At 46.3% G+C, this 263845-nt stretch overlaps 2 protein-coding genes across 5 annotated transcripts; one reads left to right on the top strand and one right to left on the bottom strand.

Moving 5' to 3' along the window:
* The first annotated feature begins 3375 nt into the window (after positions 1–3375).
* MELK (maternal embryonic leucine zipper kinase) lies at positions 3376–25854 on the top strand. 3 transcript variants are annotated; one of them, XM_057423924.1, is made up of 17 exons: positions 3376–3511; positions 3799–3884; positions 4631–4722; positions 5247–5390; positions 6963–7031; positions 8853–8945; positions 10015–10113; positions 13705–13773; positions 14304–14402; positions 15327–15413; positions 16910–17038; positions 19238–19384; positions 20094–20319; positions 22055–22148; positions 22595–22763; positions 24217–24320; positions 25438–25854. In XM_057423924.1, the coding sequence occupies exons 3-17, from the start codon at positions 4642–4644 to the stop codon at positions 25613–25615; spliced, it is 1788 nt and encodes a 595-aa protein (XP_057279907.1). In that variant the 5' UTR covers positions 3376–3511; positions 3799–3884; positions 4631–4641; the 3' UTR covers positions 25616–25854. The 3 variants fall into 3 exon arrangements, with proteins under 3 accessions (XP_057279907.1, XP_057279905.1, XP_057279906.1); XM_057423922.1 differs by having other exon boundaries at positions 4606–4722; XM_057423923.1 differs by lacking the exon at positions 19238–19384 and having other exon boundaries at positions 4606–4722.
* Positions 25855–108269: 82415 nt separating this feature from the next.
* On the bottom strand, positions 108270–239769 carry PAX5 (paired box 5). Of its 2 annotated transcripts, none has more exons than XM_057423928.1 (10): positions 239541–239769; positions 232554–232719; positions 227852–228049; positions 224451–224515; positions 222309–222437; positions 190396–190571; positions 169691–169820; positions 139718–139819; positions 116382–116468; positions 108270–108414 (listed from the first exon to the last, which is right to left on the bottom strand). In XM_057423928.1, exons 1-10 carry the CDS (start codon positions 239584–239586, stop codon positions 108338–108340), a joined length of 1176 nt encoding a protein of 391 aa, XP_057279911.1. In that variant the 5' UTR covers positions 239587–239769; the 3' UTR covers positions 108270–108337. The 2 variants fall into 2 exon arrangements, with proteins under 2 accessions (XP_057279911.1, XP_057279912.1); XM_057423929.1 differs by lacking the exon at positions 239541–239769 and adding an exon at positions 236568–236727.
* Positions 239770–263845: the final 24076 nt, after the last annotated feature.

Genomic DNA, 263845 nt, shown 5'->3' with positions numbered 1-263845 from the left:
AGTAATTGGAGTCTTTCATCATCACTGTTAGTTCATGGGGGCATTCACTTAACTACACCTCAATGTTTGATACATGTGCTTCAGGCTGGGGGGTTTCCTGGGGCATGGAGGGGAGAGGCTGAAGCACATCCTGGGCCGGATCCATGTACCACATGCCAGCCAGGAGTGTCCCAGCTCTAGCACCCTGAAGAACCTGAGGGGAGCTGCTTTTCTTGGGCTGCAGAGGTGGTCCTGGCTCCCCTGGGAGGAGAATTGACTGTATGTGGCAAAATCCTATGTGGAGATTTGGCAACCAACCTCAAATGAGCAAGATAAAGATGTATCATTACTGCTGTCTGCAGCAGGCAGCTGTCCTCACTGCAGTATCACTTTCAAACAATACCAAATGCCTTGTGATATTAAGTCTTCCTAGATTTCTTTCTGTCTGATAATTCATCCCAGATTTATTTTGTGACATTTTTCTCAAAGCAGATGAGCACTCTTAACTTTTTTTCCTCTTTCTTTCCCCCAGGCTCTTGGTGCATCACATAAAACACCTTCTTTCTCTTGGTGGATAATAATTCCTGAAGAACAAAAGCTCATGCAAAAAACGCATGGTTGTGCTGGGTGGTCTTTGTATGGTGAAACTTGCTGGTCTTTTTCCATATTTTCTTTTTTTCCCAGTAGTGGACTAAGTTGTATTAGGTTTGGGGTTTATTGGGGTTTTTTGCCCCACTTCAGCCATTAATTTTATTACACTCATATACTTAGACATTTTTGTAATTTTCTTCAGTTTTCAGAGGGAAAGGATGCTTTATATTTGCAAGAAATACTATATTTTACAATAGCAATGCCAAAGAAAAAAAAACTGCAGACTTTTGCACATAATCTCCACATAGTGCCTGTAAATCTCAGAAGAATTTGTATATGTTAGCATTTTTAACATTGCAGTGAATGCATTAAGTATTCTGGAATATATTGAGCTTTAGTTATCCTCAGCCTGGCTGTGCATTCTTTCTGCAAGCCAGTTCCTGGTAGACTGTAAGTAAGGTGTGGTAGCTAAAGACTGAAAAACTGGGGATTAACTGCTTCATCAAGCACATGTAGTAGTAAGTATTTTGGATGATGCCTTAATTGTAGTTAAAACAAGAAAAACACACCAGATACAAATTCTAAGTTTCTACTTCCAGTGGTATCTGTACTGTTATTTTGTAATTTCAGGAGTCTCCTGGACTGAACAAATACAAATCCTAGTGTAATAATGCCACAATTACCATCACAGCAAAGGAAATAAAGGTACACAAGCATTGGCAGAGAAGTTCAGGTCAACAGGCATACTCCTTTTTATTTTAATATTTTATTTTAATTTGCACTGTTTCTAGTCCTCGCCTCTGTTCCTCAGGCTCCAGCAGGGAATGTAGGGCAGTTGTTTGTGCTTCAAGGAACATCATGTTCACCTGCTCTGCAATGAACAGGCGCAAGTGCCTTTTGCAAGCCTGTTGCAGACCGGGCTCTCGCACAGAGGTGGCCAGGTGCCTCCATGTGGTTTATTCTCTCCTCATGTGTGTACTGCTTCTCAATGTGCTTGAAGAGGAAGGCCATGCCAATGTTCCATACCAAAATCTGACTCTGGTATGTAGCACTGCAGACAGAGACAGCCCGGAGATTTAAATAGGGGATATTTAGACTTTTGACTGTACTTCACAGTCTGTACTAAGAACCTGTGTCACACTAATAAAGTTTTTAAGAATGCATTACAATATTTGTTTATTTTTCATTTATTACTTTCCATTTATTACTGCTGATACCTGAATGGCTATTGCAAGACAGAAGAAACCCTAGAATTAATTAAAACCCACAAACAAAAGTAAATTAAACCTCAGTATAATATGTTTAGAAAAACCCTTGCAAAATACTTGTCTGTCATGGTTCATGAAAGCACTCACCATGTGGTCAAGACCCAGATACCGCTTTTCCCCCTTTCCTTTGGTTTTCACAGAAGTATTACAGTTAACAGGCCAGATTTAACTTCTGGATTCCCACATCAGTTTTTTTTTCACTGGGGAGAAAATGGAACCCTATCCTCAGAAATGTAAATCTCTTTATTCGGGAAAGACTTAGTCTGCCTGGGAAGGTTGCAGAGCAGATGATACGTGGGTAGACTCCACAACTTGTTAAAGTTGTAAAGTAGGCATGCTTTTATTCAGCGCTGAGGCTCATGGGGGATAGCTCCTCCAAAGGCATGCGCACCTCAGCATTGTTCTCCTTCATATTTATCCTCTAAACTATTACATAGTTATGAGGTTACACAACATGCCTATACATATTCATGACCTATCCCTGCTTCATGTTATAATGAGGTGAAAGGTCCTTGCTTACATAGAGTCTCCTGGTGGTCACAGGCGGGGATCTCAAGATGGAGTAAACGAGTCTTCCCTGAACTTTTCATCTAGTTGTTGCATATGTTCCCTGGTGATCTGGTCACTGTCCAAACCGCAGAGCTGATTTAGGGGTCCAGAGAACAGGAGTTACTGTTCCTTCCGCCTATCAATAGCCTTGGTCCTCCCACCCTGTTCCCGGCAAGCATGGTAAGTGTTGAGCAGGTATTTGTTGAGTAAGCACGAGTAAGCAGTAACACCGTTAAGCGGCTTAATCCTACCCCCTCCCCCGTACATCGGTTAACCCTTCGCATCACTGAGACAATTTACAGAAATAATATGTTCCACCAGCCTCTATATGCTGAACAGTCCCACTGGAGCGGCAGGCGCCGCCGCCGCGGCAGCCTTCTTGTAGGCGGCGACACTCCCTACAGCGCAGCCCCCCCGCCCGTCGCCATCGGCCGTAGGAGGCAGCATGGGTTCACAGCGGTAGCGGGCTCTATTTCCCATCTCTAGGAACCGGCGCGGCCAAAGTGGAAGCCATCCCGCCGGCTACCCGGTAGCAGGACAGACGCTTCCACCCTGGCGGCATTCGCTCTCCCGGCCCCACCTGTTCCGGTGAGGCGCTGCGCGGTGATTGGCCCCTCGGCAGCCGTGACCGGAAGTGGGCTCTGCGGAAGGAGATTTGAACGGTAACAGCCGCACCGGGAGGTGGCTGCTTAGGAGGTGAGTGCTGTCCCCTTCGCTAGCGGCATGCAGCCACCGTTATCACTGGATGGCTCTCGCCGTTCCCTGGCGGTAGGGCGGAGCCCGGGGGTGCTAGGCCCTGGCCGCGGGCACGGGGCAGCAGCAGGAATGTTCCTGCTACCGCTGCTAGGCGTTGTTGAGAAGTCCCTAGAAGATGACGGTCTTTTGTGCCCTTAGCCTGCGATGTTCGGACTTCGTTGCCTAGAGGAGTTGTTGCTAGGCGTGTAGGCTGCAGCGAATGTGCTTTCTGTGTGTGAGTACGCTCCGAGTGGAGAATCAGGACCGCTGTCCACGCTTCCTCCCTGCAGGTGCTGAGAAGTGCAAGATCCCCATACCTCTCAAAATGTCTGTCGGTGACCGTGAGGAGATTCTCAAGTACTATGAGTTACATGAAACAATTGGAACAGGTAGGCTTAGTCTGTTAATGCAGACAAATGCGTGTGGTCTAACTGCTTCAGTATTTACCTGAGTGTAGATCAGCTGTTACTACAGAATCTATAGGTCATGTTTCAAGGGTGGGCTTTGGGGAACAGAACTCTGAAAATAAACTCAGAAGGTGTAGTAGTGATTCCCTTATTCAAGTGAACATGCTGCATGCTGTGCCTGCTACATACTCCAATGTAGCTCCAAGATTGCAGACAAGAACGCATGTCATCATGCTAAGCTTTGAATTTGTCTCTTTTTGGAATTTTAGGTGGATTTGCAAAGGTAAAACTTGGACGCCATCTTCTCACTGGTGAAAAAGTTGCAATAAAAATCATGGACAAACTTGCTCTAGGGGTAAGCCAAAAGATACTTAAAAGTTCATAGCATCTTGGAAATGGCCTCAAGATGCACCAGGGGAGGTTTAGATTGGATATTAGGGAAAAATTCTTCCCCAGAAGGATTGTCAAGCATTGGAACAGGCTGCCCAGGGTGGAATCACGGTCCCTGCATGTATTAAAGACGTGTTAAAAAGATGTTGAGGTGTGGCACTTTAGGACATGGTTTAATGGTGGCCTTGGCAGTGCTGGGTTAGTGGGTGGACTCGATGAGCTTAAAGGTCTTTTCCAACCTAAATGATTCTGTGATCTTCTGCTGTTCTGCTGCAGTTTTCAAGAACACAGTGACGTGTTGAATTGACACCTGCTTGTTCTGCTGGGTTGTTCTGTTGGTGGGATGCTACAGCCTTAAAAGAATTGTAACAAAAGACCACAAATCTTGTGCTGCCCTATGAAGAGGGCAAGGTTCTCTGGCTGTTAAACTGAGGAAGTTAAACATTACAGTAACTGAAAGAGAATGCTGATGAGAGTACTAGGTATACATCTACTCCTCTGGGTTATGCTGATCCATGTGCCAGAACTGTGGGAGGGTAACAGCAGGGCTGGTACTGGCCTGAATTTGATTTGTATGCAGTCCTATCTATGCTGTGAAACTCTGTGTCACGCAGTGCTTACTCTGATGTACCCACCATCTGTCAAAGTAGTTGGCAAGTTCACAATTTGCTGTTGTGGTCTCATAGGATGACTTGCCTCGTGTTAAAACAGAAATTGATGCCATGAAGAACTTAAGTCACCAGCATATATGCCAGCTGTATCACGTGATAGAGACATCCAAGAAGATATTCATGGTCTTGGAGGTAAGAAATGGTGTTTCTGCCACAGCAAATGTTCCTGGGTTTTGCTGTCATGATAGATGATAACAGAGCTCAAATGAAACAACTCTTAAGAAATGACGTCAGTGATGAGCATGTTGAAGGTGCTTCAGTTTGGAAATAAAGCTGGTAATATCTACTATGTTGTATCTTGTAAAAGCTGCCCTTCACTGTTTACGGGAATGACTTTAGTTATTATTAATCAATAATTAAATATAACTAATAACTACCTTGTGCTTCTGTTCTTTTAAAATAGCATCAATGGGACATATGGGTCCCCAGAACTCCTGCGTGGTTATTGGCTCCTGGGCAATTTGTACTGCTGTATCCATTCCAAGGAGTCAGCTTGTTTGGTCTGCCCTAGCACTGACTTAGGGTATTTGGCGGCTGCTGCTGTGATGAAGCAGAGGGAATGGAAGAGTGTCCTATAATGCTGCCCAGGGCTCTCGGGCTCATTTAGGTTCATTACTGTGTTCTAAAGGTGCTCTCTTTTTCCTGTCTTCATGCAGTACTGTCCCGGAGGCGAGCTGTTTGACTACATCATTTCTAAAGACCACCTTTCAGAAGAGGAAGCTCGTGTGTTTTTTCGGCAGATTGTTTCAGCAATTGCTTATGTTCATAGTCAGGGATATGCCCACCGGGATCTCAAACCAGTAAGCCTGAACAGTCGTCAGATTTGTATAAGGCATAGTGAACACCAACATTAATTTATTCTTTAGGAGCTGGAGTCAGTTAGGCCTTCTCCATTCTCCTGCTTTCTTCTGAAAGAGCATTATTTCTACTCACTACTATGTGCCTCAGCTAGGCTGGGTGTGGTTATGTCTGAGGAAGGAGCTTCCTTTTGAAAAGAGGCTGAACAACACATCCCAGCTGGGAGTGAAGCAAAAAATCTGACTTGGAATGTTGCTTTGGCTGTTTTGTTTTCTCCTTTATTCCAGCTTATAGCTGGAGAGAGTCTTTGTGGTGCCGCTCTGTTGTGCAGAGTGTTCTGTTCTCATGCCCAAAGGCAAAAGGGACACCAGTAGTTGAAACAAGTGGTGTGTAGATACAAGGTGTAGGGGATGATGCATGCTACTGGGCCCGTCCTGTGGCACTGCTGTAGTTGCAGAGTTGAAGCATTGTTTTGGGGTGTGGAAGGCCTGAGTCCGTTTCCCCTTCAAGGGTTTCCACAGTTGCAGTTTTAGAGACCCTGGCATCTGAGAAAAAACAATTCTTAGTGCCCAAGCATTTTCCTTGACAGCTTGTGAAAACTGCCTCCAAAGCCTTGTATGTACCTTTTTGTAGGAGCTGGCCTATTCACAGGATCATGTGGTATACTGGGTGGGAGCTGGCTTCTAGAGGATTCAACTTGAACCTCATGCTCAAAGCAGCACCAGACCAAGCTTCTTGGGGCTTTGTCCGGTCACATCTTCCTGGCATGAGACAGTGCCGTCTCTCTGGGCAACCTGTTCATCTCTTTGCTGTCCTTATGAGGAGAAAGGCTTTTCCTTATTTCCAGTCTGAATGTCTCTCGATGCCTCTTGTCTGTCATTATCCCACCATGCACTGCTGTGAGGAAACTAGCTCTGTCTTCATGTACTCCTGTAGGTAGTAGAAGGCTTCTGTGAGGTCTGCACTGAAGCTTTCTCCTCTACAGCCTGAACAAATGTCTTTCCTTCAGCCTTCTCTCATTGAGCAAGTGCTACAGCCCCCTGAGCAGGCTGATGGCCATCCATCATTCTTACTTCAGTTTGATGTCTTTCCTGTGCTGGGGCAGAAACTAGATACAGTATTCTAGCTATGCAGAGCAGAGGACTAGAGTAACCTGCCTGAATTAACTAGCTGTGGTCCTCTTAATACAGTTTGTGATATTGCTGGCTGCTCTTCTGCCAGAGCAGACTGCTGCCCAGTGTTCAGCTTGCTGGCTGTCAATGCTGTCCCCAGGCCCTTCTCAGCAAACTGTTGTTGCCCATTTGGAACATGGGATATATTTGTTAGCAACCAATCACAGTCTCCAGAGGAGAGCTTTAGGTAAATTCAAAACATGGGAGAGCAGCCTGGTCTAGTGGGAGGTGTCTCTGCCCATGGCAGCGGGGTTGGAGCTGGATGATCTTAAGGTTCTTTCCAACCTGAACATTCCATGAAATTCTAGCTGCTACTGACAGGAAGAAATAAGGTGAAAGAAAATGTGGTTTCTTGGTTACTTGGATTATAGAAGCATTCATTATTACTTTCTCATTTACCAGGAAAATCTGCTGATTGATGAGGAACATAATTTGAAGCTGATAGACTTTGGACTTTGTGCAAAGCCAAAGGTAAGAGTATGTCCTGGGTTCAGCAGTAGCAGTCATTTTTTCTCCTTCTTGGTAGCTGGTGCAGTGCAGTGTTTTGACTTTCAGCTTGGGAACAGAGCTGATAAAAGGATGTTTTGGTTTGGCCAAGGACTTTGTGAGCCTCATGCTCTGCCAGGGAGGAGGGGAAGCCAGGAGGAAGCAGAGACAGGACACCTGACCCAAACTGACCAAAGAGCTATTCCATACCACAGCACGTCATGCCCAGGATGTAACTGGGAGTTAGCCGGAAGGGCTGGGAGACTGCAGGGTTGGAGGAGGTATCGGTCGGAGCTTGGTCGGGCCTGGGGGGCGAGTTATCGGTCAGTGGGTGGTGAGGTGTTGTATTCTATTCCCTTGTTATTTCCTTTATCATTATTATCATTGGTAGTAGCAGTAGTGATTTGTGTTATACCTTAGTTACTAAACTGTTCTTATTTCAACCCGTGGGAGTTGCATTCTTTTGATTCTCCTCTCTGTCCCTCCGAGAGCAGGGGGAGGGCAAGAAAGGGGGGGGAAGTGAGCGAACGAATTACCTGACTGGGTTTAAACCACGACAGAGTATCATTTGTTTTCACAGAGTAGGGCTAAATCAACTACGGCACGCATGTAAAAACGCGTGTTTGATTTCAGAGTGCAATGCAGAGACTTGCTCGAAGGCCCTAAATTCAAGCTGCCTACCTAGCTGTCATCTAACTTTTTTTGCAAAAGATTTGTATATATGTGTAGGTGTGGATCAAATCAAGTAGTTTATTCCAGTTACAATTACAAATCCTCTGCTTCCATATGCTTGTACTGAGTTGTTTTCTGAGTTTAAGATTGGTTTCTAGGAGCTTTTTCTATTTGTCAGCATAATGTGTGAGGTGGGTCCTGTTAAGAAACAATTTAATAGGAAGAAAGTCTTTCTGATCCAAATACAGTTGCTTGTCCTCAACGTGGATTTACTTGACTCAGTTTAGAACATTCTGCAGGCAATCATTACCATCATCTTGGTGATATAATGTCATCTTATTTTGTTGGAAAAGGACCTAGGGGTGCTGTTTGATAGCTGCTGAATGTGAGCCAGCTTGTGCCCAGGCAGCCAAGGAGGCCACTGGCATCATGACCTTTATGAGAAATAGTGTGGCCAGCAGTGGCAGGGCAGCAATTGTTTCCCTTGAATTCTGTGATCAGTTCTGGGCCCCTCACTACAAAAGAGACATTGAGGTGCTGGAATGGGTCCAGAGAGGAGAAGCAAAGCTGGTCTGGAGAACAAGTCTTATGAGGAGCAGTTGAGGGAGCTGGGGGTTTAGTCTGGAGAAAAGAAGGCTTGGAGGGACCTTATCACTCTCTACAACTACCTGAAAGGTGAATGGAGCCGGCAGGCAGGGGTCAATCTCTTCTGTCAAGTAACAAGTGAGAGGACAAAGACAAAGCCCAGGAAAAGAAATGACAAGTATTTTTGGTGATTCTACATGATTTTACTGCATTAAATATTGTTATAAATAACCAGCTAGCCTCATGAGCATGGGTCACTTTTTCTCAGGTTTCATCTCTTTTCTCTTTTCAATGACAAAGGAAAGTATTCTTACGAGAAAAGGAGCTGCAGAAAAGACTGCTAGGGTAATAGGTGATTGAGCAGCTTGGGATCTGAATGTTTATAGATATTCATGCTCTTAGACGGTTTTGGTCTAGTGAACCACGCCAAAGCGAAATACAATGTGAATGTAGATGCATGACCTCAGGCCTCTAATAGGTTGTTGCTAGAAGACTTAAGCTTTGTTAAAGCCAGTTCTTCTGTGTGATTGATTTCCTATGTTATTCTAGGGTGGCCTTGATTACCATCTGAACACATGTTGTGGAAGCCCTGCTTATGCAGCACCAGAGCTGATTCAGGGCAAAGCATATATTGGATCAGAGGTATGTAGCACAGTTCTGGGTAAGTTGTTCCTCACTTCTCCCACCATGTATTTAAAGGTGGTGAAGTTCAGATATGCTCACTTGGTTCTTCTGTTGAATACCACTGGAAAACCTCAGTAGTTCTCAGAAGCTGTGTTACTAACCACAATGGTCACAGCTTGGAATAGCACATAGTGCTCTTCGGCTCAGATCATGTAGCTGGCTCTGACTAATCCTTCACTATCTCTATTTGTTGCTCCATATTTTAGTGACCTACAAAACAGTAAAACTCCTTCCTTATACTCACATCCTTTCAAGTAGCAATTAGTTTGTTAATTACCCAACTCCTGTTGCAAATTTCTGCGGTCTGAGTATCTTGTATGCTTTATCAGGCCTGTCTTTAGCTGGAAATTTGTGCATGAAACCTTGCTTTCTTTGTACTGCACAGTGTAGTAAAATTTGAGAGAAGAAAAAAGGTGGAGTTTATCCAGCTTTGATTCCATGTCTGGAACATCAGGACCTGCTACTTGCCTTTGTCAATGCATTCAAAATACTGTAATTGCAGTCCCCCTCAAACTTCCTAAATGGCTCTGCTGTTGGATGGAGTAAGTCTTTGCACTGCTGTACTTGTGCTCCTGCTTTCTTTTTTTGTTTTGTTTTGTTCTCCATGAAGTCCAGTGCTTTTCAAACCACCTTTTTGTTTATGGGCTAAATGAGCATTGCTTATACAAAGAAGCAGTGCGGCCTTAAAGTTGATTGTAACATTGCTGACAGCTGTAATCAGTAATGTTACTGTATGAAATTTCTTGTGATGAGTTTGATTTCATTTTTGGAACAAAATCCTTGAAGGTAATGCAGCAATTTGATGACCTGGGAAGAGGATGTTGGTTTTACTATTGCTCTAGCTTGAGTGAATTGAAAATGGAATTTGGGTTGCATGCTTTCACTTGCAATGTAAGAATTCTGTCCAGAATTAAGGAGCCTACTTTTCATGACTTGTATGTGGACTTTACCAAAGAGATTATTACCTGTCTCTAAGTCATTTTAGATAGATCAGGTTCATGAACTTCCACAAATTTTGTTTTTTTAGGCAGATATTTGGAGTATGGGAGTACTGCTATATGCTCTGCTGTGTGGCTATCTCCCTTTTGATGATGACAATGTCATGGCTGTCTACAGGAAGATAATGGTACGTACTGATGGTGCTAGAATACACTAAAACCAGACATTTCTAAGCGTTATGAGAGTCCTTTGCTTTTCTGATGGCAGGACCTGTTGAGCTGTGTCTAGAGCAAAAAGGCATATCTACTGAATTATGTTACACTTTGCTACTTTTCCTATCAGTATTTTGTGGGTTTGTTTCCATCTTTTACTGATGAGCGTTTGCAGTATTCTTGGTGCTATAAAATGATAGGAAATGGAGTTTCAGGAGCAACATTTTCTTGCTGGTGGGTGGCATTTTTTTTACATGAGCCTTTATGTGGCTTCTCCTGTATTGCATTTGATAGAATTGCAAATACATCATTTGATTCACCCAAAATAATATTTTTAAATGTCAACTATTCTCATGTCTTGGAAAAGTGGGATTCTGCATATGCTGTTATGCTTTCCTCCTCCAAAGTGAGGAGGAAATGTAAGACACCATAATCAGCATAAAAAAAAAAGGAGAATAAATAGTAAGTAATATAATTTAGTAGTTGGTTCTGTTTCCCTGTAAACTCCTCTTGATGCAGCTAAGCAGCTGCTATTCCACATCATACGTGCACATACCAAGCACTTTTAAGCTGCCATAAAATTTACGTTGATAAAGCTTCCAGTAAAGTAAGTGGGGTGAGGAGCAGCAGTGTTGGTTAAGGGTTTTGGCTTCCTGTACTTCTTTCTCCTTCTCTTGCCCAGGGTGTCCTCTGTCTAAAAAACAAATAAATAAACAAAACCCCCCAAAAACAACAAACAACAAAAAAAACCCAACACACACAAAAAGCCAAACAAACAAAAAAAAAAACAAAAAGAAAACCCAAAAACAGACCCCCCCAAAAAAACTCAAGAGTGTTCAAGTACTACTCTGGTAGGAGGCAGCTGATAGTTGGTCTACACAGGGAGTTTTTCTGGGTGTGTAGCTGTCAGAGCTATCTAAAAAGTAGGATTAGTTCAGCACACAGTATGACTTGTTAGTCTGGAACTGAAGAGTGGACATGGGCACCTTGACAGGAGATCTGTAGGAAGCTCAGTTTAAGCTGTTTTAAAGACCTTTTTTTTTTAAAAAAAAAAAAAAGGCAATGTCTAACTGATGCAAAGAGATCGTGTAAAGGTGATGATATTTAGGTAAGTCACCACTAAAATGATACAAATTTCCTACTTGCATGATCAAAGAATATCTTGAGTTGGAAGGACCCGTGAGGATCACTGATTCCAACTCCCTTCTCACAGTACTACCTGAAAATAAACCATAATGTCTTAGTGTTGTCCAGATAATGTTAGCAACACTTGCAGTTTCTCAGCAAAATCACTGTTTAGGGTGAATCACCTAGACTGTCAGACTTTAGCTACCTTATCTGCTTGTGGTGTGAATTGGGTTGTATGCTGATAAGGTTAGTATACAATGAGGAGTTGTCCATCTATAATCATACTTCTGTAGAACGACAAATCCTTTATGCTGGACATTACACCAAGGTGCCCAGTATAACTGGCAAACTTGTCAATAGTCAAAGCATGAACAGAGACCTTAGATATGGAATGGAGATCTTAAGATCATCACAGATGGTTTCTGCATACCTGCAGTTGTCTAACATGCACAGGATCTGGGTGCTGAATTATTTGGACTAACAGGAAGTTGGCCATTTGAAAATTTTTTAATTGAACTGAGATGACCAAGTTCTAAAAGTTAGTCTTGGTGCAGTCAAAAACCAATAATGTCACACGTGTGTTAAGATGTAGGCTTGCTATTTCTCCTTTGAATTTGTTTTAATTTTATGTGACTGCAAACTGAAAATTGCTTGAAATGAGGACCACAGAATCTGACTGGTTTGTGTTGGAAGGGACCTTAAAGACCATCTAGGTCCACCCCCTTGCCATGTGCAGGGACACATTCCACTAGACCAGGTTGCTCCATGCCCTGTGCAGCCTGGCCTTGAACACTGCTGGGGATGGGGCAGCCACAGCTTCTCTGGGCATCCTGTACTAGGGCCTCAGCACCCTCAAAGGGAAGAACTTTTCCTAATAACTAATGTAAATCTTCCCCCTTGTCAGTTTAAAGCTGTTTCTCCGTATTCTGTCCCTACCTGCCTTTTTCAAAAGCCCTTGTCCAGCTTTCTTGCCGGCCCTTTAGGCGCTGGAAGCTGATTTAAGGTCTCCCTGGAGCCTTCTCTTTTTCTGACTGAACAAGCCCAGCTCCCTCAACCTGTTTCCAGAGCAGAGCTGCGCCAGCCCTCTGATCATACTAAGCACTATGGTGGAGTATAATGTCACACATTATAGATAATAAAATCTATCACAGTGTAAAGTCAGAACTGTTGTTCCAAGTCAATGTAATAATCTGCTGCTTGAAGCTAATTAGGATTGTATGATTTACTTACAATGTTTCTTTCCCTTGAATGTTCCCCATCTCTTCATTGGGGAACACTTGAATAAATGCTTTTACTTTTTGAATGAAAAATCAAATATGTGACAGATAAAAAAAAAAAAACTTATTTCTGGTGTGATCTTATGCATCTGGTAGCTTTAGCAAGCCATTTATCTTCTAGCATTGCCATCAGTCCAGCAGTTGCTACTTTTGTTTTTCCATGTCTCATGTTTTGTAGCAATGTATTAAAAACGCAGATTGCATGTGTTACTTGGTTTCAGAGTAAAATTGCATTGTGAAACGTCCTACAAACTATTTAAAATAGCTCATTAGTACTGTCTGTAAATAAGTAACTCAGATTTTTTTAACCTGTGATGTTAAAGCAAGGCATACTCTACCTAGAAATATATGTTGTGTATAATACCAGCTGATTTGTTATTGAGGCATTTATTTGTAGAAAGAAAACTGCCATGACAAATTGATGATTATGACTATTATAAAGAATAGGTTATTTACTGATTTCTATTCTTTTCTCCATTTTCATTGAGATGCAAATTGTCCTTGGTGTATTTGGTTTGCTTTTTATCTACTGTTGTGTCTTGAATCTGAAAGCCATTGTCAATTTTCTTCTAATCAAGCATTACTCACGCACACACACACTAAATAATTTGATTGAAAGAAACTTACCTGCTAGATCTGTAACATTTTTCTTCTCTGCAGTTTGAGTAGTTATCAAAACCCTAGCATGAGATATAACCTGTTTAAAAAGAAAAGAATAGCTAAATGATGAGTATAGTTTGGTTTTTAGTGTCTGAAAAGTAATGATTTCAATGAATATTCACATTTCAAAGTGCTTGTATTAGTCATTCAGGCTCCAACATGCTTGCACTGCTAACACTTCAATATCAAGTTGATTTGATGAAACAATTCAATATATAAATAGTAGATTAGCTGCAAAAGTGGACTGAAATTGAAATGTCACACAAGCTGAGTGGATGGAAACTGCAGCCAATAATTCAAACATAGGATTTTCTGTACTAATGCCATGGGGTTTTAAGACCACCATTACATTTAGTCAAGTCATTTGTAAAGCTAAATTTGCATGTGCCTTCTATTTTTCCTTTTTGACCAAATACAGATGTTGCTGTCATCCAAATAAGTTAGCAGTTTCTTTTGAGCTAGCTGTTCAAGGTTCATTCTAAACTCTCTTCTTTTCTGCAGAGAGGAAAATACAGTATTCCAAAATGGCTCTCTCCTAGCAGTACGCTACTACTTAACCAAATGCTGCAGGTAAAGGTATCGCTTCTGTTCAGTAAGTCTATAAAGTATGACTGCATAGGTCAAAACTTTGCATTGATGAAATACTTAAAAAATACTCAGTTTTAAACAAGATGCTTAATCTCACAAATTTTTGAGGGAAATATTAATACTGTCTTCTGCTGAAAATTCTGAGAATGGTTTGATACAGAAACAATTATGCAATGTTGAACCAAGTCTTCAAGCAGCCTGGATTTGGTTGTTCTTAACTGTGCTATGTATAGCATTTGAATAGCATTTTTTTTTTTCAGTAATGAAGCCAGACATGCTGGATATGCATTTGGGCTGCATGTAAGAATCTAGCCAATGCTAAACATTCCTGGAACATATTGTAACCCACTCTTTCTTACAATAACAGCTTTTCACAGCTCATACATTTGTTCTTCCTTTTGGTGGAGCTATGAAGCTCAAATTGAGCTTCTAACTACCCTAAGATTCCATGTAGAAAACATCGTTTCTTAAATTGTTCTTCATGTATCAGCTCGATTTTTATCGGCCACTAGGTGGACCCAAAGAAGCGGATTACAGTTAAACATCTGTTAAATCACCCTTGGCTCATGCAAGGTTATTCTGATGCTGTTCAGTGGCAAAGTAAATACCCAGTAAGTACACTTGTCAGATGAATACTGAAGTATTTAATGTAATCTTCACTGGCTTACTACTCTCCTTCCATTATGGAGGTGTGAAGACATTTCTCTGAAGATGAACTTTTGAGATGGTCATGGTTCTTTTCTGATTCTTCTTGCTGTCAAAATGTTATTACTTTCTCTTAAGCTGATGCTTAATTTGCAAAATAACTGACTTCTCAGCAAAATGTGAAGTATTTCCATGTACTAATGACCACCTGATTCTCCAGGCTGCTTGGTCAATAACTTAAGGTGAAAAATGCAAAAGCATTCTGAAAAGCATGTTAGATATGGTTATGGTTTATCTTTTATCTAGTCCTCACTGAAAATTGCTAGTTTGAGTAACATGTTAATCCTTTATTGCTTGTTTTACTGTATGAGAGAGTAAGGCAGTATGGGGGAAAACTCCAAACAAATAAAAAAACAAGCAATCTAGCTGTCATTAATATTGAGAAGTTCCTACACATTTTCAGCCAGTGCTTTACCTTGGCCACTGGATGCCACTGTTTCTCTAGGTAAAGAGCAGCTTTACTGTGTGAGCATCTCAGTTCTAACTGGCTGTAGAAAAGATGTGCATGTCTGATAGCTTTGAATACTTATGGAGAGATGAAAGTGTAGCTTCTATTCTAGTAAAAATTTCATCTGCTGTCAGGCTTTCTTATTTGAATTCACAACCTCTCACAAAGGAGGGGCCAGACTGTGATGTTGTTGAATTTGTATGACATTTTCAGTCTGTTCCCTACAATATTTCACTCTGATGCTAATTATTTAAAATACAAGGTCTAAAATCATGGTTGATTATTGACTCAACCCACTGGGTTTATGACAGTGTCACAGTAAGATATGGATTATGAAATAACTTGAATGTCTCATGCTTCGGTATCTGTTATTTTCTTGCAGCTGGGACATCTTGATGAAGATTGCGTTACAGAGCTTTCTGTGTTTCATAAACAGAGCAGGGAGAGCATTTTGGAATTAATATCAGAGGTAAGAAGTATACATCAATATTTTGCAGTAATGAAACACAATTATATAGTAAATAAGCTTACTGTATTATCAGACTAATGCTCATTTATTCTCAACTATGATATTTTTAATACTAGATTTAATGACCCACTACAGAACTCCAGAATCCATATGTAACTTGTAAATATCTTGCTAAATTTCAAATTTGGTTGTTTGTGGTTTTCTTCCCCTTTTCCTCCTTGAGTTGTGCTCCTGATTTTTCTTGAATCTTGCTGTTATTTTCCATCATTGTAAAATTATTCTAAATCTCTTAAAACCAAAATAGTATTACAGTATGATAGAATGATTTTGGGGGAGGGACGCCTTCGTCTAGAGCAGCTTGATCCAAGCCTTGTCCATCCTGGCCTTGAACGCTGCCAGGTATGGGGCAGTCACAACTAGACAGAAATTTAAACAGCAGATGCCATCTTCTGGGTTGTTTGCTTTGACATGGTTCAATAAGTAAGAGGTAAGATAAAAATGAGAGCATCACCCAGACAGACTATATATATTTTTTGGAGTTACTCTTCATGGTTTTTAAAACTATGAATATGTTTAGTCATTTTTGAATACAAATGACTAAAGTTGAACCGAATTTCTAGAAGAATTGCACAAATATTAGCAATGACATTGCAGCCTGTAGAAGAGACTTAAATATGATGTATACTCCAGCTTTAACTTGAATCTGAAAATTCTTCCTTGAAATTGATTTCCCCCCCCCCCCCCCCATGGTAGCAGTGACAGTTCTTTTTCTAGAAACTGTTACTTTATCATGTTAACTGTTGTAGAAACAGTTTAAAATGTAGAGCAAACCTTTAAATCATGTGATACTTAAGAAGGGTTTGTAGAGTTAATGCTACTTGTTTTTTTAGTTATGGGAAATAATCTGAGCAATCTGTCTACACAGGGAAAAGTCCTTTCAAGTAGTTTTGTGGTGTTTGCATGGTCCTTTACTGGAGGACTTCTAATCTCTTATAACAAATTGAAACCAATTGTACTATGCTGCCAACCAGTCTGGCATTTTATCCATGTTGCAAGTAGACTGTTGCTGAAAAACATGCAATTTTTTGTTGCTTCTGCTTGTGGGTCAAGAGTGGAGGGAGGAACAGCAGCTTCCAAAAAAATGGAGACTCTCATTAAAGTATTGGACAAACTGTATTAATACCTTTGCCATTCACTTCTATAGACAGATTGTGGTCCCAGCATTAGTTTTCACCCCAGTGCCTGTGCTACAGACTTGAGTTGCGAAGGACAATGGCCAAAGACTGCTTCTTGATCTTGAACACATAATGTGAATCAACTGAAGTCTGAAATTACACATAGGTGATCAAACATTAGGGATGCACATCAGGTAGAAAAACTTGCAACACACAGAAATTTTTGAAGGCTAGCCTTTGTTTGTACTTACAGTGTTTCTTAAGAGGAAATAGAGGAAATTGAAATAGTCTTTATTCCTTTTTTTTTTTTTCCTCTCCCAGTGGAAATATGACCAAATGTCAGCAACATATCTCTTGCTTCAATCAAAGAAGGCTCGTGGCAAGCATATTTCCTTAAGAGTTCCACATCTGAAGGGGCATGCGAGTAGAACACAATCAGCAGGCCTTGAGGTAAGTTCTTTAATTCAGCAGGACAAAATACTGATTAAAATGCTCTGCATTAACAAAATCCTGCCTGAGAAAACAGACTGGTGACCTAAACATCAGTAAGCAAGCATGTGTGAAGACAGCCAAAGTCTTGGTCATTAAACAGTTCAGTCTCCTCATTAAAATGTTTATAACTCTGGGCTGCTTCTGTGAATTGACATTACTGGAATTCTGCCTGGGAGGACGTGGTGCACTATGAGTACCCCAGAGAATCTCCTTTTGGTTACTCATGAAAATGGACTAAAATTGCCCATTGTCTGGCCTGTGTGATCATTCCAGATTTTCCTCTATGATGCCTCACTTCTTACTGCACTATTTCATATTTGTCTAAATAATTTTGTACCTTGCTAGCTGCATTTAGCATGGTTTAGTAAGGAAAGTCTTCTGAAACATCATAGAATCATAGAATAGTTTGGGTTGGAAGGGACCTTCAAAGGTCATCAAGTCCAGTGTCCTAGTGTGTCAGGACATGGACATGGTCAGTCTACGCTGAGATGACATGGACACTACATAAAGTGGTGGTTAAAGGGAGGGACCTTTTCCTTCCTCATTTGCTCAGAACACAATCCCAGAAAGGACTCTGTTTATCTCTTGGTAATCTCTGTTCCTGTGATTTTGAAGCAAAGTGCAAATAGGGCACTTCAGAACTTGTCTAAAGTTACTAAATTGCTTGCAATATCATATACGATGTGCAGCTGTATGTGATGTTATTGATACTGGTCTGTATTTGACAAACTCAAAGCATTCAGTAAATTGGCAGACTTTCTATTAGCCATTTTCCCTTGAACTGTAGGTGCCTGTGTAAAATTGTTAGCTAGCTATCTGGATGTGCTGTTCTCTGCATAGAGATAAGCACTCAGAATGAATACTTATGTAGCCGATTCAATGGCATGTAAATAATTTCAGTTCACTTGTACAACTGCTTTGAAACACAGATGACAATTTTAGAATTACCAGCACTGTGTAACAGATCACAAATCATAACTGTTGCTGAATGTGTAATGTGATTTTCATGATCACAGTGGGTTAGTCTTCTGCACTCAGATGATTTTAAGGTAGAGTTTCTCTAGGTTTAGCAGTGCTGACGCTGTGAAGTAACTTCATCTCTAGTGGTGTCCTAGGCAAACTGATCTGGCTAATGACAGATTTCCAGTTTAGCGTATGTATTATGCCTTCCCAGCTGATTGTGAAGATAATGTCTTGTAGAAGACAACAGTCCATTGTCTTTCTAAAGCACTGGGGACATATTTATTTTACCTGCATGTAGGTACTGTGAGTGAATGTCAACTGAATTTGAAGTACCCAACTAACAAAGTTCTCTAGTGAGAGCTAGTCTAATGAAAACAACCAAGCAAAAGGGAACCTTTAACTTATAACTTAGTCAGTTTCTGAATTGGGTGGCACAAGCTTGTACGTAATACTGCCTTATTTCAAGCAATTTGATGGAGAAAGGTATTCCAGAAAATTCACCATGGCATGAATTTCATCTGAAACATGGTAGGCAAGGAATTCTATTCAGGCATTCACGTGGTAATGAAACATGATTTCAGGTACAATATTGGGCTGTTAGCTTCTTGGCTGTGATACACATCTTGACTATGTGTGATGTGGGCCATGAGGGTTAGCAGTCTCGGCTGAAGTAACGAATCCTGTGATTTAATAAACTACTTTTTTTTCAGGTCTAGCAATTAGATGAAGGTTTGTGGGTGCTAATTCAAATACTGTTGCAGATTCTAGAATTGTATGTTTTGGATGTAATGTATTTACCTTTATCCAGCCCCCTTTCAGACTTTACTGCATTCTTTTATTGGGTACTTTCCAGCTTATTATTTGGCTTCCAGTGAAAAGAGCTTATGATTCAAGTCTTGAAATCAAAGGCAGGATTTTTTTGCTAGTTACTTCTCTTGACACAGGTCATGACAGATGACTTGGTAATAATGGTGCTTTGACAATAATTTCACATCTGCTTTTGATACAAATGACAAATCCACAATGACAATATGAAAGTCATATTATAAAACTTGGCTTTCATTAACTCAACTTCCATTAGCTGTTTACCATTTTTAAGTTTCTAATTATAAGATTGATATTTTAATAACACTTTTCTGATGAAATCTTACTTACAATCATGCAGTGGAATCTTAACTGAATCTTTCTTTTCAGTCTGAAAACACTACGATATATGAAGATACTCCAAACTGCAGTGAAGTGCCATATGCATTTGGATCCATGGAATTTTCTGATGCAGCTTCGCTGTTTGAAGAGCCTCCATTAGAAGAATTTATTCTAAATAATCACAGAATAAAGCAGGTGTTTGAAGAATAAGTACTAGTTCCTTAAAAAAAAATTCTTAATCAAAAAAATCTGTCAATGTACATAAAGCTTGCTATGTACTTAAGTGTTTAGTGGACCCTGGCCAAAGGGAGTTACAAACAGAGTGAAGAAATGTTTTAAGTACATAATTGAACACAAATTGTGATTCTCTAGCTGTAGGTCATGATTCATTTGATGAGAACTTGAGCTTTGACATTCGATTTGCATAAAAATTGCACTTAAGGAATGAATAAATGAGGCAATGAAGATTTTTAAAAGGGATGGGAAAACAATAAGGTACAGCAGACGAGATCTCAGAGCTAGGCTAGAGTTGTACAAGTCTTTGAAAAAGCTCAACCTGTCTGTATTGGACAAGAAAATCCGATGAAACAATTGGAATTATACAATTAAACTAAATGAAAATTCTTACCTGTGTTCATATGAGTTGGTAAGGAATAGTCTTAGATGAGCAAGCTAAAAAATTTAGAACAGCAGATAAACAAATGGCAAATTACTAATAAACATCTCAAGTTACTGAACTAATCAGAAGTATTGAAGAGCTTGTATCTATTTTGCTCAGTAGGCAAACACTGTATGGTTTTTTTAACCTGCTCCAATTTTAGAATTGCCTTGTCTCTTACCTTTCTGAATGTGATTGGAATACAACAAAATAAACCAAAGACATTCTTTGCTGTTTCTCTTGTAGCATTCAAGGCATGATGCTCAGCTGGATGGTACAGAATTCACACTGTCAACTCCAGTGACAAGGAAAATGGCATCAAACAAGCATGAAATCAAAGAGAATGTTGATACAGCGTCACCTTTAAGTATTGAGAGCGCATTTGCACTTCCTGCTCCAAACGCTCCTTTTGCGAAGCATCAGATTGAAACACAGTTACAAACTATACCCTTTCAGGCAGCTGCGTTCAAAGGTACATTGCATTTAACTAATTAAAACTTAGAACATACATGTTGCTTAGGAATTACTGTAAATTCAAATACGAACACAATGCTTGTTTCTGGAAGATTTAACTTTTTTTCCTGTATTCACCAGCCTGGTTGTTCTAGTAACTCTGGTAAGGTGCTGCAAGAGGTTTAACCACATATCAGGGCATGTTACTTGTATGTTAATTACAGAAGTCATAGCTGCTTAGAGTCACACATGCATGCCTTTTGGCATGCTCTCGACGTGGAGCCAAGTTCTGTGTTCTTGAAATTACATCTGGTTCCACTTTTCTGTGAAGGCTGAGAACACAAGTTCCTTAACACTCTTTTTCTTTGTTATTACCTTGAGTGAAAATAAAGGTATACTTTCAGTCAAGTATGCTTTTATTGGTACTTCTAAGAGAAATCTAACTTGCATTTCTGATGGTATCATATCAGCATTTTCACAGTAACGAGTCCTATGTGCCAGTGAAAATACTTATATACGTAACAATGTTAACAACGGTGTAGATCTTACAGTAATGGATACACAACAAATTTGTCTAAATTGTCAGCTTTTCTGAGTTACCAGAACTTTGTCCTCAGCCTGACTGGTCCATTCTTATGAAAAATTATGGCTCCTGTATGTACAGTGCTATTCTGTTCAACATAAAAGCTTTGGTGTTGATACTGTAAATGCAAACTGTCCTTCAAATGCCAAGGACTCCCTATAATAAGGGGCTCTTCTGTTCTAGATGCTAAGGAATGTTGTTAAGAAACAGTCTTTGCAGGCTGACTCAAGTTATAAGGGATCTTGGATGTACTGCTGTTCAATGACATCCTTTGTAAAGGCTTTAAGGAGTTCACTAAAACGCCAAGTTACTTATGAGCTTGATTTTTTTTGTTGTGTTGTTTTTTTTTTCTTTCTCCCCTTTAAGGTTGTATGAGGTAACTTATGAAATTTGACTTCATGGTGAGTTTAGAAAGCAAAAGTAGGTATTCTTTCTGAAGTGGGAAATGCAGAAACACTGTTTCAGCTCATTTTAGTGAGGTATTTCTGAGGATTAAACAATTAAAAGCTCATTCTTTGTTTCACTGAAAGATCTTTGATTCAAGACAGATAGTATTAATACTAATAGCAAGTATCCATTGGAACTTGGATCAGCATTGTTTGGGGCCAGGTGCAATTCTGTAGAGATCTGAAATTTTGAACGCTGAAGTTGGGTTTAATTGTAAAAACTCACTTGCTCCCTGTTGCACTTGGTGTTTGCTTCTGCACATTCAAAACCATGCTCTGGAGATCTGTCAATGTGTGGGTAGAAGAACTTTTTAGGCCATTATGTAGTGTGAATTACTAAACATGGCTGCATAAACTTAGACTCTTCATATAAGGAAAATGGCTTGGTAAAGAATGTAACAATTGGACACAGTAATTTGCTGAGTATTTATTCTCGTTCCAGTGGCATTTCCAAATTCATAGTACTGTACTGAATTATTCACTCTAAGCCTTGACTTGTAGAGCCCTGGGGAAAACAGTTGCAGTTTTACTTGTAAAACTTGTAAAGTAGGAGTAGTGTTATTATGATATTAAAAACTTATTTTATCACTCCGAAGATACAGACCTGAGTTAGAAGAAAAGGCTGTTTTTAGAAATAAAGTATTAATCACAAAAACACCTTTCTGAAGAAAACAAAATCCTTTATGCAAAAACATACCTGCTTTGGCTTGGATGCTTTCTTCCAGAGAATCAGTTCACTGGAGTCACCCCAGCTGAGAAAACCAGAAACCTGAGGAACACAAATGAATTTACAGCAGCTGAGGTGCTTCCCAAAAAAAGGTGAATGTCTGGTTATTTGTGTGCACTTTTGATTTAGAAGAGGACTACCTTAATCCATGTACTGCCTAGGAAGCATTGTTACAACAGTAAGCTGTTATTTCCATTGTCTTGGTATAATACTTCCTAAAACCTTTTTCTACATTTGATAGAAAACACTGATTGCAGAGAAGAGTTTTAAGACTTTGGTAGTCAATTATCTGCAGAATATATTCCTGTCTTCATAGTGTAAGTTCCTTCTTACTCCAGTTCCCCAGCAAGCTACAGTTTCTATATACATCTCTGGGTTTAGATCTCAACTGCCTTTCAAACAAAAATTCTCATATTACACTGCACTTGCTTTAGTTTTCTTCATTCTGTCAGTTCTGGAATAATTTAGTGATGTATCTGAAGTAACTGATGTCTAAAATACGGACAAAGAATAACTGATTAATTCATTCATGTAACAGGTGTCATTCTGTGGAATTAGATACGGACCTAACTCATGTGGGTAGCAGCCAAAAGAAGAGAAAAACCAAAATATTTGGAAGTCTTGAAAGAAGCCTAGATAAAGTGATCACAATGCTTACACCAAGCAAAAAGAAATGCTCCACTAGAGATCACCCAAGGAAACTTAAGGTATGCTGCTGGAAGTGTGATTGAAAACATCAAATACCTTTAGAAAAGGTCTGTAAGCGAATTGAAAACTTCCGTGATGTCACTTGCCTGCATTCTGCAGTAAAGTGCAGTTGCTCTTATGCATTGATGTGATATTAATGTGCTGAACAGAATTGTACACATCACAAACAGCAACTAACACACTTCAGAACTTAAGGAGGAATTTATACTTGAATCTGTAGATGACATATTTGAAAAACATGATTAACATGAAAGAGCAGGACTGTTACTGAGGTATAAACAGTTCCATAAAAATGTGATGTATACTTTCAGCTGACTGGCTCCTCAAGCTGCAGCTCTTAAGACACTTGATGTACAGTAAGAGCTGTCTGTGAGTAGAAGGACCATTTTGTGTTTTGCAGTCTGTGTAAATGGAATTCAGCTACTGTATTGCAGTTGGCAGCTTTTCCAAGAGGCACTTGTCAGAGCAAGTGTCACTCTTACAAGTTCAGGATGTATGTTGGGCTGCAAACCTGACCAACTTGTCGGACAGGAGTCCGGACTTTGCAAATAATTCAGGGACCAGGGCAATGGAAACAAAAGCTAAACCTTCCGTCTCTAAAAGTTTTTATCCTTCCACACCAGTTTGCTTTGTCCATAGTATGTGCAAAATTACTGATGCATGTCTAGGGACACTGGAGTACAACAGGGAAAGTTAGAACTTTATTTCACAGTGTTACAGCAGTTAATGGCAGGCAGTTACTCATGTTTTAGGCTGAATGAGAACTGTAAGAACCACACTTTTAAACTGACCTTGCATCTTCAACCTGTGTTCATTTCTCAAGCTGTTTTATGGTTGTTTTCTTTCAATTGCTTCTGAGACTTCAGAAGCTGGATAGAGCATTTGTCATATTATAGTTGACATGCACTTTTGTTGCATATGGGTGCATGAAAGTTGTTCAAGAAGTCACTTACCAGCCAAGTGCATTATATGACATATTAGGTGCAATATGTTTGAGTTGTGAGTTACCATTTTTCTTTAAACATTGTGGTGCTTTGGTCCTAGAAGAGCTGCATACTGCCATGCCTGTTCCTTGGTACCAGGAGCACTCAGCTTCAGTGAGGCAGGACACTGCAAGTGATCTCAGGGCTGTGGCATGTGCTGCAGGGTGCTTTAAGTACAGCCATCTGACTGTCTTCATTAGCCCACTCCAGGAACCACCTCTGGTTATGTACAAGACTTCTGACAGCCACCCTGGCCTATCACTGCTGCTTTGGATTTTATGATGCTTTCTGGTTTGGATGTGCTTTGATATTAATTGTGTAGCAGTTGTTTAGTGCTCCTGTTGCTACCCCAATGGGTTCATTATAATAATATTGGGAAGTTGGAGCATTTTTCACTATGGTTAGTTGTTCTGAAGCTTTCTTTATGAAAACTTTTCTAAGATTTTTTTTTCTTTTTTTTAACTTTTAGGCACACTACAATGTTACCTCCACTCAGCTACTGAATCCAGACCAGCTCTTGAATGAAATAATCACTGTTCTTTCAAAGAATCATGTGGAATATGTTCAGAAGGGGTAAGTGTAAAGTACGATTACTTCAACTTGTATTTGTCTAAATATTTAGACAAGTCTTTGATAAAGCGAAGTATTTAAACTTACTTTCTCAGCCCTGTGTGCAGTAATTTTATCAAAAGTGTACAGAGCACTAAATGAATGTGTGCAATAAAACTTGTCTACCCACTGCAAAGCAAGGTTAAGTGAGTTATAATAGAGTTCTTTGATAGATATGAACTGAGAATAGTGACGAAGTTCTTGGAGGCTGAAGTGAATTTGATCTCTTGTGAAACTGTGTAGGGTATGGTCACATGACCAAATCAGGCAATTTTGAGAGATAATGTTGGGCACCTTTTAACCCTCATTCTTGGCAGTTAAGACATCATTTTTTATCCAGGAGATCGGTATATTTTAAAAGCTGCACAGAATTAACACACCTTTGTGTGGTTTGTTTTAATTTGTAGGATTTGTATTTTAATTTGTAGGATTGACTAACTAGACTAAGGTATTGAGAGTAGGATTGATTCCTAGTTCGGACCAAAGCTTAATGCCTGGCTCCTGATTTCCCAGTGCATGAAAAGAATGTGCTTAATAACACGCATTTTCTAAAGGTTTCCAATATTTAAATTATAGTCATTGTAGAACATCAGATAACACTTCAACCTCTGATGCCTTTCCAAGCTCTGCATCTGGAAGGATACTGAATTGCACTGAAACACCTTCTCCCATTGTCATGATTTAAACTTCCCATTCAATTTTCCCACTTTTCACACTAGCTGAGCTGTAACCAGCCTCTCTGCAGCAATGTTTCTGCACAGGAGAGTGGTCTTGTCCTGGAAAAACAATGGGGAGTGTCACCATCCTTCCAGCTCTGCACTCTGAGAATGGGGGTCTGTGGCTAGCAGTGGTCCTATGGCTGGGTAGGACATTAGTGCCACATGCTGCTACTTGAGCATAACGATAATGTTCTTGGACTACAGTATTCAAAGCTCTCAGTTCACTGAATTCTGGGCTGTTTCCCTGTAGTCTCAATAGCAGTAGCACAATTTCTTTAAAGTACTTTTATTAATTCAAAATTGTGTTAGAAAACAAACATTAAATATTTCAATGATTATTTTGTTTCCTTTGTTTTGTACAGTTATACCCTCAAATGTCAAACACGGTCGCATGTTGGCAAAGTAGCTATGGAGTTTGTGTTAGAAGTGTGTCAGCTCAGCAGACCTGAAGTAGTGGGTATCCGACGACAGCGGCTTAAAGGGGATGTGTGGGTCTACAAGAGACTGATGGAAGACATCTTGTCCAGCTGCCAAGTATGACTGCCTGATGCATGTGCTGGGAAAGCAGCAGTTTTGGACTGAGGCTTGAATCATAATGTTTTAGACAGGTGTGTTCAGAAAAGTGATTCTTTGTCACATTCACAGCTGTATTTGAAAAATCTGCTACCTTTCTTGGGTTTTTAACCACCCCTATTTGTACATTATGCCTTCTGTATGTTCAAGTTTGTAACAAATGCTCTGCAGCTGCAATTCTTTGAAATAAAATTCTGTAAGCTGTTCTCCTTCTTGTGTATTTCTCATGTATGTGGGTTAAAAAGTATTGGTATTTGTATGCAGAACCTTATTTTGGTATGTATTTAGCTATCAAGTACATGTGCTACAGAAATAGTCATTTGCATAATTCTTTTCTTGTCTCTGCTTAAGTAGGATTTATTGAGATCATTAACTAAGTCACAGCTGTGGTTCCCAGAGTTACACTATATGCTCAGTGTTGTACAAAATAGGACTGTCTTCAATAAATGTGAAGTCAAGAGTGCTAGGATTTAAACTGTGATCCCATATAAAACATTACTGTATTCCATTACTGTGCCTTGGTGATACTTAACAAGCATATGTACTGTCTGATGCTCTTCTGCTAAGTGATCATCAGATTATCGTGTTCAGAACAATAGCACCTTTAACCCACTTGTGAATGGACAAGGCATTTGTAACCCTCACTATCCACAAGGAATTCGGAGTGACACCTTTAACTGTACCAGGTGCAGAATGTAAGTATCACAAATTTGAAATGCGCAGGACTAGTAAGTACAGACAGGGGTTGTTTGGGGTTTGAGAGTGTCAATTTAGAAAGACCCTAATTTAAGCGGTTGTGTTGTCTGTCACATAGCAGTGTTCATGCCTTTATCCTTGCTGGGGTAAATCCAAGCAGCAGCAGTGGGAAGATGTATGTTGAAGCCTTCCTCTGTGCAAAGATGCCCAGTACTATCCAGACAAGGTGGCAATGTGTATTTCTTATTAAGGCAATGGTAGCATATGCTGTATGTGAATGCCATGTTATTGTCCCTTAAATAGAGCTTGAGGCTTATCCATTGAGGGGTGGGTAGGTAGGTGAATAGTTGGGTGTTGTTGGAGCCTTACAGGGACAGACAAGAGAGATGGCTGCTAATAAAAGCTCCACTTACTATCCACAACCCTCCATTCAGGATCTGTTTATTAAAGGACTTAGGTAGAAGTGTCCCATCATTTTCTTCCAATGCCAAGTTGTTGCTTTGCTGCTCTTTATCCAAGGAAAGGAATAGGGACATTTTTATCAAAGTTCAAGAAGAGGTAGAAATGTTTGCATGGGCACATGGAAGGAGAGAGCTGCTGCTCCTTGAAGCACTTCAAGAACCTTTTAGATGAAAAAGGGTGAAATAAGAAGAGGGGGTAACATGAACAAGAGCATACAATAAAGCAAACTCAACCGCCAGGTCCTGAGAGGGACGGTAATGAGAATCAGACCTGGTCAGTTATATTAATAAGGGTGTGTGGGATGTGGTAATGTTCACTTTGGGAATGTTATTTGATTAGGGACCTTGTCAAATGGGATGATAAGGAAAAGGGGGAAGTCAGAACTAAAAGAGAGAGGGTGTCGTGGTTTAAACCAGTCAGGTAAATTGTTCACTCACTCACAGTGAGTGGTGCCGAGCTGACAACAATCGAGGTCCGTGTCCATCTCCCCCCTGCACCGGGGCTCTCCCCTTCCCCGCTCCCGGAGGAACAGGGAGGAGGATCGAGAGAGTGCAACTCCTACGGGTTGAGACAAGAACAGTCCAGCAACAAATCACCACCACTACTATCAGTTAAAACAATGATAAGGGAAAATAACAAGAGAAGAGAATACAATACCACCGGCCAAGAAAGCGAGTTCCACCTGGAAGCCCCTGTCCTTCCGGGTAACTCCCCGTTACCCCCCCACCACGGGCATGACGTGCTGTGGTATGGAATACCTCCCCGGCTAGCCAGGGTCAGGCGCCCCGTCTCTGCTTCCTCACAGCTTCCCCTCCTCCCTGGCAGAGCATGAGCCTCACAGAGTCCTTGGTCAGGGTAAACATCACTTAGCAACAACCGAAAACATCGGCTTCACCAACACTGTTCTCAGGCTGGAAGTCAAAACACAGCACTGCACCAGTTAAAGGAAAAACATGACTGCTACTGCTGAACCCAGGACAGAGGGATACACATCTGATGGACAGGAAGACAGCAAACAAACCTGGTCAGTAGCAGCAGTGGGCGGGAAGGCTGCAGTGGAGCTGGACTTTGCAGCTGATGAGGCTGGCAGCCCGGTGGGGGTCTGGCATGCTGGTGGGGTCAGTGGGATGGTACCAGCTGATAGGTGGACATGGAGGGGTCACAGCCTGGTGCCTGGTGCCAGCTGCAGGGTGGGAGGCGAGTGTCTGTGCCCTCCCCAGGGCAGGGGTTTGTTGTGTGGGGTGTGCATGTGTTCACCAGCAAACCTGCAGCTGGGCCAGTGGTGAGCAGGAGACCCCAGTCTGGGCAGGGGTGTCATGTGGGCAGAGGGTCCGTGCTGAGTTTGGGGTGCTGGTGGGATGAGGTTGTGTTTACTGCGTGTTTGCAGTAAGCACTGAGGGAGACCCGTGGTAGCATCAAATTGCTGGGGTATGGGCAGGGGTGCCAAGGTGGCAGAATGGCTGTGACGGTGCTGGGGGGACCCATGTGGGAGGAGGCAGCCACATTCTTGGCATCCCTTAACTGCCAATAAAGAAATGTAAATGGTGATGCTCACACAGTGCACATCTTACAAGTGGTATATGACTGGCACAGGAATTAAGGGTTTGTGTTGATAAAAGCATACGTAACTTACTGTTCTAACAAATTAGTGCTCAAAGCTTCATATCAGTGCTTAAATACTTTCTGTACCTGACTCTTCCTGCTGTAATATTACTCTTGTTTAGATTTTGGATGTTGAAATTTGAGTCTGCTAAATATCAGTTGGAAAGCAGTTAGGATTGCTAGCAGTGCTGCCGAGGGCTATAGCTGATACGTATCTGGGCACTGCAGTGTTGTGTGAGCTCTGGTTTTTGCTTGATCCCTTGCTGTTTGAATACAAACTTTTCCCAATGAATTTGGCTTTTGCCTGCAACTTGACCTGAATTGAAACAAGGGTAGAAGATGGCAGGGCTGATTGAATGAGACATACTGTTAACAGTCTATCTAATGAACAACACAATATGTGGTTTAGGTCACCAACCACAACTGCAAAGCCCAAGAACCAAAAAATTCAAACGTTCACTTGCTTTCACATTCCTTGACTCAAGGAATTTTAATTTCAGGAATGAGTACAGAAGTACCCTGAAGTACCTGAACTGCCACTGTTTGGAAGCCCATTCTGTGTAACTATTTGCTCCCTGTGGTGACAAGATTAATGTTATGAAAGGACAAACAGTAATTAAGATGTCTCGTTCCTTCCTTCTTTTTAAGCTAAGAACAACTGGGAGATAATTGATTCAAGTTGTTTTACAAGCTCTGATGTGTGAAATAAGGTTCCTCCTCATAGGATACCATCCTGACTTTTTTTGCTAATATTCCTTGCTGTGAGTGAATGTTGTTTGGTGATCAGAATCAGAGAATGGGCAAGAAGCAAGACTTGTTCGTGCTTTTTTTAAACCAAACTACTGCTACACTATTAATAGGTATTTTTACTGAGCTTGTTGGAAATTCATTCCAGCTGATCTCAGGTGGAACTCAGAGGAGGCAAAATCAAGGTCTGACAAATAAAGGACCTGTGTGGATATCAAGGAGCACGGGTTGTGAGCCCAGCTTGGGGAAGCCTCTGCAGGGAGGAACACAGGACTGGAAGGCTTGTCTTGCTTCCCTGAGTTCAGATTACACCTCTTGCAGGCAGCCAGGTTGTATAAAGTTATGCATATGTGTCACTCTTGAAGTCAACTGGTATGCTACACCTAGAAGGTTGTCCTAACTTTACTTCCTTGTCTAGGAACCTCTTTTAGAGTCTAAACTTAATTTATCTTTTTTGTTGTCCTGGTTTCAGCTGGGACAGAGTTAATTCTCTTCCTAGTAGCTGCTGCAGTGCTGTGTTTGGCCTTTGGTCTGAGAACAATGTTGATAACACACCAGTGTTTTAGCTGTTGCTGACCAGTACTTTCAGACTCAAGGACTCTTCAGGTTCTCACACCCCCCCCACCAGCGAGCAGGCTGGGGATGCACAAGGAGCTGAAAAACCACACAACCAGGACTGCTGACCCCACCTGACCCAAGGAATATTCCAGACCATATAGTGTTACGCTCAGCATGTAAAGCTGGGGAAGGAGGAGGAAGGAAGGGACATTTGGAGTGATGGCACTGTTACAAATGATGGAGTCCTGCTGTCTTAGAGGTGGCTGAAAGCTGCCTGACCATGGGAAGTGGTGAATGGATTCCTTGTTTTTTTTGTTTGCATGCACAGCTTTTGCTTTATGTATTGAACTGCGTTTATCTCAGAAAACAAGTTATCTCACTTTTGCTCTTCTGATGCTTTTCCCCATAACACTGAGAAGAGTCAGTGGGCAGCTGGGTGTGTCTTAGTGGCCATGAACATGCTCTTGGCATTACCACTAAGTTTAAGCCTTACCTCTCCACAATGCTACCACTTGTGCAAGTATATGAGTAACCATTATTTACCTAAATGTGTTCTGTGACATTGAAGCTCTTGGGGCATCCTCTTAGCTATCATTTCATCATCCTCATGTTGAGTACTTCCCTGGCTGACCTTGATTTATCTTTCTTTGAAAACAGGTGGTCAAATTGTCCCTGGTCTTGTAAGACCGTATCTGGATTCCGTGTAATAACAACACTCTTTGTCCTCTTTCTACCAGACCTAATGCTTCTACTACTTTGTCCTATGATAGCCATGTTTCTTCCGCTTCACATGTTCTCAGTTCCTCTCTTCTGTTCCTCTGTTCATCTCTAACTTAGTGCTATAAGAAAATTTTTATAACACCTACAATTTGTGTCCAGGCCATGAATAAGGATACTCAACAAGAGTAGTCCCAGACCAGTGCTTGGAAACCAACTAGAAGCTCTCCCCTCTTCAGCAGATTTTCATCTCTTTGACTCCTTTATCTTTGTGATTCATGGAGTATTCCCTGTCCTTCCCAGTGTAATTGTATTTCCTATCTGCTGCAGTATGAAATACCCTTCTGAAATGCAAATCAGTTCTGCCCTGTATTGTTTAGAAAACCAGTCCCCAAAGAATGACTGGACTAGTTTTGATATTTTAACAAAACTATGGTGCATGTTGGTCTTGTTTTGAGGAGCAGAAGCAGTGAGCACTTCCTGCTTCACCCCTGCAGCCCATCTGTTCATGTTTAAATTATTTTTCCATTCAAAGCGTGATGTAAAGGTACTTTTTAAAGCCCCTGATTTAGATTTATAACATGGAAGATATTTTTCACACTGAATATCACCTTCTCATAGCTTTTCTTCTCTCTCCCTCTTTTATTTAGAACCTATTCAGTCGATGGTTTTGTGGAGGAGCAGGCACGTAGATGTATCATGTGCAAGGGTAATAAGAAATTGACAGAAACTCTAACTGGCTTGTGTTAAGGTTAAAACACATGTATGTTATATGAGCAGACAAAAATGAAATTAAATTTTGAGGAGAAGGAAAAATCAAAATATGTTTACATATTGAAGCCAAGCTAGTTATTGAGACTATAGAGCGAGAGTTGGTATAGACATGACACAAGGAAAAACCACATAGACTTGCTTTCGAAACTCCAGGTTGAGGCTATTAGTGTAATTGCCTGCCTGGTATTTTAGTTAATTAAAGTCAGTATATTAACTAAGGGAATCACCGTTCTGACATCTGTAATTTATTAAAATAGTGAAGAGTTCAAAAAACAAGCAGGAATGTCATTTTGAAAGCTTAGAAAATATCTAAATGCCATCAGCCTTTGTTGGGAGAAACAAAACAGAATTTTAGTTGCTTCATTATAGCATATTTGGTAGTAGCTGCCAGTCTCTAAACCTTTAAGTTCTGAGTGCTTGAGAGCTCTAATAGTAAACTGCCTTCTAAAACACTGTGCATTATGCTGTCCTGTCCCCAGAGCCCACTTAACACCTGGGAGAGGTTTTCCACATCCTCAAAATACCTCCACACATGCTCAGATGGGATTTATCATCCATCCCACATAGCACACCACAGCCTCATGTAGGTGCAGGTATTCCATGGGACTGCATGGTGCTTGCTTGTGATCCACAACAAACTGGTACAAGGAGATACACCTCACCAACCCACCTTGAGCACTGGGGGTTGGACCAGCCCGGCTGCAGAGTCCTTGTGTTGCTCTGAAATACAGGTGTGGTGCTGCTGAGCATAGCAGGCAAAACACGTTGTTCTGTTCTTTATTAAACCTGTCTTTCTCTTCCAGCTCAGCAGCTTGCGCTCCAGATCTCAGGCACCCTCTGAATTGCAAAGGCCATCCATGTGAACATGAAAGCTGATTTGACTTGGGGTAACTGCTTTAGATTGGGGGTTGGCAGGGGCTATGGAAGAAGCAGGATCTCCTGGCCTGGGGACCAGGGCACCTCAGGCCTTGAGGAGTACAGCGACATGACATTGCTCAGTTCCACTCCATTCAGCGGTCACCAATATGCGGGTCACCAGCAAACCCCCCTTAGCTCCTCCCACCACGCTCCACAGGTGTGGGGGAACTCTGTTTCCGTAACATTTGGAGACACTTGTCTGTCTCCAACCACTTTCTGACATCAGGAGGTTGTAGTGAAGTAGGGGTCAGTCTCTTTTCCCAAGTTACAAGCGATAGGACAAGAGAAAATGGCCTCAAGCTGTGCCAGGGGAGGTTTAGACTGAATGTTAGGAACAATTTCTTCCCTGAGAGGGTAGTCAGGCATTGGAACAGGCTGCATAGGGCAGTGGTGGAATCATCATCTCTGGAAGTGTTCACAAACCGTATAGACAAGGGCCTTAGTGACATGGCTGGCCTTGGCAGTGCTGAGGTAAAGGTTGGGCTTGATGATCCTAAAGGTGTTTTCCAACCCAGCTGATTTTATGATTCTATGATTTTATGGTTGTGTTTTGTTTGGTTGGATGTTCATATTTAAGAAGACTTGAATAAAGCTTGTACTGTTCAATAACACTGTCATAGTTTGTGAACAATGTACAAGTAATGTACATATGTACAGCATAATTTACACGGTTTTGTCAAGGCAAAAAAAAGTTTATCAGGCAGACATTTATTTATTTTTGTCAGTCAGACCTTGCACAATCATGTAGATTCAGACACCCTGTGAACTCTTTTTTTGTTTTAACATGAGAGCTGGGCTTTGTTAGAGAAAATAGAATAATCTTCTGTCATTTGTGTTTTTATAATATTAGGGGGCTTTGGCAGAGTATTTATTCAATTTCCAATATTGAGTTATTTATGTGCTACTAACCAGCTTTTCTAAATTTGGTAGAGAAAGCTCCATTAAAACTCTTAATGTGACACCACATATTTTTAGTAGACTAGAAAATAGTTACAGTTTTAATTTAAATTGAAATGACTGTATAATGGCTGGACAAATCATTCTCAGATCCCTAGAGCTCTTAATTGTAATTCTCCATTGTTTCTATGCATAGATTTTCTTTTCAAGTGCTCATTCTGAAATGCTTACTAATTTTTTTAATGTTCTGTACTCATTTAATATTTTTTAATGGCTAACAACTTCATGATTAAACTTTAATGTTAAAAATAAATGGTGGAAACAATGAGCCTATTCAAGTGTTGGGAAAATAAAGTGTGTTTATATTTTGAGATGAAGTTAATTCAAGGAACTTCCTTTTGCAGAAGGGAAGGAAAAAAACATCTTACTAAGAGTAACAGGCAGATTTCATTGTAATTCCATAGCAGAGGAGCAATAATTGTGCTTTAACAAGTAACTCCTCTTTAGGCCTTCCTATTGCCTTGAGCCATTGTGACATAAAATATACCTTTGCTCAGTAAGACCCCAAAAGAAATCGACTAGTTTGTCTCGTGCACCACCCATGTTCTAATTTTATTTCAGCTGCCCCTTGATTGATAGGCTGGGCAGAGACAGGATGGAGCAGCCCTGAAGAGAATGCTGGTTGACAAGAAGCTCTCCACAATCCAGCTTCAGTGCATGCTTGAGTCTAGAACCCCCTCGTGTGCTGGGCTGCATCCCCAGAGCATGAGCAGCAGGTTCAGGGAGGGGATTTTCCCCCTCTACTGTGCTCTGGGGAGACCCCCCTGCAGTCCTGTGTCCAGCTCTGGGGCAAAAACACAAGAGGGACATGGAGTTGTTGGAGAGAGTACAAAGCAGGCCATGGAGATGCTGCGAGGGCTGAAGCAGCTCTGCTCTGGAGACAGGCTGAGAGAGCTGGGCTTGCTCACTTCAAGCACTATTTTTCACCAGTAGCAAGTTTTCCTTCTACACACATCCTGCCCCACACTCCTGAGACCCTTCTCACATGCATGACCTTCTTCCTCCTCCTCTCTCCCTGCTCCACCAGTTCTCCCTTTCTTCCAGAAGTCTTTGATGTTCTCAGTCTGTGGCAGCTCTGAGCTCCTTTGCCTCCTATCCAAATCCTCCCCACAAAGCAGGCTTGTGGCCTCCTTTCCCCAGGCGCTCTTTACATCCCACATCCCTTCTAGGTACTCTGCTGCTCCTCACAGATTTCAGTTTCCTGGACTCCCCTTCTCCCTCGCCCACACCCGTGGTCCAGGCTTGAGTCCTCTGAAGTAATTGCCTCCATTCCTGAAGACAATACAAAGAGATAATGGGCATCCCTTCTAGGGCAAAAATCTCAACATTATTTGCCAGTAGGAAGAGAAATAGATGTCTCAGACTGTTGGCTTTAAAAGCAAGATGAGTTTTGACCTTCAGATCATCAGAAGACATTACAGTCCCAGACAAGAGCTGTAAGTCATAAGAAGCTGCTAAAAGAAAGCCAAATACCCAAGATTCCCTACAGGATACAATTCCCATGCCGCACTGCTGATGCTGGGCAGTATTACAGCTTTATTTTGTGAAACGTGTCACCATGCTCACAAAATCATTTGTGAACAGTGCTGTCTATCCCAGGGCATGACACAGCTTGCTCATGTGCATGGGAGATGAATGCCAGTGGAACTGGTTTGCTGAGGTATAGCAGCAGGTTTGGTACCTCAGGGACTGGGATCTCTCCCTAGTGGTGTTAGGCCTTTCCTTGGAGTGCAGGACCTGGGTGTCCCTGCAAAGATCTGGCCAGATGTTGAATGCCCTGTGTTTGGGCTCAAAGAATGTGCCTGTCAGCACCAGGCAGGGAGCTCACAGGGCTTGGGAAACACCAGGAAAGTTCTGAGATTTCATGAGCTTGAAAAGGAGTATAGGAGCAAGCACAGGGACTGGTATGAATAAGTAAAGGTGCCAGTGCAGCAGAAGGAAAAGCAATGTACCTTTTCTCAGGGTGAGAGGTGATAGAGAGCTACTGTGGCAAACGGTGCCACCAATTGTGAAAAAGAAATTTCCATTTGCAATTTCATATTCACCGTCAAAACTGGCTTTCTGTAGCTGTCTGGGAAAGGAGGAAGTAGTGGAAAATATTCATTCTTGCCCCAGTACTCATTTTCACAGCTTCACAGGCCAGCTGGGAAAATGCAGCCGAGTTGCTGGATGTGCTGGTCTTCAGCGCCAGCAAGGGGAGATTTAAACACACTAAAACAAAGCTCCCAAACGAGGAAAGCAAAGTGGTTTCCTGCTGTTGGTAGCAGCATCCTCATTCTGAAAAGTGGAAATCTGCAGTCAAATTTTCCAAACTCTGTCAGTATCAGCTGTGCAGTGATACTTTGCAGCCTCCTAATGCAAATGTTCAGGGTAATACAGGCTTTCTTTTAATTAAAAACTCAGCGGTTAGAAACGCATCTATTTTTAATTAATTATGTGGTAATAGATTTTCAGTTTTGTTTAATTTGTGCGATAAAAAGGAGGTTTAACAATAGGATCTGGTCTGCTTGGATAAAATCCTATTCAGTACACACCTGCTTAACAAAACTGTAAAGCAAAACCAACCACAACAATGCGATGACACTATGCACACATCCTCAGTTTTAGAGAAAAAGGCCCATGAGAGGTCACTGCTGGGTATTTATGGAAAGGAAAGGGAAGCCATACTGCAAAACGGCCTGATGGGGTGGTGACACAGAGTCAGATGGGCAGCATCAGATGCAGAGCCCTGAAGGGCAGCCACTACAGCAGTGAGGCACATGGTCTGATGGGGATTGTTGGACCCAGGGGTGGCAGCAGAGATGTTCTCCTTGTGGGAACTTGCGCTAGAAAAAGGGGGTTTTGGAGGCTTCCTCTTTGAGGTGGGGCTGACAGGCATTTTAGGCTCAGCAGAAAAAGGTTTGTGCTGCTACTGTGGGTAGCCAGGCTGCTGACGGCTCCCAGGGCAGGGATAAGAAGTGCTGCTGGCTCAGGGGCAGAGCTGGCAATAGTGACACTTGAGGACAGCATTACATGAGTGGTCCTCAGGTCTGGGGCTCAGTTCAAATTGCATGTTCAAATTGCGAGGGGTCTCATATATATGCTGATCATAGGGTTGGTGACAGCAGCAGGGGACGGTGCCTGCAAACTGGTCACTTGGATTCTGGTGAGATGGGAGGTGACTAAGCAATGTGAGCAGATTTGCGAATCACTGGGCTCCCCTGGTGCCAGCACTCACTCCTTGGCAAGGGTTTTCCCTGTGCCCTGCTGCAGAGCACAGCTGTCCTCGCAGAGGCAGGAGCAGCTCCACGCGGCTGATCCGAGACCAGCTTTGTCTGCTTGTCTCCCTTCTCCATAAAAAGCTAACCAGGAGCCGCTGCACATCATTCTGGGTGCAAGCAGAACACTGTTTTTCCTGACTTTGTTTTCAGGGTCAGGAGAGATGTTTTTTCAAGCTAAAGCAAAATGCATATCTTGACTTCAAGGCAGACCTCCCTCAGAAAGGTGCTGATGCAGTAGCAGGGGGAAAGAAGTCATTTCAGTACACCTGCAGCAGCTGATTTTAAAAACCCACACAAGTTAAACCACACCAATATTTTAAAGAAACTCCCTCTGCAACAGAGCAACTGCATCAGCTCCAGGGAGAGCTGCAACCTCCCTCTTGGAGATACTTCTGTGACACGTTTGGAGCCAGTGTGTCACAGGCTGCTAGGGATGGTGCCCTGGTTGTCCAGGTTGCTTGCAAGTCCTGCATCCCCCTGTGTGTGGCTTTTTCCAGTGTGCTGTGACTCTGCAGTTATAGCCAGGTTTTATGCTGTACAGTCAGCTATACTCAGCTCTTCTTCTTCTTTTATTTTCTTTTTTTCCCTATCCCTGCAAGTTTCCTGCAACCAATTTATAATAAACTGGAGGATCAGTGGGGTACTCCGCCCCCTTCTCCTGTTTCTAAGCTGGACTGAAAATTCACTGAAAATGAGGTGTCTGAGATTCATGAGCTGTAAGTCATTACTTAGTTTGAGAATATTCAGGTAAAATCTTAATAAAGTGATTGCTGTCTTGCTATACTCTTCCCTGGATGTCCTGTACTGGTCACAGCCAGTGACCTGAATGGACCTGAATGGCTGCCTTTATTTCTTCAACTTGCTGAGAGAGGTTGTTCTAACTACTTTTCGTGTACATGGTTTCACTTAGCAAAGGTCTTTCTTACAAAAAAAGACCAACCTAATTTCTGATAAAAAGACAAACTCAAAAGCTTTTACAACTCCCCAACAAGAGTGGCCAGTGAGGTTTTGGTGTGTCAAATGGAATTGAATAAACTTGATAGCAAGGGTTGTGTAACGTAAATTAATTCAATTGATTAAGAAGGGCTCAGGTGGTGATGAGCAGGTCATGATGATCTCTAGTGGCTGCTGACATGCCAATGTTTATTAAAATGATAGAGTTACGAAAGGAGAAGATCCTCCTTACTATGCACAGAACAGAAAGAAAGAAAAAAAAAGTTAATCAACAAATCATAATCATATAAATGAGCACAAGCTCATTCTGAAAAGCAATTACTATTTCTGGGCAATTTCATTCACAATGGTAGTTTGTGCTCTTGAATCATGTTTCTAGCAGAAACACAATTAACACCAAGATGGCCTTATTATATCTTATCAAATGTAAATAAAATTTAAAAAATCCCTTGCAAATACATCTTGTTTGGTGATTTTCATGTATTAATACATTTTATGTTAATCTAACCATAGAACAAATCTTTAAGGAGATGCCAGCAGCACCCTAGGTAGAGTGTCTCCAGAAGGTTGAGGGAAGTAAGCCTTCCTTTCTACTCAGCCTGGTGAGACACGTCTGGAGTTTTGTGTCCAATGCAGGGCCTCCCAGAACTACAGAGGTGATGAAGGGACTGGAGCATCTCTCCTATGAGGACACGTTGAGAGAACTGGGGCTATTCAGCCTGGAGAAGTGAAGACTCAGGCAGACATTGCCCATGTGTATAAACATGTGATGGAAGGCATAAAGATGAGGGAGCCAGGCTCTTTTCAGTGGTGCCAGTGACAAGGCCACAGGCAATGGGCACATGAGGAAACACAGGAGGTTCCTCCTGAACATCAGCAAACACTTTTTCACACTGAGGGTGACAGAGCAGTGGTCCAGGGAGGTTGTGGAGTCTCCATCCTTTGAGATGTCCAAAACCCTACTGGTCCTGGTCACCAGCTCTGTGTGACCCTGCTTGTGCAGGCAGTCGAACTGGACAATCTCCAGGAGTCCCTTCCAGCCTCCAGTGTTCTGAGATCCTGCCCTGGATTTTCATGGAAGGAGCAACTTACTTAGAGGAACTTATACTTTTTTCTATGAGAAGGTGATAACACATCTGGGATTTCTTATGCAATAGAAAAAACTTGACTCAGACAGGAACAGAGCAGCTTGTGGGTGACTGAGACTGCTGGTCAAAAGCATATCCATACAGCACTTGGTAGCTATAAGAAGCAATACTTTTTCTCTAAAAACAAATTATTACCAAGTACCATGAAAAACTTTTAAATCTGGGACAGAAACCAGGATCTGCTCCATGTTTTGGACATCTGCATATTTGTGCTGGACTGTTGACACATGTTGACACGTATTATTATTCTGGCCCTTATTTGGAAGCTGTTAAAACATTTTCAGTGAGGTCTAGATGGGAATTTGTTTCTTTCCCCTGGCTAAACTTCTTAAAGCAAGATTGTCCGTTTCTGCCACAATGCCATGAGGGATTCACTTTTCTGTCCTCATTCTGCTGCAATGCAAAGGCATGTTTGTTATTTCAGTAAGATGTAGTGGGACCAGAGAATGGATGTGTATTAAAAGGTGGGGTTTTCCCTAAAAATATTTTTGCATTCCTGGAGAATACATTATTTGTCTGCTCTGACGTGGATAATACTGTGTCAGGATTCGGTCAGCATCATCACCACATGCAGCTACTAAAATCTGTCAAAAAAAAAACAGACTAAAAAGACTTCATAAAAGAGGCTTCAGTTCAGAATGGCACCTACAGCAATAAAGGAGATACAGTCAGCATCCATGTGTGGCTGTAGCCATATATAAAGAAATCTGTACTTGTTACCTGGTCAGCAATTCCCATGAAAATAAAAACGATTTGAGATCATTTAAGCTAGATTTGGAAGACTGTGTAGTTGTTGTCAGCTTGTGATACATGCAGAAAGGGTGGGCTGGTCAATCAGAGTTAAAGGGTTAAGCCTTGCATTCCTGACACCACCAGTGTGGATTTTCTTAGATGTGGCCAGAGATTAAATGAATTCAGTTCTAATGGAATTGAAAAAGTGAAAAAAAGCCCACACCAAATAAGCCTGAACTGTACAATGTTATGGAGAGAGATGTCCTTGGCTTTTAAAACTGTTCTAGAAGAGGGATATAATTATCTGGTAAAATCTATTGGTTATCATTTTCTATTAGTTCTATAGGACACTTCCATTATGGAAGGTCACTCTTCTCCAGCTACTATATTGTATTTTGTACAACAAAGTACTCATAGGATGTGACATTTGGAGTTCTACAAAGTAAATTACAATTCTTGTCCTGTGAAAGCAGCAAAAAAATAGGCAAGAGAGAGCAGACTGTTACCTTGCAGCATATGCCATCTTTAAATGCAGGCAAAGACTTTATGGGGGTGGGAGTCTGAACACTCATGTGTACGGCCAGAGCATTCTGACTTGCTGATGTGTGTTTTTATCTCATGAGGGGGCCATAGCTCTTTGTTTAATAAATACTTCTTTCTGCACCTTTTAGCAGCTCTGTCTGCCTACCTCTTGCACAAGAATTGGCTGGATGGCCACACACAGAGAGTTGTCATCAACATTTGCTGATGGTACTAAGTTGTGTGGTTTGGTTGATACACTGGAGGGAAGGAATAGGATCCAGAGGGACCTTGACATGCTTGAGAGGTGGCCAATGCCAACCTCATGAAGTTCAATAATGAGAAGTGCAAGGTCCTGCACCTGGGTTGGGGCAATCCCAAGCACACCTACAGGTTGGGTTGAGAAGTGGTTAAGAGCAGCCTTGTGTTGGTCAATGAAAAACTGAACAGGAACTGGCTTCAGGGGCTGTAGCCATAGGACAAAGGGGAATGGGTTTAAACTTAAGCAGGAGAAGTTCAGGTTAGATGTAAGGAAGAGGTGCATTATTACGAGGGTGGTGAGGCACTGGAATGGGTTGCCCAGGGAAGTCGTGAATGCTTCATCACTGGCAGTGTTCAAGGCCAGGTTGGACAGAGCCTTAAGCAACATGGTCTAGTGTGAGGCATTCCTGAGCATGGCAGGGGAGGTGGAACTAGATGGTCCTAAGGTCCTTTCCAACCTGAACCATTCTGTGATTCTATGATTCTATAAGAATGAGAGATGGAGTGATCAGTCCTGTTTTATATTCTTCCTGTTTTATACGAGGAAAGCTCTTTTAGTTTTATTTTGATGGAGTCTGGCATTTGGTTGAACAATATCTTACATTAGGAAGTAATTTCTTAAAATAGCTGTGATTAATGAATCAGTGGTATGCCCGTGTCATGAAGGGCTTGAAGGCAAACATTGTGGTGACCTGACTCCATTTCATGCTCAACATCCACGTGATGTTGTGCAGGTCCAGAGCTAAGTTCTGCACTACAATCCCGCTTTGCAGAACTGGGGACATGCCAGGAGCTTCCAACTTTCTGATTCTTCCCTTCAGATATTTTTTCCTAATAAACAGGCAATTGAAGGACTTTGCCTGACATTTACTCCTATCTCCTTACCTAGAAAAAGCCTGATAAGCAAAATGAAGAAATGGCAACTTACTTGCAAGCCTAAATGGAATATTTCCGAGGCAGGGCTTGTGGATTTCCCATTATCTTTGAAGAGCTGGCTGCCCTTGCCTTAGGTTCTCTTTGTTTGTGTTCTCCATCCTAGTTTTTAGGTCTGGATCTGCTTTGCAGCAGTGCCATTTGTGAGCCCTTGAACAACATCACATGCAGCACACAGGAGATACTAATTTCTGACTTACAGATGAATAAAAACTTGCATTAATGGTTAAAAGTAGAGTATTAAAGCTGCGCTTTACACAGGGGTGATTGATGGCTTCCATTACACTCCATTAGATATTTTATTTTTGTTAAATGAAGAGCAGCCAAGTTTGTCAAGTATTTTTAGTTCCCTCTGGTCTTACTGGCTCTATCTATTCTCAGGGACATCCTGTAAATGGCCACATATGGCTTTGTGTCTGTAGGAGTGATGACCGTACAGCTGGCTTTCATTGCCCACCAATTTACCGGAGCCCCCTTTATTGTGAGCCTGACAGCACCAGGGAGCTTTGTAGAACTAACAAAATATATCTATTTTCTAATTGTCTATTTATCACCTTCCAGGGATTGGTGGGCCTCTCATCTGAAAGCAAAGGGGGGATGGCCTTGAACAATGATCCTTGTCAGGGCAGTTGCTCACTTTAAATTAGGGTCTCATTGCTAAATAACTAATTTAGTCCTGCTATCAGACTGAAAAAGTGGGTATTCAGTGCAAAATGCCAACTGGGGAATTGATTATGTCTGCTCTTAGTGTGCATGATAAAAGCTCCAGATCTGCAGGCAGTAGGTAGCTCCCCGGAGGCTGGCAGCTTCCTGCCATGGAGGGTCCATGCCGGATGACCGGCCGGGAGCTCAGATGGTGGCCTGACCACGGGAGCCTCTGCACGTGCCTCAGGTACTTGGGACCCCCACACAGCCCAGGAGCCACATCCCACTCCTTGCAGAGGATGGTGGAAGAAGACAGGGTGGCTACTGCTGCCTCCAGCCTGGAGACAGACCAGGAGGGAGGCAGAAAATAGATGCGGCCAGGGAACTGGGACACAGAGAGGTTCCAAGGGTTGGATTCAGATTTTGTACCCCAGAAACAATTTCCCCACTGTCTCTGTCTGCTCTGAGACCTCTTTTCCCATCAGCATTCCTGGAGAACAACCTCAGCAACAATCATTAACAGCAAAATTTCTCCCATGTGCCCAGACTGCCCTTTCCCATCAGGTTCAGTCCCAGCAGTGAGCTGTGGCTGGACCAGGATTTGTCACCATGGAAGAACAGAGCATACAGTCAGGTCTAAGCAGCAGGGAGACTTTTTCCCAGCTGGAGCAGAGGTCTGGGCTTGCTCCAGAGCCGTATAGAGGTTGCTGAAATGACTTCTAAAAGCTTCCCTGCAGGCAACTTATCCCTGCCTGTGACAGACTGAGGGACAGGGAATGCAGGTAGATAGGGCAGCATGCACTGCCAATTCCAGGGATTTATAGCCAGCGGCAAGTGCAAGCGCATTAGAGATTTTTGTTGTATGAAACAAGAACAACATAGGCTACTGATTATCAAAACAATGTTAACAAAAGGAGAATGCATATAGTGTCTGCACTGGAAAACACACACACAAAAATATTAAAATGCAAGTATTTATATAAATGTATGTTTATGTATTTGATATTCTAGTAGCATACATTATATATTTATAAACCATAAATATTTATGTTAAATAACCAGTACCTGATTAGAGGTCTTGTAACTTTCTCTCCTATGCTTTTCTTCACATGAAGCCTGAGGTTAAACTAGGTGATGCTGCAAGAAACCACTGGAATTTGCAGACAGTGGAAGGGGGAAATATTGTCCTGCACCAGCCAGGGGATAAACTAACAAGGCAAAACCAGGAGCAACTGGTGGGCATCATGGAGAGTTCAAGGGTGGCAGGGGGATCTCCCCTCCAGGGAAAGAGTCCAAAAGGAAGTTGCAGCTTGCCAGAGCCATTTGGGCCAAAATGACCAATTTAGGGTGTAAAATCAGCAAAATGGGTATCAGCATGGAAACAGTAAATGAAGGTAAGTGATTTGTTTAAGAATAGGGAAGAAAGGTTGTACAAGGCGCAGCGGAACATGCACTTGAGGGTGACCTGCTGAGCATCCAGGTGTGGCACAGACTGTGGCAGTAGAGCCAGTGGTCTCCTGTGCCTGACCAGCCCCAAGGGCAGGAGGTGAGCCCTGCACATCCTGCAGGAAGAGGGAGGAGGAAGAACAGGGCAAGGCCAACCTGACAGCCACAAGGTCTGCAGGTACTCATCTGTATCACTGACAGCTTTGACAGGACAGGTTTCCAATGTTTTCTCCCTGGAAAAAAACTGCTAACACATGCACTGAGAAAGACATGGGAGACACCTCCTCCATTCCCAAGGTACTTTGCAAGGAAAATACATCAGCTTTATTCCAGTCATGGTTTAAGTTTCAGGATTGGTGAGGAAATGAAAGGGGATGAGATCTGATCCTGATCAGCATTATAGCAAGGGAAGAAACACTTGTGCATATTCTTTTTCAGATGTAAGTCTCAGTAGCTATCTGTCTAGCACTGCAATCTGAGCACTGACCTGCTTGCGTAACTTCAACGCTAAAGACTGGAAGCCGCAGTCTGACATTAAGTACCGCAATCTGTTTTCAGTGCTCAACAGAAGATTCAGCACATCCAGGAGACCCCCTTCCTCTCCAAGCCTTTCCCTCTCCTCTCCCCTGCCCCACTACAGGCTTATCAACTGCAGAGAGAAAAAAGACTTTACTGCAATAGATGAACACAGGAAGTTTTCACTTTGTTCTTCCTCTGCAGCACCTGGACATACTTGGTTCTCCAGAAGCAGGCCAGCACAAGTATGCACTGAACTATTTAACAAGGGGCAATGGGTTCAAACTTAATCAGGGGAAATTTAGGTTAGATATAATGAAAAAATTCTTTACTGTGAGGGTGGTGAGGCACTGGAACAGGATGCCAAAAGAAGTGGTGGATGCTCCACCCCTGGCAGTGTTCAAGGCCAGCCTGGACAGGGCCTTGAGCATGTTCTAGTGTGAGGTGTCCCTGCCTGTGGCGGGAGGGTTGGAACTTGATGATCTTAAGGTCCTCTCCAACCTAAACCACTCTATGATTCTATGATTTAGAACACAAGCCTTTTCATTCTGTGTGTCTTATACTGATGCTGGCTCTCCCTGCCTCTGGTCCAAAGCCAAGAAAAGCAATAGGCAGAGTTTTACTTGCTCCACGTCTCAGGTTCACTTGATAATACTCAGGTTTCCTTTTAATGCTGGACTTCATTACTCCAGGGAGGGAAATGGTATGAAATTAAGCCACCTTTTCCTTCCTGCTCCAATGAACTAAAGAATGATGGACGGCACTGTAGTAAGTCTGTCTGTGCATCCTCTGCATGCTGGCCTTGCGCTGCATGACCCCCATCACATCCCCGATAACAGCTATGGTAACTGAGCAGGGCCATCAACAGCAAATGACAGCATCACCTCCTCAGGTGGCTTGGACAAGACAAGTGTGAAGGGGCATTTTTCTTCTTTGAAGCCCGAGTCAGGCAGGGTACCCTGCACTCAGCCATGGCATCTACCATTCATGTCCTGACTTCGGTCACCACATGCTCCTCTTTAAAAATACCAGAGATGCTGGTGGGTTTGAAGGAAGCTGCAACTTTTGCAAAAATTAATGCCCCTTTTCATCAAACCCAGCAACCCAGCACAATGACAAGCTTCTTCCCTGGGACCTGCACACAGCAGCACTGAAAGACAGAAACTCCTCTCCCCTTCCTCTAAAATACTGGCCTTAGAAATAAATTTTGCAAAGCTCCTTCTGTGAAAGGATCTGTTCCTTTCAGGATCCAGGCTATGCAAGGTCAGGTTAGCAGAATACGGAGTGTAACTTTCCTGTCTGAAGTAGGTCCCCATCCCAGGCCAGTGGAGTCTCAGCATTATGGAGGGACAGCAAGGCACCAAGTCCCCATGGATGCAAGGCATGGAGCTGCTGCTGCTGCATTAGGCCTGCAGCCATGAAATCAGGAAGGGATCATGCACAGTGCTGCTGTCAAAGGCGCATGCAGTTATCACGCAACAGGACACACCACAGGACACGTGGTCTGGGCAGCCTGCTGTGACAACACATGGCAAAGGCAGTGGTTCTCCATCAGCCACCCAACTCTCACTGTGCTCAGCAGCATAGAGTGCCCACGCCACTGCTGCTCACAACAAGGGAAGAACAGGATGCAAACATTGCTGTGCCCATCCTGCCCAGGCTGTTCATAAAGTGATAGTAGTAATAAGGCATCAGATGCTACTGCAGATGTCTTTATGAAAGAAAAAATGCAGTTCTACTTGCACATTCTGCTCAGATAGCTGCCAAGTAGCTGGTGTGTGCTTAGCTGTGAGAGTTCATTTTCAGTCTTTCAGGAATGCTGTTTCCACCTGAAGCTTTTATGTACTTAGTAATTAAAACCAATACCAGAGTTATATCTGGTACCCATTAGAAACCAGTTAAGTGACTTGTGCTGATGGCACAATATGTTTGTGGAAGCATTTGCACATATTTGGATCAGCTTGGGTGTAACAGGCCAGTGGAGCTGCCTTTGCAAGCCAGAGCCAGAGCAACCAGGGAATGTTCCCGTACCTGGTTGTGCAACAGCAGATGGTTTGCTTTTTCTGTGGCATCCAAAATGCTCAACAGTCTGTCTACACCCCTCACATTGAAATGGTGTGCAATTTATTTCCCCTATAGTGAGGCCTTTGAAACACAGCCCCAGGAGCACTTCACATCAGCACCTGCCTCTCCAGGGTGCTATCAGTATCACCTCCAAGGGTGTAGCAGGAAACCTACAGGCAAAAAAAACCACAAACCCAACCAAAAAAAGCCTCCCGTGTTTTTTCCAGCCTTCCTCTCACCTGACCAGGCCTGTATATCCACATAATCTGATCTGACACTGGATTTTCACTAAGATATCCTCTACTCCTACCTACCCACAGGCTGTCAGGAAAAGAAGCAGGGAGTTTGTGGGTGACCAGACAGTGGTCTGGGGAGCAGCTTTTCAGCTTCCTGGATGCAGAGTCCCAGCTGTCCTCACCCCTGTGAGTAGCTGAGTCAAAGCTTCATATAAGGCACCAGTCTTTTCCCTATCAGTTACCATTCATCAGCATGCATTTTTCAATTGTCTAATCACTATACACATACATTAAGCAAACACTCCAGTTTCAGACTCCAACAGCCTCATACTCTGTTCAGGTGCTGTGTTTGGGAATTTCCTTCTCTCCTTTGTCCTGATCAGAAGGCATGGTGACTGTCCTGTACAGGCTGGCATCTCAGTTTGTCCATCACCACCTGAGTTACCCTCTCAAGATACTTCAGCCACAGCATGGGATGTATGCTGTGAGCATCCCCTGCCTGCAACCACAGCTGTGAGCATCCCTCTGTGGGTTCAGCTGTCACATGCTGTTCAGGTTGTTTTGCACAAGGCATTGGGTAGGAGTGCACATGGGGAATGTGTGTGTGTGCACCCAACAGACCAGCCTTGTGTAAACCACTGGGCAGTGCCTGGGCTGAGGCTGAAGCTCTTTCTCATGCTGAAGCACCTCGGAGGTGCCATGGCGTTAGCAGCTTGCCGCCACCCTGAAGTCAGCATCCTGCTGGTATGCAGCCTGCCCACTGCCACAAAGGCTGCCAAGGAGGAATAGGGGCCTCCAGCCACCCCAGTGCTGAGCAGGCTGAGATGTACCATCACAGGATGAACCCAGAGAAGAAGGCAGAGCACAGGGGGCATGGGGAATGAAGGATCAGCCCTGACTGTCCTGTGCCCACCCTGGAGACACCAGTGCAACAAAAGCCATGAAACAAGCTGCACAAGGGATCTCTCTGCAACCTATTGGAGAACACCCTCTTATTGTGCTTCTGGTGCCTCCCTGAGGTATCTGAGTGCTCAAATGAAGATGATGCCAAGGACCCCACATAGGTTCCTTTCCTGTTACTCCTAAGTCTGCTTCTCTGACTCAAAATCTTCCATCAAAACTTCATAAAATGGTTTTCCTCTTGCAGTGCCTTGGTTCTTCCTGCCCAATATAAGCTTCACCTGAGTCTTCAGATCATTAAGTATGACATGTCTGCATACACAGTGAATCACTTGCCTCCCTGCTGAAATCATCGCCAGGCAGGTGCACACCATTCAAGTAGCTGCAAATACTACTTCTCAGGTGCAGGACTTTGCACTTTCCCTTGTTGAACTTCATGATTTTTGAGTGCCCATTTCTCCAGCCTGTTGAGGTTCCTCTTGATGGCAGCATGACATGCTCCCAAATCAGCCGCTCCTCCCAGTTTGGTGTCATCTGCAAACTTGCTGAGAATACGCTCTGCCCCCTCATCTAAAGCACTGATGAAGATGTTAACCAGGAGTGGACCCAGTATTGGCCCCTGAGTAGACTGTTACTTAATGGACTCCAAGTAGATTTTGTGCCATTGATTACCACCCTTTGGGCCTGGCCTGTCAGCCAGTTTTCAGCCCTACACACTGCTCAGCCAGCTCATGCTTCAAAAATTTGCCTTAGACGAAAGGCAAACTTTTGACATTTCTTATTGGAAACAGTGACAAAGCCCTTACTGAAGTCCAGGTAGACAGTAGCCACTGCTCTCCATTTATCTACCAAGCCAATCACTTCTTCTCCCCTTGGTGAAGCCATGCTGACTAGTCCTGACGAGGGTTTTTGCCTGTAATGTCCAGTATTCCAAGGTTACTTGCCCCACCACTTTCCCAGGGATCAATGTAAGGCTGATCAGCCTGTGGTTCCCTGGCTTGTCCTTCTTGAAGACAGGAGTGACTTTTGCACTCCTCTAGTCTCCACAGCAGTGTTCCCTATCTCCATGATTGACAAAAGATTATAGAGAGTGGCCTTGCAATGACATCTGCCAGCTCCCTCCACACCAGCACAAATCGACACTTGACTTATGTACGTTCAGTCTGCTTAAGTATTCCCTGACTGTACCTTTACCAGGTTTCTGGGACCTGGAATTCCTGAAGACTGGTCTTACTAGTAAAGGCTGAGGCAAAGAAGGCATTCAGTGCCTCAGCCTTTTCCATGTCTGTGTAACCAGGTCTCCCATATCACTGAGCAATGGGCCCACATTTTCCCTAGTCTGCCTTTTTTCTCCTATGTACTTATAGAAGCCCTTCTTGTTGTCTTTGACATCCCTGGCCAGATTCAGCTCTATCTGGGGTGGGTTGCAACATGCAGTAGGACCTGAACTTTAAATTCAGACTGAGCTATACACAGTGAGCAGAGAAGATTTGCACCCACACTGCAAGGAGGCTGAGCTTAGTATGCTCCTCCCAGCTGAACTGATGAAAACTTGAAATAATGCAATGAAGACAGTCCTTGGCTTTTGGATTTCTGTTTTAAGTAACTGTAGTACTTGAAGAAGAAGATTATAAAGTGATATGCAAAAAACTTATCATATATTTGTTGTTTTCTGTTGCTATTCCAGAACTTCTAAAACCCAATGGGATGGACACTGTAGTAAACTCAGAGAAAGTGAGTTTTCAGTCAGCACACCAAGCACTCTGGAAGACAGATGCCTGTGTTGTGGAGGTAATAGCTGTCATGAGCATTCACAGGAATTTAAACTGTAGTGTGCAGGGCTGTTATTGGCATCTTGATAAATAAAAGGGCTTTCACTTTATATCTGCCAAAAAAGAATCAGGTAGGAAAAAAGCTACAGTAGAACAGCAGAGGGCCTACCAATGGAAAAGACCCAGTTGTTCCATGCCTACAGCATGGAGAGAAACTCTGCAGACACATAAAACATTTCTTCTGCTTCTCCTTTTTCCTTTCCTCCTAGCTATAGGCACAACTCGTGTGTCAAGGTGTTCAGAAAGACCAGCTTCCCTTGCTTTGGAACCCCACCCATCACTCAGAACCTCCTAGAGCCCCAGTATTCAAGCTCCTCTTCAATGGGAGACAGGGACACGAGGACAGCATCCAGGCACAAACTCAAATCTCTAGACAGCACCACGCATTTGAGGCAACCTCCGTGAGGGTGGCTCAGTTTCGGGAAGAAATAGAGGGATCTTTGCTCAGGGAAGAAAAGTTCTCTCTAGTTGTTAAAGCTGCTTGTTCATCATTTTAAATTATTTGGTATTTATATAATCTAATCTGGTTAATCAGACATGCTTTTCATTCCTTCTGAGTCATTTACAAGTGTATTACCAATGTGCCAGATATTTGAATAGCCTGAATGCTTCCAGTGTGTCATCAATACAGGGATGCTGTAAGGTTCTCCCAAGCCTGTCATGGATTCAGACTTTGCCTCTGCAGGCTACTCAATGAAAATAAATGCTAAAACCTCACAGTAATATTTTGCAACAACTCAGCCTGTGACTCTGCATTCATTAACTTTAAGCAACAAAGGAAATTGGGTTTTATGGAACTTTGATGTGGAGGTTAAGTCAAAAGCCACAGCAGCTTAACAATCTGGAAGATTTTCCATTGTCTTGCTGCATTCAGCCCTTCTTAGGCTGCTTCTCTTTAGCTCTCCAAAAGTAAGTCTGAGAAAAGAACTAAAATGCCAATTTATTTATACATCTTCTGTACAGATACTATAGATGCCACAAATGCTGTCTTCCTATTCATTCAGGCAGTGTCCTTTACAAGCTGATTACAAGTAGATGTATTAAAGCAGAAGCCTACCCTGCAAGCAGAGCAATGCAAATTCCGGCGTGGTTGAATCATGAAGCCTTAGTGAAGGCAGGGCCTCTAGTAGGTTGGGGAAGTAGGTTGGTTTCCTGCAGCCTGGAAAGCTCTCTGGCAATATGCATATCAGAGGTGCATAAATGGCAGAGCTGTTCTGATGACCGAGAGCCCAGGTATAATAGTTACCCTTTTGTTTAATTCTTTCAGCAAAGGCATTGCTCATGTCTTCAGCAGCAGAGCCTGTAATAATAGCCTCATGTGTTCTTTCCTCGGGCTCATGCCTTAACGTGACAGGCTGGGAGATGAGCATGGGTTCTTCCATTCCATTTGCGTGGTGGGGATGCCTGTCTTCCAAAAGCAGGGCCTATTTGTTCACTTGAATATGTAATAGCTACCTCCACCTGGGTGACAGGCACCTCCTGTGACTTTCTGGGACAACACAACAGCAGAGCTTCAATTTCAATACTCCAAGTAGTTTTCTCAGAGTGAAGCCTTAAAAACTCCCCAAGGATAGATCATCAAGTGGAATGGTCCCTGGTGCCAGATTTATTAGCAAGCAGGATGGGGAGGTTGATGAGCCCGCACAGCTGAGCAGACATGCTATCAGCCAGGACTGCTAATCCAATCAGTTACTTGGCGGTGGGGGTTGGACTGCAGCATGGGTGCTCTGAAGCTGTATGAACTGAGCACCCTGGAAGGATTTATGCGTGTGAAAGGCTGGGGCACACCAGGCACACGTGAGCACCGAGGGGCAAGAGCTACTTTCAGGGACAGGGCACCCAGCCCCGGCCTGTCTCAGGGCAAAGGAACCCCATGTGTCCCTCCAGCGGCAACTGTGATAGCTGCTGTGTGCTCGCTGTGCACCTTGGTATCACCTGCTGCCCGCAGAGCCCCACAGCCCCCGAGTATCGACAGCCGACCCTGCCGCCAGATCCTTGCCTCGCTTCCTCCAGTGGGCAGGACAGGCAGCACCAGGGGAGCAAACCAGGATCCGCTCTGAGCAGCAGAGAGGACAGGGATCAGGCTTTGAACAGAAAGAGGTGACCCCAACCACTCTAAGAGGAAACAGAATCATTAAACCAAACAAATTAAACCATGCTGGTTTCATACTTTTCCTTCTTATGTGACGAATATCTCTGTCACAAACTTGTTTTATCCTTTTATGTTTTCACAGTATCCACCTGAGACCGAGCATGCAATAGCTGCAGGTAAGTGAATGTGCAAAGGGAGGAGGCTGGACAGAGACTGTGACATGGGGTTGCAGAAATCACTACTCCAGCCCTGCTGCAAGCTAGGGGAAATCTGAGCAAGGCATTTCTGTTATACCCTGAAAACCAGGAACTGTCTTGCTCTCTTGCCCTCTATGTCTATTAAGTATTCAAATAGAGACATTTATTAGCTATGACTGGGTACAGGACATCAGGTATGCAATTTAACTGTGTCCAGTAGATAATTCTGGGGTAGAAATTATGTAGAATAGAAACATCTGCCTAGAAAATATTACATAACTCAGAAAAAATGAAATTGTTTTCGTTGAAATAAAACCAAAATGTTCCTTAAAATAAATCCAAAACCTCCATCACTTTATACAATTTCTGCTCAATAATCGCAAACCGAAAGTACAAATTTGTTATTTTCCTGAATAGATCAGAAGCCCAATATGTGCCAATAATGGCCAATTAAATAGCTATTTCATTTTGGAATGACCATTTCCAATGTTTTGCTTCCTGGTCCTTTAAAGAAAAACACAAGTGGTTCGTGATAATATGTGTATGTGCACATGACTCCTACAAAATTAAACAGGATTAATGACCCTTTTCTCTCCATTTGCTAGAGAACGAGCCAGGAACAAACTATGGTATTGCTCTTTCTCCTTCTAGTGGACAGTTCCATCTTTTGATCAAGGAGACAATTTTTATCATGACTGGATTAATATTTCTGTTTACACCAAAAAGATTTTTCTGTTTGAACTGTTCTTGAAAGCAGCATCACTGCACATTTTTAAAGGCTTATGATGTGATGCACATGCTAACTACAAGAGCATGGTTTGCCTGCAATTTACATCTGAAGTTTATACAGAAACTTGCACTGTTGCTGCAACAACGAAAGCAACTTCTTGGAGTACGTTCCTGACCTGATCTCCTGTGCTTACAAGAAGACTGAATCTTGTGCTAGTACTGGGTGGTTGTTCAAGTAATACATTTGACCAAGGTAGCAATATAAATCTCACAAAGCAATAACGTGCATCGGATTAATAGGACTTCCAGCTAAATGAAGTGTGAACAACAAACTCTCCAGCACTACAAGTGACAAAATTCAAAGTACAAGCAGACTGATGGGAAGTTCAAATAATATCAAATGAAAATTCAATTCTGAAGGATTTGAGTGATATCTAGAAACTGTGATTTACAGTAGAAGCCCAGAAGTACTCTTTTCACAATTCTGAGATTTAGAGAGCATGGACCTGCATAGTGTAAGCCAGAAAGTACCGCCTTGCTTCTGCTCCTTCAGATCCCATTTTCTGTTTGTGCCTATGTCTTGCAGAAAGGGCTTGGATAAGTGACCCTGCAATGTTTGGCAGACTTTGCAAGACTTTACTCCTCTCACATTTGTGTACATTACAGTTAGGTGTGTTCTGTTGGGATTGTACAAGGGCGCAGGTGGTGCTTGTGGGGTTGTATAGGATGGGCAGCCTGGACCTACATGGGCCTCGTTTCCCATGGACCCCAGAGTGGTGGTGTTGTGCTCTGCAGTCTGGTGCATGGTGCAGAGCACCCTGCTGTGGTGCAGGGATGCTGAGCTCCCTGTGTGTGAGACTGTGAGTGTCTGTGCTGCAGCTCTGCACCACCTCGCACTGGAGCAACTGTGTGCACACTTAAACCCTAAACATCTCATACATACTAGTTAGTACTTTCCTGTTGCACATGTTGTTCCTCTGCTCTAATTATGGAGTTCCTCTGCTCTAATTATGATGTTTCAAGACAATTAAGGGAACATTACTTTCCTGTGCAGTGGTGAGGGTGCTTGTAGACTCATAGATACTTTTTATGACACAGATGCGTCTTTTGCCTTGTGCATTAGTTGCTCATCAGCTTGTCAAACTCTTCCCCAAATGGAAGGGGTGGAAAGATGACTAAGAAAACTGCCCAAGAAGCACTTCTTTTCACTTCAGCTGTCATTCTCCATTTACTTTTATGGGTTTGTGTCATTTTGCAAATTGGGAGCATCAACTCCCTAATTAATCAGAAATGCCTTCACCGACTCAAGCCAAAGAGAACAAAACACATTTTTACATTCTACTTGTTTTTTGGTTTGGATTTTTTTTTTTTTTTTTGGAGGGGGGAGGGTGTCATTTATTTAGTATAATTCAACTTTAGGCATCTAAGATTCAGGTAAAATGCTAGGTTTTTAAGAAATAAAAATCTCCACAAAAGAAAATGTAGCTCTCAAACTTTATGAGCAGTGCAGCAAAATATCATGAAACATAATGCTCAGCAAGACATAGACCCACTTTATCTCTGTCCTCTGGCTTGAATCCTGCCGTGCCTTTGTTCAAAACCAGTAATTTTAGCCTGAATTCTGCTGCATTTGATATCAGGTTTGACACCTCCATGAGCTTACTAAAGGAAAAATTAGTATGACATGAGAATGACCAAAACACATGGCCAGGCTTTCTATTGCACCCACAGCAAAGCCCCACTGACAGGCTCTTTTCCAGATTTTCCTACTGGGTTCCTGCCAAAAGGCAGCTCTAGGTTCACTGTAAATGTAGGGTGACTTGCCTGGTAGTATACTCTGCTCGCAGGTGCCACAGGAATAGCAGCAGCTCAAGCTGGTTGCCTTTGGAGAGGGACCCAGAACAAGGAAATCCCTGAGTTTTGGCATACTCTGACATTCTAGGCTCCCAACCATTCATCCAGTGGTGAATTCTCGTGCAACAGTCTGCTTGTCCATCTCTGGGTTCTTTCTTTGGTACCACGAAATTCCTACTTAACTTTCCCGCTTGGTGATCCTTGCTAAGGGATGCAGCTCCTTCATCTTCCAGTTTGCACTGGTTTCAAGGTCTTAATTTACATAACTAAGCAAAGGCTTTAAATTAAGTTCAGCTTTATCTAGGTAGGAGCTAGCTGCTTGGCTAGCCTAAGGCTCCAGCAGTTTCAGCTTCCCATGCTCAGCCACTATTCATGCTAAGCAAAACCACCCAGTCAAAAGAGCTCAGTTAAAGGAGCTCAGCTAATTCAACTCACAACATTCCTTTCCCTCCTCTTCCTTACTCTTTTTCCCCCTCCTTGCCTTGTGTTTACTCCTTTCACCAGCCCCTTGCGGGGAAAACCAGCACTTTCAGGAGCCTGGTGGCAAGCATCCTCACTGCATGGCATGAGCCATGCCACCACCCTCATAGGGAGGAACTTACCCATCCATGCTGCCAGACCCCCACATATGAAGACCTAGTGCTGCCTTAGAGGACCTGGAGAGACCTTTATTAGCAGTGCCAGTCTGTGTGCAGCCCAAGACCTGTGCTTTGTGTAGAAGAACACTCATTAGTTTTACTCCAGTAATTAATTTTTCATTGGTTATATCATGTAGTACATCTAAAGTACAATTCATTTCTTACTGTCTACCTGCATTTGACAATCGTATTACAGAACTTCAGTTTTGTTTAAGTGGAGTCCAGGGAAAAAAAAGAAAAAAAAAAGAGAAATGAAAATACTATGCATTTTTCCATTAGTTGAGAAGACACAAACTAAGAGATCCAGATATATTTAGCTTTACAATGAGCTGAAGTGGTTCAGCTACCTTAAGAGTAAAATAAGGCAATTAAATGAATGTCACATAGTCACAGTGCAGTGTTGGTAAAAAGCAGTGTTCTGTTCTGTTTGTTCTGTTTGTTCTGTTGCTCTTTTCTAGTCTGGTCTGGCCTGGTCTAGTCTAGCCTAGTCTATTCTATTCTGTTCTGTTACATTCATTTTAGTGAAATCAACATTTTAAAATTAGAAATTAATTACTGAAAAAAGTAGAAATTAATTACAGCTCTGACTGTAACACTTTACGGCTGCTCAAGCTTTAATTGTTCTCAGTCCTCACTCTCATTTCCCTCTCATTTCTGAGTGGAAATAACCTGAATAAGGCTGAATGAACCACAGGGTGAAAACCTCTGAGCCATCTTTTCTAAACATGTGCATGTTTGCTTGACTTTTGCATTGTGCCGTTGTGGATCCCACAGCACAGAGCTCACCCACTGACCCCTGCCAAGCTGTGCGCAGTGAAGAATTTAGCAACCGGACGGTTCTCTGCATAAGGATGATTCCCAAACTCAGAATACAAGGAGAGGATGGGGTGAATATGGCAGGAGGAGAGGATTGCACGTGCGGCTTCTGGTCCTGGCGTCTTCGCGCAGAAGTGGCCCACTACAGCTGTATGCCAGTGTAGCAGAGAGCGTCCTGGTCTAAGCAATTTGTGGAAAGAAGCAGACATGGTTACAGGTAAGGAGGTGATGTGCAGGTTTCTAGGAGACCTCCTTGTTTGAGTGTTCAGTAACAAGATGCAGAAGGAAGATGTGCCAGTGGAAAGGTGCACAGAGTATATATAATTATTTTGTATGTATGACCTTCATTGCCATCAAGTTCAACAGTTCAGTGTAGACAGGTGGAGATAGAATGGGGGAAGAAAACCCCCACAGGTTAACCTGATAGCTTGCAGGACCAGGAGGAAAGCCCCTGGCCAAGGCACAGCCCTCAAGAACTGGATTAATCGGCACTCCCCCTGGAGTGTTGAGGCCTGTAGGGCACCCCCAGCTCCATGGACGGGTAGGGAGGACCCCTGGGAAGGCATGCCCCTTCTCAGCTGCAGGGGCAGGTATCTCCTCATCCACCCCTCTGAGATTCCTGTGAAGATAAATGCTGTGGGCATGGACAGGGTGAGCCTCCGCATTTTCACTTGTGTGTTTCAGCTATAGCAAAGCTCCCTCTGAGACAGTGTTAATTTGACAGCGTTTGAAGGCATGTCCTGAGGCTCTCACATTGGTCATGTACCCTTTTAGCTTCTAATTACTTGGGTTTGTCACACACCCCGTAGATTAAAACATAGTATTTTTTCTCTGAATCATTAATTTTTTGTTGCTTTCTTATGCCCATTTAGATCTTTTTCTGCTCCATACAGCTCCAATTATAAATATTTCAATAACATGTCCTCCTTATTTTAAGATTATCATTTATATGACTGGAAGTATCAATGTGCAGTAAGTTAACAGTGATGCCATAAAGAGGCTAAAATAATGAATCACTTTGCTACAGTTAATGGATTCAAGGGCACGGGAATGCGTACATGAGCTCCTGCTGCAGGTTTCAAGAATGTGCCCAGGAGATGGGAAAAAGGGAAGGCATAAGCAAGCATTTGGGATGAAAACTCTGAGGAGAGGGTGTGCACATGCCTGTGTCTCTGGAGCATCAGCAGTTTGAAATACTGGTCTGGGAACATATCCCAGCCCTACAAGGGCTGTCAGACAGCGGTTGGTGCAGAGGAGCGCCTGGCAGAGCCGGGGAGAAGAATGACAGCAACCAAAGAAGGGGAATTCCTCTAGAAATAGGGTGTGCAGCATGTGTTCTGTGCTACTGCTTGGTAGATGTCCAAACTACACATCAGCCACTGCTAATTCATACAGTGTTAGAAACCTTGCCCTTGTGGATGCAACGCCATATGGGGAATGAAACCCATCTCAGCAATCAAGAGGCAAGCTGTGTGCCAGAACTGCATGCAATGCGTTTGGATGCTACCAGTGGTCTGAGTGGTTCATAAAGTGCAGGGAGGAAAGCTTTCTGCAGTTCCTTTTGTGTTACCCTTCACTGATCAAAGACTCAGCTCACTGTTCTGTGTCTCAGCAAAATGTTGCTTTCATAGAGCTTGTGAGGTTCCCCTGATAAAAACTTAATGGGAAAGATATTACCTGCCCAAGCACTGGCCAGTCAGTCCAAGGGCTCAAAATCCAGGGGCAGATGTGCCACCCCATCTTAGAAGAATAAGTTGCACTGATTTGAGGTGAGATCTGTGACAAAAGCTGGGCTGAGCCTCTGAATCAGAACAAGTTTCTCTTAACAAGAGCACACACTTTCCTAGGAGATGCTTTCTTCCTTAAAAATGCTACTGAGGAAAGGGAAGAAGAGAGATGAGGACTAAAATTATAATTTTGGCATGTTGAGACAGACCTTAACAGATTTTAAAGGTTGCTTTGGCGTGGAAAGCTGGAGTTGATCAGATTCCTCAGCTTTTTCCTCTTCAAAGCCAACCTCTGAGTAGCACACAAAGCTACAGACGTGGCCAGACCAGTCGCCAGTGGCTAATTCTCCATATTTAAATATTCCTTCTCACAGAACGCAATATTCTTATTCCTAGGCAACTCACTTTCTTCACAGTCAGCATAGGTCTGAATTGGTTTTTGGCATGACTGTTTGAAATTAGGTCCCTGAGTGCCACGCCTGCCCTTATGTGCCAGATATTGTCCAGCTCATGCAAGACAACACTTCTGAGGTTCAGGAAAACCTTTGCACAACCCCTAGGACAAGGAGGTAACCAAACCAGAAATTCCTCTGAAATGCTGCTCCGTGCCTCTGGCTGAAACTTCATCCAAAAGCAAAGGAATTGGTGCAAAGGGGTCCAGAGGGAAAGCCATACCCAGAGATAACAAAGGAGCAGGCAGACAGAAACATTTCTACTTACTCATTATGTGACTTGTCAGTGTTTGATTTTCCTTTGTAGGGCTGACTTTTCCCTTTTTCTTTTCTTCAGAAGACATTTTTTTCTGTCTCTTTTCCAGTCCACTCAGCGCTAAAGCAATGAGAGTGCTATCACGGATTACAGGCAGGTCAGAGAGGGCAAATTACTTGCCAAAATAGTCTCTCTGCAGGGTCTTCTTGGTGTTATGTGCTAAGTTATGTGATAAGTCAAAGTTAGTGTTGCATAACATTCTCCCAGTATTTCTTGTAACTGTTTCTGCAGGGCATAGAATGATTCACTTTCTGCAGTGCCGCTGCTGCCTTATTTCTGCTGAAATTTTCCAAATGCGTGTTAGCTTTTGCTCACTGATTCCTGCTTCTTGTTCCTGTTTCCTCCCAACACATGCCTACTTTCACTTGATACTCTTCTGACTTGTGACTAAACACAGGTTCAGTAGAAGAGTGTCTCCCTTACACTCAATGAATACATGGCTCTTTAGATCTGTGGGTAAAGAAAAACTAACTCTTAAACACCTAAAAAGGATGAGATATTTTGACTAATACTGAGCAAAAGACCTTAAGTCTGGAGCCTGCAGTACTCTCCTCTGGAATTCTCAATGGAGGGGATGTGTTTAGGACTTGACTGGGGGGAAAAGGGTAAGGTCTCCCACAGGTGCAGATCCCATACACCAAAAAGCCAAGACTAAACGTGAAGGTGTTAGGGAATACCCCTGTGCATTTGTAAGTACCATGCTGCAGGCCTCTGGGCTGATTTATCCTGGATGAAGGTTGATCCAGTGTGTGGTGGTAGCCCTTGCAGTTTGGTTCTGCAAGGTCGAAGACAGGCATGAAGGTTTTTCCTGGGCAGTGCTAGGACTCAGTGGTGTAACCAGTGAGGAGGAGGCAGGCCTTGAGAGATCTTTGTTACCCAGTATTAAAAATCATACTTTGGGCATATCCTCCTTCTTCCTTTTAATGGAGATATTGTTGGAGAGGTTTTTAACCTCCTTGCCTTCAAAACCAGCCTTCTCGTGGCATCAGCCCTGATGAGGCTGCTTTGTACATGCAGTGTGGTGGCTCAATCACATATATTTTTTTGTGTTATGGAATGCAAATGCATAAAAACAGCAAGCAAGCTAACCAGGCAATTACCACTTCTGTTAGTATTTTAAAGGAAAAGCAATAAAGTGAGAAAGTATGTCTGATACTTTGTGATAATCATTTCTCTGAGTACCAAAGCAGCTGAGGGATACAAGCTAAGCAAATGCAGGTCCATGGTGTTGAAACCAGCACCTGCTTTGTTTTAGGTGCTGTGGTATCAGAAGCCTTCCCTTCTTCCTTTTTCCTTGTTTCTCCATCCTCTCACTCCTCAGCCACTCCAGCAATGCGGCCACCTTGTTCTGGCAGTGCTCCTTCGCCTGCATGTGTGCAAGATGCACCAGCTGCGGTGTGTGGCCAGGGCTGCTACCTGGTGTCCATGTTCATCAGTCACACATTCTTGCACTACTAATGCGCTTCCTGCAGCCCCAGGGAATAGATGGAAAGGAAGAGTTCATTGAGCAAGGATTCAGATTAAAGGACAAATGTAACTGACCAAAGTGAACAATTATATGAAACAAAGGGAAGATAACAACTAAAGATCTTTCATTGCAGCCAGCTAATTATCATGAGTTCTGGACTTAACTGTTCAGGCATAGAATTAAAAACCTTAATCATATTGTTACCTTTGTCTCTCAGCTTCCATTGCCCGCAAATGAATCTGTTTACTGTAACTGTTGTTGATGGGAAGAAATTGATGGCAGTCCCAGTGAGGTGGGAGAGAGGAGCTGGAAAAAAAAGTGAGAGGCAGCATAGTGATGGCTGCACAGCTGGGTGACAACTACATTCCAGGACATTATAAATTAAAAATATTTTTAATGATACAAATATGGGCTTGATGAATTTAGTGCTTTCCCTCTGCTCCCTCCCCTCTTTCCACAGTCTTGCTGCCACCAGTGTTGCCTTTTTAAGTCATGCCTCCTGTCAGATCATTCTCCCTCCTCTGACATTGGCTCCCCAGCGAGTCTTATCTAGGGCACCAAGGCACTTCAAGCACACTCGGGCTCCAGAAGGTACTGCTGGAGAGCATTGTCACAGGTCCCTGCCCAGGAAGGGGCATTTCACTGGTTACAAGCACAAGTGTTGGATGCTCTCAAGCTGCAAACCTGGCAGCCACACTGCATCAGTGCCCCCCCCTTGCAAATAATGAAGCAGTTTGATGCTCACCCAACATCTTGCTATTTGGCTGAAGACCGCAGCTTACTTTTTTGCCTTTTCCCCTTGGTTCTGGGGATTTTTTCCAAAACCTCTCAAACTGACAGTCTGTGAGCAGAGGTGTTCCTGATGAACAAAATCAAGGGGCACTGTTAATGGTTTGGTCGCCAGGCATCATGCACACAAGGGTCGAGCTTAGTGGTGCCAGGGTCTGTGAGCGACGGATACAGACCCACCAACAGTGTGGTTTTTGCACTTGTTGCCATGGCTACTCAGGATGAGTTAATGTGATGGAACCACCACACGGAATAGAAGGCTTACTGTGGATGCGGGTGGTGCACTTGGCTGTGTCAGAGGCTGTGTGTGTTCACACTGGTTTATTACCCTCATGTAGCAGCAAGGCTTCCTGCTGTGGCTTTGAAAGCTTCAGCTTCAAACTCTATCTGAGCTCTGCTGTTAGGGCTGTGGGGGTGCAGCCTCGTCCCTTTGGTCCCTGTGTTGGCCAGAGGGCTGCACTCATGCTCTGCACCTGCCCTGTACTACAGACACTGAAATAAAGGTTTTTGAGGAGAAGCGAGGCTCCCCAGGGCAGATGGTGCCTTCTCCATTTTTTTGTAGATAAGTTGTTTTTTTTTTTCCCCAGTGTGTCCTGGGTTCAGCAGTAGCAGTCATGTTTTTCCTTTGTGTTAGCTGGTGGAGTGCTGTGTTTTGACTTCCAGCCTGAGAGCAGTGTTGATGAAGCCGATGTTTTCAGTTGTTGGTAAGTGATGTTTACCCTGACCAAGGACTTTGTGAGGCTCATGCTTTGCCAGGGAGGAGGGGAAGCCAATGCATTTTTCTCAATTCCTTTGGCAGCAGAGTGCAGGCCACAGTTTGCTTTTACTTGGAGGGGTGTCCAGTTCACTTGGAACCGACTGCCCCAGGGGTGGAAACACAGCCCTACCATTTGCCATGGACTGATCCAGACTGCACTGGAACAGGGGCAAGCTCCAGAACACCTGCAATACATTGATGACATTATTGTGTGGGGCGATACAGCGGAAGAAGTCTTTGAGAAAGGGAGGAAAATAATCCAAATCCTGCTGAAAGCCGGTTTTGCCATAAAACGGAGTAAGGTCAAGGGACCTGCACAGGAGATTCAATTTTTGGGAATAAAATGGCAAGATGGACGTAGACAGATCCCCACAGATGTGATCAACAAGATAACAGCAATGTCTCCACCAACTAATAAGAAAGAAACGCAAGCTTTCTTGGGTGCAGTGGGGCTCTGGAGAATGCACATCCCGAATTACAGTTTGATTGTAAGCCCTCTCTATCATGTGACCCGGAAGAAGAATGATTTTAAATGGGGCCCTGAGCAGCAACAAGCCTTTGAGCAAATTAAACGCAAGATAGTTCATGCAGTAGCCCTTGGACCGGTGCGGACCGGACCAGATGTAAAAAATGTACTGCACACTGCAGCTGGGGAGAACGGTCCTACCTGGAGCCTCTGGCAGAAAGTTCCAGGGGAGACTCGAGGTCGACCCCTCGGCTTTTGGAGTCGGGGATATAAAGGATCTGAGGCCAGCTATACCGCAACTGAGAAAGAGATACTGGCAGCCTATGAAGGGGTTCGAGCTGCTTCGGAAGTGATTGGCACTGAAGCACAGCTCCTCCTGGCACCTTGGCTGCCCGTGCTGGGCTGGATGTTCAAAGGCAGGGTCTCCTCTACACATCATGCAACTGATGCTACATGGAGTAAACGGGCTGCACTAATTACACAACGAGCTCGAATAGGAAATCGCAGTCGTCCAGGCATTCTAGAAGTCATCATGGACTGGCCAGAGGGCAAAGATTTTGGAATGTCACCAGAGGAGGAGGTGGTGCGCGCTGAAGAAGCCCCACCATATAATAAACTGTCAGAAAGTGAAAAGCAGTATGCCTTGTGTACTGATGGCTCTTGCCGAAATGTGGGAAAGCATCGGAGATGGAAGGCAGCTGTATGGAGTCCTGGACGACAAGTTGCAGAAACTGCTGACGGAGAGGGTGAATCGAGTCAGTTTGCCGAGGTGAAAGCCATCCAGCTGGCCCTGGACATTGCTGAAGGAGAAAAGTGGCCAGTACTTTATCTGTATACTGACTCATGGATGGTGGCAAATGCCCTGTGGGGGTGGTTGCAGCAGTGGAAGCAGAGCAACTGGCAACGCAGAGGTAAACCCATCTGGGCTGCTGCACTGTGGAAAGATATTGCTGCCCGGGTGCAGAACCTGGTGGTGAAGGTACGTCATGTAGATGCCCATGTACCCAAGAGTCGGGCCACTGAGGAACACCAGAACAACCAACAAGTGGATAAAGCGGCTAAGATTGAAGTGGCTCAGATGGACTTAGATTGGCAACATAAAGGTGAATTATTTTTGGCCCGGTGGGCCCATGACACTTCAGGCCATCAGGGCAGAGATGCAACATATAGATGGGCCCGTGATCGAGGGGTGGACTTAACAATGGACACTATTGCCCAGGTTATTCATGAGTGTGAAACATGTGCTGCAATTAAACAAGCCAAGCGATTAAAGCCTCTTTGGTATGGAGGACGATGGTTGAAGTATAAGTATGGGGAGGCCTGGCAGATTGACTATATCACACTGCCACCAACCCGCCAAGGCAAGCGCCATGTGCTTACCATGGTGGAAGCAACCACCGGGTGGCTGGAAACATACGCTGTGCCCCATGCCACTGCCCGGAACACTATCCTGGGCCTTGAGAAACAGATTTTGTGGCGCCACGGCACCCCAGAGAGAATTGAGTCAGACAATGGGACTCATTTCCGGAATAACGTTATAGATATTTGGGCCAAAGAGCATGGCATTGAGTGGGTATATCACATCCCCTACCATGCACCAGCCTCTGGGAAAATCGAACAGTACAATGGGCTGTTAAAAACTACACTGAGAGCAATGGGTGGGGGAACTTTCAAGCATTGGGATACACACTTACCAAAGGCCACCTGGTTGGTCAACACCAGAGGATCTGCCAACAGGGCTGGCCCAGCCCAGTCAGAACTTTTACATATTGTAGAGGGGGACAAAGTTCCCGTGGTGCATATGAAGAATTTGCTGGGGAAGACAGTCTGGGTTATTCCTGCTTCAGGTAAAGGCAAACCCACTCGTGGGATTGCTTTTGCTCAGGGACCTGGATATACTTGGTGGGTAATGCGGGAAGATGGGGAAGTCCGATGTATACCTCAAGGGGATTTGATTTTAGGGGAAAACAGCCAGTGAACTCAATTGTATGCTGTTGCCTGCTGTGTAATGCTTTTATAGCCCATCAACTAGATGTCTCCAGGTCACCAGCGACTGGCCCTGACTTCCCTCCAGCCATCATCCCAACAGAGAATGAACTTTGAACATCATGGGCCAAATAGACTCTGCAGCATTATAGGGATTGGTCCATGCACTAAGAAAATGATCTTTTCCTCTTGGTCTGTATGTATATGGATGTATATATATGGGAGAGCGATGGTGTATTGAAAATGTGGGATCTGAGCACGACGTGAATGGCATGGAATAAGGGGTGGATAATGTCCTGGGTTCAGCAGTAGCAGTCATGTTTTTCCTTTGTGTTAGCTGGTGGAGTGCTGTGTTTTGACTTCCAGCCTGAGAACAGTGTTGGTGAAGCCGATGTTTTCGGTTGTTGCTAAGTGATGCTTACCCTGACCAAGGACTCTGTGAGGCTCATGCTCTGCCAGGGAGGAGGGGAAGCTGTGAGGAAGCAGAGATGGGGCGCCTGACCCGGGCTAGCCGGGGAGGTATTCCATACCACAGCACGTCATGCCCGGGGTGGGGGGTAACTGGGAGTTACCCGGAAGGACACAGGCTTCCGGGTGGGACTCGTTTCTTGGCTGGTGGTATCGTATTCTCTTCCCTTGTTATTTTCCCTTATCATTGTTGTAGTTGATAGTAGTGATGGTGATTTGTGTACATTGGTTGCTGGACTGTTCTTGTCTCAACCCGTAGGAGTTGCACTCTCTCGATCCTCCTCCCCGTTCCTCCAGGAGCGGGGAAGGGGAGAGCCCCGGGGGGAGACGACACGGGCCTCGATTGTTGTCAGCTCGGCACCACTCGCTGGGAGTGAGTGAACAAGTTACCTGACTGGGTTTAAACCACGACACAGTGTTAATGTGGAAAACTGCTCTTCTCTCTCTAAACTGCAGCTTCTTCTCTCATTTCTTTCAACTGCAATACATTATACCCAGCTGGGCAGGTCTAAGCTGATTTACACTGCAAAGCTCCCTCTCTATTGCAAACATTTATCTATCATGCACTCTCATGGTGAATGCTGACAGCTGAGCTACATCACATCTAGTCAGTCGTTACTGCTTGTAAAACTGCAGTCTTAATCCAGGGGTATAAATGAGGTTTGGCATTACTGCTCCTAACTTAAGACAGACCAATGGACTTGTGCTCACAAACTCCCTGTCTGTGTGGATGTGTTCCTCTGACATCTTGGGGAAAAAAAAAAGTGAAAAGTGCAGCAAACTGGGATGGGGATTTCTGGTTTGCTGTGTTTTTTAATTTTTTTTTTTCTTTCTAAAGAGTGAAATACAAGTTACAACTTTGATGAAAAAAAAAACCAACAATACATTTTAAACTTTGTGAAAGTCTAATAGTATCTTGTCGAAGACATCTTGCTCACTGAAGGGGTGTTGGACTATGTGACCTTTAAAGGTTCCTTCTAACCTGAGCTATGTTTTTATCAGAAAGTTGCAAAAGAGCACTGTAAGTGGCTTAACAGAAGAAAATCTGAACAATGTTTGAAACCGAGGAAGTGAAAACAGATCATTTTTACCTCCTTTGGATGACATAATCTAATTGCTTCAGTTCCGTTCTCTCTGCCTTTTTATAAGCTGTGTTTGATGGGTTTTTTTTTGGTTGGGTTTTGTTTTATTTTGTTTTATTTTAGAATGGATCCGCTCTGTAATATATTTTAGTGCTGGAACAACTGCATTTTCTGGTTGACATCTCTTATCCAGAGTCCTGAAACTTCCAGAAAGTCCCCTTTTATGTGCTCTAAATTAAAGTTACAAGAATGTTTAGAAATTGTTTGGATTGAAATATTAGTCATCCAGAAGAACAGTCCATGGCTACAGCAGTGTGCAGGCTATCTAGTGCTGCTGAGTATGAAGTCCCCTGGACACCCTGCTGTGTGTGAGTGCTCCTCAGCCCCATGGGAGCTCTCCTGTCCCAGCTCATCTTTGTGGGCAGCTTGACTCTTGTTCATCAACCACCCACTCCAGACCAGATATGAAACTAGCACCAAAGTTACTTCCAGGGTGACCTGGACAGTGTCATAGGTGACTTATGTGGCTCTGGGCTGATGGTCAGTGGGAACATGAGTAAAAAAAAGGTTTTTTCCTTTATCCTGTAAGTGAAGGGCAAGGGCTGGAGGAGGAGTAGGTAGATCTTGCAGGACAACAACTGTTTACAGTCCTTTTATTGACAATGAGGTTTTGGTGTTATAAACATGAGACCCTTTTGAAGGCCTAAGGCTTGCTTGGAAAAGATGGGATCCACCTGACCAAGCATGGCAAAATGATCTTTGCATGTCCAGAACAGGCTGTCCAGACTGGTGCAGAGAGCTTTAAACTGGAATCTGCAGGGTGAGGAGAGGATCACCAAAGCCAGGTGAGGAAGTGGTAGAGCAGGGTAGTAAACAAAGAGCACAGGGTAAAGTGAACAGGAGGGAGCCTGTCATCTACAACAGAGGGACAAAGGGGGTCCACCCTAAGGGTGGACCATTGAAAGAATGAAGGCTTTACCAGAAAGAGATGTGGAAAGCTCTTGTACACTTTCTGGGAAACTCATCCTCAGCAAGTTCGCGGGTGATACAGAAGTGGGAGGTGTGAGTGATAGAGCACATGGATGTGCTGCCCTTTACTGGGATATGGACAGGCTGGAGAATTGGGCAGAGAGGTATCTCATGAAGTTCAACAAAAGAAAATATGAAGCCAACCATCTGGAGATGAATATCCCAACCACCCAGACAGCCTGTGGACCAATAGGCCAGAACGCAGCTTTGCAGAGCAGGTGATCATTATCCTGGTGGGCAGAAGTTGAATGTGAGCCAGCAGCATGTCTTAGCAGCAGAGAAGGCTGAGGGTCCCTGGTCTGTGTTAAGAGACTTGTTGCCAATGGGTAGAGGGAGGTGATCCTTTCCTCTGCTCAGCACTGGTGAAACACATCTGGAGTGCAGGGTCCAGCTGTGAGCTCCCCAGTTAGAAGACATGGACTTACTAAAGCAAATCCAGTGCAGAGATACTAAAATAGCATATGTCATATGAGGAGAGACTAAGAGAGATGGGACTGTTCAGCTGAAGAAAGTGAGGTTCGATTAGGATCTTGTCAACGTGTATAAATATCTGATAGGAAGGACAAAAGAAGCCAGAGCCAGGCATTTGTCAGTGGTGCCTAGTGAACAGATGAGAGACAATGGACAGAAGGTGAAAGAAAAGGAATTTTGTTTAAGCAGTTTTATATTTTTTTTTTCACTCTGAAGGTGGTCAAACACTGAAACATGTTGCTTGGGGTGGTCATGGAAGATATATTCAACCCTGCATTGAGCCTAGGGGTATGGATAAAATGACCTCCAGAGGTCCCTGCAACCTCAGCCACCCTGCAATCCTGAGTTACTCCTCAAAAACAGCTGACAGAAGACCTGACCCCTCAAGCCTACATCCTGCTGGCCTCAATGCCATAAGATGGGAACTTACGGAAAAATCCTTGTGGGCACAGTCATTCACCAGAAATGACTAGGGCTGACAGGGTAAAGCCTTTCTTGTCCTCTTCCCTGTACAGCTGGAATAGCAGAAATGACCTTTCCTTGGTAAAAACACCCAGAGCTACCAGGGATGGTCACTATTGATCAATCATAGACCTTGGCTTACTAATTGCAGAGTCTTGTTCTGCACATGAATGTGTAGCAGATCCTCTTTCTTTTTGATTATCTCTGTGTAATTTAGAAATAGCTTAAGATCAGATGTGGACCAGTGCACATTATTATTGCCAATATGAGTTTAAATTGCTCTCCTTGAGTTATTTGGCTTTACTTATCTTTTTCATCCTTGCTTTAATTTTTTGCTGGTTTAGGGTCAGACGCTGCTGTTCCCACATATGGCGAGCAGGTCATTCTTACAAGAGCAGGTCTATGGGGTTCGTTTAGCTTAAATGTTACAACAATTAGGCTGAAATGACAAAGTTTAAGAAAAGTCATCTTTGCTTCTCTATGAAGATGTTTTACAAGCATGTGCTGGCCTTTTCCCCAGACACTTTCACACCTTTTAAGGAAAAAAATTAATATGTAAGTAAAATGCCAGAGACAATGCACACTTGGAAGGGGCTTCACCTTGCCAGTCTTCATCTGCCTAAAAACATGGTTCCCAGGCAAAGCTGTTGTTCCTAAACTGGGTGCCTGCTCTGTGATGGATGGGAGGAGGCCATGAAAAGGGAGCATCCTTTTGGCTCTGTCCCTGACTTTGGCAGCTAGAGCCTGTATCAGCACATGAACCACAGTCCTTCTCTGCTCAGTGGAAGTGGTAAGGCAGCAAACTGAAATGCAAGTTTTTATCATGCTGGTTCCCTATGAGAAGGTGCCCAGAGTAGCATCTGCCAAGGACCTTTGGTGGGCATGCAATGACCTAGGGCAGAGCAGGTAGCTGACCTCACACCAGGGCTGGCTGTGAAGCAGGAGAGTCCTTGTTCTGCAGAGCTGCCACACTGATGATGGTGTCTTCCAGTGTCAAAGGAGGAGGCCTCTGTAGTGAGGGATTAGGACTGTACGCCCAAACCATTAACAAAAGGCAACGCTTTGAACAGTACCCCTACAGACCTACTGCTGTGGGTACCTGCACCATGTTTTCTCCCAGATTGCCTGAACTGGGACAATGTCCTAAGGGAGTCTCCTCCTTTTCTGTCTCTTTCTGCCCAGCTCTGCAATGATTACAAACCAAACATCCAGCAGCAGCTGCCTATGCCTGTTTCTAATCACCAGTCCATCACTGGGGCACTGCACTATGTACACGGCTTTGTAAAAGCAGATCAGTTTACTGGGTTATCTTGGTTTGCCTTCTAGTCCTAGAAATATTCTTTGCTGCAAGGGGGGAAGACTTTCTCCCTTAACCTGTAAGTGAAAACTGGTGTTTCCATTTTGCCTTGTATTCTAAGACATACAAGTTTACAGAAAATACTAACATACAAAATTTTAGGAAAACAGTAAAAGTAATGCTGGTATTGCTGATGCCCTTTAAGCAACACATTTTCTAATCTTTTCATTGCAAGAGGAAGGAAGGGATGTCTTTCAGTGGCTCTATAGCTGCTGCCTGAGTGCTCTTCTCAGATCTATCAATTCCTGCTTCTGGCTGTTAAAGACGTCCTAGCTTTGTCCTCTGAGGTGATGGTAGGGCACTCCCCAGAAGAAGCTCCCTTTATTTCACACTGCTGGAAGTGATGGGAGAACTGAAGGCGCTGCTGGACCTCAGGGCTACAGCCAAGCTACCTTTGTCTGCCTGGGGCTGTGCAGGCGGGGACTGAACTGGATGATGCTGGTCTCCCAGAGAAGGGGATATTGCAGAAATAACCAGAGCGAGCGTGTAGTCATGTCTTGCTCATGAAGAGAAGAGTATGTCTGGTTATTACCCAGCTTTCACTATGTGTACCAACTAATGGAGCGGGAGACATGAAAGATTTCCCATGCCCAGCTGGAGTGTAATTCAAACTTACCCTGAGGGAGGTCATGATAAGTAAGATGAATATATCCATTTCTTTTGAAATATCAACCTTTGGTTTCTAAACAGTTGCTTGAAAAAAGTGATAGTTTGATGGTAGCAGGGTGCCTTGATGGACCTACTAACTCTCAGAAGGCTATAGGTGTGTTGGCTCTTGCAGGAGCCAGTAAAGACAAATACACATTCTTGGTTCTTTTCTTTTTTTTTTAATAAAGCTCTGGGTTTAAACACTGCAAACACATCAAAGCACTTTGTGAAATTCTTCATGATGGAAAATTAACTGTTCAGTTCTAATTACAGTAAGATCATGTCACTTTTTTTTAAAATCTCTGTTTTCCAACAAACATATTTCTAGCTTTCTACAACCCACTCATTAATACCTGCAGCCAAAATGACAGGAAGCCAGGATGTAAGAAATTCCCTGGAAACAAGGAACAGATCAAAGAACTTATTTTTTTTCAGATTAAAGGATTTGTTCAGCATCTGCAAATACATAGTTCGTTATGTAAGAGGAAGATGCAGGAGGTCAGGCTTCCCAATCCCACAGCAGGATGTCTCTGCCCCTTTTCCCAAGTCCTCTCACTTCAACTTTAACCTCTTTTTTTTAACCTCTTACTTTGCCTTTTGGGATCTGAAGTGTCACTTCCTCAATCTCAAGTCAATGCTGGTATTACAGAACCCTCTCCAATGTATCAAGTGGGTTTTTCCTGACAACAAAAAGCTGTGGCCTTGTGCATCCCAGGCCCATCCTCATTGACAGATCCTGAGCCTGCAGAAGGTCTGGAAGGACATCTGCATTTTTTTCTGTAACTTTTCCAGAGAAGTGGCAAAGGCATGCAGGCTCAGGGCTGTCTCCCAGCTCAGCACTTCACTTCAGCTTCCATGCTTCTGAATAAAGCTGAGTCATGGCACATTTTACATTTCTTGGTTTTGGAATTTGCCTCTGCCTTTATGGGAGATAAATATAATGCTTTCTTCTATCATGAACTGTAGGATTGTCCAAGGGCTGGGACAGTCAACAAAACCTCAGATTCTGCAAATATTTTGAAACAGAAGGTATTTTAAAGTGTTTTTTTAGAGCCTTGCACAGTAAGGTTTTAATCCAATTGAGCAATTCAGAAATAAATTCTACTGCCAGCAAAATGTAACCCTAAATATGCAAATGCAAGAGATATTTCCAAGTTACAAGCAGCTCATTAATGTCCTTTTAATAAGCTTCGCAATCACAGCTGGAGCACCAGAAAGGTATGAGTATTCCCTAAGAAGGCCCTACCTGATGGCAAATAAGAGCTGTGATCCTTTCTGTTTCAGTTCCCATGCCTTAATCACTTCAGCTACATGAAGAGCTCTGGCAGCGGGCTGGAGAAATTATGTCCAGTCAACAGATGTCAGCGTGTTCTTTGCTACAGAGCCCAGTGCTGTGTCCAAGCCAGGCTGACCATCCTGCTCTCAACTGCAAAGACAGCACTTGGACCTGGCAAGTATGTAATAAAAGACAGTATGTAAGGAGTGACATACTGGGGACAGCATGTAATAAACACTGTTGAGTAAGGAAATGCTGCTTTTCCAAAGAGTAAAAGTATTACTGCCAAAGTGAGAATTAATACTTTTTCTTTGATTGGATCAGCTAGACAATATTTTAGAGACATAACAAGAAACAAACTCTTTTGCACGAAACTGCAAAATACATTGAAAAAATAGTTTTGAAGTTTTGAAATAAAAAGTGTATGAAAAGTGAAATGAATTTGCTAAAAATTGACTATTTTATTTTTTTTTCCAAAAGTATGACTATTAATAAAAAATTCCAAGCTGTATGTGAAAATTCAATCTAGTGAATTATGCAAAGCTGTTGTCATGGTTTCAGCTCGAATAGAGTTAATTTTCTTCTAGTTGCTGGTGTGGTGCTGTGTTCTGGATTCAGACTGAGAACAATGCTGATACCATACCAGTGTTTAAGTTTTAAGCAGCACTTACCCTAATCAAGGACTTTCCAGTTTCTCATGCTCTGCTGGTGGGGAGGGGCACAAGATATCAGGAGGAAGCAGAGACAAGGGCACCTGACCCAAACTAGCCAAAGCGGTATTTCATATCACAGCACGTCATGCCCAGTATGTAGACTGGGGGTAGTCATCCGGAAGGAACTGATCACTGCTCAGGTCGGGCTGGGTATTGGTCAGCAGGGGTGAGACATTGTATTAGGCTTCACTACTGTTGTTTTTTTTAACTTTCCCCTTCATTTTTATATTCTCTACCCTTGATACTTCCCTTATCATTATTATTCTTAGTAATAGTATATTGTACTTTAGTTATTAGACGAGTCTTATCTCAACATGTGGTTTTACATTCTCCTGATTCTCCTTCTCATCCCATCTGGGGAGGGGGAACATGGAGGATGAGTGAGAGGCTACATGGTGCTAAGGTACTGCTGGGCTTAAACCATGACAGGTATGAAGACACATGTCCTTCCAGAACTACAGGACATGTCTCTAACAAGATCGCTGCATATCTGGATCAGTAGTTTTTAGCTGAATCTGCTCACAGAAAAGTTCGAAGAGAATTTCAGGCAGTTTGGCCAGGGAGTCATTCTAGCAGCCACATTCCCTTCAGCTTCACACAGTTTGGAGTCAGCAAGTCCCTTCCTGGGGACAGGCAGCAAATGAGTGTGCATGCAATTAACCATATTTCCCTTTCCCTACCTCGTGACTAGTGATGGTTGATCTTCATTTGTTAAGCCATTCACACACCATGCCTGATCCAAAGCTGGAGAGGTTTCATCTCACATAGTGAGGAAGCTGTGCACAGCTGACAAGTGTTCACTTCCGAAGACCCATGGTTGCACCCTCACCCCATGGCTTGAGGGGCCAGTTTCCCAGCCACACACTTGTTCTAGGGATTGCTGATTTCCCTCACCACCATTTCTCCTACCCCAAAATATGCTGTCATAACCAGAGATCGCTGTAGTTGGGGAGTGGGGGTTTGGGGTCTGTTTTTCATCTTCAGATTTTCTAAAGACATGAGCGCCATGCAGGGCTGATAAGATGAATTCCAACAAAAGATAATTGCATAAATCCTTTGTAGCTGGGTGCTTACAGCACCACGACACTGTCAGTTGTGTCAAAGCTTCCCAGCACACACAGGGTGACTGCGAGTGCCGGCCAAAGCTCTTTTGTGGGTTAGAGCCTGTGTGTGCTCAGGGCTTTATTTTTTTTTAACAAAAGAGGGGCAAGGCATCAGAATATGCATTAGTTTTGAGAAATTCAGAATTTTCTGCATGAGAAACTTCCAAAACATATTTTCAGTTTCGGAATCTTCATTTTAAAACATTCCAGAGCTCCAGTCTGAGATTTTTTTTTTTTTTTTTTAATGGGGATGGTAGTGGTAGTGGTGCTCCCGCTACTTCCATTATTTTTGTCCTTGCCAGGTAAGCTCACAAGATTTTGTGAAGTGATATCAAGAAATACAAAATAATCGTATTTGAAAGGGTTTCAGTTCCCCATGAAATGTCACTTCCATGAATGATAGCTCCACATGGCACCTCTAGAAATACTAAATTTCACTCTGAGTCAGGAGGATGACACATTTTGAAACCCCATTGTTTCCCTTAAATCAGAAGTTCTAGATTTTGCCATGCTCCACCTGCTAGGAAGCTTATTTGCATTAACAATGCCAATCACCACCTTCACCATCAGGGAGGAGCTGGTGAGGGGCTGCTCAAGAAAATGTTTCTACCACTCTAAAGAGAATTGTCAAGCTACCATTTACGTTTCCATGTTTTCTTAAGTTGTCTCAAGGTTTTCACTTTTAAAGTGTTGCTCTATTACAGCCCTTTGCTGCTACTGTGAGCCCCAATTCAGGGTACCCAGCTGATTCCCAGTCCTCTGCAAGCAAGCCTGGGTGTGCAGCAGGATGCTCCATGATGTTTTGGGGCTGTTTGTTTCAAATAACACTGCTTTGCTGTTCACAGGGCTCTTCACTCAGTCTTGTTATCACAAGATACCAGATATCCTGTTAGGACAGGACAAGGGGGAATGGCTTTAACCTGACAGAGGAGAGACTGAGAGGAGCTCTTAGGCAGAAGTTCTTCCCTGTGAGGGTGGTGAGGCCCTGGCACAGGATGTCCAGAGAAGCTGTGGCTGCCCCATCCCTGGCAGTGTTCAAGGCCAGCTTGGATGGGGCTTGGAGCAACCTGGTCTAGTGGAAGGTGTCCCTGCTCATGGCAGGGGACTGGAACTGGATGAGCTTTAAGGTCTCTTCCAACTTTAACCATTACGGGATTCTATCCTGTGATTCTATGAGATGCACAGATGTGGAGACGCTCACAGCCAAAGCCCAGCTTTGCCCTCCTGAGCTGGGCAGGAACCCACAAATCAATCTGTTCCTGGAATTGTCACACTTATACCTCTTGCAGAAAGCATCCGTCTCCAGTGGGTCCCCATCTCCAGTTGGCGTGTCACACATGCAGCCAGTGCTCAAGTTTGCAATGCCCACTGCCCTGAGGGCAGGGATGTTTGGGCACGGAAAGAGCCATGGGGCATGGGAAGAGCCTTTGCAGGACACAGAGCTGCCAGCAGCGTGGGACCAACTATGGCAGGAGATCCAGCCAAGAGCAATTCTCCAGAGCTCGGTGTGGAGCTCTAACTGAGGCAGAGGCTTGTGCTCAGTGGGGAAAAAACAGAAGAGAAAACAAAGACAGAGAGCTTTCAGTCAGCTGAACTGTTATACATCCCTCTAAGAGCCTGAAATGAAATGTGTTGGTACAAGTCTCTTGTGCTTTCTGTTTGAAGCCCAAGAGACTTTTCCTCAGGGCAGTCGGTAACTCTGATCACATGGAGGGGAAAAACAAAATCAGTCTGAGCTCGACCTGAAGACTTTTTTGCATGCTGCATAACCCTCCTCCCTAGACAACACTGTTGACCTAGTCCTGACTGGTACTGGGGAAGGCACGGGGTTGAGGAAAGCTGCTGCCAATATGGAGGTCCCACCAGCCCCAGTGGGCACAGCAGCACCTGCTCAGTACATCTGTCACCAGCACAAGCGCTGGCCAGCTCACAGGGGTCTCGTTTCCCAAAGTCACCTGTGTGACACCACACCCATGTGGTGAAAGGAGCATCAACACTTTCATTGGACTCTTTAGTTCATTTGATTCACGGACACCCCAGGACTTACAAGCAACTGCTGGTTTCTTGCTTTAGTAAAATGTGGAAAAAGACAGGTGGAAGAAACATAACCCTTTTCTTCTGCTATCCTATTTAGTGAATTCATTAACTTTGCTTTTTCCCTAGCCTGCCTCCAGTTAGCTGTTTAATTCAGGCACTAAAAATGTAATTTAGTAACTGCATGAGACCAACAGAGAGAATATAATTCACTTCTCTGCTTCTTAGGGGACCTGTACATAAAGTAAATGAATCCAGGCTTGCAGTTGTATAAAAGGTGGGTTTAGTAGGGGGAGGAAATCAGTATAAGCAGACAACTGGCAAACTCAACAATCAAAAATTACGAGCCCTAATGGACTCAGTCAAAGACACTCTATCTCCAGTTGAAAGGGCTAGGAATTTGTCAACCAGGTGTAATTAGAACTTGATGAAATGCTGTGGTGCTGCAGCATAATGCATGCAACAAGATGGCCTTGCTATAAAACCCTTTCCCTTCCCCACTGGATCCCTTCTATATCCTCAGATTTATGCAGTGGCTTGGCCATGGGCAAGCTGAAAGAAACATGCCAGATGATAAATCCAGGTTTAACCCAAAACGAAGGAAAATCTATGGATGACCATTCAAGCTGAAACTCTAAGAAATTATTAGCAAACCAAGTTCAATGATGATGACAAAATAAATTTAGGGGCAAAATAGAATTATTGGCATTTGCTTAAATTTGCTGGTTTTGATAGCACAGGAAAAAGATCAGTGCTGGAGAGCTTGCAAAGGAAAATGTGATTTAGGTAGTGCATGCAGCAGTGGGCTAGCAAATAGTGAAATGTCCCACACTGGCTTTGTTGAGCTTGCCCTTCCATCCTTTCGTTCATGTGCATGGGAGGAAGTAGCCACATCCTAAGATGTCTTAAACCCAGAGACTCTGGGGACTTCCAGGCCCTGTCTCATCCACAAATCTGCAGTGGGACCAATGTGCAGCTGGGGCATGTTGCCCATCTCCTGACACGAGTTATGATCCTATCTGTTGGCCTAGATTTTCACTGTCCTTCCTCAGACCAGTGAGGGTGCTTCTGCTCTCCAGCTGTGTGAATGCCTTGTTGCTGGGTTGGGTGATCTCTGTTATTCCTTTTGCTGAAAATTAGAAACGGAATAAGTGACTTCGGACGTTCAGCCTGGAAGAGATTCACTCACAGCTGTTTACTTCCATGTTCTTGCACTTCTGTGGCTTTACATATGGCTCAGTTTCCCCAGCAAAGCAGGAAAATTCTGTATCCCAAATCCTTATGAAATGTCAGGCTTTGGCTTTATTTTAAAGCGGATTGCCCAGAGGCTATGGGGTAGTCTACAAAACCATATGCTCTATCTATGAGAAACTAAGCAAAAAGAAAAACTTCTGCCTTATTTTAGCCTTTCTGTTTTAATTTTAAAGTTCTTAAAGAATTTTATCAGTTCTCTATCAAATAATTTAAAAAGTTACTTAAAAATAGCAGATAGATTCATTTAAGCCTTATTGGCAAAGTCCTTTACAGTTCTTCCGGCAAAATCTATTTTTTTTTTATTAAGTGTTGTAATATTTACACAAAAAAGTACATAATCATTTTAATTTTTTACTTCATCTGCAATGTTAAATCTTTCATTTTAGTCAGTTTTGGATATAAGGCTTTTGACTAACCCAGAAAATCTGTTCCAGTGTTGGAAAGACCCTTTCCTGATGGTTGTTGGCAGATACTGGATCAGACAGACCTCTTCTTCGTCCTTCGGTTTCATTTCAAGCATTGTCATCCTACATTTTCCCTCCATTTCTCCAGAGATGGTGTGCAGAGGCTCCAGGGGGGTTGGTGTGACAGTTTTTTTGCAGAGCAGCGATGGGCAGATGCAGACAGTGATCAAGCCAGCCAGCTCTGCAGGGATGCAGGGGAAGCAACAGCTCCCGTTCACCCTGTCTGCGATTACACATCACTCTTTCCTCCTGATTCCGGACATTTCTTTTGATCTCAACCAGGATGTTGAATTTCAGAGGACACCTTATCTAGTAAAGGACACTTGCAGGGTAGGGATGGCTGGGAAAGTCTTTTCAGTATATCTATCTCCTGTTTGTTTATTTGTTTTCCTTTTCTTAAAGGGCCATCAACCATTCAAACGAAGTGCCTGTACAGGCAGGGTCTCATGCTGACGCTCCTCTTCTTCTCCCCCAGCCTCCAGGGACACGCAAGACACTAAAAATGGTGGGTTGTCCTCCCATTCAGACGCTAAACGCTCTCTTTACAGTGTGGTGTAAAGACTCACAATGGGGGAAGGCTGTTCTGACCTGGAAGAGTGATGGACACTGTGGGAGCATGTAGGCGGACAGGAGCCAACAAAGGGGCAGGGTTTCGCTGGCTGGACAAGGACCTGGCCATCCTAGGACCAGCAGGAAAGTGGAGATTGGGACTTCAGGGTGAGGACACATCTTCTGGGGCAATCCCTCAAGCGCTGGACCTCTGCTGCCTGTGGGGTAGGCTCATCTGCGGAGGTGTGTATGTACGTATCTGCGGAGGTGTGTATATACATATCTGCAGAGGTGTGTATGTACACATCTATACAGACACACCACCTTACCACCTAACTTCTCTGCTGCTCCTCATAACTGCTTTACAATGGCAAAGAAAGACTCCAACTCACACCCCCATCTCTGCTAATTATTATATTTCTGCAATAGTCTGTACTTAAAATCTGAGATAATTAATAAGCACTATAATCCACTTCTTACAAAATACATTGGGTTCATTCGTACTTAATCAGCAGAGTAGCCTTAAACAGCTCTGATCCCCCCCCCCCCCCCACCCCCTGACCCCCCCCCCCCCCCCCCCCCCGAGCTTTAAACCCTTTCCCTTGCATGATTTGGTGAAGGAGATGGAGCGGACTTAAGAAACATGAAAGGCATCAAAAAAAATCATTCACTTAAATTTCCATCCTTTGAGCTCTGTCAAGAGCTGGCCAGTGTCTCCTGATCTGCAAGCCCTGTACAAAAAGGGGGACTTGCGTTGCACCCAGGAGATGGTCTCCAGCTCTTCATCAGCTGACTAACCTTCATATCCTCAGCAGTTCGTTGGTCTATGCACTTCTGCTATCTAATGAGAATTAAATGTGTGTGTGTTGCTTCCCCCCTTTGCTTGGCAAGCAATGAAGAGGACCATCTTGGTCATATCAGTCTTTTCATGAAGGCTGGATTTATAAAGCTAGAGTGGTTAGTCTCAGGACCAGCCTTTTGCAGAGCTTTGTACCATGGGTCAACCACACTGGAAAACAAGTGTGCACAGGCAGAATTTCTTTGATTCAGCAGCTGGCACTGCTCAACAGACTTCCTTCAATGGGACACCAAGTAGTTCTGCCATAGGACACACACATGTTCATCCATTTTGTATGTGGCTTACTTGACAGAAGCCATTGTGTGTGCTTTTAGCTGGGCCCCTCTTTCACTGGAAAACAATACCTTGGCGCTCCATAATTTTCCAGGTACCTGGGGAATGACCTCACCTAATTGCAACTTTTCCATGAAAATTGGGCTATAAGCTTAAACCATTTTCTTCCAGAAGAGGGACTGCAAAACAGCCCTGAGACAGGATGGAAGAGTGCTCCTCTTTGGGTAACAGGGCACCCCAGGAGAGCATGCATGCTGGGTCCAGGATGCAGACTTACCAGATGTTCTTCTCTAAACCCACAACAGCAGCAGGAACAGTGCTTTGGAAATCTCCAAAGGCTCCTCAGCCAGACCTTAACATTCTACCCTCAATGTCAGGTTCTGACATTAATAAGGATTAATGTGCTGTCGTCTGCCACCAAATTTGTCTGCCTGACTCCTACTGGAGTTGAAGGAAGCTGAACCCTGTGTGTCTCAAAGTTTCTTGTTGGAACACTCTTGTCTGGTTGGCAGAGAACTTATCCAACACTAAGAAATAAAAAGAAGTTCATAGTTCTTTTTAATAAAACAATTATTCTTTTTAATTAAGATAAACTTTACACACATTTGATAGCAGTTCCTCTATGCCTATCTGAGAACATCTTGCCATGAGACACTTCTATCAGAACTGACTTTCAACTAATAATGCAGTCTTCTGCACTTAACTCTAAAGTCCCTATTGGCTTTAGCACAGTGAAGCATTAAGGAAATGAAATATTTTTCAAAAATGGATACCCTGAAGTTTGATTTGTTGAAAGCATTTCCTGAACTGACAAACTACATGCCGTGTCTACAAAACCCACTGGGAACTTTCAAAACTTGAGCAGCAGTTTCTAATCACTGAGTATCATTAGCATTTTAGTGAATAAATTTTTGATAAGAAAAATCTTTGCTCTGTGAAAAAAGAACCTGACATTTTTAGTGCAAACAGAGCTTCTCTTTAAATTACTTCTTTAGCTATACTCCTGGCGCCGGGTTCCACAGCGAATAATCCTGTTGTGTTTCAGGAAGGGAGTACAGTGATTAGGTAACAAATGCTGCCACAGCACCAAAACTTTACACTGCCATTTATGTATTACTACACTGTGAGATATGTCTTCTGCTGTGCCTGGGATGAAGCAGAAGGTGGGTTCCCAGTGCAGATGGCACACCAGCATTTCTGGTGGATGTAACAACAGCTAAGCTGTGCCAATGACAATGCAGTGCAACTGTTAGCATTGGCTGCTGCATCAGTAGACCAGAGCAATGGGACCCCTAATTAGGGATACTACAGGGAAGTTACACACCAAGGCACAGACAGCACAGAAAGCTCTGGTCATTTCATGCTTGAGGGTAAGAAGGTTCTTCAGATGGATCTGGACAGGCTGAATCAAAGGGCTGAGGCCCATTGTAGGAGGTTCAACAAGGCAAAGTGTCAGGTCCTGCACTTGGGCCACAAGAAGGGAAGGGAAGGGAAGGGAAGGGAAGGGAAGGGAAGGGAAGGGAAGGGAAGGGAAGGGAAGGGAAGGGAAGGGAAGGGAAGGGAAGGGAAGGGAAGGGAAGGGAAGGGGGAAGAGAAAAAGGGAAAGGAAGAGAAGGGAAAAAGGGAAAGGAAGAGAAAGGAAAAAGGGAAGGGAAGGAAAGGAAGGGGAAAAGAGAAGGGGAAAAGGGAAAGGAAGGATTCAGGTGCCCCATGGCTGGCTGATGCCCCTGGCTTGCATCTGCAGGACCAGGAAGACCTGACAGGTGAGAAAAAAATGTAGTTCTATGCAGATTGTCCCCACATGGGGGGAACTGCTGAATGAAGCAGAACAAATACCGAGCTTAGCACTGAGCTGTAATACTCTGAAAAACTGAACAGTCATGGTGACCCTGGACAACTCCTGCAGCCCCAAAGGCTGAGGGACCATGATCAGGAGTTAGCACAATTGCAGCCACAGCCCAAACAGGCTGTCAGCCACTCTACAGCACCACCCTGGTGCGGTGCATCCTTCATGTATCCCACCATATATAAACACTATGAACTGAAACATATTTTTACAGCTTCTTGCTAGGTAAACATGACTCTGCAGGTTTGGGGAAGAGCTCTTGCACTGCTCCAGGTGCTTTAGCTGAAAAACATGTCATGTCCTTTGCATAAAAACATGTAAAATTCTCTATTATCTTTATAAATTACTCTAAGAGTGGGGTTAAATAAAGGAGAGATGGAGTGACTGCTCTGTGACCTGCAAGCAGCAGCACTGAATAACAGCTTTCAGTTTCACCAGTCTAATACTTTAGCAAGAGCTCATACCATAGTTGGGCTGAGGCTGGGAAAAGGGACTGCTTCACCAAAAGCAGTGCCAGCTTTTCCTTGAGTTGTGCCTGGTGATCTCTGTGTGGAGGGAAGAGAGGAACCTGGGCTTTGGAGAAGGCACCAGGAAGACTGTCATGGATGCCCATTCCTTGCCAGTGGGTGCCTGAGCCTGGCAGGGTAGTTGGTGCTGCCTTAGGCAGCCTTTCTCTCAAAGTGCTGGTGTCTCAGGCAGTAAGAAGGAGAGGAGAAACCAGCCCTGATCGGCAGAACCACGACATGATTCCTGGTTCTTTTGGTGTCCCATGGAAGTCAATCACAGTCAATTCCTTGCCTTCATACCTGGGTCCACTTGCAACCTCCTGTCACCCTTGGAGTCCAGTAGCCCCTGTGCTGTTCTGGTTGGGTGCTGCAATTGACACCCCTTCTTCTCTTCTCTCTCCCATTAGCAGGCATTTACCTTCTGTTTGTCGACATTTCCAGGTCAGGTCATACTCTGTGCAGTGCAAAGGTGAGGAGGGGATCTGTCCTCTTCCAGCAGTAGACACAGGCTGTGAGCTCTGCTGGTTGCTACCGACTGTGACAGTGCCCACCAAAGAGAAGAGGCTGAAGGCTCACCCTGTTCAGCAGCTCTGCCTTGCCTGCCTTTACCCACCATGGTCCTACACCCACTGTGCATCTCCTTGGGCAGGGAGCAGCAGCAAGACAGCAGACTCATGTGGGAGAAGTGCTATGTGGGATAAAGTGAGCACCTGGGAAATGCAAGGTTGTGTGTAGCAGGAAGAGTTCTCATCCAAAGTCGCATGACCCACCTTTGGGCTTCAAGAGGGAAAACATGGCCTCCAATAGCTGTTTTATCCCCTGCCAGATCCCACCTGCCCGTAGCATGGGGGACAAGTCCTCATGGCTGGGCTCACCATGAGGGGAGGGGATTTGAGGTTGGGAGGTGATGTGGGGGGGCAGGTCAGTCCCCTGCTCTGTGCAGGGTCCAGCTGATCCCTTCCAGGGAAATGGGGGGCTTTGGGGCTCAGTGGGAAGAGGGGATGAGGGACCATGGTGGGGAATTTTTGAGGAAGGTGAAGAAGGGTGTACCAAAAGCTCACAACTCCTCCCCACTGTCTGCTGCCATGTGCCCAGCTTACCTGCCACTGCATGGCTGCCCTCCCGCCTGACAAGGAGGAGGACAGGTGCTGACAGCACTCAGCAGAGAAAAAGGGATGGGAAAGAGGGAGAGGGTGGCTGCAACCCCTGCTCAAAGCTGATAATTAATAAACGAAATGCCCTGGGACTCCACTAAAGCTTCCTCAAATGACTTATCTGTCGTGGGCTCGGCAAAGCATTAAATGGCCATTTTCTGACAGAATGACTTCACTGTGCCGGAGCTTCCTTGACTTTGTGAGGAATATTTCTCCCCTTCTCCCACCGTTGTTTTTTTTTTTTAATCTTCTCCTTTTCTTCCTCCCTCTCTTGTTCCCTCTCCTTCTCTCTCTCCCTGGTTGACGGCTCTAGTTCATTTCTGCCTATTTAATTGGGCCCCGGATGAATTTACTCGACAGGGCCATTCATCATGTGGCAGCGGCTGGCGGACGAGCCCAGGGGGAGCAGGGCTGACAGCTCCAGCAGCCTTGGATGCTGCCTGACTCTGGAAGTTCACATATTTGGGCATTAGTGCAGCTATTAGTTTAACAAGCTTCGTTTATCCCTGTCACTACCACTTCAGCTTCCCATGTAATCATTTGAAATGTAGATTACTGCTAGACAAATGGGACAGAGCAAGAGTACACAGGAGGGAAAAAAAGTGACATGGATTGCTTGTTATGAGCTGGGGGTTTTGTTTGGTTTTAGGTTGGGGTTTTTTTTCTTCCTTCTTTTGATCCGTTTCAATGTGAGTGCTTTGATTAACTTAATATTCACATTAATTCTATTGTAAGCAGTTTGTCACTATTGTATGCCCTTTTCAGAAAATAGTTGGTAGGGATTTATTGACCCAAACAGGAGGTTTAAAGCAATTATACAGGTGTACAGGAGTTCGAGGTCTATGCACACCCTGCCCTCTCCCTAGTGCCTGCTGGGGGTCATTCTTTTCCAGCCAGATAAACCCACGGATTCTGAAGCTGGACCTTCTCAGCTCGGGTCTGTTCCCTGTGGCATAAGCCATCTAAGGTGTTGTGGTATGCTGACATGGCAAATCTAATCAGACTTTGTTTCAAAGGCTTCTACTCACCATGGTGTTTCTGCACTGTAGTCAAAGCAGATCAATGGCTCCAGTGTTCAGAGAAAAGTGTGTTCTGCCCCTTGTGTCCCAAGAGCACATCCCAAACATTCACAGGTCATTACACTTTGGCTGAAAGCCAACACATAGCACCAAATGTGGGGAGGCCAGAAAGGAACACAACCTCACCTGCCCTGGCTCCCGATTTGAGACGCTTTGATACTATCATCCTTTACCAGCAAGCCTAAAGCAAGCAATGAGTCTATTTTTTTAAACTACATCTAGAGGTGTCAACAGTGACAAACGCATTTTATCTCAAAGGAATATGGTCCAGTGCTCAGCTATTTCCCCAACTTAAACATGCTTGCTATATTCTGCATTTGTCTGATGCAGTTCTTGACTCCTGTTCTGACTTCCTCTGCCCAGTGTAGGAGCTTTCCTCTGCCAGCTTTGTGCTCAAAGTTCCTGCCTGTAGACCACGTAGGTCAAGTCTCTCTTAACTGTCTTGTGGACCAAGCAAAGGCATTGCTCCTTCTTTGTCTCTCACTACAATTAAGGTTCCCAGGCTCCAAGTTATTCTTCCTTTTAGCTATAACCAGTTTGTTTACATTTTTTCTGACTCAGAGATGCTTTACTTTTCTGTGACTAGTGCTGTATTCAAGAACAGTGTTCCTGTTTATCCTGCCATCCCTACTTCCTGGTCCCTCCCTAGTCTGTCAGCCACAACCAGGCCCTGTGAGTTCTCAGTCAGTTGGTTTTGCACCTCCACCTTCATGTCGAGTCCAACTGTTAACCTGTCACTGCCAAATCCACAATTAAACCATGTCCCTAAGTACCACATCTACGTGTCTGTTAAATATCTTCAGGAATGGTGACTCCACTACATCCCTCCTTCCTATAAATCTGACAACATTAGAAGCTTGTACATGACGGACTCGTGTTTCATTCTGTGAAAGATGTGTTCGTTTAAGTAAAACCAGCACACTTTGCAGATTTGAGTGATCTACCAAACCAGGCACTCCACTGACATGTGGTAGCTGCACACTTTACCAGTGTGGGTTTGGGATTTTTTTACCTGCTCCCTGATAGAGCTAAGGGGAATTTAGAAGTTCTCCTCTGGGGGAATTATGGTCACTCAGGGCTCCTGAGTGCACTGGAGCAGGATGAAGCAGGATGAAGAAAATTCAGAAGGTGCCTAAATTCCCTGGAGTAAGAGGTGGGTCTGATGTTTTTCTCTGGAATTGCAATTATGGTGGTGTCTCTCTTGTAAGAAACATGCTGGCAGCTCTGGTTTTGCATGAGATCACTGGCATCACCATGGCTTTATTCATCTCCAGTCTCTTCCCCTGTTTGCACAGTAAGATCTCCAAGGTGTAGCTTGTGATGTTGTTATCCCTTTCCAAGCCACTGCAAAGTGACACAATTCATTTACCCCTCCCTCCTTTGCAGCTCTGGGACTCTCTGGAGGGCTTCAGCAGCTGGTGTCTTCTCTTAATGAAAACAGCTCACAGGTCCGTATCAAGCCTAGTGGTAGATCAGATCAAAGGTAGCTGATTTTCTTCCATCAACAACAAGCCAGGGAGCAGCACCTAGCTACTCTCCCTCTCCCCTACTAACATGTATGGGACAAAGAGGAAGGTCTTGGCTTGACTGGTAGGAATCTCAGGCTTGTACCTCTGAGCTGACTCTGCAAAGCCTATTTGTGATTTCTCCTCTTCTCTGTCCTATTTCACTCCCACAGAGCTCAGGGGATGCAGCAGGAGACCAGCTTTTCCTATAATGCAGGGCATTCTTCAGGAGAGGCAGGGTCAGTGGGATGGGGAATTACTCCAGGGAAAATATCAGAAGGAGAGAAATGGAGTGGGGTGGAACAGGCAATGTGAGCGATTAACGGGTGTTCCCCTCCCTGGCTAAGCTTGGAAAATCACAGTTCTGCAGTAGCAGGGACATCTCTGGGCTTCCTGGCTGATCTGGAGCTTAAAAGAGAGTCCCCAGGCAGCTGCAGACTCCTGCCCTGCCTGGGTGGCTCAGCCCCAAGCTGTTCTCAGAGCTACGGTCTTCAGAGTGCAGAAGCAAATATGCTAATTTCAGTTCCTCTGGCCTTCTTGTCCTCCCAGGTAGGGAGATGCTTCCTCCAGCTGCTTCCTCAGCCAGTGTCTCTCTGCTCTCAGGCTGGATCATCACTGACAGCTTCATCCCTTCATTACTAAATGCAGGGAAATAGTAACTGATTTGAAGCCAATCTGCACAAGACAAGCATGCTGCAGCCAACCACCAGTGAAACACCCAACCTCCTGTGGTTTCTGACCCATGTTAACATTCGAAAACCATCCTCCCCTCCCAGCCCTTGCCCAAGACGTCTGATGGGGGTCAGGGAGCAGGGGAGGCACGACATGTCTCCTACATTCACAGAACTATTTTGGCCACAGAACAGCTTTGACAAGGTGGTTTCATAATCACTCTTTTAAAGCCCACTTTTGGTGGCATGCAGGGTAAAATGGACCTTCCAATGCACAAGTGCCATTGACCATGTGGTGGTCTCTTCTTTTCAGAAAGTTCCCCAATGCTGTCTATTAGGAACCATGAAGTTCCTGGGCACCAGTATATCCCAAGACGTGCCTGGGAGCCTTGATTATAGTGACTGCATCCTGTGAGAAGATCAGCTTTGCTAGCATATAGCCAATACTTCAGGATGCGAGTTATTTTTCTGGCAATCGTCCTGCTCCTCACGACTCACCAGACAAGTCTGAAACACTTGAAGTTCCAATCCAGCAACTTCCTGCTGCATTTCCAGGATGTACTTGCAGTCCAGGAGAGAGCCATTTGCAGGTCAGGTGGAGAACTAAGGAGCTGGATCAGAGACATAACATTTGGTTCTGGTTTTGCAGGCACTTGCCTCATCTGGCCCTTCTGCATCACAGGAGAAATTGTTGTCCTTTTCATAATTAATTATAAGCTATCAGTTAATTATTAATTAGCTATGAAGTAACCATGGGTAGTTTTAGAAGGCTTTATATGCTCACTAATTCTGCAAGACAGCTTTTTTAAATGGAAGCACTACAGTCTAACAAATAAAATACTCTGAATAAAATCATAGAATCATAGAATAGTTAGGATTGGAAAGGGCCTTAAGATTATCTAGTTCCTATGCCCTGCCATGGGCAGAGACACTCACACTAGATCATGTTGACCAAGGCTCTGTTCAACCTGGCCTTGAACACTGCCAGGGATGGAGCATTTACCACTTCTCTGGGTGACCTGTTCCAGTGCCTCACCACCCTCACAGTAAAGAACTTCTTTATATTTAACCTGAACTTCCCCTGTTTAAGTTTAAACCCATAACCCCTTGTTCTATTGCTACAGTTCCTGAAGAAGAGTCGCTCTCCAGCATTCCTGTAGCCCCCTCTTAGATATTGGAAAGCTGCAGCAGCATGACATGTGCCTTGCAAAGCTGGGAAGTAAGCCCCAGTATTACACACTGACTCCCTTTGGTGACTTCTTTTCTTTAAAAAAAAGGTACTGAGTCATGATATACTGATCCTCTATGAACTTCAAAAAACTCTGGGTAAGTTTTTCCACCTGTCAAGAGCCAATAATGACTCTGACTTGCATCCCCGGGTTCCTACGTAGCTTCTTCACTTCTCTCCAAGCCAGCATACAGCTGGATTGCAGGGAGTGAGCTGGGCACTACCCTCGCATACTTGTGAAACACTGATTCTGTGTGATCCACCAGGGCTACCAACACCCGCCTCCTCTGCAGGCAGGACCCTTCCTCTTCTACTCTGAAATACTGTACTTCCTCCAGGGCTTAACATCTGGTTTTTAGCACCAGGTTTGCATGTGCTCACCTACGACAGATGTCCCCTTACGGGTATTTGGGGATCTTAATTTATGGGTGTCTGAGGTCTGCTGAGGATAGCATGTTGCTGATGTCAAATCCAATCCAAAAAAATCCATGATCACCCATGGGGATGCTCCAGCAAGAGTGGTTCATTTACCAGGTGTTTATCAATGGATAAGTATTTTGAATAAGTATGAAAATGTTAGAGCAATATATGTATCTGGAAAGGAGAGTTTTCCTCACCAAAAAACAGTGTTTCAAGCATCATGCTTCCTGAGGGATTGTAGATAAACATGAGTGATCATGTGATTTCCCATCTTGAGAAACTGATTTTCCTGTAGACAATAATCCTGGCCCAGAAAACAGGACTGGTAGAGGACAAATAAAGTCTGGTGTCTGCAGCCTCCTTTTTCCCTGAGATAAAATGTGAATAGCTCCTGCCAGAAATGATGAAATGTCAACAAATCCTACCAGAATGGCTTTTTTAACTGGTCATGGTTTTCGGTTTGTTTGGCTGTTGGATTTGAGGCCCCAAAGCCAATACATAATCCACAGACATTTGAGAAGGGGAGGAGCATGTATCTAATACCTAAACTTCACTCAGTCTTCAAGCATAATTACAAGACTGGACTTTACAAATAGAACATAGATACAATTACATAGCTAATTAAGATGTATCATGAACTGAAGCTTGTTTCTATGATACTAATTGCATATTTCACCTTCTTGTTAAACGGATTTGATAGTCTGAAAATAAGCCATTTATATTTGGCAGCGGGAGAAGTTTCAGTGAGTATCTACTGCCCTCTGTCCAGTGCGATGGATGTCAGGGCATCCCAGTTAGATCCTAGATGAACAGAGTGAATTGATGTCCCATTTTCCCAGCCGTATGAGAAGTTTTATTTTGAATGTGCCAGATGTTTGCTCTCTGCAGTCCCCTTTATCTGCAAGACGAGTGCAGGAGAGTAAAATTTGTTGGAAAAGTGAAAGTTTTTCAAGTACAAACAGTGAATTATTGCAATGTTTCCGCACAGACAAGACAGGTTAGAGAATTAGCTTGGCCACCTCTACCTTTATCTAGCAACATTGAACCACTCTATTTGTTGTTTTAGCTCTATAATTATTTTAGGTTAGTTAATATGTTGAAGTTAGGGTGTTTAATACATGCTTTTCTGTACAGCAGGCAGAAAAAGGGCTGCCAGCACCATATGGCACATGAGGATGTGGTAATTACAACGTTAATGTAGGACGTGGAAAGCGTGATCTGAAGCCCACTCCATGGCAGGTGCTCCTTGCAGACTTGGCCAGTGCCTGGGATCCTCCATTCCTCGTTGTGAAGTGAGGACAGCTGCCTCACCTCCCAGCAGGGACACATTCCTATACATATACATAAGTGTATTTAATGCATCTAACACACATGTAGGTCAGATAATTCTGAGGAGCACTGCTTTTCAAACACAACCCTGAAAACTGTTGCATGAGGGACATAAACCTCCTGAAGAGCTGCCTGTGTTTGAGCTGGTCCAACTTGCTGCCAGCAGTGACAAAATTGACTATGTGGTAGTTTTAGCACTAGGCAAGACAAATGGTGCAGATGCAAATTTTGCACGCTGGAGGGAAGTGTTGCTGTGGAGGGGGTCATGAATCTTAGGCATGAATCACTGTTGCAGGGAAATATCGAATGTGATTCACAAGTTGGTAGGCAGTGAAGGAGCGTGGCACAGACATACACATGTATGTACCACATATATATACATATATGTGAGCACAGACAGCCACACAGGGTGACACAGACACATTAAACACACACATGGGCACAAACAGCATCAGGGGCTTCATCCTGCTCCTTCGCCTGAGTAGGACAGAGGTCCACAAGCAGGAATATATGTATACATCCTCTCAGGAATATACACACATTCCTCCTGCATTCAGGCATGGACTCTAGCTGCCCACTAGCTGCCTCTGTGTCCCTGAGCCTTTTCTGAGACAGCCCTGGGGAGGGTCCAGGTGCGAGGTCTCTTCCCCTGGGTCCCTCATTTGTGTGCCCAACTGCTCTTGTACCACTGTGCTACTCTGGGCTTGCAGAGGTGGCTCTCTGGAGGGCACCACAAACCAGACCACAGTTCCTACTGCCCCCCTGGTACTTGCAGCTATGTCAAGAGCAAAGCTAGGTGAGGGTGTTTGAACACTTTCTTTGGGATGGGTTTGGTCTGTGCCTGACATTTGAAGCTGCGCCTTCAGACTTCCAAAATTTAGGCTTCTGTCTGCATTCAGAGAGTGCACAGGCTTAGTTTAATGAAGCTTTACTCCATGACTTATTCCGTGTGCTCAGATTTACAGAAAACAGGCCACTTACGGGGGCATAGACCTGGGGTATAATGTTTTGCCCTCCTGGTTCCCATTCTTCTGACACTTCAGGGTACCTTAATTACAAGTTAGATATGGATATGAAGAAACTGCATTAATATCTTCCCTGTTTAATAAATTTGTTCAACACTGTTTCCAAAGTCCACAAATGCCATCATGGCCAGGGTGCAACTTAGCCTCAGGAATGCCATGAGCTTCCTGCACTTTGGCTCTGTGAATTTCCACCCAGTGGCAGCTCCCTCTCTGTCCCTGCAGAGCAGGGAGAGCCCTGCAGAAGCAACATTCTCGTTGCAAAACCAGAAACTTCTTCTCCTGTTTCCCACTTTTCCCCTTAACTTAGCGCCTGTCCTGGGTGCAGTTCCTGATGTGTTCCCACTAATGACACAAAGCAGTAAAATCAATGGATTGTGAATTGATGACACCTCTTACTTTCATAAGAAAGACATTGTAAACTGAAAACATAAAGACAATTTTATCTTTATGAATAGTTTAATGTATATAAGAAAGCTATTTGACTTCTTTTACACCTTCAACTCTTTTCTTCATGCATTGCTGAGCAGCCTGCACCAGAGTTCATCCACTTAAATCTATTTCATAACTCAGTAGGTATACAACAAAAGGATTTCAGGATACAGCAGTACTTAACTAGGTGTATTAAAAAATATCCAGTCATCTTGTCCCTCAAAGTTTCTGGTTAGATATTCAAATCACTGCTAATAATGATATTGAAATCAGACCTGATATTTAGAGTGAGGTAGACTGTTCCATTCCACTCCGTTCAACAGTTTGTAATGCTTTACGTTGAATTCTTGCTAGAAATTTCTTTTTTTTTTTAATGCGCTTTGTAGCTGCACTTACCCTACCAAAAGCTCCTCCAGAGTTTTCTCTTAGCTCTTCCTTGTCAAATGTTATTCTTCTTGAAATCCACCACTGATTTTTGCATTTCATTTCTTGTCAAACTGCTTTGCAAAAGTATGTGATTGGTGATGCAGATCAAACTCACAATAGAAAAGCTTTAAGCATAAATTGGTACAAAAAGTAGTCATCTCAGTAGTCAGATTTTGCCCTTGTCCCACCTTGGTCTGCCTCCTCTCAGTTGCACTGCAGCACAGCTCCTGGCAAAACAGCAGGGTGCTTCCTCCTCTTTTCTCTGTCATTATCCTCTGTCCCCTCTTCATGTGCTCCCAGCCTTCTCCCCTTCAGGGCCCTTTTCTGCCCCACCTGGACAAGAAAACCATGCACAAATGCAAATGCTTCCCCACCAAGTGGGGGGATGAGTCTGCTCACATGGATGGATTCTTAAGGACAAGGGTGATGGTAGCAAGGCATACACTGTTGCTGATGTCAGGGTTTGCTCATCCTCATCTCTTTCTGGAGAGGGGCTGAATAAGCCTCTTGAACCACCAAACACCACAAAACCCCTTCAAATAAGGGTGGCCGTGAGCTGCTGAGATACTGCAGGAAGCAGCCAGTGCAGCAGTAGTTTGTGAAGCAGTCCTCACCTGTTTCCAAGAGAAGCTGAAAACCTTGGTGCAAATCTCCCCCAAAAGATGCCCTCTCCCTACACCCCAGCAGTTAGTCTCCAGTGTTTTGGCATGTCCTGCCACCCAGATTTTGTTCTGTAAGGAGGGCAAAGCACACGGGGCTGGCCCTGGTGCAGTGCCTGAGGAAGGTGACCATTGGGCTATGGGCCACCTGCTCGAGGTCAAGGTGGGAATTAATGTTTCAAGTAAGCTGGACCTGTGATGTGCCCTCAGTTCCTGCCCCAGCATCCGAGGATCAACAGCACCTTCTGAGGGGTGCCTGTGCTACTCTCATCATGCTCATTCTGATCCTGAACAGAGGCAGAACTGCAGTAGCTGCAGTGTCCTGAGCCAGCAGTACCCAATGAGAGACATGCTTCCGAAAATGCATCCACTGCTCCCAGGAACATGGGGGGCAAACCCTTCCTTGAGCCTGGATTCCCAGCTCCTCTTGGGGACCTTGTTTACTCAGATACCTGTGTTACAAATTACTAATCAAAAAACCTTTCAAAAACTACTTTGCATTTTCTGGAAGTAGTTATCGTATTCAGCAAAGAATCATCTTGTGTTTTTATAACTCACACAGTTACTGTTCTTGATTAAAACAAAAACTGATGAGCTGGCCTTTCCAGAAGCCATAAGCAGAGTCAGCCAAGCAGAAAATATAAGTGAAGGGAAAACAATTAAAACTTATTTTAGTTGTTACACTGGAGCTGATTGTTATATTTACTTTTTTTTTTTTCCTGTACAGTATAAAACCTCCACTGCATGCAGTGCTACTCTTCCAGTGACAGTATGTGAATATACAGAGTTTCATATTGGTCACATTAGTTCTGGATTAGTAAGCAACACACATAGCAGTTTTGAGTCTTCATTTATAATTGTGAAATAGATGAATATGGTAGAGAATTGTTTCGTTAGCTGGGGGTATAACGCTTTCTATCCAAAGAAGTGGTATGAGCTAGTGAGAACTGGCTCTAATGCAGCAAGGAAGGATGTACAACTAGGGCAGCTTGCAAGCTATTTGTGAAATGCATGGCAAGATACAGAAAACTGCAAGATGAGTATTTAAAAACATAAATCACATCATCATTATCAACAACAACAACAAATAAGGCAAAAAGCATCTTGTAAATGCTATTATGTTATGGTTGTGTCTTAAAATGCTTAATTTTATAAGGTTGTAAATATTGGTGACTGGGTATAATAAAATGCAAATAATCAGCTGAGATCTCATTCATATTTTTATTGGTTATACGATAATATACTGAAAAATCATGCACACAGTGGCACCTGCTCACAGCTAAATAACTACTGAGGGAGAAATCCAGTGAAACCAATCAACAAATATTTCATGTGAGAGAGTGACAGTGTCAAGGTTGGATCTGTAAATCTGAGTTCTGCAGTGACTTCCTCTATGTCCAGCTCTTGGCTCCCTGGTCCACTGAAGGGCAAATAAGATGCTGGGCTGGAGAATCTCACTTATGAGGAAAGGCTGAGACAGCTGAGACTGTTCAGCCTGGAGCAGAGAAGGCTCCAGCAGATCTCATCAGTGTGTACAAATGCCTCATCTGTGGAACGAAGACGGAGGACCCAGGCTCTTTCCGGTGATGCCCAATGACAGGACCAGAGGCCATGTGAACACACTGAAACACAGGACGCTCCCTCTGAGCATTAGGAAACAGTTTTTCACTGTGAGGGTGACCAAGCACTGGCATATGTTGCCCAGTGAGGTTGTGGAGTCTGTATCGTTGGAGATATTCAAAAGCCATCTGAGTGTGGTCCTGGGCAGCCTGCTTGAGGTGGTCCTGCTTAAGCAGGACGGTTGGACCAGATGAACTCCAGACATCCCTTCCAACCTCTACAATTTTGTGCTTGGAAGAGGCTTCTTAAGGAAGTGGTGGAATCACTGTCCCTGAAAGTGTTCAAAAACTGTGTAGACAAGGCCTTCAGTGATGTGGTTTAATTGTGGTCTCGGCAGTTCTGGAGTAATAGTTGGACTTGATGATTGTAAAGGTCTTTTCCAACCTAGCTAATTCTGTGATTCTATGATCCTATGAAACTCTCATCTGTTTTCAGCCCTTCTCCTGGCTCCTAGTCTTGTAGTGGTACTCAAGAGAATTAGCTTAGTCTGTGGCTGCCGTGGTTCCACACAGCCACAGGATAGACATAACAGCCACGTTCAGCCCATCTATCAGAGGTGCTGATCTTAATGTTGCTGTAGTGGTGTTGATCTGTAGGTCAGAGTATCTCAGAGCATCATCTGTGTGCCTCCAGAGCCCCAGTACCATCATCCACTAAGCATCTCCTAGCCACTTCTTTGGCAGCATCTTTTTTGCTTTTGGCCATGTAGTCTCAAGAAAACAGCCCTGGACAGCAGGGAATCTGAACTGTTTGGTGCTACACTGAATATAGCAGTCATTGAATTCAGTAGACTATTGTAGACCTCAGTTCTCCTAATAGTAAGAAAGGGATCAGAATAAAATGAAGACCTGTCACACTTCTGAGTTGCTCAGGTGCTCTGGTCCTGTCTTGTCTGGTCCTCTCATGTCTCGTCTTTGCTTTTGGTCCTTGTCTGAACCAAAAAAAAATGCTGTTTGCCCTCAGCATCACAGTAGTTTTTATATTAATCTTCCCTTGTTCTTTCAGCTGGAAAAACTTTATCTTCCAGACAGCAACCAGGACTGGTTAACATAAACCAAATCCTTGTTTGCCATATATCAATGGCAATAGCACCACTTCAGTTAGGGATGATGGCATCAACCTGCACACAATTAGCCTTGATTTGCTGATTCCAAAGTGCCACACTCCTGACTTTTCTGCCCCACTCCATGCTACAGCTGTTGGTCTGTAGGAACCTGTTCTTGTTATCAGCAGTAGGAGGAATGTCCTGACCTGAACTGAGCCTCTGCTGGTATCTGGAATGTGTGCTATGGCTTGGATGACTGAGGAGGTATTTACCCATCCCTGCTTTGCTTACTCAAGTTATGCTTAGAAAGAAATGATAAAACTCCATTGTGTTTTTAGTATCTTTAGGACTGTGAGTCAATATTGCCTCCATTCCTCAGAGATACTTCTGTTTCAGATTAAATGTGTTACGCGATTACAATCTGGGGACAATCCAGCAAGGTGTCTTCAGGCCTCCCTTGCTTCTCTCCCAGACTACAAAGTTTGCACAGCTCATTTTGGTTCCAGTTTGCTGCTCTTCTTCTATCCTGTGCTTGAAAGAGTGATGGAGTGAGCATGAAAGTTTAAAGCTGCTTGCTGTTTCCCTCCATCCCCTTGGAAATGCTTGTTGTCTGCCTGAAGTTTAATTCTAGGATGACCTCTTCTGGATTAGGTACATAGAGACACTTGTTTCCAGAGGAGAGTGAGAACAGCCCGTGGAGTTTGATTGCTATTAGTACCATATGAAGGAAATTTAATAGATGAAGAGAAACTGAACATGAGCTGGCAGTGTGTGCTTGCAGCCCAGAAAGCCAACTGCATCCTGGGCTGCATCAAGAGGAGTGCGACCAGCAGGTCAAATGACGTGATCCTGCCCCTCTACTCTGCTCTCATGAGACGCCACTTGGAGCTCTGTGTACAGTTCTGGTGTCCCCAACATAAGAAAGACATGGAACTCTTGGAGGAAGCCTAGAGGAGGCCACGAGGATGATCAGGGGACTGGAGCACCTCCTGTATGAAGACAGGCTCAGAAAGTTGGGGCTGTTCAGCCTGGAGAACAGAAGATTCATGGAGACCTCATAGCAGCCTTCCAGTATCTGAAGGGGATCTACAAGGATGCTGGAGAGGTACTCTTCATCATCAACTGGAGCAATAAGACAAGGGGTGATGGGTTTAAACTTAAACAGGGGAAGTTCAGGTTAGATCTAAGGAAGAAGTTTTATACTGTGAAGGTGGTGAGGCACTGGAACAGGTTGTCCAAAGAAGCTGTGGCTGCCCCACCTCTGGCAGTGTTCAAGGCCAGGTTTGGATGGGCTTTGAGCAACCTGATCGAGTGTGAGACACCCCTGCCAATACCAGGGGGCTGGAATTAATTGATCTTAAGATCCTTTACAACTTAAACTATTCCATGATTCTACGGTTGCACAGGGTTAACAGTGCCATACTGATTAAACCTCTGCACTGAGTTGTACCCCATCTATGCAGCAGCTGGCATGGGATAATGAAGGAAGGACCAAAAGACAAATGGGCGTTCAGAGCAATCCTTCAGCCATGCAACTTCCCAGTTGCTGGGAGTTGATGGTTTAGGCAGTTCCTATATTGCTTAGAAAAGCTTCGTTGTGTTTAACACACATAATAAGATAAGCCACTTCACTTCCCTAAGTGCTAAAATTCATCTATGAGAGGCCAATGTGTTGCAAAAAATGTCTGCCAATCAACCAACTAACCAACCTACCCTTTCCCAAAAAAAAGCCCACCAAGGGACCAAGCTCATTTTGTATCCTTGTCTCAGAGTCCATTGAACAGCAGGGTCCACCGGACAAGGCCCTGCACAGTCACCAACCACGGAACCTCTGCCACAAGAAACTTTCACCTCTCCTTCTCCTCCCCCTCCTTTTCATTTTCCTTCTCTTCCACCTTCTCCTTCTCTTCCTCCATGTGCTGGCTGGTGGCAAACTGGAAGGACAGAGTGAAGCTGTTCTTAGAAGCGAGAAACTTCTAAGCAATGGAAAATGTGTGTGCCAGCACATTTTCCATTGGTGTCAGTGGGAGGGTTGGCAGGATGCATATAGCAAAGATTTTCTTTTCAGTATCTGTGACCTAATAGTCAAGGGACAAGCAGAATGTATGTTCTTCATGCAGGCATTTCACTTGGGTGTTCTCAGAGGACAGCACCCAACACTGTCACCATTTGTTTGCTGTAAAGAAACTCAGATATAAAAATCTTACTCCTTTTTTTTTTTTTTTCTGCTCTGAACACTCCATTTTCCAGAACTTTTATCCTCCTGTTGTTTTATGTGTTGGATTCTCTGATTGGTATTCAAAAGCTTTTGCTCCTCCATTTCCCCCTGAGCAGGTACTCTAAGTTTATTTCATTTTGCACCTTTTATAGCCCGGTAATCACTGCGATGTTTTCAGGCAGTGAATTTAAACTCATGGTCCTGAAGTCAGTCTATGAGCCAAACAATCCTGAGCCTTCTGGTTTATTTAACAGCCTCTCAAAGTAGTACATGCAGAGCACATTGTGACAAGCAAGATGAAAGATTTTTAGAAGAATTCTGCATCAAGAAAGTAAAGTATTAAACTGGGTTTTTATACTGCAAACAGGGATTTCTGTGCACTGACATTTTCATAAAAGCCAATTAAACAGGCATGGAGCTCTTCTTCAACCATCAGGCTTGTCCATTAAGATTCACACAGAACAGGCTACTCTCCTCCTTTTATATTAGGTATTTTTCTAGCCTAAGTTGTAATAATCATATGGCTCCAAAAGCTGGGATACATCCCTTGTTTTTTTCAGTCACTATTCTGCATGGGGCCTTCTAGTAGAAGGCGTCCCTGCTCATGGCAGGGGGTTGGAACTGGATGCTCTTTAATGTCTCTTCCAACCTGAACAATTCTACGATTCTGTGATTGTATCTAGATCTTTGCATGCCTTATTACATTTCCCACTGATGGACCAGCCAGTCAGTCCCAGAAGAGGACCACTAACTAACTAAGGTTTCTCCTCCAGCCAAGAACAGTCAACACCTCTCTTTCTCTTGATTACACACATGTAAATGGAAGGCAGGTGGCAGGAATGAAGGCAGATTATTCCTCTACCTGTATGAGAAGTTTTCTTATTTTCCTTAAAAACTCCTAATGAAGAATATTACAGCCACCACAGAAATCTTGTGTAACTATAATTTGAACATGAGAATCAAGAAAAACACCCTTGTGGAAGCTTTGTTGGAGTCTATTTCAAGAGCATCTTGCAAGCCGTTTGTGAAGGAGACACCAGTGATGCACTGCTCTGGGGACTTGTTACACAGATCGAGGAGACCTACTCTGGCTCTGACCCTCAGGGCTCTGCTGCCAGGGTTCCCCACAGTCCTTGCATGAGGAATGGGGCTGGCACATAGGCAGGAGCCCCCATGCCAACGTAAGTGCTCCTCACTGGGAGTGGAGACTGCTGGTGATGGGACTGCCCTGCATGGGACCACAGTCCTTCTCTACCATGATGCCCATATCCCATCAGGGCTGGAGTGTGCTGGAGTGTGCTGGATGTGCAGTTTCAGTTCCCCTCACTAGGAAGGGAGTGGAGCCATTTTAAAATCAGCTTGCAAACTGAACTAAAGCACCAATGTGTGTGGCAGAGGGTGCCTTGATCAGAAGCACCCATGGCAAGTCATATTGTTTCAGGGGGTGTGTGGAGGGAAGCAAGCACAGAAGCTTGGACAGCTTCTGCCAATATAGAAAATTGCGTGCGCCCAGGACAGCCTGAAACCTCCTTTGTGGGGTTTTACCCCTTCCTGGCAGCTGTTGTCCTGGAACAACCTGTGTGGCAAACCCCAGAGCCAGGCTATATAGATAAACCTACTGCAAGTTCTACAAGAGTGCAGCATAGGCTGGGATCTCTCTGGCTGAGAGCAGCTGTTTGGAAAGGGATCTGGAGGTCCTGGGGGACACAAGCTCAATAGGAGTGAACAGTGTGAATCTGTGGCAAAGAAAGCCAGCAGGAGACTGGGGAACACCAAAAAAGGCATCACCAGCAGAGATAAAGATGTCACTGCCCCATTCTGCTTACTGCCTTTCGGGCCACATGAGGAATACTGTGTTCGGTTTTGGTCACTGTTGTAGAAAAAAAAATGTGGACAAGCTGAAGAGGGTCCAAAGAAGGGCCACAGACCTGATCCAAGCACTGGGCAGCTGTGTGAAGAAAGGCTAAGAGAGCTGGGCTTGTTCAGCCCTGAGAAAAGAAAGTTCAGGGGAGACCTTATCACCACGTTCCAGTATATAAAGGGTGGCTACAGAGAAGGCAGAGACTCCCTTTTTACAAGGAGTCCAATAGAAAAGGTGAGTGGTGATGGGCACAAGTTATTCCTGGGGAGATTCTGGATGGACACAACAGGAAATTTTTTCACAATGAGAACAACCAGCCACTAGAATAATCTCCTTGGGAAAGTGGTGGTCTCCCCAGTGCTGGACACTGTTAAGATGGTGCTGGACATCTAGTCTAGCTTATGCTTGCCTAGAAAGGTTGAGCCAGAGGATCCTTGAGGTCCCTTCCAACTTTGGATTCTAGGATTCTATCATTCTGTGAAGTTCTTGGTGGACCAATGCACAGTTACCAGAAGATAGGAGGTTGGTGTGTCAAACCCCTGTCTTATCTTGCATTTTCTTACCATATAGACACTCCAAGTTATATTTTGCTCTGCTAATTGAACGTTTTACTATTATATGCTTGTATCAGCTGTACGTAAATGAAAAAGGCTTTAATGTGTTTGTTAATGAAAAAGTTACACTGATATATTAAATAAGAGTTTATTTAACTTAGTTTAATGTAAAGGCCTTTTAGCACACAGAGCATTAACGACCTACAGCAAACATATTTCTTCAAAGGATTTCTCTATTATGGGGTGTTCTTAGACAAGTCTACACTGCATGTATAAGATTTAGATTAATTGCTGCACTGGGTAACACAGTGTGATAAATGGACATTAATTCATGCTAAATTACAATAAAATTCCTTCAGAGGAATTATTATATCTCTATGAATATTAAAGGACACCCTCTGTATCTGAGGGTTTCCTGGGAAGCCAGACATTTCTGTGTGTTGTACCAAATTGCAGATGTGTTCATTACAGTAACATTAATCATGATGACTCCATTTGTCAGTTCCACTCTAATTAAACATTTCTGCTGGAATGGACTGTTATTTTAAAGTGTTATCAGGGACTGTTTACAGTGGGTTTAATAGAGTTAGGAGCCAGAATTTAGCAGTCTCATATCAGGTGTGACTTTCCCAGCACTATGAGGTGGTAGAGGCTCTTAGAGACATCAGAAGGGTGGCTGGGAGTCCAGCAGCAGCTATGGCTGAGCAGTGCTTGCCTCGTATCAGTGGCTTCTTGGGTTCTCACTCTTCCCCACCAGCAAATGGGCCAGGGTTAGGCAATATCCCATGGTAGATGATGTCATGCTCATCATAAAACCTCAAGGAAAGAAGGAGGAAGAGAGGATGTTCAGAATTATGTCATTGATCTTCTGAAACGTGTCTATGTGTGCTGAGGCTCTGCTTTCTCTGAGTGACTAGATGTCTGGCTGCCACTGGGGAGCAGGGGATGAACTTCCTGCTGTGCTTTGCTTTTGTGCACAGCTTTGATTTTCTTATTAAGTTCACGATTTTTTCTTACTTTTTCCCTTCTGATTCCTTCCTTCATTCCACTGCAGCAATCATGATCAAGCCACTGGGTGGGAGCTTAGGTGTTGGCAAGGTCATCCCATCACACCGAGAGCAGAATCTGGGGCTATGGCCAGAGAGGAGGCTCTTGCATCAGTCGTACCAGAATCCAATTGGTTTGTATCCAAGTTTGTAGAATCATAGAATAGTTTCGGTGCAAAGGGACCTTAAAGATCAAGTTCTGGTTCCTCTTCTCTCACCTGCTCCTGGTTCTGCTCTATGGAGTGTGTTTCTTGGTGCAGTCGCTTTCCTGCTACTGAGTGTCAGCAAAACACTATTGTTCCCCCTCAGCTTTCTAGCATCTTCCTCAAAATAAGGTCCTGTTGACTCAAACAGCAGTATTTTTTACTGCTTTACTTTCAAGGGCCTTGTTCCTTTACCATGCTCTAACACTGTGGACCCTCTGCAAAAGTCCCAGGGAAAATGATCATCTTCCCTCAACCCTGTTTTGCAGTGAGTGGGCCAGTTTCTTGTGCCCATGGCGACAATCTTTAGCTCTGCAGTTCTGGCTACACTTTCAATGCCTACTGCTCAGTTTGAAGCAAGAGCATGAGATCCAGTTTCAGGTATGCTCAAAGCCTCTTGTCCAGTAGAGCCTTTGGAGAGGTGAATGGGTGAGTGTCACGGTTGCTGAACGCAGGGCAGTGAGAAACACCACGAGCCTGAAGGCAGGAAGAAGTCAATCTAGCTGGGTGTCCGCTGGAGCATACTTTTCAATTCACCATCTGGGTATGGTCAGTAGCCCCACTGTTTTGGGAACACTGCCCTGAAGGTCGCTTTATAATAGCTCCAAGAGTGTATATACACAGACAAAGAATTTTCTTTCTCCCTCGGGCATTTCAAGACTTTGGGCTTTATTTGATTATGAAAATAGGTCATGAAATCCTGAAACAGAAGCCACAATTTCTTACCAGCTGTCTATGACATTATTTCCAGATGTTCCTGCTCATTGCCATCATGGCCCATTGCAGGAATCCTGGCAAAGGGGCTGTCACTTTGATCCCTTTGTACCAGCTCCTGTGCACCCGCTATCTCTACTTCTGACTTTCCTGGACGGGCTGCATATTCCCCTTGTTTGCAAAATCTATTACAATACAGAGACGTTACTTTGCTTAACCAAGGGTCTTCATTTCCTAGTCATTAAAAGTTTAAATGACAATTGCCAGGCATCTTAAACAATGGCCATTTGTATGGAGGCTTGAGCTAAAATTGTATTTGCATCCTTGAAGGTCATTCTTGCTGAATGAAGCAGTATGGAGCCTCACACCTGGAGAGACAGAAAGATCCTGTGCCTCTCACTGCAGTTTTGTCAGGTCTAATCCCACTGTTCTCCTGCCAGCAGGCTGACGTGGCATTTCACATACAGAAGTGGGAGGACATAATGAGGAGCAGGCACTGCCTGCCTGCTGCAGTACAAACAATTTGCTTCTCTCTTAACCTAGCATGTCTGAAAGACAGCAGAAACACAGGAAGTAGAAAAATATAGACCCAGGAATGGCAATCCCTACCACTAGCGCACTGTTGCAAGGTGAGGACTGCCACAATGTGGCTCCTGGTGTGACCACTTGACCTTTCTGCAAAGTACCTTTGCTGCAGTGTCATGAGTCTCTCCTTAAGGCTGCCGAGGCATTGCCACAGGCCCTCAAGTGAAAGGCGGTTGGGTTCATCCACCTTCTCTCCTCCTCATGAAGTGCTTGGAGTTGCACTGGAACATTCCCTGCCGTAGGACATTCAATGAGTGTGGCCTCTGAGCACCAGCCTGCAAAGTAAGCCATCCATTTCAACGCAGTGGGCTCTGAAGGGCTGAGGGCTTGCTTTCTTCCCTCCCCTGGAGGCATCACCACCAGCAGATGTTGCCTATGAGAAGTTGAGTGTCCCAGAGCTCAGAGGGAGCACAGGGGGTTCCCACCCCCTTTGGTGACACCAGGTTGCTCAGGGCACCAGTATTTTGATGGAGACAACAACAGCAAACACCTGCCTGGAGGGATGAGGTGGGCAGTGCCACTTCTGCCTGCACAGGGCACAGAACATGAAGAGGTGTTCCCAAAAGCCCTGCTTTCCAGAGAGCTGCAGGGTGAGCATGGTGCATGGAGAATGGTTGGTGACCAATGGCAGGAGAGAAATCTGGGGACAGAGCAGGGAACACATCGAGTCAAATGGTACATACAGCCTGGCTGGAAAAGCACTGCTGGATGAACCTGACCATTACAGAAATCTGATTTTTGAGCAGTTGTTCTCAAGTCCATTCCATGATTCTGCAGACTCAGCGCAAGAACACCCACTCCATTCTGAAATGCTATTGCATGAAAGCATCCCCACTTTGTGATGCCAGAGCAGAGATTACAGGCTTCTTCCAAAGCTGAAGCCTGCTGGGGCTCGAGTAAATAGTGGTTGCAAACTACTGGTCAACTAAATTCTGCCTCTCTCTGCATATTGTCTGTGATTAGACTGTGATTTTATTTAGCTACAATTATTTGCTGAATTGTGGAAAGTTCCATGAGTTCTGTTTCTCAGGTTTAAGACTAAAATGTATGGTATGGGTACACAGAAATAATACGGCTTTGCACCATTCTCCCTAGCTCCCTGGACTTCAATTGTCAGAACTGATGTTAATGTTCCTCATGAGTATGTTGCTGTGGTGGGTTTAATGTGGATAACAGCTGTCCTGGGTTCAGCAGTAGCAGTCATGTTTCTCGTTTGTGGTAGCTGGTGCAGTGCTGTGTTTTGGCTTCCAGCCTGGGAACAGTGCTGGTGATACTGATGTTTTCAGTTGTTGCTAAGTGATGTTTACCCTGACCAAGGACTTTGTGAGGCTCATGCTCTGCCACGGAGGAGGGGAAGCCATGAAGAAGCAGAGACAGGGCGCCTGCCCCAGGCTAGCCAGGGAGGTATTCCATACCACAGCACCTCATGCCCGGGGTGGGGGGTAACTGGGAGTTACCCGGAAGGACACGGGTTCCGGGTGGGACTCTTTTCTTGGCCGGTGGTATCGTATTCTCTTCCCTTGTTATTTTCCCTTATCATTGTTGTAGTTGGCGGTAGCGGTGATGATTTGTGTTGTACACTGGTTGCTGGACTGTTCTTGTCTCAACCCACAGGAGTTGCACTCTTTCGGTCCTCTCCCCCGTTCCTCCGGGAGCAGGGAAGGGGAGAGCCCGGGGGGGGGGGGGGGCTTGATTGTTGTCAGCCCAGCACCACTCACTGGGAGTGAGTGAACAAGTTGCCTGACTGGGTTTAAACCACGACACAGCTGAGCATCCACCCAGCCATCCACTCCCTCCCCAAAAAAAACTGAGTGGGGGCAACAATAGGAAGAGCAAAAGTGAGACTAATTCAGGGGTTGAGACAAATACCATTTACTGAGTGAAGGATGGGGGAAATCAAATCCAAGTGATGCAAAGTCCCACAAATAGGCTGATGGTGCCCAGACAGTCCCTGAGCAACAGCTGCTTAGGAGCATGTCCTTTCCACAGTTTTATTGCTGAGCACAACACTGAATAGCACAGACATCCCTTCAGTCATTTGCGTTCAGTCCTCCGGCTGTGTGCCATGCTAGCCTATTGTGCACCCTGAGTCTGCTTTCTGAGAAAGAAGCAAAGATGTGATGATGTGCAAGCCTGCCCAGCAAGAGCTAAACATCAATGTGTTCTAAGCACTGTTTTAGCCACAAATATAGACCATGGCAGCTCTATATTTGTCGTTAAATAATGGCTGCTAGGAAGAGAATTAATGCCACCCCAGCCAGACTAAGTACAAGCATCATTAGTAAAACACTAGGAATTCAAAACAGGTAAGAGCATCAGTTCTGGACACATTCACCATTATTTGTTTTGTCAACTAAAATTTGCAACTTCTAGCAACCTCAAGTTGCCAAAATACTGTTAAAATGAAGACAGAGAATATGGGAGTTCAGTCCAAACAGATGTTTGTGTCAATTCAAATGAATATTCCCTCACCATTGTTTCACAAACCCAGTGCTTGGGTGTTAGGGGTGCTGCAGCCACACTGGCCAATACAAGCAGAACACATGTGATGATGATCCAAGTGAATTTCTCACAACCCAAGGCTACACAAGAGGTTTGTCTCTGGTCATGCGCACCAGACAGCAGTACCAAGCATGCATGCACTTGGAGGAGCACAGAACTGCTGCACGACGTGGCAGATGGAGACAAAGGTCAGCTTGAAGAAACATCAGTAGCACCAAAAAGAAGCCCCCACATATGCCTTTGCATCCAAATGTAGATGCATTTGCATGTAACTCATCGAGAATACATAATTCATCAGTCATTAGATATAGCTTGTTTTAATGAGGGGTTTTATAGTATAGTAGTTAGTAAGATTAATCCTGCAGCTACCAAACCATTCCAGTTTGCATATGAGGCTAGCATAGAAGTTGTCTCTGCTTCATCAGGCCATCAGCCCACCTGCAGGACTGAGAACATCTGAGGACCTGGACAAGCCTTACTAGCACAAACCTTACCATTTGCATGGTGACTCAGGGTCCAGGACACAGGATGAAAACAAGAATGAAATCAGGCGTCTTGAACTTAAAAAAAATTACTTTTATTTTAGGAACAAATAAAATTATGGTAAATATTTACAAATAATTATCTCACATAAAGGTTACATAAAACCAAATGTCCACAAGTAACAGTCACTCTCATGAAAAGACACACAGATATTGAACTACGCCAATCTTATTGCATGTTTCTTCAACTAATCTAAAAATAAAAATGTTGCAATCAACCATTTAACTTAGAATAAAATCACAAATTTCAGTATTGACAAGAAAGAGTTGAGAAAAAATACCCAAACCAATAAAGAAAATAAATCTTCAAATGCCTTCCCTCCCCTTTTGACCCATGCCTTATCATCCCTGCTCCCCAGCCCACCTCCCTTTTTGCTCCCAAAACCAAAACCCAGAACAAAATCCCCAAAATAATGTTTGACATCTTTGGCAAATTGGCACTGCTGTAATTACATTCAAATATTATAACACACAAAAGCAACACACAGCACTAAGGAAAAAACACCAAGATTTCAAGTCTGTTCTTTTCCTACTAGAAAAAAAGAATACAAAACATACACATTTTAAGAAGCATTTTCATCTGTTTGGCAACAGATGTTATCCCCTACTTTCAAAGGCAATTCAACAGTTATTTTTACGAGTATTCTTTTTTTATGTATGCATTTTTCAAGGGGAGGAGGCTTTTATTTCTCTCCCTCTCTTTTCTTTTTCCTCTCTTTTCTTTTTAAAGAAGTAAGCTTCAATGCAGGCATTGCAGACTTTGGTGGATACAACAGATACATATTTCTTTGATGCTAGAAGTCCCTAATACCAAGTAGTTTGTTTCTATTTAAAAAAAAAACAAAAAACAAAAAACAAAAAAAAAACGCCAAACAAACAAACAAAAAAAAACAAACAAACAAAAAAACCAAGCTTGTTCTTTCTTTACTTTTTTTTCTTGGAAAGGAATTCCATTTGCAATGAAATGAGTTTCTGTAATTTCAGAATTTACAAAGGCCACTAGAAAGTGAAAAACCAGAACAAGGATCCTTCCCACAGGAGGCTGAGAGAAGCAGAAGGCAGGTCTAACTGCAGAGCAGGAGCCCCTGGACACAGGGGTCTAGCCAGCTGGTGGCCAGGGCTACTGCAGGACTCAGGTCCACCCCGTCATGCTCCCCACAAGGGTCTGAGAGACTTAAGCGTGGCCACACATACATATGCGTGTGCACAGCATTATCTACACACGTGCCCACCTGCACTGCAGTGCTGCGGTGGGGTCCTGCAAAGCCTCTTGGGCCTGGTTCTTGCCCTGGAGCTGCTCTGCTGTGCAAGCCCTCCAACAGGACTAGTAAGTGGAGGTCACAGTGGAGCTGACACCTACACAGAGGTGAGCAGTCCTGGCACCAGGCACCTTTCTGATGCACTTTTCACTCAGTGTTTGCATGTCAAGTCTCATTAGCTCCACCAGAAAAGCATCACTAACTGGTTTGGGATCTTTTGGGATCTTCTTGTGTCTTGTGCTGTGGCAAAGTGTACCCATGACTGGTGTGGGTTTCAGTCTGAGGGACACAACAGGGGTCCCCAGCTGATGGCCCCAGCCTTGTGACCCAACTGAGCACTCTGTCTCTGGCACAAAGCTGTGGTAGCCATGGCTTGGGACATGTGCCCAGACCCTGCACAGGTGCAAGACGCCCAACTGGCTCTGGCTGATTATGCCCATACAGGACCATTGCCTGCATGCTCTGGTGGGATGCTGAAGGGCACATTACCCAAGAGTTGCTAGCCCTCACATCATTTTCTCAGTGAATCCAGAAGGAAAAAAGGCTTTTACCAACATCTGCTGGGACAGAGTCACAGCATGGGTCAGCTTAATACCATGCTACCTGTTGTGGCTGTGGCCTCCCATGTCCTTGCGGCACACACACAGGCACATGCATGCAGGAAAAAGCGCAGCACTGGGGAAGACATTCGGTCACAGCAACAGTGGCAGCCATAGAAGTTCATTCTGCTATGGGCCACAACTCTTTGAAGCTTTAGTACTTGTGGTTGGAAATAAGCAACACTGTAACACCACTTCCTCTCTCCTCCATGCTGAAGGACGTGTAAAATAGGAAAATTAAAGAAAATAAGAAAGGAACACAACTTCATCAATTAAGACCAGGCACAACACAGCATTTACCAACTGCCAGTGACTGCCATCAGCCAGCACAGTGAGCCCACAGTGCTGCCACAGGACTGAAAGGAATTGGCCACAGGGTGCCCCAGCATTCCACTGTTGTGAGCTCCACGAACCATCCCTCCCTGGACAGAAAGGCTTTCTTCCGAAAATCGCTTCTCAGCCTGCTTCTCTTTCTCCTTTTTCTTTTTTTTCCTACCTGGCGCTATTTCTTCCCTCGCTGTCTCCTTCCCAAGTGCCTCAAGTATCAATGCTGCCCCAATGCCTGCAGTCCCTGCATGGATCAGAGCACTGCTTGGACACCTTTGTGTCTCTGAATGAACATGCATCCTCTGGCCCCATATTCCCAGAGCCCAGAGCGTTTTTATGATTTCACAGCAAATAAAGAAAGCTTTCTGTGGATCTGGTCTTGAGACATCCAGAACTCCGCAGTCAGTGGAGCTGCCTAATGATAATGCCTCTGTAGCTGCACCTTTGGAGACAGATGCTAAGCAAACTCAATACCCAGAGTCTTTTATGTCTTCTTTATGGTCACTCACTCTCATAGAGTTTGACTGAGGGTTTCCTCAACAAGTCAGTTCATGTAATCCTGCCTCACAGCCTCCATTTGTTCAGTCTTAGGGCAGAGCCTTCCCCCTCCATCTCTGAGATTTCATTTCTCAGCCTGTCTGTGTCAGCAACGTACTTGATAGATTCATTGCTGAAGCACGCACTACTGGAAAACCCTCCATCTAGCTGAGTGCTACATTACATTACAGAGTTTACTGCTGTAACTGACTTAAGCACTTCATGGGGCTGATACCTGCAAGGGTCTAGTAATGATATAATGCACTAAAGGGCATCTCACCTGAACAAAGGGTGGGCAGGACACCCCAAAGCTCCATGTTGGTCTTGCTCTCTTCTCTCCTTGTAGCCCCAAAGGGTCATTTCCTTCCCCCTCACTCAGTGACCTCCCACAAAATGGAGGGGCTGCAGAGAGGGGACAGCAGCAGGCTACTGTGTCATCCCCAGACAACCACCTGCTGCCAGCGACACCTTTAAAAATGCTCCCCAAGGAGGAGAATTCCCACAGTGAAGATTATAAACAGAAAGTCCAGACCTCCTGAGGAAAGCAGTTTGTAAACTCCAGGTGAAATATTCTCAAAAAACAGAAAGTACTGTCAAGAAGCGTCTTTTCCAGAAGTACAGCATACATACTCAAGGGGCCAGCTCTCACTGCCCATTCTGACTGGGAAGCAGTCCCAGCAGGTATAAACAAGCTGTGGCTGCCATGGAAGCTGGCCAGGCGCAGCTGCCTGCCTTGCACATACAAGGGTAGGAGTTTGAGGTTTCCCTTCTGCAGCTCTGACCAGGATGTGCACGCTGCCCATGGTGCAGCCTGTACACCTGGCTAGTGGGACAGCACTGGTGGATCTGCCTGAAAGAGTCCTGATGAAAGTCTTAGGGCCAGCTAGGCCTGAGCACCTCAGGACACATCATCCAATGGCACCCATCCATCTTGCAGAGCAACTACACCTGCTGTGCCTTTCCTAAGTCCCCCGCCTAAGTACAAGCACTGCTGGCCTGAGGATGCCAATATATCTGCTGAAGTTTTGCGTTTTGTCTTCTCAGTGTTATCTCAAGTAGTGCATGCCACACAAGCCATGCCACTGAGGACACAAATAAAAGAAACATGTTTGCAGGGCAGTTCACCCAGTGGGTAAGGACTCACACACTGATGATAGGACTTGCTGTTCTCTCACTGGGCAGACAGTCATTTTATCCCAGTCCAGGCACCAAGCGGTGATGTCTCCCTCCATAGCTGGAATAGTTCAGCCCAGTTGGCTACAGAGCTATCACCTGCTCCCTCACTGCCTGCAGTTAAACCTTTGTTTCTTTTCTTTTCAGCCAAGGCTCTGGACGGCCTTATCCCTTCCTGAGCTCATAGAGATTGTGTGTGTGTGTGTGTGTGTGTGTGTGTGTGTGTGTGTGTGTGTGTGTGTGTCAGGGTGCAGACAACATGCACCTGTCAGCCAGGAGCTCATGTGGAATCCCCATGTGACCAGCATCCAGTGAGTGACAGAAATGTCCTTTACAGCTTTGTTGCCAGTGTGCAAGCAATCATGGGGTGCTCAGAAAGCAACACCGAAGCAATGCTTCAGAAGGTTCCCTGTGTAAATTGTCGATGCTGTTGTCATCAGTTAAAACTAGGTGTGTATCAGCTATTAATTGCTGAAAGATTAAAATCAGAGCTTTCCTCATTGGTAAGCTTGTTACAAAAATTACTTCTCAGTTAGGGGCACAGTTTGAAGGACTGTGGCCAAAATTCCTGATGGGCTCCGTGAACATCTCACTGACATGTCACTGAGCCAGTGGGACCTGGGTGTCCCCATGGCTTTTGAAGATCTAAACACACCTGCCCTGGAAACTTGGAAGAGATGGCTGCATTTCCATGGTGTGAGAAGATGCCACTGCAGTCAGAGAGGGAGATTCTCAGTGGGCCATTGGCCACTAAGGACATCAAACATGCAGCACAAACCATAAGTTGGAGAGGGAGGAGAGAGAAGAGTTTTGATTCAGGAGATACCATTCCAGATAAATGCTTGCACTGCCAGAAGCAAGTATTTGTACTTCAATGTTCATCCAGAGGAAAGCATTTCGGGTTCAACACCACCAATCCTTCAGCCTTGGGGCACACACAGGCAAGCACCAACAGGACCCACAGGAGACAGAGTTTCTCCACTGCCCTCAGGGGGAGGGGATGAGGTCATGCCTGTCATCCATACATCCAGGCTGAGATTGGCTGCCCCTCAGACTGGGGCAGGGGGATGCTGCAGGGAGAAATCAGCAGTTCTCCTGGCTCCGTGAAGTGGTAGTGATTGGTGCAGCTGCTTAGTGGGTCATTTGTAGCCACTCTTCTCCCTTCATTAGTCCCAGGAAGCCACACATTGAAGGCCATGTCACATTTAGCGGTCCGTCTCCAAGGGGGAGGGAAGAAACAAGGAATAAACAGGGTAAAATTTCCCCTGGCGCATGTCTGGGGTAGGGCAGCTTGAATTTGAAATGCCTTCACTGAAATGCACAGACTCCCAAAGGAGCACCTTTCCCTCCAGTTTGCCTCTGAAATCATGTATGGTTGCTCCTGTGCTTGATGTGCCACACTCAGTATGTCCATTTAACAAAAATTATTACCATGGTATTCCTTCCCCTTCCTCTCAGGGCATTCATAATTGGGTTTTAGCACACAACCTATTGAGTTGTACATAAGGTGTCAACTATTACTCAGGAATTCCTTCATGGACACCACTTTACTTGAAACCAGTGATGAATTTGTTTCAGTGCTTGTTATGATGACAAATGAACATAAATTAATATTAAGCAGTAAAGTGTCACAAAACTGCTCAGGTCTTTCAGTTGCCCATGTGTTTGATACCAGCATACAGCATGATCACATACAACTATCAGATAGGATGCTGTATACTGAAATAACATTGGCCCGAAATACAGCCACCATGAGTGTTAACCTGGTTCAAAGTTGCTTAAAGCTTACTGAATTCTTTGAATCAGTGCACCAGTTTCAAAACACATTTTCAGATGCATTTTGAGTTCATATTTGTACAATGTTGCTGCTTATGCTTAAGCCATTCTTATAGTAATACAGACAAGCAGGTATTTACAGTGGTGCTTGTGTAAAATTGAGCTGACCGGTCTTTTTCTTTGCAAGCAAGTAAAAAAAAGAGAAAAATAAAATAAAATTGCCTTGAGTCTCACAGCCTGTTTCAAGTGTGCAGCAAGAGGAAGCCTCCCCAAAGGGAGGTGCTCACACCTCTTCCTTATCCCCAGATACAGCCATGGCACCCACAGGCTATGAAAGCAGTAGCCATCCAGCTGCAAAAGACATGAAGCCACTGCACGTTTCTGATCATACAGGGTGTCAGGAGAACCACTTCCTCCCATTTCTTTGTTTGATTTGAGACCCAGACAACATGATCATCTTAAGTAATGTAACAATGATCAGTTTACCAAGTTTAAAGAGCAAAATTTCAATTAGCATGTGCCTATAAAGTACTTTCTCCCTCCTCTGCAGCATGGCTGGCACAGCTGCAGCCAGCTGCAGCAAGGTGGTCACCGTGGTGGTCCCGGGTGGTGCATGCAGTCAGTACTAGTGCCCCAGGCTCAGCGTCAGTGGCGGTCATAGGCTGCAGCAGCTGCTGGTGGGGCTGCCCCACGGGCTGCAGCGCTGTAGTAGTACGGGGAGCCTGGAAGAGACAAGACGACCATAAAGAAGACAAAAGTGGAAAGGTACCAGCTTACAGCGTTCTGACACAGGCGGCAGAGAGCTCTCCAGCCTGAGTTCAGACCCACAGCAATAAGGGCCAGGTAATTAGTATAAAAATCACATTCGTGCATTCTGCATGACAACAGCGCTACCATTGCTTTGCATCTCTGTTGGCTGTAGCATACCTGCTTCATTTCTCCACTCAAAATGTTACTTTCATTCACTTCACCAAAGCAGTGAATTAATTTTTCAGAATGGAAGGAGAAAAAAATCCATCCAAAACACATCACCACACTCAGACTTCTCTCATTTTTCCCCCCTCCTTTTGGAATAAGTAGGAGGTTGAACCCCAAAACATTCAACACATTTCATTGGAATCAACAGTATTTCCCCCTTTTCTCAAGCTATTTCTATCAGGGAATAGCCCCCCAAATTCTACTCAGCTTTGACAGTGACCTTGGAGCTTGTGCTACTAGATCTGCTTTGGGACCACCCTATTGTACAAGCCTCTGACTTGCCAGGGAAAGCCCTTCAGCATCCAGTACACTTGATGAGCTGAAATTGTCTTTAGAAAATATTGGTGAATTTCACTCAGTAATGAATCCAAGCTTAGAAAGTGGTTCACAAACTGCCTCCAGTGAATAATGCCTCATCTGGTGAAGTATCTGATGCTCCAGATCACAGCTGTTTAAATGGACACTTAAACCTCTAACCGATCAAATTTGTGCTGTTTCTTCATTGAATACATGTGTTATGCATTTGAATGAACTATATGGGCTAAGCTTAAAGCTTCACAGATTGGTAAATGCTGAAGCACTCATTCACTAAGAAGAGGCCTGAAAAATATCAGTGACCCTTTTCTGTCATGCAGGGCTACGTATGAGTAGATTGGGTGATCACCTAGGGATGACTTGGAACCTGGACATTTGCTTGAATGAAGAAGAATCTTTGATTTCAGATGTACACAGAGAGATACCTATCTGTCCAGATACCACTAGCTACTAAAAACCTTCACAGTGCAGTTGCAAGGAAATGAACTCTGATTCAGTGGGAGAAGAGTTGTGTAAAAAAAATTTTGAAGGTGCTACCAGTCGGGTCTCCAAGTCACCAGCAATCTCACATGTGTGAGATGGAAAGCATGGAAGAAGCCCCCTGGAAAGACCTGCACTTGGACATGTGAGTCTGACACCCCCAGACATGTTTGGGTGAGCAACAAGGAGCCAGTGCAAGGAACAGCTCTGGGAAAGACCGGGCTGTAGGGTCTGGTTTCACAAATAAGCTCATCCAAGAGCCACCAGCCATCCTGAACTCCCTGCCTTCATCTCACTTGGAACAGCAGTCTGGCAGACATAGTTGAGGGTTTTCCCAGCCAGGGACATGACTTGTCACAGAGGGGGTAATTTCTGCAACTCCATGGAGGCAGAGGAGCTGGCCCCTCCAGGAGAAGGTGATGCCATTAGACTTCAGTAGGGCATGTGGGCCCCTCAGCAAATCATGGGTGGCAGTGCAGCTAAAGGTGCATTTTCAGCCATTTGCTTCCCATCTCAGACTATAACAAACCCTGTTTTGGCAGGTCCAATGGCTGCCCTGCACCTGGCCGCTGGCTGAGTGTGACAGTGTCCTGGCTGTTCCACCACCATGGCCCCGGCACAGACTTTGGAGCAGGAACAAGAACCCAGCTGGCATGCCCCGTGTCACTTGTTGCCTGCTCTCCACTGAGTGAAGGAGCCTATGTGTGGGAGGCTGAAGAACCTCCAGGCCATCCCTCCTCGTGCACGGACTCCAACTGAAGGCTTTGCTGTTCACCCCAAAACTACCTGAGTGATTACTCAAGGGCTGCCAGTTCAAAAGCCCAAGCAACAGAGTGAAAATCATACACCCAGTCTCCAAGAGGAAGCCCATGGACATTTACTTTTAACCACTGGTTCCGGGTGATGGTGTAACTGCAACATGTAGGGCTTTCTTCACCTTCCCCCCAGACACGCTGCCTGGAGCAGTTTCCAGGGCTGGTGAAATAAAGCCATGATGCCTGAAAGAACACCCCAAGGAGACAGCCCCATCAACTGAAACATCTCCTGAAAGGATGGGCTCTTCCACCCTGCCTCGCTGCTGTGGACCCACTAGGATCCATCTCGCAGGCAAGCCCACCTGCTGCTTCTAAGTTGCTTTTGTCCTCAGTGCCATTTCAAGAAATCAGCTCAGGCTTCATCACCAGTGTCCTACAGTTCATTTCCAAGGGAGCACAAGCCCAGTGCACCTGAAAAACAATGCTCAGTCAACATGTGCTGTCGCACTCCTTGGCACACCCATGTGCAATGCATTCCTTGGCACAGCCATGGGGAACAAACTTCCTTCTCATGATCAGAGTCCTACCTGCATGTAATACTCTGCTGCTGCAACCTGGATGGGTCAGAAATTAGGGGGTTTGGCTACAGGAACATGGCTTCTGCATCAGAACTTGGGGCTGCATGTTCTGGGGAGCCCAGTTTGTCACTTCATGCCCCTTAACAGCCACTCCTGCTGCGTGTGAGTCCTTAGGAATCAATTTGCACTGCAAGGCAGACAGTACTTTGGGGTGTAACACTTTGCAGGCCCATGAAAGGTTAGCTGTCCTCACCCACCACAGCATGAGGAGGTTGATGGGGAGCAGAGGGAGACACTCAGCAGACACCCAAGCCCGTACCAGCACTGGCACAGGCCACGGCAGGTCAGCTTAGACAGAGGGGTAGAAAATCCAGGGAAGGGATCCAGTGGCACCAAAATTTTCAGCCTGATGCAGTGCAATGCGTGGGTCCCACCAGAGCCAAATGCAGCAGTTGCTAAGGTTTTGTGGTAAAAGGGATCTTTTGGGGGTTAGGCTTTCCCTCTCCCTCTTCCTCCACTGCTGTTCTGACTCAGTGCCAAAGACCAATATTTCTCTCATGCTTTCCAAAGGTCTTCCACGTCTCTCAAGTTTGATTTTTCCAGTTTGCCTTTCAGCAGTAAAATCACAGAAGCTTGTATTTAAAGTGAAAAATGAAAACATCACATCACAAAGCATTCACTCTTCCTGTCACTATGCCCCCATATAGAACAGGCCTGATTTGTCTTTCTGTCATTTTTCCTTTCTAATTCATACTACCATCAATTTATTTCTTGACATGGTCATTTCTGGTACCTACTTATTCTGTCATCTTTCCACAGAAGAACTGAACCTAACCCTAATCGACCACCTTCGAGCTCTGCCCTTGCACAATGCCATGCTGGCACTGGGATGGCACAGGCAAACCCTCTCATTCAGCTTGCAGGGATAAGAAACCCACCATGAGCAGCATCAAACTGAATGCAACAAGCAAAAATGGTGAAGAAGTAATTGCAACAAGCCATCACAAAATTGCATCGTTTTTCTTCATCTGTTACCTGCTCTTAGTGGGCATGTGTTGCGCTGACTTTGACAGCGTGTGCCAGGACATGCTGACAGTGATGGACTAAGCCCCATGTACACATGTGCTTGTTTCCCATGCCTTTGTGCATGCAACTGCATGTGTATTCATGTACTGTACCACTTGAAGACCTTTCACCATGGGAAAGAAAACATAAAAAAAAGGAAAAAGATCCCCCTTTGTCCACTTCTTCTGGCTTTGAGAAGAGGACATCAGCTGCAGCCACGGAATCAGATGACACACAGGGAGCCAGGGTTTGTGTCCTTTTCCCAGCACACTGCCTTGAAAACTTGGGTTCTGTCCTCAGTCCAGCTGCAGTCAGTGGCACTGAGGCTGTTGTGCCCCTGCTACAGAGCTGTGTGTAGTAGCCATCGGGACTGAAAAACCAAACAGGAGAGCAGGAAGACATGGCAGACCTCCAGCAGACAACCTACTTTTTCTTGTTCTTTTTGTTCAATTTCTTGCTCAGCCTGGAGAAGAGAAGGCTCCAGGGAGACCTTAGAGCAGCTCCAGTCCCTAAAGGGACAAAAAAGCTGGAGAAGGACTTTTTACAGGGTCCTGTAGGGACAGAACAGGCTTTAATCTGACAGAGGGGAAATTGAAAGGAGCTCTTGGGAAGAAGTTCTTCCCTGTGAAGGTGCTGAGGCCCTGGCACAGGTTGCGCAGAGAAGCTGTGGCTGCCCCATCCCTGTCAGTGTTCAAGGCCAGGTTGTGCAGGACTTGGAGCAACCTGGTCTAGTGGAAGGTGTTCCTGCCCATTGCAGGGGTTGGAACTGAATGAACTTTAAGGTCCCTTCCCATCCAAACCATTCTATGATTCTGTAATTCTGCCCAGCTTCTGCTGCCCACTCCGGAGGACTATAGCTTGATTGTCTCACCTTCCACAAGAACTACAAGGCACAGCATTCAGGACTGTCCCAGCGAGGAGGGAGCACTGTCACCTATTTGCATCAGCTCCCATGCCAGCTGGGGCAGATGCAAGTGTTCCGACTGGGGCAAAGGAGTGGGGAACATCACAGCAAGGGCACAGCCAGGCATGAGCAACAGAGGGCAGTCAGTGCTCTGCTGAGGCCTGGCAGTCGCTCCCCATCACTTCCACACCAACAGCATGGTGCTGTGGAAACACTGTCTCATGCCTCTCACAGCTGCTGCGCACTCATGGGACAAAGACTGGGGACTAATGAGCAAAGCTTTTTCACCTTTCTCATCTCTGTTACTTTCTTTTTATTCCCTCAAAAACTCATTTTTTGCCCAAGTATCCTTTCTTCCTGACACTTGCAAATCATGGCATCTCCCATTTTAGCTCCTCTTTCACAGGTCTCAGCCTCGTGTGATTGCTGTGCTGCAATTCTTCCTTGCCAGTACAGGGAATTAATTGAATATAGGCACTGTTAAGTGCTTACAGTATTACACTTTCATCTCAGTGAAGGGAGCGGGACTTAGTAAAACAAACTCTGTCAGTCCATGTACCAGTCCTGATTAATTTTGTCAAGGTTTGTGCTTTAAGGCTGATACTGCCAGAGCATGCTCTCAAGAGAGAATTGTTAAACGTACTCACGTATACTCCTGAGAAGAGTGGAAGCATGCTGGATATAGTGTAAATTAACCTCCTCTCCACTGCAGGTGCTCAGGCTTGTCACACTGCACTTTCTGGGTGTGCAAGGATACTTGGAGCAGGTTTTTGAGACTCTGCTACTTGCTCTGAATGGGACTGGGGGCACCCAGGGAGAAGGAAGTGCAGGATTAGGCTCCTGGGACAAAGGCAGAGCTATGGATAAGCAGGATCTCTGCAGGGCACAAGAGATGTGTCCCACCTGCAGTTTAAGGCCACACAATGGGACATGCGCACTCGGGTCTTACAGTTATACTCGGTACAATGCAGTGTCTCTTGAAGCACCAGCTGAGAAGCTTTGCCCCCCACCACTGTGTACCATGATCAAGCAGACTGCACTTCCCCACCGAGGTGGCAGGTCACAGGCCTTTGCAATGCCCTGTGGGGTATGATGTGGACTCCTAACAAATGTATTTCCAAACCAATCACCATTTTGCTCTTGACAGGCTTGAAATGAAATGGAATTCCAAGGTTCTGCCCACCAAGACCTCACTGCCCAGCTCTTACAGGATGCCCATGAGGCAATTCAAGCAACATAGGGAGGCACAGGCCACACCAGCTCTCAACCAGCCCAGCAATGACAGGAACAAAGCAGAATATGTATTACAAAACTATCAGCAGTCAGACAAAGGGATTTCTCTTCCATGAACTCCAGCACTCCCAGTTTTGTGACCACACTAAACTGCAATGGTAAGTTCATCCTTAGGACTTGCTGCAGAACAAAAATACCCGCTTATTTTCCTGTTCAATGCGTCAAAACTTCCAGTCTAGTAACTCCAGATCAGCCTGTCATTGCACACACAAAGCAATACAATGTTACCTGCACAGTAACAGAGTCTGTGTTTATTGAAATGTAAGATTTTGAAAATATCAAAACAAAGTATTTTGAAGAGGATGAAAACAAGGAAGCCAAGATTATACATTTTAACAATACCCACAAGCAAAAAATGCGAGCATTGTTGTCATTAACCTATGAAACATTTCAATTTCAATAAAGCTGCAGTTTCTGAAGGCAAATGGTAACATCCAAATCTTTTTGCCCTTGTCTCATTTAAATATATGTTCACAGCATGCTGCTGAGTAAATACTGCTGTGGAAATCCTCGCCAGCCTGAGACACCAGCCTTGCTTGTGGGAGCACACCCACCCTTTCAGCTGTGCTCATATCGCATGCCTCTCACACAGTCGAAAGTGAGAAGGAATTTGCCCCCCAAATGTATCACCCAAGAAGAATAGGAAAGGGGTTAAAAACAGAGGAAGAATAGGGAATAAAGGGAATGAAACAGGTAAAAGGTGTCCTGGCAGCAGGTGACTGGCTCCTGATCAGCCTCTGTTTTACAGTCTTCTCCTGACCCGTCTTCACTGGCTTCAGGGCACCATGGGGTTGTACCCTGACCTGCATCCTGGCCATCACACTCTGTCCAAGACCATTGCTCCAGGAGCTCCAGGATGGCCCAGGCTGGTTGGCTCTGGTACAGCTTCAGTGAGCACATCCTTCCCTGTGGACGTGTGCACCCACAGGCAGGAGCATGGTCTGCAGCTCAGGAGCTTCAACAAAAGTCCTCTCCCCATGGGCAGGGTTGGGTCTGGGTTTTTATTTGTTTTTCATATCATTCCAGTTTCTTTAGCGGTTTGCAAGCAAAATCTAAAAAGTCATCCGAAGCCTGGCTTCCCAGGCCTGTCCATGCAGCAGAGTGCTGCTTAGGCAGCTTCCAAAGGAGTTGCAAAATCAGAAATTAAGAAAGCACAATGTGCACTCTTCCCCCAGCTAAAGCATCTTCCCCACACATCCAAGCCAAAATCTCACAGGCGCTGCTGGCTGTGGCCATGGAAACTGTGCATTTAAGCACAGGGACTCCTCTGGCTTTGCACAGCTATGCCCATCCATATTATCTGGAGATCTATCTGCTGATTTATGATGGAAATGCTAACAAACCCTTAAATGTGGCACAGCAAATAGCAGCATTATACCAACACCATGGCATGAGAGGCAGAGGCTGTCTATTACTCCCCAAGGATTTGTTTAAGGACAAGAACCATGATGAATACAGCCTGGGTGGTTCAATTACACGGGGACTCAATTACTTAAAACAAAGAAACTGGATGAAAAAAGTATGGCAAAAATTCAAAATTATTTCGCTGCTGGAGGTCACATATAACAGCCCTGTCATCCATAAATCTGTAAATCTCCAAGGCACGCTACTCCTGTGTTGAGAGATGACAATTAATTGGTATTTTACTTACCTCATCCATGCAAATTATGCAGCGAAAAACTCTAATTACTGCATGCTACACGTATATAAGGTCAAAGTGGGCCAGCATTTGACAGTGGTGTAAAATGGATTATGTTTATCTTTCACATGAGGGCTACGATCCTTGCATGCACCACGGGGCTCCTGCCTCCCTCTGCTTGTAGGGACCGTGCTGGTGCCAGTGAGGCTGCGCAGGCACAGCAGTCCCTGGCAGAGGAGGGATGGATAGGGCAAACACAAAACTGGGGAGCAAATGCAGTGCGAAGTCAGGGAGAAAATGCAAAGTGCTTCAACAGTGTGGGGAGCGATGAGGCTCACATTCAGCCGTAAACACCTGGCACCCCGTGTTTTTTTTTGAACAGGATCCCTTACCCTCAAAAAAATGGAGATCCTGTCTTCCTGCAACACCCTGTGCCTCAGAAAGGATTTTACATGGCAAAACCAGGAAGACAAGAGGTTTGGGCAGGGGCTTCTTGCTGGCAAAAGGAACCAAGAGTATTTGTGCTTCCCTGGAGACTGGCATTCCCTCATGGGAGCTGAGTGTATAGACTCAGGACCATGTCAGGACACACATCCTGCCCACCTTATGGGTGGACAATCACTGCCAGGCTGCAAATGAGTCACAGCTTGAACAGAGCCCCCAAGGCAGGAGCGGCACTTACCCAGGAGTCCAGGGTTGGGAAACCGCCAGGAGTCATTGTATGTTGAATATTGTGGGTGGCTGTATGGGCTCCCAGAAAACTCACTCCCTATGTTAAAGAGAAAAAGACAAACAAAAGATGATTTGATTTTAAACCACAGTTACTGTAGTGGGGGATAGGAACCCTGCACTGCATGCTGCACCCCAGTGACAGCCTTTGTAAAATTACTCCTGGCCACCCTCTTTCAGGAAGGACAATATAAGTAGGAGAATTATTAAATAAATGGGTACAGCCATCTTTTGCACATCCTTCTCGTGCTGTAGCCCAGGCCTGCTGAGCTGGTGGGATTTTCTCAAGTAATGCCTGCTTCAGGAGCAAGACAGTGAGGAGAGCTGAAAAGGACCCTGGGGCACACGGACAGGGCTGGCCCCTACCTCCTACAGCCCTGTAGCTCTTGGAGTCAGAAACACAACACAAAGACAGGAGTGCTCAGACAGACTCTGCTGGCAAGAGACGATAATCCAGATAATCCTCTAGATACTTGGTACTCATCCAGGCTCTCCAGGAGAACATGTCTTGGTCCCAGACATCTATGCATCACTGCAGCCCAAGGAGAGGAATCCTTGCATGAGTTTCAGATTTTGAAACCCTCCAGACAAAGGCACAATTAAGGCTCAGAGAGTTCCAGCTATTTATCTCCTCACCAGCTCCTGCTCCCCCCCATCTGTCTGTTCTCTTTCACATCACTTCCTGTTTCATACTTCAGCTGCAAACTCTCCACAACACAGCCTTGCACCATGAGGCTCTGACCCGGGGCAGGGTACCCAGCTCCACCACCATGCAAATGCTAACAATGTTGCTGATTTATTAGGAAATTTTCCACAAATGACAGTTTTCTGCTCTCCTCCTTTCTTCCTCTTCTCCTCACTCTCCCATACACAAATACATGCACTCACAACACAGCACGGCAGGAGAAAGAGTAGGCGAGAGGGCTGCCAGAGTGCAGTGGAAGATGCTTGCTTCCCAGGGGCTGCCTTCCCCAGCTGAGTGGCAGACGCTGGGATACCACATCTCCAGCTCCCCAGGCTCAGCACATGGGCCTGGTAAGACCCCCATACCCTCCTTGGGGACCATGTTGGGGTCCCCAGGGGCATGAGTGGCCTCTTCGGTTCAGGACACAGTTTAGGCTAGTTGCTGACCCAGGGGAGAGGGGATGATGCTCTGGTGACTGGTGGAGTTGTGCTGCCTGTCAGGGGGAGCTCTCGGCTCAGCATCATGGTGGGCTGCAATAGCCATGCAGTACTGGCAGTCACTGCAGCCACCTGCAAAGGTATTTTCTGCCAATACAGAAGTAGCACAGGTTGGTGTCAAAATAGAGGGTCAGATCCAGGGTAGCTCGATCTCCACATGATGCTGCTTTGGTAAAAAACAAACTGCCTCTCAGCCTACACCAAAGGATGCCAGTAGATACGCTGAATGTGCCAACAACAAGAGCTGCCCATCACTGTTCTACCCCAGGGGGTCTCTACTAACACCTTTCCCTGTTTCTCATAGCCCTTCAGACCCATAGGACTGCACCCACCAGGCTCAACAGGCTCTCTCCATCCTGACCAGCATCTATGAACAGTCCAGGGCAGTGAGACAAGGTCTGAAGCCAGCGGAAGCAAGTGCAGCATGCTCAGCATGCCTTGCTTTGTTGACCACATTTCATCACAAGCTCAGAGTAGATCCATTACTGCCTCTAAGGAATGGCACTAATTCACCATAAGCCACAGAAAATGGGCCTCCAAACCTTTCTTCCCAGCGAAGTACATTGTATCTACATTTCCTTCTACTCCCTGTACTTATGGATGATAGATGACTTTAGCATCTGCAGGTTACCTCTGTCACAGTGCTCACTCTAAAAGAGTGAGACAGCAAAGTCAGAATGGGTGTCATGGAGCCACCTGAGGTTCCAGGGCCACTGGCAAAGGCATTTCCATTGCCTTCCATCAGTGAGGGAGCAAGCTCCCTTGTGCAGGACACAGCAGCTCCTCTCTGGTCTCTTCTGCTTCCTTACTGCCACACCTGAGGCTTCCTGCTCAGTCAGAGCCCTCCCTGCTTGCCCCATTCCCAAAGCCCCTCAGTTTCCAGCAAACAACTGTTTGCCCAAGACTGCAAGGCAAGTGGGCAGACTTGGGCAGCAACTGGCTGGTAACTTCATGGGTAAGTGATGCAATCTTTTCTCAGTTACTAAAAGTTCATAGCCAGTTCCTCCATCCTGTGTACATCACACACAAATCCCTTCATCCTGTGGGTGTCTTTTGTATGGGGAGGAGCTTGCATACCCCTTTCCCCACTGGTTTCATTTCTTCCTTCCTATAGAGCAGGGACAAGTGCAGAAATCTACTCCTGTTTTAGTTGCACAGAACATTTGCGCTGCCTGACCAACATGACACGCGAACACTGATGAGAGCAAGCCTCTGCCACGTCCACTCCTGGAGCTGCACAGTGAACAGGCAGAGGAAAAGGGCAGTCAGGACAGCAGGACAGAGCCCAATCCACTCCGTAGACTGCTTGCACAGGGTGTGCAGAGAAGTCCGCCCAGCATCTCCGTGCAATAGAAGCACCCCAAGCTTCAAACAAAGCTTATGGTGAGCTGCATATGCCTGCGCCCCAAGGGAGAGTACACACATATCCATCGAGGACAGGACAATGCCTCATTTCTGCTGCCCCACAATTCCCCCTCCCCTTTACACCCCCTGTTCCTCTCTCCATTCAGCCAAGGTTGCACAGATCCAGACTATCCTGTGCTAAACGCTACGCATGCCACTGAGAAGGAGGTAGCTGTTTCTATCAGTGCTGCGGCAGGGCTGCAGGTGGGAACAGGATGACATTTCATTGTTTCATCCTCTCCTGCCTTGATCTCCTCCCCCACCATCCCCACTGCCCTCCTCCCCACACTCACACACAGACACACATGGTGGACCCTCTCTGGGGGACGCTCTGGTGCCTGTCAGGCTGAGTCTTCCAATTCTCTGTTTTTTATGCCTCAGTGGTCAGGGTGTCAAGCTCCTGCAGTACAGACCAGCCAGGAGCTTGAGGAGTCACTGAGCATCATCAGCTCGGTGACAGTATCGCTTGCTTCTTAACATACTCTGCATATCCATCAGCCTTCCAGGGGAAAAAAAAGAGTGAGAAAGAAGGGGGGTGTGGGGGAGGGGGGAGCAGGAAGGGAAATGAGAAAAGAAATACAAGGGAGGGGAGGGGAAAAGGAGAAGTGTCTCAAGCCCTGCTACTACTATTGCAGCACTTGGGCAGTCAAATGGTACAACCATATGTGAAACTAAGCTAGATGAATGAATGTTCATGCCTCATGATTTCCACCAGATATTCCAAGGTCCATCAGCAACACTTACTGACAGCAGTGCCTCACAGCCTGCCCTCGTCCCATGCAAAAACACAACGAAGCAGCTACCCAGGGACACACATGTGCATGGTGCCTGCCCACACCACAAGGAAAGGGCAGCAGTGGGACACATCCCTCCTTCATGTGAAATGTTAAGCCTGGTCCTTATAATAATTCGCTGAGACACAAACACACCAAACCAAGCACTTCTGCCAGAGCCAGACCACATCTTGCTCCACCTGACTCCACACTGCCAGAGTGCTTTAGGTGGCTACAGCCCCAAAAAGGGTCAGACCCTTCCTTCACTCCCAGAGGTGCAGGGGGTGGGGGGAAGAATGATCCCTGAGACCATGGGACAGTGGTACAGCCCCCATGCTTATGGGGTGAGCCCCAAGGGTGGCTACAAAACCATTTATAGTGGTCATGGACCCCCTGCTGCAGGCAAAACAGCATTTTCCATTCTGCAGCATGGCATTGTCCATTCTGCAGCACCTTCTCCAGGGATTATCAACTCATGTTTACCAGTCTGCTTGGTTTTAAGGTAAGCTCCCTGCAAATTTCCATTGTGATGTGCAGAGAAACTGAAAAACATGAGCTTAAAAATCTCAAGAACCAAGAGATGAAGAAAGAGATTTCACGGTGTATTTCAAACTGCCATGGCTTTAGTGAACTGCCTCTGGAAGAAGATGCTGTCACCTCTATGCACTGGTGCTGGACTGGGGCTGGACAGTGCTGGAAACCTCCTCCCCCACTGAAAGGCAGAAGGATGGGGCAGGTGCTCAAAGCAGGGACAGCTTTGACACAGGCCACGTCCAGCCAAGGTGGGGAAACCTCCTAGTATGGAGAGAGCCTGACTACTGTCACTGCACTACCACTGCTTGCCCTGCAGAGCACCCACTGCAGTCCTATTAGGTAGCACAGCAGTAAGGTATGTGTCTTTAGCCTTGTCTTCTTAAGAGTACGTGGCACTTAACACCAGCAGAAACCAGCAGCCTACTCAAACACGGAACATGCTTGTTACTCACCTGGTACCTTTGGACTGAAACACAAAATCTGAACCAGTACTCAGCAAAGTTTTATATGTCACTTCCAAGTTCACGTGTTGCTTTGGTGTCCAGAGTCTCAGAAAACCCATGAATCAGAAGCTCCAGATCCTGTACAGCTCAACCAGAGCAAGATATGTGAAGGCAGACCCATGTTCAGGCAATCTTTGCTGCATTTTCTCAGGATTTTGCACATGCAATTGGGATGGGGTGAAGCCCTCTGGACCATGGAGCTGACCAGTTTTATCCATATGATGGCTGCAGGAAACAATATGATGTACAACATGTGGTATTATTGTACAGTGTACATTTGTACAATGATATCACATGCAAGTGATACAACACGCCTTCCTCCCAGTGACCACAACGCAACAGCTTCCAGCGAATACCAGCAGGCAGATGAGGAGAGCAGCCACAACCCTGTGGCTGTGGTGTCCCTCCAACCAAACTCATCACAGTGTTGGTCACCAGTCCCAATTAATGAGGTCTTTTTGCTGTCCAAGCTCCAGCTGTAGGACAGTGTCTTATTTGGCAGAAAATTAAACTGAAACAGTAAACTGAAACAGTGTTCAATAAATGCAGCTGTATAAGGTGCAAGAATGGAAGGCTGCAGGGCAAATATCAGAGTCTGGCCACAAACAGCTACACCTTGCCCGTTCCTTGTTGAGGTCCTGGCTAAGTTTAAAAACAATCTGCTGTACTTGTCCTCAAGTTGGGCTCCTGCAGATGAACCCCTCTCCCCCTCCAGCCTGAGATCCCAACAGAGAATATAGGTGTCTCCACCTTTCCCTTGGGGCAAAAGACCTTATTGTAACTTTTCAAAATTAACATTCTCATGATTTACTTGTTTTCTATTATTTTCTTTCATAGAAGTAATCACATGGATCATAAATTTCTTCAGTGAATTCTAGTAATAATCATTACCTTGGTAGCTAAGATATGCTTGACTGCATGGGGAGCAAGGCTAAATGCTGCACACAGCCATACGAACACACCCAAGCTGCCTGCACATCGCCGACCAACACCATGAAATAGCAGCTATCCAAATGTACCCTTGAAATCTATTACACAAAAGTCACTGTATGCCAACACTGCCTGAGACTGCTTCATAATCCGGCAGCCCTGCACAGCACTCCACGTAAAGTCAGAGCGACAAACAACTGTGTGAGACCTTAGAAAAGAAGGAAAATGATCTGGCCTCTCTTGCAGAGAACAATGGCGTATTTTCCCCTAGGTAAAGCAAATTTGCTTCTCCACACCATGCCATCATAGTGTCTCAGGGTGAGAGAGGAAGAGGTCTGCAGCCTCACAAAACTGGCCCACAAAATTCACTACTTACAAGTTTTCCTCATGTACAGGAGAGCTGGGAAACATCTTTCAGTTAAAATTTCCTTTCATGCAAAAATGTAGTTTCACATCACTAACATACTTGCACAAATCTGTGACAATTTTCACAAAATCCTTCAGTAAAAAAAGCCCTGGATTTGTTGTGTTGTTCTTTTTTTTTTTTTAAAAAAAGTCAGATTTTTTTCCAAACAATTTTTTTCTTTCTCTTTCAAATTCAGAGAGCTGTTAAGTTTTCAAATTGAGTTCACACAGGCAAATTAATTATATTTCCAATATTAACTGGAAAACAAACTGTATCTTTGAAGTCCCAAGTAAATTTTATTGTTGTTTTTTTTGTTTTGATTAAACATTGGAATTTCTCCCAATTCTAACATTCATCAGTAAACAATAGGATCAGTGATTTACACTGCTCTTATCTGTAAATATCTATGTAAATATCAGCTGCATTTAAGATGGGGGACTGGAAAGCCCAGAGCACACTTTGGGTGGACAAGCAGTAATCTGGCATGTCTTCTCCTGGCCCGTTAGGTGTTGTTTGCTCATGAAAGTCCCACAGGAGGAAGGACATTGACAACTGCCTTCTGCTCCATGGACCAAGCATGCTTGGCCATTTAATCTGCCTGCTCAGACTGAGTAGTCTACACTCTGCAAACAACAGAACCACAAAAAAAAAAAAGAAAAATTGCTGAAGTAGAACCTTACTGAAACAAAACATGTACTAGAAACAACATTTCCACACACACACACCCCCCCTCCCCGGGAAGAGAGGCCAAGCCAGAAAATACACCATATTTAGCAAAACCCTGACATGCTCAACCCAATTTATTTCGATGAAAATGTCCAGGGTGGCAACCAGCGAAAAATCCCAGGACAAGTAAGCTGGATTCATAGGGCAGTCTTTGAAGGGCATGCTTGGGAAATTTTCTCAGGATTGGATTATCAGAAACTGCTCCAGGACAGATTTCAGGTCCAACACGTGATGGTGATCGCTGCTGCAGCAAGATCCTTCCAGAAAGGAATGGCAGCCTGGGCCAGGGGTCCAGACACACATTAGAGGTGTTGATGCCACTCTTGTGTCCCACATCCCAAAGAGATGTACCCCTGCATCAGGCTGAGCGAGACAGTGACAGCAGCCCCAGCATCTGCTCTTGCCCGTCTGGCAGGGCAAGGACATGGAGCAAGCACCATGTTCTTGTTGCTTCCCTAAGACATACCCACAGCGGGATTTTGCTGTCTGCTGCTGCCTTCCATTCCAGGACAGCAGCCAAGCTCCTGCAGGCTGACAGGGGTCCCTGGGGTATTCGCTCCAGCCTGGAGCCCAGCATCTCTCTGGCATGCGGGGCTCTGCAGGCCCTGGGCCGCACTGGTGGCTGGCAGAGGATGCCCAGTTCTTGCCACACAACTCTGGTGAGATGCGCTGCGTGCCAGGAGCCCCCCAGCCCCCAAGCCCCGCTGTCGCTTCAGGGACCTCATTCTCTGCTTGGAGGCCTCTCAGTCCCATGAGGGAAACCACATGTGTGTGTGAGTGGTGACACTAGTGCTCTGAGGCGAGCAGGTGTTAGGAGCTTTCTGAGGGATGAAAAACAGTTGTTTTGGGTCCAGAGAAGGGCAACAGAGCTGGTGAAGGGCCTGGAGCACAAGTGTGATGGGGAACAGCTGAGGGAATTGGGGAGTTTAGTCTGGAGAAGAGAAGGCTCAGGGAGGATGTTATTGCTCTCTACAAGGAACCAAAAGGAGGATGGATCCAGGAGGTGACTGGTCTCTTCTCGCAGGTAACAAATGATAGGATGAAAGGTAATGGTCTCAAGCTGCACTGGCAGGAGGAGGGAGGAGGGGGTGTATTGGACTGGATATTAGGAAGAATCTCTGAGAGGGTGTTCAGGCATTGCAACAGGCTGCCCAGGGCAGTGGTGGAGTCACTGTCCCTGAAAGTGTTCACAAACCGTGTAGAGGAGGCCCTTAGTGACATGGCTTAGTGGTGGACTTGGCAGTGCTGGGAAAAGGTTGGACTTGATGATCTTAAAGGTCTTTTCCAACCTGGTTGATTCTACAACAGGAGGAGGCTCAGCACCACAAGCCTCTCAGCTTGCACAGTGCCGCAGCCAGCATGGTTTGTGGTTGGAAAGAATTTTAATGAAAAAGAAACATTTCCCAAGGGAACTGAAAAATTCCAGTTTGGAAAACCTCTTCAATGAGCTGTTCTGAAAAAAAGGAAGCTACTCTTCTTTGTGCCTGATATCCTCCACATCAAAATAGGAAGCTGCTCCCCATCTGTGGACTCTTGCTTACCTGACTTTGTATCCAGCAATTTATTTGTTCCCACAGAAAAAGGGAATAAAGCACTAATAAAGGAAAAGGAGAAATGATTTCTGTACAATTAATATTTCCTTTTTTTTTAACGAGGAAGGAATTGAAAGTGAAAGTTTAAAGCAAAAGAACAGCCCTCACAAATGTATTTCAAGTAAGAAGAAAACTTCCCTAAAATGGAACCAAATCTTCACTTCTTGGTTTAAAAAGATAAAAAAAAAAAAACACCAAAACCAAAAAAACCCTGCAAGTACCAAAACAGCAAGTTCTTAGAGCACTAAGCCACTAAGCCCTCTACACTTACTGTTTAAACACGGTGTAATAAAATTATGCCAAAACTTTCATCCCGCTGTAGCCAAGATAGAGCCCCTGGAGCTGCAACAGTCCAGCCAACCACAAGTACCCAGGCATTCATGGGATCCCAGGCAGTAATATTAATGCCACAGAATTAATTAGTGTCTATAACACTGAAAGAACAGCCAGGAGATGTGGTCGTAACTGTTAATCACCATGGCCAGAAGTGTAAGCAGCACTCTGCTTCTGTGGCTGAGCAGCTGCAGCACCCTCTTCCAACAAACCTGAATGAACAGTGAAATTTTGCTGGTTAAAATGCATTTCTCTCCTAACAGCGGAAGGAACAACTGGATGGAACCACAAAATGCTTCCTATACCCTTCCTGTTCAGTTACCTACAGACACCATCACAGCAATCTGCCTAGATGGCCAAAATGGTGCTGGGGGCACGGTCCAAGTTCGAGCAGGGGCATGGGATCTGCTCCACTAGCAGGTGGGGTATCGTGCTTGGATCCACCAGCTAGGGTACCGGGGAGCTTGCCACCATCAGGAGGCTCAGGCAGTGTTTTCCTGAGGTGCTGGGGACCATGCCATCAGCAGCAGCTTCCTCCTGGAAGCACCAAGGGTGCACATGCAAAAATGCAGCCCACTGGTACAGACAGACACATCGACAGAAATCTGACAACGCATGTTCACAGGTATGTGTATGCTCTTTACACACATAAAGAAAAACAGGCTTGTAAATCCACTGGTAAATCCAATGTAAGAATCCAGTGAATCAATAGATCACTTATTATCATCTATGACCCCTTCCACCAGCACATTTACACTCATAAAATGCACATCCCACTCTTGTCTATAACATCTTGTAATCATTGATCAACCCTCCAAAGAACAGTCTATGTGCAACCACCACCCAACCGTTCATATGTGTGATTTCAAAATTAAATTAGCCTGTACACTGGCTAATTTTTCCTGCATATCAGCCAAGCAGAAGTTTATTGCAGTTGTGGTTGGAAGGCACTTGGTCACATACAGACAGTACCTCCAAAGTTCTCAGCCCCATCAAGACTGCCAATTAACTTCTAATGAAGGTCGTATATAATTTTATGATCATACATATTGGACAGTGTTTTCCCCTTATATTATCTTTATATTAACTAGCACTTGCTCAAAGATGTACAATTTTAATGGTTCTGAGTAGGATGTCATATTTTAAGATAACAGTAACATGCAGATTTTTGTAACACTACCTCATTTCCAAGGAGCTACAAGGCACAGAAATCCCATCAATGACTAATGAGTTGTGGGTTAAGGTGGACATACCTTGCTGTGAAGTCACTCTACTATTCTCGACCTGTGCTGCCTGCCATAAAATTTTAATGCTGCTTCTGATATATTTATGAAATACCTCACATAGTCTTTGCAGGATGACAGAAAGATTTACAGCTGCAATTACTGCAACCACATAGGTTTTAGCTATGCACTTTAAACTTTCGTACACAAAAGTATTTAACTTTAATACAACAAAGGTATGTGGTGCCACAGAGCAACCATATTGGAACTGCATTAGGAGAGATTTATCTCCCTGTACCAGGAGGACAGCTGCTCATCTCACCTGCAAAGAAGATGTCACTGCAATTAATGATGATGAGGAATTTGCCCCTTCCCTCTCCCACCAGTTGTATACCAGCCATCAGCACACAACCTGTTGGGACTGCAGGTGGGCCCAGATGCACAGAGCTGCACCACTGGCAATACCAAGCTCTGCAAGCCACACTTGGTTCACAGAGCTTTGGCACCACCGCTGCCAGACATGAGGCCAGGGATGCAGTGCCAGTCTGTGCTGGTTGCTGCAGCTGCTGTCCCCAGGCTTGGGCTGCAGGGCTGCCTGAATCCTTCACAAAGCCCCATTCCCTGTTTCCAGGAAAGGCGAGGGGCACAGAGCAGACGAGGGGCATGGAGTGTCCTCCATCCATGCAGGATGGACTTTCTCTGCTCAGGACTGATGAGCTGGTAGAGCAGGTGGGATGTAAAGGAAAACTTCCGTCTGGCAGAAAGTATCAGGCTTTCTGGGTCTCATCCTAAATTGGTATAGAAAGTACCAAAAATTATCTCATGAGATGAAATTCTCTAAACTATGTAACGGAAATGTTGCCTTTGGTTCAGATGAGAATATTCCACTCCATGCGTCATCCTGACTTTAGCCTGTTTTATAATTTCATCCTTCATAATGATAATGTAATGAGTAGTTACTTCCAGGCATTACACAAGTAATTTAGCTAGTAGCAGAAGCAGACAGAATATTACAAGTCATAACATCATAGCAGCAGTGTGGAAATGGTGAAGTCTGGAAATGAAGCATTTTGGTAGCTTGATAAATATATGCTGCTGCTGACATGTAAGCAGTCTTCAATTATCTGCAAACTCAGGTGTTAATGGGGACAGGAAAGTGTCTGCATGCTTGAGGGAGTATCCTCCCACACCAGCATTTTCTCAGGCTTCCCACTACTGTCCCCAGCCTCAGTGACCATGTCAGACCATGCCAGGGGCCAGCCATGGCTCATGCTGGGACTAGCCCAGCAACTCTGGCTATATCAGGCCACATCCTGCCCTTTCTGCCAAGGTGGCAGAACCTTTGATGGGCAGAAGTCTCTTGTCCTTATGCAAGCCTCCTGCATAGATGAGCACTCCCAGCTGAACCACTCAAAAACTCAGCATCCTAGCCCTTCTGCCTGCTGCCTTCAGCTGGACTCCAGGCTTCGGCCACCCCTGAACTGGAGCATTAGCACATCAGCAGGGTCTGTTTTCCCCCTCTGGTTCTTTCTGTCATCACAAGGAAGTTGGGCGAGCTCTGAAATACAGAGAAATGGCCCCAGCAGGGATGTCAAGTTTTTCTTTCTGACACCAAACACAATGCAAATGAATGCCTTAGTGACAGAAGACAGATAATTTCTCACTTGATTTTCACAGCACTGCTTTGGTTTTACACCACATCCACGTTACAGTCATCTTTTTAATGCAGAGAAAAACATGTCAGCCTATCTCTGGTCAATCTCTAGGAGTGCAGCAGCTTGGTCCTCCAGCAGGACGTACGCCCTGCTGGCAAACACTCTGTAGCCAAAGCCATTTCCAAGTACTGTCTGCAGCCGATGGCCCGATCCAGCTGAATTAGCCAAAAGTTGTGCTGAGGGAGAGAGCATGTGGTGGGAAAAGTATGACAGACAGGGTTTCTCTTCCCACATGTAGCAGACTGGTGCTTGAGGACATCTTGGCATGGCACACCCCCCAGGGGATGTATGGCTCCTCATATGTCCCAGCAGCCCGGACCACCCTCCACAGGACCACAGTCCTCATTGAGGGCTGGCATCATGTGCTCTGACTTTAACAAACATGCAAGACTGAAGACTACAAAGCCTGGGTTCAGGTAGCTCCTTTGTGCTGCAGGAAGCTGGGAGGAAGAAAAGAAGAAAAGAAGATGGGGCAGCGTTATCACCCTATGCCCACACCTCTCACCAACACAGCAAGCAGCCCTTCTCCTGCCTGGGCACTCTCATCCCCCACTGTGGGGTCCATGCACACCTCTTCATGCAAGCAAAATATCTGTGTACACTTGGAAGTTATCTATTCTATGACAAAGAGTCCATGTTACAAAGCGACCTTTGCTGCTGCTACCTGAGACTGACAGGATTCAGCGCAACTGCTGGTAAACAGACATTGAGGCGGGACTAGAATGCTGTTAGGTCTTTTTGTGTAGGAATTAAGGAGGTTACATTTAAATTTCCTGGTTTATGCTGCAGTCCATGCAGAGCCTGATCCTAAATCTACTGCAGTCACAGGTGACGGATGACTCACAATCAAAGTGCCCCAGTGCTGTATTTCATGCCAGAAATAAACATCCTTCTTTCTGGAGACTTCCCACTTCCCCATCTAGGCTGTCCCTCTTCTCCCAGCACAGCCAGACAGTCCATGAGCAGGGCATGTGAGAGACTCTTCCGATCTGCACACACTATGTAGGGGTTCACACCTGCCCAGGTGCACACACAGCAGTTTTCCAACACAAACCCTGCTTCCTACAGTTCGACAGCCTCCACTTCAAAATATGTTCTCAGAGGAAAGTTCTGCCATTGAAATAAGGCTGTCCTTGGAGCACCTTCCCTTGTTCTTAAGGCATGCCATTTTGCTTGAAATTTTTCATTTAATTTGGTTTACTTTTAATTTTGATTTTTTTTGCTCTGATCATACTATATTGCATCATACTGCATTGCAATCTACTGTAGTCTTTTGGCATTTGTACTCATTTAGATAAAGTATCAATGTGTCGAGAAACTCCTGGAAAGAGAGTACTTAATTCTCAAAATACTCAAATTCTATTTGTGCCACAGACATCAGTTCTGAGCATTGGAGGTTACCTTAGGGCAGATATTCTGTGTTCAAACAGACCTAACTGCAAGCAAACCCCCTACAATAATCATCACACAGGAATCAAGCCTAAGTCCAGCAAGTGGTAAAAAGGATTAAGTTATACATAATGTTTTGCAGGAGACAGATTGGCTACAAAACCCCCCAAAACTTCTGTGTGGGTCATCCTGCAGCAGCAAATGCTGGAAGCAGGAGACATAGTTCATTGAAGGACAACTTGGAAAGTGCCTCCTTACACCACAAAGCAGGGCAGACACTGGATCCCTCAGGCTGTTACCCAGAGTCAGACGTATCTTTCAGCACACACAGAAACACAGGATTGGAGCAGCGCACGAAAAGCTGGTCTTTCATGGGGTGCTCATCATGGGCGGCAGAGAGAGTAGCCAGGGTCTAACCCTCAGGAGGAAAGAAACTGCATCCTCCACAGTACCTACCACACAACAAAGCTCTGGACAGGTGGGCTGTAGAGTTCAGATGTGAGGGGAACAGAGACTCTGCTCTCCCATCCCTGCTACTGGCTGCTGCCTTTGGGGCGACACTGTGCACTCCTTGCATGGCGCAGTTCCTCAGGAACGCACCAGCCACATCACACTCCTGCCCATGGACACAGCAGACCATGAAGTGCTTTTCACTCCACTTACTATAGGGATCTCAGTGCTTGCTCATAATAGAATACAGTTTGTCAGAAAACAGCCTGATGGATTTTGGTGGATGGGTCTGGCTCCCGCGTGCACCCAGCACATAAGGCACAGAACCACTTCAGTGACTGAACCGCTATTGGCAGCATGACAGATGCTGGGCAGGCTGCAGTGTTAAAACCTCTGGCAACTTGTTTGCAACCACGATGCCTTTGTAATCTCCAGTTGTTTTAAACTCTGGGTACTGACATGAGACAAGAAGACGCAAACATAGAAAAGCTGAATGCTCAGAATGATGACACGTTTTCTGTGCTCTCACATGACTGTTGCTCTGCTCTGAGAAACCTTATCATGAGCAATGGGGTTGGGTTCAGCCCTGTGAGCACGAAGCAGTCCAGGTCAGCTCCAGTCATGCTTTTCAGCTTTTGAAGCAATGCGAGGCATTGCATTGGAAGCACGGCTCAGGGTATCAGGCACTTTAACTGGCTTTTTGGTGTTCTTCTTCACTAATCCAAACCACAATTTCCCAAAATCAAAGTTAGTTTAGATCTTGTGGCTTTCTAATTACAGTTCACTTTTTCTTATTGTGTTTCCAGGGACAGATGTCAATATGACAAACACAGAGCAAACAGGAGAGGACCTGTGGACAGCAGAGGATGCAGCAGCATACCTCACCTGTGTCTGGCCACTGAGCTTTCACTACCACATCAGGGATGCACTGCCTGAGGAGCTACTGGTTCTGAGAGCCAGCAGACAACGACCCTTTAGCAAACTCTTTGTAAAGCTGTTCCTGTGTTCCCAGAGGGGAGGACAGCAGTGCACCATGCACCCCCTGCATGCAAAGTGAATGTCCTTGATGCCCAGAGGAGACTCCAGAGCTGCCTCAGAGAAGGTGAACTGTGGAAGACAAGCTCTGCCAACCAGCCCCACGCCAGGTCCTACAGGGCTAATGCAATTAATAAGGAGAGGGCAAGCTTTTAACATGTCATCTACAAGTGCCTTATCTTTAAATTTCCAGGCATTTTAGAGCAGGCTCGTGTTTGTTGTAGCTGCCAGCACAATGAGGCTTGCAGGGGACAGAAGAAGTTTTAGTAACATAATAAATAAAAAACCACAACCAAACAAAAAAAAAAAAAACAAAAACAAAAACACCACCAAAACAGCCAAAAAGACTCCCAACAAACCAAAACACCAAAACCAAACCCCAAAACGGAAAGAAAAAACTTTTAAATTTTCACTGTTTCTTTTATAATCACTGACATCGCTTAAAGGAGGGCAGCACATCATAAAACTGAATGAACCATCAACAGAGAACAGCCACCGTTTTTCTTGTGGGTACCTCTGCATGTGTTGCCAGTGACAGGAGCTGAGAAGTCCCACAGTTGCCCCTCAGGGATGCAGGATGGAGACCTGTGCCATCAGCACAGAGCCTCCAGTCTTGTCCTCACCATCCATAGGGGTGGCAGGAGGCCATGGTGCTGCAGGTAGCATCCCTCTGATGTCAGCTGCACACTGCTTTGTGCAGCATAGCATCCTCCACATCGATGCTCAATGAGTTCCGTAAGCACAGCCAACCTGTTCCAGGCATCCTCGACAGGGCTCCAGAAGAAATGACCATAGACTGCAGCTTCTATCCATCAGCCCTAAAACCCCCCAACAGTGATACTTTTTGTTGCAAACAATGGCTTAACTTGAAAACTGCCATCTGAACAGAGCCCTGTCCTATCCCATGGCCTCTGCTCAACTGCAGGAGCCCCAGATGCCAGCACTGTCCTGGGGTGAAGAAGGGATGATTTTGGCATCAAGGTCTTGCTGGAAAGTACCCCCTGCACCACAGCCCCCTCAGTGCTGCCCACACAGGAGCCAGCTGACACAACAGATAAATTTGACTGAAGGTAGCCAAACTGTCACTCAGGAGGTGCCCCTTGGTACCTCTTCTGGATGAATCAACTTGAGGGTGGGCTTGCCTGAGCTGCTTCTGTCAGGGATTTCAAAGGGAACAAGCAGCTGAATGTGGATCTGACAGCTCAGCTGAATTAGGGCTATTTGCATGCTAATTTCTACCATGCTTAACTCACTGGCAGACCTAGAGCAGGAATCAGCCTCTGCGTGTTTGGAGCAATGCTTGACTGATTTAGCTGCGTTAACGAGCAAATTATGGTAATTTTGTTGTTACAAATGCATAGACATTTCCAAAGAGTGGAGCAATACGTTTTCTCTCCTCCTTCTCACTCCTAAAATACAGGCCCTTTTGCTTATATACACTTCCCCTTGCTTACTTATGTTTAGATATGCACAGAATCTCACCTTGATAGGAGGAGAGAGAAATTACAGCCGGAGCAGAGGGAGCCCACAGAGCAGACAGGACCAGCTCTGCAGAGCACAGGACACGGGACCTCATCCTCAGCTGATGTGAAGCGGCAGAGAGCCTTGGTGGCCAGCAGTCATGTCTAGCTGACCCCAGCAGAGGATCAGGTCTCTAACGGGAAGGCGGGTTTGGGAACAGCAGATCCAGAGGCTGTTAGCTTCCCAATATTTCACCTTCTTGCCCTCTCCAGTGTAATTTCTAAATCAATTTAACGAAATAATATCTGACAACATCATATTGAAAACAATATAAATTTTATCTATACTCTGTGCAAGCGTGGTAATTACAATTCTGAGAGATGAATGCCAAAACATTTCTCCAGACTTCCAAAGTGCTCACAGACCCTCACTCAAAGTGTACACAAGCAGCAGATAAACACATACCATTTTCTTAACTGCTTCATTGTTAATTAAGGGAACCATTTGTCAGTTTATTTGCAATCTGGTATTGCCCCAAGATATTTGTGATGGTATATCACTTGCTTCATCGTATGTGATGAAACTTCTCCAGGATTTGTCCTCCAGATTACATGAGGCTGGGGAGGCGTCTTTGTGGAGCAGCACTAGACTTGAAGAAAAACAGTAAATTCACTTAGCCAAAGGATGCCAGCTTTCAGCAGTTCTGGCTTGTGGCAGCAGCTCTTCCAGCTGTGGAGGTGGAAGTCCAGGGTGCTCTTGTGTGCATCTGCAGGGGGTGAAGGTGTTTTGGGGCATACCAGGTGATGGCTGGGATTAAGCTACATGGGCTGCAATAAGTGGTGATACCAGCACAAAAAAATTAAATGCCCATAATCCAACACAGAGATAAACATCCCCGCTGTAATGCCAGCATGAAGCAGGTGGAGCAGATGGTGAATGGACTAAGGAGTCACCTCCAGACTCCAAGGAGGTAACTCTCCACTTCACCAAAGAAATGCTAAGGTTTATTTGCATTTGCTTTCAGTTCTTCTAGCACGAGGGGCCTGATTCTCCTTTCACTCTCACTGGCCACAACAGCATCACTGCCCATGTAACCAAGCAGTTTCAGCTTTGTGCTGTAAATCAGAGAAGAACTCAGTTTAGGCTGTGTCACTGATACTCTCTGTCATCCCACATACCATAATTTGCTTTGTCTTCCCATTTTTAAGTGTTTTACCTCCCAGCTGCTTTGCTTTCAAATATTTACCGCTGCGTGTCAGGAGATTACAAAAGGCTATGTTGAAACTTTGGCAAAGGCAGAGACAGAACCAATAACAAATGCATTAAAATAACTGTGAATTAAGTCTTCAGTGTGCTAGGGGGGACAAAACCTCACCAATTCCTACAGGTTTGATTCCAGAGGTCTGATATCCTAACTGCTGCCTCCAATCCGCAAAGCTCACATTCCAGTTCCCTTGCACACCTCACTGCAGGCTGGGCTCAAGCAGCTGAGTGACAGTGCTGTTCCTTGTAGTCTCAGGTAGGAGAAAGAGCCCCAGGAGGGAGAGGTCACATAATCTCACTTCTTCTACACACTAATACCTGCTAGCCACGAGAAAAAATGCGTCTGAAAACCACGTTTTGTTTCCCAGCATCATCTCCTTCTGCTTCACACATTAAAACTAGGATCTTCTCCTAGCTAAGAGATTGATAATGGCACCATTGGTGTTTTTTATGCTTTTCTTTTCAAAGCTCAGTTTTGAATGTCACTGTTTTCTAGTGCCTTTAGTCAGGAATTGCACATAGACTTCATATAAAGGGAATTCATTTGTTCAGGGTCACTGCATGGTTTTTCATTAAAAACAAATTACTGGTGTTCAGAAAGGACATCTGGGTTTCGAGAGTCCCATTAATGACTATATTCTCAGCATCACTATTCCGGACAGTCTACCCTTTCCTGTCACCCAGTGCTCAGGGCCTGGCAGGAGAGCAGGGAACAGGGTGAATGACAGTCTCAGAGAGGGGAGGATGGGCAGGAGGCAGGATGTCCATGCCTGGAGATGGGGAGAGAGAACAGGGGGAAACAGAAACCAAGGGGCAGCAGGGGCTACTGTCCCAACACTTCTAACACAAGAACAGGAGTAAGTATTTAAGTGAACAATAATGGCTCTTTGAGGATGACCTTTCCCCAGCTCAGCTACAGCACCACAAACCTGATGGTGAGGGCAAGCAGATGCTGAAGCTGGACATGGGTATGATTTGCCCAAGACCCCTGCCAAGCCCTTGCTGTCCTGGCAGTGAGAACTGCCATAAGATCCCTGCCCTGGCCCCAGCCAGGACCCAAATGGACACAGCTCTAGGGATCATGGTCCTCAGACCAGGCACCCAAGCTGCAGCTCTGGCAGTGCTCCTGTCTGTCATTCTGTCCCCTTCCCAATGGCCACTGCCCTCCACAGACATGTCTTGGGAGCAGTCCCACATATACAAGCAGTGATCCATGAAGACAGACCTGACCCTGTGCTGGAAACAGGCTGGTAGTATGTGGAGAAAGAGACAACCAATAAAAGACCGCAGGCAAGCAGTGCTGGCTCCCATCACCGTGCCAGCCCCAGATGGGAGTGCACTGTTGTCCACACAGGAGGAGGAGCAGTGCTGGAGAGAAGGTCCAGCCTCCTGGAGGCGAGGGAAATACAATAACTGTCCATAACCAGCAGACCACTGCACATAGAATCTGTTCCCCCTTTCAAACTTCAAAAAATGTTCTGGGACACCCACAGAGGTCACAGAATAAAATCCCTGCCAACACTGCATTTTCCAGTGATGTGCTCCCACCTAGCTGCTGCTGTGCTCCTAAAGGTAAATCTGCAGATGTGAAGTAGTAAAGGGAGAAAGGACAGCAGAAGCTGCAAGCAGATGACAGCATCAGTTCCATCAGAAGAGCAAAACAGCCCAGAGACTGACTGCCTCTTTGGAAACAAGTAACCAAAGCTGGGAGGTACTGGACTGCAAGTACTGGATGGGATGGAGAAGATGCAGTTTGTTCTTGCCTGCTTTTCCCAGGAGACAAAGGGAAGGCTGCTGGGAAAATACTACTTGATCTTTCTAAAGCAACAGCATATTAGGGATACAGTCACAGTGTGAACAAATAACACCAAATTACTTGAGATAATTTCTGCAGATAGAGTTTCTTTTACCTGTGGGATCCTGTGTTCTGAGATGGTACTGAGACCACAAATCTAGTAGGAATCAATAGACTGAACTTTTAAATAGATAATAAGAACATACAGAGAGCTACACTAGACAAAATAAACATTTACAAGGGATATAAACTCTCATGCTTCAAGGCATAAGCCACTAGATGATGAGGATTAAAGACAAGTGTCCACTTTGGTCAAGCTGCTCCAGGAGCTGCTGCATCCCTCCCCAGCAGCAGGCAGGTGAGGTCCAGTGGCCAGGCAGTAGCTGTTCCAGGACCCCATGGCTTCCTATGACAGATGCCACACAATGCTGTCCATCTCCTGTCTACTCCCAGCATGTCCAGGAATATTCACCAATAGTCACCCATTTTACAGCAGGTCTAGCTGCCTTCCCCCTTCCATGCCTGGTCTCCCAGACAGGAAGCAAGCTGGGCAGCTGGTCACGGAGTACAGGCAGATGGAGGATCCTGAGCTGGGAGCCCATTCTGCAGGGCTGCAGTGACTGGAATTAATAAACAGGAGAACCAGGTCCCTCCCTCATACAGTACCAGACGGAAGCATACAAATTTCTGATTCTGCAGCATGTTTTCATCAATGCCATAATAAAAACATTGAGTCACAGGATGATGGGGCATTTCAGGGTGGAACAGACTTTGAGAGGTCTCTAGAGCCTGATCACAGTGGGACCAGCAATGAGGCTAGACCAGGATGCTCACAGCTTCAGCCAGCCTGTCCTTGAAAAAACCCTCAAGGATGGAGACTGTACAGTCTCTCTGAGTAACTTCTTCCACCTCTGGACCCTCTTGATGGGGGAATAGTTGGAAGCTTTTCCTCACACCCAATTTGCATCTTGCCTGTTTCAACTTCATGGCTATTGTGTCTTTGTGCTAGCAGGCCCAAACTGGCACTATTCCCATTGTGAGTCTAAGTGTGCCAAAGAGGGGGATAATCCTCGCTAGGATGCTGCTGGTTGTCTTCATCACCAGGGCACACTGTTCAGCTCCCGATCTGCCCACATCCCCAGAGTCCCTCTTGCAGCCAGTTTTATTGCAGTCCTCCCTTCTCTGGTGCAGGATTTTATGTTTGAATTCCATGTTCCTTCCAGACTGCATGGGTGCCTCCGTGTGACAGCCCTACCCTGGAGGACACTAACAGCATTCTTCAGTTTGGCATCATCTGAAAACCTGACAAGGTGTGCTCCCTTGTTGTGGATGAAGATGCTGACCAGGTCAGACCCCTGGCCATACCCTGCAGTACAGTGGCATTGTGGCATTAACCACCACCTTTAAGCTTGACCATCCAGCCAGTTGTTTTCCCATCTACCTGCCCGTGTGTCCACGCTACAGCACTTCACTGTACTCTGTGCTGCAAGAGCACTGTGCTCTACTAGATCTGCACTGCCTCTCTGGTCACCTCTGGCCACCAAAAGGCAGGAGAAGCATGGCTGGGCCAGTTATGTGCAGAGGCACCACATTTATGGGAGCCTCAAGTGATGTAGCACCCGGATCATAAAGCTCTGGGCTGAAACTGAAACCATGTGTTTGCTTGTTTGCTTCCTTTAGAGAAATTTATTCTCTGGGCCACCATAAACATTCACAAGCCACATAAAAAAGGAAAATCCCTGTTGATAAATACAAGTCCCTCTTTTCGTAGGGAAAGAAGGGAGGCAATCTGAGATCACGGATCAGGTGTTTGTGCTGGGCATGGAGATGCAGTGGAGACATGCTCCCGTGTGCATCCTTGTCTCTGGCAAGAGGAAGAGAAGGACCCACGGATGTCAGCATAGGAAGCCGAATGAACAGCAGGGAAGCCGGAGGAGAAATAAGCACAAAGCAAGAAGCTTAATCCACACAGCTCCCACTTCCATCTTGGAAATGCCAGAGAGCTGGATGGTCTCTCCAGCCCCACAGGCATGCCACAGACCCCAGCAGATGCAGGACAAACACCAGTAGTGCATCAACAGCCAGGTTCATTCAGAGCAGCACAAGCGATGGCAGTGGTAACATGCATACAACAAAACACCATCCATGTCTTAACATGTATACATTTCTCCAACATCTCTAAGCACTAACACACACAACTACCTAATTATGAGCAGAAATGCACGGCTAACAATTAAAAATCTTATCAAGGAAGCACATTCCTAGGAGAGGGTCCAAAAACTACAACAAAGCAGTGGCAGGTCATGAAATGAATCCCTGAGACTGGTATACCCCTTGGGGGCTGTGGTGCTTTCCCTAGGAAGGCTCTGAAACTGGTCCTGCAAAGGACATGAGTCAAAGAAGGATTAAGAAGGCATTTTGGATGCTAGTTAGCAAATTCTCACTTACATGAGAAGGAGAACCTACAGGAATTGCAGCTGACCTTCACACTAGCTAGAGCAGAAAGTTGTTATTAAAGGAACCAGAGGGAGGAACAGTGCAGTTATTCAATATAATGGGTCACATAAGCCTATGTGTAGATAAAAATAAAATCTATTACCATGGAAAATGGGTTCAGATGACTCTATATCACGAAACCCTCACTGCACCTTCTCCGGCTGAGCAGCACCAAGCCCTTTTGCCATCCCTGGCAGCTGCTCCTGAAGGGCTGGTAGCTCCCCAGAAATTAAGCTACAGGTTCTAGGGCTCACAGCTGGGTTTTCAGTGAAAGGTGCTCTGAAAGAAGGCTAGATTCCCACAATGTTTCTAAATGCTTCTAAATCTCCACCTTTGCCATGAATGACAGTATCTAATGCACAGAGGCTTTCAAATGCTCACTCTCAGCAGGAGGATGCTCCTGAAGCGAAGGGGATCTCAGGGCATCGGTGAAGAACCATTCCAGGAGAGACTGGATGGGAAAAGAAGGGGAGCGACAGGGCAGGATGTGTGCCCCTCCAGCACAGGTACAACCAGCTGAGCTTGCAGTTATGCTGAAGAGTTGATGCAAGTTCCTATCTTCACCAGACTTGAACACCCAGCTGTGCCATTGCAGTCAGGCAGGCCTGGCTGAGGCTAGAAGAAACATACCAATAGTGTCTGTGTGTGCGTGTCCATGAGAAATGGCATGAAACAAAGACGAAACCTCACATTCTTTTCAAAGAAGACTTGCTTTCTGATGTTCACTTTTTATTCTCACTTCTCACAAACTGCATCTGACACTTTCTCAGCAGCTCTTTCTGAGGCTACTTCATGTGTAAAAACTGGTTTCTAAACAACCTATGATCTAACTTCTGCAGACAATTTCTAACTCTAATACAAACATAAAGGGCTGATTTTTTTTCTTAACTCCTTAGTGATCTGGTAGAACCCAAATTGCAGAACATAATCAAAGCTAGTAACAAAGACTAATCCTGAAAGACCCTGGACATCAAATCAGTCACCAACTCCCACTTTCCTAATACAAGGATTTTTTAATAAATCACCACTTCCTGGAACCATGTGATTACAAGTAACAATCTGACCATAAGCTGGCTCAAATGACCTAAAGGGCTTGAAAAGCAACAGGGGAAAGAGAAAGAATCCCCAGTTTATCACCACTTTTCAAATCATATGATGCTTAAGGCCAAATTAATGACTTTTAACATATATTTGGGCTTTCCCCCATAGCCAGCAGTATCTGTCACATCCAGACCAAAAGTGGCACAGCTTGGGCAGAAATCCAAGCAGTTCTTTCAAGCTGAAATAAATGTGCTCATTTCCAGCAGTATCTGACAGGCTCCAGCACTGGGGCAGGAGCAAACCCTGTGCTCCCACCCCTGGGCACTGCCAGCATCCTGATGTCCTACCCTTTGTCGCACGCCGACACATCCAACAGCGGCTGATGGCTGCACCTGTGATGTCATGTGCCTGCAGACCCTGCTCTGCCCACCCCTCCACTCCTACCAGCCACAAAGGCAAGTGCTCGCCATCAGCTGGCTCATGCTACATATCCTTTCTCACCGCACGGCTCCAAAGGGTTAGGAAATTACAGGTATACAGTGTCCTGAGGATAACTCAGCAACCCCTGGGAGGCAGCCAGATGGGCACAGACTTGTGCAGAGAAAAGTGGAGGTCAGGACAAGTCCAACCCCCAAGCATCAGCAACCTCAGCAGTAGGACAGCATGGAGGGACACAGCGTATTCAGAGGAAACAGGTGGGTTACAGCAAAACCGGTGTCAAATGGTAAGCGCCTGGCATGGTCCAAAATGGAGCAATCCCCAGGCTCCACAGGAGGGAGGCTGGGGGCTCTTTCAGCCAGTGTAAATTATTTGCTTGAGCAGTCCACCAGCTGAATCACCTCCTGCACTGGGGGGCCTGGTCTTCCTTCACTCAGGCCTGCTTCACATCTTGCCTTCCCCTCCAGCCCTGTGGCTTCTGCCTCATGCTCTCCTAAGCCCAGAGCATCCACAGAGTGCCACATTCTCCTCCTGAAATGCTGTCTTTTTCCTCCCCTTTTATTTCCTGCACTCCCATCCCCCTCCACTTTGAACACTCACCAGGCACCATTCCTGTCAGTGCTGGAGCAGAATAGCTGCCCTGTCCTGCAGGAGGGACATGTGGAGGGTATCCTGGGAGTGTTGTGCTTGCCAGCTCACGACCTGAGGAATCAAACCAACAAATCACCACGTGAGGATCACAACGAGCAGACACAGTTTTACATCTCCCCAGATGCCCAAAACACAGCCTTACATTTGTCATCACCACTCAGCAAAGGAACAGTGTGGGATTTCCAGCCTGGCAGGGAGGGCAGGCACAGTTTTGCTTTCTCTATAAGCTGCCACAAAGCTCTGATGAAGTGAGAGATGGGAAAGGGAAGAGCAGAGCTCTGCAGGGAAAGGAATGTGCCTGCCTGGCTGTTCACCCCTATTCCCAAGTTCCTCTAAAGCTCAGATTTGTAAAGTCAGAAACAGCAAAATGTGAAATAACACTGATGTTAATTACACTTCCCCCAAAAGCTCTCCAGAAAATCAGAGTACACTGGCTGAAGGTTTGCAGAGATCTAAATACAATGCAGGACATTGTTTTTATCTCCTATTAAAGCCAGTTAAAAAAAAACAAACAAACAAAAAAACCACAAACCCAACACCCAACAAAAAAAAACCCACACCACCACCACAAAGGAATAAAAAAAGAAAAAAAAAAAAGCCAAAACCCACAAGACATTGAGACATGAAGACAGTTTAAAATATAGTTTGCTGTGGTGCCAGAAGAAGGGAAAGATTTACAGACACAGGCTGATGTACTGCTCTTTACTTAGACTGCAGAAATGTCTTTATCACATACCCACAGGTCTTCCATGGAAATGGAACCCCACAGAAAGCAGGCAGTGGGGTGTCCCTCATCTCCCTCCTCCCCTGGACCCGGGGGCCAGGGTCCCCCTCCTGCTCCAGGCACAGCTCCCACATGTTGCTGTCTGCAGAATGACAACGGAAAGTCCATCACAAAGTGATGGATTTCAGGGAAAAACTGCTGTGGCCACAGGTGGTCTGCCAGGAGACTGAAGAGATATTCCTGAAACCCCACTAGGGAGGATGATCATGGGGAGCCCACTCATGGTCTGCTGGACTCCCACAGCATCCTTGAGTATGTTATCCAAGGATACATTGCTTTCACAGGGCACTCAGGTGCTGTTAGCATCTACCCTGGGATGCCACAGCTGGGTCTGCGGCTGGACAGAGATGCTGCTATCCTCTCCCAGCAGCACCATACACACTGTTCAAGCCACCGCTCTGCCATGGAGATGTGCCCAATCCACCACCCCAGCACAGGGCAGCACTGACAGCACCTGGGCCATCCTGCCAAGTGGCAAGGAGTCCAAGAGGAGACCATCCAAGCCCTAGCAAGCTCCAAGATGCTGCTGGCTCAAACCAGTTCATTAGCTGGGCAAATATCACCATGAGCACAGGTTTCTTCATCAAAACATGGCGTGTTATATCAACAAGAAAAGTTAGGTGACTTTGCCAATTTTAGTGCCACTAACAAGAAGAAATGCATAGATTCTCACGTTCAAATTGTTTTGTGTAGGAATTTGATTTTATAACAGGGGTTGAGTATTTTTTCAAGTCCTTAGAGAATTGGAGAGGTTGAAACTGAATATTTTCCTATGAGGCAACACAATTTTTTAACTTTTTTTGTTGGCAAAATTTAATTTCCAACTGATCTAAAAATAAAAATTGAATTTTTTTTTTATTTTGTTATTTTCAAAGAAACGAGACCTCATCTGATGAGACCAGAGACAGAAACGAGGTTATTGCAAATTGCAGCTCACCACCCCCAGGTCATGGCCATGAAGGCCTCTTCCCTCACCACCCCATCAGACAAAGGGGTCCATGCCACAATGCTCTGTCAACATCAGGCACGTAGGCATTGCAGCAGTGATCTCTCAGCACATGCCCCACTTTCCTTGGCACTCTGCATCCACAAATTGAGATGTGTGCTGTTCCTCTCAGGACCTTCCTACAGAATATTTATGGTGCATTTGCACCCTGAAAGAATTTAAGGTTCCAAACAATTGATTAATTTTCTCTCCAGTTCTAGGGGGAAGCCAGATCCCTTACGGAAGGGCATCATGAGTTCTAATTATTCAAGGCAGGCAGAAAATGGCTCTTTCAGATTAAAATGTTCTCCCTTTGTTACTGCCCTGCTTCCTTTCTCCTGTACAAAATTCAACTCTGATTACATCATCTCTAAGGCCTAGAGAAGGCAAAAGGATCTGCAATCTACCTAAATTTGGTTGCAGAAACAAAGTTCCCCACAGTGCTGGCAGGGAGCACTGGCCCTTGGCTGTGAGCTGTCCCTAATGCAGAAGAGAATCTCATAGACTGCACTCCACAACAGCATCCTGGAGCCCTCCATAGACCAAAAAATGGACACCGTGGCTCTTTTCTTGCTCAGTGATGCAGCTTAACAGTACTTTTCACTTTCTCCAAACGCCACTGTCACACTCAGCACAGTCAGGATCAAGGGCACTGAGCAATGTAGCCACCACTGGAGACACCAAGAGAAGTAGGAACTCAGCTTCTCCATAAATGAAGCCAGTATCACTGACTGCCTGTTCTGGGGGTCTGGTATGGTTTCCACCACATCTCATTTCCAAATTAAACATTCTGGTATCTGCTGAAAAATGTTTACAGCAGGGTGTCGTGGTTTAAACCCAGTCAGGTAATTCGTTCGCTCACTTCCCCCCCTTTCTTGCCCTCCCCCTGCTCTCGGAGGGATGGAGAGGAGAATCAAAAGAATGCAACTCCCACGGGTTGAGATAAGAACAGTTTAGTAACTAAGGTGTAACACAAATCACTACTGCTACTACCAATAATAACAATGATAAAGGAAATAACAAGGGAAGAGAATACAACATCTCACCACCAGCCAACCGATAACTTGCCCCCTCAGCCCGACCAAGCACCGACCGATACCTCCTCCAACCCTGTAGTCCCCCAGCCCTTCCGGCTAACTCCCAGTTACATCCTGGGCATGACGTGCTGTGGTATGGAATACCTCTTTGGTCAGTTTGGGTCAGGTGTCCTGTCTCTGCTTCTTCCTGGCTTCCCCTCCTCCCTGGCAGAGCATGAGGCTCACAAAGTCCTTGGCCAAACCAAAACATCCTTGTTATCAGCTCTGTTCCCGAGCTGAAAGTCAAAACACTGCACTGCACTAGCTACCAAGAAGGAGAAAAATGACTGCTACTGCTGAACCCAGGACACAGGGTCACTGCAGCCAGGACTCGAGCAGAGGCTGGGAGGCAACAAGGCTGGCAAGAGGTGACCAAGGGCTCAAAGACAGGATAAGAAGCAGGCTCCACCCCAAGGTATTCCCACCTTACTCATGTAGGCAAAGCAACCAAGAGGAAATTAACATCTACATTTTAGCACTGGGCCATGGAGACATAAAGACCGAGGTCCTTCAAGACATATACTCTGAAACACCTTTGGGGTAGCTTCTTTAGATGCCTAAAGTTGGAGATGGGGCACAAGCGGCTGCAGGAAGAGCTGCCTCCGTCCTCTCCTTCTTTGACTCACTGGGCTGGTGTCACATGGGACAGAGCAGCTCAGCTGCAGCTCCAGCCCATGGAGAAGATAAACTGAAGAAGAACTGAGAAGGATTTTCTGCCAACAACTTGTACCAACACTATGAAGCCACTGCCTAAAGATTCAGACACCCAAACACCTTGCTGAGTCTTGCCTGCACAGGACTGCCTGCACTCCACAACCCTTGCCACAGCATCATACGGATACAGTCAATTAACCCCTCTCTGGAAATCAAAGCTGCAGAGCAGAAGAGACCTGAGGTCAAGATGACTGGAGAAGACTCCATCCTGGAGATGAACTCCATCCAGACAAACTGCTTTCCCCCTCTGTCTCTCAGCCTTTCCCTTTCTTCAGTGAAAAAAACGTTTACCACTGAACTGCTGCTGGTCTGAGGGATTGAAAGCGCTGCAGCATGGTAAGCAACAGAACATTTCAAACACATGTCCCATCCAGGTGTGCTACAAGGACAGACTGGCCAAGCAGACCCTTAGACAAGCAGGTAGCAGTAACTGGTTATCAGCACTGCCTTGGGACTGTGTGGAGCTGCACGGGGGGGATTGCATGGGTTTAGGCATGGGCATGGGCATCAGCACTGCCACTCCCAGGGAGCTGCTGGGATCAGGCACTCCTCTGGGGCCTCCCAGTGAATGACCAACACAGGAGAGCGTGCCAGGGTGCACAAGCATGGAGGAGTTGCCTGAAAATAGGCATCAGGCTGAGGGAGCACATGCATCTGAAAATGCCTGGTACCATGCCAGCTAGGCCCACCTGGAGAGAGGCTGTGGACCACGCTGCTGGGCAGCAAAAGTACCCCATGGGATAGGGAGCAACAGCACCCTAGCTGGCTTTGGAGGGAGCAGAGCAAATGCCTCTATTACAGGTGATCCTGTATATACACAACTGTCATGAACTTGCTAAGAGGATGAAAAGCTGCACATCTTTTCCAGCCTTAGACATACTCCTGCCAGAATTCATCCCTTATTACTCCAAATCCCAGAATATGACAATGCCAAATAATAACTGCATCAACTGGCACTGTGGGACCAGAGGGCACAGACACATGTCAAAGTGCTTGGCTCTGCACACCAAAGATACGCAATAAATGTCCATCCCTCCATTCACCAGAAGCTGGCAGTGCTCTTGCACAGAGAGCAAATTATCATTTCTCAAGAAAACTGCAAATAAGTAATTTTCTTCCATAAAAGAAATTATTTTGCAACCAGAAAAAAAAAAGGAGAGGTTAGCAACACTCTGCTGAGCAGACATGGCAAGTAGCTTTCAGGCACAAGCAAATGTCTCCACTGCAGGACAAGCTGCCTGAGGCTGACTGGGGCAAAGCAGCAGCAAGCAGCAGCAAAGGACTCTCCTGTCTCCAAACCATGGTGAAAAATACCTGAGGGAGTAGTTCAGGAGCATTCCTCCATTCACCCACCTTTGGGGAAAAAAAAAATCAAAAGGCAGCAAAGAGCATTTCCAAGTGTGTCTTTATATACTACTGTGTGTAAGCGTGAATCGAATTAACTTCAAATGTAACTATTAATGAAATTATCTCATTTTGCTATCAGCTCAGCTTTCATCCATGGCAGTAATTAACCACTGGGGGTTGTCACTCCCAGACACATGGCACAAGGACTTTCCCAAGCTCAGGTGCTTCAAACCTTTGCAGAATTCATTACCCTGACAGTGTGAAAACCCTTCACTTTCAATACCACAGGGCACCAACATGTTTTTTTTACTTTATCTAACAGATTGCCAGTAACAGTATGAAAGAAATGTACCCACAGGTAATTAATTATTGAAAAGGATACATTAGAAAATGCAGGGGTTCAGGTGGTAGGGAGGGGTCTTACATAGCCCCTTTTGCCACTGACTCAGAAACATCCTCTGCAATAGCAAGACCAGTTATTTTCCTCTCTGAGACACACTGTGGGCTGCACCAAGGGAAACCGAGCCTTCCCCTGCCACTCCATGCTTACAGCAGATGTAAAATAAACTCAGGAGTGTGGTCAATGATTAGGCAGTACACTGGGTTAATGGGGTAATGCCACCACTCCAGAGACAAACGTTTAAAGCCAACAGGTCAGTAGCGTTGGGAAAGCCAGCGTGGCAGTCCCAGCGAAACCCCAAGTGCGTTCACTCTCATCCCGAGGTGCTGGCCCATCTGAATCAGCCAGCCAAGGTCATGCCTAGGACCAGGGCACTCCACCACAGCCCAGCATGTCCCCACAGTCTACCTCACATGCCCTCACCCTTCTGAAAGCAGCCCCCCACCTCTAGACTTGCTCACCTGCACTGAGCACAGCCGTCATGGCTCCATGCAGAGGTTGCTGCCTCACCTGAGCCTTCCTGTCTTGCCAGAAAACAATTTTTAGAAATACAGATTCATGCTAAGCGAAGTGGAGATGAAGAGATGCCACCACACTGTGACCTGACCCTCACCCAGCAGCCTCTGCATGCAAGAAATCCCAACACCTGGCTTCATGCAGGGATGCTGCATAACAAATGACAGCAGTGCACCAGCAGAATTGGCAAACTCCTTCCTAAAGGAGTTGGATGGATGAGGCTTGGCTTTGGGCCGTGTGCTCCCCAAAGTGACCTCACAAGATCCCACAGCACGAGGGGAGAAGGGCGGTGCCTTGATGGCACCACCTTCATCAAGTGATCTCAAACACTGGTAGCACAGGAAGGGACCTGCCCTGGTGCTGCTCTGCCACCAGGACGACCAGAACCAACCCGCTGCTTCCAGGAGTCAGTGCTCCCAGCTCTATCAATGGGCTTTGGCAGCATCCCCACCACACCAAGCATCGACCACCCCAGAACTGAGGGAGTGACTTAACAGCTATGGATGCGCTAGTTTAACACCAGAAAAAAACAAAACAAAGTAATGGCAGAGATGGTGTTTTGGGAATCATTTGATCTCTGGAAAGCTAAACCCGAATTTCCAGACTATTTCAGTTAAACCTGTTACCAGAACTGACTTTCCTTCTGCAAATCCATCTCCCACTTAGAAAAGCTCTTCCCTTACCCAATAAAGATTCTGACATTAACGCTGTTGCTTAAATCATTATCCTAAATAAAATGTTTTTGCCAAATGTGGAACCCCATTAGCAGGAAAAGGACCTGACCAGTGCTATCACCTGGTCCTGCCTCCCCTGCAGCCTGGCGACTCAGATTTTGCAGACAGGGTCTGCTCGGGGCAGCAACACAGGGCAGCAGAGCACCCCAAACCACAGATGAGTATGTCTTAAAAAGGTGAGCTCATTTTATTGTGCACAAAACACTGCTCCTTGCTCAGCACAACAGCAGCGTGGTGTCTCCATTGTTACTGCCTCAGGTTCAGAGCTGCTGCACACATGGCCGGCTGTTCTGTCCTGTCCGAACATGGCTCAGACTTTACATCCCACTGATGCCCACGGGATTGCATCTCTCCCCGTTACACCAGGAAAAGAGATGCCACTGATACAGGACCCCAAGACACTGAAATGCTGCTGTTAATGAGTAACTTCCCTCCTGTGCTCCTCTAACTCTCTATTTGTGAACATCAAACCTAGTGCGGCATGCTTACTGCAATGAGTTACCTCTCCTGCACCTAATTAGAGGCAGATAAAACAGTGGTAACACACAGATCACCTGTAATGATTTTGCTGACTCGATTATTCTTCTGACAATTAGCTCTGGCTGCCAAAGCCTCACAGGAATGTCAAAGTCTACTTCCTACAAAGCAGGTAATGTCACAGGTGTGACCATGAAATCAATAATGAGGCATAGCTCTTGCAGAGGGCATTCAGGTCAGATGGAACAGCCCTTAAATTAAACATTGATAAGCAGAACACAATTATCCATCATGTTTAAGTGCCTGCATGAAATTAGCAGCTAGGGAATGGGAGCAGTGGGGGAAAGATTAGTGGAGGAGGTTTTGAAATGCAGAGTGTCCACCGTGACTGGGGTCGCAAAAGCTTCTGACAGTGGCACTGTAATCTGCTATCAAAGCCATAAAATTCAGATTAAGCACAGTGCACTGAAACAGGGGTTGCAGATATGGGTCTATTTTCCTCCTCATCTGCAAGATAGCAGCAGATAGCTGAAGTAGTCCAGAGCTTCCCTTTATAGCAGGTGTCTCTGCTACTCTTCCTATCGACACAACTGCACTTTTAAAGAAGAGGCAGGACAAGAAAAAGAAAAATTAAGGAAAAATGGTACTTTCTGGTAAAGCAAAAAAGCAGTGAAGATGTACAGATGAATACTCCAGTCTGTTTTCTCTGCAATTTCTAAACACCAGTCCTGGAGCTGCAGTGTGCTTTGCCCTCACCCTCGTCTCTTCTAGAAAATGTCTTTCAGCTGCTGCTGCATAAAACTCCTTTCCCTTCTTCCTTGCAGCCATGGAGCTCTTTCACCCTGTGAACAACCCAACAGTCCAGCTTTCCATGTACATTAAAATGTATTTTATGTTGCTAGTGTGAGAAGTCTGAGACTTGAGCTGAGCTGCACTGTCACCAACTGTGACTTTCAAAGTCCACGTGGGTCCCTTTCACCTCCTGTAACACATGCAAAATTAGAATTCCCCAGCTTGACCCCTCATTTAACGTACACGCACACAAAGTATTAGAGGGGATGTCTGTATGGAGACTAGGAAAAGGTATCCTAGGTGGACAATGACTCTGCAAGAACCTACCCCTACCCTAATTCTTGCATAGCCAATGTACTACAATGGCCAACTACATGTAGCCACGTACTACAATGCATAAGCAGAATTTAACTTCTCCCTCTCCCCCAGTAAATGAAACCTTCATGCCTTGCAAGCTTTCTCTTTGTTCATCTCAATGCAGGGTTAGCAGGCAACTGGTGGTCTGGGTATAGAAAGGCACAGCTTGGGTGGGTTTCAGGTGCACAGCATCATATGTAGAGGGATATGGAAAGCATAACCATGTGTGCCAGACAGACGAAGAGGGTCCCACTGCTCTCCAGGTGCGCTATGCCACCAGCCCCAGAGAGGACAAGTATCTATCACTGGCACTTCATCTATCAAGGGAGCACTGACAGGAATGGAGGATGGATGGAGTTGAGCACAAGAAGGATGAAACTTTGTGGGAGGATACACAGTGGTCTGGAGCCATTTCAGCAACACAGCCATTAAATCCCTTCTGTGAGATTGTTCCACTCCTAAACCCACCTGGAGAACAGCAGGGAGCTGCATGAACACATGCTGCTGCAGCCAGAGCAGCTCCCCACAGGAGAGGGTCCTCTGTGAGAGGCTGCAGTCTGCCTGGCACAGTCTGCAAGTCCCACACAGGTGCTCCCCTGCATGCTTAAACCTGGGAACATGTTCTTTTTACTGACAAGCACAGTTATTCCCAAAGGAGCGGACAAACAGACAGGTTCTGGGAAACCCTGTCCACAGCCAGGGTTGCCCTACTGCCAGCACCCAGCATTTGCTCAAGCATGGTGGTGCATGGGAAAAGCACGCTCTGATACCCTATCAGTGCAGAAAAAGGGGGCTCAGCAGCCCTGGGCAAGTGCATTGCTTCCTTAGGTTGCCAAGCCATGATCTCCAAGTTGAGGGTGCGATGGCAGGCATGGGACCAACAGAGGAGTCGAGTGTTGCACTAAGTGGGGTGCTGGCGAGGGTGTCTCACCCAGCATTGAGCCACTCCATCAGTGGTGTGTGGGCACACTTGCTGCTGCAGCCCCCGAGGGCTCTAGCCAGTACTTCCAGCTCTCTTGATTCAATGTCAGAAACATTGGCTCATTAAATAAAATTAGGGAAAGAGAAAAGAAAAGCAAAGCAAGGACGGGTAGGCAGACAAGCTTCGGACTGGCATATGCTGGGTAGGCACTGAGACATCTTCTGGCAAACAGGAAAAGTTTTAACGACGTGAGAACATTTGATTTCCCTTTTTTTAAAAAAATATACTAAAATAATTAAAAAAAAAAAAAACAACAACATATTTTTCAAGTTTGGAATAATTTTGCCATATAAAATGTAAGCTACTGAGGACAGATTAAAAAAGCAGTGCAAAAACAATTGGTGCACACTACTATGGGCTGGTTTTACCTTGTTTACTACTTTAAATTGTTGAACTTCCCTCAGATCTGGTGGGCTTTTTAATAGGAAATAGACCTGAAAAAAGCCAAAATCTTAAATATTTTCACAGGGCAGGAAAACACATTTCTTCAAGTCTTATTTCAGAGCACGGCTCAGCACGCTGGCAACTAAGGGTCTGCAGGGCTCTGCCACAGCCGAGGGAGGCTGGACCCTGCATATGCTCAGCCCAGGATGGAGACCCCAGAAAGGGCTCCTGGGCTACAAGGACCCAACAATCAGAGCTCAGCTAAGCCCTCACTGGCTCTTGGTCCAGGTCTCAGTCCCTCCATCAGTGTGGAGAAGCATCTCCCCAGACACCACATTTCAGGAAACTTTGCTGAAAACAGCCTGAAACAGGCACGACTCCCTGTTGACATTTCTGCAGCTCATAATGCAAGATGGGAAGAGGCAACTTTGCAATCAGCATTATGACTTGATGAAGTAGTATGAGGGAAGCTAAGTCAGCTTCCACAGGCTCTGGAAAGAAAACTGCAGCCTGGACACACAGACGCACAAAGGTGCACACAGGACAGAGACATGTACAGGCTCCTCCTCCATATCTGGTCATACCACTGGTGCCAATTATACCAGTCTGCAGTTTTCACTGTTTCAAAAGGGATTTGCTTTACATCAAGTGCTCTGCTCTGCAATCTGCATTAGTTTGGAAATGACATCAAGTGTTGCCTTCAAAGGCAAAAAACCCCCGGTGTCTACTTATCTGAGAAACCAGTTAGCCTCCTCCTGTCAAGCAGACATGTTAAAAGGGGAGAGAAAACAAATATCACATAAAAATAACAGGAAGATCTTAGCCTAGAAAATACTAATTTTTGGCACAAGTGCAGTTCATTGTGCAGTCCATTTACAGCAATGAAATAAAACTTTAACATAGAAATAATAAGACCAAGTTCAAATATTTCAGAACTTAAATGCAAAATCATCCAAAACAAAAATTAAAATCCACAGACAAAATACCTCTTCCTGATAAAATGCAGAAAGTGCCGTTCTGGCTGGTTTGCTGCTGCTGCGTAACACGCTTCCGCATTTCATATTCCCTCACATCTCAGGCCTGAACAGCCCTTACACACCTCCCAGCCACTGCCAAATTAAAGGTGGTTTTTTTCATCCCATTATTTCTAAAATATACTCCAGCAAGCACACTACAAGCAATGAATGAAAGAACTGGGAGAATTAAACCACACAATGAAACAGCTTTCTGACGAAGAAAGCTATGGAAATTTTAGGCTCCATTTACTTTTCAATCTAATTTTGCCCTCCAATGCACATTATGTCTGAAATGGGATCTCATGTGGTTTGATCGGTGCTCTTAGCGCATGCAGAAGCAACATATTCCCTTTATTGTTGTTTCCTTTCTGCAGCACAGCAATACTTCCTTTCTGCAGCACAGCAATACTTCTAGTAAGAGCAGCACAGCAGGCTCTGTGAGACTGTTTCTACAGTAATCACTGTGCTGCTGGAAAGCTACAGGATGACCAAGAGGATCAGCAGCTCAGAAAGTTTGCGGTCCAGGGATCCCTGTTCCTACAAATGCAGACAGAGCTAGCTACTTAATACACTACAAAAGTCACGAGAGCAACTGAGTTATCACAAGATGTTTAAATAAAATATTTTTACCTTTTGTTTCTTTTCCAGTGTTAGAATTTTTGCATACATCCAGAAGCTATTTTCTAACCTATCTTTGCTGCCAAGTGGATTGAAAATGCTAGTAACAGTTTATGAAGATTTACAAACTCCTCACACTGTAATTGGATTCTAGGCACTGGAGCTGTAAGAAAAAAGAAAAATGCTAAGAGCTACAGGATGAAAATGAGATCACTGGCAGCATTTTACTGTGGAGCCATAGATGCAAAACCATGGGGAGAAGTGGATGGCTTTCAACTTCTCTCTCTTAAACAAATTAATACCCAGCAGGTTTTCAGCCCCACACATTCAGCACATTTAGCAAATATTTAGCAGTGAACAAAAGGGACATACATCTCAAAGCCAGCCCTGAGGAGGGCGGGTGGTCCCATACACCCCCTGTTCTCTGATTCACTCCTCAGGTCCAAAGTCTTTGCTGAGCCCAGGAGCTGCCCTTGGGACAGAGCAGCTGCTCACAAGGGAGAGCATCCTTCATTAGGGCTAAGACCCGCAAGATTTACTCTGGAGACCTGGCCAAAAGGCCTTGCTGTCCATAGGCAGCTCAGACGTAGCAATGCATGTGTGCACCAGCAGTGCCTGAGGAAAGGCACGGTGACCATCCTCTGCCAGCATCTGCAGCCTATGGGAGACCTGTGGAGGGTCCCAGAAGCCAGGCAAGCCTGTGCTGGTGGGCTGCCAAGCCCTGGGTCCCTGCCAAGACATGTAGGACTGGGGTGGTGCTGGTGGGAAGAGACTTGACGCTCCACAGCTGGGTACAGGACAGCCAGTGATCAGTTTGGCAGCTGTCCGGAGAGACTCAGTCAGGCAACCAGATGAAAGAGAATGTGGATTTCCAGTTGCCTTGCAAAGAACAGCAGTGACATCCAGAGGGCTTTTGGGAGCAGTGAGAGCAGGAGGAGAAGCCCAGGAGCCATGCAAACCTGCCTCAATGTGAATGCCAACAGCCTCAAGCTGCACCCTTGAAACTCTTCACCGATGCCCACCCCAAAGACTGACAATGAGCCAGTGGGAGAACAGAACTGCTCAGGGCCACGGCACATCCAGCCTGGCTTGGGTCACTCTGCAGCCAGGAGCACTGGATGGTGGTGGAGTACCAGGGGCTGCCAAAGCTCAGCGAGACCCAGACAACCCAGGGCTTCACTGTTCCACCCTCTCCCTTGCAAACACACACCTCCCGGTCCATGGGAGCCCTTCGAGCACCAACACAGGAGGCAGTACCCTGGAGCCCATCAAAGCATTCATAAGCAGGAAGAGGAGAGTATATTGGCAATCAGTTGTCCAGCTTGCTAGATAAGCACAGAGGGAAAATAAAATCAACAGCTTCCATCAGTCTGTTTTGCAGAGATGTTAGACCCATGCTGAAATCTTCCATCTCATGAGTTAATATTTATGATCTGCATCTGGAATTAATCTCAGATGGAGACATTTCCAATCCAAGGATCATTGCTAATGTCATCAGCAGTTTTTTGCTCCTCACAGGAAAAATATTTACACCCTTGATTTTAACGTCTTAATTAGGGCTCAACAAAGTTCAGATGAATAAAGCAAGTATGATTTTTCTGATATTTCAAAAATGTTATTTTTCTCCTGCAATATGATGAAAAGCTGAAATCAGGCATTTTAGCTGGATTCTGTGAAGAAAAAAGCAAAGCTATGGAAATGTTGACACATTTCGGTTTCAGTATTTTTCCATCAAAAAAAATTAAGTGTCAAGATTGAAATATTTTATTCTTTTTAGTTGAAAGAACCTCAAACACTTCATTTGAAATCACTTTAAGACAAAATTGCAATATTCATCTGCCCTGTGAAGCAGCAGGACCAAGTTCACATTTCCAAGTCCCATCTCTTTCCTAGCTGCCTGGTGGGTAGATAGTATCTTCCATAGATAGCCAAATGTGTAGTTCACCTGATGCACCAGGTAGTTCAGAAAATAACAAATGTACAGATTACTTTATGGAAAGTGTCCTCCAGTGAGTTCAGACCAGATACAGAAGGAGATGTGGAACTGTGACTCCCACATAGCATGAAACATGGAAAAAGCCTTAATTCTGTGCTGCACATTCTTCATCTCTGCCCACAAGAGTATTGGGTTGACCAAAAATGCTCCACTATGATTCTTCTGTCAAAAAACTCTGGCCTCCCATGGAAGTGTGCAGCCCCTCTGCTGCCCTTCCCCTTCTTTGCAGCACAGCTCATTCCTCACCCCCTGCACATGCAGAGCCCGATGCATGGATGTTAAACAGCATTGTGGCTCTGATGATGTTTTGTGGTTCTGTGTATTTGCACTTCCCCAACAGATGAGGTCCGACACCAAGTAAGACCACCAACAGATGTCGTTTCTGCCAACACTGGTTAGCCTGGGGTTCACAGCTGGACACAAGTAAGCAATGCAGGCAACGATCCAGCTCTGCCTGTGCTCTGCCACCAGCCACCTGTCCCTCCCTGGCACCTGGGGAAGGAAAAGCTTTGCCAGCTGATGGCAACATCAGTCATAGGAGAGAGCACCATGCTGCTCCTGCTTGCAAAACCTGCAGGTGCCCTGCCACATTACACCAGGGCCAGTAAAATGCAGTTAAAAAATGCAATTAGGATATTTAGACATTAACCAACCTGTCTGTCTGAGGGCTCATGCATGAAAAAGTACGCAATGGGATTTTGCTCCCAGGCCACAGTGGAAGATTCCCCTTCAGCCGTATTCAAGCAGGTCAGAGAAGCCCCACCAGTGTGACTGCTAGGACAGGGGGATGACAGAGTAGTGGCTGGGGCTGGTCTGTGGGGCACCCAAACTCACCCCAAGAGCTGCACAGCCTGCCAGGGGCTCGATGAGATGCTTGGGGCTTATCCAGCCTTGGCCATCACCCTACATGTGGGAGCTCCTGGTTCCAATTCCCCCTGCCTGCTTCCCTGCAGGGAGCACAGCAAAGGATGGTGAACAGTGACACAAAAGGGGGGTGGGAGAGTGGCCAGAGTAGGTCCCCGGCCCACGGTGCCCATCATGGTGTCAGGATTTATAACTATATTAAATGGCATGACAGTCAGCCACAATAAATCAGCTCTCCTTCTTCTCAAATCACAGACAATAAAAGCTTTGGCAGTGAAAGTCATTCATCATCATAAAGACTTGAGAAGTTCCAGGCATCAATTTCACTCACATCCTTAATACAGTGGAGAGGAGTGGTGGAGTTTTAGGGGGAAAAAAGAAAGGGAGAGAAGAAAGGGAAAAATAATTAAAAGAAAACAGGAAGGAAGATTGGACAGGAATAATTACAAAGATCAGAGAAAACAGTCCCTTCAGGACAGTGTATCTGATTATGGGGGCAGAACTGCCCTGCTCTTCACAGTGCATGTGTGATGCTAAGCAAAGCTGCAGGGCACCCCTAGCAAACTGAGGGGTCCACGGGGAAGAAGAAGCCAGTATTGTGTCCTGGAAGAGTGATCAAATGCCATGCTGCCTCCCCATCCCTACCCAGTCCGACAACCCTTCACACTGTCCAGTCCCTGCTGCCTGCATGCCTTAGTGCTGCTGATGTGCAAGGTCCAGAGCTGGGCCAGAGGAAGGGCAGCAAGCGCAGGCAGCTGATGCTGCCCTGAAGCATCGTTTCTGCAGCAATGGTGATGCCTTCCCCACCATGGAGGCTTCATGCTCATTGTGTCCTCCAGGCAGGAGGGGGCTGACGCTCAGGCTCCCCAGAGGTCTGCAAGGTATTTGGCACTGTCCTGCACAACATCCTTGTCTCTAAAGTGGACAGCCATGAATATGATGGGTGGACCACACAGTGATAAGGAATTGCCTGGATGGTCACACTCAAATGAGTTGTGGTCAATGGCTTAGTGTCCAAGTGGACATCAGTGATGAGTGGTTATCCTCAAGGGTTGGTATTGGGACTGACCCTGTTCAACATCTTTGTCAGCAACACGGACAGTGGAATCGAGCACCTTCAGCAAATTTGCCAATAACACCAAGATATGTGGTACAGTCAACATCTTGGAGGGAGGAGATGGGATCCAGAGGGGCCTGGACAGGCATGAGGGGTGGGCCAATGCCCACCTTATGAAGTTCAACAAAGCAAAGTGCAAGGTCCTGCACCAGGGTTGGGGCAATCCCAGGCACAGCTACAGGTTGGGCAGAGAACTGATTCAGAACAGCCCTGAGGAGAAGGACTTGGAGGTGTTGGTTGACGAGAAGCTCCCTGTGACCCAGCTTCAGTGTGCATTTGAGCCCAGAAACATATGTGCTGGACTGCATCCCCAAAGCATGAGCAGTAGGTCAGGGAGCGGATTCCCTCCCTCTGCTGTGCTCTGGGGAGACCCCCCCCCCCCCGCAGTCCTGTGTCCAGCTCTGGGGCAACAACACAAGAGGGATGTAGAGCTGTTGGAGCGAGTCCAGAGGAGGCCACAGAGATGCTGAGAGGGCTGGAGCAGCTCTGCTCTGGAGACAGGCTGAGAGAGCTGGGCTTGCTCAGCCCGGAGAGAAGAAGCCTTAGAGCTGCCTTCAATACCTTAAGGGGGCCTATAAGAAGCTGGAGAGGAGCTTTTCACAAGTAGTGACAGGACAAGGGGGATTGGCTTTAACCTAACAGAGAGGTGATTTTGACTAGATATTAAGAAGTCCTTCCCTGTGAGAGTGGTGAGGATCTGGCACAGGTTGCCCGGACAGCTGTGGATGCCTCATCCCTGGAAGTGTTCAAAGCCCATTGGATAGGGCTGTAGAATACAAGGGAGTCCAAGAGAACTGCTCATTTTTAAGCACCATTTCCTCCAAGCCCAAGACCAATGTATTCCCACCATGAAGAAATCAGGCAAAGGGGGAAGGAGACCTGCATGGATGAGCTGGGAGCTCCTACTAAACCTTAATCTCAAGAAGAAAATTTATGGGAGGTGGAAAAAAGGACAGTATAGTCCTCACTCCCACGTGAGAGGACTGTAGGAACATCATCAGGGTATGAAGGGATGTGACAAGGAAGGCCAAAGCCCACTTAGAATTGAGCCAGCAAAGGATATCAAGGACAAGAAGACCTTCTACAAGCATATTAGCAGCAAAAGGAAAATATGGGAAAATATGGGGCCACTGCTGAATCAGAAGGGTGTCCTGGTAGCAGAAGACACAGAGAAGGCGGAATACTGAATGCCTTCTTTACATCAGTCTTTACCTCTAAGAACGAACCTCTGGAGTCCCAGATCTTGGAGGTTAGAAATGAAGGCCAGAGAAAGGAAAACTCCCTGTTGATCGTAGAGAGCTGAGTTAGGGATAAGCTAGATAGACTTACACCCAGAAATCCATCCCTAATGGGATGCACCTAATGGGATGCACCTAAGGGTATTGAAGGGGCTAGCAGGTGTTGCTGCCCTTCCACTCTCCACTATCTTTGAAAAATCATGGAGAACGAGTGAGGTATGCAAAGACTGGAAGAAGGCAAATGTCACTCCCACCTACAAAAAGGGCAAGAAGAAGGATCTGCAAAACTACAGCCAGCCACCCTCATCTCCATCCCTGGAAAGTTGATGGAACAGGTCATTCTGGAGGTTATGACCAAGCATGTGGAAGAAAAGAAGGTCATCAGGGGTAATCATCATGGATTCACCAAGGGTAAATCTTGCTTGACCAATTCAATGGCCTTTTATGATGACATGGCAAGATGGGTCGACTAGGGGAGAGCAATGGATGTTATCTACCTTGACTTCAGCAAGGCTGTTGACACTGCCTCCAACAACACCCTCATAGGTAAGATTAGAAACGTGGGTTAGACGAATGGACAGTGAGATGGATTGAGAACTGGCTGAATGGCAAAGTTCAGAGGACTTTGGTCAGTAGAATCCAGCTGGAGGCTTGTAGTCGGTGGTGTTCCCCAGGGATCAATACTGAGTCCAGTCTTATTCAACGTGTTTATCAACGACCTGAATGAAGGGCTGGAGTGCACCCTCAGCAAGTGTCCACAACAGCAAGTTTGCTGATGAAACAGAGCTGAGGGCAGTGGCTGACAAACCTGAAGTCTGTGCTGCCATTCAATGGGACCTCAATAGGCTGGAAAGAAACCTAATGAGGTTCAACAAGGGCAAGTGCAGGGTCCTGCACCTGGGGAGTTAGAACCCCAAGCACTATCACAGGCTGGGGCCTGTCCTACTAGGGAGCAGTTCAGCTGAGAAGGACCTGGAAGTGTTGGTAGATGGTAAGTTAATTATGAACTGGAGCATGCCCTTGAGCCAGGAGCGACAAGAGTACCCTGGGGTGCACTGGCAGGAGTGTGGCTAGCAGTCAGGGGAGGTGACCCTCCCCTTCGACTCTGCTCTGAAGGGGTCACATCTGGAGAATTGTGTCCAGTCCTGAGCTCCTTGGTACAAAACAGGCATGAAACTACTGGAGAGGGTCCAGGGGAGGTCGCAAGAATGATGAGGAGCATCTCTCTTACAAGGAGAGATTGCAGGAGCTGGGCCTGTTGAGTCTAGAGAAGAGCAAACTGAGAGGGGATTTCATTAATGCAGATCAGTATCTCAAAGGCAGGCGCCAGAAGGATGGTGCCAGACTCTTTTCAGTGGTGCCCAGAACGAGGAGCAGTGGCCATAAACTAAAACACAAGAAGTTTCACCTCAACATGAGGAAGAACTTCTTTACATTGAGGGTGGCAGAGCACTGGAATAGGCTGCCCAGGAAGGTTGTGGAGTCTCCCTGTCTGATGACATTCAAAACCTGCCTGGACATGTTCCTGTGTGACCTGCTCTAGGTGGCACTGCCTTGGCAGAGGGTTGGACTGGATGATCTCCAGAAGTCCCTTCCAACCCTAACAATTCTGTGATTATGTGAAGTCCAGGCTGGACAGGCCTTCGAGGGTCTAGTGGAAGGTGTACTTGCCCATGGCAGGGGGTTTGGAGCTAGATGAGCTTTAAGGTCCTTTCCAGCCCAAACCAGTCTATGATTCTATGCTGCAGCCAGGGGACCTTGGAGTGGCCACCACACAAAAAGAACATTTCAATAAAGGTCTGAAGTAAGAGCCTTGCAGAGGGAAGCATGGAGGCAACCCTGAAGTCTGTGAACTTTTGGGTGACTTGATGCACCAGAGCACCGGCTTTGCACCACCCCAAAGGGCAAAGCACATGGACTGGCACTACTGCTGACCACATACTGACCAGGAACAGCTGATGGGTCCATTTCCAGAAGCCACAGGCTCTCCAGACAGCACAGGGTCCCACTGAGGCTCTGTCACCTGGGCTCCGCTGGTTGGAGTCCTGGATAGGCAAGATCCAGTCACATTTTGTTCTGATTCAGTGTGTTTCCCACCAGTTTGGCTATCTCTGTGCCAGCATGGGACTAAGTTGAACCAGGACAAGTTTAGGTCTGCCTCTACTGACTAGTGCAGGCAGTTCAGGAAGCACAGGACATGATTCTTCTTGGCAGTGTACACCTACTACACACATTCAAGAGCACATCAGTACCTAAGAACAGCTTGTGTACATTCTCCATTTTTATTACAATATTAACAAAGACAGAAGGAGCAAAAGCAAGCCTTCTGTTTATTACCAAAAAAAAAACAGATTTGTTGACATAGGGTGTTTCATCCACCTTCCACAATATTTCACACCTCTTAATGGACTTTGCAATTATTGCAGCAGTATCTGCTGCCTTCCACCACGCTCTTCCAAACTCTCCATCCTCCTGCAGATCCCCAAGCCTCAATGGTCCAAGACCAGCTTTCCCACTAAGGATGCTCACCTGTGAGGAAGCTACCATGTTTGAACCCACAACTGCCAGAAAAACTACCTACTGGAGAAGGGATTACACACATATGTCCCCTCTTTAGAGGGATATTGTTTATGAACAAGCCTTTTTTTAAGAGTTAGTGCTCAAAAAAGTTACAGTGTCATCACAAGGCTAAGCTCAAGGAATTTAGATTGCAGCAAAAAATGTACAATGAAAAGAAGGAAAACTCCAGCAGCAACCCCATAATCCTTTCATGCCCTCACTGAGTTCACTTTTCAGTCACACCTTTATAAAAAACCCAAGCCATGTGTCAAGTCTATGGCAGTATTGGCAGTACCTGTCCCTGCTGATTCTCATGGGATTTCCACAACTGGTATTCCTCATTGCTGGGAGATGTGCCAGTTTCATCAGGCAGTTCAAAACTAGGCAAGTTGTATCTCGAAAAAATGCCAGTGACATTTCATTTTTACCATTGCATTTTGCTTTTTGCATTTTTTTTTTGTTATTATTGCAGTTCAACATTTTTATGAGAAATGGCATCAAAACCTGAAATTCACACATTTTTTCCCTGATGTAATATGAAGTCCTAAAGAAACCACAGTCTGTTACAAAAAAAAAACCAAAGTGGGTTTATAAAATCTCTATTCACAGATACGCAGTGTTTTCCAGGGCCAGAACTATATTAAGAGTTCTTTTAAAGAAAACAGTAGGGAAAATAAGCAAGAGCTTTCCTTTCTACTATGCAACACAAGATGCTGCCCTTCTCCCAGAATGCGTTGCAGTATCTGAATCCTTTGGCTTTCTCTCCCTTGGGCCAGCAATAAGCACTTCTGCCTGTTCCCAATAGGAAAGAGTAAGGAGTGTCAGTGACATGGAGGTGCCAGAGCTCCATCAGCTCACACAGGATCCTTGTTCTGTGCCAAAGCCACCTCCACTGACCTCCTGGACACCGTGGCATGTAGCTGGGGAGCCAATCCCCCTGAGGACCACAGGGCTCTTCAGAGCTAAGCCTTTGGGAAACACCAACACTGCTTAGCACCTGGAGACACCACCACCCACCAATGCAACTTCGAACACTCCACATTTTGCAACTTTTCTTTCTTGAGTCCTCCTAAGTTTCTCCTAGATTTCTCCTGGATTAAAAACAAAAAAGCATGTTCCCATTCCTAACTGATGATATGGCAGTGCAAGCTGATGGCAGACAGCAAGCATCTTCCTGGCATGCTCTCCATCACCCAGCAGCAAGCACAGTCTTTGAATTGTCTCTGGTTTACCATTCTCTCTACTCATTTCCCAAACTGCCTGTCTCACTCTCCCCTGTGTAAATACACAGAACCTCATAACTGGTCAGGTGTCAGAAGAGAAGTGACATATTTGGCCAACTAAGGCCACCTACCACTGGTGGTATAGCAAGTTTGGAGGTGTCTTCAACCACTTCAACCAAAACAATTACTTCATCCTAGAAAGGGTATCTGTGGCCTGACGCAGACTAACACTAGACTTTATTTTTGCACCACGCATACATGCAGATGCCAACACATCCCTCTACCCACCTGGAAATATCATTTTGCTGGCTTGCACAGACATTCTGAAATGTTTCACTATTTTTGCATACCAAAAAAAGCAATTTAGTGAAGCACTTATGCTAACTTGAGTGTTTACCATTTTTTTATTTCCAATTTGGAGATCTATAAGAGATTTACAGCAATTCTCTAGCAGTGAAAAATGCCATCTGTGGACTGTATTGTCCTTTGATGCCCTAAAGCAGCAAGGTGGCAAGCTGCCCTGCCAGCTGTCTGCACCTGAAACCCTGGCATCCTCACGCCAAGACCCAAACACCAGCAGAAGGCACTGTGGGTGATGGGTATTTTCCTATTTTCCTCCCACCTGTGAGGAGCCAGTTTGATTCCCATTTTTCTCCAGAGCATTTTGGACCAGGGTGAGCATGAGACAAGGCAGCTCAGCATATTTCCAGATTGAGCCCCAGCCCCACTGCAATAAGGACTAGTGCAGGGGCACCAGAACCCTCTTGTCTTAACCCTCCTACCATGGCTGCTCGATTTAAAACTGTGTTTATTATCCATACCACAGCGGTACCAGGGGCATGGGGGAACAGATTTAATTAATTAGAAATTGCAGAATCCTTAAGTGAAAGATGCTATGTAAATGCAAATTGTTATTATACATGCTTTGCACCAAAACATGTTTACCATAGTTAATTCTACATTTAAATCCACAGCCAAACTCCCAATAGAGTGAGGCTGTACATCATCAAAAGAGACAGTTAATAGCCTAGGTCTTAGTAGGGTTCAAGTGGCCTCGTTTGCTTTCTCAAATGCACTGGTTCTTTCTTAATGGCAAGATAAGAATTCATAAAAATTGAAAAATTCAACAGGGTTTCAGTCAGACTGTCCTGTCATTAAAAATGACACTTTTGTTTTTCAGATTGGCTGCCTTTCCATGGGAGTTTATGTGGTCTTTTTTCAAGTTTTTAACATGACAGGCCCTATTGGGAATGACGAATAGATTATTGGAAAATGCATCTGCACTTTCATTTATTAAATGTAGACCCTTAGCTGTAAATCTAGCATTATGCTGTACTAGAAACCAGCCATCTACCAACACCAGTTTGCACTTCAAAACAGTCCCACAGAAATTAAAGTGTAATTTGGTGATGATGTTTAAACACTGATCAACATTTTCATATAGTGACAGATTATGTGACCAAAACATAATGGCCGCAAAAGAAGACTTTTTTATTATTCCTATTACAATTAGCCAACAAAAACATTAACAAGGCTTTTTTTCCAGAAGAAAAAGCAATTTCAGCAAAACCAAACCTTTTCTTTACTTTCTTCAAAACTATTGATTTTAGGGGGAAAGAAAAAGGGAAGAAGGAATTGCAAAAATGTTGCATTACTCTTTTTATTTCAAAGAGTTGCAGTGGGATATATAAATTGTTCATTTTGAAATTACTTTCCATTGAAAAATTGCAAATATTTTTAAATTGTAAGTTAAAATATTCAAAATACTTTCATTTCACTAGTGAAAACACAGCGGTAAAACTGCCACTTGGCAATATTTCAGAAAACATCAACTGCAATGGTTTCCCCCAGGAATCCTCCCTCCTCTCTGCGGGGCAAGACTATCCCATTCATGCAGGGCTAGCGTAAGCTAAGTGTTCCTCTTTCCCTCAATAGTCATTTGAAAGAAACAGGCACCCTCTGAATGAGAATCTCTAATTTGATATCTAAAAATGTATGGGATAAGTCACCTTCTGCAGATGGTTTCTCCTTAATACAGGAGATTTTGCTACAGAGGTGACGAGCCACTGACCTCCTAAATGGTGAGAAATCAGTGAAGAGTCCACTGCTACATTGCTCCGAAAATGCAAAGTAGCAAATAAATGTAAGGAACAAACAGCGTTTCCTAATGAAACCAGATTCTTTCATCGTGGTCAGCAAGACACAGATTTAGACCTAAATTCACATCAATAAACTACAACAGCAGAATTAACTAGATGGAAGATACTGGGGGGGGGGGGAATATTTTTTTTAATACAGCAATAGACAAAATAAATATAGTCTTTTTCCCCCAGGAATCACCAAAAGCAGATTTCACAATGCATTTCCCAACGTTACTAAGCCACGTTTGGACTTCACATCAATGAAATATTGACTCTCTACCATATTTTTGCGTCTCTAAAATAACGGTTGTCTTCACTATGAACATCAGGTGTGCAAGAAGGAGTGAAAAGTCCTATTTCACTATGTATTCCTTAAAGGCATGCATTGGGACCTTTATTTTTGCTTCTAAGCATCTCATTATTGTTTCTGTGGGACACAAAAAGTACTTGGCTGTCTCAGATCACATACTGTTTAAGTACTCTACCTAGATATACACACCTCACCACACACCACTCCTGCAGCTTCTTTCTCAGACTAAACTTTTGATTTCTCTAATGTATGCCTCAGATACCTAATTTCCAAAGTCATAAAAAGGAACAGGCCAGACTCCAAGCTGCTTAAACTATCTCAATGGACCCTCTTCTCCTGACACTCTCCCAGCCATTTCCAGAGGGACACAGCCCTTATGGTATTCATTGGAGAGCTTCAGTCTGGTCAAGAATCCCAGGGAAAGTCTGTGACAGCTGGTATCTTTGCTGGATGGATAGAGAGCCAAGGATGAGGAAGAATAGAAAAGAAAAAAAAAAAACAAAATATGTGAAGGCAAAACATCCATTTTTTTTGATATCTAAAGAATGTTCCTTTAAACACATGTACAAACAAAGCAAAACAAATGGATGAGAAAGCTTCCTCACCTACCTACTTCACTCCCAGGCATATCCCAGTACAGGCAGACCCTCAGAAGGTACTGCTAGTCCTGGCTCCAAGACTGCAGACTGTCCTGGGCACAATCCCACCAAAGTAAACACTAAGCTCCTACCCAGCAATGTGGAAACACTCTGCCTACCACAGAAACGGAAATCAGCTGAGGTTAGAAAGCAGCTCTGGAGTTCATCTTGCCCAACAATCTTGCTTGGAGTAGGCTCACTTCAAGCAGGCCACCCAAGACCATGTCAAATTGGGTTTTGAACATCTCCAATGACGGATACTCCACCACCTCTCTGAGCAACCTGTGCCAGTATTGTCCAACCTCATGGCAGAAAGATTTCTTCTCATGTGCAAGAGGACTTTCCCATGTTTCAGTTTGTGCATGTGGCCTCCTGCCCCATTACTTGGCATCACTGAGAAGAATTTGCTTTGCTCACCCTCCATCAAGTATTGATGCAAACAGGGAAGGCTCCCTCTGCAAGCCTCCCCTTCCCAAGTGCAAACACTCCCATTTCTAGGAGGGCACACCATACCAATTCTAAGCATGCATACAAAGTTTCTGGCCCCCTTCTCTGCATCCTTCTGCTCTATTTGCTAGCTGCTTCCACTCTGGCTTTCTGTTAGGTGCACTCCGACCCTGTCACTTGCATAAGATCTCTCCTCAGCACTAGCTCAAAAAGGGCTTGATCTTCCCTAATAAGGAGCCAGCTGGAGATCAAATCATGACCAAGTGTTACCAGGCTCCCTAACTTGGGTGATGCAAAAAGTAGATTTCCAGTCCAAACTCAATGCCTAATCTCTAGCCTGTGCAGAGAGGAAAGTGTTTCCAGACTCCTTCACCCAGAGGCTGGTGTTTGAGGTTGCTCATATGAATCCTCCATCCGTAGGCTGAGACGTATCTGTGCTGTTTTTTGGGCTGCATTCTATGTGCCACTTGTTTTCTTCTTAAAAATAACAGGAAGCCCTTTTGGATTGCACTGATCTAAATGCAACATTATCAGTGTTTAAACTTGGCAAGAGTTTAAACTTGGCCTGGGATTTTAGAGGAGTGGCTCTCTTCCTTCTTTTGAAGGCACCAGCATCTCCACACTGCCTGCAACACCAAACTCCTACAGGATCAACCATTTTTGGCAAAGTCTCCTGTCCAACTGCAGTGCCTGTTCGTTGTGCCTAGCTTCCAAAATGACCAACAACATCTGCCATTCGGCCAAACCTGGAGAAACAGTGGCTCATAAATTGCAGTCACAGCATGATGTGATGCATGGAGCAGGGTAAAGAGTCAGGAAAGACTTCCTATACAACTGAGCACTCCTAAGGAAAAACATGCTGAGAGGCCAGATAAGGACTATATGTTGCAGTGGAACAGTAGTGAGAAAGCTCATTTTTTGACATGCGCTTATCCCATCTTAGCATTTTCCTTTCCTAACTACAAAAAATTTGACAAAATACTCAGGTTTATGGAAGGTTAAACATACTCCTGTTACCTGCATTAACCACAGACCTGTGCCACCTATGAGTAATATGCTAGCAAACTGTACTGCACCTAAGGTGCTGGATGCATCCACACTAAGGAAAAAGTCAAGCTGATAATTCCAGGAGTGGAGGAGTCTGCTCAGCATTTGCCCCAGTTGCTCTACATTCAGTTCAGTCTCAGATTATTTATGTCTGGTGACTTAGTCCAGCAATGCAAGCCAGGTAACTGAGAGGATAGCCCTTGAGAATGTCTCTCCTTCCCCATTCCTTCAGATGACAAACTGACTCTGCTCCTGGTTTTATTCTGTTTCTTCTCGCCTTTTGATGTGCATATGAAACGTACAGGAGAGCCAATGCATTTGACTTTATGGGGCCATTGTCTCCCAGGCAGATCCCACAGAGGAGCACATACAGTTATATTCCTTGTGTGGTGTGGCTACAGGTAACAACCTGTCTGTATCTGGCAGAATATCAGCCTCTACCTGCATGGGTGCGCAAGCTGCAAAATGCAGTGCAACCTGCTCAACAGCACAGCTGCAATGGGATGTGCTAATCAGGCTGGAAGCCACCACACTGGAGAGTGCCCTGGCATTGATAAGGAAGAGCAGGCAAGCAAAGGGTGATGGAGATGTCCTGGCATAGGAGAAGACCAGCTTCCTCAACTCCAACATCTGCTGGTGCTGTGGAACATGAAAGAAGTCCACTGCCAACGCTTTGCTCTGTGCTCCTTATTTTAATGAGCGATACAGAGTTCACGACGTTGCCCCTACAGGGAAACATGCTTCGCTGGCCACAGAGTGAGGCTGGCCAACAGTAGCTTCTGGCTTTGCTAATGCAAACTGACTTTGCAGCCAGAGCTGCCTGCAGGTCTGTCAATCTGCCAAGTGAAGGTGTCAGGTTAGCACGACTTTGTCCTTCCAAAGTGATACTGACCATGCTGAAATGAGAAAGCCGGAGCAGGGAAAATGCATCTGCAGGTAATTAGTAACAATCACAGGCTGCTTGGAAACTGCTGACTACAGCATTAATGAGCTGGGCACATGTCATTGGCTTGCAAATGCAGACAGCACTTATGGAAAGTGGCAGCAAAGAGAAGGATGGTTTGTTTTAGACTTCATATTTAATGTGGCATTTAAAAGGGATGAAGAGAAATTGAGTGGTTCTCTAATCAAAGGTTTGGCTGGTGGTCCATAACACAATAGAGTTAGTGGATCAGGCAGTACTGAGAATTGTCACTAAATTTTTCCTTAGACACATTCTCTCAGCAAGTAGTGGCATGAATGTCAATTCGTCTTTCATCTTCACGAAATATCCCATCTACCAGCTTGCTAAGAAACAGAAATTTTACATTTTCTACCAATAACTGCACAGAGGATCTTTTGCATCTCAACACTCAACATTGTTTTCCTGCCCACGCTACAGCCAGGCAACAAGAACAACGGAAGACTGTGATAAATTACTTAAAACATCCATTCTCAGCTTTGTTTGCATTAACTTCTTCTACGATCTGTCTTACAGACTGACAAGACAAACTAGACTTAAGTCTCTTCACATACGGCACCCCAGAAAGTCTCCAAACTTGCTCATAAAAATTGATTAAGCTTTAATGGCAGATACCAGCTATCTATAGGACATAAGTGTTCCCGGATCAAAATCCTATATGTCATATTTCAAGCTCTTTATCCACAAAAATGTGGCTTTTCAGCCCTATGCCCACCAATAGCCCCACTCAGTGTGGAAGCATCAAGCAATCACACATTCACAGCTCTGCTTCCACACACCAGAAGACCTCCTTCTACAAACAGCATGTCCCACCAACAAACTGTTCTGGATACTACAACTCACATGCCAGCAGCTCCTGGTCTCATGACAGTGAAACTGTTACAAAAGTGTTTATAATCTGGACAGTCGAAAAGTGAGATCAACCTCTCGAGCCATTAGCACCACCAGACACAGACTCTGGGCATTTTGTGGACCTTTAAGCAACCACCCATCACTTTTACAGCTGAAACACATTACCTAGCATGACTGAATCAAGTTTTGTCCCAAAGCTTTCAGTTTCCTGCTCTGAGTTTGCTTGATACACCACAGGACAGCCTGTCTGGAGCCAGAAAGAGTGAAAACAAACAGAAAAGGATGTAGCAATTAAAAGCAACCCACCTTCCTGAATCTCAAGAAAAGACTGGAATTCAGGTTAGCCATTCCTCCTTTAACAGGGAGCAGTTCACAGGAGAAATGCCATCATGATCTCCAAGTCTCAAGCTCTTGCTTGGTGAACACGCGACTGGGGTCCAGGAACTGGTGCTGACAAGACTCCTCTCATGAGCAGGAGTGTCAGACCACCAAAGAGGGATTATACAAAGCTAACAATCTTATAAGAGTTGCCTGCCTTCTCTCTCACCTACCCACACACAGCCAACCCAACCCCAGTTTAGGAATACCCAACTGCTGAATTTTATCGTAACTTTGGTCAGACCACAGACAACAAAGTTCCCAAAAGGAAAAGTACATGATGTGTTAACAAACATTTATTTGACCTCACACTCATAACTCCTGCTATGTGTCACTGCCCACTTCCTCCTGATTTTCACTGATACCTCCAACAGATTCACTTTCATCTGCAACAGATGAAAGGCCCATAGCAATATGCAGCTTTTCTTTATAAGGGAAAAAAGATCAATAAATTAATCCCCTGTCCCACCAAGGAAATGGGCTGCAGAAAGAGCTGAGACAGAAAAAATGGGTTAATCCTGGGGAGGAAATGGAGAAGTCTGTCCAGACCTGTGGTAAGAAATGCACCACAAAGCCTGCTGCAACTTACATGCTTTGCACATTACAAAGCATGGCTTGCTGCTTAAATCTTCCTGCTCCCAAAAGCTTTCACATCCTGTTGACTCCTAAGGAAGGGATCAGGGCAGAGAGCACAACTTTGATATACAGTACGTGCCCAGCACTACAGGGCCCAGATGCTGCCTGAGGCTTCTGGGCATCACCAGAGCACAAACAGCACAAAAAAGCTAATGTAGGTGTAACAAAAGGAAAAAGGAGGATAACAGTTAGACATTCTCCCTCAAAAATACATCAAAAGGTGAAGGTTTTAGAAGGTTTTAAAAGCATGTCATTTTCATTAAGACAATATACTTGTGTAAATCTAAGTTTTATGAATGCAGGTGTTAGAAAACTCTACACAATATCAAATTAAAGATACAAATAGCTAGTGATCTGAAAAATGTGTTCTGTTACAGCTCTCACCATGTCACATTTAAGACCAATGGCAGGATTTTTTTTCTAGACTTGATGCTCATAAAGCCTGCTCCACATTTTTATGAGAACTAGTAATTTAACATTTGAAACTTCTGCTCAAGTATAGCTAACATCACAGGGAAAACCTACACAAAATCTCTATTGAGCTCTGCAGCATCACTTCTGTGGTAAGTTTTGCTCTAACAAACACCATCAGTCAGCTCACCAAACTCTAAGGAAGTAGTAACATGTGAAGCATGAGAATTACTTAAACCAGCGTAAAAGAACGTGTGCTGCTGAAGTATCAAATCAAAACAAGAGCTCTAGGCTGAGCTTCCTTTGGCCAGGTGCAGAACTTGGATAGGCAGTTCCTCAGAAGAAGACAGAAGAGAGACAGTGATGCCCACAGCACCCACTTGTGCAGTCCAAGATGCTGCTGGGTGTCCTCACCAGCAGAGCACAGACACCTCTGACAGGGCATCAGGCTTGTCACAGGGACACAGACTTGGACAAGCAAGAGACAACCACCCAGAAGATCAACAAAGGGGAACAGGCCACCCATGATGTGCCAAGGCAGCCCATGTTTTTTGTAATAAGCAGGACTTCAGGCTTTTAAGATGAAGAAATTACTGCAGCAAACAATTACAGAATAATTTGCCTTAGGAGACATTTCTTTCTAACTTTCATACATTCTAGAGGTGGCTTATTACCCCAAACATGATGATTCATGTTGCTTCTTTCATATTAGTTTTAGATTCCCTCTACTCTATGATTCTATATCTATCTATCCATGCTCTGTTTCCCTACCTGTTATAAGCCACACATGTCCAGAAATCCCTTTCTGTCCATCCACCCATCCCTAGACACCTTCCTTAGCCATGAGTCCAACGACCGAAACACCAACTCAGTACCAGTTATTTCAACAAGTCCCTCCCCTTACACATCAAGGTAAACATGGATTTCCTTAAGGAATCCTCTAACTGCTTTAGAATATTCCTAAACTTTTGGCAAGAAGTGCCAAAGACTGATGCCATATTGGGTTAAAACAATTTTGTGACAACTAGTTTTCAAAACTGCTATCCTGCTAGATGAGATTGTAGCACTTTCAAGATACAATAATACTATACTAAAAACAGCGTCACCTTCCCTTCAGCAACAAAATAAAGAAGTAAATCCATTCTTTGTCAAAACAGAGAAAATCCAATGATGAAATCTGCATAGATTAGACACAAGGACAGAAGTAATATACAGAGGTAACATGCACATGAAACATAGAGCCTTAAATTTCAAAATCCCTTTTTTCTGAATTCCCACAATTCATTTGGGATACAATTTCATCATTTTCTTACCATTTGGGCAGTTTCCTTCCAAACAATATGGTCAGTCCCAAATAACTAGGTGACCAAAGCATTTATCAAATTCTATCTGTTCCTTGACTTTCACCCTATAACTGCTAAATGAATGCAGATGATGCTGCATTCCCTGAACAAACAATTTTGCTTTTCATTTAAATACTCAGCCTTAGTGCACAACTGCAATTCCAAATATGGTATAAAACACAAGCATTTGCAGGAATCAAAAGCATTTAAAATGCAGGCTAGTTTGAACTGCCATAAAAACTCTATCCAGTCAAACATACCAGGCACCTTTATGAAAAATGAGCAACAAAGCCCGACAGCGGAGGCAAGCATTCTGCTTTTCAGCATGCAGGTTTGGGGGGGAGGTGCACACCTCTTCCTAGACAAGATGGATGGATGCTTCATCTGTTGGCTCCCGGTGAAAAGTACTGATTCATACAAACTATGCACCTGACTTTCAACAGAGCTGCTATGAAATCACACTTTAAAAGAGATTTCTGAGCAAATGTCTCCACATCTGACACAACTACACCATGAAGGGCACCACGGTGCAACGTGCACACACTCCACATCGCTAACTGGTGTTGGGAAATTGCTTACCTGTGACGATAGGGTATGACTGAGGCCCGGGAACATTTGCTCCCAGATCTGCAGAAGTAGGGCTGGTTATATTGGCTTTCATGTCATCTAATCCACCAGCTAATGATGCCATGGCTGAATATTCAGTTGCCTGGAAAAAGAAACAAAAGGCATTTTAGTGATAATAAATGTACCATTCAGGAACTCTTGCCTGTATGACAGAAAGTAGATGCAATGCAACTCAAAAATACTTTGTTCAGTCAGTTTTAAAGGCAATACCCATTTACACTGGGATGTTAAGCCTTCAAAATACTAAGTGGGTCTGTGCTTATCACAGATGTTCTTGGAGAACAGCAAAACGGGCTTTCTTTATCAAACCAAAGCCAAACTGATCAATATGTAGCAAGGCTTTCCTTAAAGAAGAAATTTTGTAGAGTAACTGGGGGCTGTAACTGCAGAGTGCAAGTTACTTGCTTGTTAGAGGAAAATGCTCATTCCAGCGCCAGTTAACCCATATTTCAGTGGTGTCACCTGAAGAGACACACGCTGATGAACAGGTGGGAACAGAGCATCCCATTTCCCCTCTTTTGAGAGTGCTGTGTCTCATCATCTCACAAGAAATAAAATGCATGTAAATAAAAGTGTCTGCTTCGGGGAAGGATTTTTAGCCAACTGTTTCTAAATCCAAATTATTTGAAAATAAATCACGTGACTGTTGTAAGGATGCTTTCTCATCTCATGGGAACTTCTTAATCTCATTAAAGTTATAGGAAAAGTTATAGAAAATAAGTGCAGATCCTCAGAAGTCAGATTGTTTCGTCCCATAAACGAGTAGAAGTCCATGTAGCCATGGCAATCTACGGCAGGTGAGGCCAATCCACACTTCCAGAAGGACTTACGTGTACTCCGCAGACAGATTACCTCCCTTTGCCTTTTTTAATTATTTCTTATTGTCGAGATCATTCACATGGAAGTTGGAAGTTTCTTTTCAAAGTTCTCCCTTCCTTGCTGTTATTTGCACTCAAAGTTTTAACCTTTATTTGTGAGATCGTAATCATGCCCATAACAACCGGAGGATGACAACTTCAAGTGAAGAACAGCAATAGAAACAGAAAAACTGAAGAACAACACTCCAAGGCTGATCCCTGCTGTATTTCTGCAGACTAAGTCAATGCAGAAGCTGTGCAGAACTTAAGCAACATAGGAGAACCCAGAACTGTGTGGGTTTTTTTTTTGAGTGACCAAATAAAAAAGTTAAGCATTTTCCTTTTGTTTTTAAAAAAACAGAAGCTGATCTTAGTGAACACATCTTTCTCCCACTTGAGAGTTTCTCAGACACATCCAAGAAGCCAGCACACACTCTGGTATTTGCCACAAGCTCACTACATTGGATCAGATATATTTGTTTGTGACTCTGATGCTCAGTTCTCCCTCAAACAGAAGTTAATTTACAAGGATAACCCCACATTAGCAGGTCTGTGTTACTGCACATTTCTCCTGTGCACGCAATTTGTGTGAGGCATGAGTATGCTCTGTCACCCTGAAGGATCCTCCACGCAAACCCCTTGCAGGTAAGCGTGTCACATACATTTTGTCATTGGCTGTGGCTGGCTACCCTGTGTCTTCACCTGGTCCATGGATCAATAAGTCAGGGCCTTCTGGGCTGAAGGCTGCCCAGTGATTCAGAGAAAATTCCAGGAACAAACTTGCCAACAAAGTTTTCAACTTGACAAGCAGGTATTCTTTATTGCGGTGCCAGGAGACACAGGGGATAGCCCCTCCCAGTTCTAGGCTGTCTCCTATGGTCACCCCTAACCTTCTTGTTAAACTTCTCCTGCTTCTCAGCCCTTTCAGCTTATTCCTCCTCCAACACTCTCCATGCCCTCACATTTCCCTTACTTTCATGCACCCAGCCCCTTTTTCTCTACCACCACCACCTTGAAGACGTGTGCAACCACAGCTCTGCTTCAGCCCCACTTCTGCACTCTGGGGAGGACAGCCCCTTGAGCATCCCTCCTCTGCAGAGGATGTCAGTGATGGTCCCAGCCTTCCTCCTTCCTGCAGGTGCAACCAAAACTCCTTCTCATTCCAGGATCTACCAATGTAGATTGTTCTTCAGCCTTTCCTCGCCACTCCATGATATTTAGATTTGCAGCCCCACTTTCCCTTCCACTGGGTATGTGCACATGTGATGGCACCATGGGGTTTTTTCACTCCCTAATCTGAACTAAAAGCCCTGCATAGATGTCTTATTTCACCTGCACTGCTCTCAGAAAGCCATAACCACACCGTATCCAGACTATCTTCCCACAGCACACCAATGCATCACTCCCCACAGGCAGGGTGTGAATGTGACTTCCAGGTTAGAAACGGGGAGCAGACCACTTGTAGTCTGGGAGGAAACATCCAGCTGTGCCACAGGCTAGGTCACACACAGCGCCAGAGAAGGGGGTGCACATCCAAATGCCATTGACAAAACAGAATTCTGGGGCTACTGCTCCTCACACAAACCCAACCAGGACCAGACTGAGGCCCTCCCTGCAAACCACAGACACTGGAGTCCAGAGCAGACGCTGAAACAACACAGTTTTCTTCCCTTCCCGGGTCTGATGAACTGACTTAGGAGGAAGTGGGACCAGGCCTCACCTCTTAAGTTAATGATCAGGAAGCATAATGTCAACAAACCAGGAGCGTGGCCCTTCAAGTGCGGAGGCATTGACCTGTTTCACTCAGAAGCATGCAACTATCAGGGTGCAGCATACCCCACTGGGCGCTAGGGCAGTGGTAACTCATGCGCATCCATGTAACCCCACCACAGAGAGATGGAGGCATGTGCAATAGCAGAGTCCTCCTGCAGGCAGCGCTGCCCATCTCATCAGCCTGCAGCAGCACAGCCCCAAACCATGCAACCACTTCTGTGGGCTGGAGCGCCTGGAAGCGTTACACTGCCCAGCATGGCTTGAATGGAGAACTTACAGCTGGGCAGTATTGCTGCAGAGCTCCAGAAGATGGAGGCGTGAGAAATGGAGTCTTGGGGTCCCTCCCACTTCTGGTCCCAGTAGCTTGCTGCAGACTGGAAGTGCACCTCCAGTAACTTCTTTTTGAGCCGCCTCCCTCTTCACATGGCAAAATGGTGCCAGCGTTCCTTCTCAGACCCACCAGCAGCCACACTGAGCATTCATCTGCCACCATGGACCTACCACCATCACTGCTCCCAGCTGACCTCCCAACTCCTCCAACAGTCCTGGTGGAGGAGCGAGCCCCTGTATCACACCCACCTCTGCAGTCACAGCCATCTGCAGCCCTCCTTGCCCCCCGTGTAGGGGCTGGGAGGGCCACAGCACCCCCTTAAGAAGTAGCAAGCCTCACTGGTGCTCGGGGTTCACAGCACCAGCTGTTCACCCATTCACACGGGGCACAGCAGCGTTCCCTCTTCTCACTCCCTTCAGGCTGAGTTTGTCCTTCCAGACACCCTGTCCAGACAGTAGGTGAAATCCCAGGCACAGGCAGCGCTCATGGAGCAGCCCCTCACCTCACAACCCCAGTTAAGACCATCCTGCCAACCCTCCCTAGGAGACTCTCCAGCCACTCAGACAGGCAGCAGAAGGGGTCTTAGATTTAGGTCTTTCACTGGTGAGCTGGAAGTGTCACTGGCAAAGAGCAGCCCAGAATGGCCAGGCATGGCCAGGATCACTCCCTACACAGCAGGAAGCCTGACCTGCTGCTGCATGATAGGTGAAAAAGCAAGAGGCGGGTGTTCAGTACCCTAGAAATTACCTGAAAAATGACTGCCTGCGGTTGTACCACGCACTGTCTCATCAGCATGGAGCACCACTGCCATAGCATAGAGGAGAGAAAACACAGACACATGAAACGAATATATAAAGGACTGACTGAGAAGGACAAACCAAAAGAAGGCGCACGGCAAGGTCTCATGTGCTCTCCCTACCCCATCCTGCTCAGCCCAGGCAGATGGGACCTGGGCGCCTGGCAGGCAGCTGGGACTGGGCCATGGCACCCAGTGGGGAGCAAGGGGGTGGCGAGGACAACAGTGGTCCCTGCATGCCCATGGGGAGCAGCACACCCACCCTTACAGGGTCCTTCCCTGCCAGCCTTTGCTGCAGAGTGCAAACAGGAAGGTTTCTGTGCTGGGTGAAGTTTCACATGCACCTTCACTGCAAGAGCCTTATTTCTAACTATTACTCCCTAGGGTGGGGAAGGTAATGGGCAGGTGGAGAGAAAAGGGGTGCAGCAGTGTTTTGGTACCATTTTCAGACAACTAACACAGTGTGTGAGGAGGAAGGGTCTGTTGTCTACTACAGTGAAGTGGCAGACAGCCCATCACAGACTTCACCCTGAGCTTTTCCTAGCAAAGATGCCTGAGCATAACATACTGAAAGGTCAACCTACCCTGTGCGTACTGCAATTTCATCCTTGAGATTTTCCTTGAATTTTATCCCAAAGGGCCAGGCAAAGATGGACACACAGTTGGTGCTTCCTGAAACAGCCTGGTTCTGGGGTGCCAGCACAGGAAACTCAGGGAGGTCCCATGGGATGGGATTAGCCCTGTGACACTGCTGCAACCCAGGCAGCATGAGGCAAATACATCCCCCCTCCTGCCCCATCCTTTTGTGGGGCACAGACCCTGCACCCCTCTCAAGAGACTGCACCAAGCAGAAAAGAGTTTTCTGCTGTGCAGGGCAAGCAGCCATTGAAAGGAGCCAGCTGGCATCCACTGGGACCCTCACATGTTGCTTCTTGCAGCTGCTCAGTTTTCCAAATCACACCTGCAGAACTCTGGGCAGACTTGATGAGGCACCTCTTGTTCCTCCCTGCTGCTGGCAGGGCTGCCCTTGGGCTCATGGCACTGCCTGGGATGCAGCAGCAGCAGCTCAACAAGGGCTCAGACTACCAGAGCAATGTGTCAGCCTGGGGCTTCGGGACTTCAGTCTTCCCCTGCTCTGATCACATGTGCTGTCTTCCCGCCCAACAGACTGCCTTGTTGCCAAAAACAGTGCTCCTCCTCTTTTAAACCAGGCATTAATCCAAGGTCTCCAAAAGACACAGTACTGTCCCTCAGGTCGACAGCTAAAGCCCCTGCTCACAACTCATAGCAGCACCAAGACAGACCCCATAGCTAACACCTCCAAGTCATCATGCTGTACTACTTTAAAATTAATAAATATAAACAAATATAAATAATAAAATTAATAAATAAATAAAGTCCACCAGGCAGGCTGTCCATAGAGCCCCCTGCATCAGCCTGACAAAGAGAAGAAATTTGTAACATTAGATATGGTTCGGAGAGCTTAATCCAAAACAACTCTATAATTAATCTCCCCAGGCTGTCAGAAACTCAGCGCCACTCGCAGCTTGCATGGGCACGGGTGCTGCTCTGCCTGAAATTTTACGGGAATTGAAAATCAATCCTAACGCCCTCCTCCTCAGCTGCCTCACATCCAGACGGGAAAGGCATTCAAAAACCTATATATCAAAACCTCACCACTGCTGCCTGCCAGCCACCCCTCCGTCTTGTGATTTACATGACATTCCCTATGCTGCCCTCCACAGCCATCAAAACCAATTCTGCTTTGAAGTAAAAGCTAATTGGGCCAAACCCCATTTTCTCTTTGGTTTTGGCACTGTTGGGCTCTTTGCTGTCTCACAGGGCATGGAAGTTTGATTTCAATAGTACAACCTTTTTCCCTCAGTTTATGTGGAATATTTCTGAATCTCCCTTTCAAAAAAACATACTTTTTTAAAAAATTAACATCTGTGTTTCGTTTTAGCAGAAATCCGATTAGGATTGTGCATATCCCCAGAGATTCCTCCGAAGATAGAGGGAATTAGCTAGATAGTGCACCCTGCCATGAACACATTTACCCTCATACTTCAGAATAACTGACCTGATTTTGACCCAATATTCAGACTATCTGCATGTGGGAAATGACATGCTACATTTTATATTTCCACAGTGCAATCCATAAGCAAACACAGTCATCCTGAGATTTTCTGAAGGGACCCCCAAATCCAATCTAAATGCCTAGAATTTACCTGTTGTTTTTCTTCTATACATATAAATAGCCGCATTTCCATTTGCTCTTTGTTTCTCATTTTCATTTTGTTCTAATATCTGCATGTAAATGTCTGAAAATAGCATCTGTAATTGAAGATTATGAAGTATAGCCAGCTCCTGACAGGCTGCTAAGGAAGATGGATTATCCTCATTTTTCTGTAAATTTTGTCAATTTTGGAATTCATAAGCTATCAACACTGATCAGAATGTGACCGCACAGCTGTGTCAAGGCAGCAAGTATGGTGACTGTGCGACACCCGAGGAGGATGGCTCTCCCCAGCCACTCAGCCAGAGGCACGCACTATGGGAATCCTCCCTGGCTGCTCCCGGCATCTACAGCTACATCTGACTCTCCTTTTGCCCCACTCCCCCCCCCAAAAAAAAAAAAAAAAAAAAATTGAAAGTACAGAAATTCTCTGGTGTGTCAATTCACATCACAAAGCATAATTTATTGTATGGTTCTACCATTTTATTTATCCCTAAGTAGTAAACACGATTTCCATTCAGGGGGGTTGTTATATTCCACTCCTAACAGACAATCACAGCACACTTGAGGCAATTGTTTAGCCTCTTCCTCTCAATTTTCCCATTACTGGGAGTAAGTACTGTTGGGACTCTTTAATAGCCCGACTGCAGCCCATATCAATAACAGATGAGGTTTAATCGTCCAACACAAAAATTATTTAGGCTCAGTAAGGACATTCAATGTCATTTGCATAATGGCATTTCTATCCTGAGCACCTAACCCATCGTGCATAAACAAGGCCCTGGGACCATAAATAATAATAAATCATGACGTCCACACTCCTCTTGCTGTAATAGGAGCCTCTCTTCGCAGAAATTATTTCAGTAGGAAATGGGCACTGTAATTTTAAAGACATGTGGCATTGCACAGGCCAGTAAATCACCCGTGTGCACACACACACACACACGCTCCAGCAAGGCTGCCCGTGGTAAACAACAAAACCCCACCAAATCGCAGCACAGAAAGCAGCCTGCACTTGCTGCTGAAATCATCCTTTTTACTATTATCATTATTATTATTATTATTATTGTATCTTAGAGCTAGCAGACTAAATGAAAGCAAAGTCTGAAGAATGTGCGTGATGTCTGGGCATGCGTATGCAGGGACAATGGACCCATAAGTCTGCCAAAATCCACCTGGCTGTCCCTCCCACCCACAGCCCTTGAACCTCTTGAAGGTCCTTGAACCTTGAAGGTCTGGTGGGAAACCAGCACACACCTGCAGACATGTTCTCAGCCATGCCTTGCACAGGCCATTTCCCCGTCACCCATCTGGGGCAGAGGAAGCCAGCGTACTTATCTTCCTCTGGTTTGCAAGTACTCTCCATAGAGTCATGCTAAGGAGGGCCTAAAGGAGGTGATGTGGCTTTCTGAATTTGAGCCTCACCATGCCATTAGCAAGCACCAGGATGAACAGAGACAGTGAAACAGTGGTAAGAGCTGACCTCTGCTTTTGCCAGGATTTGCATACTTCATTGTCACACATTTATCCTCAACAGCTCCTTCCTCTGACAGTATAAACACAACTCAGTTTCCTTCAGGAGATGAGATGAAAGGATGGATCACCCCCGCTCCCACTTGCCCTCACCAGCACTGCCCACCCCTTCAGGGACTCTTCCCCACCATGCCAGAACCTCCCAGATAGGTTTACTGAGGAATGCAGAAATAGGATGACAAGTTTTGCAGGAGCTTCCTCCTTGTGACAGTGTTGCATGCCCATCCTGGCTGCTGTACCTCAGTCATCTCCTCCCCAGCTTGGATTCTTTAACCATCGTATATTGTGCAGCCAAGATGTGCCACAGAGGGCTTTGGCGGATGCAGAGATGTGGAAACCTTCCTTTTCTTTAGCACGTGCTAAAGATTGTCCCCTGGGCAGGGGATAATCTGGGGAATGTGTGGTGCTTTCTTTGATGTGACATTTCCTAAGGATTAATGGACACTGAACCCCGTTCATCTCCTAGGGTAAATCTTGAGGTGGTTTTGCCCTTCACTAACTAGCTGAGACCTGCTGACATCCAAACGCAACAGCAGCAGTTGCAGAATGTGAAGGCTTTGAGACAAGGCACTGGAGCAGGGCAGGACAGCATCACATACCTCAGAAACACCCTGTCCACCCTGCTTGCCTGCAGTGCATGGAGCAGGCTACTCAGCCTCAAGACCCATCCAGAAACATCTCAAACTGTCTGCACACAGATACAGAAAAAGAAGCAGAAGAGAGGCAGGCTGATCAATGAGTGTGGTACCTATAGGGTACCTGTGGGGTGCTGGTTCCAGGTAAAGAGACTTTCTCTGCTGACACCCACAGCCTGACACTGCTGGAGGCTCTGCACTTCCCCACTGTTGTGAAAGGCGCCAGCCAAGGACCTTCTATGAGGAAAAATCATCAATGACAGGTTTCCTTGAAACATTTCAGTTTTTATCAAAACATTCTTTGTTGGAAAGACAGTTTCAGCCAGACACACTGCAGTTGTAATAATCATCATTTTGCTGCTAAAAAGTCAGCAGTGCTGGGGACACCCGGGCACTGCACACACAGTGAAACATCACAACAAGAAAACAGCATCAGACAAGAAGGTTGGAACTCGCTGATGGTACAACCCAAGCATAGAATCACAGGATTAGCTAGGTTGGAAAAGACCTTTAAGATCATCAAGTCCAACCGTTCCCCAGCACTGCCAAGGTCACCCCTAAACCATGTCACTAAAGGCCTGCCTCATCTACACAGTTTGTGAACACTTCCAGGGATGGTGATTCTATGGGAAGCCTCTCCCACCTCAGCATCTCTCCCACCTTGACAGCCACCCCAGTTCTTGTGCCAGATGTGTGTTTAGGGTTATATTTTGATACCTTTCTCTACAGTCACAAGAACCAGAGATCAACCATTTGCCTGAATGAACATGGGACCACAGGGTATGTGCCTTCAACAGTAACTCCCTTGGGTGTGAAGCCTCAGAACTTGTCATTGCTGGAAAATTGGGCACACAATCTGATGACAATTTCTTGTGTTCCTTGATTTTACCTGATATTTAATCATGTAGTTTAATTATTTAGAGAGGCCCTTATACCTTGGTCAGCTGTGAGCCTGAAGGGGGGTTCTGCAGCACGAGGAATGAGCAGAAGAAACCCCTGCTCTGTGAGGTTGCCCTTATTCAATTATATTTTCCACATGAGAGAAGCAGGGCTGAAACCATCCAACTATGTGCTAAGCTGCTCCTTTCAGATTTAATTTTTTTTTTCATTTCAGCAAATTCTGCTGCCGCCAGATTTTTAAGCAGCCACTATTCATATGAGCAAAGAGGAAATTTGAAACTAGCCTTTCTTCTGGAAGCAGCTTAGCTCCACAAATGCTTTTTGTCATCATAAAACCATTTCTGTAGGTTGTTTCACTCAATCGCTTCTTAAACAGATGGCAACCAAAAACTATGGCATTCTTCTGAAAACAAAGCATCTGTCCTGAGCATATTACTGAGGTTCCTGGATGCTTCATCCCAGGCAGCTCTCCATCTCATCATGCATACTGTGAGAACAGGATGCTGCTCTCCCAGTCACTTTTTCCGCATTTTCAATTGCAACTGTATTGAAGTTTCCCAAACTCACCTAATAAGAACTGGAATGAATAGCAGACATCTGGACATTGGGGTTGTTGGATAATCCCAGTTAAAAGGAAGTTCCAGAGCAGCCTCATAGCAGGGCCAGCAATGGGACCAGGCCAGGCCACCCAAGGCTTTACACAGCTGGGTCTTGAAAACCACAATGGATGGAGACAGAACAACTTCTGAGGGCAACCGTTTCCCTGCCCAGCTGTCCTTGAGGGAATAAGGGTTCCCTTGGACCCTGCAGAGCCCCTCCTGCATCAGCTCATGACCCTGTCTCTCATACTCCTACCATGCACCTTCATGAGAAGTTTGTCTTCTTCAAAGATGCCTTAGCACATCTAGATATTTACAACCTGCACAGGGAGAACCTCTGAGAAACCCATCTTTGTCCACTAAAGTGATGTACAGATTCAGAGAAAGCCTACAGAATGAGTGTAAACCAGTGGTTATTTCCGAGCAAAAGGGGTAGAAACTGTATTTGAAACTATTCAAAGCCTGCAGGATCCAGACATCTACTGGGCACTAAGAAGAGAAATCTTGTTCCATTCTTCAAACACTGGTGCAAACCCTTTCCTCAAATATCGTGTGAGCAGGCCAAGCTTTAAACAAATCTATGGGCAAGTGTGTTTACTCAGAGATTTATCTTTCCCTCTCTTGAATGGCTAACACAGACATAAGGATGTTGGTCAATTTTGCTACAACATAATCTTGACCAACTAGTGCCACGACACAATGTTGTCTTTTTCTACAGAGAAAACCAGCTTGGGGACAATTCCAGATCTCTTTTCCTATGCAAGTGGATTATCACATACACAGTGTAAAGTGCATGAATGACTTCCCTATTATTTTTCAAACAGAAAAAGACTACATGAGCAATTATAATTGTAGTCATCTTACTCATATATTACACTTTGATGGGATATTGGAAAACTGATGGGTGGCCAGTAAATCACTGCTATCCTTCAGCTCAGGAATAGCCCACTGTTTTGAGTGGGTATTGTCTGTGATTTTTTCTGTAATGACAGGATGTCCATTAGCTGTCCGAAAACAAAGATGCGGGGTTTTATTTAAAACATGTTGATGTGATAGAATTGGCTTATCTCTCTAAACTAAAAAAAAAAAAAAAAAAAAAAACCACACCCGTAAACATTCATTTATTCACAAAACACATGATGAACAGAGATACAAGTACTCAAAGCTCCCAGATTGCAAGGAAATGTGGACATATCTGGCAAGACAGCAAGATGTGAAAGCTTTTCTTAAATTTCTCACCTCTATATCATACTTACAGAAGCTGTGGCAAGTCTTCTGAAGATCACTGACTGCCTTTGCAGCACTTTGTTTCGTGTCACTAATGTCTGGGTCTAAAGCTGGTGTAACATGCTGAGATGAAATTCGGTGACACCCTCTCCACATGAGCCTGTGCACAACCTGGGGAGCCTGCTCAGGGCTAAAAACATCAGCCACTGCATCCATACAGAGCAAAGAGCCAAGGACAAAGAGCTCCAGACACAGCAAGGCTGGCCTGTCCTCTAACTCGGGAATTTGTATTTTTACATGTTATCATATCTAAGAGCGGTCAGGAGGAAAAAAGCGGGAGTTACAAACCAGGATTGCACTACAATTCCTGAAGGCATCGACTCTTCTGTATTTTGAGATTCCTCTCTCTGATGGCACAAGGGGATGAGGTGACAAACACTCTTCTGGGTGTGTGGAAATGGACCCATGGCCTGCTCAACCAGAGCCAGACATGGTCCCCAGACAAAGCCACATGAGCAGGGATACAAGCCCCAGGAAGTTCAGCACAGCAAACTTGGAGGGAAGCTGCATCAGCATAAACCAAGGCCATCACTGGGGCTTCTCCAACAACCTAACAGGCACTGGGATAGCTCTAGTCTTTCAAAAACACCCTTGAAATCCCTAAAAGTCATGCACTGCTGCTCTCCCCCGGCTTGGTCTCACTGCACTGATTAGGCCACATGCTGCTGGGAGGAGCGGGAAAAAGCAGGCATGGCCCAGTGGCTCTGTTTTGTTTGCTTTTTGGTTCATTTCATCAAGCTCTGACTCAGTGCAGGCTAGCTGACACAGAGGGTGCCAGAAGGAAAAGAAACAGCCTGTGGGTTTCCTTATACAACAAGTACTTCCACGCTTTGCCAGCACAGCAGGGTCAGTGCAGTGAAACCTCAACTCTGTCTTCCAGCAGCAGCTGCTCTGTGTGGCAGGGCAGCACTGCTGGGGCATTGCACGCTGGGCACTGCAGACCCCTGGAAACACTCCCTGTTGCCTTCTGGAAAAGTTTGCAGGAGAAACGCTGACACAGGGCTGCCTGCTGCTTCCAGATAAAGTGGTAAGGCCAGCAGCCACCTGCTCCCACGGGGAGGGACCCACAGGAAGGGAACAGAGCTCAGGCAGGGGTGCAGGGTGTCCCCACACTGTCTGGACAGGAGGGCTGGCATCCCTTGCATTATCCCACCTGGGCTTCTTCCTATCACTTCTGCTTCCTCAAAGACCAGTCATTTCAGTTTCAGCCCCTGTTCAGGCAGACCCCCAGGGTGTCCATGCAAGCTGCAGGGTGCTCTCTGCAAAGATGATCCTGATACAGGGAGATGTTAGCAGGATACATGGCTCCTGTCATGCTACTTCCCCAGAAAACTCCTCTCCACCACAGCCCCACTGTCACACACAGTACCACGTGTCATACAACAGAGTCTGCTGTGACTGTCACCACCCAACATGACATGCCACAACAAGGCAACACACACAGGGAATTTTGTGCAGTCTTCCGGAGCTCATGCACAAAGAACACTTGTAAGGGAGGCAGAGCAGCAAGGATGCAAATGGGAGGCACTGGCCCAAGCAACTGTGCTTTCTGCTGCTATTCTAACAGAAAAACCTCTCTACTCATAAAAGTTGATTTTCAGCAGGAAGAAACACCATGGCAAGCTTTTTTTCTCCTTCTTGACCCTAACACAGATTAGAGCCAAAGAAGAAGGCAGGGCACACGCCCACCAGCCCCAGCAGGATGATGGATGCTCAGAGAAGAGACTGTCCTGAGAAGCCTTCAGCCTCTCTGCAGCACCAGGAACAAGTCACTGCATACGCTGCTCTAACTTGATCTGCAGTGCACTGGAAACTGCTTTCCTCTCCCCAGCAATTACTTGTATTCTCCATCAGACAGCATGACCTTTGGAGACACTGCTCTCCCCTTGACCCTGCACAATGCTTTTAGCCCTGTGCTGTTTTCTGCTACCACCATAGTGCAAATAAGTGACAATCTCTGTGATGGTGAACAGAAACAGTTATCCTACACGAAGTCTTACATGCTGAAGGCTCAGCTTCCAGAAGCCAATGACAAGTCAAATCTCTGAGCAATCCAGAGCATCCAGGGGGCCCTGGCAGATGGAAAAGCTCTATCTAACACCCCTGCAGCATAATCTGCTGTTTCACTGGGAGCTGATGGCTCCCTGTGAACCAGAAACTGTGGTTGGCAGCATCGTCTCAGGGCTGGAAGGGCTTTGTGCACAGAGCAGCTCTTCATCCACCCCATGTAAGGAGATGGGGGTAAGTGCAACTGTCACCTCCAAAGAGCTGCTACTCCTTCCCAGTGAAATGCCCTGTGTTACGGCTCAGCACTGGTCCTCTTTGGTCTTTCTTACACCTCTTTAAATTTTATTCAGTAAGAAAAAATATCACCAGCTTAAGATGCCCTTCTGAGTAGCCTCTGACTCACTCAAAGGAGACTCTCACAGTCTCTCCCAGTTTTGCCCACCCGCTGGCAGAGATGGGCAGCACAAGGAGCAAGTCCCTCTCCAAGGCACACATGCCTGTTCCCTAGGAGGCCAGCAGCCCATTCCTACCACCCAATCACCCTACCATGGCTTATAGTGCCCATGAGCAGCAAAGTCCTGCATTCAGGAATCAACAGAAAAATTGCAGCAAAAGCCCAGGGCTGCATTCCACTAAGTGGCAAGAGCAGAGCAGGGTCACTCCAGAGGGGAACAGTGCCAAAATAACCTCCAGCCCCCAGCAGACACCCACATCCTGCTCCCATCCACAATGCACGCAGTGAAGGCGGCCGCATTCAGCAACCCAGCAACCCAGGTTGCTGTCCTGGAGGGGGTGCATTCCCTTGCAGCAGTGTGGGAAGTGAGATCTCTGCACAGCCTAACCCCCCACAGCCCCTGCACAGGGCTGGGGTCATGGGCACCTGTACTTCCAGCTGCCGTCCTTCCACCACCCTGCCTGCTCAGACCCCGCGCCCTTTCCATTTGGTAGGGATATTGATCTGCTGGCAGCAATGGGCTGGATAATTAGTCAGGAATTAGGGTTTCTATTACAGCCAGGAGGCTGCCTCAGCTGATTTATCACCTGAATAATTTACTGTGATTGAAAGGAAATTAAAATGAACTCCATTTGACAACTGTGTGCTTTTATGGGCTTTAGTGAAGACTCAAAAGCCAAATTAATAGCCTGGTGTTGTTTAATAGTCTACTGAGAGTAAATATGGGAAGGTTTTTCCTCTCCTGATGTGCTCTCTTAGGCTGGATTTTAGAGTTGGATTTTTTTTTTCCCTCTCACCAATAAGCCACACACTGCATCAGAGGATGTTTCAGTTGGAAGAAGCACAGCTGTAAAAACCACAGGAACACCCTTACTCTCTGCTCCTTATTGCACTGCTGACACTTGCCCTTCCCTGCCTATTTCTGCAAGTAGAGGGGCTCCCAGCACTGGAGAAAGGGTGGTTGTTCAGGCAGCCAGGCAGGAAGACCTGCCTCTCCTGGGCTCAGTACCCTGATCACCACATACATCCACCACCACCCCAGAGGGTATGCAACTGCATTTGGCACAGCTTGGGATGCTGAGCCCACGTCTGCCTCCCAGACTCCTGCCTGCATTCAGGGAGCTGTCTGCAGAGCTGGCAGGTCAATGCGGAACTCCACTTTGCCTCTTCCTGTTCTTGCTTATCTTTCTCAGTTTTAGCGTTCGTGTCCATTCGTCGAGCCATACACTGTTGTTTTGTTTTCCTTTTTACGTTTCACCTGTCGCACAAGCCATGGGTAAGAACTTGCATTTACATGCTCAAATCACTTCTGCAGGTGGCAGATGAAGATTCTGGACATTCAAATATGGCCATGAGTCAGTTGCATAATTTTGTTACTGGACAACATAGTTTTGTGTAAACACAAGCAAATAATCAACTCTGCAGCTCTCATTGCAAGTGTCAGATTATTTGAAGATGCTCAGCAGCCTTTGTCCACCCAAAGGTAGTGTTCTTCAGGAATAAGCGTATTATCCACACTCCAGCGACCCAGACCAATCATATGGTCCTTCCTTCTGCTTTTCCAGTAACTGCATTTTGAGAGTACTCTTTGCACATTTAAAACAGACAGATGGGTCACACTTTCTGGCTTTATCTAGGGCTTTCTCTGTTATTCCTGAAGATAAAACCCCAATATTGTTAGGAAGATTGTGCACTTCTGAGCTCTCAGGAGCAGCACTCCTGCAAATGCACCATCTAACACAGCTCCTTACAGTGAAAAATCAACATTCCTCTTTCAAAGCTGAAGCATACTTGAACAGGAAGTAAAACTTGAAGATTTTCAAACAGAATTTAAGCCCCTCTCTCAGTCAGTTCAGAGAAGACCTTCACTGTAACTACCTCTGAAACTGAGGACAATCAGGTTTCAACTTCCTGCAATTTTTCCACTATATTTGAAATTTGCAGAGCTCATTAGCTATCCAAATTTCACTTGCCTATGCTTCAGATTCAGACTTATCAACACTGCATGCCAAGAATACATATACTATTATATGTTTGCCAGGTTACTGGTTTCTACCTCAGCTCAGAATATTGACATTTTATCCAGAAATTAATCCAAGAACAGGTATTCAGTTTAGTTCTAGCTAAAAGTAATGGGAAAGCACGAGCAAGGGCCTGGGAATTATCTGCTATTAGCAGCAAGCAGTTCCCTTTTAAGTCAGTGACCTACATAGTGTTGAATCTGGTCACATCATGTTATGCCTCATTATGGCCCTGATCTAAAGTCTACTGAAGTCAATAGAAATATTCCTTTTGGCTTCAATGAGTATTCAATTGGGCCTGTGTATGAAGCTAAAAATACAAGAGAATCCATTTCTGTTGTGGACAGAAATTCAGTATAGATAATTCTCTTCTTTATTCTGGGGAAATTAATGTACTGCTTCTCCTGTTGGGCTGATCCTTCTGTAGATCCTTCATCCCAGTCTTCCCCTTAGAGGCATTAGTCCCAGTCTCTCACAGCGACAAAAAGCATGCTGGTTTTCAAGCACCAGGCTTCACCCCTGCCCGCTTTGATGGGGCTTTAATGCACTTATCCATCCTCCCAGGCCTGAAGTCCTCCGTCCAGATCACAGCTGTTTCCTGAGTCTCAATCTTCAGGCACATCTCCTGCCCATGCTTTAGCTGGTGAATGCATTTGAGTCCACAGTTCACACTGCTAATACTATGGGCTGGGCCTGCCCAGAACAGCTTCCCCAGGGAGCTCCATCCTCCATCCTTCTGGCTGGATTGCAGGAAGCCGCCAAAGGACAATCAGCCTCAGCCATGCAAACCCTTGATTTGCTGGGTACAGCCGGCATCTCTGGTTCTGCCAGCTGGATTCTCCTAATGGACTATGCACTGGAAAATCAGCCCACTCGATGTAGCAGCTCTGTGCATAGAAAGGGCACAGCATGAGTGCCAATTCTAGATAAAATCTGAATTGTTAGTGCAGTGATCACAAACAGTGGGGCTTTGCCTATAATAGGGGCCAGGCTGAAATACCTTGCCTGCCATGGACGTAGCCATACAGCAAAATGCCAGGGCAGGCTTCTTGTGTCAGTACAGCTTTGCTCTGAGGAAAGCCTGGATGTGGAATGCACTGGCTGTAGCACATTCGTGCTAGCACAAACAGCGCTTCCTGTGGCAGGAGGACTGCACTGGAACCGACAAAACAGGGAGCCGCCGGATCCATTTAAACACCCCCCAAGAAGCATGGAGAGGAGAACGGAAAACGCTGCCAGCCCAGGAGGCAGATGCTGTAAAGGCTTTTCTTCTCCAGGACCTGAGGATTATGCGACATTGAAGACATGGACTTTGTCCCAGCTGATGAAAGAACCGCATGGTGCTGGTGGCCAGAAGCCATGAGCAGAACAGTGGTACAACAGTGGGGTTGTAAACACACTGCTATGTGCATATCCAAACCCATGCCCACAAATATGTAAAATCAGTTTTCCATGAGCATTTGCAGCCAAGGAAAATCAATCATGGGCTGTTTGCAAAAAAAAATGTGCACAAAAGTGTACAAACGCCAAGGAAAGGCATTTACACAAGAATTCATGCTTATACCAGAGTTCTGTCAGGGAAAAGAAGGCCAGGGTGCTTTTAAAGTACTGACTTTATGCCTTGGTTACTTGCCCAGAACATAGAGACACAAGAGGGCTTGACTACGTTTGCGCAGCCAGCCCTTAGGCTCCTCAGCTCCCATCTGCAGGACTTCACCTGCCAGCAATGTTTCTTGCGCTCTATAAGCACAGGTATCTCACATCCATGCTGCAGAGTACATACCCATGCATGAACAGCTGCACCACTGGGTTTCAGGTTACAAAATGAGGCACATAACAGGAGATGCCTCACTTGCCCTCCCCAACACACAGTCATAGAATCATAGAATCCCAGACTTGTTTGGGTTGGAAGAGACCTTACAGATCATTCAGTTCCAATCCCCTGCCACAGGCAGGGAAACCTTCCACTAGACCAATCCAACCTGGCCTTGAACACTGCCAGGGACAGTGCAGCCACAGCTTCTCTGGGCAACCTGTGCCAAGGCCTCACCACCGTCACAGGGAAGAACTTTTTCCCCAGATCTAAACTAAATCTCCCCTTTTTCAGCTTGAAGCCATTCCCCCTTGTCTTATCCCTACAGAGCCTTGTCAAAAGCCTCTCTCCAGCTTCTTATCACCCTTTTAGGCATTGAAAGCTGCTCTAAAGCCTCCCCAGAGCCTTCTCTTCTCCGAGTAGTTAATTATACAAACCCATGTTGGTGGTGGGATCCCTGCCTCACCCAGTGCATGCAATGGGCACTGTTTCTGAACAAAGGACTGCCTGATATTTAATTTTCTGTCACTGTTCAGTGATTGCCTTCTCCCCCGTCATTGTATGAGCCCTGCCCTGTGACAAGTATTCATTCCCTGAAAGTCCCTCTATAGAAAGCACAGTTTACAGCAGATATGAAAACTCAGATGATGTTTTCCAAGAGCACAACTCATTTCGAGGTGAGAAAAAACTCATGAGTCTCCATTTCATGCAGGTGAACTGAGGGAAACAGTAAAAATGGAAAAGTAAAGGAAATAGATTGGAAGCCCTTAAATTAAAAGGCTTGGCAGTCCCACACAACTCATCAAACTTGTCTACCTATATGAGGGTCAATGTACGCTTTCCAACAGCACAGTTTCCAAGCCCAAATTTTGCCCAGAAAATGCATCAGGAGGACTTTGCAGCTAACCTTCAGCCAGGGGCCAAGCATGCTGAGACTGCAAATTCTTTGCTATGCAGGAGGAACCTGTCCTTCCTTCCCACAACTCACCATTGCCAAGGGACTGTTCCAGCACACAAGCAAGGAGGAAGACTTAGAAAAGAAATGCCAAACAGGGAGAAAAAGGAACTTCCTTGTCTAGAGAATGGCAATTCTTCCAGTAAAATACCTGGAGCCTCCTCAGACGAACAGCACATGGGCATCAAATTTTTGTGCCCAAGTAAAGTTAACAATAATTCACCTGGCTGCTACTGGACCAAATTTCTAAGAAAGCAGATAAGCAGTAGGTCAAAAGCTCCTACTAGACTTCTTGCCACATCTCATCTTTATGGGGAGGATCATCTTTTCTTTATTTTCTTCTACAGAAATAGCTCAGGACTCCACACTGCTGACTTAGCTCCTAAACCAGCACTCTGGAAGTCTCGGTTTACTACAACAATCTATTGCAGGGACAAAACTGGTTTTCCAAATCACATCATTAATGTGCTCAGTGTTTTCTTTCTCATTGATTTCTTTGGCCTCACTAATTGACCCAGACAGCTTCTCCACTGTGGTTTAGTATTGTGACAGCTTTGCTTAACTCACCAAAGAGGTAAAACATGACTGCTTTAAGTAAGGGGTGGAGTTCATACCTCATCATTATGAACCAGAGCTAGTTCACACAGAACACCTACTTTCATCTTGAAAGCTTTACATGCCAGCAAAAGGCAGAAGCCAACCCCAAACAGCCATGAGCCCTTAACCAGGCAAGGCAGTTCTGCTCAACACCTTTAGTAAATCATAGTATCACATTTCTCAGCATCTGACTTCTCAGAGCATACAGAGAGTACCCTGTTAATCAATTAGTAGCTGCGTATCTCCAATCTTAATGATCTGGCTGCACAGGCATTCTTGTCACAGCTTCTTACATGGACCCAGGAAGCTTCTTGCTCCTCCAACAGTTGAATATCCTGAATTTGACAATCGGGATGATATTTCAGCAACATCTTCATTCAGTTCTCCCATTCTTTCTGTTAAACCAGTAAAAGCTTGCCTGCATAAATGTTCACTCACTGATGGCCTGAACGACAGTCCTGCATCACTCAGAGACTTCACAGAAACTAATAGAAATGAATAAACTATCGTCTTCTATCACTGCTCTCTTTGTAAGGATTTTTTTGGCGTGTAAAAGTTTCATAGGGACAGGTCTAACACCACACAACTTCCAAGTGCAGGAGGGAGTGCAGTGCCAGTCCTCTCCAGTATCACCCGTGTTAAGATGGGATAACCACCATCTAGTGGTATGTGGAGGCCATTTCACCTTCCGGAGACAATGCGTCTTTGGCTTTCCTAACGAAAAGAAAACAAACTAAGCTCAGCAATTTTCCTATCCTTTTCCATCTTGAGTTCAGCTCTGAAGAGTTTCTTAGCAAATATAAAAGAGGGAAACTACAAAACCAGCAGAAGCTGGTGAAAAACAAATGGCTCTATGAATGAAATAACAAGTGACAGATGTGAGCTTAAAGGCATGAGGAATTTCTATTCTACCATACGACTTTCAGCATAAGTAATTATTTAAAAAAAAAAAAAATTGATACCAATACCTATTCCTTAACTGAAGACATGATGGTAGCTGGCTGCCATGAGATAATCTCCAGTGGCCCTCAAATGTACAGGTTCCTCCAAGGGAAATCAGTGGCTGCAGTTTAGGAAGTCCATCCACCTTGCTAAAAAGCAGGTCTAATATTAACACTGAAGATTAATGACCAGATATCTCATTAAGTAGCCAGCTAGACCTACGCTGGTGCTGACAGCAATATATTCATTTCTACCTACCTCCTTCTCAGCAACTAAATTAAAGGCTGCTTCCCAAGGAGAACACAGAGAGTCATACCTCATCAGTTTTTGCATGTGCTTCTGTATTGCTCCTGCAAAAATGGAACTTTCCCAAAAAATTAGTGCCAAGTCCTTCTCAAACACACTGCTAATCCATAGGTGCAACTAATTTACCTTCAATACTAATTGGGTGTTTCTCTCAGCAAATGGCCAATTACATGCATAATAAGCCATTTCTGGATACAAAAATCTAATTTGCGTGCACAATCATGGTAACTATGAACCAAAATTAGAAATTGGGATTTGCACGTCTTCTCCTTGCTGCCTGCAGAGCCTGCTTTTGATTTAACAAAAGCATCAGAAGATGTGATATTCTTTAAGGACTCACTTAATGTAACTGCTCCAGATCAGGTGTAATTTCATATCCATATACTTGCTATTAATAAAAAAAAAGTAAAACTTTTTCCTTCAGTTTTTAAAACTCAGTATTTATGTCTAATGTGCACTCAGCTGAGAGGAGCTTAGCTGAGAAGATCTTGACACAACACAAGTTTATCCATGTTCTTCTACTGACATTCTTGAGACACATTTGGTGATGCCCACCAAACAGACCTCTGCCAGGAAAAAGCGTATCTGGAAAATGTTGAACATTTGCAGTAGTACCTGCTCTGGTTTGATGGGCTCAGTTGTCGTGAAAATGTCAGAATAATGTTGCCTCTCGAAGACTCGATCCAACACTTCTAGCTGCTGCTGGGTGAAAAGGTCTCCTCGCATCTGTTTCCGAAGAAAATCTCTGCCTGGGAGAGAATGGCCATTTGGTACTGGGGATTCCTGAATACCTTTCAAAGAGGAGAGAGAAGGAGAGTAAGTAGTCATCACAATGGTGAGACCTACATATGAGTGTCTAATTTTATCCCTTGAATACATGTGGGTACCAGTATGGTAACACCACAAAGACACTTTTGAGAGGAGGTTACAAGCAAGACACACTAACCAGTCCTCCATTACACACAACCCTCAACACAATTTACCATTAATGATTTTACACATGATTTAAAGGCAGGACAAAAGCAGGCTAAGGTCACATCCTTGCTCTCATGACTTTTACTGCACCACCTGAGAACACATCTGGTTTGTGGTCTGGATACCAGCGGACACAGGAGAATCATGTACACCACCTATGCTACAGTCGCAGTCAACTTGGGTCAGCTCCAGCAGGTTCATTTTGCCCAGGTATGCAAAATGCTTTACCCCTTCCTGCAGTACCAGCAAGTCTTGCTGAGTTCTATTCTGTGCCGAGCACTGAGCTATGATGTGCCCCTTGTAGAGAACTGCGGACACTCCATCCAGCCCCACCTCCCACTGTACTGAGACAGGATGTCCTGGGGCCAAGTTACCACCACAACACCCTCAGCAAGACCTGATGCGATGCACTCTCTTCGTACTGCAGTTTCATTTTGTATTCCTTAAACTTACCAGTATGATGAAAGCCTGGCCTCCACAGCATGTTTATGTCTCTCTCCCCTTTGGCAGAGATTTTTAGCAGAAGTCATAAGTGACTGCCCATGGCTGAAAAGCCATGAGACAAGTTTGAAAAAATGTTTATATTGGCAGCTCAAAAAGACTCCTGCAATACAGGGGCTTGTTTCAATTTGCTTTTTGGAGATTCACAGTGGTTTTCTAGTCTTCCTTCACCTGTCAGTGCTAGAAATGTATCTTTTATGCACTGAAAGCTGAGGTCTGCAGTATTCCCAGGACTCCAGGAGGTGGAACTCCAAGAACAACAGTAAATATCAGATTTCTTCTCCAGACGGCAACACCGCACTAGACAGAGGGAGGAAACATTTTAAAAATATAAAATCTCTGCCAAGATAGTTCTGAGGAGCAGAATTCAAATGCACCCTAAACAACAAGATTTTCATGAGTGTTGCAGTGGCTTACTGTACTGTCCAAGGAGCCTGCAGAGGAATAACTTCACTCAGGACTTCTGTGGTAGATTCTGCATCAAGTTTCTGACAGCAAGTATGAGGAGATCTGTGCAAAGACACCCTGCTTCTGTAGACAACAGTTTTGTCCTCAGACGTGTGTGGAACACAGGTGGTGCCCAGTGGGCAAGACTTTTCACAAAGGACTATTGATTCGAGATCACTCTTCAGCACAGCTGGATTTTGTAGAAAACCATGTGTATCCACAAAACCAGGCCGCTTTAATGCAGAGGTCTCGAACTGGGGAACAACACATGAAATATTTTTTCAACCTCGCTCACTCTCTGTAACAAACTGCTTGCATTTGATGTTAGCAATTAATGCTGGAAACTTCCTCCTAAACTGTAGTTCAGCAATTTAGGTAACAACAGCTTTGTTTTTACCTGTTTACAAGAAGTCACACAACTTAAATCAAGAGTAGACAGTGCTGGCTTTTATGAAGTGCAAGGATCAGTTTCTTCCACACAGGAAAAAAAACTCTGAACCTGTCCTCTGAATACAAAGTCTAAGCATGTGTAAAGAGCTGTGAAAAAATACAAGGGGATATAGGAAAGCAGTGTATGTATAAATGTATACATATTTTTTTTTTACTACTCTAAATCAAATAATATCTAATAGACCTGATACAAGTTTAGTCAACCATAGCTTATAAGATTAAAATTCTTGTTGCTAGCTGCATGGTAGCAAAGGGCCAGGAAGACCCTGCCTCTGGAGCATGTAAACACTAGCTTTAAATTTCAGGTTAAACTAATGTTATTTACAATTTGGCATCAAAGTTAAAGCTTTATGCATTTTTGGTCTAAAGGGGGTGATGAAAAAGAGTGAAATGACCCAAGACATGGCATGATCTGGAAAATGTTCTTAGGAATGCCAGTAGAGTCTGTGCATTGTTTATACACCCAGACATTAGGTGTAAAATGAGACCCTATCATATTTAAATACAGAGCAACCAAGCGGCGTTTCACCAGCAGCATGTTCATTAGAGGGCACAACTCTGGATTTCTGGGTGTGAATGTCTTGCAGAAGACAGATGAAAGTGAAGCGTGGTGCAGCAGCCTTAGCCAGAGAAAGGCCCTGGGGCCTGGTGGGCAGCAGAGTTGTCCTGGGAGCTTGGCTCCAGCCCCACATCCAGGAGCGCGATGTCCAGAGAGGCACAGGATGGGCCCATATGGAGACAGCTCCAAGCAGCCATTGCACCAGCTTAGCCACATTCACTTCTCATTACCCTCCTTCCAAGGGGAGGTGAGGCAGGGGACCACCCTGCATGCCTGCCACCAAACATCCCAAGAAATACAAGAAAGAGGAGGAGATCTCTTCTGCAAGGGAAATCCAGACAAACACTGAACCAGAGAAACCTGGGAGGGAGCCTATGGATGAAATGCCTTGAGGCCCAGTGCTGGTCAATACAGTGCGGTATGAAATCACACTGAGATGCTGGCGCAGCTCTGGAGGGACTTGGTCTCAAGGCCAGCATTTGGTACAGTGCTGGAAGCACTCCCTGCACAGCCAGCCATAGAGGGCTGCCTCCTCACACCATCCACACAGCTCAGTTTGCCGTGGCTGTCACTTGCCATCCTGAGCACCTGAGATAGGATCAGTTTCTGAGACGCACTTACATGCACTGCCAGGCTGCACAGAGAAGAAGCAGCAACACATGCAGAGCTACTGCCAGGGAGGGAGTTGGGATGAATGGGCCAGGCTGGGAGCACAATATGACTGTCACTGTTCAGAGGATCCAGTACCTGTGAGAGGAGTCTGGGAACCACCCAAACATCACTCACCCTCATTACCACTCCCTCTCCGCATCCCATGAATGAAGGAACAGCTTGTTCTTTCATAGTGTTTCCCAAACTTGAGCTAATTCCAGGGAAGTGCTGGATTTTGCTGCACAAGTAAAAGACTTTTTATACACTGTTCATGACATCCAGAAGTTTGTAAAGGTCTTTGGGATGCATTTGGCTGTTAGACATTATATAAATGTGAGATAATTACCATTAGCATTATGCATTGTTTAAATACACTACAATATCTTCGATAATTAAAATACTGTTGGCAGGTTTGAAACAGTTTGTTTTATAACTAGACTCCAGGGAGTGGTAAAAACATTTTTCATATAATCAATGCATCCACCTAGGAGGGTTATGTTTTGTTGACAGTAGCACTACGTGTGTACCTACCTACTCTGCACAACAATTAGTTCCCAGTCCAGTGGCAGCTTTCCAGAAATGCTAATGAAGAGTACAGATATAATACTCTCCTTAATGCAAAAGAGGACATTCTTCTCAGACTAGTGTTTCATCCCTCATCTCTAGCAGATCACACAAGCAGGCAAAATGGTGCTGCTAGACCACAACTTTCAGAACTACCTGAAATGCAGAGCTCTTCCCACCCAGCACAAGCCCAAAAGTGCCATCCCACCTGGGGATGTCCATCAGCCCTTGCACCCAGACCTGCCCTAATGCCCCAGGGAGAGCCCCTGCCTCCCACTCTGCCAGTACTAAGCCCCAGTATAGGCTGGACCTGCTTCACTGCCTCCCACCAGCCTGATCCTGGTTCCTTCCAGGCACACAGCCCTGCTCTGGACACCAGCTCTGCTCCTCTTTGATGTGCATGTCTCTGCATGTGCAGCTGGAGGACTCGCTGTGTCAGGTACAACCTCTGAAGGAGCAGAGCCCCAGTGACACAGAACAGATGCACCTCTGAGAAGAGGTATCGTGCAGAGTCTTGCTGGCAAAACGCTGCCTAAATGGTGCAGAGATCATCCAGAAATACTATGTCAATTAAGAGCAAGTTTTTTCTAAGGACCTAATCAAATGGCAAGACCAGTTTAAGGAATTTGACAAATTCTGATCTCTTTTTTTTAGCATACTCTAAATATTTGTCCATGACATGTTTTCTGAAACAGCAAGAGAATATTTTAAATTGCTAAATATGCCTAAACCAGACTTTTAGTGATACTTACCCTGTAACTCACTTGATTTAGAAGTGTTTTGCTTATACATTTTAGAGACTGTGTGCAGTGTTCTTCTGACGAAACAAAGAATCTTCTGGTTTCAGATTCTTAGATTATTTTCTTTCTTTAAATAACGTGGCTTTAAAGGGTTAATCAAGGAATTACCATGATAGCACCATGAACAGCCCATATTCATAAAGGACATGATTTCTGTCCCTAATTTGTTCTGTCCAACTTCATTACCTGGTATCATACCTAATTACTTCACCTTATAGGGAAATGCAGGCTAATGAGGAAGGATGTTATTCACCATATTTAAAACATGATGAAGCAAATGAAATATTACGTAGAGGCAAAAAGGTGATTTGTTTCCTTGTAGCATGCCTGTAAATTAGTCTAGAGGAGATGAAGACTTTGTTTAATTACCATTTGGAAGGCTTTGTTTAAAACATAAACTGAATTTTTATGCCACCTTCTTGAGACTGTTTGGCAGGCAGCAGCCTCCCGCTCTTCCCAGTAAACTGTTAGTTTCAGGGCCACATATGCAGTAAAAGATCTTTCCATTTACATTATTTGAGTTTTATAAGCACTGTTACTTATTTTTTCAAACAACAGTATCACAGAAAAAGAAGTTTTATATTTTGAAGTGTAGAAAGCTGATCATTGCATAAATATTTTCAAAAGAAATCACTATATTTCACAAAGACAGGTATGGGTTTTGCCATAGATCGGGGGGGGGGGGGAAGAGAAATCATCAGAGATCCAAAAATACTTTTCATTTGGAGAAGATATCAGGCCATTTCGATGGCACTGATAGAGTCTCTGCTCTGTCTCCATTACCTGCTGAAGGCAGTCAGAGTCAGGAGCTGACTATGCTAGATTATATTCCCTATAAGATGGTCACCAATATATATATATGATCTTCAACCTCTATTGATTGATCAATTTCACAAGCAAAGACTGGTGAAATGAAGCTGAAATGAACATCATGCTTTAACTCATTGAACCCATCAGGCCTGAGTTAATCTCACTGCCCAGTGTCTCTGATAGAATTCAATTGATCAATCATGTTTCGGTGATAGTACCATTTCAGTGGCTTATTGCTTCTCCATTTCAAGGCTTGACCTGTTAGATATACTTGTACCAGCCCTGCTCCTCCTGGAGGCACAGAGACCAGCATCTGCCGACGGCAGAACATTGCCCTGCCTCCACACTTGGAAAAACTCGGGAGTTGATGAGCATTCCCACCTTTGTATTCTGTTTTTTACATGTTTATCACTTTTGCAGTTGGAATGTGTGTGAGAACATGAGGAGTCCCAGTGGACAGAGCCTCTCTCTGGTCCCACGCCACGTTGTCCTGCACTGGGAAAAGCAGGGAAAGTACCAGCTGTGTGGCACACCTGCGCTCCAGCCCTGGGGTACAACACAAGCTGCAAGCTGGCCTCTGCACACACTGTCGATATACACACACTGTGCTGGGGGACAGAGCTGGCCGGACACTACGCAGCACATCTGTAGAGCCCACAGCAGCAGGGCTGGCCAGCAGCCACCATGCACTGCATAGCCAGGGCTCCTTAGGAGTGATGTCCCACCTCTTTTTATGTTTAAATGTTTAAATGCATTGCCACCCCACTTACCTCTGGCCTGGCCGCCCTCCTGCCCTTTGCTTCTCCACAGTCTCCCAAGGAGCCATCCAGCCAATAGCTGTTTGAACTCTTGTGAACACCCTGGTCCCGGCTGCCCTCAACCCAGCCAGCAGCAAGGGGAGTCCCAGCTCTTGGCAGGCTGCCTTCACCCCATGCATGGTCCATGAATCAGGCTGCACCTCCCCGCTCCCAGCAGTGAACCCCCACTGCAGCACACTGCTCCTGGCAGCACCCATGTGCCATGCTGAGCACATCTGGCAGGCAGCTGCCCGGTGCCTGTATACCCAGAGCTGCATTTGCACTGACACCAGGAAAAGGAATAAGAAAGATCAAAGTAGACAAGCTGCATTATTGGCCTGCTTTTCCTAAAACACTCAGCAGCACAGCAATCAGCACTTTTATCATCAAACAGCCATCTCTGGAGAAGTGATGGAGCTCCTCTCCACTGTGAGAACACTTGCTCTCTAGGAGGAGCTGGAGGTCCTCCCTGGTGTATGTGCTGGAGCCATGCTGTAGACTGACAATATGTACAAGCTGAAGCTGTGCTTGTACACCTACAAGGTGCCACCCAACAGCATTGTTGCACACCCAGGGTGCAATTCCACAGCTGCAAAGCTGCACCACTGAACTAGTTGTGGGCATCACCAAAAAAAAAGGGTCTTGTTTATCGGAACACTTTTCCCATGAGATTACAGCTCATCTCCTCTTACGGTGATTTTAATCCTGCAGTAGGCACACAGAAATTTTATTACCAGTCTCCTAGTTTGTGCTAGAAAAGCCCTGCAGTTACCCCATCCCATGATTCCCTCTGGAGCGTGGTGGGACCTGGAACCTTGGCTGCACCCACAGCATAAGCGTGGTGGGACCTGGGACCTTGGCAGCGCTAACATTAATAAACCTGACAGCTCATCCATCTGAGCAGGCGCTTGTGCAAATAGTGCCACTGAGTGGAGCCAGACTGCTTGTACACCTGCAAGGCCTGTCCACAGGATGGATTTTGATCACACCACAAGCTTTGCATGCACAGGATGCAGCTCTGTCACTGCTGCCCACAGTACCATGTGCAGGTGGGCTGATGGTCACTGCAGAGCTTCCAGCTGGGTCAAGTATCCCAGGCAGGCCTGGGCTCTCTCTGCTGCCCAGCAGCTGCAGGGAAGATTGTGGAGGCAGAGGGGAGACAGGTGCCCTGGGGCTCTCTGGACCACCCCCTGTGATGCTCCAGAGCAGCAGTAAAGCTCACTGCACAGTCTTGCCCACCCCAGCAGGGGTCTGGGCACACAGGAGACAGCAGTCTACAGAGCAGCATGGGTTGTCAGCCTCCACAAAACACCCCGAGGCCATGTCCACAGCAACCAGGCCCATCTGGGCAGAGATCACCTGAGGTCAGTGACTTGAGGGAGTGATGGAGCTTCTGTGAGGTTTCTGATTGCTCTTCTGCTGGAGTTTTATGTTTAAAAAATGGCAAACATGATGGAGTGATACCCCTGGCCCCTCAGCAGGGAATTCAGAAATGCAGGGACAAAGGTTTAAAGGAAGAGGCTGAGCAAGATGGCATGGATGCCTGAGCCCAGCTCACACACACTGGGCATGTGCAATCCCCCCATGTCTCCTGGGGCCTCAGGGAACTGTGGGGACCTGAACAAACCCCCAGGGCAGCAGGACCCCTTGGCCAGCTGCAGCATACTGTAGGAATGGGCTTACATTTCTGTAACTTTACAGTATTTAAGGGGAGATATAACTGCAGGTACTATATATATAAAATAAGTCATGGCAATTTTATTAAAAAATTATTGTGATAAACTAATTCTTTTCCTTATCCATTTTTCGAAGCAGTGTTCAGCCACAAGCTGTGGAGATGTGCACTTGATTTCATGTACTCCCAGCTCAAAGTGCATTTTTAAATGGCTGTTAAAAGCTTATTGAAGCAATTTTAACATAGTTTATACCTACTTCTCTATGAATAACACATCCTTTCATCATTTGTTTCTGAAAAATCATTTCTAGTTATGCTTGAGCAACACAGACTAAAGCAAGTTGAAGATGAAACTGTGCTCTGCATAGCTTTGGAAATATCAAACTGGTCCTTGATTATGACCAACTGTGAGAGGATTTACAGCTCTCAAAAATACTAGGAGAGCAGAATCTGACAGCTGAAGGAAACCCAGTGTTAGGACATGAAAATGCAGCCCAGCTGGGTCTGTGCAAAGAGGAGTGAACACTCGACACAGTAACCCTGGGGCATCTTTTGTGCAAAGAGGAGTGAGCACTCAACACAGTAACCCTGGGGCATCTTTTATGCTGGTGGAGTGAAACACCACAGACACTGGCACAGAAAATGGACCTGCAGAAGTTTAATCACCATGAGCACTGCACACCCCACAACACCTGCAGCCTGCGTGGAATCTAGAGAGACAATAAAACTTCTGCCATTCCCAGGAACTGACATCTGATGGAGAAAATACAGGCTATTCTATTGTCACCAGTCAAAACTTACCTTTCCATGCAAGCTTGAAACAGCAAATTGAAATTCCCACATAACACCTTGAATTCTTCTCAAAGCACTATTTGGGAAACTTACCCAGGCAAAACAGAAACAGTGAAGAGCTGATCCACATCTCACCCACTCGATGAGCTGAACTTCAAAGCACCAAGAGCACTGCTGTATCCCCACAGGTGACCAATGGCAAACCACTGCACTGCCAAAAGCCTTGTCAAAGCACAGAGGACTCCTAAGCAGCAATGCTACTCTTAAAATACAAATTCCTAGCAACACATTCAAATTGTACCACCAACTAACCCATGACAAGGCTGGATCTCCTGCATGCAAAAGAGAGAGAAAAGACTGCAGAGGACGCTTGAGGAAAATTTTTGAGGTGCAAATATCCACATTACACAGCTGTAGAGGATCTCTGAAACTTAATTTCTTCTGACTAATGCACATGGATAAAATACATAAAAATACTGTTCATCTTAGACTTTGTGTAACTTGCAAAAATTTGTAGGTGCATATTATATTTTGTAATTATGTTTCACTTGCATTTTGCCTGTAAGCATTATGCTGAATTCAGTTGAGACATTTCCTTGCTTCATTTTAAGAGCGCACATTTGCAGGCTTCAGACTACAGTTCCTGATTTTGTAAAATGGGGCTTTATTTAATATATGCACAAGAAAAGTCTGCTGGTATTAACAGATTTGTGTGAGTACTGATTATGGATAATAGGACAGAGTGTGGACGTACACCCACCACTAACTTGGATGGTGCACAGCATTTGCCTGCAACTTGCAGCCATGCTGCTGCTCGAGCATGCAGTTAAACATCATGTTTGGTTTTATTATCGCTATTTCAGTTTTCTAAATGCATTTGTGCTTCCACACTCTTGGCTTTTTTCAAACTGCGGAACAGACAGGGATAGAAAGTGTGCATTGGGGTAGATACACTTCAGGTGGTTGGTCTGGCTCTCATCCTGGGAGACAGATAAGGAACATTTGTTGCTGCTTTGGTTGGCCTGACTTACTCCCCAGTTGTATGAGATGGCATGAGCATTGCCACTTTGGACCCTAAGCTCTGCACCTCTCGTACCCTTCAAGTTCTTTGGTTTAAAGACTGCCTCACCAAGCTAGTCAGCTGCTCTCCAGCATCTTTGAGGAGTCATGGAGATTGGGGTACATCCCAGAAGACTGGAAGAAGGCTACATCACTCCAATCTACAAGAAGGGCCCAAAGGGCAACCCAGGAAATTATAGGCCCATCAGTCTTACTTCAGCCCCTGGAAAAGTTATAGAACAGATCCTCCTGGGAGATACTGCAAGCCAAATGAAGCACATGATGGGGAAAAAACAGGGATTTGCCAAGGGCAAATAGTATTTGAGAAACCTCATAACCTTCTACCACAAAGTAACCTGCTCAGTTGATGTGGGGTGAGCAGTGAACTTTGTCTACCTGGATTTCCCACAGCCTCCTCCTAGGGAAACTGTCACATTATGGTCTTGATGAGTGGTCTGTGCAGTGCGGGGCGGGGGGGGAGGAGGCGGACTAGTGACTGGCTACACCTCACGGGTGGTGGTGAATAGCTCCTTTTCTCCTTTTCCAGCTGGCAGCCTGTCACCAGTTGGGGGTACCCTAGGGATTATTTTTGGGCCCAGTGCTGTTCCATGTCTTCATAAGTGACCTGGGATCAGACGTACCATGAGCAAGTCTGCTCATGATACCAAACAGAGGGGGGAAGTGAACACTTTGGAAGGGAGAGCCACTCTGCAGGATGAGCTGGACAGGCTGGAAGAGTGGGCTGACAACAACCTTATGGAGTTCAACAAGGACAAGTATAAAGTCTTGCACCTATAAAAACCCAATCCAGGGTTTTTTTTTCCTTCCTCCAGAGAAGAAAATAAATAAATTAATTAATTAATAAATAACCTAAAAAAAATATACATATATATGGCTAGAGCTTGGCAAAAAAAATTCTGAAGAATGATGTATCTGAGTGTTCCCTCTCTGTCCCAACAGCCAACTGTTGGCAAACCAATACTTTCTGTGAATCAATAACCACGGTCTGAGAGCGAACACCCAGAGTGGCAGACACAGGTCTTACGTCTCTGGGTTTTCTCAGTGCTCTAGCAGGGGATGTGATTTTGACTGCTTTGCAAAACTGCAGCAATGGGGAAATTTTTGTGACTTCCATAGGAAACCACTGATTGACTGAAACCGAACCTTGTTCACTAGTGGGATCATTTCTGAGCAACTGCATGACACAAAGCCCTACTGGGGAAAACCCTGAGTATGTCAAGAGACACCATTCTTAAACTTGATTAAAAGTTGGTTTAGATTTCCAGTTCAAGATCATTTTAGTGTTTAAATAAAGAGTAATGATCCTATATAGAATCATAGAATCACAGAATAACTGAGGTTGGAAAAGGTCCTTAAGATCATCAAGACCAACCGTTAACCCAGTACTGCCAATTCCATCACTAAACCATGTCCCTAAGCACCACATCCCCATGTCTTTTAAATCCCTTCAGGAATGGTGACTCCACCACCTCCCTGGGCAGCCTGTTCGAATGCTTTACAATCCTTTTGGGGAAGAATTTTTTCCTAATATCCAATCTAAACTTCCCCTGGCACCACTTGAGGCTGTTTTGTCCTATCATCTATCCATGTGTCTATATAGATATATATCTATATAGATATATGTCTATATATCTATATGTAGACGTATTATAAATTAAATAAGCCTTCATTCCTCATGACTGACCAAATCCAGGCACCAGCTCTTCCTCTCCACCACGTGCCCCATCCCCTGGGCCAGGTGTGTTTCACCCCATTGCATCAGTCTTTCTTACAGTGTACTGCATTGCTGTCTGTGCTGGTGGTGCAGCACATTACATGGAGTGCAGGATGCTTTCTAAGGCATGTACATAACCCAATGGACTGGATAATAAGTCTGCACAACCAGGGCAACAAAGCAGATGTTTGAAAAATATCAGTGTTTCAGGTGTAAGCAAACTCTTCAAATTATTTTCTATGACTCATGCAAGGCATGATTATTCATCATTGAAGCTTTTGCCTAAAATGCTTTCCAAAACAGGAAATAAAAACATAAAATTTTTACGGGGAGTTGGAATTCTTTTTAAGATAAATTAGTTTTAGTTAATGAAAACCTGAAAATATCTCCAACTTTGTACTTTGTGATGAACAAATGGCTGACTAAAAGACAACCACTTTTCCTTTAGAATATTTATAGAATCTTTAAAAGAGGTTCGTTAAAGCCTCTCATGGTTTTATTTCCCCAACTGTCTTAATTTAATTCCTTTTAAGAAGAAATTAAGCCCACTCAGGATGTGTGCTGCCTATAATTTTTCTTCTTCACATACATACACCTGTGTATACATAAAAAACAACATGTAGCTGTGCTCTGCAAAGCCACAAATACTTTGCTATACCTCAGCTAGAGCTAGTGCTGACAAGATGAAACCATGCACAGTTCACAGAAACAACTAGTTTGCACCACTCTGCTTCCAAGTAAAATAGAGGAAGAAAGAAAAGAAAGGAGGAAAAAGAGAGAAAGGAAAGGAAGAAAGGAAGAGAGGAGAGGAAGGGAAGGGGAAAGGGAAGAAAAGGGAAGGGGGGAGGGGAGGGGAGGGGAGGGGAGGGGAGGGGAGGGGAGGGGAGGGCAGGGGAGGGTAGGGAAGGGAAGGGAAGGGAAGGGAAGGGAAGGGAAGGGAAGGGAAGGGAAGGGAAGGGAAGGGAAGGGAAGGGAAGGGAAGGGAAGGGAAGGGAAGGGAAGGGAAGGGAAGGGAAGGGAAGGGAAGGGAAGGGAAGGGAAGGGAAGGGAAGGGAAGGGAAGGGAAGGGAAGTGAAGGGAAGGGAAGGGAAAGGGAAGGGAAGGGAAAGGGAAGGGAAGGGAAGGGAAAGGGAAGGGAAGGGACACACTTGTAATGTGTAGCTAACTCCGCCATCACTGCACAGGAGGCAAAAGGACAGCGCCTGGGGGTAGGTGAAAAACAAAGGGTTCAAGTAGCAAGGCCGTTATCTCCACCCGACAGGAAACAAGGGGTCTCTTCACCAGTGCACCAGCACCCATTGCTAATTTCCACCTCCCCAAAGACAGCGTGGCTTCTCTGCCCATAGCTGCAGACAGACTGATGACCCAGGATCTGCCCAGCTAGTACCGCTGGGGTGAACCAGGAGCACACCACTGGCACCCTGCACCTGACATCTTCTCACTACCTGCCCGCACCAGCTCCTATCTGCCATCACAACCAGCGCCCAGCCCTCGGGAAGGCACCCCATGCCCGGGGCGCTGCTTGTCAGGCTCCAACACCTCCCCATGCTGCCGGAACGCGGCACCGGTTGTTACCATAACACACTCGATTGTTCTCAGCAATGCTCCAGCAAATAAAGCCATTAATTACAGTCTCTCCCTGAGCCACTGTTGGCTGGAGCGGCAATCAATGTGCAACCCCTCATTGCCTGCTCTCAGGGAGCAGAGACAGATGCCATAAAAATGATACGCAGCCCACACCAAGCCCTGCCAGTGCAGCAGCAGCAGGCTATGCCCAGGAACATGCAATGCTGTATTTATTTGGCCTCCCACAGCCGTGGGGGATGGCACCCCATTAGGCAATTATTTTTATCTTATAACGTCAATTTACTTATTCTGATTGGCTTCCTGCCACCAAATAGCAATTAAATTGCACAAGCTTGCTGAAGCTTATTTTCTGTCTCTCTTTCCCCCCATTTCCCTTCCTTCTTTCTCTCTCCACTTCTTTTTCTTAGAGAGAGCACCCTATGTTCAAACATAATTTAATTTATTTTCCTTTCCATATCTCAAAGGAAAATCTATATCTCCCCCTGGAAGGCCATTTGCCCTCTGTTATTAGGAGCTGAGGTATCACAGCACTTGGCAATTTGTTTCAACCAACTATCGGCAGCCCATCAGGACTCCTCAGGACCTCTGTTATCTCAATGCAATTGTATCTGGTATTGCCATTTGTGATTTGTTTTTAATAGCTGCCAGTACCCACCAGACAGACAGGTTTCAGTTCTGACACAGTGTGCCCACACCATTCCCTCCCACAGTGGCCACCTCCTCTCCTGGGGTGCTCATCAGCTGCTGATAGAGATCTTCACCCATCCCATCAGCAGAAACCCTTGTTAGCTCCCTAACCAGCTGTATTGCAGGAGGTGGTGGTGTGGCCAGAGCTGCTGGAGGTTATAAGCTGTTCCGGTGACAAACTGCGGCATGCACAAGCTTTGGCCTGCGGTGAGCACAGGGAGCTGGAGCCTGCATGGTGGCTGCATGTGAGCTCTCCATGCCTTGCGATGGGACATGCTGCACCTGTGCACACTCACCACCCCTTCCCTGCCACAGCAGCACTTGGTCTCCTCTAACCAAGGTCTAACCAAGACATGGCGCAAGCTGGCATTTATGTACCAAAGCAGTGTCTAAGAAACCTTCCTCTTGCTGCTGTGACGTTCCAGAACCCGTGGTGCCTGCCAGCACAAGACCTCACAAGCAAACCAACACCCCTTCACAATGTCCTACTGCAGAGCACCTCCGCCTGTGCCCTCAGGGAGAAGGAAAGGGGATAAGACTGAGTCACACCAACAGGGATGGCTGGCAGATGAGCACCAGTGATAAACATGAGCATTCCCGGCACTCAGAGATCAACATCTGCAGTAGATCTGCAGAGTGACCAGAAAGGTAAAGCAGAGCAAAAGTGCAATCAAGAATGCACAGGCAAATGCTAATCAGCAACAGAGGTGAAGTCTCTCAGGGGCACAGCACACCCAATCCACAGGCACAGCACAGGACCAAAACCCACCTGCCCACACTGCCTTTGGCTTCCCACAGAGCATGTGGGATCATTCAGGGGAAAGAGCACAAGGCCATGGAAAATCAGTTACAATCTCTCTGGATGCAGGGGAAACCCTTACACAGGTATCTCTATCACTCCCTGTCCTGCACACACGTGCTTGGTTCATGAGTGGGTGCGGAGCAGAGGATTTACAGAGATGGAACACAAGGAAAAACAGCCCCCAGACATGCACCTTCCTGCAGCTAAGCATAGCAGAACTCCCACCAAAAGGGAACAGAGTGTATCAACCTGAAAACAAACACATGCCATTGCTTCTCTTTTGTGCAGGGATGCGTCAGCGAGGATCCCCTCCTGTGAGAAGGCACAAGAGGTTCAGCTATGCCTGCCTTGGACAATGGCTTCTCTGAGGGCAGAAGGGACTCCCTGGGTCACATGGAGAGAAGCCAGCATGGCACAGGGCTCCCAAGGGCACCCATGTGCTGGGTATCCACAAACCTGAATCCAAGCCCTGCCTCTTCCACAGTGCTGGCAGCCTGCAGCAAGACTTGTTGGAGTGCTTCAGTTTCCCCACTGGTGAAGTGAGGACATTCTAACTGAACACATCATAATTAGTAAAGATCTCCTATCAGCAAGTCCTACCTGTTGTAAATTGTCTGTAGTGCATACAAAAATTCTTTGCCAATTCAGAAACAAGCAGGTGTGTTTATACTGGGCTTGCCATCTAACAGGATGATTGTCACAGTGTTTGTAGTTGACCCTGAGATGCTTGCAAGGTGGGCCAATGCCAACCTCATGAAGTTCAACAAAGCAAAGTTTAAGGTCCTATGCCTGGAGCAGAGCAATCTCAGGCACAGATACAGGTTGGGCAGAAAAGACATTACGAGCAGCCTGAGGAGAAGGACTTGAGAGCACTGATCAAAGAGAAAACTGATCATGAGCCAGCTTCAGTGTGCTCTCATAGCCCAGAAAGGCAACTGTATCCTGGGCTGCATCAAAAAGAGCAAGACCAGCAGGTCAAAGGAGGTGATCCTGCCCCTCTACTCTGCTCTTGTGACACCTCATCTGGAGTATTGTGTGCAGTCCTAGTGTCCTCAATATAAAAAGGGCATGGAGCTGTCAGAGCAAGTCCAGAGCAGGCTAAGAGGGTGATCAGGGACATGGGGCACCTCCCATACAAAGACAGGCTGAGAAAGTTGGGGTTGTTCGGGCTGGAGAAGAGAAGGCTGTGTGGAGACCTCATAGCAACTTTCCCGTATCTGAAGGGGGCCTACAAGGATGCTGGAAATGGACTCTTCCTCAGGGACTATAGTGATAGGTCAAGGAGTAATGGGTTTAAACTTAAACAGGGGAAGTTCAGGTTAGATGTAAGGAAGAAGTTTTTTACTGTACAGGTGGCGAGGCACTGCAACAGGTTGCCCAGAGAAGATGTGGCTGCCACATCCCTGGCAGCGTGCAAGGCCAGGCTGCATGGGCCTTTGGCAACTTGATCTAGTGTGAAGTGTCCGTGCCCATGGCAGGGGGTTTGGAACTAGATTATCTTAAGGTCCTTTCCAACCCAAACTATTCTATGATTCTGTGATCTCCACAACAAGGTTTCAGGCAGAATCTGTCTGGGTTTAACTAAGGCTGGTTTAACAATCTGGGTCCATGTATTGGAATGACAGATTCAGAAAGCAAGAAAACAAGCTATGAGGAATACATCACCTAGCATACATACCTAAAGCTATCTCTACGCATATATACACATACATACTTTAGGCATACACATGCATTGTGATAATCCATATTCCATCTGTCCATCCATATAGCTATTCCCTGTGTAGAGATGCCCATAAAAAAATGCCAAGGGTAATAGAAAAGACCTCTGCACCCTTTGCAATGGCAGTTATTGACTGGTTCATTCAGTGCCTGATGGAGATAGCATGGTTGCCTGGGATGCACCTTGCAGGTTTCTAAATGGAAGGCTCCAGAATCAATTCTGTGGTAACTGGTTAGATGTTACCAGCTTCCAAACTCAGCATGGGCATCTGTAAGCAAATTCAAGCAGCACCATTACTTTAAGTATCAGAGGTAAGGAAAGCCTTCTGGCTCAGTGAACCACGGGACAGAACAGAGATTTACAATTTGGCCTTGGCTTTCTCTCCAAGGTGACAAACGGGTTCACAGCAGGTGGTGCCACAGCTGGTGGTGCAAGGCAATGCTGGAGCTCACAGCCTGCACAGGAAGGTTTGTGCTGCTCCTGAAGTGAGGACAGCACTGGCAGCTTCAGCAGAGTGAGACCGGTTTGGCTGGCATCCACCACTTCCACCACTATCCAAGGGACCTGCTCTGCACAGCAGCAATGTGCCAAGGACAGCCTCCACTAGTGCCAAATCTACTGTGGGTCTGCTCACCACCACTGCTACCACACCAGCTCCACAGCCCCTACTGTGCAGGGGGGAATGTTGGTCTGCAGGAGGAAGCCTGTGGGCAGTGCAGTGGACATGAGTATCTTGGGAAGCTCAGTGAGAACTCATCTTTGGTGGCCACCACTGGCTGGGGACTCCCGACCCAGCAGTGGCCAGGGGAACCATGTGTGGATACCCCAGTGTCAAACCTTCCACTCACAGAGTGGTGGAGTTTCATACTCCAGAGCCAAGTCACTGACTCAACAGCTCCATTTTCATCCATGGCATCCTACCAGGGAACATACTCAGGAACATCTCAGCTGTCAGGAGGCTCTGGAAAGGTGACCAGGCAAACGGGAACAGCACTAAGACACCCCAGAGGTTTACTCTGATTTGACATGCTAAACACAAATGTCCCAAGGACCACATCTCTCGGCATGCCTGCACCCTAACTTCCTCTTAAACTGAATCACTAAGGTGCTGTGGTGCTCAAACAATCAGGCACCGAAAGTTTCTGCAATGGGGGCTACATGGGTGTAAGGGAGAGAGAATGGGTCAGCTGAGGAGTTAAGCAAATTCAAAACTCAAACCCACATTCCTAAACAGTTCCAAATAAAATTCCTTGGATTCAGGCACATTCACAATTATGTTCCTCCCATTCTGGACCACCTCTGCCAGGCCTTGGCCACCCCCCAATTGCCAGTCAAGGTAACAATGGATGAGGACTGTTCTTTGTCCCGGTGACTGGGGCTACACAGGAGAAGAGAGCAACAGTGTCACAAAACCTCACTCTTCCAAATAATGCCACCTCCTGCATCCTCCTGCCTGGAAGGAAAACTGGGCGAGAACAGGAGAGAATGGCTGGGTGCTAGTTCTCAGGGAAGCAACTAGAAAACCAAGGAATTAGAGAGGGAAAAACCTGCTACATGACTATTTCTTATTAGTTGACTTACAAAAGGGAAAGAAAAAAAAAAAGAGTCAGGCACTGTCAAGCATGAAATCTTATTGGGACAATAGAGATAGAATTGCCACTGCTGACAGTAATATTTACAAAGGCATCATGTCAATGCTGCACAGCATGAAACGAGAAGCCCCATCTAGCTGTGTGAATTGTGAAGAGAGACAAAATGTCCCATTTGGGGCACGTAGGAATTGTACCACGAAAAATAACCACTCAGGTGTAAAATCCATTACAGGTGGAAGGGAGGAAATGCAGAAGAGCCCCACCGGCATGGCAGGAGGCTCCCAAGCTCTCTCCAACCACAGGAGTTAGCAAATGGTCTCTGAGCTGGTTGGTTTGGGGGCTTACCTTTGCCGCCAGGCAAGGACAGGCCAAGCAGACAGAGCAGGAACCCACCCATCCCCATACTGCTAGGCTCCAACCCCAAACCAGCAGTCATCACTTGAAGGTTTCCACTTATTACCCAAGATACTGTACCAACTGTCTGCGACCAGGCACTCACTTTGAGCCCTTACATCAGACTGTCAAGAAATCAGTACCACGTTTGAAGGATCTGAATTTTTTTAAAGCCTCCGCCACAGAATCTGTCCAACTTAGAGGAACTGCACTCAAGGTGGTCAGGCAGCTGCAGCATACCATGTCCTATGACAACTGCTCTTTATGAGAACTTCCAAACAATTATCTGACATGCAATCAGCCCACAGACAGCAGCTACAGAAAATTATATTGTGAGGCAAGAGAAACCAGAAAGAATACCTTCACCGCAAAGTCCAACAGTAATTGCTCAGAACTATAGCAAGGGAGGAGAGAGCTGAAGCATGTTTAATCAGTATAAGACATTCTGGTATCTTCACCTGAAATGTTCAGCTACCCTGAAGCCTCTAATGCACACATTTGTGCACTGTCTCACAGCCTCTCCCTTGGGGCTGCACCTTCTTTCATGACACCCCAGGATGGATGAGGAGGAGACATATCCCAGCCATCAGAAGTGCTACTCACTCCTGCAGGGCAACACAACATTCACCAGGCAAAACCCAGCACCCACCAGTTACTGCTGCAACATGACAAAGCAAAGCTTTGCCGTGTGAGATGGCTGCCACTCAACCAAAGCTGCTCTTATAGATGTCTCCTCACTTTGGTTTGTTTTCTTCACTTTCTAACTAACAATTAACGTGAACTTGTGTAAAGCATCTGAAAGAAGCACCTTCCCTCAGAGTTTCCGTCATTCCTACAATAGTATCATTCCTAGAGCACTTGGCCTGCTCTGCTTATAAGTATCTCTGAAGTCCTACGAGGGTCATCTTTTCTCCGACTCTGTGCCTGTTTGAAAGATGTTGGGAGTACAACAGTGACAGGGCTGCAGAAAGCTTCTGAACAAAAAAAAATCCTAGCAACAGCCACGCATCTTTACACAGCCCATGACCAAAGAAATTCAGAGAGCAGCAAACACAGCCTTCAGGTGTTTCACTGCTTCAGCACCCTGGAATGTCACTACTGGGAAGCTGTTTTGTGAAGATGGAGCATCCATGTGACCAGAAAGCTGTCGCATTTTGCCGATGTTAGTCCCTGACAGATTTTCAATACCCTGACCTCTGCTGTAGACATCTCTTTTGCCATGCTACAAATCAGACAGATCAGTGCCCAGTTGATAGAAGATTTTAACTGGATTTCCTTTCAACATGAAGCACCTCAGCTCAAGATCCTTGTTTTCTAACCTCCCCCTGTAATGTAGAACTGCAACAGCAAAGGAAAATCAGTCTTCTTCTAGAGCCATAACCTTAAATTAATTACCATAATTATACTTCAATTACAAATACCTCTTTACAGATTCTCAGAGGAGATAGAACATAGGGAAACTCCTCATTCCAGCTTCCTAAGCACCTGCCATAAGAAAAGACTTTGATTTTGAAAAGACTTCTAAAAGCACTTTCAAAGTACTCCCAACAATTTCAAAAAAGCACTTTTAGAAGTCCAAGTGCTTTGACTGCTCTTTCCATCCCTGAAGTCACAGGCATCATTAGATGGATGGTCACTGCCTGAGGACTGAGAACTGCCACGAAAAAAGGAAGTAGCTGTGCAGACACCTCCAAGCATAGGCCAGTCTCCACAGCTGTGGTTCATGAAGAAAACAGAGAAAGCAAAGGCCATGGCCCTGAAACTGACTCCAAGCAAAAGCTTATGCAAAGTTGCTCCAAAGTAATTGTTGGGGTGATAAGTGTGAATGCTATGCTCGCTTCTGTCACAACAGAAGAGCTGAATACAGGGAAACAAACCTCAGGCCACCTGGGGCAGCTATCCAGAGGTACAGACAGAAAACAAGCCTAGCTGAATATGAAGTGGGGAAAATGGTTGACATTTGTCTTCTTGTGGAAGTTCAGGAAAACATCAGTGAAATGATGATAACAAGAATGGCAAGGGGCAGGCACACCTCCTATATGAAGACAAGCTCAGGAAGCTGAGGCTGTTCAGCGTAGAGAAGAGAAGCTCTGTGGAGACCTCATAGCAGCCTTCCAGTATCTGAAGGGGGCCTACAAGGGTGCTGGAAGGGGGCTGTTCATCAGGGACTGTAGTAATAGGACAAGGGGTGATGGGTTAAAACTTAAATAGGGGAGACTTAGATTAGATATAAAGAAGTTCTTTACTGTGAGGATGGTGAGGCACTGGAACAGGCTGCCCAGAGAAGTGGTGAATGCTCCATCCTTGGCAGTGTCCAAGGTCAGATTGGATGGCCCTTGAGCAACAAGATCTAGTGTGAGGCGTCCCTGCCCATGGCAGGGGAGTTGTAACAAGATGATCTTAAGGTCCTTCACAACACAAACCGTTCCACAATTTTATGATTCTGTGGAATACTTCATCTATCAGACGTATATATGTGTTACTGGGTTGGTAGGGGCACATATTTCTGGGTTTTCTCAAGTAAGTCTTCTTTTCCCACCAGTAAAGTCTGCTCAAGCCCCCCCCCCCCCCCCCCCCAAAAAAGGAACAAAAAGAGGGTTTATCTATGTGTGCAGCACATCTGCACATCTGGATGTCCAGTTCTCTGCTCCTACTGATTGCTGGTGACAGCTGCTGGTGCTCTGCCTGTGCTGCTGGATATCTGGGATGCCAGAAAGCCACTGGGCATGCCTGTGCCCTGGGAGGTGCAGGGCACACACAAAGCCCAAACACCAGAGCCACTGCACATACACTGCAAAATGCACCTTCCCTTATTGCCATCTACAGGTTCACAGCATAACAAGCCCTTCTGAAGGACTTTGTGCTCCAGCATGGCACAGGGCGAGTAAAGTGCTGTTCTTTGTAAGTCCTACATCCCTTTCCAAGCTCTGCTATATCCTGGTCACTACACCATGACAAATTTGTAAAGGTGCTCTTCTTGACTTAGGTATATCCAGATAATAAACACAGCCTACAGGTACGAACCCAAGACTTCTGCAAACTCGGTATGACCATGCAATAGGGGGGAATGGTTTTAAACTGAAAGGGGGAGATTCAGATTAAATGTTAGGCAGAAGTTCTTCCCTGTGAGGGTGGTGAGGCCCTGGCACAGGTTGCCCAGAGAAGCTGTGGCTGCCCCATCCCTGGCAGTGTTCAAGGCTAGGTTCTACAATTCTATGATAATTAGCTAAAATCATGAGAAGTGCAAAATGCAGTCACCAAGTCTGGCACAAATAATCCCATAGGATGTCTTGCGTTTCCTTCCAAAGTTTGCTCATTATGGGATAGTTTTCTAAATAATGGTACTGTTCTGCAAGGTCTAGGAGAGGCCAAAATTGGCAGGATTCAGTCCATATGGCACAACTATCTCTAGACAAAAGATAACCCTTGGTGCAAAGATTACACACAAAGGCCATGGCGGACAAAATCTGAACTGGAAAAGAACTCCAGACTTAGAACACCTCCATTTTCTGCGTATCACTGATTTTGTGCTCTCTGCTTATGAGTAACTTCCCAGTTGGCAACAAGAACAGTTACAGTTTGAAATATCAACTCTGGCTCTTCCCATAACACCAACAGGAAAAAATGGTTTTCCACTATTATTTAGGATTTCAGGAATTTGTCATTTAAGCCAAGAAAATAATTCTGACCTCAAAATCCTAGTGAGCTCAAATCAAACCTCACACCAACTGCAACAGAAGCAAATTTCAGTGCTCCATGATAATCCTGGTACCTGCCCTGCATTTTATACAACACAGAAGACAACTAACGTGCCATTACCCACGGATAGTTACTGTTCCCACAGGAAGAAGAGCAAACTCAGGAGGTGGGATGAAGACCCTGGCCAGCTTGTGCCCCTGCAAGGGCAGTTGCCACAGCATGCAGATCGAACATGGGACGAGGCAATGGGAAAACCATTACCATTTCCAGGGGCACAGAGAGAGCCTGACACAGAAATACTTGATACTTAGATAGTTCCTGTTACTACGGAGTTGCCAAATCATTTATTTAATGCTTTGGCACTGGATCTTTCATGAGGAAATAGCCCCTGTGTCTTTCCAAGCACCGTCTGCTACTGGCCAAATCTCTCTCTTCAGGGTCGGCACAGGCTGAGATGCCACCGCCTCCCAGAGTTCCCCTTACATGCTTGAAATTGAAGCATTTATTCTAACAGCATGGACATTTTCTGACAGACCCAACTGACATGGATCTACAAACAGGGAAATAGAGGGGGAAATAACAGTGCCACACCAGGTGCATGACCCTCCTCTCACAGAAACACCTCTCTCAAGCATGTCATTAGAAAGAAAGTCACAAAAATAACTGGGTGCACCAATAAAACCCCAAACAATATTTAGTCTTCTTGATTTTATTCTTCGGTCCTCTCAAAAATCACTATCACCTTTATGACATGGAAAGCTAATTGTGAAAGTCTGCAAATAAGATAAGATATCTTATCTGCATAAATACCAGATACATACACATGCTGTACTGCACCTTAGTATTTCCTCCTCTCTGGGATCTACCAATTTCTCAGTAAAATCAGACAGATTCATCTTGCTCATGACATTTCTATCTTACTTTATATTAACATTCAGAACAAACATCCATCAAAATTGACAAGTCCTACTTTTCCACTAAGCTGCTTTTTCTTTGGAAAATGCATTCCCACAAAAGAATCCTGGCCAGCCCCAGTACCAGCACTGTCAGGATGATCTGACAAGATATCTACCCCTAAACTGGATTTTAGCTAAACATATATGAAGAGGTTATTCCTTGAAAAGCATCTAGCACTCGACAGCTCCTGATGAGAACAGCTGGAGCTACAGCAGGGCTGTAAGGAGTGGTGGAAGCCTGGGCTTTTCATTAACATAGCTCCAGGAAAATCCCCGCTCTGTGGAAGCCGGTGGCAAACCAGCAGGGCTTCACCTCAGAGCTGGAGGAGAGCTCTCTAGAAAATAGGGCCCCCTGGGACCGCATTAAGAGAAAAGTGACAAACATGCTTGACGTGCGCACAAGACAGCTGGTAACCCACTCACTCGGAAAGGGCAGCTGTGCTGGCAGGGAGTTTTCCTGCATCGAGCTGTGAACACGCAAAACCACCCATGGGTGAGCATCACTGGCAGCTGGGGCAGAGCCAGCCCATCCCTCTAAGCCCCTCAGGCACAAGGGCATGGGGATGTCCACCCCCAAGGATGGCTGCCCGCCAGCCACTGCCATCAGCCTGGCTATGCCTCACGTCCACAGGGATTCTGAAGAGGTCATCTGCTGGCACCAGTACCCCAGAGTACAGGGATAGAGGCAGCCCTAGGTGTTCAGCAGCTCAGGCTGCTACAGGGAAGCTCAGAAGCACATAAACAGCTAACAGCATGGGACGCTCCACTGTCCTATAGAGCTGTCCTGCCTTTGCAGTGCTCATGGGAACTCATCATCCTCAAACATAGGAACAGCTCAGTTTGAATGCTGAAATGCCCTTTGTTTCATTTAGACATGCAGAACTTTCTCAGAAGCCCAGACTACACCATTTTAACAATGCCACAGCTGAGATCTGAACTGATCCATATTTATACTTTTTTCCCAAGAATTTCATGAGGAATATCAAAATATTATTCTTTTCTTTCAAAGAGAAAACCTGCTCCAGCTGAGCTCCACTTCTTAACATTTGGGGTGACTGGCTCAGCATCAATAACCCCACAGACAGAGGATGGTTCTTGGGAAAACCCAAGGGTTTTAATTTCACATGCCCTGGAGAATTCAAACTCCTCTTCCAGACATCTACCACCATCCATGAGTGACAGTATCACTACTCAAGTCAAACCACCACCATCCATGGGTGACATTGTCACTACTTGTGTGAAACCACTATCATCTACAGGTAATACTGTCAGTGCTGCTGTCAAACTGCCAGCATAGTCAGAGGCTGTGGACACTTCAGCACATTCAGAATGCTCTGTGTAAGGTACACAAAAGGTAAGTGCAAAGAGTGAAACAAAAGCCCCAGTATTGTGGGAAATCATATCCAAGGACTCAGAAAAAAGCTTTCAATGACATTAAAAAAAAATAAACCTTCACCAACCCATAAGTTGTACTGGATACAGCACAGATGAAGCCATCACTGCAAGGTGAAGTTCAGATCGAACTCTAATAAAAGGATGATTTTGGTGTTGGTGTGGTGAGGGAAAACCGTTTCTTTCAAGGAGCTAACAAATAGATAGGACAAACAGCTTACCCCACTATGCAGCATCAGGAAAGGTTCCCTGAACACAAAGGACCATCTACATCAGCAGGAGAAATTCAAATCAGTACTTGCTGACCCTGCGAAACCTCATTCCCTTCAAAGGCTTCATCTCATTATAGTCACTGGAGTTATCCCCAGGAGTAATGACAACTCCAGTGAGCAAGCACTGCTGAAGTGAGACTAGAAATTACTAAAGTAAACTCCAGCACTTCCCTGGGACTCCAGGGAGGGTTTCTTTCTCTTTAACCTCTGCATGGACTTGACTGACTCCATCTGTTTCACCTGACCACCCGCACTACAGAGTTCCTTGTTTTTTCTGCTCTTTCTTCCGCCATTTTTCTGTCCATCGCTGACACAGCAGTGGGGTCTGCATCCACATCCCACCATGCTCCAGGCAGGCATCACTCCTGCAGCATGGAACAGTCAGCAGGTACAGCCATTCCCGTCTCCACTAGCTTTGCAATCCCACTGTGCCTCGCTTCCCCGCTGAACATTGCCCAGACTTACAGTTTAGCACTTTGGCATCATAAAGTTCCAAGTTTCTATTATTACGTGGGTTTTTTCTTTCCATAACTCCTACTTTTCCCCTCAGAGTCTTTCTGGTTTCTACGATTCCTCTTACAGTTCAGATGCTCCAAGGCTTTAGCCCTTTGCACATTACTTACATGGTGCCAAAGACCACAGGGAAGAGCTGGAGAGGACAATATCAATCCCTACCATGTACTGTCAGGCTCAGGTCTGTAGCTGGGGTGAGAGTAGTTATGAGGAATTCTGTCAACCCAGGATGTCACCAGCGGTTAATTTCTGCATTGAACTCCATCTCCCACTGTCTGTAACTCATGTTTTCCTTCTGCTGATGCCTCAGAGCATATCTGCAGGCTCCTCCACCTCCTGCACCCCCATACCAGTGACTGACCATCTCCCCGTGGACCCTGACAATGCTGCTACCCCACATTCAACAAGTTCTTCGTGATAGTGATGCTTAAACCCCCAGGGCAAAAGTACCTAAACCCATTTGGGAAACTCCAAGGAGTAAGTCTGAAGTGAGAGGAGATCCCCATTGCTACCAGGAGAGAAGAGGGCTTTTGCAGTGGAGCACTATCTCATCAGAGGTGTCCCAAAATGAGCAGTTCCCTGAGAGCACTTGCAAAGCCAGGACCCAGGTCCTCTGCCAGCACTGACTGCTGGGAAGAGGGGCCCATGGGTGGACAGAGAAATCCCAAATTCCAGCCCACTAAGACAGAAAAACAAAGATCATCCATTGCCAGGGTACATACAATGATATCTGCTTTGTGCTTGTGAAGACTTGGAAAGCCATGGCTGGAAAGGGGGATTTACACACTGACAACTAACTCCGTCGTGAGCAGGGCTCAACCTGTGACTGCTCAGGTAAGCCGCAGGCTGATGCAGCAGCTCTCACCACTCAGGGCCTCAGCCCAGCTGGGACATCCCCCTGGCACAGTGCTCAGTGGTGAGGTGAGAGCTCTCTGCTGGCAAGACATATGGAGTGTATGGACAGGACAGCAGGACCAAGAGGGCAGAATGGCAGATGTTTGTCTTTGCCGTAAGAAGACAGAGCAGCAGGATGCCCCTGGGCACAATTCACACGTGCTGCACAAACACGCTGCAGGTCATGGGACAGACCTCAGATGAGGACAGAGCCATGGATGCCACATCTCACCCCCCTCAGCAGAGCTGCGCACGAGCTGTGGTTCTGGTGTTCAACGTTTAAAATGGAGCTAAACCAAAGTGGAAAAAACACTTTACAAGCAGTCCCAGCAGCCTCCTGGAGGAGATGACATGGAAGCTGCATTGTCTGTTAGCACATGATGAGCTGACAGAAAAGCCTGGTATGGAAGAAAGACACCAAATGCAGAAACAATGCCTGTATAATTAGTCCTCACTCATGCTTAGTCATGTTTGCTTTGCTTTCCTCCATCTCTCTCCCACCAGAAGTGTCACTGACTTGGAAAGCTCACGTTTTTGGCAGTGCAAAGCACTTCTCAAAGGTGGGTGTCTCCCACAGCCACTGCAGTAGTGGCACCATCAGAAACGTGCCCAGCAGTTTCAGATGGCTGCACCAATAGGTGCTGCTTGGATGCCCAGACCTGGGGCATCCCTGTGTAAAAATGCAGTGATTGGAGCATCAGGTGGTTTCATAAAACACTGGACTGACCCACCCCCGGTTCCTTCTCATTCCCATGAGTGAATGGGAATTAACTCTTTTGGAGGCTTATCCGAATGGAGAAAAGGCTGTGACCCAAACATCTTTAAATATACCAAGTCTATGTTTAAAGGCAAGACTTTTTTCCAAGAGTCCAGTTGAGATAAAGCATGAGCACCAGTATCATCACACCAGATGCTGACAGCAACATAGGATTATGGTTGGTGAGAATAGAAAGAAAACAACTCACATGAGTGAAGGTCTCCTGCTATGCTGGTTTCAATTCCCCAAATGCCTTCAGTGCTGAGAAGACTTTACACCAGTGAATGTAAAATACGGCCTATGCAGCTGTTTGGTATAGATATTTAAATCTGGGTAGCAGACACTCGCATCCTGCACAGTGCTTTGTTGAGAGTGCCCTGCTCGATTTGATTCCAACAGCATTTCCTGGGGGGGACCAGGGCTGGCCTGAAGTTTGCAGTGAGATGCTCATTGCTGCATGTACCCTTTTGCTTTAACCGCCTGCATCTACTAGAAGGAAGAAAACAGGCTGACTGGTCTAGCACAGCCTGTGATGATGACAGGAAACTCCAATCCTCTGTGTCACCACTGCTGCACTCAAGCTGTATGGCAGAGCAATGCCCACCCTGTGTGGACCCTTGCATTAACAGGTCCTGGCTGAGGGGACACTGGCTTGCACACACCAAAACCATGCCAGGATAGTGCAAACCATAGCAGGACAGCCCAGCCCAAGTATGTGCCTCCACACACAGTACTTCAACAGCACAGAAGTAGTGTCACTGACACAACAGGCATGCTGGACTTGTGGAGCAACTACTGCATGCAAATGTTTCACATGCTTGTGTTCATGCACTGCCATTATTGCCTGCAGTATCAGAGATTTCTGCACATTTTTGTGTCAGAAGTGACAAGAAGTCAGAAGCATACTTCTGCATCAGTCAGGCTGTGGGTCATAGACTGGGTTAAGATGCTAGAAGCGTGTAAATGTGCCAGGCTGCAGAATCAGGTAGAAGACTCACAACTAGACATGCAACTGCCCAACAAAATATGCAGCATTTGGTCTAACAGTCATCTTTCCTATGTAACAAAATGGTTTGCATTTTGCGTATGTTCTGGTTTTGGCTGGGATAGAGTTAATTTTCTTCCTAGTAGCTGGTACAGTACATTTTGGCTTTAGTGTGAAAACAATGCTGATAACACACCGATATTTTGGTTGTTGCTAAGTAGCGCTTATCCTGATCAAGGACTTTCCAGTCTCCTGCTCTGCCAGTGAGGAGGGGCACAAGAAGCTAGGAGACAGCAGAGACAGGTCACCTGACCTAAACTAGCCAAAGGGATATTCCATACCACAGCACATTATTCTCAGTATATAAACTGAGTTCCCCAGAAGGGACCAGTTGCTCAGGTTGGGCTGGGTATCGGTCAGTGGGTCTTGAGCAATTGTATTGGGCATCACTGCTGGTTAGTGTTTTTCTTTCCCTTTTTTAGTTTTATATTCTCTCCCCTTATTATTTCCCTTATCATCATTAGTAGTATGTTGTACTTTAGTTAAACTGTTCTCATCTCAACCCATTGGGTTTACATTCTTCCAATTCTCCCGCACATCCTGCCTGGGAAGGGGGAAAAAGAAGCAAGCGACCAAGGCTGCGTGGTGCTGAGTTACTGGCTGGGCTTAAACCATGACGACATAAAACAAGGAAAAGCCATGAGAACAGAGATTCACATAATTCTTCCAACCCTTGTTCGTAAATCCACTGGGAGACAGTTGCATCTCTGTGTGGGTACAGAACCAAGCCTCCCACCCCAGCCCATAGACCAGCCTTGACAGTGAGTCTGGCTGAAGCAGAGCACAGCAGCAGCTGCCCATGCCAGAGGGAAAACTCGTGTACAGGCAGGACGTGCTCAGACCAAGCAGCTCAAGCTTGCCACTGGCTAGCCAGCAGACATCTCTGCACAAGGTGCAGCTTGTCCCTACAACAGCCAGCATCACCCCATGTGCTTCCCTCACCTTGGGTAGGAGAACACACAGGAAGTGAACATGCTTAGAAATGAGCAGCAGGCATGGAGTACCTCATACAGAGTGCAGGGCTTTTGTGAAAGCAAGAGCCCTGGACTTTGCCTTGCTTTGATGGAGGGATGCCACTCTTGAAGGGACAGCACCAGCTCCTGAGATCTCAGGCAAGAGCCACATCCCATGCCACTGGCTGTGTGCCTGCTTCACAATCCCTGTCAGCCAGGACAGCTCAAACATGCCAGAAGCATCACCCTGTTTGGCTTAAGCCGTTCTGCTGGCTCCCCCATACCTGCAGAGCTCTGCAGCACTCAGGCTGGAAACCAGGGCTGGACAAAAGGAGCAAAGGGAGAAGGTAGGGTGGGCTCTCTACCTGGCTGTGCTTTGGCCCTTCCTTCCTGTCCTGACTCAAGATCCTCAGCTCCTCTTCAAGAGCACTCACGGTCCAGCGACCTTCGCCATCCCATCTCTAGTGTGCACACCTGCCTGGAGACACAGCTGTCTTTTTCCTTTCTCTTACTACTCCTCAAGGATTATTTAATCCCATTTCTGACAGCTCTGACACCCAGGCAGGGGATGTCAGCACTTCCCAAAATGCAGACCCTGTCAAGTGTCCATTATGGGACCACCACCAGCCGGCTGCTGTCAGCAGGACAGTGAAACCCATGCCTGCACTGCCACTAGCTGCAAGCACAGGACAGAGCACTCAGCCCACCCTGACTCAGGGTCTCACTGCCCACCTTTGACTTCCCTAAAACACATCTACTTCATTAGCAGGCAGCTTCAGTAAGATCATTCTGCACATCTCTGCCACCCCCCTGCACCTCTACACTTTGTCCTGAGCTGCAGGGACAGGCAAATGTGCAGCTACAAAGCTCAAAGAAGGTGGTCTGCAAGCCAAACAGTGAGCCTGCTGCCCAGCGACCACTGCTACTTGAGGCTTTGGCATTGACTGTATCTCTCTGTCTCCTTACAGAATAGCCTGTTTCTTGTGTCAGTAGCATGTCCTTTAACCACAAGTGAAAGCAACAGATCCCCCACGAAGGCATATCTGTTTCAAGGCCGTATTGCAGCAGGGAAAAAAAATGACACCTTTAGCTATATAAACCAATAAAGACTGTCCGATTTGGTTTGCCCCTGTTGCTACCCAGGAAGCTCCCCACTGGGTTAAAGACTGGTGACATCTGCTAAAAAAGTGTCAAGAGTGAGTGGAACAAGACCAAGTAATGAATCAGGTGGAGTGCTCAATGCAGCTGGAAGCCAGAGAGGCAAGTCCACCCCACTTCACTCCATGGCCAAGGGGAGCCAGAACCACTAGGTATGAGGTGCACAGCCTGTGGCTCCAGGAGACATAAGTGGGGAGGTACAGCAGCAGGCACACACCTTCCAACAGCTAGTGAGAAACAGCACAACATGGCGAAGACATGGTGCAAGGGGCTTGCTGCAGAAGTAGAAGCTCTCTTGGCTCTCTGAAGTGGGAAAATGGTAAAGTTAACTCTGCCCCCTTGTGCAACTGCATCATGATACAGGCCATAATTAGATGATGTGCTTCTCTTCTTCACATTAGAGGCTAACATATATGACCCACATCCCTGTCACCTGCAGCATGAAGCCTTGGGACACCTCCAAGGGCACCTCACACCTACCCATGCAGAGGAGCCTTGTGCTGTGCAGGACAGAGACAGGTTACAGACACTCCCAGGGAGCCCCTCAAACAGACAGAGATGTTGAAGTACCTGTTTATACCTCTCCAAATCTGCAGCCCTGAGCCTATTACAAAAGCAGTTTAAATGGCCTTCTGAGGACAGCATTACTGTCCAGCTTAGGAGCTGGAAAACCATGACTCATCCTGCCATAACGATGGGGTTTTTTTTAGAAATCTTGTGCTCTCTTCTAAACCTGGACTGGCAAAAGCTGTGGAATTTCTCAGCTCTGCTTCTGATCTTGTCAAGGAAACATTTAATTATTTTCTCTACAATTAAACCAAAGGCTTCTGTGACCAAGGCACCCAAGAACTGGGCCATCAGGACAGGACTAAAACAGAGCAGAGTGCCTTCACTACAGATGGCCTGTCTCCTGACCTGGCTGGTAAAACACAGAATTTCTACCTTACCTGCTTTAGTGCATTTATGCATCTATGCACCTGTGGCCTTGACTTGGAAAAAAGCATCAGATGTATGATGGCATAGTTAACTAACAATGGCATATTCAGCAAGTACCTACACACAAGGAGTTTTGCACTCCCACCATCGAACCATTCCCTGCATGGCTATATTGGCCTGACAAACTTCTCACAGCTTTCTCCTGCTTCGGTAAACCAAGTACTGCTCTGCAACCTGACTAGGCATTTCCAACCTAACCCTGTTTGCACAGCTCAGGCGCCAGGCTGCTCATCCAATTTCAGCTGGGTTTCTCTCCAGCTTTGGTTAATGTTACTATGGCTTCCCCCGTACAGAGGGTACAGGGATGTAGGGCCCCACTGGACCCACACCAGCAGCACAAGAGCCAGGGACCATGGGTGCTCCACAGCACAGGGCAGGAGCCTGACCTGGCAGGCAGGAGGGGGCTTCATCCCCTTCAAGAGCAAAAGGGATCCCCAGCCCACCAGCACTGCTGTAGGGTGGGCAGCCACACATCTTTTCAGTGCTCTCCACAGCCTCAGCTGCAGCATCCCCACTGAAGCTCTCCACCACCACATGTCCACAGTCTTGGCTCCAACCCCTCTCTGTAAGCTCTTACTAAACAAAAAGGATGCTCTAGACTAAAGGTGCTTTTATAAGACACTAACACAGAATTTCTCATCTTTTCCATTCCACTCTATTCCTCACGTCCTTCTCTTCATAGCAGTGTTTTCATTACAAAAATGCCAAGGACACAGAATGAAACAGGACCACAAACCCTACAACAGGTCTGAGGAGCACTGGCAATATCCAGCCACAACCAGGCCATGCTTGTTTCCACCTCTCAGACCAATAAAAAGCCTCTCAGTGCTGGGGGGACCCGCAGAGATACAGTATGGCAGACAGCTCTGCCATTAACTCTATGTGTCTCTGTGGATGGGGAAGCCCCTCTGACACCTTGTATTTCAGGTGGCCAGATAATTAACATGATGGCCACTTTTTCTCTTTTCAGTGGCAGGAGGGGAATGTTACTCAGTCAGGAGGAGGTTCTGGTTAAACTTTTGACACACCGCCAGTGCTTTCTGGAACACCCAGACAACCCCCACTCTTCAAAGGAATCTTGCCTCAGACCACCAGGTCACACCAAAGGTCTCCAGCTTGGCTGGGGCCTTGGCAAAGGCCTGATGAAACAGGACCAAACCCCACCACAGCAGACAGCAATGGGAGACGTCTGAAGCTACATCATGCCACATGCACACAGCATCCACCCCATCCCTGTACCATCCCTCCAGGTCATGCATCAGTGCACACCCCCCACCCAGGAAAAAGTTCCCACTACCTTCATCCCGTTTGCGCTTGTTGCTCTCAGTGCCAGGGGAGGCGATTCCCAGGATCCCACTGATGGAGTAAGATGAGCCGGCAGTGTCAGTGCTGACAGAGGACGCCTGGGTCACAGACCCCGTGGAAGCTGCAAGGCAAGGCCAGGAGGTTAGCAACAAGACAACATGAGTGCCAGCCTACTCAGAAGCCACCAGCTCCTGCAGCATGACCAAGGCCAGCTGGCCACAGGGCTGGGGATCTGCTGGCCCCTGGGGCCCCTCCTGGCTTGGGAAGGACCCCTGCCCATCAGTCTGCCACCAGAGCCCTGTGTGAGGGTGGGAGCAGTGACATGGTTACCCCTTGCCCCACCATGAGGGGACAAGGCCATATGCTGCTGGATGGAGGATGCTTTCCTTAAGCATTCAGATGCCCCATCCTAAGCGAGGCACAGTGGGAAGGCACATTTCTCGGGCCAGCAGATGCCATTAGGCCCCAACAGGCCATGTCACCGGTCAGGTGGATGAGCTGCTGGGAACACAGCCATGCAGAGGGAGGACCCTCCCCAGACAGGCTCCCCAGTGAGGTCTCAGGGCAGGCTGCCAGCCTCCTGGCTCAGGAACCTCATGGGTGCACAGCAGCCTGCACTTACCATGCTGGGTTTGCTGCCAACATCCCGCTGGCACAAGCCACCAGCCCCCACTCAGTGAAGAGCCCAGAGTGGCTGGTACTGCCCAGGGACCCAAGGATAGCCAGCTGTGTGCTACGTGGCTGAAAGGTCCTAAAGCTCTCTAAAGTATCAATTAAATCAAGTTTGCTTTGGCACAGCCCTCAGGAAAGGGTGTTGGCTACATTCAGCTCAGGGAGGGGTTCATTCATCACAGCCAACAAAAGCCTGGAGATGCCTGCCAGGGATGCAGACACTGTGTTCATGTGATGCTGTGGGAGTCAAAGCTATACAGAAGCAAGCAGAGGAGGGAGCAGCGCCACTGTAACCTCCATCAGCTCACAGGCTGAGCCTGTGCTGGCACACAATCCCAGAAATCACCATGCAGCCCCCAAGCACAGGGGATCCACTGCAGGACCACAGTGAAGAGCCACAGCCCACACAGAGCAAGCCTGTGTTAAAATCTGCTGCCTCTATCAAGCCCAAGCCCTGAGAAACAAGATTTGCCCTCTCTGCTCTTGTTTTCCTCAGGGGGAGACAGCCCGTAAGCCACAATAGCAAAATGAGGGATGCTTTTCCTCCTCTTGAGATTGTTTTGGCATTTCCTGGAGAGAAAGGCTCAGGACACAGTTCTGCAGTGTGATATTTTTGACAAGACCAAAGAGATCACGTAGTTCTGCACCCACACTCAAGTGTCACAGTGCCAGCCCACTCTTGCCAAGACAGGGAGAGCAAGCATTTTCCCATTTCAGAGGTGACACCATAAAGACAGAGAGGAACCAGGGCCACCATCCCACTCCCTTCTGCTTACAGAGCAAGGACTTACCCATGCCCCAGTGGCTTTCAGGGAAAAAGGACATCAAGAAAGGAGCCCTGAGCCCTAACTGAGCTGCTCCATCCCTGTTGTGGCATGACAAAGAGGCTACTGTCAGCCTCAGGAAGGGCTGAGGATGCCCCAGGAGCCAGGCCACCCTCCCCGGGATCCGCTCTGCCTGCCTTGGGGCACAACATCACCGGTCTGCAGCTGAATTAAAGTTTCAGAAAGTTTTCCCACCTCTTCACTCAAGACTGCAAGTGCACAAAGAATTGTGGAAGGGATGGTTGATAGATGAAAAAAACACATTCAAAACTACTTACTGACTAATGATGCAGAAAATGTTATGAATAAGTGTCCCTTTCTTGATTTATTACTTTAATTATCTGACATTCTATAGACCCCCATTAGTGGCTTTTTTTTGGTTTAGATTTCAATTTTCTGTCTCATGGTGAAAGCTATTTATCATAATAATCAGTAAAATTCAAAACCTTTTAGTAGTATTTATAAAATTCATTTACTATGTTCAGCCCTTGGAGAATGACAAAGAAGGTGCATTAGCACATGTGCTGAAGTGTTTTATGCAAAATTATCTGTCCATAAGAATGATTAAAAGTTCTTTAGAATATTTGTTATCCATTATGCTAATTTTTAATTATATACTTTTTTAAAGTTTTCCTTACCTATGCTGTGACTGGAAGCTGGGACCTGCTGGTTGGGTGGCTGCTGCACCTTCGTCCGAATGATCCTGCATGTAGTTGAATAGAAAAGACTACTTAATATTAAGCACACAATTGCAGGGGGCACCAAGAACTGCTTTTTTCAGTTCAGGACACACACAATACAATACAAAAATGACTTTCTGTGTATTATCCCCTTGGCACTCACTGAAAGATCAAAGTTTGGTGGGTGGGTTCAGGACCACGTTTTTGCCTCCAGCCCCAGTCATTAGGAACCTTCAGGTGACTGACTCAAACACCCTCATCGGGGTGCTGCAGCTTCAGTGCCTTGAGGACCTAGTCCTTGCTGCCTAGGAAAAGGATACCCATCGCTATTTTGGCACCTCTAGGGTGAAAGTGGGGAGGAGAGGGGAGGTGAGAGACAGCTGGCAGTGCATTCATGGTAACAAACAGCAGCTGCCTGTTGGAAGGCCACCCCATGAGCTTGTATGGGAACCACCACTGGTGATGCCCATCCCCATTCCAGGACACGCTGCCATCTTCTTCCCCTACGATCCGTCTGCAGGGTCTGATGGAGGCTGACAGGAGCTTGGTATGTTAGTAAGCCACCTTTTTGGCAGCCAGCCACAAAGCAAAGCTGCTGGGTGTTACACCTCTTTGGTGGATGGGTCCTCAGCAGCAAAATCCCCAGCCAAGGACTGGAGCAGCCAGCCCGGTGCAGGGGTCAGGGCGAGTTTCAGTGGAGGAGCACAGCCAAGGACCTGGGACCCTGCATGAGCACCTGCACAAGGCCTCCCTGCCGCTGTGGCAAGGGAAAGATGCCCAAGGACTTCTGACACATAAACATCTTCATCTCTGGATGGACGGAGGACTGGAGCACTTTGAAGCAGCTGGGCATTTCTCAGCTTATTTGAGCAAAACTAATTGCAATGATTAATTAAGCCTTAATCACACAGACTTGCCCCTGTTGTGGAAGAGTGACCTATTATTAATAAATGTTATTAATTAATAGTAATAGTTATTATTCACTAGATATAATGCAGCAGCTCAAACTCATCTGCAAAAAGCCATGCCAGCAGCAGGGATGTGCTGAGCACAGTCTGTCCCAGTAGCCCCGACATTCTCCAACAGCAGATATTCCCCTGAAGGGAATAGCATGGCCCCAGGGGATCCCCCCTCTCCAGTGACAGGCAGGGACTAGGGGAGCAGTGTGGGGTGTCCGCATCTTCCTGTGCAGGAATGCCAATTACTTGGCTTCACCCTCCCTGCAGTAGGACAGGAACCACACCGCGCCATTTCAAATGGGCTCAGGTCTGCAGCAACTGTGCAGCTCCTGATTTGCACATCAGTGGTGAATAAGGGCATCATGACCTTATAGGGGCATCCTAAGGGTCTGCATCCTTGGTTTGTAACACCCCTATTGGCGAAGCCTTGGAAGTATACCCTGATTTTAAATATGAGGATAAAATCCACACGCTACATCATGGAACTGGGAGAACTTAACATTAAAGCCAAGTATTTTGATGTGAATTCAAGGTTTCTTATCAAGATAGTTTGGTTTGGGTTTTCAGGATGAGCTCCTAGGCTGGCAAAAACAAATCTCCAGCTAAATAGACTGATTCAAAGAGATTGCGTGCATTTCTAAAAAAGGGATTGCACACCCTCAAAAAAGGAAAAGATCTTAAGCACCATCACAAGCATATGAGAAAGAATGAGATTTCCAGCCAAAAAACTTTGTGCCAAATCACAAAATGAGTTTCCAATGCAATGGCAGTGGGAGTGTAGACACTGTCCATGTGGAAACATACAAGAACACAGCAAGAGGTAGAATATGGAAACTGGCTCGAAACATGACAGGAAGCCACTTTATCTCCCTTTTTCCTAGTGCTATGACTGCCTTTTTTTGGTAGTTTTTCGGAAGATGATGAAAGCTGTAATACACAAACACAGGACTGCTCACAGCAGCAATGCTTCTCATATGGCAGGATGTGCACCGGCTTTAATGGAAGCAGAGCTTGCCCTCAGTTATTTGAGGTCAGGCAGAGTGGTATTTTCCTTCAGTTTCCCTGGTATCTACTTTATTTTCTCAAATCCTTTCTAAAACCAAAAATACCATGTCTGTAGGATTACAGAATGCTTCTCTGGAGCCTCAGGAAGTGAGGGGCTCCCAGGCCCTGTTAATTGTTAACTGACCCATTTGTGCTCTTGAACATGGGAATGGATGACTCCACGTTCAGTTCAGCAAAGCAGAGACACTGCTCTCTGCTAACACTGGGGAAGCCACTCCAGCTATTCAAGCGGCAACTCCATGAATGCAAATCAGGTTGGGATAGCCAATAAAAGAATATTGCATCAATTTATTTCACGTACATGGACACAAATGGGACTTTATAGCTATCTGCATTCAAAGAATTTGCATGCAATCACGCAAGTGAAAACCATCTCACCAGCATGGAGAGGATGGAGCCCAGCATAGGGCACACCTCTGAGCAAAAATGGAAGGACACTGCTTGTCAGGGGTGTGAGTCTGTATGAGACTGCCCAAGCACTCCTGCTTCCAAGTATTAATCCCTTATTATCTGTCTGTCAGGGGTGGAGACATCACAAAGTATTTCACTGTGTTTTTTCAGCACCAGCTTTAGACATCATTGGACTCAGAAGGAAGTGGATGAGTACAGAAGGTGTAACTGAGATGGCAGGAGGTTAGTGCAGCTCCAAACCCCTCTGTGAGCCCAGTCCTTCCAAGCAAGGTCATGGAAAAAAGCTGCCAAAGGCAGGACTGAGTCTCCAAATGAGATTCTCCTGCATTTTTAGAAAACCAACCAAGCTACTGACCAAATTATCTCAGCAATACAACACTGACAATAGCAGGCAGCAGCCAGCATGGTTCTGGGCCAACTTCAACAACACTAAGCAGACATCAGAAGAACAGAATTTGTACCTCAGGCCCATACCATTGGTACCCTCTTCCAGGCACTGGGCACCCCCTTTTTCCAGGTTACTGCCACCTCTCTCAATGGCCGTCTCAGCTTCCCCCCAGAAAAGCACATCCTGATGTACCTCCATGCTATCAAGCAGAACTGGGGACTCATTTGGAGCATACACACAGGATCATTACCAGTGAGGACTGCAACTCCCAGACTGGAGAAAGGACGGGAAAGAAGCAAAGGCCTGCAGCAGAACCTGCCCACTCCTAGAAAACGCTTGTAATCTGTGATGTTTTGGCTGCCGAGGTGAGCCCACAGCTGCTCCCCAGCACCAAACACATCAGGGGAACACAGGAAGGCTAATGCAGCTAATGTTTGCTGTCTTGCAAACAGCCCAAACACCCAGTCCTGCTAACTAAATGGGTATTCAGTGGCACTTTGAGGAGCATCCCTCCCCAGGACCAGACAGATCTTTACCTGTTAATTGAACTGACACTGGGCACGGTGTCATTGTCACACACTCGCTCGGCGAGGAGTCTATCCCTGATCTCCCAGGCAAACATGGTGGGATTTTGGCGCTTGTACTCTGCAATTTTTTCGACGACTTTGGGTGTGGCGACCTTTGGTTTTGATCCTCCAATCACTCCAGGCTTAATACTCCCGGTTTCATAATACCTGGGACAACGTCCAAACCAAAGCTTTAGTTATCACAGACAGGCAAAGAACATGCCTTGAGATTTACACAGAACATAATTTCAAGGTAACCAAACCCCAGTAAATCCTGAGATACATCTTCACTTTCACATACATATTTTCTGCCTATGTAGTGCTTTATCACCTAATAGATTAACTTATATTAATTGGAACTGGGCCCTCGGGTTACAATATATGTTCTTCTGTAATAGCAAGACAAAAGAAACAATACAAGATTAAAGGGTATGCCGGAATCCAAACTTCACTGAAAATGTATGTTATTAATCAGTGGTACTCGCAATAATAGAAACAAATTTCACCCAAGACCACTTTCTGTGGTGGACTCTTCTGCAGCAAATTACAGTTTATACAAAAGTTCTCTGTCATTAATATCTACAGCTTACTATCATTTCATAATTAAATGAAGGCCAGGTATTGTATTTTATATGCATCTCCAGGATAAATATGCCGGCATATCTCTTCCCCATTTTATGGTTTTAACATGCATGTTATAGTTTTAATAGTTGACATATCTAAAATGCATTCTTTTTAACAGCACATTTCCAGTAGATTCAGTTGCAAACTTCAAGGAAAAGATAGCTGTCCCCACAATGAGGTGGGATGGTTTCTGTGACCAGTTCTGCGGCCTTTCCTCAGGTGTAGCATCTTTACCCACACAAGCAGCTCTATGGTGCCATGCTGGAGAAGACAGAAGACTGGATCCCCACACTGACAGAAATCTGCCTTATTTCTTCACATGTAAATCACACAGTGCTTTTGGAAGCATTGAAAAAACAATAAATTGCAGCTGAGGTTTCCAGCCCCACAAGTCTTCCCTTTTAATAAACAAGGCCTTGAACATGCTGCTAAGAGCAGCATATCTTACCCACTGAAGGCCGGAATGGAGACCAAGAGCGAGATCGTGCTCCTCTATGCTGTGCTGCCAGGGAGCACAGTGTACAAGGTGATCTCCCAGACATGCATCTTCTTTGCATCTTGTGAATTTTCTTATGAGCAAACAAGAAATAAATAAACCCTGTGCCTGCCTGCAGCAACTGCCCCACTGATCTGGCACATCCCTTCTGCACAGGGCAGGACATGGATTCATGAGACTTTCAACCAGGCTCAAGCCACACACTCTCAGCAGCTTAAATGTGTCCACTCAGTGCTCTATGCCCGTGTTCCTAGTAGGGAGTGCAGAAAAGACCCCTGAAGTAAGAATCTAAGGATGCTGATTAATGTATTTTCTCTGCAGCTACTTGACATGCCCATTATATGAAAAAAAAATAAAATTCCCCGATCTTTCCAGCATGAGCAGAGCACTAACAGGCTGCACAGCCAGTGTCTCTCTCACTGTAACACACAACCATGCTCATCAAATTGCCAGGCTACCTGCCAGGCTACCTGTTTTCAATCTTTCAGGGAGGGCTCTGTGTGCAGGGCCTAAAATTCTTTGAAAGAGACCGACACTGCATTGTTTGCATATGTTTTCAAATATTCTGGATGCAGATGTGAACTCAGATCTACCTGTATCCATGAGCCATTTAACCAGTTTTAACGCCAGTTTTAATATATTTAACCAGTAACAGCAAGGGAAGTATCAAGTGTCAGAGATGGATTATAACCCTCCTGGTGCCTCTAAACACAGCCTGGTAGTGAGCTTTAGGGCAGAGGGGTAAAATTCAGCTCCCCCTTTGATTCCTGAGGACATGTCAAAATGATGGCAAGCATGGATCTACTGAAAAAAAACTATGAAACATAAATATACTAGAAGTAAACCTATTAAAACCTCACACCCCTGGCTTCAAAATCTTTCCTGCTGGAGTTTCTCTTTTCAGGGTAGTGTTAAAGGAAGCCAGAAAATACCGTGAATGCTTCCAAACAAAATCTTGCCATTTTCTTATTTCTGGTCAAAAACGATGGATGTTACACAAATGTTCTTTTGTGTTTTTCTCCAACAATGCCCCACCACCCCATGGCATGGTACCTCTGGTAACTACCCCACAATGCAGGGCAGGCCAGCAGAGTAGGCATCAGCCAGCAGTTTGGGAAGCCACGGCTGAGCTGGCAAAACGACATTTTCCATGGCTGACTCACCCTGGTAAGTAACGCCACTACCGCAAAGGCCCTTGCCGCCACAGTACTGTGGCAGCTGCGAGCTCACCAAGGGACACAGCTCTGGTGCCCTCTGGGCAGCAGGGCTTCCATTTCCAAATCCTGAAACCACTGCCCGCCTGCCAGCCCTCACCACCTCAGCCCTGCAAAGGCACTCACACATCAGCAGAAAGACCTGCCTCGCTTGGGAGGCTGCCGGATCAGGCCCAAGCCCTTCTCCCCAGGCAGTCAGGAGAGCTCACTGCAACAGGGAACAACTCTCATCCAGTGGTGCCATTGACACCTCCCTCCACCTGAACAATGCACCTGGGCACACTAAAAGGCCTGCAGGATGCACAGCAGGGACATCCCTGACTCCCATCTCCATCTTAAAGGCAAGGATGGCTGTAATTTGCTTCATATTGTGCACATCAGGTTCAGGCCCTTTGCTCCCAGCAAGCTTCCAGTGCAGAGGAAAAGTGAAAAAGTGAAAAGGGGAAAGTACCCTCCTTCTCTGAGGGTGGGAGTTTCACTTGCACTGCAACTACTGGTTCCCTGCCTCTGGGGGGTTTTCAAGGCTCTGTCAAGGACTAAAAATTCTGCCTATAGAATTCCAAAAGTGGGGATTTATCAAAAGGATACCCATCTTTTACACACACACACACAGACACACACACACCTGCAATTACAGTGACATTTTATCCACTGTAATTATTAGTTATGAAAATAATGAGCTATGAAATTCCCATTTATTGTTGACAACTTCAATGACAAAGCTCTGGAGCCTCACTCTTAGCTATATAGTAAAAATACATCTAGTGGTAGATCTATTTGAACTATCAAAAGTGAAATCATTGGACATTTGCTTGGGAAGTAAATAAATTGTCTGCTTCTTAGTTGTGCACTGATCCTGGTGGGAACTTCTGGTGATTCTGCTGCAGCAGAGAGCACCACCAGCCGAACCATGCTAGCAGTGTGCCGGCAGCGGATGCAAACCAGTAACTGAGTTAAACAGCCCATGATGGGCAAGTAAGTCTCACATAAAGCCCATGGAAAGTTGTTTTCTCTAGAATAGCAAAGGCATCAATGTCCTTAAAACTACACTGGCAAGCACACGCATAGCTTGCAGGGGAATGTACCTCCTTGCAACGTAAGTGGGAGGGAAAAAGCAGAGATGCTGAGTGTAACCTGCACACGGGCTAGCACAGCTCTCTCAAAAAGCGCCACACAGGGCTGTGAAGGTGCCGTGTGAGTAGAGATGAGAAGGGTCTGTGGAGAAAAGAGTGCCAAGAGCTACAAAACCAAGGGCCTGTGACTATGCCAGTCAGTCTGATCCCAAACACTTAAATGGCCATTGAGAGACCGCAAATGCTGCTAATCCAAGCAGATCCCCTGCATTTTGCTTTAACAGTCTTTGCAGCTATGCTATATCCTGAAAAGCAAGTTCTCTAAAAATTGGAGAAGCAAAAGGTAAAAATAAAACAGTAAAATTCTAAACAATGAACTGTGAAAATTCAGTAAATAGTTCACGAATTAACTTTCCAGATTATCAAAAAAAAAAATATGTTCTAACAACAAAATAAAATGTTTTCTTTAATATAGGATGCCCAAGTACCTCAGAATACCTGATGCCCAAAACCATTTTAACTCTATAGTTTATACAGGCTACGTTCAGATTTATTCATGAGATACGGAGAAGCAGTAACGGTATTTTTGACCTGTATCTATGTCAAATTTTAAAACAAAATCAGGAAATCATACAAAATCAGAGTTTTAATTTCTTGTTGCCTCGGTGGTTCAAACAACTCCAGCCTGATCAGAGAGCTACTCCCAAAATAGCAAAACATAAGATGGTTAATAGTTACTTTATAACTTTATGTCCTGTGCTCTGATTAAAAGCATAGTCCAGCACAAAAGTAGAAAAAGATGTTGAACTAAGCAGTGGGACAGATTGCTAGCCTGTGTGAATGAACGCCCTGCAATGTTGAAGTAATACATAGTATTACTGTTAAAGAGAGTCGTCTTCAGAAAGTAAAACAAGTGATTTCCACAACTTCTGTTTCTTTTTCACATTTTTTGAGGATGACTCCCACATGTCTCTACTCGTTCAGAACAGACAGGCACGGGATACATGCTGTATATACAGCGAATACACGTCACATAGCAGTAGAATTACCTATGAGAAACAGTGAAAGGAGCAAACCACACATATGAAGAGTATCACTTTCCCTTCACATCAGGCATGTAAAACCACGAGTGGTCAGGAAGCCCCTCGACTCATTGGGCTGGTTTCCTGAGGTTTCTACTATTCTCCATTTGCCTGCAGCCTTCGGTTCAGGGACCGGCACTGACACTTTTGATGGACACAGCAGACTCGTAGTCCCCCCTTTACCTGCCAAGTATTTTGCTGACGCAGCCGTGGCTGACGCGGAGCTGCCGGGAGATGTCACACGGCCGGACCCCTTGGTGGGCAAGCTCCACGATCCTTTGGCGAACGACATCTGGGAGGGGGCGGCCGTTCACAAAAACACCCCCCAGTTGATTCACGCCTCCATGTCCTGAAATACACAGGGAAGGGGAGAAGGCAGGAGAAGAAGAGCTATGTGAGTGTTTCAGACGTCTCTGCAGGCCAGACTCCCCAGCCCCAGCACTCCCCGGCACTCGGCATCGTCTCCCCAGCATCGGTCCAGCCGATCTTCCCCGGACAGGAAGCACGGAGGCAGCCGTCTGAACTGCCGTACTGCCACTCTCCAGACGGAGGACCCTCCTGCCAGAACGTAGGTCGAGTCCCTTGTAGGAAAATGGCCCCAGAAAGCCACACGCAGAGGTGCCCAGCTCTCTGGACATCTACCACCCTCCTCCCAATGCCAGCTGCCACGTTCACCCGACCGCAACTCTGGGGGCAAGCCCAGCGCTGCCCCATGGAGAACAGGCAGCTCGTAAGCCTCAGGCTAGGAAACCAACTGAAAACACAGCTGGGTGATCACTCAGCAAGTACACTGTATCTAAGCACAGAAGGAGATACCCTAAATTACACACATGGATTTTCGGGTTTTGTTTGTTGGTTTTTTTTGTTTCCCCCGGGTACCTTGACTCAATCAAGAGGAAAAAAAATATATGTCAGAGCATGATTTCTGCTCTTATAATTTACAGCAGTCCTGGTAGATACTATGATCCCACAAACGAAACATGAACATTCAGGCAAGCCCAGTATACTATTCCTTTTCAAGCAGATTTCTACTGTTCATTTTTAACAGGGTGACTCGTATATCTGGTGGGAAGCAGGACCCACTTGGATTAACACGAAGGAAGTAAGTAATGAAACTGTGTAAAACTCATGAACATGTAATAGTCCCATGTACCATGTGAGGTAATACAATTAAACTCCGTGTTGTTAATCATCCAAACTACTTTGATTACAGGGGAGTAGAGAAGCTGAAAACAAGCAACAGGGGCAGTACAGATGCCAACTCTGGAAAAAACAAAATACAAAAACTCTATTTGCACAGGGCTCGAATGGTACTGAATAAGATGACAAGCCAAACGCCTCGGTGTAAAAAAAAAAAAAAAAAAAAAAAATTATTGGAGGAAAAGAAAAGATTGTATAGAGCTATTTTTATTTAAATCTAGTCATTTCACCGTTGATAAACTGCTGCCAAACTTTGCAAACACCTTCTAAAACTGTCAGGACACATAACGAATCCACATGAAATATGCGATTGCTAAAGGTAGCTTCAGTCTGTGGCGAGCCGACAAGTGCCTGCTCTGCCTGCGTCTCTGCGAGAAGCAGACGGCACTGGACTGGGGCTGGCGCGCCCCTCCTGCAGCCCCGGGCGCGGGAGCAGACCCCCGTGCGGACCAGGATGGTGCCGGCAGCGGTAAGGCCACACCGGGGCTGGGCTTATGCCGCGGCCAGAGCGGGGACAATACGATGGTGTAGAGGAACAACCCCTTAACGCTGTGGCGAAGTGTCACCCATCAGCGGCTTTAGCTGTGCAAAATCACACACTGTGCATCCAATATAACTGGGAAGATCCGGTGGTGGTGGCCAGGGAACAGGCGATGATTGGGGGAGGGAGGGGGAAAGGAGGAGGAAAAGGAAAGGGAGAACAGGAGAAGAGAGGAAGGAAGCAGGAGAGGAAAGGAAGCAAGAGAGGAGAGGAAGGAAGAGGAGAAAGAAGGGAGGAAGGGAGGAAGGACAGGAAGGCAAGGAAAGAACAGAGAAACTGGGTGGGAAAAGAGAGGAAGACAGAAAGGAAAGAGAAAAATAGAAAGATAGAAAGAAAGAAAAAAAAAAGGGGGGGGGGGGAGATAAAGAAAAAGGAGCATTGAGGCATGTTTTTCCTTAGGGAAAAGGCTGATTTTCCCGCCGTAGGCTGTTCCCAGCCCCGGGAGGCCGGCTGAGCCCGGGTCTGCCCCAGCCGACACATCGACCCTTCAGCCGTGGGGAAACAAAGGCTGGGGCCGCCGTCGTCCTCTCCGTCGCGCAGAGGGACCCCTCCCTAAACCTGCCACTGCTTCGGGAATCGGCTCCAGAGCCAAGGGCATTTTCCTATCCGCCCCGGGTCCCGCTCAGCCGGCCGCGGCGTTCCCTGCACGGCTGCGGCCGGGCACCGGGGACCCCGTCGGGCCGGTGGGCAGCGGGAGGCGGAAGGCGGGGGGCATGGTGCTCTGGGCCCCGGCCCGGGGAGTGAATGAGGGAGCGGGGCCGGTGCGTGGCTCGGCTTCCCGCTCCGCAGCCCGGGACTCCCCACAACCCGTCGTGGTGCCGGGAGCCTCGGAGCAGCGGACGGGGGAGCCGGGGCGGACAGCAGACGAGCTGGCCTGAGGGCCGGCCGATCCCCGGGAGCTGGGGCGCCGAAGCCGCTGGGACCATGCCGGCGTTATGAGGTGCCGAGGTCTACCTCGGGACGGTCCGTCCCTTGCCGCCAGCTCTGGTTCCCCACCGGCGACAGCCCCCGCCGATGCCCGGCTCCCAGCTCCTCTTCCACTGGAGTTACGCCCCGTCCCTGCCCTGGGGAGCAGCGGGTCCGGGGGTCGTTAGGAGGCGAAAAGCCCCGGGCGCTCCGCCCCCTTAGGCCGGGGTCCGGAACGCGATAGCGGGTGGGGGAGTGGAGCGGTGGCGGTGGGTTTACTTCTGTTTTGCCCCTAATTTCCAGCTACTGGCATCGATTTTCCAGGGCTGCGGATGACGGAAGCGGCGCGGCTTCTCCCGCCGGGGTACCCCGTCCTCCGTAGGTTGCAGTTCACGGGCCCCGCGGTGGCGCGGGCAGAGGCTCCGCACACCCCTGTGGGCTCCCCACCCGTAAAGTTTGCTGTAAAAAACGCGATTCGGGTCGATGGCGGAATGGACGCACCCCGTGCCGCGGGAGGGTCAATCCGTTTACTCGGGAACTGCCGCAGCCCGTTTTCGCCCAGGCGCTCTCTGGAACGGCGGGCAGAGGGACAGCGGCGCGAAGAGGCCAACGGGGAAAGACGGAGGGAGGGAGATCTCCATCCCTACGGCTGGGTTGTTTATCCTGCAAACAAATTTCTTCTAGCTCCAGGGCTGCGGTGCACGAGGAAATGAGATTAGTTCTACCTTAAATTCCCTCGCCATCTCCCGCCGTAATGCAGCGTTTAACTCACCGTGAGAGAAGATGTCATTTCACATAACACTGCGCTAATGTACAAGTCTTCCCCGACCTCTCCAGCACGCTGCATCCCGGCAGACAGCGACCTGTTACCTCAGCCACGTCTGCCCGTCCGCTCCTTCGCGGCCGAGCTCCGGGGAGCCGCTGCACCTACCCATGATGTACCGGTAACACGGAACAAAATCCTCCCTCCAGCGACGCTGCGCGCCCTTTGTGGTGCCTGTTTGCTTATTTATTTTCATTACTATTATAATTATAATTGGGTTTTGTTTCGTTAATTTGAATTAACGAATATCAAAACGTCGACATAGAGGGAGAATATGATAGACAAAACTTTTCCGTTCGTCGGTAACACCGGGCGACTTTTTCCCCGGAGATTCGATTTAGGACTGAAAAAATTACATAAATACACACGCTTATCGATAGAAACGAACGCGCATGCACACCATAGACAGACACGCACACGCGTGTGTACATCCGTCTCCGTGCCCAAACACATTTCGGCGGCGGCTACAATTGATAGTACTAAACGGTCTAAATGGGAGTACGAGGTCCTGCCGCATCCCACCGCTGTCCATCCATCGGCAAAGCACCCACACACACAGCCGTCCTCCCCACGGAGCACGGCGGCTGCGGCTCTTGGTCTGCCCCGCGCCCCGCGGCGGCGACAGCCCCGGACAGCAGTGAACCAAAACCCCGGGGCGGCAGCGCTGTCCGCGATCCCGCGGGGCCCGTCGCGGCGTGTTGGAGAAGTTGGAGTGGCGGCCACTTACTGTGCATCGCTGCGAACGGGTCGTGCTTACAGTGAATTTCCATCGAGGCGGTCCGAGCGGGGCTGCTTCTCCGAGTAAGTCCCGATTCGCCACCGGCTCACAGCCCAGGGGCTGGGGAGGTTGGCTCAGGAAACAGCCGAGGAGAAGAAAAATAAAACCAACCAACAAAAAAAATCAAGGAAAAAAAAAGAAAGAAAAAAAAAAAAAAAAAGCAAAAACCCAACCAACCAAAAAAAAGAAAACGCAAAAAAAACACTCAACCCAAAAAGGATAAGAAAAAAAGAATAATCGAGTCCCACTCCGAGCTGGGCCCGGCCGACAGAGCGGCTCCCCGCGCCGCCCGCAGCGTCCAGCCACTCCGTCCGGGGCAGCGAGCACCCTCAGCCTAGGGCTGTGCGTCTAACCCCGGCCGCTCTCACGGCGACCGCCGAACCGCTGCACCCGACTCCGGGGCGGCACGGGGCTGGCAAGCGTCTCGATCCGGCGGCCGGAGCCCGGAGGTGCCTGCCCGACGGCTCTTTGTGCTGGCTGCGCCGGCGGCTGCGCGGAGGCGGGCGGGTGGCTGCGGGCGCCCCGTCAGTCCGTCGGTCCGTCCGTCGGAAAGGTTCGGTCCCGAGGCGGCGGCGCGCTCCAGCTGTGCCGCCCCCCGCCGAGCCGCTCGCAGCAACTCGCGGAGCCGGGAGGGGCGGCGGTGGGCGAGGGCAGCGGCGGGGGAAGGTGTGCGAGAGGGCGGGGAGTGGGGCGGGGGCCGGGCTCTCCTCGCCTCGCCTCACAGCGGCCCCGCGGGATCAGGGCGCCCCGTCAGCGGCCGCCGTCCGACCTGGGGCGCCGGCGCTGCGCGCCCATCGCCCCCGCCGCCACCCGCCGGACAGCCGCCGCCGCCCCCTGCCGCCGCAGAGGGCAGCGGGTCCCGGGCGGCGCGGCTCTGCCTGGCTCGGGCGCTGCGCCTAGCGCGCTGCCGGCCCTCGGCGGGCCGCGGGGTTGTGGCGGGCGGCGGGGCGGGGACAGGGGAGGGCCGAGCGGGGGCGCGCGGGGCGGGGCGGAGCTCTGCGCTGCCGCAGGCCCCGCCCCCGGGACCGCGCCCGCGCCTCCGGACCCGCCGCGCGCTGCCCGCGGAGGAGCTGCGGAGGGCGGCCCTTCAGCACCGCGCGGGCGGACAGCGGCGGTCGGCAGCGGGCGGGGCCCGGCCGTCATTCACCGCCACTGCCAATCGCAAAAGTTAACTTGCCGGCTCCTCGTATCGGCAGCCGGGCGGTGCCGAGCCCAATTGGCAGGCACCGGGCCAATCGAGGTGGGGGGCGTGGCCGCAGGCCAGCGAGGGCGGGGCCGCAGCCACGCGAGACCGTGTGCGTGGGGGATCCTGATCAGGGGTCCGAGGGAGGAGAGGTGTGGCCCGGCACTTCCGACGGCCGCCCCAGCCGCGGTACGACCGACGGGTGCACGGCGCGAACCGGCGCCACGGGACCCTCGACGGGCGTCGGTTACCCCACGTCCTGACGGAGGTTCCCGGGGCCGCCAGTCTCCCCTGCGGCAGGACGGCGCGGCCCGGGAGCCTGAGTTCTGCGTGAAGGCTCGAAGGAGGCTGGCCGAGGTCTCCCCCGCCGCTCCCGCCCGCGGTAGCGGTGGGGCGCGGCTGCCCCGGGAAAGGCCCGCAGGAGCGCTGGGTCCACCGCGTCCGAGGCCGATGGGTTCCCATTCCGGCCGCCGAGATACTGCTCCCGGCCCCGGCGACACGGCCCCTAGACCAAGCTCCAGGCCTGGTTGGTCTCCGCGGGCCGCACCCGCGCCACTGCGGGTGATCGTAGGGCCGCGCCGAAGTTCTGCGGAGCCGAGCCCCCGCCCTCGTCCATACCGCCTGGCTGCCACACAGTCAGGAGCGTCCGGCACCCGGCTATGGGTCCGCAACCGCCGCTGGAAGGTGGCGCAGAGAGAACTCCGCCCTCCCTCCCCGGGCCAGTCCCCCGCCGTGCTCTCGGGGCCGAACGGCCCCCCCATCGGCGGCCGGGGGATGGCGGGAGCTGCAGCCGCCAGCGGCGGCGCGGGGCGGGCGAGCGCACAGCGAATTTTCGTTGAAGGCGAAACTCCCGCCGGTGCGGTGGAGCAGCCACCGCTGGGCCGGGCCAGGGGAATCCGGCCATTCCGGGGGTGCGGAGAGTGGGGCCGGAGTTGGCCAGTGGGGGTTCCCCTGTAGTCCCGCAGCTCAGCAAGGGACTGTCCGGCCGCTCGCCCTCCGGCGCCGCTCGGACCTTGGTCCGGTGGGAGTAACCCCGAGGTTGGTGGGGATGCAAACACCGGAGGGGACGCGCCGGCCTCAGCAGTTGAGGGAAGGGCAAGCGCGGACAGGCAGGGTAGACACCGCTCCCTGTTGGCCTTCGACCCTGCCCTCATCCTTCCTTCTGCCCCTTCCTCCCTCGTGGGGTACGGCGGAGTGATGCGGCGGCACCGGCGGTGCCCGCGGCCAGCGGCGGGAGAGTCCTCAGGGAGCCGCGCTGCCCTACCCGGGCCGAGCTCCGAAGCTGCCCCTGCGGGCATCCCTACCGGCCGCCCAGCCGCAAGGGGCGTAGGCTGCGCAAGCATAAAATGCTTTATCGATTAAACGATTATTCAGGTGATTTAACTAATAAAAGGCTCCATCGATCGTTTAGAAATCGCATTTCGCCACCGAGCCGCCAGCCCGCCACGGCGCCCACCGCCGGCCTCGCTGGCACGCCACAGCCGCGCTCCTCGCGGGTCCACCGGAATGGGGCTCTCCGCGGCCGCTCCCCAGTCCCGGTGCCCGGCGGACACAGAGAGGCCCCGCGGGGGATCGGGGGGTATCTCGGCAGCTCCCCACAGGGAACCGACCCCGCCGCTCGCCCCGGACCTGGCCCCGCCGCACCCCACCGGGTCCCGCGGCGCAGCTCACGCGTGACAGGCCGCGGCGGGTGCCGGCGTTGCCCGTGTCGCGGAGCCCCTGAAGCCCCCGAATCCCACCTGTGCGGCCGGCCCGGGAGGTCGCGTAGGTTTTCTCCAAATTCATCTCGGCTTTTCAGGACTCGGGAGGCGGACAGGGAGAAAAGTTTCAACGTCGTGTTACTATTGTCTTCCTTTCGCCTTTTACCCCTTCTCTTCTCTTGTTTTGTTTTTTCTTCTAGTTTTCTTTTCCTTTCCTTTTTTCTTCTTCTATTTTTCTTCTTTATTTGCTCTTTTTTCTTCTCCTTCTTTATTTTCTCTTTTTTTCTCCTTTTTCGTTTTTCTCCTTTTCCTTTTTTTTTTTTTTTTTGGGGGGGGGGTCTCTCGCAGGTTGGAGTAATTCAACTCTTCCGCTCCCCGCCGAGCTTTTGCAGCTGATCACTGAGCTGAAACTAAACGCTTTAGGTGGAAAACAGCCTCTGAAGGAACCGTGAAATGATTAAGAAACTAAAGAGCTCATCGCCATGTGAGATCATGTCCTGTTCTCTAAAACATCACAAGATGTCCCCAGACGCAGCCCAAATCCAAGAAAACTCTGACATTTGTTGTAGCAGGAACCGAAGTTTGCTCGCAGCCAGCCGCCCCCCGAGCTCTCCGCCGGCTGCTGCAGAGCGGCGGCACCGGCAGCGATAGCACCTGCTGAGGCAGCGGCACTTGTCCGCTCTGACCCGCCAGCCACAGCCCGTCACCAACTTTTCAGCGGAACCGACTTCCTCTTCCCGGGCTGGGGTGACGCCGCAGCCCCGAGGCCGCGCTCCCCGCCTGGGCGGGACAGTGACTTGGCCACCAGTGACGGGGGTGGGGGCTGCAGAGAGCAGCCCCCCGCCTGAGGACAGCCCTCGGGCAGGAGCGGAGCCCAACAGCCTGGGCCAGCGGCCCAACGGGGGTGTTGACGGGCCGCAGCGGCTCTTTCCCGACCCAGGAGCAGGGGCTGGCGGCATCCGCTAAGGGCTCCCCCTGTACCTCCCTTTTGTGCAGAGGCTTCCAGCCGGTACCGCCCCGCGGCGGACCCACGGCAGCGTCCTGCGGACCTCGGAGGCTCCGGTGAGGGCGGGAAGAGGGAAAGGGGAGAATTCACGAGGCCTCGATCGCTTCCAGATTTGTTTCTCAGCAAAGCACTCGAGGAAAAGACTAACGGCGCTACCCTTCCCAAAGGACAAAACAAACCGGCCCCGTGGCGTCTCCCGTGAATCGGGACCGGCGGGAGACCCTGCCCGCGGCTCCCTGCCCGCGCTGCGCCCCTCGCCCTCCGGTGCACATCGCACCCGCGGCCTTCCAAGCCACCGCCCCGCCCCTCTCCCACGCATCCCGCGCACACAAGGAGGCCGCCGTCGGGGACGCGGGTGGGTTCTGTCCCGTCCCGGTGTGGCCGCGGCAGGGCCAAGCGGCGGCAGCTCGAGCGGGAGACAGCGGCTGCGGACAGGAAAGGTGTATGGGAGCAGACCATCCCGTGAGGGGCCGGATTTGGCGGCGTGGGGCCTGTAACGGAGCTCCCGGCCGCCTCTCCCCGGGATCCTCGAGAGCTGACATGGGCGAGACTCTGTTTTTAAAACCTTCCTTTTCCTTTCTGTCCATCCCTCCTCTTCGAACTCCTTCGCATCTGAGGACCGGCGGCCCGGCTGCCCCGGACAGCTCTGATGGAGGGAGCCTAGCTCCTGCTTCTCGCCCTTCTGCTTCCTTTTTCACCAACTTTTCTGCACAAATATTTGCTTACGAAGAAATAGCTGGCCGCCGGGTCCCGCTTTGCGCCGGCATTGCCCGAACTGCGGAGCGCTGTGAGAACAGCCTCCTGGGACGGCCCGGCCCTGCTCCTTGACCAGAGGACGGCTCCCCAGACTGGGGGAATGAGCAGAAACCCCCGTCCCTCTGCAAGCTGCCCCCTCCGCGCCTCTCCTGGCCATGTCGGCCCCGGAGCAGAGAGGAGCCTAGAGTTCTTCTTCGCCCTCATGCAGAGAAATGAACAAAACCCACTTTATTATGCTAAAAACAGTCCGCGGGGTTCCCTCCTCGGCAGCACCCGTTCCCGCTGTCCCCGGCCAGAGAGGAGAGAGAGGAGAGGGTCAAGGGACTGCTGCGGGGCCCAGCCTAGCTCTACGAGGGTGCCAGGGCCGTGCATGGCGCCGACTCAGGTGGGCTCCGCGGGGTCCTCTCCCGCGCCGGTGCTGCCCCGACTCGGCGGCCGCCCGTTGCCCTGGGGGCTATGAAGGCTCCGACCCCCGGGCGTTCCCTGGCTGCAGGGACTCGCCCCTGGGGTAAATCGGACATCCCCGCGATCGCCTTAACGAAAACAGAGCTAAGGTTGCCACGGGCAGCTAAGGGGGCCTGGCCCTGCGTGCAACGCCGGGGACAAGACATTCCAGGGCCCCGCCTGGCACTCCTCCTCGGGAGCGGTACTCCGGACAGCAGCATTCCCGCAGCACAGGGGCCGGGGAGCGACTCCGCGGGGCGGTGGGGGCTCGTCCTGCCACTCCTACCCCGACACCGAGGTGTGATTTAAGGCTGGTCATGAAAAACCTGCTCCCCACGGACGCCCGGAAAAAGCCCCCCGTTATCCCCACGCAGCCGGGATGCTGCCGGTATGCTCAGGCGGGTCTCCGCGGTGGGCGACGTCGCGTCGGGACCCCTGAAGGGAGGACGCAGGAGGAGGAATACCACCGCCCAGCCCGGCGGCAACCAGAGACATCCCGGGCCCGGCGCGCCCGGGGCTGTGTTCAGAAGTAGTGCTGCGCCTTCGGGACCGCGAAGGCGGATGAAAGCTGAGTGGAGAGAAACCGTGAGGTGGCAGAAATCTGTCTTCGGAGTTTTCCAAGGGCTGCTGTTGTTGCCTGCGCTCTCCGAAGTGATCAGGAGATCGTGAACACGGACTAACCTTTTGTCCTTTTATCTCCGATGCTTCCCGTTGGGACATAGAAGGATAACCCCCACAGGCGTGTTGCAAAGCCGGGCATGGCTGAAGGCTCGGCCCAACAGCCAAAGCACCTGTGAAACCAAAGCACTGCCTGGGCATCTCCTTGACCCTGAGAACCTGTCTGCTCTTGGGCAGCCTCCGTTTCCCGAGGCCTGGTTAATCATGATCTGGGGGGAGTGGAGAGGCAGAGAGGAGCACAGAGCATCTGCAGCCCTCTGCCACCTTTAAAGTTTTTTGCGTTTTCTCACATTTCTTTATAACACACTGGTGCCAAATGTGGAAGAGGGGAAGCACTGCTACAAGTGATTGTCTGCCCCTCAGTCTCTGAAGGATTACATGGGAGGGGGATTTCTGTTTTAGAAATAGCCACTGATTCTCTTCAGTGCCACAGTTTCCTGTTCCTCCAAGGTCTGTCATTTTAAATTCACAGTGTGGGAGATCTAGTGAGGATGCAGCCCAGTATGTTCCCAGAGACAAAAGAGAGCTCTCAGATGGGTGTGCTAATTAGACTGAAGTAATTTAAAAGATGTTAGATGGGCAGGCCTGTAAAGCTGAGAGCACTTGGGGTAGCATCATGTAATACCAATCTTCAGAGAGCTGTCGCTGGAAGGCATCAGACAACAAAGCTTGAAAGATGAGAGTGTGGAGTGTTCCATCAGCAGCGGAGTTTGCTTGGTGGTCCACGTGGAAGAGGTGCTCTGTCCCCTCAAGATTACAATCTAGCAACTGGAGATTAATGGGGAGACATGCTGACAGCCTTGTCAGCACTCTGTGTCCCTGTCTGGTCAGTCCAGCGAGGGGGCAGAGCCAAGGTGGCAGAGCTGACAAAACCAGAGGGTTGTATTTTCGAGAATGTGAGAGGGAATGAAATGCGGAGAGACTTCTCTTTTTCAGTCAGTATGCATTACAGCTTTTGCTCTCCCCTCACCTACCACCAACTGCTGCCTCAAAAATGCTGCCAGTGGTACATGGTGGTGAGCAGCACGCTGGGGGGCCTTGTTGGGTATATTCAGCAGTGAGAACCGGTGCTGTGCTGCAGCAGGGAGCCCTACGCAGGTTGAAAGGCTTTTCTGAGAGAGCATCTACCGCTCTGCTGTTCCACACTCTCACGACAACCCCTCACCACCCTGCTGCTGTGCTTCCTGGACTTTTTTCCTCCACCCCACAGCCTTACAGTGACCAGGGCTTGTGTTTTCAGCAATGAATTTATGTCGAAGCAGAAGACCATCCTAGTTTATCAAAGCAATGAATAGCCTAAACCTGTTTTATCAGTCTAGTGTGGAAGGGTTCAGGGCCACAGTGAATGCTTCAGTCCCCTCTCTCAGTCACTTTCACTGATCTCAAGTGCGGTTATTTTGATAGTTAAAAAGACATGGTTTTAAAAGTTAACTTTGCAGAACTTTCTTCCTGCTGACACGCTTATGTGCACAGCTGAAAATAAGCCAGCATCTGAGCAGAGGCCAACCCACGCCAGATGCTGGCTTCTACCTCTTCCTAAGAGATCTGTGAGCAACCCCACCGTACCCTCTGAGATGACTGCAGTGACGTGGTAGAGCAGAGGCCTGGCCTCCTGGGTGTGCAGCGTGCTGGGCTGTAGAGCTTCTCCGGCTCCTGCATGATGGCTCTTCATTTGAACCCAGTGGAAGAGTGTGATCTGTTGTCAGCAGCAAAGCTGCCATCCTCCAGCCTGCAGGGCATCCCAGTAGCCTCATTGGGAAGGTGAAGCGCTTGTTTCAGATGCAGCGGAATCTCCTATCTAATTTGGGGACCACAGCCGAGCCAGGGGAAAGTGGCATAAGCGAAGGGTTGCTGAGCCCTTTTGCCACATGGGAGGTATGAGGAGGTGCAGCAGCCTGCCTGGGGGATGCATAGGTCTGTGCAGAGCACGGAGCAGGAATCACACCTTTTTTTTTTGTGAAAAAGCACCCTCAAAGTCCACTATTTGTGGCTAAGCTTGGACTTTAACAGTGCCCCTGAGTACCTGGCAAATGAGATGCCCTCAGGGGCAGGTTGTAACCTAACTTCTGCATGGGCTGCTCTGCTCTGCTTGAAGGAACAGCTTGCTCAGGTACAAGCCTCTCTTCTCTCTCACTGTATGCATCATCCCATGGATATTTTGAAAAGAGGGGTCCATTTTGGCTATGCCACAAATAAAATCACTAATAATGAGTATTCTTTAATGGGAGTTCTAGCTGGAAAGCAATTTACTATACAATGCTTGCTTTTCCAGTTTCTCTTGAGAAAGCCAAGAATAAAAATTTCAACCCAAGTTTATCTTGTGCTGTAACTTTTGTGTTTCCTGCTATTAAAACGTTGACAAAGGTCAAATTGATCCCTTTGCTTTGAGAATTACTGGGAGAAGTGGTAGATTGAAAGATAGAAGTTAAATCATGGAATAGTCTGCTTCCAGCAACTGCCAGTGAGGAGGAAAATACAGCTGATTAAGAGAGCCCTTTGCTAGACATAAAAGTATCCAGAAAATGCAAGCAGAAAGTAGGAGGTTAAGAAATAAAAGGCTCAAAAGAAGAAATAACCAGGATTACATGTTATCTTTCCTAGATTAGATTTCATGTTAATAACCCATTTCTCCCGTATTGGTTAAAAAAAAAAAAAAGGTATTGGACCACAGCCCCCAAACACATAATTAACTCTGCTCAAGTAAATGGCCAAAATCAGAAACTGGGCAGCATTCAGAGTCCAGTTCTGTCCAGTATTTCTCTATATTGGGTGTTTAAAATCTACAGAACACAGTCCTGCTCCTCCTTGGCTAGCTGGTTGGGTGTTAGGTAAATCTCTCAGTCAATGTGCTGCCATGTACATAAATAGATGCCACTGTAAATTCCAGCTGCCAAAAGATTTTTCATCTTAACATACTTTGCTTCTAAAGAGATTTCAAATTTTCCCTCGAATATTTATTAGATACATCATAGCATGTGCTTCAGGTAGGTGTTTTCACCACCACTTTTCAATGGCTTGTGGAGAGGTTTCCTTCCATAGTTTTAGGAACCATGACTAAAAAATGCAGGAAGGTTTGAAAACTGTATTTTATCATGCTATTCACCCCAGCCCTTGTGCAGGAAGGGCTATACACTCAGAGTAGATATTCAAAGCAACAGTATATTAGCTTGGATGAAACTGTTTGTACACTTTCAAGCCACAGGCTATGCAATTACAGTCCAGGAAGTTTTTCATTCACAGCAGCTCTGGATAAAATCCTGGTTAGACACATGGGCTGGGGAGGGTTTGGGCAGAGCAAGGTAGGGTGCACACCCTGGAATACTGGACTTATCTCTTAACTGAGTGCTGTGACCAGGACCTGGGAGAAGCACAGGACAACCTTCACTGCTATAGGCTGGGGGGTGAAGAGATTCAGAGCAGCCCTGCGGAGAAGGACTTGGTTGATGAGAAACTTAACATGACCCTGCTTAGTGTGCACTCACAGCTCAGAAAGCCAACTGTATCCTGGGCTGCATCAAAAGGAGTGTGACCAGCACGTCAAAGGAGGTGATCCTGCCCCTCTGCTCTGCTCGCATGAGACCTCATTTGGAGTATTGTGTACCGATCTGGTGTCCTCAACATAAAAAGCAAATGGGACTGTTGGAACAAGTCCAGAGGAGGGCCACGAGGATGATCAGGGGCTGGAGCACCTCCCATGTGAAGACAGGCTGAGAAAGTTGGGTCTGTTCAGCCTGGAGAAGAGAAGGCTGCGTGGAGACCTCATAGCAGCCTTCCAGTATCTGAAGGGGGCCTATAGGGATGCTGGGGAGGGACTCTTCATTAGGGACTGTAGTGATCGGACAAGGGGTAATGGTTAAAACTTAAACAGGGGAAGTTCAGATTGGATATAAGGAAGAAGTTCTTTACTGTGAGGGAGGTGAGGCACTGGAATGGGTTGCCCAAGGAAGCTGTGAATTCTCCATCCCTGGTGGTGTTCAAGGCTGGGCTGGACAGAGCCTTGGGTGACATGGTTTAGTGTGAGGTGTCCCTGCCCATGGCAGGGGAGCTGGAACTTGATGATCTTAAGGTCCTTTCCAACCCTGACTATACTATGATTCTATGAATCTATGACTTATCCACAGCAATTTGCCAGATTTCAGTATCTGCAGAGCACCACTAAAAGTAACTCAGATGCTCCCCCCATTACTGTAGACAAGCAGGAGTCTTTTTGACACCTTTTCCAGAGGAGAGGCTGAACCTCTCTAGCTGTTTATCTCTCTTCATATGTGTACTCAAACCCAGTTCCATAGGCCCTTGCATGGCAGAGTAAGTTTTCCAGCAGTGGGTCTGCCTTTCACATATACAGCTGCATGTCATGGCCATGCACATCCAGGAATGAGATGCAGCAAAAAAAAACACAACAGGGCTTGCACCCTTCTGTCCCCTCACCTCTGCACTGCAGCAGTCTCCAGGGAGTTGTACTATCAGAATACAAATCATTTATACCCATCCTGGAGAGGCTGCCCTGTGCAATAACCCCCTTAACTTGCCCATGCTGCACTGGACAAATACAAATACTGTTGGAAAGGAAAACACAGGGACACATAGCTAGGGAGGGGGTCTGGGGAAGATGGTGCAGGGCTATCTGTTGGCAGTGACGAGCTGTGCAGGGCTGTAGCAGAGCAGCTCACAGGGGCAATCTGGGGCTTCCCTGTGCAGCACCTGCAGCCAGGCTCACTCAGATGCCAGGAAAGAGCAAATGATGTTGGCTGGGCCTGCGCTGAGGTCGCGTATTCTGGCTGTGGTGCTCAAAAAGGTAATTATGCCTCTTGCCAGCTCTGTTTTCCTTCCTCTGTTTTGCTGCTCAGGGTTTCCATCACCACATCCTCCCTGGATCCAGCTGGACAATAGGGCCAACTGGAAATGTCCATACTGTGGCAGCAGGATGGGCCTTGTGTATTGCACCATCATCAAGGTGACTCCACGATAGTTGGCCAGCCCATGGTTTATTCAGCAGTAATGCCAGCCTGCCGACTGCTCCTCACTGAAACACCACCTCTAGTCAGCACAGGTATTTTTCCAGGGACCATTTCTCTTGTTTTGCCTTCTGCCAGAGTACTCACAGGCTGGAACAGCTGCCTCCTGCTCCCCATTGTCTCTGCTCTCCCACCTTTGGTAAAAACACTGCCACTCACCCTCTGGGCTGTACAGTGCTGCACTCTGTGGTGCTCTCTGCCTAACAGCAGGCTGAGAAAAAAGTCCATTGCCCACCAAGATAAAAAACATAAAAACAAAAAAGAAAAGTTTATCACATTTGCTATCTGTACTTTATCAGTTATTTTAGTTAAAAAGGTCAGAAATATTTCTTGCCTTTTCATTTCAATAATCAGCTTCTCTCCTTTTGCTCTCAACACATTTCACCTGCACCCAAGCCATTAGCCTCATCATAACTTACATAAAATAAAACATTTCTTTCCCTTGGAAATGCTCTTGGGCAGTGTTTCAAACCACCAGGCTTAAAAAAATACTCAAAAAGGCAGCAGCAGCCTCAAGCTGCTGTGGGTCCAGTCTGTGTGAGCAAATCCTGGCTGACCCAGGGATCCTTCCTTTCACCTCTGCTGTTTCCAAAGCTGGGAGTTTCATTCACCTCCTGCCATCCACTGCTCCCCAGTGCCATACATACTGATATTGGGTGGAATCTAACACACAGAGGGGCTGCAAAAGGATGGTCCATGTGGGATGTGAGCAACGTGTACTGGTTCATATACATACACCAGCACATCAGGGCTGTTTTCAGTCCTTGTGTTCCATCGAGAACAATTACCACAAGAGACTTTTTTTTCTTTTTTTTTTTTTTCTCTCCTTAGGTATTTTTGGTGTAATTTCTTATGCTTTATTTGCATTCACTTTAGTTCTGCAGGCCATGGGCTGTGTTTAGACCAGATGACAAAGAGCTTTGCTCTTTATCATCATGCAGCAAATTGTAGTTAACTGGAGACTTTAAGAACAATACAGAAATCTATTTCATTAACTCCAGATACTGCTTACCTCCAATTATACAGCTGTATGAGAATTACTAAGTGTGAAATATAAAAAGGTTGTCTTGTAATTGAAACTTTTTTTATTTAAATTTTGAAATCAGTAAGAAGAAAATTAAAAAAGAGTGGCTTGATAACACCCTGTTTGCTTAATATATAGCTATAACCACCATGAAAAGCAATTTACCCAGTGATACATTCTGCAGGAAGGAAAACTGAAGACTTTCCTTGATTGCTTTAAAACACAAGTATTTCAGTTAAGCACAAGATGAGGCAACATGTACAAGCAGAAATGCAGGATGCACCACCAAAAGGACAAAACTCTGGTGGTCCCAGGTGAGCGGCAGGGCTCCTCTGTCACTCCACAGGCAGAAATCACTGTGCAAAACCACGCTCACACAGCAGACCCTGACTGCAGGCCTGGCCATGCCTTGAAGTGAGCTGCTGGGAGATCCACCTGCCTGGCCAGGAAGGGATCGGCTGTGGGCAGGCACTGTCTCATGCCCTGAGGCGCAGCATCAGCTCTTCCTGCTGCATGATGCTCCCCAGGGAGCGCAGCGTCATTGCCCACTCAGCAGCTCAAATGGAAAGGCTTGTTTTCCACTAACATCTAGCCTCTCTCTTTTCTTGGGTTGAAGATCCTAGCATATTATTTGGTGGAGTTGTGGCTCCAGGGTTGAAATGGTGCCTGATGAGTGCCCGGCTGAGCCCAAGCATGTGGGTTTGGGGGAACAACCCTCCTGCTCACCCAGCATGTGCTCCTGTCAGCCTCCAGGATGATGGAGATGGGGAAGACAAACACTCGTATCTAGAGCTGCTAAAGCGGAACAAAACATTCTTCAGGGGAATTCACTGCTTTTACAGCTCTGCTCTGATAATTACTTCACTCATTAATGCTGCTATTTTAGTTCTGTCTCTATTTCTTGCCCTGTACAACACACATTATTTTGTGTATAGCAACGGATTTCAGCAGAGTTTTTCAGAAGTTCTGCAGCAAGGCACATGGGACTTAGTTAAACCTTTTCTTCTTGAGGGCATGCTGTTGGTTACACCCCTGGACACTCAATGTGTGACAAAGATCTTGCTCTTTGACAGGGGTGCCTTTCTCTAGTCCCATCCCTAGCTTTAGGAGTTAAAAATACCACCTTATCTCATGGCCCAACCTCCCCCCCCCCTCCCCCGTTGGAACTTGTCCCCCAGGGTGGAACCTGTCACTACCGTGGAAGAAGATGCCAGCAGCTCGGTTGATGACTGTCATAATCTGGTCAGGAGGGGTGTTAACCCAGCTGGGTTTATGCCTTGCGGCTTGGCATGGGTGATCAGCAGGTAATTCCCTGTCTTTCTGTCCCATTGTCTGGCCCAGCAGAGAGATTAAAGGATGCACAAAAGGATGGTCTGTCCAAGCCTGAGAAGGGAAGTATAGTGATACTAGATGGGCAATGAGAGAATTCTACAGAGAGAAGAAAGGGATCGATCTGAAAAATGAAAAGGCTCTGGCATAACCTTTCAGAAGTGGTATGTGGATGGGTATTTGTATTGGAGGGCAGGGCTTGATGTGTTTTAGGATCTGCAAGATCTATGTGATAAGGGAAAAAAGGCTCCAGCATGAATACAAGTGATGAGCAAGACAAAGACCTGTGGAAACTCTCCACTGCTGTTATCTTGCTCTTTTGACATACGTTTTTGCTAAAAGCTCCACCACTTGGGTTCATGTGAAACTCCCTGGGCTCATCTCTCTGCTTGGAAAAAGCAAGACATCCAGCATCTGCAAGGTTGAGATGCAACTGCAAGAGGCAGCTCCAGGACACACAAAGCTAATAGCAAGTACGAAGGCTCCAAGTTAAAAGTAAAAAACTTACTGTTGCCCACTATGTTACCATTCTCATGACCTGACAGTTTTGACTGCTGAGGGTTGTTGGTACCACCCTATCCACAGGAGTGACACTTAATGCACAGCAAATGTTGTGATGTCTACTGTGGCTAGAGACTTCAGGAGGGAGCACAGGAGCCTTACAGGATGGTGTGAGTCTTGTCTGTCCATGCCCATCTTCTTCAGCACTCGGCTAGGAGGCTGGCACCACCAGCACCATTTGGAGGAGGAGATATGTCACCCAAGCTATTCTCACTGCCTTGCCAGCAAGGAAATTAGATGCTCCAGACAGACAATATGAGCAGGACAGCTTCACCTCCAGCCCAAACCTCCTCACTCACACAGTTGCTAACTATCAAACACTTACTACCATGTAACTAGAGTTCTAGACCACAGCCTTGGTCCCCATTACACCAGCAGCTATGCAAGCTTCACAACTAAGACACCATACATACAAGCTCCCTTTCCTACTCCTAGTGTTAACTATTTGCAAAAAAAAGAATATCACTAGTGGGCCTTCTCCATCTACATCCAAGTGTTCTTAAGAAGCAGTCATGGTGAGATAGCAGATCTGAAATGCAAATCCTTGTACTGCCTAGGTAATCCACCTGAATCTTATAGTAGTTAATTATATCAACATAATGATACATGATTGTAGCTGGATGAAATTCAATCTAACAACTTCATTTGCTCTGGCTCAACAGGGGTGTTTTGAAATACAAAAGTCTAACTGCAAAATACAGTCTTTAATCCAACCTTAATAACACAGGCATGAAATTTTAAAACCACACAGAGGAAGGGCTTTTCTACCTGCTGTATTTGTTATCCAAGTACTGCAAATGATTTTAAAAACCAGAGTTATCCATATATATATCAGATATCATTTGAAGTAATGAGTGTATTTTTCTAATCTTCCCAATGCCAACCTAACAACCTATTTCCAACATCATGCATAATAATTAATTTCACATTTACAGGGGGTACTGAGTTATGTTCAAATAAAATAAGTTCTAACGAGAAAAACTGGAAGTGGCAGCAAATCAATGTTCCACTCAGCAGTCCAGGTTTATGTGTGTTTGTCTGTCTTTTCTGCATGTACTTTTGTCAAGATTCCATTGTAAATAAGATTTCTTTCATGTTGGGTTAGCCTGGGTAAATATGTTTTATGAACAACAAATAACATTGTAAACATTGAAATAAATCTAAATACCTTAGAAAACATCCTGGAAACTACAGGGTGTTTCAACAGAGACAGTATACTAAATAGGAGGCCACACAGCATGAATTCATCACACAGAGAAAGCTGACATCAAGCACAGCTTGATTTCAAAATAATTCTTAAATGCTCTATTTTAAAAGATCCATTCATAAAACAGGCATATACCAAAGAAGCTTCTTTTTGTCAATAGGGCTGTAAAATTTGCCTTTTAAAGGAATACGTTTTAACACTAGCAGAAATCAATGAATCCTAAAACAAAGATTAGAGAGATTTTCAGTTCTTTCTAGAAATCGATATTCATGGAAGAGATAGTGCTAAAATTCACTGTAGTGACTCTCTGAACCTAAACCTCCAGGATTTATCCTAACAGCCCTTTTTCCAGGACTCCCACTTAAGCCTGTGCCTCTCAGTAACAAGGTGACGAATGTATTTCTGCAAAGCATGTGAATGAGTAATTTTACTTGAGCTGTCATGTACTAACACTTTGGGGCATTCATCTGCCTTTCCGCTATAGGGAACTTGGTACCAAAGCAGCAGCAGGTCTCCGCCATGTTTTATATCCTAGGAAGCCATGCACTGTGTGTTGCGATACAGGGCAGGAGATGCCTCTAAATCTGTTGAACACAAATGATGTCCTCTATTACTAGGCAAAACCCTTGCATCTTCCTGGGGCAGGATTCTTGCATAGAGTGAAGGCACTTTATTCAACACTACCACAGCAGGCCATGTTTCTTCATAGATAGCTCAAACAAAACTTCTGGCATCAACTCGCACCAGTCAGGAGCTGTTCAGAAAGGGGAGATGAGGGTTTCTTATGAAGTTTCTCTGATCGCATCTCCACTGAACTGCAAAGGAAGGTATTTTTCTAGCCAGTGTCAGGGATTTTGTCTCTTATCCTTTACATCCTATGTGATCTACAAACACATCCCTCTCTCCTCCCTGGTTCTCATCCCTAATGTGCAGCCTCCTCCCTCTCATGCCCTGAGTGTAGCTGTGGTGCTGCTGCAGAGGTGGGTGGGCTACTTGTGCTGGGTGCAGGAGAGCCCCTGCCCAGAGGCAGACTATGGGTCCACTGGGAACCCGTGGATACTTGATGTGGCTGCAGCTGAAGCAGAGAGAGAACTGAGAGGACCGAAACCTGAGGGTGTCAAGTGCCATGCAAGACCTGCATCCTGGATCCTGCAAACAGAACAGGTCCTGCACAGGCGTGACTGAATCCACCATCAGCACCAGTTGCATTTTCCGGCTTCCTGGGGATGTCCCTGGACATCCAGTCCCCACACACAGACAGGTCTGTCCCAGGCCCTAATGTTGGGCCTCTAGCTCCCCACACTGCAGACTCCTTGCCTTTCCTTCTGTTAATCCCTGGGACATGCTGATATTTGATGAACACATTTTTATCAAAGCTCTCTTCATGCTAACCTTGGACCAGATTTGGTCATTGAAGTAGGCAGGAGGTCCAGTGAATGATCCCTGACCTGGCAACATCTTCACCTGCCTGATGCCCAGCACATGGGAGGCAGAGATAGCAGCTCCCTCTAACAGCTCCCATTGCTTGGGAACTGACACAATTCAGCTCACATGAAAAGGGGCACTTTGGGGAATCCACAAGAAGGGTACTAGCAAAGCAGACTCAAGCCACTCAACCAGAAATATCTCCTGGCCTTTCTGTATGGCTGAGCAGGGTAATGGGTTATCAACGTCTGGGTCAAACTTCCAGAACAAGCCTTTTGCAGCTGGCCCTGATTTTGAGACTGCTGGGTTAGCCAAAATGGAAGGGATGCATCACCTAGGGAAAATATTGGGTTACAGGCTCCTTTGGACATCTGCTTTACTATGGGAAACAGTGTTCAGCGTCCCTGTGTCTGCTTCCTTTCTGCCATCCACAGAAAGTCTCTGGTTGTCAGCTGCATGGAGAAATGCCATGCGGCTGCAGAACCTGGTGACAACGAAGCCAGACTCCATGTAACCACAGCAGGGCAGTGTCTGAGGGTGGCTGTGCCCCACAGTGGGGGCCAGTGTGAGCATCGTCAGCATCTCCCAGACCAGTCTGGCCCTAACTGCTGGCTGCAGAATGGTGAAAATGAAGCAGCTATTAATAGCTTGTTTGTATAGCTTCCGGTATACATACATGGTTCCTTGCCTAATTATGGGTGATTCAAGGTTCACTGCCTAACGGAGCATGGCCATCTTTTCCCGTAAGACCTTCAGCTGCTTACACCTTCACCGGATTTTAAGAGTTAAGGCTGAAGTTTTCCACATCGTATATTTGACTCCCACTGTGGCTTGGGTTTTGATTTGATTTTGTGGTTTGTTCTTTTTTTTATTTTGGGGTGGGGGGGGTGGGGGGGGGTGGTGCTGTTGTTTTGGGATTTTTGTTTGTTTGGGGTGGATTTTTTTTTTGTTTTTTCTTTTTTTTTTGGTTTGTGTGTGTTTTTGTTTTTTTTTTCTGAAAACATTTTGGTAAAAAGTAACAATTTCTCACTAATATAGCTATCACTGCTGTATTCGTACCACTTTTTTTTTTTTTTTCCCCAGAATTATTTGTTTTGAAGCACTACTTTGACCATTTTTTACCATGAGAACATTATACTTTTGCAGTAGGGAACTCTTCCTGCTTTTCCCTGCAGAAAGACATACATATTTGAGGACACTGTAAATTGCTGGCTTGTATATAATCAGCAACTGGCTGCTCAAACACACAATTTCCATCTACATTGAGAAGCATCTTGTCTTCCTTTCACTTACTTCCTCTCCCTGGCCCAGCCATGTGTTGGTTTCATAAGGTCTGTTTCAGCCTGGGCTGAGCATGGCATTCTAGGAAAGACTTTCCCTTCAGCCTTGGCTTTGGCCTCCTAGGCCAAGAAGGGAGATTTATCACATCACCAGAATTTAGGTCTTTTCCTAAACAAAGAACATGACACCTTTTCCTTCCTAAAGAACATGGCACCAAGACAGGACAGTCCTGGTTTAAGCCCAGCCAGTAACTCAGAACCACACAGCCACTACCTCACTCCCCCCCTTTTCTCATCCCCCTGCTCCAGGAGGGATGGGGAAGAGAATCAAAAGAATGTAACACCCATGAGTTGAGATAAGAACAGTTCAGCAACTAAGGTATAACACAAACCACTACTGCTACCACCAATAATAATAATGATAAGGGAAATAACAAGGGGAGAGAAGATAAAACTGAAAGGGGAAAAGGAAAACAATCAACAGAAGTGATGCACAATGCAAATAGCTCACCACCCACTGACTGATACCCAGTCCAACCCAAGCAGCGATCTGACCTTCTGGGTAACTCCCCCCAGTTTATACACTGGGCATGGTGTGCTGTGGTATAGAATACCCCTTTGGCTAGTTTGAGTCAGGTGTTCTGTTTCTGCTTTATCCCCTCTCCCTGTGCCCCTCCTCACTGGCAGAGCATGAGACTGAAAAGTCCTTGATCAGAGTAAGTATTACTTAGCAACAACTGAAAACATCAGTGTGTTATCAGCATTATTTTCAGACTAAAGTCGAAAACATAGCACGGCACCAGCTACTAATAAGGAGAAAAATAACTGTTACAGCTGAACCCAGAACAGACTATCATGTTAGTTACACACAGTGTAGCCTGTCTGACCATTGACGAGCAGCCAGTCTGTCTCTCCAGCACAAGGAGAGACATGACTAAGAAGCATTCAGAGACATTTCTTGTCTACTCAGTGCAGGGGATTCAATTCAACAGCCCCACTATTTGCTTCCTCCAGCTGCACCAAGAATCATAGAATGATTTAGGTTGGAAAAGACCTAAAGAAAAGACTCATCATTGAGTAGAGACATCTCCTCTCCATCACCTTGCTCCAGTGCTGCTGTATGAAACCCTTCTATTTGTGCTATTCTGGACCACCCTGCTCCTATCAACATGTGATAGCCAGACAGGCTTGGTGGATGAAGAGATCAGCAATTTTAGCTAATTCTGAAAAAGCAGCTGAAAGAAGTAGCTGCTCAACAGGATGCTCAACAGGATGTTGACTAGGTATGTACTATTTATTTCAGCAATGGAATTAGCTAAAATTGCAATATTTAAAACAGTTCTACATACATCATTATGACCAAGATGTTCTGCTGTTCCCACCAGGTAAGATGTGGCTCCAGCCTGTGCTCCCTGGTACCTCACATCAGCCATCACTGGCTGCCTTCCCATTGCCCTGGCGAAGAACAGAGTTTTGCCTCCCCAGCCACATGCTACCCTGAGCAACTACCTGCTTTGCCTAGGCTTAATATGACCCACGTGCCTTCACAGGAGACATGGTGTTTTGCTCCTGCAGTGTCCCTGGGGATTTGCCTCTATGGCCTCTATAGCAGAGAGCAAACACCCCAATACAAACACAACTGGGCACTGCACAAAGCTGCTCTCACATGGACACTTCACTACCACAGAAAGCTTTTTCTTTATGCACGGAAAACACACTTGCTTGCCAGCTTTTCATATTCGTAGTTGGCACAGACAGCAATCTGTGGTCACGAATGCCAAAGACTATGCCCAAGTATCAAGCCTGGAAACATCCTGTGGGCTGCTGCTGTGGCATGTCCATCCTTGCAGCTGGTGACAAGCTGTAGCTCTCCTGGAAGGCTGCCTCTGTAGCCTAAGGCAGAAGGAATGAAGTGGGGCTAAGACTGACTGGACACTGTTAATGACAGAGTTCTTGCTCCATTCTGTCCCCCTGAGACACAAAGTGAAGGGAGAGGGCTGTGCGGTGGCCTTGTGGTTAAAGTTGCTGCATCTGCATTAGCAGCTGATGGCTCTGGCAGTGCGTTGGCTGTCACATTTGTATGCGGCACTGCTCAGACTACTTTGGGCTTGTCTTATTTCTGTGTTTGCCTCATTAGCTGTGTTACCCCTATCTGCTGTACTCCTTGTGTGAGACACCTGGGGTTTGGCACTGTCAACAGCCAGCTTCTCCTGAAGGACATTCAAATCAAACATCACTTCACAATGCCCAAGGGAATGGCAGCTCAGCTCTGCAGGGTGCTGCAAGGGGTCAGAGCTGAAGTGGCACCTCCTGGAGCGGCTCTGTGCTCTGTAAACCCTGTGCATGAGGAAAGATGATGGGCGAGTCTGCAGAGCACACCTAGAGAAACACACAGCCTGGCAATACTGACCTCAGCAACTCCTGCAACACTGGGTAGTGCTGATCTGCAGCTCAGAGGCCACCACAGTGTAGCCCCAGGTTTTTCTCAGGGTCCTGGTGCATCCACACTGCAGCATTTCACAATGCTGTGTGCTCTGGGGTCAAGCTGGTTTGCACAGGTGGCTCAGTATGAACTGCTATTCTGCCTGCAGCTGCAGAGCAGAGGGAGCACCCTGGGGTGTCGAACATCTGCAGGAATGGGCTTGTGAGTGAGAACTTGAGAGCTAGGTAGCCTTCCCTATCTCCCAGAATCATCTCTTCTGGTCCGCCCATCCTCAGAGAATGATGAGTAGTTCTCTGGTGGGACGTTCTTCCCATGGACAAGCACCATGAAGGCAACCAAAAAGAAATGTGGTGCTGGGAGCAGGTCCTGGAGTTGCATAGAATGGGACAAGGAGTTTTCTGCCCTGGTCTGCTGCAAATGTGTTTCCTTCCCTGAGTTCTGCCTGGTGAGGTCTGGCTGTTCTGAAGGACCCCCAACTTGGAGCCCCTTTATCAGCACCCTTCTCTTCACTGCCAGTTCCTTGCAGAGGGTGCAGTATACACTGAGGGCTGCACATGGTCTGTTCCTTCACAGCTACACTTCTTGGTTTAGCCAGACCCCACTGCCAAAGTGGGGGATATGGAAAACAGAAGAGGGTTTCACCTTGGTGCAGAAGCAGCTATGGAATAAGCTGGAAAACTTGCTGTACTGGAAATCCTTGTACACAGAAAGACGGTAAGCTGGACTACAAGAAAACCTTTATCTCTGCAGAGATGTAACAGTTTTGTGACAGAACAGGTAAAATCTCTGCTGATGCTGATCCCAGAATGGGAGTGAGGTGAACAATCATGAATGTCCGGTAGAAAGGCAGAGAGTGTGCTTGGTAAATTGTGTGTGAGAGAGCAACAAAGGTTGCAGTACAGCCAGAATTGCCATAGGGTGAGGAGTGCAGACCCCCTCCAGGCAGGTCATGGTGCAAGGGAAAAATGGAAGAATCATTGGACATGGAGCTGTTGCAGCAAGTCCAGAGGAGGCCACAAGGGTGATCAGGTGGCTGGAGCACCTCCCACACAAAGACAGGCTGAGAGAATTTGGATTGTTAAGTCTGGAGAAGAGAAGCTATGTGCAGACCTCAGAGCAGCCCTCCAATATCTGAAGGGAGCCTACAAGGATGCCAGAGAGAGACTCTTCATCAGGGACTGTAATGTAGAACAAGGGTTAATGGGTTCAAACTTAAATAGGAGAAGCTCAGATTTAATATAAGGAAGAAGTTCTTTACTGTGAGGGTGGTGAGGCAGTGGAACAGGTTGCCCAGAGAAGTGGTGAATGCTCCATCCCTGGCGGTGTTCAAGGACAGAAACTTGGGGAAAGGGGTACAGGAAGGAAACACACAAGGTGAAGGGATTGGAAACGATGTGGGGCCAGACTGTGTGAGTTTTATCAGTTATAAAGGAGATTGTGAGCGCTATCTGTAAGTGCTTTCCTGGGAAGAAGAAATTCGACAGAGGAGGCTGCTGGGTGCAGCAGATGAGATCAGAGCACAGGCTGGCCTCTGGAGCAGATGCCAGATAAACCCAGACTGGAAATCAGGCATACAGTTTTGAACAACACCAAGGTGATTTACTGAGTAGTGATGGAAAACATTACAGGAAGACTGATTTTGTTGTGTGCTACATTATTACCCAAATAGGGTGTTTTCATAAATTGTTTCCACAAAATCATTTAGGGACACTGCACGGTCTGTGCTGTCTCCTGCTCATGAGATACACTCTCTTCCCACATTTGTAAATACCAAAATGTCTATAATGATCTCCCAGGAATAGAAGAAAGCATTTCAGGTCAATTCTAAGGCAGCCAGGAACAGAAATCTGTTATGTGGGGCAGCATCTCAGGAGCAGCCTGCTCCCCTGCCACAGGATGCAGTCCTGGTACTTCCCAGGTTTCCTGTGTTTGTCTCCTCTCATCTTGCAGCAGGGAGTCACACTTCAGAGACCTCCTGGAAATTTTGTTCCCGCAAACATTAGAAAATTTCATCAGCCTGGACAGAAAGACTCACAGGAAAAACAACGTTAGATTAGACTAAAATCTCTGTGGTGAAATAGCCAGCCAGGACATTATACAACTGTCTTTGTGAATAAGGGCATTTACCAGCCTAACAACCCAAGCTGAAGTCATTGCTCCTTCTGGTCACCTTTCCCTCAAACCCTCCTGGTAAAGCAAAGAGACATGGACCACGCCTTCAGCTGCCACAGGCTGACTCTACTCCAGATCTGTGCTAATACCCTTGTTTACATATGACCTGACACACACTTAATGCTAACAAGTAAATAAAAGACTGCAGTTCGATTTACTACACAATTACACTTGCAAAATAAGAAGGAAAAATAAGCTTGTATTAAGCATTGATACACACACTTGTTTTCAAGCACAAGTGACATGTGACAATGTGGATTTGCCCTCCGAGATGTCAGAATTTAATGAAGTAGGAGAAATCCTGCAGAGAGTAGCACAGGACTTAGATTTCTTCTTTTGAGGATTAACTTCATACCCCAGTTTGGGAAAACAAACAGTTTCTTCAGTAAATGGAAGTTGCCCACTAGCTTGGGATATCCTTTTACAGTCACTGCATGGATTATTCTATCCTCTGCTGGCCTGCTCCTAGTGACAAAGCACATATTTGTATCTGAATGTACAGACTCATTGGTAACAAGGCCCTGATGTTCTTCCAATGAAAGCCCACTTCATGCAGAAGTTCCAAGGTGTCTTTCTTTTTTAGGCAAAACAATCAGTTTCACATTTTTTTCTGGACCTAGTGAAGATCTGCTGCATTGTGGAGTGCAGTCGAGGGGAGCTTCAAGGGTTATAAAACAGATCACTGTAACTCATGTTTATAGTCAAAGATTGTCTTGCCCATTGCTTCCTGGAGCAAATGTGCAAGACAGTGGTCTTGCCACAGCCTTGGAGCATTGCTTAAGCATGGCTGAAACTATTTGGCTTTGATTCATGTCCCAGAAGGGCCTCATTCAGATATTCCATGTGAGACTGGCTTCAGCAACAAAGTGAAGATACTGGCATGCAGATAATTCTCCTCTGCTTACAACACTTCTGATGGCAGGTACCACTAGAGGCACACCATCTGGTCAAAGGACTCAGTGGCTGGATGCAGTCTGGTGAACTCCATTGACTTGACAGTAGTTACCTGAATTCCCGGTTGCTGTGTTTCCCAGTCAGACTGATGTTCAGGCAGGAAGCTGAGCAGAGGAAATAAGAAGAGAAACACATTCACTCTCACATGAAAAAGTGGCTTTCCTTGGGTAATGCCTCTTCAGTTGTCCATGAGACTTCCCTTGAAAATCCATATTTAATCCTTCAGAATCATAGATTCATAGAATGGTTTGGTTTGGAAGGGACACCACACATCATCTAGTTCCAACCCCCTGCCACAGGCAGGGACACCTTCCACTAGACCAGGTTGCTCCAAGCCCCATCCAGCTTGGCCTTGAACACTGCCAGGGATGGGGCAGGCACAGCTTCTCTGGGCAACCTGTGCCAGGGTCTCACCACTGTCACAGGGAAGAACTTCTTCCTAAGATCTAAACTAAATCTTCCCTCTTTCAGCTTGAAGCCATTCCCCCTTGTCCTATCCCTACAGAGCCTTGTCAAAAGCCCCTCTCCAGCTTTCTTATCACCCTTTTAAGCACTGAAAGCTTCTCTAAAGCCTCCCCAGAGCCTTCTCTTCTTCGAGTAGTTAATTATACAAACCCATGCTGGTGGTGAGATCCCTGCCTCACCCAGTGCATGCAATGGGCACTGTTTCTGAACAAAGGACTGCCTGATATTTAATTTTCTGTCACTGTCCAGTGATTGCCTTCTCCCCCATCGTTGCATGAGCCGCTCCCTTAAGACAAGTGTTCATTCCCTGTGGGTCTCTCTATAGAAGACACAGCTTACAGCAGATGTGAAAACTCAGGCAATGCTTGTCAAGAGCAAAACAGGTGCTCATTTGTAGGGAAATCCAGCTAAACCTATCCCATAGGCTGTTTTCTGGTATACGTGGAGAGAAGTTGGGCCTTTGGTGTCACTCCTGATTTCATTGAAGACTGGAATCCTGGCTGGGCAGGTGGGCTTCTCCTATAACCCTGTGGATGTTCATGGACTCTTGACACACATCAAAGTACAGTGAACAGCAGCTCTAGGATGCAGGTCTGCAAAACCTCAAAAATTGTTTGGACAAACACTAAGAACTCCAGCAGGAAGGTCTGCCATGCAAGAGCTGGAAATCCTCTTGCTCTAACCTTCTGCCTGACAGAGAATGGGATCATGGGACAATTCAGGCTGCAAAAGACCTCAGGGTCTCTATAGTTCAACCCTCTGCTTGCAGTGGGGTCAGCTATGTGACAAGATCAGGATGCTCTGGGCTCCATCCAGCCTGATCTTGGAAGCTGCCAACAGTGGATACTGTATGGTCTCTCGCATCACTTTGCATCAATATTGCCTTCTGTTACAGCACAGACCCTTGAGACAGGGACTGACAGCAGAGGGTGGAGCAGCTGATCTGTTTCCAAGCAGGTGACTTTCAAGAGCCCCCCCTTCTTTATTTGTCATTAAACAAACCAAACCAAGCAATTTGGAGCCTAGGTGGATCCTCAGTTATGCCCTTCTTCCTCTTTCTCTATGTAAGTTATATTTAGTCATATTAATCCTCCCATAAGGGTCTGCCATTCTTACATGGTAGTTAACATAGAATAACAAACTTGTAAACTCTGAGCAGATTTGATTTGGAACATGTTGATATATTTGGCACCAGAAACTGGGTCACTGATTATATTCCGCCCATGCATCTGGTACTTGTTGTTCACTTCTTGCTACCATGCCAGGAACACAGGTGCTAAAACCTGAATGCTATTGCTCTGGATTTAGGAGTTTACACTGCATGCACTGTGTAATGTCTTAAACTTAGCTTTCAGTTTTCAATAGCGCTATTAAGTAGAATTATTACTTTTTAGGGTTGTGTCTTTTCCCTGTAACTCCAAAAGGAAAGAAATCTTCCAAAAAGATCCTTGCATAGGCAGAGTATGAAAGAGAGAATTTAATCATACCACTTGTGCATGGCTTTCAGACTGACATCTGTACATTAAGAATATGTAAAAATACCAATTTCATGCTCTGACAACTTATTCTGCATTGATGAGGGATAATGGGGATAATGCCACAGGAATGCCAAATGTTTAAACATTCACACACTGTCTCCTAGGCCATCACTGGTTCCTTAAGGGAAATCCTCCAGAAAACACAGAGAAACAGAGACTGGGAACTGCCAAAACAAATGGCAATAATGAATTAGGAGTTAAAAACTAACAGCAGTGCAGCACCAAGTCTTTCAGCACCGGGTCTTTTCTGGCTCTGAATTGTCCTTTTACTTCTGTCAAAAGAGGAAATTCGCACATGCTCATTTCAGAAGCTGTAGATAAACCCCAAAAGGTTTTCCACAGAGGACCTGCACGTTCTTCCCTCCACCACATTCTTTTAAGGAACCTGTTTTTTGAAACTGTGGATGTCCAGAAAGTCAATTTTTTCCTTTAAGCCCAGGAACCTCAGAGCAGGGGCAGCAGCAGAAACACTGTTCTCTGTTGGACAGCAGTCCCAGGGGCAAGGGGAGTGCACAGGCAGCTGTGTTCTCACTTGTTCGGTCCATGTCCCCTCTGACAGGACAACAGGACCTGCCTTCCCAAGGCTCACAAAGCAGCCCTCAGCACAGCACATGCCAGAGCCGCTCTGCTTCTGCACACTCTGAGGGCATGGCTCACCCCACAGAATGCCATGGCACCCCACCACCAAACTCGCATACAGCAAGAAAGCAGCTGCCTCGCTTGTCCACAGTTCCTGCCTGACCTCTGGCATTTGGCAGCTGACGAGGGTTCTGCAGTGCTGGCAGTGCTGCATGCAGCAAGCAGACGGGGCTCCCCTCCACGTCCCTCAGAGAGCTTCAGCTCTTTATTGAAGGACAGATGTTAGGTTTTTTGGTCCTTGAAATGCTGAGGATTCTTACTTGCTGAAATTGGGAGAGAGCATTGTTACAATTGTTTTGCTCACTTAGTGAGAAAATTAGGATGCTTAAGAAAAGGAAATACTTTCCCAGACAAGGGTCAATATGTAGTGAAAGCCATTCTGTCCCCCAGAAACCAATAACTGCCCACTTGGGGACCACTGCAGGGTGGTCACTAGCAGTGTTTGGACTTGGAGCCTGGGCATTTATCTGCTCTGCAAGAGAAGGCAGGTAGGCATGAAGGACATGCTTCAGTGATACCAGTGCGTTGCACCCCTTGGTGCCTAACCTGTGTTCCCATCACTCTCCACACATAAACCACACTGCTACCCCTCCGCCGCTCTGCCTTTCTCCTCTTTTCTCTATGTCCCTCTGCTTCCCAGCTGCTTCTCATTCCCTGCTGCTCCTGCCCAGGTTTCTAGCTGCCAGCACCCCTGGCTCACTCCCTCATTTCACTCTGACTGTCAGCCCTTGCACCTTCTTCCCAACTTCACCAAGCCCCTCCCATCCCTCTGCCCATACCTCCGTTGCCCTCTACATGTTCTTGTAGTTCACCACTGACTAGCACAGCCGAAACTGTAATTAAAAAGCTATGAAGCACTGTAGAGCTCGCTCTAAGGAGCTAAATAATTATGCTCCGTCCCCTCTCCCACTTCTCAGTTTGAAGCAGCAAAGTGGAGCACCAGGAAGAGTAGGAGCAGACTGGGGGGTGGGGGGTGAGGGAGAATTTAATTAACTTATTAAGTGCTCCTGTCCCTGCTACACTTGGCTGGGCTGCAGCTCAAGAGGTTGCACAGGTCCAAATGCAGTGTAGTGATACATGTCCCTGTGGTCTGCACCCATAGGCAGTGGCAGTAGGAGCCATGTGTAGCTTTCATGCTGTTAACAAAGGTCTTCTAAGTGGGGCCCTGCCAGGGCAGGTCAGTGAGTACCCTGAGGTATGCCAGGGTTCAGGACCTAGATTTTCATACTATTTCAGTGCAAAGCCTTTTGAAAGCACCGTTCCTGTGACCTTGGCAAAGCAGCTTTCACATGCTGAAATGGGAGGCAAGATGTGAAAATGGCAACTGCAATGGCAGATGTCTGCCTCCTCTTCCCTGTTCTTTCTTAGCTGTTCCTCTTCTCTGTCTCCCTCCTCTGCCTTGCTTCTC

This window comes from Pezoporus wallicus, unplaced genomic scaffold (assembly GCF_028554395.1).
Source record: "Pezoporus wallicus isolate ANWC-B61680 ecotype Strahan unplaced genomic scaffold, APGP_CSIRO_Pwel_v1 contig_7363, whole genome shotgun sequence".
Taxonomy (NCBI): Eukaryota; Metazoa; Chordata; class Aves; order Psittaciformes; family Psittacidae; genus Pezoporus; species Pezoporus wallicus.
The sequence above is the reverse complement of the archived record's forward strand: the minus strand, read 5'-3'. Positions and strand labels throughout refer to the sequence as shown.

Excerpts from the sequence above, each read along its gene's own strand:
- PAX5 (XM_057423928.1), bottom strand. The coding sequence starts at position 239,586 with ATGAATTTGGAGAAAACCTACGCGACCTCCCGGGCCGGCCGCACAG. Across the intron at positions 116,469-139,717 it reads ACTGACAGGAATGGTGCCTG|GGAGTGAGTTTTCTGGGAGC; the intron begins GTGAGTGTTCAA and ends TCTTTAACATAG. Across the intron at positions 108,415-116,381 it reads TCCCAACCCTGGACTCCTGG|GCTCCCCGTACTACTACAGC; the intron begins GTAAGTGCCGCT and ends TGTCTCTTCCAG.
- MELK (XM_057423922.1), top strand. The coding sequence starts at position 3,448 with ATGTCTGTCGGTGACCGTGAGGAGATTCTCAAGTACTATGAGTTACAT. Across the intron at positions 4,723-5,246 it reads AGATATTCATGGTCTTGGAG|TACTGTCCCGGAGGCGAGCT; the intron begins GTAAGAAATGGT and ends GTCTTCATGCAG. Across the intron at positions 8,946-10,014 it reads AAGCATATATTGGATCAGAG|GCAGATATTTGGAGTATGGG; the intron begins GTATGTAGCACA and ends TTGTTTTTTTAG.